General features: G+C 39.4%; 1 protein-coding gene, 1 long non-coding RNA gene and 1 pseudogene across 3 annotated transcripts; 1 reads left to right on the top strand and 2 right to left on the bottom strand.

Annotated features, from left to right (window-relative positions):
* Nucleotides 1-94683: 94683 nt before the first annotated feature.
* On the bottom strand, nt 94684-286137 carry LOC113593593 (uncharacterized). Its single transcript, XR_003413876.2, has 4 exons — nt 285995-286137; nt 285617-285806; nt 106973-107076; nt 94684-94899 (listed from the first exon to the last, which is right to left on the bottom strand). It is a non-coding gene; the product is annotated as an uncharacterized LOC113593593 (long non-coding RNA).
* KBTBD8 (kelch repeat and BTB domain containing 8) lies at nt 117702-130591 on the top strand. Of its 2 annotated transcripts, XM_027039193.2 has the most exons (4): nt 117702-117806; nt 118386-118596; nt 122428-123542; nt 126775-130591. In XM_027039193.2, exons 1-4 carry the CDS (start codon nt 117791-117793, stop codon nt 127236-127238), a joined length of 1806 nt encoding a protein of 601 aa, XP_026894994.1. In that variant the 5' UTR covers nt 117702-117790; the 3' UTR covers nt 127239-130591. The 2 variants fall into 2 exon arrangements, with proteins under 2 accessions (XP_026894994.1, XP_026894995.1); XM_027039194.2 differs by lacking the exon at nt 118386-118596 and having other exon boundaries at nt 117722-117806.
* On the bottom strand, nt 173461-173579 carry LOC113593628 (uncharacterized; annotated as a pseudogene).
* Nucleotides 286138-288358: the final 2221 nt, after the last annotated feature.

Below are 288358 nucleotides of genomic sequence, written 5' to 3'. Positions count from 1 at the left end.
CTATGACAACTGGCACTAGATTTATATCGTCGAGCACAGGGCTTAATACTTACCTCTGTTGGGACAAATAGCTTGCTGAAATGCGATAGTTTTTGGAAATTAGCGATATAAAGTGAAATGGTTTTAGAAATCTTTTACCAAAGTCACACACATAAATCCTCTGGTGCTTTCTGGGCTCTAGACCAACAATTCCCAAACCTAATTTTGATACAAACCTAGCACCAATTGTCTCAAGGGCTTTATGAAATTTTCAAGGCACAACCAGGTACAATTCAATTATTTTAATGTACATTTGTAATGTATAGACGATACTTGCAGGGTATGTCATGTAAATACCTCCTCCTAACATGTGAATCATATAACCAGAAAGATACCATTCCAATCAAAGGATTTTTTATAAAAGCTCCAAAAAGCCTCCATCTTACAGCTAGTTAATGCTTCAAACCTCTAGTAATAAAGCCACATCAGATAGTGTTTAAAATTAGACACACTGCTCTTTGATATAGTACTCCTATTTCTATAAAATTATTCTAAGGAAATATGCACAGAGATGTGCATTGAGCACGTTCAGTATTGTATTATAAATAAAGGGTAGAGAGAGACTAAAAGTACAATAGCTATTACCTACATTAATTATAGTTCATTCACATGATGGAATAGTAAAGAGCCATTAAGAGTCATGCTTAGAAATTGTAATGACTTGGAGAAGCTTTCTAAATACAGTAAGTGGAAAAAAGGTAGCATTACAGAATATTCCATTCTGGTAAAATAAAATTTCTATGTCCCAATATTATGCACAGAAGGAAAACCTAGAAGGATAACAAATTATAGGGAGGTTATTTTATTCTTGTTCTCTTTTATATTTTTCACACAGCATTTATTACCACTCTCAAAAAGACTCGGGAAATGTTATCCCCCAAAATTTATTTCTTAAAAAGTGACAAATAGCATAGATGACAATGATCTCTTCAGAAGGCAGCGCACCGTATTTGATTCTATCTGAGTTGAAGGAGAAAGTGCAGTGTCCTAAACTTGACTTAGTTACTGAGAAAACAAAAGCAACTTTGTCTTCTTACACACCAGTTTTCTGCCCTCATAATCCCTGTCCTCTCTACCTTTCAAAGTTGTAGCAAGGAGCTGACTTAAGAAGCTACTTTGAAAAATATAATAAAAGTGTAAGATATTATTATCATTTATAAAATAACAAGTAGTAATAAACAGGTACCATTCGTGATTGCTTAATTGACATGCGGCCTATTATAACTGCGTGAGTCAATATCAGAAATAACTATATAATACAGGCTAGGTTTGAGGAGTGTTTTTGGCAGAATGGGCTCTATTTACCTAAGATTATTGAGGTTATAAGAACTAAGAGATCTCAGTCTTCCTTTGTTCCCTTCCAACGCCAGGGCTTCCCTTGCTTCCCAGGATCCCTTTGGGCGCCATAATCCAGACCAAACACAGAGAACTTTTTTATCCACTGCTTTGGTCCCACACCAGTGAGAGAGGAGACATCAAAGGGTCTATAACTCCCTTCCTTTTGGTCTCCAATGACAGATTACCCAAAATCACTTCCAAAGGGTAGGAAAATACTTTCTTTTTTAAAAATAATATTTCATCATATCAGATCATATTATATCCTATCATGATAGAGTATCAAATCTCTTCCAGTCAAGATTTCAGTGTGTGGCATATCTGACCTCAGGTCTTTATATAATTCAAATGTCCCCACTACAACACTACAACCAATTCATCAGTATGCTCAACCACATAAATTCAAACATTTAGTAATAGTACATACACTGAGGGCTAAAAACCATTAAATTTTGTTTTCATTTTTTTGGATGATAAAACTTCCTTTTCTTCCTTTTCAAGAAGTCCAGGAAGACTTACCCAAGGTCACACAAGTTACAACTTGCACAGACAGAATTCAAATAAAGATGAACTTCATCCTTATGTATGTTTCATACTACTCTTTACATTGACTTTGGGAAACTGACAGCCTGAACCAGAAAGATATTTATTTCTATCAGAAGGAGATGAGGTGGTTAAACCCTCCAGCTTACTAAAAGAGCAAGGCCATGTACATTTAATAAATCATCTAAACCAAAAATGTGTCTGAATATTCACTTCTAAGTTTCAATTGGGGAGTGTATCAATACTTCATTGGGCTGTAAGGAAGTTGGCACTTATTCCACTGGCTGTTATAAAGTTTAGAGTGATAACATTGAAGGATATGTCACAACAAGGAGAAAATGTGAGCGTACCACATAGATGCTCAACACAGTGATAAGTGAATATGTAAAGAAGATAAATGTTAAAAGGTACCAAGAGTAAATACATGGATTCTGATTCTAGTAATGGCCAAGTATCTCTTAATAGACCAACCCTCCCACATAAACAGAAATATAAAAAGCAAGTATCTGGAGGCACTAGAAAGTGATGAAAAGCTGGTATATATTGAAGGTGAATTACCACTTGGAGGAAGGAAACAGTAGTGGGTGAATTTCCTAATCTTTTATAGTTTCCAGTCTGCTGTCAAGCTTCAGTTCATGATTTTGTGGGTGGTTGAAATTCAGTTAGAACACAACAGCAGTCTTACTGGTTTGAAGAACCAGAGGACAAAATTGAAAGCAGTGTAGGTACTGGAAAATCATGAAAGAAATCTCCAAAAGAGAGATTTTGAGAGGATTACCAAGTTTTACCAATAAATTCTAACCAAATCTCTGACCTATCCCTAACTCTGCATATAGAGGACACATTCCAAGAAGACCAAGTAGGTCTGCAAAAACAGGTCAATAGGATTTCAGCGGCAACCCACTGCAGAGGAAACACGTTAGGAAAAAGAATCAATATTTTTCAGAGGAACATAACAGAATGTGGAGTTTTCTGGATATAATTTACAATGTTTATAATATTATCTAAAATTATGCAACATATTAAAAATGAGAAAACATGACCCACTCAAGAAAAAAAAACCCCACAATCTATGGAGATCAACCTCAAGAAGACTCAGATACTGAGTTTCACAGGTGGGGTTATAAAGACAATTCTTACAATAAATAAAAAGAAAGGGAATCCAGCAGAGAAAAGGACTATAAAAATAAACAAAATATACTTTCAACAATGGATAGATCATCCAGACAAAATCAGTAAGGAAACATGGGATTAAACTACACATAAGATGAAATGGACCAAATAGGCACAGAACGTTCCATCCAAGAGCAGGAGAAAACACGTTCTTCTCAAACACACATGGAATATTCCCCAAGATGAACCACAAGTCACAAAACATATCTATTTTAATACATTTTAAAATACTGAAGTAAAATCAAACATCTTTTCTGACCACAACAGTATAAACTAGAAGTCAATTACAAAAAGAACACTGGAGGGGCGCCTGGGTGGCTCAGTCAGTTAAGTGACCGACTTTGGCTCAGGTCATGATCTTATAGTCCATGAGTTCAAGCCCAATTATGGGCTCTGTGCTGATAGCTTAGAACCTCGAGCCTGCTTCAGATTCTGTGTCTCTCTCTCTTTCTGTCCCTTCCCCCACTCATGCTCTGTCTCTCTCTCTCAAAAGGAAATAAATGTTAAAAAAATTTTTTTAATAAAAAAATAACACCGGAGAATTCACAATATTTTGAGATTAGACAACATGCTCCTGAATAACCAACGGGTCAAAAAAATTTTTTTTAAGAAATAAAAAAATCTTGGGACAAATGCAGTTCTAAGAGGGGAAGTTTACAGGGATAAACATACATATTAAGAAAAAAGAAAGACCTTGAATAAGCAACCTAACTTTACATCTCAAAGAACTAGGGGAAAAAAACCAAACTAACCACAAAGTTAGTAGAAGAAAGGAAATTACAAAGATCAAAGTGAAAAAAAAATGAAATAGAAATTTAGAAGATAATAGAAAAGATAATGAAAGCAAGAACTGTTTTTTTGAAAATATAAAAAAAATAAACTGGACAGCCTAGAATAAGTGGATATATTCCTAGAAACATAAAACCTACCAAGACTGAATTATAAAGCAAGATAAAATGTCAGCAAACTGGTTACCAGGAATGAGATGGAATCAGAAATCAAACCTCTCAACAGCAACAAAAACATCAAGGACCAGATGGCTTCACTTGTGAATTCAATGAGACATTTAAAGAAGAATTAATACCAATCCTTCTCAATCTTTCAAAAAGTAAAAGAGGAGGGAACACCTCCAGACACATTTAATGAGGCAAGTAATCAAGACCACTGCAAGAGAAGAAAATTATAGGCTCATAGCCCTAATGGACATAGAGACAACAATCAGCAACACATATTAGCACACTGAATACAAGGGTACATTAAAAGGATAATATACCATTATCAAGTGGGATTTATCTCTGGGATGCAAGGATGGTTCAACATTGGCCAATCAATCAATGTTATACACCACATTAACAAAATGAAGGATAAGAATCATATGATAATCTCAGTAGATGCCAAAAAAGCATTTGACAAAGTTCAGCATCTTTTCATGATAAAAACACTCAATAAAAGTGTATATAGAGGAATGCACCTCAACATAATAAAGCCCACAGTTAACATCACACTCAACGGTGAAAGGTTGAAACCTTTTCCCCTACGATCAGGAACAAGACAAGGATGCCCACTCTTGCCACTTTTATTCAACATAGTACTGGAATTCCTAGTGAGAGCTATTAGACAATAACAAGAAACAAAAAGCATCCATATCAGAAAGGAAGAAGTAAAATGGTCACTATTTGCAGATGACATGCTATTTTACACAGAAAACCCTAAAGATTCCACCAAGAAACCGTCAGAACTAATAAGTGAGTTCAGTAAAATTTCTGGATACAAAATCAAAAACAAAATCACTTGTGTTTCTATACACCAACAACAAACTATCAGAAAGAAAAATTAAGAAAACAAATCTATTTCTAATGGCATCAAAAAATATACATATTTAGGAATCATTTAATCCAGGAAGTGAAAAAATATACACTGAAAACTTTAAGACAATGATGAAAGAACTTGAATAAAACACAAATAAATGGAAAGATGTCACATGCTCACAGGTTGGAAGAATTAATATTGAATTAAAATGTCCATACTACCCAAAGCAGCCTACATATTCAGTGGAATCCCCATAAAAATGCCAGTGGCATTTTTCACAGAAATACAAAAAACAATCATAAAATTTGTATGGAGCCACAGAAGAACCTGACTGATCAAGGCAATCCTGAGAAAGAAGAAAAAAGCTGGAAGCACCACAGTTCCTGATTTCACATTATAGAGTTATAGTAATTAAAAGAGTACAGTACTAGTATAAAAACAGACACAGAGATAAATGGAACAGAAGAGAGTCCAGAAATAACCCCATGCATAGTCAATTACTTTTTGACAAACGAACCAAAGATGTATGATGGGGAAAGGACAATCTCTTCAATAAAAAGTGTTTGGAAAAAAGGATTGCGAAAGAATGAAATTAGACCACTATCTTATACCATACACAAATCAACTAAAAATGGATTAAAGCCTTAAACATAAAACCTGAAACTATAAAACCTATGAAAACATAGGGGTAAGCTTATTGTCATAGGTCTTGGCAATGATTTGGGGATGTGACACCAAAAGCAAAGGCAACAAAAGCAAAAATAAATAAGTGGGATGACGTCAAACTAAAAAGCTCTGCTCAGGAAAAACAATTAACAAAACGAAAAGGCAACCTATGAAATGTGAGATTACCAAACCACAAATCTGATAAGGGATTAATATCCAAAATACACAAGGAACTCATATAACTCAATGGCAAAAAACAAATAACCCAATTTAAAAATGGGCAAAGAACATGAATAGACACTTTTTTTTCCAAAGAAGGCATACCAATGGCCAACAGGAACATGAAAGGGTACTCAATGTCACTAATTATCAGGAATGAACCTGGAGGGCAGTGGGCTAAGTGAAATAAGACAAACAGAGAAAGACAAGTACTACATGGTATCTCTTATATGTCAAATATGAAAAAATAAAGTTGGACAGTAGAAGAGTGGTTACTAGTGAAGGCAAGGGGATGGAGAAAATAGGGAGGGATTCATAAAAGGGTACGAGAATTCAATTATAAGATGAAAAAAGTCTGAGGATCTAATATGTAACATGGTAACTATAGTTTGTAATACTGTATTGGACAACTGAAATTTGCCAAGAGAATAGAAATTACACATTCTCTCTCTTACACATACACACACACAAAAAGGCAAATATGTGACATAATGGATGTGTTAATCATTTGTGAACTCCTTTCACAATGTATACATATATCAAATCTGTGTTGCACACTTTAAATATCTTACAATTTTATTTGCCAATTTAACTCAATAAAGCTGGAAGAAATGGACCAAATATAAATTCTATTACTGAAAAATGTCCTATATTAAATAAAAATTCATGGTTAGGGCTTAGAAGCATAGAAGAGAATTTGATAGCATCAGACCTGTATTGAAAAACAGGGTAAAGGAAATTCATCAGACTGAAAAAAAATGATATAAGGTGGTAAATTAGATCTTCAAGAAGGAATGAAGAGTACTGGATATAATTTATTTTCTGCATTAATTCCTTTAAAATACTATTTTTGCATTATGCTTTCTTTAAATTACATCTATTTGTTTAAGTAAAATATTCTAACAATAGCATTGGGGTTATAATGTGTATGTTTATGTAATACATATGACAATTATAGCATAAATGATGAGGATAGCAAGATCAATATTGCAAGATTCTTACCTTTTATTTTTACATGAAAAGATACAATATCAACACTAGATAAAATGAAAACCTAAGAATGTGTATTTTAATCCCTAAAGCAACTCCATAAAATATGAAGAGATAGAGCTAACAAGCCAACAGACAAACTAAGATAGATTTCTAAAAGAATATCCAATTAATTCAAAAGAAGGCAAGAAAGAAGGTACAGAGGAGCAAAAAACAGAATGGACAAAGAGAAAATAAATGGTAGACCTAAATTTAACTCTATCAGTAATTAAATTTAAAGGTTTTTTTTTGTTTGTTTTGTTTTTGTTTTTTGAGAGAGAGAGGGGGAGGTAATGGGGGAGGGGCAGAGAGAGAGAATCCCAAGCAGGTTCCACATTGTCAGTGTGCAGCCTGATGTAGGACTCAATTTCACAAACCATGAGATCATGAGATCATGACCGGAGCTGAAATCAAGAGACCAACACTTAACCGACTGAGCCACCCTGGCACCCTAGTAATTAAATTTAAATAGACTAAACAGTCCAATTAAAAGGCACAAATTGTCAGAATGAATAAAAATACCAAGACCCAATCATATGCCATCTACAAGAGATACCTTTCAAATATAAAGAGTGGGTAAATAAATGGATAGAAAGATTTATCGTGTAAACAGTAAGCATAAGAAAGTTGGAGTGAATATATTAACATTAAACAAAGAAGATTTCAAGATAAGGAATATTATCAGACATGGATAGGAACACTTCATGATGATAAAAGGGCCCAGGCATCAGAAAGACATTACACACATAAATGTAAATATGCCTAATAAGAGAGCATCAAAATACATGAAACAAAAATAGGATTAAAGAGAGAAAGAGATACATCTATAGTTGTAGTTAGGTATTTTAACACTCCTCTTTCAGCAACTAATAAAACAACTAAACAAAAATTCCAGTAAAGATGTCAAAGATCTGATTAATGTATTAACCTCCTGACCTAGCTGACAATTGTAAAACACACCGGGCAGCAGATGCAGAATATATGTTCTTTTCAAGTGTACACATTCATATATGTATGACAGCCATAGGATGGGCCATAAGCCTCAACAAATTTAAAAGGTTTGCAATCATTAATACAATGTTCTCTGACCTAATTAAAACTAAATTACAAATCAGAAAAAAGAATCTATATTTGGAAATAAAACAGCACACTTCTATATAATTCAATTATTAAAAAAGAAATAATGAAGAAAGTTGGAAAATATTTCTACTAAGTGACAATAAAAATACAATATATCAAAATATGTGGGGCGCTGCTAAAGCAATGCTTTGAGGAAAATTTATAGCTTTATATTATTAGATTAGGAAAGAATAAGGCTTACAAACAATGATCTAAGTTTCTAGTTAAACAAGAAAAAGAAGAGCAAGTAATCTTAAAGTCAAGAGAAGAAAGGAAATAACACAATTTAGACATCATTGGAATATAAAGCATACACAAAATAGGAAAATTTAATTAAGCTAAATCCCTAGATAGATTGGTGTGTGTGTGTGTGTGTGTGTGCGCGCGCGCGCGCGCTACTGTAGGCATGAAAAGGATAGTTATGGATATTATAAACAATTTGATCCAGGATATTCAACAATTTAGGTAAACAGACAAGTTGTTTGAAAAACCAGACTGATACAAAACAAAATCTGAGTATCTCTGTTTCCACTTAAAGACACTGAATTTGTTGTCAGAAAACTATAAGCCCAGATACTTTTTTTGGTAATTTTTATCAATTTTTAAGGAAGAAACAGTACTAATCATACACAAATCATTTTAGAAAATAGTCAAGAGAATACTCTTCAACTCATAAGGCTCACAAAGCCTGCTAATCAAAACCTGACAAAGACATTACAAACAAAAAAATTACAGAGAGATTACACACCATGAACACAGATTTAAAATTTTTAGCATAATCTTAGCTAATTGAATCCAGCAGCATGTAAAAAGAATACTATCTCATGACCTTCTGGGGTTTACCCCAGGAAGGCAAGGCTGGTTTAACCACAAAAAAATCAATTATTGTAATTTACTATATATAAGATTAGGTGAGCTGGATTTTTTATTTTATAGAACATAGTCATTAAAAAGGTAGTGTGTGGGGGCGCCTGGGTGGCTCAGTCGGTTAAGCGTCCGACTTCAGCTCAGGTCACGATCTCGCAGTCTGTGAGTTCGAGCCCCGAGTCAGGCTCTGGGCTGATGGGTCAGAGCCTGGAGCCTGCTTCCGATTCTGTGTCTCCCTCTCTCTCTGCCCCTCCCCCATTTATGCTCTGTCTCTCTCTGTCTCAAAAACAAATAAACGTTAAAAAAATTTTTTTAAAAGATAGTGTGTGATTTCTACATATTATACTAAAGAGACAATTTTTATATATTGTTAGGTGATAATGGGGGAAAATAATAAAATATATACAAAATACAGCCTTCTGAGTTAGTATTTATTATTGCTACTGTTGTTAATTTACAAATAATATGTACATGAAGGACATGGGTCTCTTTCATAGTCCAGTTGTATTTTTAGCAATTCTAAGAACAATCATTTCTAAAGGATCTGCAATGATATGCACACGAATCACTGCCTGTATGGCATGACTAAAATTTAATCTTTTCAAAAATATTTATTTATTTTTATTGGAGTTCACAAAGAGAGAATGCACGTTTCTAAAAAATAAGGGCTAAAAATTGATACAGAGAAAGAAAGCAATGTTTCCTTAGCATATATGAACAAATGTGATTCACTTCTCAGGGGAGTTCATTCTGTCTTATGAGGTACCGGCTGTAAGTAAATAGGCCAGGCAGGGTGCCTGGGTGGCTCAGTCAGTTAATCTTCTGACTTCGGCTCAGGTCATGATCTCGCAGTTCGTGATTTCGAGACGTGCATCAGGCTCTGCGCTGACAGCTCAGAGCCTGGAGCCTGCTTTGGATTCTGTGTCTCCCTCTCTCTCCGCCCCTCCCTTGCTTATGTACTCTCTCTCTCTCTCTCTCTCTCTCTCCCTCAAATAAATAAACATTTAAAAAATGGGCCAGAAAAAATGACAGCAACTAATTTATGCACTAATCTGAGCATTTTCTATGCAGTAGCTCTTTCACTTTTTCTGTGTTCTCACAACAATCCTAATGCTATTATACCCATTTTACAAATATAGAAAGTGAGGCACAGGGAAGTTAGTAACTTGCTCGAGGTCCCGTGGCAATAAAAATGGCAGAGCCAGGATCTGCATCTAGCCAGCTATCTCCAGACCTCATGGTGAGAGCAAAGCTAATGGTCAGATGCAACTGTGAAAAGTATTTTATCTGTGATATTAATATGACTTTGGTAATTTAAGAATATGTGTGCCCTCAAATTGTAAAGACTAAAGTGCATTATTTTTAACTATAATACCCTAACAAACAAATAATTTAAACTCATCTATCCAAATATTTACTTGAAAACAACATTGACAGAATTTGCAAAGGGAGTGGTTAAAGGAAGGATAAAGGTGAGGTGCAATGCTTGAGGGAGGCAGAAATGAAAGAAACAGTTTCTCTGGGAAGAAACTCAAAGAAACTCCGTGACGGGCAAGGGCATATTCTGCAAAGGCAGGTTCTCAACTTTCCCAAGGGATAAGGACTAAGGTCTTTCAAACACCTCCACTCTGGTAGGTCACCACGGCCCATCCTTCAGTTGAGATGACCAACACTTAAAAGCGCCTTCAGACATTAAAGGGGAGAGTTATCAAAGTCATAGTGACTGGGCCAGCGCTGAAGGAGAGATGGGGATACAGAGGCAAACAATCAGGGTTTCAGCTCACGAGCAATTCCCTGTCAAAGATGTCTTGCTGCTCCCCAAGGCATCTGTGAAATGTTTATTCAAAGTCTTTTAGGCATCAGGAATATGCTGTCTGCAGTAACATCACTGGGTGAATTTCAGTTTTCAGTACTATGAGGTATGAGTCGAGATTAAATATTAGTATTACATTGGGTTTGCATCCAAATTAAATATTAAGATTACATCACGATATAGGGGTTATTCTTCCCCTAAGATTTCTGTTCAACCTTCAGGTTTCAGCATAAATGCGACTTCCCATGATTTCCTTCACAATCGTTCTTAAAGTTTGCAATCACAGTATTGTATGTCTTATTCATTATTGTTTACTTCTTTGTTGTTTGCTGCCTTTGCAATAGAAACCAGGAAACCTGCCAGTCTTCTTCAGCACTGAATCCTCCTAAAAGTGACTACATCCTAGATCTGTACCATGGAAAAAGGAGGAGCTTAACAATTAATGAAGGAAGGAAGGAAGGAAGGAACGAACGAACGAACGAACAAGGAAGGAAAAAAAGAAGCAAAGGTTAAATGCAGATGTAAGGTCATCAGTAACTCTTAGTCATTAGACAACTGACTCACACACAAATACTTTTTTTTGTGGCCTACCGTATAATTCCACTAAGTGGTCCAGCAAAAATGATAAGCAAAATATATATATATATTATATATTTATATAAATTTATATAATATTATATATAGTAATGTTATTATATAATATATATTATATATATATATTTATTTATATATATACACACACACATACATATATATATATTAATGTTCATTTTTGAGAGAGAGTGCACGCGAGTGGGGTAGGGTCAGAGAGAGTGAGACACAAAATTTGAAGCAGGCTCCAGACTCTGAGCTGTCAGAACAGAGCCTGACATGGGACTCGAACACATGAACTGTGAGATCATGACCTGAGCTGAAGCTGGATGCCCAACCGACTGAGCCACCCAGGCGCCCCATATAACCAATTATAGTTAAATGCCTGCTGCCATATCTGAATTTGTGAAACTGGAAAGATCAAGAGTATACATTCTGAAAACTGTGTGTAGAAATCAAACTCTACTGTATTTAAGAATTACCTGTCCATTCCCAGACTCCACTGTGTCAATGATAAATTCAACTGAAATGAACACTGAAGAGTTAGGAGACCTGGAAGCAAACCCTGCCTCTGCAATGACTACGTGAATCTGGGCAAGATATTTCTCTTTGGTGTGCTTCTCTCCATAAGCAATATGAGAGAAAGAGTCCAAATTAAGTTTGACTTCCTTTCTTGCTATGGCATTATGTAATTCTGTGGGTTCATACATATTTGAGAACTCTGTGAGACCTTGCGTGGAATACAAAGATATGTAATTTATAGACCTTCTCCTTAAATAGCAAGAAAATAATCAAACAATATAGTAAATAAAGCCAAATGAAAGCTTACCACATATCTTGGATTCTAAGATGCAAATATCTTTCCTTCCACAACAAATGTTTTAGAAATTGAAAAATATCTTAGAATTAATTTAATAAAAAGAAAAAGTCAGGGGCGCCTGGGTGGCTCAGTTGGTTGAGCATCTGACTCTTGATTTCGGCTCAGGTCATGATCTCACAGTGAAATGGAGCCCTGTGTTGGGCTGTGTGCGGACAGCATAGAGCCTCCTTGGGATTCTCTCTCCCTTTCTCATTGTGCCTCCCCTGCTAGTACATGCTCGCTCTCTCTCTCCCTCTCTCTCTCCCTGTCTCTCTCTCTCAAAATAATAAACTTAAAAAAAGTTCAAAGAAGAGGAATAAATTGTGATATAGTTATGTTCCTTTGCATATTAAGAGAACAGACCCATTTCCAGAAGGTATACCTCAGGTAGTGAGATCATTTCAATTTTACCTGAAACTAGGACATCTGACAGTTGCCTGAAATGTCTTCTAAAGTGATAATACTGTGATGTACTACTGAAACAAAAACTGATTGAATCAATCAAGAAATGCTGTCAACACAACAGGCAAGACAATGGCAGTACAGTCTACTGAACTTGACAGGCTAACTCAGAGGAGTTCAAAGTGAGGAAAGGCTGGCATGTTTGATTTATTTATCTTGAAAGCCTATTACACAGTTGCTGAACACTTATCCATCAAAAGCCCCTCCCACTTTTAAGAGAAGCTAAATATATAGTTAAATATAAGGGGAAAGCAAAATGATAACCCCAAATAGAACGACGTGGATGGATCCAGAGACTATTACGCTACATGAAATAAGTCAGAGAAAGACAAATACCATGTGGAATTTAAGAAACAAAACAGATGAACATTGAGTGGGGAATAAAGAGGCAACAGAAAACAGAATCTTAACAATAGAGTACAAACTGAGGGTTGATGGAAGGAGGTAGGTGGGGGAGAGGCTAGGTGGGTGATGGGGATTAAGGAGGGCACTTGTTGTGAGGAGTACTGGGTGTCATATGTAAGTGATGAACCAATGAATTCTACACCTGGAACTAACAGTACACAGTAAGTTAACTAACGAGAATTTAAATAAAAACTTGGAAAAAATGCAGAAGAAACTCCAGTACGCTTCAATATGACTCAAGGTTATTGTGTTGGAAAGCAGATGAGTGGTTGCCTGGGGAGAAATACTGGTGGGGAAAGGGAGGAAGGACTTTGGCTTTGACAAAGAAGTACAAGGAAACTTTAGGGGTAATGAATATGCTCATTATCTTGATTGCAGTGGTAGTTTCATGGGCATATGCATACTTCAAAGCTCAACAAGTATATTCACCTTAAATATGAGCATCGTGATGTATCGCAGTTATACCTCCAAACACTGAAAAGGCACTTAGTTTGTCAATGATAAAGATACCACAGAGATCACAGTCATGCGGATGGATCATCAAGGGCAGTGGGACAAGAAATGCCACACCAAAGTGATTTGGGATAATCCTCAGACTCTGAATAACAAACATGTAAATATCATCACCACCTTAACCATCAACATTAGCCTTTATTAAATGCTTACTCTGCACAGACCAGCCACTCTACAAACAAGTTTACTTATGCTACCTCATTTCATCGTCACAGCTACCCTAGCTTAATAGGTATCCGCATCTGGATAATCTTACTATTATCCGCATTTTCCTGACAGAGAAACAAAGCTATATAAGGGTTAAAACTTGACCTAGGCTCACAGAACTAGTAAAAACCATATATAAGATTTGACCCAGTCGGAATCTGTGTCCTTAAACCATTATTCTAAGATATTTAAAGGTTATTATTTGATAAGATGTTTCATATTTGCACCGAAGGACAGAATAAGTAACAATGATATTTCTTTTTTAAAAAAATTTTTTCTAATGTTTATTTATTTCTGAGACAGAGAGAGACAGAGCATGAACGGGGAAGGGTCAGAGAGAGGGAGACACAGAATCTGAAGCAGACTCCAGGCTCCGAGCTGTCAGCAGAGAGCTTGACACGGGGCTCAGACCCACGAACTGCGAGATCATGACCTCAGCCGAAGTCGGACGCTTAACCAACTGAGCCACGCAGGCGCCCCAACAATGATATTTCTTAAGAAGTTCTGTATCTTGCAGGGCCTGCATACATACATCAAATCTGAAAAAATAACAACTACTGGCAACAATGTGGAGAAAAAGGAACCCCCGTGCACTGTTGGTAGAAATGCAAACTGGTCCAGCTATCATGGAAAATAATACAGAGATTCCTCAAAAAACTAAAAATACAAACTACCATATGATCTGGTAATTCCCTTATTGGGTATTACGCAAAGAAAACAAAAACACTAACTGAAAAAGACACATGCATAGCTATGTTGATTGTAGAATTACTTAAAATACCCAAGATATGGGAGCAACCCAAGTGTCCATCAAGGAATGAATGGATAAAGAAGATGTGGCGCGTGCACACACACACACACACACACACACACACACACACACACACACACACAGGAATATTACTCAGCCATAAAAAGGATGAGATCTGGTCATTTGCAACAACATGAATGGATCTAGAGAGTACTGCAGTAAGTGAAATAAGACAAAGAAAGACAAATACCTTTGGCTTTCGCTTATATGTGGAATCTAAAAAGCAAACCATAGATACAGAGAACAAATTGATGACTGCCAGAGGGGAAGGAAGGGCAAACGGGTGAAGAGAAAAGGGAGATACAGTCTACCAAGTAACAGGATGAATAAATTGTGGCAATGAAAGGCTCAGCATAGGGAATATTGTCAGTGATATTAGAACAGCACTGTATGGTGACAGATAGTAGCTACACTTGTAAGCAGAGCAAAATGTACTGACTTCTTGAATCACTATGTTGTACGCCTGAAACTCATGTAACATTGTGTGCCAGCTGTATTTCGATAAAAAAAAAAAGACACGAGATTAAAATATATAAGCATGTGTATATCAAGTCTGTGGCCTATTGTAGGGTAACCACAAATCGAAAGTCTATCTTCAAAACAGTACTTGGGAACTTGGAACAGGTCTGGTTTGAGCAGTATGTAGTTAGGGTTCCCAGTTGTGAACAAGAGGCAGAGCTGCCTAAATTGTGATTTGGTCATTTTGTGGCTTTTTATTTTATTATTATTTTTTTAATGTTTATTTATTTTTGAGAGAGACAGAGGCAGAATGTGAGTGGGTTAGGGGCAGAGAAAGAGGGAGACACAGAATCCGAAGCAGGCTCCAGGCTCTGAGCTGTCAGCACAGAGCCCAACGCAGGGATTGAACCCACGAGCTGTGAGATTGTGACCTGAGCTGAAGTTGGACGCTCAACTGACTGAGCCACCCAGGCACCCCTCATGGCTTTTTAAAGAAACGGGTGGTGAATCAAAGGGCCTATAGGGACTTGGAAACACTGAACATTTCCAAACCTAACACGGTGCAAGGTGTATATTATATTCTTCATTGTTGTCTTGTTTTATTTTTATCAGGGTTAAACAACCAAAAGATAAAATTTACCAGTTTAACCATTTTTAAATGTAGAATTTAGTGGCATAAATTACGCTTGTTGCCTTATTTTTAAAGGTAGTATTTCATTCTGAGGAGACAGCATGCATGGTGGTTAAGGGCGGGGGGTGCTGGAATCAGACAGAAGGGCATTTGGTTTCCACTTCAGCCTCTTATTAAATGATGACCTTGGGCAATTTAACAACCTTCTCTAATCTTCCGGTTTCCTCATCTGTAAAATGGTGACGAAAACCTACCAGATAGTACTGTTGCAAAGATTAAGGAATATAATGCATGTGAATGACTCAATGTAAATCCTGGCATGGAATAAACTCTTTCAATATGATATAGGAAATGTAGTTAAATTTGACCCAGCATTTCTGCAGAGTCAGAGGTTCTTAAACTGGGGAATGTGAGCCTGAGGGAGTTCTGGATTGGGCTTGAGGGGCTCTGTGAGTCTTCTCCATCATGTGTGAATATGTGAGTCTTCCCTGTGTGCCTGTCTGTGATTTGCAAAGTGTTGGGAGGACCAGGGAAAAGAACCCATAAAGCTCCTCAGAGAAATACCTATAATCAAGATTAGCCTTGCTTCGGCTCCTACTCAGAGGCCTTTGATCACTGACCTAAGTTTTCCCCTTCCCTGTCTGGAGAGGACAGGTGAGCAGGACAGCAAATTCCTTCTTCTCTGTCTCGGGATCACGGTGTTGAACACATGGGGTAAGAGTCACAGTCCCTTGAGTTGTGGCCTGCAGTCTGCTCACATCTACCTACTTGACGCCCACCCCCCACTCTAGACACCTGTAGGGACACAATGCAAATTGGCCAGTGGGGTTGCTGTGAGAGTGTGAAAGGCAAGGCCAGGGGCTCACGGAGCTCAGGAGGCTCTGCTGCCCTGTGTGCTTACATCGTGCCCTTCTGCACCCTAGCTCATTAGGCAGTGCCCTGCATATGCCTCGAGCTATATTTTACGTGCATTTTAATCATCTGGTGATCTTGTAAAAATGTGGACTCTCACTCAGTAGGTCTCAGGGGGTGGGGCTGAGATTACATACTGCTAACAAGTTCTCAGGGACCGCACTTGGAAGGGTGAGGCTCTAACCTCTTCACGATGTAATTATTAATTTACTTGCTTGTCTCATCAATGGGTCCCTGGGCACACCGAAGGCAGAGGAAGGACCTTACCTGATTCTGGCTCCCGGGGGTTTCTGTCTCCAGGACAGACAGGACATAGAGATGTTAAAGTAAAGTTTAACAAGTGAATGAATGTGAGGAGGAGGAGGACTTGTCACTGCAAAATACGCGTTTAAAAAAAAATTTTTATTTATTTCTGAGAGACGGTGCAAGCGGAGGAGGGGCAGAGAGGAAATGAAACGGGCTCCGGGGCTGACAGCAGAGAGCCTGACATGGGGCTCAAACCCACAAACCGTGAGAGCATGACCTAAGCTGAAGTCAGGATGCTTAACCAACCCCAAATATTTTGGTGTCCCCCCAAATACGCGTTTTTGGCATAAGGATTATTTAAGGCCGATTGTAAGAAACAGCAGACACAGGACAAACTCTGACAATCAAGCACAAGTTGCGTTTCCCTAAGAGACATTTACGTTTATAAGAGAACTCTCCATTGGTAAGGCTGTCTTCCATAGGATGGCTAAATTTCTACAAACTCTTAGCAATGCAGGAGGCGATCAATTTACATCTTCGTAGCCACCTTACCCTCGTTTATTGTTTTGACTCCTACTCTCTAATAACCGGCTTCCCACTCGAATATTTTTCTTTCGTCTTACCTGGAGATGGTAGTTAACGTGGCGGCATGGACCATTTCTAGGACTTACTCCAATCACCTGGGTCTCTCCCATGTATATATAGGAGGCTATGTGCTATTCAACTTCTGCTTGTTTTTCTCCTGTGAATCTTTTATTACTGAAGGAGGGAATCTCAGCCAAGAACCTAGGATATAGAGAAAACTATTTTTCCTCACCTATAAGTGAATGACTGAAACAGATCCTAGAAAAGAAAGGAGCTTTTCTCCAGGGGGCATGAAGGTACTCAGTTTGTCCCAACTGGACACATTTTCCAGGTACCTTTCTACTTCTAAGATGAAAGTCCCCTTCCTCTCTGAGGCTCAAGGAAGGGATCCCCTTCCTGAGCCAGTCAAAGAGATGAAAGAGAAGTCACCACTATGACCCCTAATAAAGATACACACGTTTCTCAGACAGCAATTTTGAGTGAATAGGAACATTTACTGTGAAGAGACTCTTAAATACTGAGAACTGAGCTTTGATGGGGGTGGGGGAGAGGGGAAAGCAGGTGATGGGCATTGAGGAGGGCACCTGTTGGGATGAGCACTGGGTGTTGTATGGAAACCAATTTGACAATAAATTATATATATATATAATTTATATATATATAATTTATATATTATATATTTATATATACAAACAATATATATATTATATATAATATATAGATTATAATATATATAATATATAGGTTATAATATATATCATATATAATATATAATCTATATAATATATATAAATTTTTAGTATCAAAAAAAATAAAAGAACATTTACTGTGTAATAAAATTAACCATGCAAAACCTTCCCTAAGCATAAAAATCTTCAGGACAAAGATGCTCACAAGGGCCATTTTATACGCCTGATTTTACCATAGGCCATTCTTTGGCATGTGTTACAAGGTTTAACCTACGCAGTTATTTTAGCCTTTACCACTAATACATGAAACATAAAGACTCAGGAAAGAAGAAAGAATGTCTTGGGAAAGTATTTCACCAAAGCAGACACAAAGTGTGGTTGAAACCCCCATCACCTTGTCACTTCTATTACACCAGGTAGAAACAGCTATAACCCCAGGTGTGACCACACATTACCTTTCCTGTTCAGAGCCCCTGCTGCATTTACTTGCGAGCAGACCATTTCGTAGAGAGACAGAGAACGTGAGCGCCTTCAGTCAGAATGCTGTGCCCAGATGTCACGCCACTTTATTAGGCAATGATGAATCACACTGGAGTTCTCACGTCTACTTTCCCATGACCTCTGTGCAACAAGGGAAAGCTCAAGAACAATTCTGGGCATTCGATTTCCCTAACAAAGCAACAGAGGGCCCAGATTAAACTGGCCACTTGGAAACTTAAAAGGAACCACCATTTGTCACCATGTAAGAGGGCAAGCTGATAAGTGGGCAGTGAATAATCACAAGACAATTCACTGATTAAATGTGTAGCCATTGTAAACCTAAGGCCAAACCCTTGGAAGGAAAGAAATGCAGACCCTTGAGTTCAGCGGAGTCTGCTTGTAAGTTCAATATTTTTAAAGAACGTAAAAACCACAAAGGCAAATTTGAGGAAGCACTTCTAAGACAAGTGAGTTATGGGGGAAAGCAACATCTGAGCACACGCTGTGAATGCAGTTAGCCTCTTGAATGTGGTTTTGATTGTCGCAATTCACCTGTTACTACCAACCCAAAAATGTCTACAAAAGCTGGAAAAGCAACCCATCTTCACCAAGATGTCAGTCCTGGTTCAAGGTGTGGAGACGGTGATGAGGAGGAGGAGAGCTGATGGCAACTAATTTTTTTAAAATACAATTTACTGTCAAATTGGTTTCCATACAACACCCAGTGCTCATCCCAACAGATGCCCTCCTCAGTGCCCATCACCCACTTTCCACTCTCCCCTACCTCCCACCAACCCTCAGTTTGTTCTCAGTCCTCAAGAGTCTCTTATGGTTTGCACCCCTCCCTCTCTGTAACTTCCCCCCCCTTCCCCTCCCCCATGGTCTTCTGTTAAGTTTCTCAAGAGCCACAGAAGAGTGAAAACACACGGTTTCTGTCTTTCTCTTGATGGCAACTAACTTGCCATCAGCTAGGTACTTGAAACATTCTTCATATATTAAACTGTTTACTCCGCAAAACAAAGTAATTAACCTCATTTTAACTGAAGAGGAATCCAAGGCATGTAGAGATTACATAACTCGCTTAAATTTACACAGCTAGTTACTTTGGGTAATCTGGTACTACCCTGCATACTTCCCCTCCTCCAAGATTTATTGAGATATAATTCACATACAACATTATGCAACGTTAAGATGTGCAATGTGTTGATCCCATACACTGAAATATTGCAATGTGATTACCACTATAGCAGCTAACTCTTTGTTGCATAATTAGTGTTATTTTTGTTGTTTGGGCATGTTGACAACTTTTGAGATCTATTCTTTTTTTTTTTTTAATTTTTTTTCAACGTTTATTTATTTTTGGGACAGAGACAGAGCATGAACAGGGGAGGGGCAGAGAGAGAGGGAGACACAGAATCGGAAACAGGCTCCAGGCTCTGAGCCATCAGCCCAGAGCCTGACTCAGGGCTCGAACTCACGGACCGCGAGATCGTGACCTGGCTGAAGTCGGACGCTTAACTGACTGCGCCACCCAGGCGCCCCCGAGATCTATTCTATTACCAGTTTTCAAGTATTTAATACAGTATTGTTATCTGGAATCACAACATGCGTTCAATCCCTAGAACTCAATCATTTTCTAGCTGGAAGTTTGTACTATCTTCCCATTTCCCTATCACCCTCACCCCCAAATCCTGGTAACCCCCATTCTACTCAACTTCCATGACTTTGGCTTTTTTAGGTCCCACATATAAGTGACATCATACAGTGGCACATTCCTAAGAAATTTGGGGCAAGATTGAGGTTTAAGTTTGTTCATTTTGGGGCACCTGGGTAGCTCAGTCGGTGAAATGTCCCACTTCAGCTCAGGTCATGATCTTGTAGTACGTGAGTGTGAGTTCTGCATTGGGCTCTGTACTGACAGCTGAGAGACTGGAGCCTGCTTTGGACTTCGTGTCTCTCCCTCTCTTTCTCTCTCTCTGCCCTTTCTCCACTTGTGCTCTGTCTCTGTCTCTCTCTCTCAAAAATAAATACACATTAAAAAAATAAAGTTTATTCTGAGAGAGAGCGTGCACGGCAGGGAGGAGGGGCAGAGAGAGGGGGAGGAGAGAGAGAATCCCAAGCAGGCTCTGTGCAGAGCCTGATGCGGGGCTTGAACTCATGGGGCTGAAACTCACCAACCATGAGATCATGACCTGAGCCAAACTCAAGAGTAAGCTGCTTAACTGACTGAGGCACCCAGGTGTCCCTGGGCAAGATTGAGTTTTACAGAGTGTTATAAAAGGCAAAGAGGAAAAAGGTCCTTTGACTGGGAGGTTGGGAATTTCTTTTTAAGGCTGGCAGGTTGGTCTTCTAGGGTAAGGTAAGCTAAAGCGTTAGAGGGTTGTGATTGGTGTGTGTTAGGTTCCCCTGCCAGGGAGGCATCTCTCCCAAGTGCAGGCTCACTTAGGTTTAGATCTATGATGTGTGCTGGGCCATGGAGGTGGCCTCCATCTTGAGGCTCAACGTATGAATTAACTTTATATATCTCTATCTGTACCTACGTCTATATATCTATAGATGAATCTCACATCTTCTTTTCCCATTCATTCCCATTCATTTGCTGACAGACTTAGGTTGTTTCCATATTTTGGCTACTGTGAATAATGCTTCAATGAACACAGGAGTCGCCCGTGTGCTTTTAATTCCTCCTAGCATGGATAATGATGACGCCAGCACACTGAACGCTATACTTTCATGGCAATGCAGATTCCAGAGTACTAAACTATCTATAAAGAAAACTGCCTGGTTCTAATATTCCTGAGACTGTGAGCCAACCACTGTTTCAAAAGGTTGATGAGTGGTTCAGTGCATTGCAAGATATCAGTCAAATAATGAGCGCCTAGCTAGTCCTTACGGAGGCACAGTTGAGGAAAGAGGGTGATGGGAAAAGTAATAAGAGACACACAGAATGTGGTCCCTCTCCACTGTCCTATCTTCTAAAAGATAGGTTTGAACCAAAAATGCTTGAACCTTGAAAGGCCTCACCAAGAGGACCATATGGCCACCATAAGGGAAGCCAAGGGTGGTGGTGGTGATTTTTCCTGCCCAGCACCCTTTCACCTTTCCACTGGTAACAGCACCCTGAACTTCTTTTGAAGCATCTTGTCTCCTGTTCCCCTAAGATGCACAGTCTCGTTTTGATAAGAAGGGGCAGGCAAGCGGCCTGGGCTATGCCACTTGGCATTATCCTCTTGGGAATTCAAATTTTGAGAATAATGCAAGGACACACGCACACACACACCCCTCAACATCAACACAACACAAAGGGCATACTCGTTTGGAGCAGTGGTGATTCAATTCTGCTTCCTGGACCTTCGGATTCTAAAGCTAACCTGGTTTGTGCCCTTCTGAGTCTCTTTCTTCGGTGCTGCTTAGATCCTGTGTGATCTGTATGCCTCAACAAATTCATTTTGGGCCTAAGTTGCCCAGTTTCTGCTGCCTGTACCCAGATGACCCTAACTAGTAGCCCCAGGCTATTATAGTCCATTATTGTATAGACCAGTTAATATTAAACTACTCATATCTCAAGTCACTTTACAGAAGCACTCTGTTGGTCACAAAGGGGAGTGATTAGGTATGATTTAAATAAACCTACTGATGAAAGTATAGGTGGCCCTATTTTTTTAAAGACAGATACCCCCAAAGGCGTGCCTGGGTGGCTCAGTCAGTTAAGCATCTGACTTCAGCTCAGGTCATGATCTCACGACTCGTGAGTTTGAGCCCTGCGTGGGGCTCTGTGCTGACAGCTCAGAGCCTGGAGCCTGCTTCAGATTCTGTGTCGCCCTCTCTCTCTGCCCCTCCCCACTCACACTCTGTCTCTCCCTCAACAATAAACATTAAAAAAATTTTTTAAGACAGATACCACACTAGAAATGTTCCTCAAACTTTCTTTGCAGTCATTTCATTAACTATACAAAGCACTGAATCAACAATCAGAGGTACTTACTGCTAGACCTCACTTAGCTACAACAAAGCTGTGTATCCTTGGACAAATTACTTCCCCTCTCAGAGCTTATTTCATATCTGTAAAAGTAAGGAGGGGAGGGTCTTTGGGTATTCAAATATTGGCGTTTCTAAAGTTCTAAATTGAAAAAGATGCTTTCATAATTGAAGAGATGTATCTCAAGACCTGTTTTTCCTGAAAACGGAGATTTCTCTCCTATGGATTGGTAAGATGGAGTTGAGTTCCATCTTGACTCCTTGAGGTAGACGTTGTATGGTATGCATGTAAGGGAGGATCCAGAACCTTCCTTGTGCCTGCAATGATCTTGCCATTCAGGAGAAGACCCCCAAAGGTCAGGATTATGAAATAGCTCTTCTGTCATTTAACTGAAACCTAGCTATGGACCAACTCCAAAGAGGTTGGAAACAAATGTAACTTATTTGTTAGCCATTAATAAATGAGTTTTAGGTTCGCCACGAATAAATGAGTTTTAGATTCGGACCTTCAAGGAAACTCTGCATTGAAGAAATATTCATCACAAATGTTATTGGATTTTTTTTGTTGGCAACCTTCAAATTTTATAGTTTCCAGGTTCAGACATATCACTAAAGAAGCACAGAGAAAAAAAAAATACATGTCTCATTTAAAATAAGCAATTTGAGTCCTAAGATGTATTTATCTTTTCATCATGGTTCCTCGTCTAAAATTCCTCTGACCTCCAAAAGCCGCCCAAACCATAGACTTTCTAAAGGTACTCCTGACCTACTTCAGCTTTCAATACAGTTCACCCCTTTTGCCATTTAATGACATCATTTTTTGGCCCTGTGGTCAGTGGTGCCGAGTTGAGCAAAAATGGTCAGTTCACGTGGTGAAAGAATAAATACCAAAGGATTCAGACCAATTCCATCTAGAGCTAAATTCACCAGACACAATGAGGACACACAATGGGAAAAGTTTACTTCCTCCAAGTATTGGTTGAAAACTTAGACACACAAACTTATAAAACATAAGAAATACTATGACACTGCCTATATCCACGTAGTTTTTCTTACGAAACTAATTTCAGAACACATTCTTTCCTCAATTACTATCTGCAAAAACTTTATCAGCTGGCATTAAGATTGGCATTAAATGAGATAATATATGGAAAGCCATTAGCATGACTTTGGGGCTTTAGAAGAGCTGTCAACTCTTGACCTTTGACACTGAATTTGACACTGTAACGAATTATACTCACATCATTTGATTCTAAACCAGATTCTTGTCCTTTAAAACAGATACCATCAGGGGCACCTGGGTGGCTCAGTCAGTTAAGTGTCAGTTAAGTGTGGCTGAATTAACTTCAGCTCAGGTCATAATCTCACAGCTCGTGGGTTTGAGCCCTGCATTGGGCTCTGTGCTAACAGCTCAGAGCCTGGAGCCTGCTTCAGATTCTGTCTCCATCTTGCTCTGCCCCCACCCTCTCTCTCTCAAAATATAAATAAATATTTAGAAATGGAAAAAAAAAACCCAGATGCTATCACTATTGCATTTCCCTGTTAAGGAAACTGAGGCTCAGAGAGGCAGAGTATGTGGTCACAGTCACACAGCCAGGGAATGGCAGAAGTAGGGTTCATGTCTAAGTCTCGTAAGGCTCATTCTTTTACCTACCCTGTCGTATCATAAATTCACAGTGAATGTGAAGGAAAAGGAAAGGGGACTGTGGTTTCTTGAAAACTTTGAAATGTGACGTATTATGCCATAGGGGGAAAAAGGCATTTTTTCCTTTCTAACTGGCATTGCTAGGAATCACTATCGTATATGCTATCGTATATACACGTATGACACCTGATGTCTTGTCCATAAGCCACCAGCATACCTCACGATTTCCCACTTGAACTGATAGTCTGGGGTCTCACCAGTGAGGTGGTTTGGAGGGGAAGAGAGGTCATTATCAAAAATGTTGGTTCATTGTCACTGAGAGGTGAAAGCTAGAGAGGTTGTGACCCTAAGCAAACATCTTCTTGGACAGAAATCACCATTGGCTTTGACTAGGGATGCTTCCGTAAGAGGATCCACCTGTGCTGTCTTCTCAGGAGGGGGCCACATATTAATCTCCCGAGACTTTGACACAAGCCATTTGTCAGCCATGGTCACACGTGCTTGCTGTTGCCATGCTTTATCCTTTTAGTCAAAGCAATAATTCCTTGTTTTGAGAGAGCAACTGTGGGGTCTTAGGTGTTGGTATTTTAGAAACAAACAGCGCCAGGGACAGCTGTGGTGGCAGATTTCGATTTTTGCAGCCAAGCTGGTGACAGCATAGTATGCCCAATGAAATTAAAGAGTTTCGGATGCGAAGCCTTTACATCTCCACAATAGTGCATGATTTGTGATGACCTTTCTCAGAGGGACTCCCTCTGGAACTTACCTTCATTCTGTAGCAGGGAGCTTCCAAGAGTGGCTGCACTAAGGCACTTACTTGCACCTACTGAATGCTGTCATCCTTCAGAGTTTACCGTGGGGAGGCCCTCCGCCATTGTGCCTGTGCTCATCATTATCATTCATCAAAATACACCCACGTGTGTGTCAATTCAAATTCAGTGTGACATTTGCTTTCGCTTTCCTTTGTGGGTCAACATCCTTCTGAGCCTCCCAAGTACTGCCTATGGCATAATTATTACTGCTTTGGCTCACGGTCATTTGCACGTTCTGATTTAATTAAGAGAGGATAATCCAAAGAGGTTTTTATGGAATCTCTTCTTTCTCAGGTAAAAGTAGCAAGAGTTAACAAAAACCAGGCCTCTAAGATTCTTCAACAGGTAGTTACATCAGGACATCAAGTAAGAAGCAATTTCAGTTCACTACAGGAGTACTAGGATAATACTTTGATATGTTCACAGTTCAGTCCAATGGTTTTAAAAAATGCTGCTGGGTTCACATTGGGACTTAATTTCTTTTGAGAGTTTTATGAAGCCATGTATCTCTTCTCAAAAAAGACGCAAATATGCTCAAAGTTTTATATGTATTTTCAGGTTTTTATGGATCCAGACACAGCTTTAATGTATGCTCTAGATCCATGCTAAAAGATCTTTTTGTGATAAAAAAATGTTCTCTAAATGTACTGTCCAATATGGCAGCCACTAGTCATGTGGCTACAGAGTAGGTAAAATGCAGCAGGTGAAAATGAAGAATCAAATTTTGAATTTAATTAAACTTCAAGAGTCACATGCAGCTAGTAGTTACTATACAGGGCAGCTAGCTAGCTCTGCATTAGCAGTCATTTCCCATCTCCCCCAGTTTCCCTAGCCCTAGGAAACCATTAATTGACTTTTTTTCCTCCATAGATTTATCTATTCTGGACATTACATATAAATGGAATCATACAAGATGTAATCTTTTGCTATTGGCTTCTTTAGATCATTCTTTTAGTGGTTCTTTATAATGTTTTTTTTTTAAGTTTATTTATCGAGAGAGAGAGAGAGAGAGAGAGAGAGAGAGAGAGAGAACGAGCAGGGAGGGGGTGGAGAGATAGACCAAAGAGAATCCCAAGCAGGATCCCCACTATCAGCATGGAGGCCAGTGTGGGGCTTGCCCTCACAAACCATGAGATCATGACCTGAGCTGAAGTCAGACACTAAACCTACTGAGCCAGCCAGGCGCCCCTTTATAACGTTAAGGTCCATCCATGATGTAGTATCAGTGATATTAATCGTGAAATGTAAGTACTCCATTCCTTTAAACTGTTGTTGAATAACATTCTATTATATGAATAGACCACATTTTGTTTACCCACTTACCAGCTGATCAACATTTGAAATAATGTGGCTACTGTGAATAATGCTGCCATAAACATTCATGTACAAGTATTTGTATGGATATATATTTTAATTCTCTTGGCTATTCACCGAGAAGTGGAATTGCCAAGCTTTATGATAACTTCATCTATAATATTTTCAGGAACTGACAAAATGTCTTTCTAACTAGCTATACCATTTTATATTCCCACTAGCCAGTTATGAAGGGTACAATTTCTCCACACCCTCACCAACATTAATTTTATTTTAGCCATCCTGGTGGGGATGAAATATCCAGTTTTGGTTTGTATTTCCCTAACAGCTAATGACGCTGAGCATCTCTTCATGTGCTTATTGGCCATTTGTGTATCTCCTTGGGAAAAATATTTGGTCAAGTCCTTTGTCCATTTTTTGATTGGGTTGTCCTTTTATTGTTGAAATTTATGAGTTCTTTATATATTCTGGACAAGTGCCTGATCATACATATATTATTTGTAAATATATTCTCTCATTCTCCGGATTGTCTTTTTACTTTTTAATGGTGTCCTTTGAAACATTAAAGTTTTTCATTTTAGTGAAGTCCAATCTTTTTTTTTTTTTAATTTGCAATTGAGCTTTTCATATCGAAAAACAAGTTGTCTAATACAAGGTCATGACAATTTATTCCTATGTTTTCTTCTAAAGTTTTACAGATTTAGCTCTTTTACTCCAGTCTATGATCCACTGTGAGTTCATTTTTATGTAGAGTGAGGAAGGGGTCCAATTTCATTCTTTTGGTTATGGATATCAATTTGTACAAGTACCCTTTCTTGAGATGACTATTTTCATTTTTCTTTTTGTCACTCTTGTCTCCATTTTCAGCATGTTCCCAAGTGCTGCTCATTCTGCCGCTGCTTGTTCAGAGAACACATTTGGAGATGGTAGGCTCTATTCAACTGCTTGGAATGCCTTTTCCACTTACTCTTTGTGATCAAATTCAAATGGCCCTTTCCCCAAAACTCCTGTCTCTTGGCCCCCTAGTCAGAGGTGAAAAGTTTTTTCCTGTAACACCTTCTTCATAGACTAAAGAGATCAGGGGCGCCTGGATGGCTCAGTCGGTTGGATGTCCGACTTGGGCTCAGGTCATGATCTCGCAGTCTGTGAGTTCGAGTCCCGCATCAGGCTCTGTGCTGACAGCTCAGAGCCTGGAGCCTGTTTCAGATTCTGTGTCTCCCTCTCTCTGACCCTCCCCCGTTCATTCTCTGTCTCAAAAATGAATAAATGTTAAAAAAAAAAATTTTAAAGGGATCAAATTCTCTGCCTTTTGTGACTTTATCTCCACTGTCTTGGCTTAGTGTGATAGCTTAGACTAGATGCTTGTTAACTATCCCGTAAACCAACAATGATCGTTAACACGTATGTGCATATGATGGGCCAGTGTCAAATGTCTTATAAGACATCATCTCGTTTAATCATCAGACCAGCCCTATGAGGAAGGTCCTATCACAACCATTTTACGGATGAGAACAGAAAACTTGTCTGTGCTCATTATCAGTTGAGTTTGATCCTGGCTCCCTTAGAAAATTAACTCGGCCTAATTTAACTATAGTAACCAAATCTCTGAGGACTCTAATACATGCTACATTTTATTTATGTATGCTTTGGCAGCCTGTTAAGAAAAACAGCAAAACACCTTTTCCTCTTTTGCTTGCGTGGGACAGTGAGATCAGTCTGCAGCCACATTGATGCTGCTCCTCTAGCCCTGCTCTCACCTCTGCTTGATTGGTCAATGCTTTTATCTCCCATCTTGCATCCTGGCTTCGAGTCCTGTCTTCCATGTTTCCTCTAAAATGTGGAACTGATCCTGCCACTGGTTGAAGTTTTCAGCGATTCCTGGTTGCCCTATAAAATCATACACAGGGGCACCTGGGTGGCTCGGTCGGTTAAGGGTCTGACTCAAGTCATGATCTCACGGTTCATGGGTTCCAGCCCCACGTCGGGCTCTATGCTGACAGCTCAGAGCCTGGAGCCTGCTTCAGATTATGTCTGTCTGTCTCTCTCTCTCTCTCTCTCTCTCTCTTTCTCTGCCTCTCCCCTGCTCATCCTCTGTCACTCTCTCTCTCAAATATAAACATTAAAAAAATTAATATCCAAAATAATTAGTTCAGCTTATGATCCGCCTGTATACAATTTGTCTAGCATTTCTTCCTGCTATATACTTTACACTACCGTACTTCTGGAATCTAGAATGACTACCCATTCCTTAAACAGAACCAACTTTACTCCTTTGGGTCTTTGCAAAATCTCTTCCCACTGTTCTCAACTGTCCTTATCAACCTGTCCCTTACCCACCCATTCTTCAGGACTCAGTTCCTACCAACTCTATTGAGAAAAAATGCCAGTGCACCCTGTGACTTCTTCTTTTTGCACTTCTTTAGGATTATACACAGAACTGTGATGTCACAGTTGGCAAATTTTCTAATAATCTATTTATATGTCTTCATTGGGGGACTATGAGCTCCTCAAGGGTAAGAAATGTCTCATCTTCATATCTGCAGCATCCGGCACAGGACTTGTCACTCAATAGATGTTGGTAAATAAACCAATTTTATCAAAATATGAATGCTCTGGGACTAAGACACCAGCTTTTAACCTTATCTACGAAAAGAATTCTTTCACCTGCGTTCCCACAGCTCTCCGTGTGACCAGTTTCTACAGTAAATATCACATCTGCTGTGAATTCGCGTTGTATTTGTGCATGGGATTGTGCGCTCCTCCGAGGGGCTGGGGTCACAGCACATCCATCTGTGCAGCCCTTGGCTGACATAGAATATTGTCTTGCACACAGAAACCATTCTGTAAAGGTCTGCAGAACTGAAATGAGTTTAAGTAGCTTCTCAGGTTTTAGCCAAGCTATTACAAAGCCTCCCACTACTCTGGGGAAACAATTATCTCTAACACAGGAGTGAAGGATGTATTGCAAGGCTCTTTGATGTTTCACACTCTCACATTCCTCTGGCAGAAGAGATCTTCAAACAGATGGGCGTACTGTCTACTCTGATTACACTGGTCAACACCTGACCCAGATAACAGCAATACAAGGGATATAGAAAGAGGGGAGTCTTTTTAGAAGGCAGAAGTCAATGGAAGAAGTAGTAATAGTTCATAGAGTGAAATGAATTTCCATTAAGACAGTGTTCCTATTTCCACCCTCTTTCTCTTTTGTTGTATCAGAAATGAATTCATGGGTGCATATCAGACCATGGCTCTCTTAAATGACTTCTTCACATAACAGGCTCTGGCTACTTCACACTTATTCTTTCTCATGCACCAATGTGCAAATATTTATTCACCATCAGCTAAGCATGAAGGACTGTGCTAGGCACGAGTAGGACAAGAGATTAGGTAGGAAAAAAATACAGAATCCGAAAACACTATTGGGCACTTGAAAGTATCTTCGATATAAAATTCAAGGAAGAGCGTATGGAAGCAGCAAGATTCATACCAGTAACTACTTTAGGTCATATGGGTTTTTAAATTCAAACTTGCTGCTGGATATTGCAAAATCAATGGCTGAGATAATTCTAATCGTTATATATGATCAACATTTGCTTTTCTAATTGAAATGAATGTACCTGCTCCTAAGATGAAGATAATACATTAATATGGCCATTGCCTTGTTCACCGACCTCATCTCCTACCACCCTCCTCCCCTTCTCCATGTACCTAGCTGCACTGGACTTGGTTCAGAGTCTTGGACGCTTTCTTCTTCTGTGATAAAGTTTGCTTATACTATTCCTTACGCCTGGAACATTGTTATTTCCCTTCCCGCATGGACACGAGTAACTCGTGTTTATCCTTCATGTACCAGCTCAATGTCAACTCCTCAAAAGTGTCACTTCCCTGACTTACAGCTTGTATCTTTGTCTTACACACTCTCCCAGTACCATATACCTCTCCTTCAGGATATTTACGGCAGCTGCAATTTTGTTTTCTTAAAAAATCTTGTTCGTGTTTGCTAATCTGCCTGTCACTTCTACACTACAAGCTCCATGAAAGCAGGGGTAGGATTTCTTTTTGTTTATCACTGGCTCCTCACTGCTCCACAAAGTGCAGAGATGGCACTCCATAAAAACACTGTGGGAGAAATGAATACAAAGTAAGTTGAGGTGTCATGGAAAATAAAGTTACTCTAGTGATTAGTGTTATTACATTAGAGTTTAGAAATGATTCTATGTTAGCAGATAGATATAAAAAAGTGTGAAATGCATGACAGAAAAAAGAAACTATGGAACAGGATTGTTGGAGAAGAATCTCACAGGAATATTTTCAAAGATATAATGTGAATTCTGAGAACATGAAGAATGATAAGACCAGACGCCTTTATACATAAAGGGAAATAATGGATAAATTATAACAACCTTCCCCAAAATCTGTGATGTAAGAAAAACGTGGGCCACAGACCTTCCAAACTCTGAGGATAAGGAAGTAATAACACAGGCAAAACGTGTTCACATTTATGGTAGAAATGCAAGACTTTTCTAGGACTGAGAGAGACACCAGAGAACAACAACAACAACAAAAAACTACTTTGGAGATCAATCAAAACTCCATCAGAATCCACCATGGAGATTTCCCCAACATGAACTATGAAATAAGCACATAAATTAAGCATCCGAAAGTGAAGTGAGGGTGTGGGTATGTGGAAACAAAAAACCGTGATTAATACATCCGTCAAAAATTAGAACGCTGTGCCAGTTGGTGATTTGCCTTAAAATTCTCTCCCTGAGAGGTCATGTTTCCAAAGATGCCAGTTGTTCAGTTTGACGTAACCATTTGTTTTTGGAGGGCCACCTAGAATTGGGTCTTAGTCTATATTGAAAGAAATAAGAAAATGACTTCTTTCTTAACCTCGAAGAAGCCTGTGAGCTGCCCTGTGATATGCATGGTCCAGTGGAATACTCAGATCCATAAACAAATTCTCCTTTATGAAAACACCATTTAGAAAGCTTTTGGCTAGAGGTGGGATATAATTGTTTTCCAAAGGGGACTACCCAAATCTACAAGGACCTAGCACAAAAGACCTGGCTCCCTCAGCAATTATGGAATCCCTGAAAAGAACAGGCTTGCATGCTAATGATCTAAATGCTTAGACAGCAAGAAGTTCAGGGGATTGCCATAATGTGAAGTTCCCAGGCCTATGGAAACCGACGTGCTTTGAAATAAAATTCTAAATTGTTTTCTCTGCTCTGCTCATCTTTATCTTCCAGTGCTCCCTAATTCCTGGTACCATGTGTTTTCCTGGCTATGTTAAGTGGCGGACTCCTCTGCAACATGACTCTTGTGAAGGGCCCATGATTAATTATGGAAGAGACTAAAGCTTGGATAATCAATTGTGTAATGCACCTGTTCATAACCAATTTCATGGTTGTTTTCACCCTCTCAATGGCACATGGCCAACTTCTTCAATGATTTTGGTAAACTTGGACATGTGGGGTCTACAAAAAAAAATCCTCTGGGCATAAGGTTAGTGGTAATGGAGAGTTACTTGGCTAACAATATTTAATGGAACAGCAGAGAAACTCTTTTTAAAGAAAATTTGGCAATAGTCACCAAGCATCAGGAAATGTTCATAGCTTTTGACACACAATTAACATCTTTTATAAAAAAAAACACTCTAAAGAAATAACCCACATACTGAGAAAAACTATATATACAAATATATGTAGTACTACATTTTTATTATAGCAAAGAAATAGAAACAAATCAAATGGCTAAGAGAGGAACTGTCCAATAAAATGTGGTATCTCCACTTGTGGAAATTAAGTGGCTATCATCAATGGCAGTAATCAACACCAGGAAGCGAAATGAAAAAAAAAAAAATCACTCAGGATTAAAGTAGGGAAAAAAAAACAATAAAAAATTAAATGCAATTTAAATAAAAACTAAGAAAACTAAATGTTGAACTTAAGAAAATTAAATGTATATGTAAATTGTAAATCACATGATATACACATAATAAAATGCAAGCAGGAAGCACATTAAATTGTCCCCAGGAGTTTTTCAATTGTAGCATTGCTAGCTCTTTTAATCTTCATCTATATTTTCCAAATGTACAGTTTTGTGAGTGTGATTGTCGAAGAGCACTTCATAGAGATCTATTTCATATACTATAAAATTCTTATTTTTCAGGGTACAACTCCGTGGTTCTTAGCATATTCATAGAGTTATGCAACCAGTTATGCAATTCCAGAACATTTTCATAAGCCCTAAAAGAAACTTGGTACCCTTTTGCAGTCATTCCCCATTTGCCCTCTCTCTAGCTCATGGCAACCACTAATCTGCTTTGAATCTACAGAGATATGCCCTTTCTGGAGATTCTACATAAATGGATTCATACCATACAGCCCTTTGTGGTTGGCTTCTTTCCCTTAGCTTAAGATTCATCCATGTTGTGGCATGTGTTGGCACTTAACTCCTTTCATGGCTGAGTAACACTCCATTTTATGGATGTACCACATTTATTTTTTATTAATGGAATTAACTAATTAATTAATTAATGGAATTATTAATAATTTATTAATTCTTATTAAATGAATATTAGGGTTGCTTCTACTTTTTGGCTATTATGAATAACACTGCCATGAACATCAACTACAGGTGATTGTTTCTATCATGGGTATATATTCAGGGGTAGAATTGCTGGGTCATAAAGAAACTATGTTAACTTTTTTGATGAACTGCCAAACTCTTTACTCAAGCAGTGGCACCATTTCACAATCCCTGCGAGCAATGTGTGAAGGTTCCAATTTCTTCACATCCTTTTCAACATTTGTTCTGGTCTTTTTTTTTGTTTTAGTCATTCTAGTGAGTGTAAAGTGGTATCTCAATGTCTTTTTGAAATGCATTTCCTTAATGTTTAATGATGCTGAGCACTGTTGCATGTGCTTATTATCCACCTGTATGTCTTCTTTGGAGAAATGTCTATATCCATCCTTTACCCATTTGGGGGGGGCAACGGTTATTTACAGGGTTATTCACAGCTTTATCGTTGCATTTTAAGAGCCCTTTTTGTGTTTTTCATCCAAGTTCCTTATCAAATATGTGATTTGCAAATATTTTTTCCATTCTGTGAGTTAGATTTTTCACTTCCTTCTTTTTAATAATGTATTTATTTAAATTCAAATTAGTTAACATACAGTGTAGTAATGGTTTCAGGAGTAGATCCGGGTGATTTATCACTTCCATGTAACATCAAGGGCTCATCCCAACAAGTGCCCTCCTTAATGCCCATCACCCACCTGCCCCATTCCTCTACTCATCTCCCTTCCAGCAACCTTCTGTTGTTCTGTGTTTGAGAGTCTCTTATGGCTTCCTTCCCTCTGTTTTTATCTTCTTTTTCCTTCCCTTCCCCTATGTTCAACTGTTATATCTCTTAAATTCCACATATGAGTGAAATCATATGATATTTGTCTTTCTCAGACTGACTTATTTCACTTAGCATGATGCACTCTAGTTCCATCCACATAGTTGCAAACGATAAGATTTCATTCTTTTTTGATCACCATACACACACACACACACACACACACACACACACACACACACACCATCTCTCCTTTACCCATTCATCCATTGATGGACATTTGGGCTCTTTCCATAATTAGGCTATTACTGATAGTGCTGCTATAAACACTGGGCACATGTGTCCCTTCCAATCAGCATCTTTGTATCCTGTGGATAAATACCTCATAGTGCAATTGCTGGGTTGTAGGGTAGTTCTATTTTTAACTTTTTGAGGAACCTCCATACTGTTTTTCTAGAGTGGCTGCATCAGTTTGCATTCCCACCAACAGTGTGAAAATGTTCTGACTTCTCCACATCCTCCCACTATCTGTTGTTTTCTCAGTTGATCATTTTAGTCATTCTGACGGACGTGAGGTAGTATCTCATTGTGGTTTTGATTTGTATTTCTCCCATGATGAGTGATGTTGAATGCCTTTTTATGTGACTGTTAGCCATCTGGATTTCTTCTTTGCAAAGTGTCTATTCATGTCTTCTACCCATTTCTTCACTGGATTTTTTGGGTGTTGAGTTTGAAAAGTTCTTTATAGATTTTGGACACTAACCCTCTGCCTGACATGTCATTTGCAAATAACTTCTCCCACTCTGTCAGTTACCTTTTAGTTTTGTTTATTGTTTCCTTCACTGCCCAGAAGCTTTTTTATCTTGATGAGGTCCCAATAATTCATTTTTGCTTTTATTTCCCTTGCCTCCAGAGGTAAGTCTAGTAAGAAGTTGCTACCGTTGGGGTCAAAGAGGTTGCTGCCTGTGTTCTCCTCTAGAATGTTAGTGATTTCCTGTTTCACATTTAGGTCTTTCATCCATTTTGAACTTATTTTTCTGTATGGTGTAAGAAACCAGTCCAATTTCATTCTTTGGCATGTCGCTGTTCAGTTTCTGAGCATCATTTGCTGAAGATACTATCTTTTATCCTTTGGGTACTCTTTCCTGCTTTGTCAAAGATTAGTTGGCCAAACATTTGTGGGTCCGTTTCTGGGTTCTCTGTTCTGTTCCACTGATCTATTTGTCTGTTTTTGTGCCAATGCCATACTGTCTTGATGATTACAGCTTTGTAATACAGCTTGAAGTCCAGAATTGGGATGCCTCCAGCGTTGTTTTTCTTTTTCAATATTACTCCAGCTATTTGGGGTCTTTTGTGGTAACACACAAGTTTTAGGATTGTTTGTTCTAGCATTGTAAAGAATGCTAGTGTTGTTGGGTTTTTTTAATGTTTATTTATTTTGAGAGAGAGAGAGAGAGAGTGAGAAACAGAGAAGGAGACAGAAAGGGAGGGAAGAGGTACAGAGAGAGAATACAAAGAGAATCCCAAGCAGGCTCCACCATGCCAACATGGACCTCGATGCAGAACTCGAACTCATGAACCATGAGATCGTGACCTGAACCAAGATCAAGAGTCAATGCTTAACCAACCCAAATGAGCCACCCAGGCACCCCAGATGCTAGTGTTATTTTGATAGGTATTGCACTGAATGTGTGTCAATTGCTTTGGGTAGGATAGACCTTCTAACAATATTCATTTTTCCAATGAATGAACATGGAATGTTTTTCATTTTTTTTTGTGTCTTCTTCAATTTCTTTCATAAGCTGTCTATAGTTTTCAGCATACAGATCTTTTACCTCTTTGTTTAGGTTTATTCCTAGGTATCTTATGGTTTTTGGAACTGTAAATGGGGTCAATTCCTTGATTCTCTTTCTGCTGCCTCATTATTGGTGTATAGAAATACAACTAATTTCCATGCATTGATTTTATAACCTGTGACTTTGCTGAATTCATGTAGTTCTAGCAGTTTCTGGTGGTCTTTAGGGTTTTCCATGTAGAAGAATATCGTGTCATCCACAAAAAGTGAAAGTTTGACTTGTTCTTTGGCAATCTGTATGCCTTTTACTCCTTTTTGTTGTCTGATTGGCTAGGACTTCTACTACTACGTTGAACAATAGTGGTGAAACAACATCCCTGTAATGTTCCTGATCTTATGGGGAAAGCTCTCAGTTTTTCCCCCTGAGGATGATATTAGTGATGGGTCTTTCACATATGGCCCCTATGATGTTCAGGTATGTTTGAGGAATTTTATCAAGAAAGGATGCTGTATTTTGTCAAATGCTTTTCTTCCATCAATTGAGAGGGTAATATGGTTCTTATCCTTTCTTTTATTAATATGATGTATTACGTTGGCTGATTTGTGAATATTGAACCAGCTCAGCAGCCTAGGAATAAATCCCAATTGATTGTGGTGAATAATTCTTTTAATGTACTGTTGAATTTGATTTGCTAGTATCTTGCTCAGAATTTTTGCATCCATGTTCATCAGGGATACTAGCCTGTAATTCTCCTTTTTAGTGTGGTCTTTGGTTTTGGAGTGAAGGTAATGCTGGCTTCATAGAATGAATTTGGAAACTTTCCTTCCACTTCGATTTTTTGGAACAGTTTGAGGAGAATAGGTATTAACTCTGCTTTAAATGTCTGGTAGAATTCCCCCGGGAAGCCATCTGGCCCAGGACTTTTATTTGTTGGGAGATTTTTGATAACTTATTCAATTTCTTTGCTGGTTATGGGGTGGTTCAATTTTTCTATTTTTTTCTGTTGCAGTTTGGGAGTGTGTGAATGCCTACAAATTTTTCCATTTCTTCCAAATTGCCCAGTTTGTTGGCATATAATTTTCATAGTACTCTCTTCTAATTGTATTTTTGTGGTGTTGGCTGTGATCTCTCCTCTTTCATTCATGAATTTAGCTATTTGGATCCTCCTTTTCTTTTTGATAAGTCTGGCTAGTGGGTTATCAATTTTGTTTATTCTTTTAAAGAAGCAGCATTTAGTTTCATTGATCTATTCTACTGGTTGTTTTTTTTTATTAAAAATTTTTTTAACATTTATTTATTTTTGAGACAGAGAGAGACAGAGCATGAACAGGGGAGGGTCAGAGAGAGGGAGACAGAGAATCTGAAATAGGCTCCAGACTCTGAGCTGTCAGCACAGAGCCCGACGCGGAACTCAAACTCACGGACCACCGCGAGATCATGGCCTGAGGTGAAGTTGGCCACTTAACCCACTGAGCCACCCAGGCGCCCCTCTACTGGTTGTTTTGTTGTTGTTTGTTTCTGTATCACTTATTTCTGATCTTTATTATTTCCCTTCTGCTTGCTTGAGGCTTTATTTGGTGCTCCTTTTCTAGCTCCTTTAGGTATAAGGTTAGGTTGTATATTTGGCACATTTCTTGCCTCTTGATATAGGCCTGAATTGCAATGTAGTTTCCTCTTACAACTGCCTTTGTTGCATCCCAAAGGGTTTGGACTGTCATGTTTTCATTTTGATCACCTTCCATGTATTTTTTTTTATTTCCTCTTTAATTTCCTAGTTAATCTATTCATTCTTCGGTTGTATGGTCTTTAACATCCATGTATTTGAGAGCTTTCCAAATTTTTTCTTGTGGTTGATTTCAAGTTTTATAGCATTGTGATCTGAAAATATGCATTGCATGATCTTGATCTTTTGGTACCTTTTGAGGGCTGATTTGTGATCCAGTATGTGATCTCTTCTTGAGAATGTTCTATGTGCACTTGAGAAGAACGTGTATTCTGCTGCTTTAGGGTGAAATGTTCTGAACATAACTGTTAAGTCCATCAAGTCCAGTGTGTCATTCAAAGCCACTGTTTCCTTGTTAATTTTCTGCTTACGTTATCTGTCCATTGTTGTAAGTGGAATGTTAAAGTCCCCTACTATTATTGTATTATTATCAATGAGTTTCTTTTTGGTTGTGATTAACTGATTTATATATTTGGGTGTTCCAAGTTGGGGGCATAAATATTTATAATTGCTAGCTCTGCTTAGCTAGACTCCTTAATTATGATATAATGCCCTTCATCTCTTGTCACAGTCTTTGTTTTAAAATCTAGTTTGTCTGATAGAAGTATGGCTTTCTTTTGACCTCCATTAGCGTGATAGATGGTTCTCCATCCCCTCACTTTCCTTTTTTTTTTTTTTCCTGGTGCAATAGAGATGTGGGTTTTTTTGGGTTTTTTTCCAATATATGAAATTTATTGTCAAATTGGTTTCCATACAACACCCAGTACTCATCCCAAAAGATGCCCTCTTCAATACCCATCACCCACCCTCCCCTCCCTCCCACCCCCCACCAACCCTCACTTCTCAGTATTTAAGAATCTCTTATGCTTTGACTCTCTCCCACTCTAACCTCTTTTTTTTTTCCTTCCCCTCCCCCATGGGTTTCTGTTAAGTTTCTCAGAATCCACATAAGAGTGAACACATATGGTATCTGTCCTTCTCTGTATGGCTTATTTCACTTAGCATCACAGTCTCCAGTTCCATCCATGTTGCTACAAAGGGCCATATTTCATTCTTTCTCATTGCCATGTAGTACTCCATTGTGTATATAAACCACAATTTCTTTATCCATTCATCAGTTGATGGACATTTAGGCTCTTGTTGAGAGTGCTGCTATAAACATTGGGGTACAAGTGCCCCTATGCATCAGTACTCCTGTATCCCTTGGGTAAATTCCTAGCAGTGCTACTGCTATGTCATACGGTAGGTCTATTTTTAATTTTTTGAGGAACCTCCACACTGTTTTCCAGAGCAGCTGCACAAGTTTGCATTCCCACCAAAAGTGCAAGAGGGTTCCCGTTTCTCCACATCCTCTTCAGCATCTAGAGTCTCCTGATTTGTTCATTTTGGCCACTCTGACCAGCATGAGGTGGTATCTGAGTGTGGTTTTGATTTGCATTTCCCTGATGAGGAGTGACGTTGAGCATCTTTTCATGTGCCTGTTGGCCATACATCCATCCCTTCACTTCCAATCTGCAGGTATCTTTAGGTTTAAAGTAAGTCTCTTGTAGGCATCATATAAATGGATCTTGTGTTTCTCGTTCATTCTGATACCCTACGCCTTTTGATTGGAACATTTAGTCCATTTACATTCAGAGTGATTATTAAAAGATATGTATTTAGTGTCATTGTGTTACCTGAGGAGGTGGTGTTTCGTGTGATGTTCTCTGGTCCTTTGTAGTCTTTGGTCCTTTGTTGTTGTTGTTGTTGTTTTCCTCCACTCAGAGAGCCCCCCTTAAAACTTCTTGCAGGGCTGGTTTAGTGGTCATGAACTCTTATTTTTTGTTCATCTGGGAAACTCTTTATCTCTCCTTCTATTCTGAATGACAGCCTCACTGGATAAAGAATTCTTGGCTGCATATTTTTCCTATTCATCACATTGAATATTTCCTGCCACTCCCTTCTGGACTGCCAAGTTTCAATGGGCAGGTCTGCTACTACCCTAATGTGTCCACCCTTGGGTTAAAGACCTTTTGTCTCTAGTTGTTTTCAGAATTCTCTCTTTATCTTTGTATTTTGCAAGTTTCACTATGATATATGTTGTCATAGGGGAGTCCTCTTTGCCTCGTGGACTTGAATGCCGGTTTCCCTATCCAGATTAGGGAAGTTCTCAACTATAATTTGTTCAAATAAACTTTCTGCTACTTTTTCCCCAGTCTTCCTCTTCTGGAACTCCTATTATACAAATATTGCTTCATTTCATGGAATCATCTTAGTTCTCTAAGAGCCCCTCATGACCTAATAATTTCCTTGCCCTCTTTGCTTCAGCTTCATTATTTTTCATAATTTCATCTTCTCTACCACCTTTTCTTTCCTCTGCTCTTTCAACCCTCATTGTCACCATATCCAGTTTGTTTTGCATCTCTGTTATAACATTCCTTATTTCATCCTGACTAGTTCTTAGGTCTTTGATCTCTGCAGCAAGGGTTTCTCTGGTGTCTCCTATGTTTTTCTTCAAGCCCAGTTAGTAGTAGTCTTTTGATGTTGTTCTAAATTCTTGTTCAGATGTATTGTTTATATCTGTTTTGAGGAAGTCCCTGGCTAGGATTTCTTTGCGGCCTTTCTTTTAGGGAAAATTCCTCTGTCTTGTCAAGTTAGCTAAGTTTCTGTCTCTTGCGTGTTTTAAAGCATGTTATGCTTCCCGCACCTGAAAGTGTTGCTGTATTAAAAAGGGGTCATACACTGTCCAGGGCCTGGCACTCCAGGAAGTGTTTCTGCTGCATGCTTGTGTGCACTCTGCTGCTGTGTTTTGGCTGCTCTCTCCCACTGGTCAGTCCTCTGCAAAGCCCCTCCTTGCTTGCAGTGGTGGAGGGTTAAGACCTTTAACTAGGGTTTTTTTAGTTTCTTTGTTGAAGTAACCCTGAAGAAAGGGGGGGGGGTGTAGGAAACCTGATCCCAAAAAGAAGAGAAAAGGAAAGGGAACAACAACAAACAGAATCAAAAAACTATAGGACTGATTCCAAAGAAAAAGAAATGAAAAAAAGAAAAAAGGAAAGAGAGAAGAATAAAAAAAGTCTGATCCAAAGAAAAAAGAAAATGAAAAACAAACAAACAAAGAAACTATAAGCCTGATTCCAAGGGAAAAAAAAGAAGAGAAAAGAAAAAAATAAAGAAGAACTGTAGGTGTCATTCTGAAGCACTCAGTTTTTAGCTCGTGGTGCAGGGGGGATGCTGGCTGTGCTGGTTTGGAGGCTAGGCCTGCCGCGTTGGCTCAGAATCAGTCTTGACCCAGTAAATAAGCAGTTGCTAGGCTTGGGGGGGGTGTGGTGTGGTATAAGTGGGTCCCACCTCCCCTGGGGACCATTGTGCTGCTCTCTGAAGTCTCCCTATGTTGGTGTTGGGGGGAAAAAGACAACACACCCCATCTCTTGTCCCCGGAGCAGGGATCTCAACCCCCGCTGTTCAGGCTGCCCTCACAGAAGATCACGGGCAGTCATCTTGCCCTGCGTCACAAAAATTCTCCTGAGTTTTTTCTTTGGCGTGTGGCTGGAATTCAAAACCCAAAGTCTTAAAGGGCTTGGCACAGTGCAGATCCACCCACTCCTATGGAGTATAGCCTTTCCTCCCTGCTGATGAAAGGCCTTTGGCTGGCACCTGCAGTGTCTTTTGTCCTTGGGGATGCAATAAATCCTCTCCCAAAAGTACTCCAGGAAGGGGACTATTCTCTCCTAGTGCACCCTAGAGATCACTACACAATGCTGTGCACTCTGGGGCCAGCTCCCTTCTCCCCAGGAGTGCATGCCATAGCTCCCCTCTGGAGAAAGTCGCACACTTCCAAAACCTGAGAGTTTAACCTCCAAATGCTGTTTGCAAAGAAGAACTGGGGCACTCAGTACTTCTCACTCCCTAGCTTGAGGTCCAGAGAGGTATTTCCTTCTTGTGTGAACTTGATGCTGCACTTAGTCAACCCTTCTTTCTCTCCCTTTGTCTCTCCACGGAAGGATCTCCTCCCCCCTAAGCCACATGGTGCCACCATTTTTTTCTCTCCCCCAACTTACTTTCATGTACCACACATCTGCCAAACTGTCTCCCTCCAACTGTGGAGATCCTTCTGCCAGTCCACAGATTGATTTCCTGGGTGTTCCAAGTGATCTGACCTCAATACAACTATGTTTGAGGGGCAAGAAAAGCCCAGAGTCCCCCTACTTCAATGGTATTTTAACTCTTCCCTTACTTTCTTGATAATGTGCTTTGAAGGCCAAATATTTTTCATTTTGATTTTCTATTTATCTATTTTTTTGTTACTTGTGTTTTTAATGATGTGTCTAAGGAACCATGCCTGATACAAGGTCACAAAGATTTACTCCTATGGTTTTTGAAATTTTTACAGTTTTAGCTCTTAAATTTAGATATATCATACATTTTGACTTAATTTTTACGTGTTGTATGAGGAAGGAGTCCAACTCCATCATTTTATATGTGGATATTCAATTGTACAGTGTGTTGAACAGATTATCCTTTTCCTATTGTATTTTCTTGGCATGTTTGTCAAAAATCCAAGGACTATAAATGAAAGGGTTTACTTCTGGATTTTCAATTATATCCCACTGATCACTATGTGTATCCTTATGAAATAGCACACTGTCTGTAACAATGTAGCTGTATAGTAAGTTTTGAAATTGTGAAATATGAATTCTCTAACTTTGGTCATTTCAAATATTGTTTTAGCTATCCTGGGTCCTTGCATTTTAAGCAAATTTAGCATAAGGTTAGAAATTTCTGCAGAAATGGCAGCTAAAATATTGATAGCAATTCCATTCAATATACAGGTCAGTTTGTCAGAGTACTGTCACCTGAACAATATTAAGTGAATCCATGAATCTAGAATATTTTTTCCATTTCTTTTCAGCTTTCTGAATTTCTTTGAATGATTTCTTGTAGCTTTCAGTATACAAGTTTTGTATCCTTTTGGTAAATGTATTTCCAGGCATTTTTATTCTTTTTGATTCGATTATAAATGTTTTCTTAGTTTCATTTTTGGATTGCCAATTGGTATTGGATAGAAATGCAATTAATTCTTGTATTTTGATCTTGTGTTCTATAAGCTCACCGAAATTCTTGGATGTGTGATTTTAAAATAAAAATTAACCATCTAAGAAGGAGGGAGTTAGAGTCCCCTTAAATCTTGCACAAAGGATGTGGATACTCTGGGAACCATCACCTACAAATATGCTGCCTCCTGGCATGAGAAGTAAGTGGGAGCCGAGGAAGCTCATTGTGCTGACATGATGGTATACCCAGATCGTGTATCTAGAGAGAGTGGATAAAAATAATGTAATTTGTGCTATTTACTGAATATTTGTGTCCCCATGGAAGTCTGTATGTTGAAGACCTAATCCCCAATGTGATAGTATTTGCAAGTGGTGCCTTTGGAGGGTAATTAGGGTTAGATGCAGTCATAATGGTAGAGCCCACATGATGGGCTCAATGTCCTTATAAGAAGAGAAAGGGACCAAACTTCTCTCTCTGCCATGTGAAAACACAATGAGAAAGTGGCCATCTCCAAATGAAGGCGCGGGCCCTCACCCCACACTGCCTCTTAGACTTCCTAGCATCCATAAATGCGAGAAATAAATTGTTGGCTAGCCAGTTAGTTATGTGTTACTGTATGGTTGAAACTTTAAGAAAGAAAGGCAAATCACCAAGTTGAAAGAATAAGCAACATGGAGTTCAGAGAATCAAAGTGCCAGGCAAGTGAGATGACCCTGCACCCTCCCCGAAAGCTTGCTGGACTGCTGGCAGCTCTCAATTTGGCTGTTAATGATACATGAACAGAAAATGAGACCTAGAATGTGACAGGGCAGGGAGAGACAAGACCCTTCAAAAAACTGGGCCCTCAAAGGGTCTAACAATGGGGACAAATAATCTTTACCCACCAGGCCAGTTAAGTGACAAGGGAGCTTCATTCTATATCTTGGTTTTAACTGGGAAAAGTCAAATTAAAGTTTCCTGAGATAAATTAGAACTCTGAATTTAGACCCCTTGTGGCTTTAGGGGTGTATATTTCAATTCAAATATATATAATTCAAATATAACAGGAACCCTCCCAACTAAGAAAGGAAACAGAAACCTGTATGGTCCAGTGACGCTCTAGGTCTGCCAGTGAGACAGGACTATAAAATCCACATTGAGATAATACTTTGGTTACCCAGGCCACCACATGGAATTCACATACACATACATAAAACAAGCCCAAGGTGATACAAATATACAGCCATACCTAACGAAACATAAGAAAAACGGATCCATCCTGAAAAGAACCAGCAAACAAAAACCGTAACACAAAAACAAAACAGAGGGATAAGAACCACGAGGACTCCTGATTAGGCTATTCTAGGATAGAGAAAGCAAATCAGATACATGGAATCAAATATCAAATATACTGAAAATGAATTCAGGGATAAAACAAGGAATAAAATTCAAAAGGAAAACAGTTAATTCGCCAAGAAACACCAAGAATATGTGAGCTACACCCCAGTTAAAGACAGGAGAGTAGGTTCCTAACAATATGGAGAGAGTGGAGAGCAGTGGGTGCATAGAGAGGGAAAAGCCACCAGGGCTTATGAGAATGTATCCGTTTCTCAGCAGTCATGTTTAAGTTTCAAGGTATTAAGAAACAGAATGGGCTTTTTTGTCAATGGCATTGTACTTAAATACGGATTGATGCTCTTACTCCAAATAACTCAAACAGCTGTATTTCTTCAACCATTAGCAACGAGTTCTATAATTAGACCATCATAAAAGATGCTGGATCAGAAGTCAGAACGGGTTAAGCAGGTGTCATAGCCACTGAGTTCCTCATGCTTGGGCATCACATACCACTGATACTTCTCCCTCACTCCTTCTAATGACCCACTTTACCTTGGCTCTGAATACCACTGGCTGAATCGAATCTATTTTTACCTTGTTACTTTCTATTTTAGAGAATAAATAAGGCATAGACAGTGCTCTATTTTTGAGTACTTTCCTCTCTTAGAAGCTGGTACCGAGTCTCCCAACTTGGAAACATTCAGATTTCTATCTCAGATATTTTTGTATTTCTACAATCGATGGAGGTCTTCAATGACAGTGATCTGTGTACAGTGATTTATAACCCTTTTTGGCTATTCAGGTCTTTGTCAATGTAAATCTGCAGGTTTTTTTTTTCCTTTCTTTTTGTACTGTGAATGCTACCGCTTTGTTTCTTACATCCTCTTTCCTTCCAAAGTCATTCAAATCATTTACTTTCTGCTCCACTTAAAAAACAAAAGACAAAACAAAACAAAACACCGGTTATTCTTTAAGAAGCTTATGGTTGCTTGTGAATGCATGAAATGTATTTATTCCTTTAGAGAAAACCTAAAACCCCAAATGTTAATTACTGGACAAATCTTAGAGTTAATCCATAAGCGAGATTCCAAGTGTTTACATTCGCACTTTATTGTTCTTAGAAATGTCCCCAGAACAGTTCAAATGAATAGCTCCTCACAGTTGGTTTCCTTATACTTTAGATGAAGACAAAATATGTTCTTTCTCCTTAAAAGATGCTAAATTTGCGAAGAGTTACAATCCGTACTTTTTTTCCCAGATACTTGATTTTCTAATTAAAAAATGCCTCAGAAGCTTATCATGTGTCAGTGATCGAGCACTTTAGTGTTGGATATCTTCCTCTCCAGAGCTAGATTTGATGAAGAACACTTCTGCCCATGGGGCAGGCAAGTCAGGCATTAGGGAGCATTTACCAACTTCCTCTGCTGTAAAATCATTAGAAGTCACCAAGCTTTCTACTTACAACTGAGTCCTTTCTTAATCTAACAAAAAGTGGTCCTATTCTGCCAGAGAAGGGCCTGGGTGTTCATGAATCACTTCCTTTATTGGGCCTGTGACTGCGTCTGTTGGGCCAGTTGGTTTGAGACTGCAAAAATAGGGGCACCTGCATAATTATGCTAAAACAAAATGTAGTTCTTTCAATTCTCTATTTAAAAATAACTTGTATGAAGAACTTCTAGAAGGATGGAGAGTAAAAGCCTCTGAAAATCTGCTCATCTATAAAAGCAATGAGAACACTGGCAAAAATGTTCAAAAGCAACTTTTCAGAGCTCTGGAAATTAACCAAAGGCTTGCAACAACTCAAGGAGGATTTATGCAAGAGGAATGGTGGATGCTCAGCTCAGTAAGAACGTTTTATCTTGTTTCATCCCACCCCCTCCTCAGCCCATTTTTATGGTAGCCTTGAAAACCAACAGCCTCACTACTAAGGTAGCTGTGAAAATCCGTTGCACAGCAGCCAACTGCAGGGGATAGAGAGGGTTTAGAGCTCCTCCAGAGCCTCATTCCCACAAATAAAATTAGAAAATTTTCTCTATTTCACCTGTCTGGCAGCTTCCTGAGAATCTCCACTTGTGGAACTCTTTATTTATTTGACGTGGCTCAGAGCTTGCTCAACGCCAACAGCCTTTTCCCGGAAGCATTTGTTGAAACAATCAGTTGTAATTATTCAGTATCACAGCTGTCTGAGGTAAGGGTATCAGGGGAAACAAAAGAACGCCCAAAAAATGTAACAGGAAAAGCAGAGGAATGAGATGTCCATCTGGGGCTTAGAAAAGTTCCAATATAATCCCAAGAGATCTAGAAGGCCACATGTGTGTTTAAGGTTGTACTTGTGCACAGGAAAGAACTCAGAAGATGCTATTCTCTCTAGGTGACCTTTAGCCTCTTCACAAACAGGAAGTAAAGGCTCAAGCAGGGCTGTACAGTGCTCATGAGAGCATTGAAGGCACGCCCCAACAAGCACAGAGAACCCCTCGGCAAAGCCGGAGACACTTGTTCGTTTAAAGAAGTTAACAGAACTTCTATCTAAGCATTAACTGACTACTAAGTTAACAAACAGAGATTTCAGTGGCCACACATAACAAAAAATACAAACGTTACAGAATTAGTTCCAAAAATCACTCAATAAGCGGCAACAATGGAAAGAACAACAAATAGCAACAACCAAAAATGGTGAAAAGAGAAAATCTGATTCGAAGAGTTGCTATATTACAGCATTCAAAGCATCCAGTTTTCAACAAAAAATTAAGAGACATACAAAGTAACAGAAAAGTATGGCCTATACACAGGGGGAAAAAAAGCAGTCACTAAAATTATCTCTACGAAGTACATGGATTTTGTAAGACAAAAGCTCTAAATCAGCCAGTCAAAATAAGTCAAGAACACAGTATCTAGAGAACTAAAAGAATGTGTAAGATGTATATCCAATATAAATTATAAGTAAGAAGGTAGAAATTATAAAAAAGAAACAAAGGGAAATTTTAGAGTTGGAAACTCTAAGAACAAATTAAAAAAATCACTAGAGGAATTCAAGAGTAGAGATGATTTCTCAGAATAAAGAATGGCAAACACGAAGCGAGGTCAACCGACATTATCTAATCAAGGGCGAGAAGTAAAAAAAAAGAAAAAAGAAAAATGAACAGAGTCTCATAGACCTGTACTGTATTGTCACATGTACCAATACATTCATAATGGGAATTCTTTAAAGGGAGAAGAGAAAGAAAAGGATAGAAAGAATATTTGAAGAAATAAGGGCTGAAAATCTCCCACGTTTGAAAAAGAATGTTAGTTTATACATCCTAGAAGCTCAAAGAATTTTCAATAAAATAAACTCAGAGATGCACACTTGGTACATCATGGTCTGTCCAAAGCCCATGACAAAAGTGAAAAATGTAAGTTGTCAAAAGATACTGACCAAAAAAACCTGAAAGTAATGAGAGAGGTGATTCAGCATAAATCAAAGATCCTCAAGATGATTAACAGCTCTTTATCCAAAACAGTGGAGTCCAGAAGGCACTGAGAAGACATACTCAAAGTGCTGTAAGATTTGTCAACCAAGAATTCCATATGTAACAAAATTATCCTCCAAAAACCAAAGAAATTAAAACGTTATCAGATTTTTTTATGTCATAATTCCTTGCTAATAGACCTGATCTATAAAAATTACTAAAGGGAGTAGTTCAGGCTAAAATGAAAGGATACCAGAGAGCAACTTGAAACTACGCAAACAGAGCACCTAACTACATAGGTCAACATAGAAGACAGCCATGAATGAATGGTAAGTGTGGATGGTGACTGGCTTATCACATATAAAGATTTAATTTATATTATAATAATGGTGTGAAGGAGCAGGGAGAAAATGGAGCTACAAAGAAGCAAAATGTTGTATGCTATTGAACTTAAAATTGTATTTTTCCAAACTAGATTTTTATAAGTTGTGAATTATAATTCTCGGGACAACCACTAAGAAAATTAAAGCAAATTTATAACAAAAGAAACAATACAAAAACTAAAATGATACACTAGAAAATAACTACTTAACACAAAATAAGTCTTTTTGGGGGGGGGGAACAGTGGAGTGTAAAAAGACATAAAACATACGGTGAGTAAATAACAAAACAGCTGATGCAAATCCCACCATATCAGTAATGATATTAAATAAAATGCATTTAACACTCATCAAAAGGCAGAAACAGGAACAAGAAGAATGGACAAAAATATTATGATCCAATTGTATGCTGCTTACAGGAGAAAGGCTTTATATTCAAAAACGTGAATAGGAACATATACCAAGCAAACAGTAATCAAGAAACACTGTTGTGGTTGTGCGAATAAAAATCAGTGCTGAGTATCACAAAAATATTTTATGACGGGGGCACCTGGGTCACTTAGTGGATCATCTGGCTCTTGATTTAGGCTCCAGTCATGATCCCAGGGTTGTGAGATAGAGCCCCATGTTGGGCTCTGTGCTGAGTGTGGAGCCTGCTTGGGATTCTCTCTCTTTCTCTCTCTGCCCCTTTTCCCCACTGGCGCTCTCATTCACTCAAAAATTAAAAAAAAAAATGCTTTATGACAAAATACGTTACTATAAGTAAAGAATATTTTATGATGAAGGGATCAATTAATTAGGAATATGTAACAATTGTAAACACATGTGCACATAACAAAAGAATCTTAAAACACATAGGGAAAAAAAACCCCTGAAAGAACTGAAGGGAGAAATGAACAATTCCAGTAATAGTGCAGACTTCAGATCTTCGCTTCCAACAACAAACAAAACAACTAGGGAGAAGACAGACAAGGAAAAGGAAGATTCTGGACAACAGTCAGACACCTTACAACACTTTGCCCCAAAAGAGAACACACATTCTTCAGTTTCCAGGATTAACTGTATGTCAGGCCATAAAACAAAACTTAATAAATCAAAAAGCATGCTCTCAGAGCGCCTGGGTGGCTCAGTCGGTTGAGCGTCCGACTTCAGCCCAGGTCACGATCTCGCGGTCCGCGAGTTCGAGCCCCGCGTCGGGCTCTGGGCTGACGGCTCGGAGCCCGGAGCCTGTTTCAGATTCTGTGTCTCCCTCTCTCTCTGACCCTCCCCTGTTCATGCTCTGTCTCTCTCTGTCTCAAAAATAAATAAACATTAAAAAAAATTTTTTTAATAAATAAATCAATAACAAAGAGCATGCTCTCTAGCCAGAATGCAATGTAATTAGAAATCAATAACCCAAGAACATTTTGGAAAGTCATAAATATGTGGAAATTAAGCAACACACTCTTAAATTTTTTTAAGTTTACTTATTTATTTATTTTGAGAGAGAAAGAGAAGAGTGAGCAGGGGAGGGGCAGAGACAGACAGAGAGAGAGAAATCCCAAGCAGGCTCTGCCCTGTCAACACAGAGCCCGACGTGGGGCTCCAACTCAGAAACCATGAGATCATGGTTTTGACCTGAGCCAAAACCAAGAGTCTGGCACATAATTGACTGAGCCACTCAGGTGCTCCCAAATAGCCCACTGTTAAATAGCCAGGGGGTAAAAGAAGAAATCACAGGAAAATTAGAAAATACTTTCAGAAGAACAAAAATGAAAACCCAACAAAATTTATGAAATGCAGTTCCAGAAGTGCTTAGAAGGAAATTTATAACTGTAAATGCCTTCTTAAAAAAGAAGACAAGTCTCAACTCAGTAACCTAACCTTGTATCTTAAAACAAAACAAAACAAAACAAAAAACAAAAACTGAAAAAGGGGCTCCTGGGTGGCTCAGTCAGTTAAGTGTCCAACTCTTGGTTTTGGCTAGGGTCATGATCTCATGGTTCAGGAGTCTGAGCCCTGCATCAGACTCTATGCTGATGCTAAGGAGTCTTCTTGGGATTATCTCTATCTCCCTTTCTCTATGCTCCTTCCCCGCTCATGCTCTCCCTGTCTCTAAATAAATAAACTTAAAAAAAATTGTTTTAAGTTATCAAGCAGAGGGAAATAATTAATAAAGACTAAAGTGGTTACATATGAAACACAGAATGGAAAAACCAATAAATAAATCAACAAAACCAAAAGTTGGCTCTTTAAAGACAAGCAAAAATGACAAGCCTTTAGCTAGACTGACCAGGAAAAAAAGAGAAAAGACTCAAATCCTACCCTGAGAGAAATAATAGAATTATAAAGCAGTACTATGAATAAGTTTACACCAACAAATAGGTAACTTTGATAAAATGGGCAACCTCCCAGGAAGTCACCAACTACCCAAACTGAAGCAATACATTGTGTGAATAGCGACAAACCAGAGGGAGAATTAACAATCAACAATTTCATGAGAAAATCCCAGGCTCTGATGGTGAAATCTGCCAGATATTTAAAGAAGAATTATCACTAACATTTCACAAGCTGTTCCAAAAATTGAAGAGGGGGGAACACATTCCACCTTGTTTTATATGGCCAGTATTACCCTAACACCCAAACCAGACAATGATATGTCCAGAAAACTAAAGACCAATATCCCTTAGGATTTATAAACATGAAATAATAGCCAACTAAATTCAGCATGATATAAAAAGGATTATATACCACAACAAAGTGCAGTTTATCCCCCAAGGGTGGGAGATTAAGTCAACAGGTGAGACATCAATATAATACACCATATTAACAGAATCAAGGACAACATTCACATCATCATCTCAAGAAACACAGAATATGACCAAATTCCAACCCACTTTTAGGATAAAACACCGAACAGACTAGAAACAGGAAGGAATTCCCCCAATCTGATAAATGCTACCAATGAAAAATCAACACCTAACATCACACCTAACGGTAAAAGAATGCTTTTACCCTAAAATCAGGAACAAGAAAAGGATGTTCATTCTTGACATCTTTATTCAATATTATACTAGAAGTTGTAGTCAGGGCAATTAGGCAAGACAAGGAAATACAAGATATTCAAATGAAGAAAAGGAAAAAGTTAAATAAGGAGAAGTAAAACTTCTCTATTTGCAGATTACATGATCTTGTATAAAGAAAATTCTAAGGGAGTCCACTAAAAGTTTATTAGATCTAATAAGTGAGTTTAGAAAAGATACAGACCACAAGATTAATGAAATCAATTGTATTTCTAGACATGGGTAATGAACAATTATAAAATAAACTACATTTATAATTGTATCAAAAATAATAAAATACTTATGAGTAAATTTAATAAAAGAAGTATAGAACTTAATACTAAAAACCACCAAATATTTTTGAAAGAATTAAAGAAGACTTAAGTAAATGGAAACACATCCCATGTTCATGGAGAAGACTTACTATTAAGACGTCAAGACTGTCAAAATTGATCCACAAACACAGCCTAATCCCTATCAAAATCGCAGCTGTTGCCTCTGCAGAAATGGACAAGGAGATCCTAAAATTCAAATGCAAAGGACCCAGAAGGGCCAAAACAATCTTGAAAGCAACAACAGCTTTTTGAGGTTTTGAACGTTCTGAAATTAATGGTTATAGCTGCACAATTCTGTGAACATACTTTAAAAACCTCTGAATTGTAGGGGCATGTGGGTGGCTCAGTCCGTTGAGCATCTGACTTCGGCTCTGAGCCCCACATCAGGCTCTGTGATGACAATGCAGAGTCTGCTTTGGATCCTCTGTTCCTGTCTCTTTCTGCTCCTCTCCTGCTTGCGTTTTTTGTCTCAAAAATAATTAAAACCTAAAGAAAGAAAAACTCTGAATTGTACACTTGGCAAGTGTGAATTTTTTGGCATGTGAATAGAGCTGTTTGTAAGAAAACCCATGGCAGACAGGTCAGGCCAAATACAGTGATAGTATGCAATTTGGTGTGCTTTCCCCCATTTCCTTCACACTAAGGGATGTTCAAGTATTTATGCCTTACTTGGAATCACTGATCCAGACCTGTTTCCTGGAAAATAATATTCAGGGTCTGAGTTCAGGGTAATGAGTCAGTGCAGACATGGGTGTTTCTGAGAAATATTTTAGTTTGGCCATTATGCATGACATTCACTAGGTGTGATCATTTCGGGCTCTGTAAATGATCAAACAGTGATTTTAAGGATTTTTACAAAAATTAAAAGATGTCCTGTAACTGGGAAATTTCCAGTGTATAATAAGACCTTATCAATAGAAGGTCAGAATTGTTAGAAGCAGACCAGCTGTCAAGGTTTTTCACCGTCTTCGTTTAAATCAAGAAAGCACATTCAAGCATCTCCTTTATTCCTTTAGGCCAAACGTTGGTCTTCTTAAGATCAGCTCATCTAGACTCCTATGTTAGGGATTGCTGGCTTTCAAAACATTAGGCTAACAAGCTTCCGAGGATAAGTAATAAAATAAATATTTCACGACCGGAGAGCTACAGGCGTAGATCACGAACATTAATTTCAGATACCATTTCCCTGCTTGCTTTCTTTTCGACTTCGCAGATTAAGTAGACGTAAAGAAGAATAAGGGGATAAAAGGTCTAAGGCTATTCAAAGAAAACAGTTATCACATATTGAAAGACTCTTTTAAGGCACCTGATGTCTTTTGGAGAAATTATTAAAGGAAAAATGTTTTGCATACCAAAACTTAGAGTGGAAATACACCAATAATCAGGAGTTAGGTATTTATTTTAGCTCTTGATCTTTGTAAAAGATGGTATTAACTTTGAGACAATCCACTCAAACCCCTGTCATATGGACAACTGTTACCAGCAGCAGTCTCTCTCCACAGGGAGAAGTCACCTGCTAAGACAGAGAACTGCCAATCAGGAATACCATCTGAATCAGCTAAGGTTAATGTTAGGGTACTTACTACCAGGCACGAAGACCAATTAGCAATACCAACTGTAAGAAGACTCCTTAGGATCAACATGGACGAAATACATACAAACAAGTGCAAATATTTCAAGGCATGACCCCCAAGACTCTGGAGCTAAGGAGTAGAGTCTTGCTGAGAACTTACGTGGAATAAACTCCTAACTCACTTATTAATTAACCCAAGGTGACCAAGTCGGGAAGGTTTTTCCGGGATTTGCAGCAGGATGTGAGCTTCTAAAGCCCATGCACTTGACCTTACTCCTATATTGCCTTGTCAGATTAAAAATGGCTATCATCTAAATAAAAATGGATAGTATCCAGTGAAAACCACTATTATAAAGACAAAGTCAGAACATTCCTCATTTGTTTGCCTTTTCCAAGTAACTATGGATACTGTGTACAACATTCTTTCATTCCACAATTATGTATCATGTGCCTACCATGTGCTTGAAACACAGTCTTCAACACAGTATTTTAACTCAATGGGAAAACGAGTAGGGTGAGAAGTCAGGTGGAATTGGACTGTATCATTTTAACTATTTTCAGTCAGCAGTGCAGGTGCCCATCAAGCTAAGAATCTCTTTACAAACAGGTTTATTACCAACTATCAGACAAACACTTTGACCAGAAAAATAGGCATTTCTGTATCATAAGGATGTTTACATACAAATGTCCTTAATGTTCACTTGGGTTGTTACCTAACGCACAAATATTTTTTTTTAATTTTTTTTTTTTTTACATTTATTCATTTATTTTTGAGAGACAGAGACAGAGCACAAGCGATGGATGGGCAGAGAGAGAAGGAGACACAGAATCTGAAGCAGGCTCCAGGCTCTGAGCTGTCAGCACAGAGCCTGACGTGGGGCTTAAACTCACAAATCGTGAGATCGTGACCTGAACCGAAGTCAGACGCTCAACCGACTGAGCCACCCAGGTGCCACGCAGATGAATAGTTTTTAATTAACTCTTCAAGGACTCTGTTTGGTCTTCTGATATCATGGGAAAGGGAGACACTAAAAAGAGGTTGATACTTTGAACCAATTCCCCTGTAGGATGACAAGTCAAAGCCAACGAGATGGTTGGCTATTACATATCTACCATTTTTGCTCTTCTCTGTCTCAATTCCTAATATGTGTAAGATGAAAACACTCCCAGCCCGAACTCGAGCCTGAAAAGATGAGAAGTATTTTGTGTTGCACAGAACAGAAATAATTCACTTATTCTCCTTAAAAGTCCTCTGCAGCTTGAAAAACTTCTCACGCACACAGGGGAAGGAATCCAGCTTTTATCTGACAGGCTGTTTAAGAAGTTTGACCTCTGGCTTCCTTTACATTGCTGGAACTTAACTTTTCATGTAGTAAGTGTCCAGCATACTATTTTTTTTCCCATGCAAATTTTCCTGTCAAAACTACAAACGGACATGTGATCAAAGGTCAGCCCTTCTTCGCATTCCCGTTTGATAAAGAAATTTCTATTTCACCTTTGGCTGTCAGGCCAGTTTGAGAATGTGTTACCTGCCAGAGAAATTACTGATGCATTCCTCCCTGGTCCTCTTCAAAGTTTTCTGGCCTCCCCTCATTTTCTTCTTTTAAATCTAATGGGTGTTTTAATTTGAATACATTCTCACTTTTTAATGGAATACTTAAATTAGCTGTGGGAGGAATCTGAATTGTGCTTGTTAACTGAAGTTGAGTTGCTGATAGATAACACCCAGCAACAGGTAACAATAATCATCCACCTTTTTTATCCGCCATTTTAGGTCACAGTGAACTTGGCGACCCTGTGTATAGACGCGCCTAAAGAAGGTGAGTTTTTACTTAGAGCCAAATGAGGACTTTTATCTTTCCAAATACTCCTTTATCTTTCTTTCGGAGAGAAAAAGGAAAAGAAAAATAAAGGAATTCTTAGTTTGTATACATATGCTATTACTGTGTCATCAATTCACTCACACTGCAAACCCAAGTTGAGTTTTAAAAGATGCTCAATCATTTAGAGTATGTGAGTTAGGAAGGGAAGGTTAACAATGCGATCCTACCAGATGGGTGAAATTCCACCTGAATTTCCACCCCACTGTCTCAGCTGATTATAGATGGTGTAGAGCCTAGAAACCTTAAGATGTTAAAGGGTAGCTATTGAAACTTTACATTGCAGAATTTCCTGAATTTCCACCCAACTGTCTCAGCTGATTACAGATGGTGTAGAGCCTTGAAAACTTAAGAGGTTAAAGGGTAGCTATTGAAACATTACATTGCGGAAGAAACAATGTTACAATTATGGTTAAAGAGAGAATACTGACTGCAATACAAAACTTCCAACAGAAATTGTCAGTGAAAATTTGATGAACTAAGTAACAGTGTGCCTTGTAGAATACTTCACTATTTACTAAAGGGGATGGCGACCTTTAGAAAAATATTTTGAACCTAGTATTGCCACTTCCTAGGTATTTGTAACTAAATTTTCTGAGAGCCAACTGGATCATCTGTAAGATAAGGATGAAGTTACTTAGGAAAACTCAATATATTTTATTCCCTTCTCTTTTACATACAATAAATATATTTGTATATAACAGACATGTATAAAATAAATATAGTAATAATGTTGTGGTAAAGATAGGTCAAATATTTGCCTTTATTATCCATTTGAAAAAGGGAAAATTAGAGAGGTTAACTGACCTGCTTAGCATCCTACAGTAAGAAATGGGTCAAGAAATGGGTTCTGGGTTTGTGCTCAGAACTTCTCTGTCTCCAAGTTAAGAATTCCTCTACTAGTAGAACACAGAACAGAAGGACTTCAAGAATTCTTATACAGTGTGGAATCTGAAATGTTTCAACAAAATATTGTTGTTTATGTACTCAACATCTATCCTAAAAGGTTTATCAATTTAGTTGGCACTTTATAAAGTAAGCTGTTAATAATCCCGTCAATCTTACTGATTTTGAAAATGAGCCCACAGAGGAGGAAGTTTGCTTCCCTTTAGGGAAAGGACAATGTCCTTATACTTTGTCTCCAGGATTCTAAGACCCTCTGGTTACTGTCTACATGTACCACCAAATTTTGCTTTTAAAGACAGATCTAAAGGGTACAGTTAGTGGGCATATCCAGGGAGAATTTTTGACCCAAGTGATCAATCTCAGGGCAGTGTGTCAGGCAAAGATCCGACAGACCCACATCCCAGCAACCACTGGGAGCTCAAACCCCTTATTATCTTTCAAAGCTCAGGAATATAGGGGACCGCTGTAGCCTGACACAACTTCCCCTCCTTTCTTCTGCACTTTGCCTCACGCTGTCACTCCCTGCAGACCCCATGCCCCTGTCCCCCAGAGTATCCAGCTTCTCCCTCCCTCCGTCTTCCCATCAGCCCTTTCTCTGGTCCTTTATCAGGCAGATTTACAGGCCTTCTTTCTCATCTAGAGAGTGGGAGGTAGGGAGAAAACTACCTGTAATTCTAGGATTCGCTTCCTCTTGAGCCAGGTGCGTGGAGGAAGGCTAAGAAACAAGTCCCTTCGCACAAGATTGATACAGCCCTTCTGAGCTGCTGTATGCATCAGATCAAATTTTGGGAACATGGAGGAACACTGCTGGGGATATGGGGTTGTTTAGGACAGGGAAGCACCCCTGAGCAATCAAGAGCTAATAAGGTCACAGGTGGAGAGAAGTCGGAAATTTGCCTCTGCTCAGGTGTTTAGGGAGAAGTGAATCAAGATAGTGAAGGAATAGGGTGAGCAGACACTGATACTTAACGGTCTTGCCAACCCGGTCGTCTTTCTTTTGCTTGCTGCCCCTCCCTCGGGTGAACGGAGGCTCGTGTTGAGTCCAAATTTTTCACAGTTGGAAGCCATCGTCTCTACCACGTGGCTTCACTACAGTCAACACCTGCCGGGAAGGAAAAGAACCGCATTCTGGTTGAATCACCCTTCCCTTCTTTTCCCTTTTTGTTTTTGGGAATTAGCACAAAGAACATGTACTGGGAGGCAATATGGTCAGTGAAACCGCCCGAGACATCTGGACGTGGTCCTCTAATCAAGGCCACTGCCGTTACTGGCAGGCATTCAAAGGAACCATGCTGCTTGCTTTCAGGGAGGTGGTTATCTTTTACCCCCGCCCCCTTTTTCTTGGAGCAAAAAGAAGAGTCTGGCTGCACCCAGAGCTGCTAACAGGTTTCCTAGCTAGCGGGTCTTGGTGTCCCCATGCCTCGTCAGCAATAACCTGAAAGGCAGCACCTCTTGGAACTCCAAGTCCGCACCCCACAAGCGCACCCAAGTGGGAATGAAGCACCACGTTATGAACAATTACAGGCTGTGAAGTGGATCAAGAACAGTGGCATTTATCTCCCCTTTCCTACATGTGTGGTGTTAGGTTGCCAGGCCTTCCCACGGGGTTCTTTTTCTTCAATCACAGGTTGATTGAGAGATAATCCATGTACCATTCAATCCCTCTATTTGAAGTATAGAATTCAAAGGTTTTTCAAAATATATTCACAGAGTTGCGGGAAAATAACCATCATCAATCGAGAGCATTTTCATCACCCCAAGTGAAATCCTGTACCCATTCACTCTCCATTCCTAACTCCCCAGCCCTAAGCAACCTCTTATCTACTTTCTTGTCGCCATTTAATGGCATTCTTTGAACCCTTTTTTTTTTTTTTAAATCAGGGAAAGAAAATCTCTCTCTCCGTGCTGTAGAGTCCAGACAGCGTTAGGACTAGGGTCAGAGACAGACGGTCGTAATGAACTAAGAGCTCAGCCTCTAGAAAGACAGACGTGGATTTAAGTCCTGACTCTGTGTGTGCTGTGGGTTCTCAAATGAGGTAACCTCTCTGAATCGACTTTCTCAACTACAAAATGGGAATAATAACAACTCCCATTTATGGGCTTGTTTCAAACACTCAATGAGAATGCATATAAAGCACTTAGCTTCCAAAGCTTCCAGTTTTCTTGGAATAGCACACGTGCTCATTACCTGTTAATCTGTATTATCATGTTTATTCTTGTTAGTCCCCAAACTCTCTGCAGAATAGATCTAGTTTATGTAACAACTGCCATAGTTTAACAGTTCCACTGTACTTCTTCTGAAGTGACTGGAGTTGTCCCTTACCAGGTCCCCTGTGAAATGGCTTTGGAGCAGTGGAAACAGATCCCGCATCACAGGTCAGGGATGCAAGGAGAGTTGGGTGAATGCAGGCACCAAAAGCAGACTCCCCTACCAAGACGCGGCAGCCTGAGGGGGAGTTCTCTGTAGGGTGTACAGGGTTTAAAGAGGAGTAGTTTCCAGACCCTGCGAAGGAACTGATACAAGGAGTGAGACTGGTAATGCCAGAGAAATGGGGTCAAGGTCATTAGGACAAGAGGCAAGGCCACCCTGGAAATGGATGTAACAAAGGGAATGACTGGATATGCATTTTTTAAAGTCACAGCCAAGAAAATGAAAAATAATAGTGTCTTATCCTGAGTCCCCCTGAAAGCAGAGCTTGCGAAGAAGGCGAGCTCATGTAGTGTATTTGGAAATGTGATCCCAGGGAGCAGGGGTACAGGGCAACATGAGAGAAACAAGAAGAAAGGATACTTTGTACACGGAGACGGACTCCTCTTCAGGCAAATAGTGCTTACTTCCACGGGACCTTCTGTGAACCTCAAACGTGCTTCACAACTGTCTACCTAGGGGCACCTGGGGGGAGGTCTCTTGGTTAGGTGGCAGACTCTTGATTCCCACTCAGATCATGATCTCGTGGTTCGTAAGATCAAGCCCCACCTTGGGCGCCATACTGAGAGTGTGCAGAGCCTGCTTCTGATTCTCTCCCTCTCTCTCTGCCCCTCTCCTGCTCCTACGCACTCCCTCTCAAAACAAATATACTTAAACATTTTATTTAATTAAAAAAATAAAGAACTGTCTACCCTAGGGGCAGAAAGAGAAAGGTTTTTCTTTCATCTCCCTTTCTTCTAGGTCAAAGATGGTCCACTCGATTAAGACCTCTGCATTTTGGGGATGAGAAACTGTGAATGCCAGGCAGGTTCCCAAGGGTACCCAAGCTGTGACTTCCAAGAAGCTTCAGGGTAAAAGCGAAAGGTATCGGGCTCTGGCCCAAGCGCAGGGCTGTGCCACTGTACCTGGGGAAAACCTGTCAAAGACCACACAGCGTGGTCACCAAGCAGCAGCGGGATGGAGAGGCAAGGAGGAGAGGATATTACGGTGGTAGGCAAGAGATAGTCCCACATGGGGAGCTATCATTACTGAGCATTTATGATACACGAGGCACTGTTCCAGGCATTTGATATCAACTGGTGATACTCAAGACTACCTTGCACTACAAAGGAGGAAGTTACGGCACAAAAACTTGAGTACTCCATTCAAGGTCACACAGTTATTAAATAGCAAAACTGAGGGTCAGGATTCAGCCTGTAAACTCCAAACCACAGCACTGCATATCCTCTGATGGAACCAGGCCGGTTGAAGCTGGGGCCCAACAGTAACTTGTATACAGGAACAAGCATCCTACTTATTCACATCTCCCTAGCTCCTTCTGGTCAACAGTCCATAAACAACCTCTACTGACTTCTAGGTTTAATTTATTCCTGTTGAGACATTCCAGTACTGTGCTAAATTCTTCCCCACCTTGTTCCCCAAAGAGAAACATAACTTAAAACAGACCTCGCCTGCTGGTTCAGGTTAACCTTGGAAGTTTTCCTGCTCACTTAGTCTTCACTGAGTTCTGCTGAAATCATTTGGACATCACTACAAAGGGTCACTTCCAAAGCATATGTTAAAAAATTAACTTCAAAAGGAATTTAAGCAAATACACCTAGAATAAAAAAAAAAAATTTTAGGGTAGCCATAGCTACATTTGTCTACTGAGCCCTTGACATGTGGCAAGTTCAAACTGAGGTAGGCTCGGAGTATAAGACACATCAAATTTGAAGGATGCAGTAAAAACAGGGAAGTATCTCAGTATGTCTTATATTCATTGCATGTTCAAATAATTCTATTTTAAATACTGTGTTAAATTAAAAACATAACTAAAATTAATTTCATCTGTTTTTCTTTTTCCTCTTTTTAAAGTATAGCTTCTAGAAAAGTTAAAATGGCACATGTGACTCACATTTTAGGTCTACTGGACCACGCCACTCTACTAGAGAATCTGTCCTCTGACCATTTGCTCTCTTTCCCAGACTCATTTTCACTTTCTCTGTCAATACACTTGTCCTTCTTAAAACACCCAACATGTTCGTACCACAGGGCCTTTGCAGTTACTGTTTCTTCAGCCAGCAATATTCTTTCCCCACAGCTTACTTCTTCGTTTCATTCTTGATGTCTTCAGAGGAACATTCCCTAACTACTCTATGTAGATAGTACCTCCAAATGCCTTTCCCCTGCTTTGTTTTTCTTTACAAGAGTTAAAGTGGGGTTGTGTCCTCTGTCATTGTTCTGCTTATATTATATTGGAAATAAATGGATGGACGAATGGGTGGGTGGAATGAATTTTTTGTTTTCTTGCGACCAGATAATGGCTAGTTAAAACAAAAACACTTGCCCACCTAAATGGACTGTTCCATCTCTTGGCCTTGACAGCAGTTACGTTGAAGGACTGGATTGGAGCTTAAAGAACCTTACAAGGTCTCTCCCCTTGGAAGGGATGTGGACCTGTCTGGCCTTCCAGGAGAGAAAGGGATAAGGGATAAGGAATTCCCATCTTTTCTAATTCAGAGGTGCTTAAGTTGTCTCTCTCCATTTGTGTCCTCTGCTTGCAGAGACAGTAGAGGGCAGCAGAGTCCTTCCCACCAGAGCATTTTGAGCAAAGACTGACTTTGGGCTGTGCACAGTTAAAGTCAAGCCCCTTTTAGAGAAAAATAGCTAATGAGTCCTATTATGTCTAGGATGGGACTTACAGCAATGGCATATTTTCTTCCATCCCTAATTATACAGATGATTCAAACTTCTGAAGACACGGACTTTGCATATTTCAAAGTTCAAGTATTATAGCAACCTGGACTGAAAACAGACTGTAGTCTTATTTTATGGTCTCCAGTCTCTTTATTAAATATTTATCTTATCTGGGGTTTTATTTCCTTATTTACTACTTATTTATAGATTAAGGGTTGACTGAGGGGATTTGTGACTGGCTGGAATAAGTTGATACTGGTGGCTTATATCTCACTGATTTGGCGTATATCTCATCCTGGACTTTCCAGAAAGAAAGCTGGCTTCTTGGGGCATGTAATTCTGTATTTACCTGTAATGATAAGACTGAAGGGCAGACTCTCTTAACTGTGACTTTCCACATGGCCCAGGAATGACTGTTCTCACTAACCCATTACCATTACAGCACTGAGGATTTTCAGTAAAAAGCAGGTATATAGAATATGTGATTAATAACACCCAGAAATGAGGCAGGTAAAATGCTTGCCAATCTTTCAGTTTGCCAGGGACACAGATAGGCTTCCTAAGAACATATGAAGATCTAATTTCTCACAAAGGATTTTTTTTTTAAGATGCAATCAGTACTGGGGATGCTTGTAATAAATTGCCACGTACCTTGGTCAAGTAGTGACTTCAGAATTAACGCTTAGCTAGAAACTTCAGTAAACCAGCAGCTTAAGTATGTTTTACCTGCTCAATTTATTTTTTTTTAAAGGGGGGGTGTTTAGAAAAGACCACTTGACCTTGGCATGTTGGTCAAGAAAGTTAGCAGCTGGGGCGCCTGGGTGGCTCAGTCGGTTAAGTGTCCGACTTCAGCTCAGGTCACGATCTCACAGTCCGTGAGTTCGAGCCCCGCGTCAGGCTCTGGGCTGATGGCTCAGAGCCTGGAGCCTGCTTCCAATTCTGTGTCTCCCTCTCTCTCTGCCCCTCCCCCGTTCATGCTCCGTCTCTCTCTGTCTCAAAAATAAGTAAACGTTAAAAAAAATTTTTAAACAAAAAGAAAAGAAAGTTAGCAGCTACTGACAAGAAGTTTCCTCGATGAACTGTATTCAGTAGGATTCCACCTAGATGCTAGTTTGCTATGTCTCAGTAACAGAATTTTGATATATATCTGAATGTATTCTCAAATCGTGTCCCCCTGTTTTGATACCTAGTACTTACACAGGTATCTGCTATCATGTTCTGGTTGCTTTTCTTGTGAGTGTTATGTTTTTTAAAGATTCTGTTTAGGAGAAGCAGCCCCCAGATGCTTAGGGGCTAGGGGAGACAGCCTTGCCTTTGCTAAGCTATAATCATAGTTATTATAGCAATAGCCACTGGAAGATTTTGCTGCTGTTTATGGCCACACAAATCAGTCTCAGGGTGGATTGTTTGGGCTTTGTTTGAATTTGATACTTAACTTTGAACTCTGGGTTTTGAAAATTTCCACTCAGTCTCAGAAATATAACCTTAGGAAATTGGATTCTCAAGAGATGGCAGAAGATAGTGTTGAGCATGCCTTTTAGATACAAAATAGGATTAAAGAGCTTCATCCTGCTGAAATTATTTACCATTGGAGACTCTGAATATAAATGTACTCCTAAAGGCAGTGAAGCTTAAGGCAGCCATATGAGGAGCATAAGAAAAGACTTCTATTATTATACATGTGAGATACTGAGAAAGAGATGAGGGGCAAAAAAAAAAAAAAAAAAAAACTACAAGGAAAACATAAAATGGATGTGGGATAGACATTCCATTTTAAGTATAACAAGATGCTGTCAGGGGAAAATTCTATTTTTACCTTTAATAATTCCGTGCAGCACACATAAACCAACCAAATCTTATTCAAAAACTTAATCCTGGCTTCAGAAGTGGGAAAAGGATTTCTGCATTCTGAATGTGTGCTGGAAGTGGGAAGCAAGTGAATTATGACAAGAAACCTTATTGAGAGACACCAACTCAGGACACTGCGAGTGTAAAGAATGCAATGAGCCCTCAGTCTCTAGCCCAATGCAGTTTAGTGTCTGGTCAAGGAGAGTGAACAAATAATTTAATGCATTTGTTTAACAAATCATCACAGTACAATATAACAGGTGCAAAAGCCACAGTATGGGCACACTGGGGCTGGAACAAGTACAGAGAGGAGACAACTTCTGAAAAACTCTTACCTACGTATCCAAAACCATTTGGTCTGAAAACAAACCAGTATATCAACACAGAAACGCAAAGGTTAAGAGACTTGCTCTGTAAGCTCAAATTAGTTTTGAGTACGATTATTTCTTTATAATGACAGTCCCAATAATTTAGTTCTTGTGGCTACGTGAGATTCCAGTTTTGTCAAGTCATGGGAGGACTCTCTCAGAAAACCTGGCTCTCAGTTGACTTCTCTTCGAGTTCCTCCACAGCACCAAACACTGGATCAGCATTCAACAAAACTTCTGGAGCCAAATTAAATTTTCATATGGTCTTACAGGGCAGATGACGTGGGAAACGAGAGTTACTCATTGGTGATATGTGAAACAAAACTGGACAAGGAACTAAGAAAAAGGAAAATTGTTTATGTCCCTCTTACTTGGTCATCTGCTGAAATTCCCCATTAAATACACTATTTAGGACTAAAAAGATAACCTTAACACTTCCATCATTTGACACAGATTTATTGTATTTTTGGTATAAAATGCGTATCAAATAATCAGTAAGTAGAAAATTCTGATATAAAGGGGTGAATTTGGCATTTGTCCAAGGTATTTTCTTCTTTATACAAATGTTCACTAGATTATAAAGCATGGATGGATCCAGGATGGTCTGGTCTTAAGTATGAATGAAGGCTTTAATGACTTTACTAATCCATTGTTTTTTCCCTTGGAGTGAAGGTGTGACTTTTCATCATTGAATTTTTCAGCTTTGTTTAATTAGGGTAAAAAGAAATGCCCTGTCTGAAGCATCAGCAAGCTGATGGGGTATTTATTTGGGTGCTTCTCCCTTGTAGCCCTTCACTCAAATGACATCTCATTGATACATACCAATTAGGACTAGCAACTCTTGGACCAAGAACTCTCTATGCAAGGAGTTGCCCAAACCATCATGTCAATACCGGCTGCATTTTACTCAAAGCCACACGTAACTGCCCATGATGATACGGACATCTTGTACTGTCACCAAACATTATGTCATGGGACTCGAGTCACATCGTGGCCGATTTAGTACATCTCCACTCTTCAGACGTAGAACCAGCTCATTGAGGTTTCCAGAGATGAAAAACACATATGATAAGCACAAACTTAGATCCTCCAGTAACAAGTGATATTGGTCTCATTGTACAACTCCTCCCTCCCAACCCCCCGCCGCGCATAGTGTTTTAAAAGCTGGGAAGATAATGTTCATTTCATGAATCCACCATTTGTAGGTACTTTATGTTGTTAACCATAGTGTAAGTCATCACCCATCCAGAGTGAGCACCACCAACAAGGATCTCATACGAGCATATTATTGGCGGAATTTGACAATTCTTTTGTTCTTGAGTTCTTTTATTATTTTTTTAATGTTTATTTTTTGAGAGAGAGAGAGAGCGAGCAAGTGCAAAGTTGAGCGGGGGAGGGGCAGAGAGCGAAGGAGACACAGAATTTGAAGCAGGCTCCAGGCTCTGAGCTGTCAGTGCAGAGCCTGAAGCAGGGCTCAAATGCCAAAGCCATGATATCATGACCTGAGCTAAAGTTGGACACTCAACCGACTGAGCCACTCAGGCGCCTCATCTTTTGTTCTTGAATTCTGAAACAAACATTTAATGAGCATCTACTACTCTGAAGATACAGTATTCAAAGCACAGGGTATAAAAATTTATTTATATATAGATTCATATAAATCTACTTAAAAGTTTTGATAGTCCACTCGCAGAGACGGAAGATGTATACAAAAATTTAACTAGTACTTAGGGGCATATTCAATAAGTACTATAGACAGGGCCATCAGCTCTAGGGGGGCAGAGAGTTTTTTCACCCCTGTATCAGCTTCTAGAATAGTAGCAGGCACATAGGGTACGATGGGGGGGGTCACCTTGGTGGCTCAGTCGGTAAAGTGTCCAACTTCAGCTCAGGTCATGATCTCTAAGCCTCCTGCTTTGGCTCAGGTCATTATCTCACAGTTCTTGAGTTCACACCCTGTGTCAGACTCTCTGCTGTCAGCACAAAGCCCTGTTCGTATCTTCTGTCTCCCTGTCTCACACTCTGCCCCTCCCCCGCTTATACACACTTGCTCGTGCAAGCCCTCTCTCTCTCCCTCTCTCAAAAATAAACTTAAAAAAAAATAGAGTATGATGAGACTCAGGTGAAGAGACCTGGTCAGAGAGGTCCTCAATGGCCCCAGGGAGGAGGGGACATTCAAGTTTAGGCGGGCTTATTAAATTTAGTGCCTTATTTATATGTCAGGTACTGGGAGACGGCCATGCAAAAACCACATCCCTCGCTGATCTAGGATGATCCTGAGAATTTAACTCATAATCTAAAAGCCACCCCTTTCTGCCAAGTTATTTCCTGTAGTTCAAAACACGTATGGAGAAGCAAAATTCGAGTAAAATAACTAAGCAACAGTCGATCGCTTTCTAAACATGATTCAAAAGTTCTGGGGAGAAGTAGAAATTCAGAGGGACAGAAATGCTATTGTCTGTGTCACTGCATGTGGAAGGGATCCCTTGGTCTTTGTTGTCCAGGCTGGAGGCTGGCCGCACATTAGGCATGGCTGCCTGGTCTTTGCGATCTAATGCCAAGTCTAACTGCTCTCCCCTCTCGGTCAACCCATTGCCAGTCCTCACCCTGAAAGCAATGAAGTCAGTCTCTCACCATTCTTATTGCTCTAAGCAGCTAACAGGGTCCTTTGGTGTCCTGGTTGCAGCAACTCAACATGGAGCGTTTTCTCATGTTGCTGGACTCAATGTTTTAAAAAACTATTAAAAATTTAAAAATCATAAATATATGTATGTATGCATGCATATATATCTTTTGTTTGTGCTGCCCTCATTGTTTGGCTTTACTTGGGAAAAGGATCAATTTAGGAAGCCGGTGTGGCCCCCTATAAAGACTCTAAACTTCAGATTGCGACACGTCTTGGTTTAATACAGGTCCCTCTGTGTACTCCAAGTGGGGAAACCACCGGTGTTCCCCTGTATATATTAGGGGATGTCAAAAATCCCTCATTGCATTGCTGTGATGATTAGATGGGTCATTCAATATGTTGCTCATAGTCCCTGAGGCAGGGTGCATACTAATAAAAGTAAGCCATTATGACTATTCTCATGTTTCCCAGGTTGAGAGTCTTGGGCCTGACCTCAAATTAATCACCTTAGTCTGGCTCTCCTTTGTCATTTATCCTAATTATTTAGGCTGAACATTTTACAGCAGGATTTCTTCATCTTGGCGCTATTAACATTTTGGACCAGATAATTCTTTGTTGTATGAGGGCTGTCATGTTAGCAACATCCCTGGCTTCTACCCACTAGCTGCCAACAGCAGCTGGCACCCTCCTCCCACACTGTGACAACCAAAATTGTTTCCCGACATTGACAAATGTCCCCTGGGGGACAAAAATCATCCCTGGTTGAGAACCACAGTGTTGGAGTCATTTTTAACGCCTCTCTTTTTCCCCCACACTCTTCCACCTAATCCATCAATAAACCCAGTTAGCATCACTTTGAAAATGAACCTTTCTTGCTCTGTCCGTGGTTCCTACCTTAATCCATGCCCCCCGCATCTCACCTCAGTTTTCTGCTGGTCTCCTCATCGCCTAGCCCCCACCTGCACCTTCACCCTGTTCTAGCCACAGTGGCCTCCTGGCTGCTCCTTCCACGGAGCAGGAAGGCTCCAACCTGGGCAGTGGCTGTCCCTTTTGTGGGAACCCTTCTTCCTCCCGTGATATCCGTGCTTCATGCCCTCACCATCAGGACTCGGCTCGTATGTTACCTGGGTGGTCAAGTCTTCCCCCATCTACCCCAAATCGGGCAACTCTGACATCCCATGCCCCTCCTATCTGCTTTCTTCTCCAGAGCACCTTGCTCCATAGAATACAGCTTATTTTTATTCATTTTCCTTATCCTCCTTCACTACACTGTCAACTCCCTGAGGGTAAAGACTTTCTTGTATATGGAGTTACTGATCGTGTTCCCCTGCAGCCAGAAGAGCTCCTGGCTCATAGTGACCGCTCAAATGTTTGCCAGATAAATGATTATGCTTATTATCATCATTTGTTACAAATTTAAAATTGTGGTAAAGGAGACAACATAAAATGTACCGCCTTGATCATTCTTAAGTATACAGCTCAGTAGTACTAAGTACGTTCACAATGTTCTGCAACCCATGTCCAGAATTCATGATTTTGCAAAAGTGAAACTCTGTACCCGTGAAACAACAACTCAGTAACTTCCCGATGCCCCTCTTCTCAGCTCCTGGAAACCATTCTATTTTCTTTATTAAATTTGACTCCTCTAAGTGGAATCAAGTAGTCTTTTTTCTTTTTATCAATGGCTCATTTCACTTCATTTAACTTTCTCAGGTTTCACCCAGGTGCCAGAATTACCTTCCTTTTTAAGGCTGAGTAATATTCCACTGTACGTACATACCACATTCAAAAAGATCCATCATTAGCTAGTAGACAGAAGCAGAATTACCGGGTGACTCAGGAATTCCATTTTTCATCTTTTGAGGAACCCCTACATTGTTGTCCACAGTGGCTGCACCATTTTATACTCTCACCAACAGTGTCAAGGGGTCTAATTTTCCACACCCTCACCAACACTTGTCATTTTTTTGTTTTGTTTTTATGTTTTTTGACGGCCGCCATCTTCCCAGGTATAAACTGCTATCTCACTCTAAGTGTGATTGGCGTTTCCCTAATGATGAGTGACGTTGAGCATCTTTTCAAGCGTAACCCCACTGTTTTTAACAGCTGGGCCCCCCTCCTTGGCTGACCCAGGGTGCCATAAATCTCCATCTCTCTCACCTGCTACCTGCTCTACCCTTGCGCCTAAGATCTCTGCCCCAGTCTGAATTCAGCACGGTTCGCTAGTTAGCAAGGAAGGAGCCTACCCTTTCTCACTTGAGAACACACTAGAAACCTGTGGAGTCAAGTCCTTTTTTGTCCTTCTCTTGGCTGACATTCATCTTTATGCTTCTACAGGCAATTATCTCACAGCAAAGTTACAAGAGTAAACAATTAAATGGCCAAATTAGGAGGGTCATTGGTGAGGCTTTTGGAAGCTTTCTGAGTGGATGACTCACTCAGCTGACTCATTTCTACAATCTCAATAGAACACTTGTCAGATGTTTAACGTGAGCACAGGGTTTCTTTTCCGTTTCCACTTTTTCTCTTTTCGACCTTGCAACATCTAATCTCAAACTTAATTGCAGTCACTGACTTAGTTTGAGTATACCTTGTACATAATATTCATATTAATCAGTAAAATCTTAACTTAAAGCTGGAACATGTGTATGCACATGGAGCACATATAAAGTAGTCTGCTAGCCTCATGTTAATTTTTTTTTCCATTTAGCACTGATGACTTTCCTCTAACAAACTCCAAAATGTGTCTTCCAAGAAATATTAATTTGTGCAGATACAATTCTAGACGGATCTGCCTTTGAGAGCTCATTCCAGTCAATGAGCTCTTTCTTCACAATGGCATGTATTGCAACAGTGACCCAAGAGTGATTATCTATCACATGGCAGTGTGAATTTGCACACCTCAAGGACACCAGATAGTTGATTGCCCAGAAAGTAGATAGTATAGTCATCTTTCTTTACGGTCTTCCTTTTTTTTCCTAACTTTTCCTTGAGTTCTTCTTTTGGTTTCTCCCTATGCTGCAGTTTTCCATTCTACCTCAAGAGAGCTCTTTCTCAGTCTCTTTCAAAAGTTCCTCTCCTTCTTTAAACACGAGTACTCCTCAAGTATCTTTGCGTAGTCTCCTGCTTAGTCTTTCTTGTCAGGCCCATTCATTTAACATCCATTTCCACCACTCGAATCCACACCACTGGCACAGCTTTTCCGGAGCTGCAGACACGAATCCCTGTCACTTGCTAGGCATCTTGTCAAACCACATCACCTTAAACCCAGTCCTCCCCCCATCCACCATACCTCCTTTTGGCTCAGTGACTTACTACACTCAGTTTACAAAATTTAAATAGCTTTCCTACTTTCATTTCCACCGTGAACAGTAAGTAGATAGTACTTCAGACATCTAAAGGAAAGAAAGACTGTTTGGGCTTCAAGCACTCAGGGAGGGCACCAAGGAAGAAGCAGCTTTTGAGCTGGCCTTTCCACAATGCAGAGAAGATTAGGTCAGACCAAGATAAGGGGTAAGGGAGTCTTCAGACAGAGGACGGAAGAGGCAAAGGGGCCATGTTTCAGGAGGAGGAGAGTTAGCTGGCAAAACTGGCTAGAACGGATTGCAGAGGGGAAGAGGAGTTTAAGGTTGAAATAATGACCATCAGGAGTTGGAATGAAGGGAGAAGTCTTGAGAACTCAGTCAAGACTTCCTAGTAGGAATCACATCATGTGATGAACTTTGAGTTATTTCACTGTAACCTAGGTTTTCTCTTCCCTGGGAAACTTTAAATCCTTGGTTGATCTCTCTCTCCAATTCTTTCCTGTATCCCCCACCATGTTACCCAGAACATTGGAATTGAGTAAATGTTGGATAAATGGATCAGTAAGAGAGTGCAAGGATGAAGATACAGTGACTGTAGACAAACTCCTACTAAAATAAAGATTGCATTTAGTGGGTGAACTTCTTACGCTGTTGGGCTTGTCCTCTAACAACCCCCTCACTTACCTATCCCTCTTTTTCTCCCTCAGCTAACCCGTCCTATTTTTGGGTAGTGTATCAACGACGACCCATGGAAAAGATTAAGACCTCACAAAGCCACTTGTGGGAATCAGAAAGACACGTAAACTAACTCTGAAACATGCTGCAAGGAGGGTTTTAAGAGAACAATGCCTCACATTATATGGAAACACACTGCACAGAACAGCTAGCTACCTGGAATGGCACCTGAGCCAGAGACCATTTGCTCCGAAAACATCATCTCCTAGGTGCCTGCCACATAGCTGGAGGTATCCTGCGTGGGACGCACCGGAAGTCAGGACCCCCGTTTCTAAGAACTCTTAGTCTAATGAGTAGTAAGTACTCTCGTTTTTTGAGCAACTGCCATTATCCTGCAGGCGCTCTCGTAAACCCTTGACACAAAGAAAGATGCCGAGTAGATAGAGAACTTGCCCAGTTGGGGCTGGTGTTGATTTCAAAGCTCGTGCTCTGCTGACTGCACACTGCCCCTCATAAACTGTCAGTAGAAGGATGCCCACAATGTTACGAGAACTTAGAAGTAAGGACAGATACAGGAGACTTGGGCCAGTCTTCCTGGAAGAGGTGGGGTAGAAGATCAACAGGACAGCTATTACCTGCTATTTTCTCTAATGAAAAACATTTTAACATCAACGTCTAGTGACAGTACTTTTCACCAACTCCACTATGGACCCAAAGGAGGACACAGGTGCACTTTTACTGTTTTGCTTCACTTGGGTATCCAAGGTCGTGCGTACAAGTGATTCAGGGGTGACATTTCTAGAAGACTTTATTTGCCCCAAGAGAAGTCTGTCGCCTGAGGGCTTTACTCTCCTATTTTAATGCAATAACAAAAACGCTTGGGGCTCAAAGTTCAGTACCTATCCTTACAGAAAACAAAGCAAGGGCACTAAGGAAGATAGGTTCATCGTTTCTCCCATCCCAGCATTGCTCACCTGAAATCAATCAATTTATTTGGACTGGGTTTGAGAGCAGACATGCGAGCTTTATGTGTATCAAACGCAAGTCACAATATCCCTACCCTAAATAATTCATGTTGTGGGGCGCCTGGGTGGCGCAGTCGGTTAAGCGTCCGACTTTAGCCAGGTCACGATCTCGCGGTCCGTGAGTTCGAAACCCGCGTCAGGCTCTGGGCTGATGGCTCGGAGCCTGGAGCCTGTTTCCGATTCTGTGTCTCCCTCTCTCTCTGCCCCTCCCCCGTTCATGCTCTGTCTCTCTCTGTCCCAAAAATAAATAAACGTTGAAAAAAAAAATAATTCATGTTGTTTGTAACAGCTCTTTTAAGCTTTCGGTTAAACTTGAAGATTAACTTTTCCTTTTTTTCTTTCCTTAATCAAAGCTTATTTCGATTCAACTTTGAACAATTCCTCAAGCTGGACTATTCAACTGTTTGATTGAGTATTTTCGGGACTTGGAAGCAGGTTGCTACTGGTTCTTAGGCCTGCTATATTATTCAATGCCTTTGTAAATGATGAATAGGTTCAAAGCCTAGAAGGCTATTTTCTAATTCCTCAAGGGTCTCTTTACCACCTAATTTCCTTTTCATCAGATGTTATTTACTGAGTAACTCCAATCAACTGCTTTGGTATTGCAGCTTGCTGTGATTCTACAGATAATAAATGTCAGTATGGGGAGGGTAAGAGATCCGAGCCTTGAATTTAATAATATTGTTTGTTTGAAATTGGCTTCACTTTCATCATACGGAGTCTCAAAGGGGGCAAGACCTTTACTCAGCCATCTTGATAAGATCCTTGGGGTCTCTGTTGGCATCTCTAGGATTTACCATATGGCAAGAGAAGAAAAGATTTCAAAGATCTAAGAAACAAAGCAATCTATTATTTGTCTTGAAAATCATATTATATTCTGTGTTTTACAGGCACAGTAGGCATATTAATGTACAGTGTATCAAAGGCAGAACAAAGATGTGAAATTAATATGTCACATGGAGCTTAGCAAAAAAGAATCATTTCTACTTGGAAGGTAGGAAGATGAAAGTGGGAAGTCACAGAGGGCAAATACATGGAAGGCAGTCAGAGTACCTCCTTCCACACGACAATAACCATTGCACTCACACCAAGCACTTTCATGCTGAGCTCAGATATAGCTCGGAACCCTTCTCAACACAGTCTGGCAGGAAGCCACTGCTGATCTTGAGCTGTCATGCCAGAGGAAAGTTTTAGCCATTCCTGTTCTTTTAGGGAAATTATGTCCAAATGCAGGGATCATTACAGGCCAATCCGGAGGCTGCCTTAGAGATATTCCCTATTAAGTATTGTAGTAAAATAATCTAACAAAATGCTGCTAGGGGTGGTTGGGGGGATCCAGATCATTATTTCAGTATTTGGTAGTATGCCTGGTTGGTGTAGGTTGGTAGTAGCTAGTTTTCTGCCATTGTCAACTAGTTTACTTGATTAATAGCTATTTTACCTGATAACAACAGGCTCCTACCTGCTTTGAAGCTTTTGGCCAAGATCTCTGTACTGGCTCCCCTTACTTTTGGCATCCTTGACCTTCATTCACCAGGGCTTTTAAATTTTAACCCCTATCACAAATCTTTTATACCTGAAAACAAGAAAAGTAATATCTTTTATGTTTGAGAGAGAGAGAGCAAGTGAGCAGGAGAGGGGCAGAAAGAGAAAGGTGAGAGAAAATCCTAAGCAGGCTCCACAGTGTCATTGCAGAGCCTGACATGGGACTAGATCCCATGAACAACAGGATCATGACCTGAGCCAAAACCAAGAGTCAGCTGCTCAACTGACAGAGCCACTCAGGTGCCCTGAGAAGAGTAATTTCTATTGCCCTCTATGAACTGCAAGCAAACAAGAGATACTACAGTTTACTCATTCACATTCTGAAAAATGTAGGTGTCTTTCAATTCTGTTGAGGTCTAAATACGATAGCTCTTCATCCACGTGTTTATTTCTCCAACTGTGACTTTAAGCATGACCTTTCATGACGTTTATATATAATCTTACATGAAATATTAGTTGCCTCACTTGTGTTAAGTCTTGTCCTCATAAAACGGTTTTTAGATCTTTGACATTTGAGGCAAAGACTAGACAGTATCCCCATCTTCCTTCTGGTCTTGTATTTTTCAGAATGTATGAAAAGGCAATTGAGAGAAGACAACAACTTATTTCAAACGAGTGTTAGAAGGTATTTTATTATTCCCATCAGTAATCTCAAGTGTCAACTTCACTCAAAGAGGGGTCCAATAGAGATACAGGCATGCATGTTACTTTCAGTGCTATGGGTTTCTTCTATGTGCCCTTCTGCTAATAAATGAGGACACGAGTTTGTCCAGTGCCTACTAGGCCACCCCGCCAGGCTTCAAAGATCTGCATTTTGTAGAGGAGGTATCAGGGGCTACCTCCCTGAATCCCTGTCCTCATATAATTCTGGATTACAGTTTGCACATGTATGAGATCTGGAAGCTGAAAGAAAGGGAGAATTCTGGATTACAGTTTGCCCATGTATGAGATCTGGAAGTTGAAAGAAAAGGAGAAGACCTCACTCCCTTGAGGCAATTGTGTGTAGCCAGATGTGTGGTCAGAGAGGTTTCAGAATAGTTTCCTGGTAAACTAATGAAAAAAAGAAAAAGAAAAAGAAAAAGAAAGACAAAGAAAGAAAGAAAAAGAAAGGAAGAAAGAAGAAAGAAAGAATGAGAGAAAGAAAGGGAAGAGAAAGAAAGAAAAAGAAAGAAAGGAAAGGGAAGGAAGGAAGGAAGGAAGGAAAGAAAGAAAGAAAGACAAAGAAAGGAAGAAAGAGGAAGAAAGAAGGAAAGAAAGACAGAATGAAAGGAAAGAAAGGAAAGAAAGGAAAGAAAGGAAAGAAAGGAAAGAAAGGAAAGAAAGGAAAGAAAGGAAGGAAGGAAAGAAGGAAGGAAAGAAAGAGGAAGAAAGAAGGAAAGAAAGACAGAATGAAAGGAAAGAAAGAAAGGAAAGAGAAAGAAAGAAAAAGAAAGGAAAGAAAGAAAGAAAGACAAAGAAAGGAAGAAAGAAGAAAGAATGAAAGAAAGGGAAGAGAAAGAAAGAAAAAGAAAGAAAGGAAAGGAAAGGAAAGGAAGGAAGGAAGGAAGGAAAGAAAGAGGAAGAAAGAAGGAAAGAAAGACAGAATGAAAGGAAAGAAAGAAAGGAAAGAGAAAGAAAGAAAAAGAAAGAAAGGAAAGAAAGGAAAGAAAGGAAAGAAAGGAAAGAAAGGAAAGAAAGGAAAGAAAGGAAAGAAAGGAAAGAAAGGAAGAAAGGAAGGAAGGAAGGAAGGAAGGAAGGAAGGAAGGAAGGAAGGAAAGAAAGAGGAAGAAAGAAGGAAAGAAAGAGAATGAAAGGAAAGAAAGAAAGGAAAAAGAAAGAAAGAAAAAGAAAGGAAAGAAAGAAAGAAAGACAAAGAAAGGAAGAAAGAAGAAAGAATGAAAGAAAGGGAAGAGAAAGAAAGAAAAAGAAAGAAAGGAAAGGAAAGGAAAGGAAGGAAGGAAGGAAGGAAAGAAAGAGGAAGAAAGAAGGAAAGAAAGACAGAATGAAAGGAAAGAAAGAAAGGAAAGAGAAAGAAGGAAAAAGAAAGGAAAGAAAGAAAGAAAGACAAAGAAAGGAAGAAAGAAAGAAAGAATGAGAGAAAGAAAGGGAAGAGAAAGAAAAAGAAAGAAAGGAAAGGAAAGGAAAGGAAGGAAGGAAGGAAGGAAAGAAGGAAAGAAAGGAAGAAAGAAAGGAAGGAAGGAAAGAAAGAAAGAAAGGAAGAAAGAAGGAAAGAAAGACAGAATGAAAGGAAAGAAAGAAAGGAAAGAGAAAGAAAGAAAAAGAAAGAAAGAAAGAGGAAGAAAGAAGGAAAGAAAGACAGAATGAAAGGAAAGAAAGAAAGGAAAGAGAAAGAAAGAAAGGAAAGAAAGGAAAGAGAAAGAAAGAAAAAGAAAGGAAAGAAAGAAAGACAAAGAAAGGAAGAAAGAAGAAAGAATGACTTTCTACACTTCATTTTTGCGAACGGACTGGTAGGAGATTCCCAGAGATGGCAGAGTTGCAGCGAAGTCTACCGGCTCAGTGGGACCACGGCTTCAAAGCCCCTGGCTGAGGTCTTTCGGTGGCATCGCCAATCTACTCACTGGAGCCTCTCACATTTGCGCAACTTCCCAATTCCTACCTTCATCACACCTGAAATGTAGTTAAGTCACCAGACACGTAAGTAAACGGATAAATGAATGACTGCCTTGAATATCCATTACAGATAGCTCATCACATTATGAGAGCAGTTAAAACACAGACATTTGCTGCTGACCAAATATTTCATTTTGTGTATTTCCCTTTCTTCTTTGTACTTGGCTGAGGCCCTGTGATTAATGCTGGCTGTGAGGCCTGCCCTTCACCAGAAAGGATGGGCTGTTTCAGGGCCAAAGCAGTAAGGAGCTTTCTGTGTTACCTGCATGCATACGCAACTACCCTTCCACAGAGATCTTATGTTGTGATGGCACAGCTACATAATGGTAGCACTCCCATGACCCTGGGTCTCTGAACGAGAGCCGTCTTGTTGAGCTATGCTGCACATGTAACATGAAGAAGAAGGAAACCTTTGTTGTGTGAAAACTGCTTGGATTCTGGTTAAATTTGTTACTGCTGCCGATCCAAGCTCAGCCTTAGACCATTCCACAGGCTTATGACCGACTTTTTAAGGGACAAAAGACTCTATTCCCTAGTTGCGAAACCACGAAAAAATACACCTTCTAAATGAAATGTACTATATCATATTTCTAAAAATACCGTTGACTTTGTCAAATTCACACAAGGGTAAGTTTAAAAAAAGGAGTAAAAACAAAGGGAATAGCAGTGTGTACAGAAACATACACAGACACACACCTGTACATGTATGTAAAGCTCTCACTGACTTTCTAAGAACTACAAAGTAGCTAACTGATATATTGATGGGGGTACATAAAAATGTAATTCACACTTTAAAATATTAATTCCAAACAAAGTGTTCTCCTTTACTAGTAATCAGTATGCCAACTGAAATCAGGTATCACTTCACAGTTAGGAGAGTATCAGTTAAATGATCCCCTTTAAAAGACAATACCTCATTGAGGCACCTGGGTGGCTCAGTCGGTTAAGTGGCCGACTTTGGCTCAGGTCATGATTTCGCGGTCCTTGAGTTCGAGCCCCGCGTTGGGCTCTGTGCTGACAGCTCGGAGCCTGGAGCCTGTTTCAGATTCTGTGTCTCCCTGTCTCTGACCCTCCCCTGTTCATGCTCTGTCTCTCCCTGTCTCAAAAAAATAAATAAAACGTTAAAAAAAATTTTTAAAAGACAATACCTCAGGTTTGTTCAGTGACAGGCAAACTTGCTCACCCAAAGTTCTGGAGGAGCAGTACAAACATGTTTTTGGAAAAGACTGGTTAAAAAACGTGATATAAACAGGGTCCTAGTCTTTGCCCTAATAATTCCATTCTGATGAATAATTGAAAAATGGAGGAAATATGCAGATAGGAATAAGCTTATTGCCAACACTGCATATAGTAAGCTGAAGACTGCAATAAAAATGGACCTATTTAGGTAACTGTGGTGAGTTAACATGACAAGATGTAACACAGCTATAAAAAAGCGGACTCTCATCCTTCAGCATGCATCAGAATCACACGTTGCTGGGCCTCATCCCCAGAATTTTGGAGGTAGTAGGTACAGGGTGGAAGCTGAGAATCTGCATTTCTCACAAGGGCTTAGTGATGCTGGTCCAAGGTCCACACTCCAACAACCCCTGAGAAAAGGATTGCCATATACTGAGAAAAGTATAAGTCTCTATTTCTCCTTTAAGGTTAAGTGAGAAGAAAAAAGCCTTGAAATCATGCACTAAGATAGATCTATTCAGTAATGCAAAAAGACATTTTAGCAAAATAGTGATTAAGAGCACAAGATGAGGGGCGCCTTGGTGGCTCAGTCGGTTAAATGCCCAACTCGCGGTGTAAACTCAGATCATGATCTCGCAGTTTGTGAGTTTGAGCCCTGCATTGGGTTCCGTGCTGACGGTGTGAAGCCAGCTTAGGATTCTCTCTCCCACTCTCTCTCTCTCTCTCTCTCTCTGCCCCTCCACTGCTGGCTCTGTCTCTCTTGAAATAAATAAACTTTAAAAAAAAAAAAAAAAAAAAAGCACAAGATGAGAAATTGGCCAGACTCAACGGAACTCCAGCTCTGACAGGAGATGCTACGTGGGCTTAATGTTCTTGTCCTACAAACTCTTCAAGGTGCTCTACACATGCTCCAAGAAGCAAATTATTATTTAAGTGTCTAAAAACCAAAACACTAGGCTTATCAGTCAATTGAAAGTCATCTCCTAATAAAACACAGATTTATTTAAAGATGTGAATGCATTTAAATATATCTGCTATGGAGCAGAGAGGGGCCTCAAGAAGTAAGGAATCTGGCTTCTTTGTCACTAATATTTCGAAGCCAATCCCAGCCAAACATTTACCAAAGACTAAAGCAGAGCCTGCCATTACCATCATCTCACTGCCTTCCTTTTTACCCGACGTCCCACGAAATGGTGTTGGTTACACTGTACTCTGTGTGGAATCTACTCTCTGCACGATAGCCACAGCAGTTTAAATCAGACAGATCACCCATTAAAACTCCCCAAATGGCTTCCTACAAAAATTCAAAGAAAAGAAAAAAAATGCAAACCCTGGAAGTACAACAACCACACCCCCTGGTTTGCCTGAGTCAGACAGGCTTATCCCCTGTTGTCCAGATCAGCCGTCAACAACAACCCTTTCACTCCAAAGTGTTCTAGTTTGGACAAGAAGGGTAAGGTTAAGGTTGCCAGATGAAATATAAAAATACCAAATATTCTGTGCGACATAGTTACACTGAAGTTTTTTTCATTGTTTCTCTGAAATTCAAGTTTAACAGTTCCCTCTATTTATAGTTGCTAAAACTGACTCCTCCATTAGCCCCAAGTGAGGGCCTTAAGGGTCATGACCCTTTGTACTACTCTGTCATGATTGTGCCCTCTCCTCTCTGCCCCAGATGCCCTGGTGCGTGTGTGACTTGAACGTCCACACTCACTCCCTCCTCTGGACCCTGCACCTGTATCGCTTACCTGAACTCCCATCAGTTCATTGAGAAAGACCTTCCAGGTCACCCACGTGAAGGGCGCTCCGTACCTTTCCCTCTCCTATCACTATAGAAAACAAGAGCATTTGTTTTCGTGGCTGTCTTTCTTTCCCCGTTGGGATAGATATTCCATGAGATCAGGGGACACGGTCTTTCGGGATGATTGCTGGGGTGGCGTATACATGCCTACATCAATGCTTGGAATGTAGTAGATAATAAGAATTGTTCACTGTCAACTGGACAAATACATGTGCAACAAAATACAGTGTCTTGCATTACTTGGCCTACCAGCACGGCACACATGTACTTTTTCCCTAGAAAGAGGGTTACATTTCTTTAGAAAGACCCGAAGACTTGAATCTGAGCTATTTCCAAATGCGCAATGGGAGTGTATGTGGTAATGGTTTCATCAAGTATGTTAATCAAGGAACCACAAAAATCATTTAATCTAGAAGTTTTCCTCACCACCTTCAAATACTGATTATATTTACATAGAAATGGACTCATTATCATGCTGCTGATAAACATTGCTGAAGGGAGAGCCTGCAGACATGTATTTGCCAGAGAGAAGCTCCAATTCCAACCTCTGACAGGAAATAATCATTTTAAAGATTGCCACACAAAAAAGGGACATTCCTGTGCCATCGCATTTCCTTCCCCTAATAGAAGCCAAGATTAATAAAGTTAATAAAAAAATAAAGCTGCCACATTAAAAAATAAAATGTTAAGATATAGAAATGCATGAGGATAGACGTCATGACGCCTAAAATAAGGACATAAAATGACTATTTCAAGTTCTAAAGACCTATTTAGGATGTTAAGCTGTTAAAAACATTCAAAACAAGGAGAATAATGATGCGATTCCACGCATGATTTCAACAGATGTGTACGTATGAAACCATTCTCTAATTGTGTATTTTGTAAATAGACACAGACAGATGCACACACTTGAAGTAAAATTTTGCTTTCCATTTAAATTGAAACAAAAGGTATGAAATGTACATTTAAATATTCAAGCAGTATATTTTCAGCGCGATTTGCATTCTTCCATGTGTTTAAAATAAGCACCCTCCTTAGTGATGCTGTAGATAATTTTAATGAGCACAGACAGCCACATGCAAACCTGGGCTCGGTCTTGACCTGCAGCTGGAACCAGGACTAAGTCTGTCCCACCAGTACCTTGCCCATTGTGCTGCTCTCCCTGCCCTGTTCCAGGGGCGATTCTGGGATAGTGACCCTTTGGTTAAAGGGCTGCAATGTAGCCTATCAGGTAAGCTCGGCTTTGCACTGGTCTTAAGAGTGAAGCTACTTCTACAGGTTTCTCTTGTTCTCGACAACGTTTTGTGTGGAGGGCCTACACTGATTTCTATAATGCAAGAATTGAAGAGTATTATCTGGTAAGATTTTCAGAATTCAGGGAGATCAATATCATGCTTAATTTTCTTCCGATTTACCCCTCAATTTCACTCTGCTACCCGTGCCATTACTGGCTAAAATGATAATGCTAGCAGTGGTTTGCTAAGTGTTAAGAAATTAACTCATGATTTTATAAAGAGAGTTTCTACAAACTCTGCCTTCAGTTACATCAAAAGCTGCAGGGATCAAAGACCCAGTGAAATGAGACTATGAATCAAAAACTGCTCAGAGGCAAGCCAGGAAAAACATTCTGCAGTGCAATGCATTGCTCTTCTATTTTGATTTCCACTCTGGGATAATTAGTTGTTAATTTAAAAAGACCCCTAGAACAGTACAGGGTACAGTACCTGAGGATTTGGGATGGCCTTCATTTGACTCTGGATAATGGAAGATATTTTTCTTCACTCGCTAATCAAGGCAAACCTCTAGGTGACATTGTGGGCAAAGACTGGTCACACTTTTAAAGGAGAGATTGTGTCCTATTTATTTTTATTCTCAAGCTACTCAATAATGTAGTTAAGTTCAATACAAGGAAAATATTCTGCTTGTTCTCACATGTGGCAGAAAGGGCTCTGTCATCATTCATCTGGACTCTACTTAATATGGCTGGAGACTGGGGTACAAGGTAGAGAGAATTAGGCAGAGACAAGGAAAAACTAAGCAGGGGCATTGGCAGATGCAGTCAGGAAAGAAGCGGTTCTGAAATTTTATCCAAATTCAAACCTCCTATCTGGAGATATATTTGAGCCCAAGGTGGTTTAGTTATACAAGAACTTGCTCTATAAAAGCACGCAGTACTGTGCGTAAAGGTAAACCATCTATGAAGAGCATTTTTCCAAAATGACTCAATACATTAGTCTTATATGGACCATTTCGTATATCAAGTCAAAATTTAGCATGTATTTTCCCATACGTCAATCATTACTATAATTAAAATAACAAAACACTTAATGAGTAGAAACATTTCGGTTTGCCTATGTTTTCACTCAAGACTTACACAAAGTCCAGTTTAATGAAACCCTGCAGAGCTTACAAAAATAAAAAAAACACATTCTTTCCAATTTTGAGACGCAGCTGACATGTAGCAGCTGACATGTAACATTGTGTAAGTTTAAAGCGCACCATGTGTTGATTTGATCAACTTCTATGTTGCAAAATGATTACCAACATAGCCTCAGCCTATAGCTCCATCATGTCCCGTAACGACCATTTTCTTTTTTGCGGTGAGAACATTTACGATGTATTCTCTTACCGACTTTCAAGTATGCTCTATAGTATTATTAAATTATAATCATCGTGCTATACTTTAGATCCCCAGAATGTGTTCATCTTATCAAAGTTTGTACTGTTTGACCCCTATCTCCCCCTTTTCCCCACCCTCAACCCCCAGTAACCACCATTTTCGTCTATGTTTCTATGAATTTGGCTTTTTTAGATCCCACGTATCAGAGTTACCATACGGTATTTGTCTAACAAATACATTTTTGTTTTTTATTTTTATCTTGAAACTATCTCAAATATACAAGAGTTACAAGTACTGTAGGAGTTTTTGTTTGTGTGTTTGTTTTCTTGAGCCATTTGGGAATAAATTGCTGGCCTGATACCCTTGGCCCCAGAGTTTATTTCCCACAAGTGAGGACATTCCCCTGTATAATAATACCCACACAGAATTGGGGGATTGATAATGATTTATACTACCATCTAATCTTCAAACCCTATTCAAGTTCCTCCAATTACCCCAATATTGTCCATCATAGTAAAAACGATCCAGAAAAGAATAAAACATTGCATCTAGTCATAGTGTCTTTTTGATCTCTTTTAGTCTGGAAATAGTTCCTCCGTACTTTTTCAACTTTCTTGACTTTGACACTTTCAAAGAGGACACAACACTTCTTCTGTCGACCTCCCCTCAGTTTGCGTTCGTCTCATGTTCCCTCAAGTTTAGATTGAGGTTCTGCATCTTGGCAGGATCGAGGCTATGTTGTTCCACTGCATCCCATCAGACATCACATGACTTCCATTTATCCCATCACGGACGATATTCACTTTGACCTCTTGGATAAGGTGGTCTCTACCGGGTTTATCCACAGTAAAGTTTCTCTTTTTCTCTTAGTAATTTTTAAATATTTGGCGGAGATACTTCCAATCATATGAATATCTGATTCTTCATCATACTGTCAATTTATTCTTTCATTTTTTTCAATATGATACTAGGTTTCCTGTTTTACTCAACGGGTTATAATCTGTTTTTGACATTTGCTTTGTCCCCAGTTTGGCCAACAAGAGTACTTTTGAGTTGACACGCCCCCATCACTCTTTGTGCACTTTCTTGCTTTCTGGCCAACAAGATACCCCAAGTTCATCTTCTACTTTGCCTGCCCTAGCCTTGGCATCAGGCATCTCTGTAAGAAGCCCTGATTCTTGTTAGTAGAGAATGGTATTTATAAGTCAAGATTTGGGGGCCAGCTGTGTTCATGCTATCGTAGTATTTCATTTTCAAGAATTCCCAGTGGAGGGAGTTGGGGAACACACACACACACACACACACACACACACACACACACCCCATACACAAATTCATATGTGTGTCAATATACATGTGCATATACATACAAATATACACATACTTACAACCATTATTCTATTTAATACGTGTAGAGTTACTTCTATGTATATAAGTCTATACATCAATTTTTAGATCTATACATTGAGACCTATGAATTCAACTAATAGATTTAATTTCATGCTAACATCATATGATTCATTGGCTCTGTCAACAGGCTGCTTCTTTGCAAGGATCCCTTCTCATCCCACTGGGGCTTCACCTCTTGTGCCATTCATGTCACACCCACGAACGCCACCCACATTTCAGTCATCATCAAGGAAATAGCAAGAAAGCCTTCATTACACACGTGTAAACAACGAAGTAACACATCCACCTAATGAAAATGTGGGCAACTCCAAGGGCCTCAATGTCCCGCCACCAATCCCACTTGTGTGCATATACAAACACGTACACACAAACCTCCTCTCGTTTACACACAGATGAGATTATACTGTGTTAACTGCTCTGCCTTTTTTTCTTTCCCATTGAATACATCTTGCAGGTGTTTATATGGCAACACAACACATTTACTTTTATTACCCACTTAACAATTTTGTTTGAATTAAGAATGGGTATCAGTCATTTACTGATGGGCATTTAGGCTGTTTCTGTGCTTCTAGTGAACAATGCTGCTGTGTAGTCCATGTAGGGTAACTTTGGGTATGTATCTATTCACATTTTTTTTTTTTAACATTTATTCATTTTTTTTGAGAGAGACAGAGAGAGACCATACAAGTGGGGGAAGGACAGACAGGAAGACACCGAATCCGAAGCAGGCTCCAGGCTCTGAGCTGTCAGCACAGAGCCTTACACGGGGCTCCAACTCAAGGACAGCGAGATCATGACCTGAGCTGAAGTCAGACACTTAACTCACTGAGCCACCCAGGAGCCCCTATTCGTATTTTCAATATTTAAAACTTTAGTCCTAAAATCAAGTAGTTCAAACAAACAAGAATGTGAAATGCAGGCTATTTAAAAGTCCTTGTATCGTATCTTAACCATAAATTAGATTTGTTCCAGAGAACATGAGGTTAAAAGGTTAAAAAGAAAAAAAAAAAAAAGGTTAAAACCATTTTGTCCAAACACTAGATTCTACCTAAATCCCTCTTTAGAAAAGATGAAGGAAGCTTGATGGGGAAAGTCAAAGCAGTTCAATGACAAAGTGAGTCCTAGCACCAGTAAGTCCAAACTGGGCTCCACCCGAGAGTAAACACCATGGCAAAATCTCAAACTACGAGAGGTGACCCTGTCACTACCTGGTTTAGTGTCCCCTGCAGTTCTACCTGGTACTGCATTGCTTACATTCACGAGCCTTTCAATTCCCTGATGGACAGTTTACTCGTGGACATAAGTGGGACCCTGAAACTGAAATCAAGTTAAACTTTTTGGTCCTGTTCTATTTGTCTTCCAGCATTAAATCCATGACTTTGTTTTCAGCACTTAATTATCTTTATCATCCCCAAATACATCACATGTAATGAAAGATGAGATCAATAAGGAAGAGGAAGATCAATAAAGATAAAACTGAGAACAGGACCTTAAAGATGAAGCCACCCAGGGAAGGGGATAAAAAAATAGAGCAGAACAAAACAAGGTAAAAGTGGTTCGAAAGGGCAAATTACCTTGTAAGAATTTAGAGAAAGGCTGCAAAGGTACAGAAAATTCAACAGATAAATTGGGGGCTTATAGAAGTATATAAATTTCTCAGCTAAGCTTGAGAATAAGAAAAACTTGGCAACATCAGGGAAAAAGCAAAAAGCAAAAGTTGTGGCTTGTTCTCCTCCTCAACTTTAAATATTTATGTGTCAAGTTATTTCCCACTAAATCTTCTTCAATCTCAAACTGGGCAGTTATATTTGAATTGCATTAATTAACCATTCCTTTAAATCATACTATTAACATATGCAGCTATTAAAACATTATTTGAAATCATCATTTTGCATTATTTGTTCGTCACATGCTTTTTTCAACTCAATACAGAGGAAAGAAATAACACAGACATAAAACACAAAGTATATCCCCACAAGAAAAAAGGCCCATTGCAGTAAAACAACTACTTAACACATTAAACTAAATTACCGTGGTCTTTCAACTTATCAAAAAGAGATATGTCAATTTTCTAAAAGCTTTTAATGCAAATCTGAAGTTCATCCTTTATGTCTCCTATCAGACAAAGAGCAACCTGTAGGAATCTTTAAGTAATTTTTTTTTTGTACAACTCTAAAATATACCAACTCAAGAGTCTGATGATTCTGGAGATGGAAAAAGCCTCAGAGGACGGCACTATTCCTGATGGTTTCCTTCTCCCCTGCCCACACATTCCTAACGAGTTCCTTTAGTAGACATTCCTTCAAGTACCCCAATTCTAATGTGCCATCTGTTTCTTCCTGAAACCCTTGCTGATACAGAATGTGAATGTGGAATATTCTTTCAGGAAGCTTGGCTATACAGGGAAAGGCAGTAGTAGGTGTAAGTAGTGAAAATAACAGGGTGAAGTCATTTCTTCATTCTTTCAATCTATTAGAGCCTGTGTGCATCTTATTATGTTAGAGTACAAAAACATAAAACCTTATTTTTAAAAATTCCTACAATGACATGCAGCTCTAGCAGTACTTATCATGATTAGGACTAGGTCTCCAGGTTGAAAGGTCCAAGAGAATGGGGTAAACCCTGAATTTCTGTCCCTGGGAATTACTAAAGCAGGTGTTCGTTCCCTGAGCATTATATAGTTCCTGTGGAGGTAAGCATCCTCCTGCCTCAGCTGAGCCAAAGAGAACTTTTGATGAGTTTCCCAAGGCCTCAGAGACTACACACCCCACAGCTACTCCTCCAGAGCCCTGCACTAGGAATTCATCGTGCCTCAGGCACCAGAATATTCAGACCTGGCAGCCTTCCTCCTTTTCCCGATAGCTAAAATCCACTTCTTACCATGTCTGGCCAACACAACCAAAATGGATGCTCAGTGGACTCCTGATGGATGGGAAGAACATGCTTCATCTTCCTCCAGTCCATCTTCCAGAGATTCCCAAGAAATACAATTCTAAGTAGACCCTGATCACATCACCCTCTGGTACTTTCATTCTGGTCAACTTTCATTGACTTTAAGATAAAATCGAAGTATGAAATAGATCACAATCCTGCCTCCAGCTCTCTTTCCATTCTACCTTCGGTCACTCACTGTCCTCACTCACCAATAGTCTGTCTATATTCCAACTTCACGGAGCTACTGATCATCCCTGAATACCCAGGTAACAGAATAAAGTAAAATTAACGCGTGTCTAAGATGTGTCACTCACTGTGTCAGCAGTTTGGTATAGATCTCATTTAATCCCACAACCAACCACAAGACTGAGGCTCAAGCACATTACGTAGCTTACCCAAGGGTTGAGAGTCAGTAAGTGCTCAAGAGGTTGCTCACTGGGGTCCAGTCCTTCTGACACTGTGTGACCTCCAAGGTTCAGAGCTACCACAGGCAAAGCTTTCCCAATCAGAATGGTCTTTTCTACCTTCTCCACCTGGTAGAAACCCTCTGCTTCCTCAAAGTCAAGCCTCAATTTTCATCTCCTCTGATTTCCTCCATGGGTATACTAAACAGGTTGGTCCGTTCTCTCCCTCAGACCCCACAGCAATTTCATCACCTCCTATCACTGTTCTTATCTCACACCTTCCATGCTACCTTCATTTGTCACAGATTCTAGTTGCTAATTGCAAGGGGATTTGGCGAACAAGGGCTGTTGGTATGTTAATCATCTTTGATTCTCTGATCTTGCAAGACCTGATGCTTTATCGATATCTGATTAAGAAAGAAAGAACAAGGTAGAGTCCAATCATCATCTCTGGATATACACGGAATGGAAAAAAAAATATGCTTTGCTTGGTAGCAAAGTTTCTAACCATATACTATTTAGTCATGCCAAATAATGGGATAAGTCATTGTGCATGATATTGGAAATAAGAGTTTGGCTAAAACGTCAATGAAAAATAACATTTAATGATACTACTACTAAAAATAGTGGCAAAAAGTACATCATGCCATATGGTTTTGGGATACTGACTCAGTTTTCCAAAATTGACCCAGAACACAGAACTCCCTGAATTAAGGTCAAGAGGCATGGCAGAAAGATGAATTATTTTTATATAAGGGAAATGATAAAAGATGACCAACTTGTTAAACAGAAGACTAGAGGATTAACCATTTGTAATCAAAAGTGACTTCTCCAAGTCTCTCAAGTTCAAATAGGAATTTTAAAAGGTGGATTTTCGTGTTCTATATTATCTTTATTGTGGCTGAGATTAATAAAAGTTAGCAGAATATAACAATTAGGATCTAAAATTCTTATTTTCAGTGCTCTAATCTAAAATTAAGAGGAAAAATGTAATCAAATATTTTAACACCTGTGTATTAGAAATACAAGGTGCACAGTATTAATAAATTCTCACTTAAGAGATGTGAAATCCAAGGATTTCTTTCTAGGTGAAGGTAGAGCAAAATACATTTACTATCCTCAACACACATGAGCCATGGTTTTAACAAAATTCCTTCAGTTTTGCCTGTGTACATTTGTATGAAATACTACAGTGCTGAGAAGCTAATTAATGTCAAGTCAAAACATTAAAATGGTAATCATTACAAGGATGTAATATTCAAAATTCAGTACTCTGTCTTTCCACTGATTGCATTAAGCATGAAATAGAAACAATTCTCAGAAATAGCACAACTGTCCATTTTAGAAATTTATCAACAGTGGCCCAGTAGTTAGAAAAAGGGAATGGCCTTGACCACAACACAAGGTCCATGTGAGGTAATAATTTTTAAAGTCATTTTGTGCTGAATTAAAGAGTAAGAGAATCCAGGAGGATTATTTTAGTCTTTCATATACTTAATTAATTTCAAGAATCTTCTTCTTAAAAGTAACCAGCTGCAAAACCAGCATATTTTTACTGAGACACTAAGTCCCTGAGCTACTTACCATAAAATGAATGAGTTTGGAATATATCAAAGAAGATGGGAAAGTGTTTTATCCAAGGAGAGTTCAGAACCTGTGTATAAGGAACACGGCTTCTGACTCTAAGGCACTGGCATATATGCAATGATTATAAAATAAGTATATTCAGGATGGCGGGTGACCTCAAGTTACTAATTTTGTTCACTAAGACTAAACAAAACACTTGGTTTTAGAGGTAATGCCAAAAAACTGTTACTACATAGTGAATGCTCCATTTTGGGAAGACAGCTGTTGCACGTTATTATAGTAGAAATGAACTTGAGGAGATTCAACCAAAACAGACTGTGGGTCACCAGTTCTTATTTCTAAACCTAAAAGGAAGGTCATTATTTTACATGCTACTCACACATTCCTTTCCATAGATTACTCAAAATCAGTATTGAACTTCACAACAAAATTCTACAGCCATCTTCTTTAAGAAAGAACAATCAGTAGCCTCAAAATTAGTGTTTCGAAATATACGAAGCGAAACAAGTTTGCCTGATTGTTTATGTTTATAGTTCATTGTTTACTGTTTGTTTAATTCCCATTTCTCGGAGTGCTCTTCCCTTCCCATCGCTCTTCTGAGCATTTCCTCAGGATTTAGGAAGTGAGCTGGCACAGAGTAGAGAACAGGACAAATTCTATCTCTGGTCTCACATAACTTACAGTCTAATGGGAAACACAGATAGGAAGTCGTGTTTGCACAAAAATACACTTCTTCCCTACAGGATGGTGAAATGGAAAACTCTCAAGGTTTGGAACCAAGCCGCCTAAAATCAGATCCTGCCTATTGGTGAGCCTGTGACCACACTTTAGCCTCTTTATTTTTTAGCAAAATAGGGACTGTGAAAGCGACCATAGAGAATTCTTCCTAAGACTAACGGGATAATGTCTGGACAAGGCCTGACAGTTTCAATAGGCATTCAAATCATTCCTCTTTCCTCCGTTATTTGCATTTGCCCTAATTTTCCATTCACCTAACACTGGTAACAAGATTCGACAGTGAAAAACCCTTTTCCTCTACCAAATTTAAGAATTTATTTAATAAAAATGTTCACTTCAAAACAAAAGCTAAAATCATTTTCCTAGTTAATGAAGACGTTATCTATATATTGAGATTAAGTGTCTCCTGAATTTTGTTATCCAGTTCCTAGCCTATTTTCAGTGTTCATCCAATTTCCTTACAATTGAAAGCGTTAAAAAAAAAAAGTAACATTTTCATTGCCTTAGGGAAAACTTGATTTTATATTCAGAACAACAAAGCTCACAAAAAGCAAAGAATAAAGTACGTACACTCTGTGCTGTTTCCTCTTAGGTGTAAGAAAACCAAGCTTATGGAATTAAAATTATTTAGGTCTTTGCAATCAATAGAAATTCGAACAAAGCTAATGCCGTTAAGGCAATTATCAGTAGTTTATGTGAGTAACAAAAATTATTTTTGCTTACAGTCAAATGAAATTAAATGTGTGTGAGTAAAATAAAATATTAATCTTCATTGGAAGTTTTCGTGCATATTAAGATTTCTCTAGGGTTGTCTTTTAACTCTATTTTTAAGGCATGAAGCAGAAGACTTAATCTTGCATGTGATGTTATGAAGAATGACAACCATACTCTTTCTTACATCTCTTCAGGTACTGTGGTGCCTTTTTAAATGCTGGAGACTGAGCTCTGAGCTTCTGAATTCATTACGGTTCATTTTAATATGACCTTCCTTGGAAGAAGGTTTAGAATTTTGCTTATCATCTAAAATTCTGATGAACAGAATCCTGCTGCCTCCTTTTCTTGAGATAGCATGAAAGAAAACAGCTGTCCTAACTGCAGAATCATAGCACCCTGTTGTAGGAAGAGAACTTTAAAGAGGTAACTTATACCAATTACATTGATATGAGACAACTCTGGAGGTCTAAGGTCCTATTGCTTTGCTCTTTTAATTTCTTTTTAATGTTTATTGATTTTTGAGACAGAGGGAGACAGAGTGTGAGCGGGGGTGGGGCAGAGAGAGAGGGAGACACAGAATCTGAAACAGGCTCCAGGCTCTGAGCTGTCAGCACAGAGGTTAACGCGGGGCTCAAACCCACAAACCATGAGATCATGACCGATCCTGAAGTCGGACGCTTAACCGACAGAGCCACCCAGGTGCCTCCCTATTGCTTTTTTTTTTTTTTTAAAGTTTATTCATTTTGAGACGGAGAGAGAGAGCGAGGGAGAGAGTGAGAATCCCAAGCAGGCTCCACACTGCCAAGGCAGAGACTGAGGTGGGTCGAACCCAGAAACTGTGAGATCATGACCCAAGTAGAAATCAAGAGTTACATGCTTAACCGACTGAGCCACCCAGGCACCCCTAAGGTCCAATATCAAGTAGTATCTGAGCCAAGACTGGAGCTTCCTCTGTGGTCCATATGTGTGGATGGCTCTGAAGGTGTGGCTCATACAGGTGCCGTGTGAGGGTCCACATCTGTTTATTTCTTCTGTGTACTGAGTGCCAACTGGGCACTTCACAATGTCTGCTATACTGAAGGGTGGGAGGGACGATCTTCCCACTGATCTCAAATTGTTCTGAATCCAAGTTTTAGGGTTCACACATGTGCTGCTAGCATTCTGTGAACACGTTCTAAAACTATTTTAAGACCACAATGAAAGGAACAAATCACACCAACAACTCAATGTTTTATATACCAAATTTGAATACATTAGAAGCCTCCGGTACCTAACTGTTCGCTGCTAAACTGACTCGCTTTTCCGCAGTCTTAGAATAAAGCCGGGTCACAAAGCAAATGACATCAAGGACGGAGGAACTAATGGGACGTCTATGAGGAACTGGAGGGCACAGCCCCACCTAAACCAGGCAGCTGAGTGGTAGGTGAGGCAATACAGAGCCAAGGTTGACACCTCTTAATTCTTTCCAGTCATGAAAGAAGACCTTATCTTTATGAAATAAGAAAATAGGAAAAATTCAGTTAAGGATCCAACCCGTCACTGCCTTCATTATCAGTTGCTCTAATTAACTCAAGTTACTAACCACAAGGTAAAAAAGGCCCATCAGATGACAGAGGACTAGCACAACATTAGGAGCCAGAAAGTCCTGGGTCTGAATGCCTCTTTCTTCATCTAGGAGTCGCTTCACCACTTGCAAGTACGTAACTCAAAGGAGAAATCAATCTGCACATGTCAAGTAGAGAATAACAAAACCACCTCGTGAACTGAATGCAAATTCAGTAAGATAAGGCACACAGATATTGTGAATAGTGCCATGCATTCGATAAACCGCTATTATTACCATCATCATCATTATGTTGAGACTGCTTCTTCACAGGCATACTGAATCGAGTCAACGCTCTAAAACCCCACACAGCAAACCGATGAACCCATTCTACGTGGAAAAACAAACACCCCAAATGAATTCATGTCTATCTTTGTTGTTTGATACAAACATACTGAACGGTTTTATAAAAGAATTTAATCCTTTCCACGTACGTAAAAGTGAAAAACTGTTTTTGTAAATACAATATGCACAGAAGATAAAAAGACAATAGAGGTGCAGGAAATTATAGGAGATCCACCCTGACTTAGATGATTGAGTATCGTTCCCAGCTGTAATTGCTTATGTAGTAATAAGTATCACTTGGCCAAATTCTTGAACCCGCAAGCGATACTGGCCCTATTGAAATAAAATCTCCAAAGGCTATCATTTTTAGATGATCTTTTCTGGAGACATTTGCGTGTGATCTTTAAATTTCCTTCACTATCAAACTGCGATAATTTGCGGAAGCTTTTCTTCCCGCACCAAACTACAGATGACCATCTGTTTCAACGATGTTGTTCAATCAAGTTGTTCCCATCTGTAAGAAGTGACATTTGTGAACAGGAGAATCTCCATAGCACCATTTGAATTTTCAGTTACTTCTAGACAGGCCCAATCATTGTCATGGAGAGTAATTAAAAAAGGCACTTCTGCATCTCATGGCATTCACACGAAGTCAACAAAGGAAAATGAGGTGAATGGTTCAAAAATAACTTTTTAAAAAAGCTATTACAAATGTAAGCTGGTGCATAAAATATTTAATTATAAGTTAACTGTGCCGCTTTAAAATGACTGAAAAATGCATTCAAAAGGTAAGGATTTTACATAGTGCTTCTTAAGGCGCGCTTCCTAAATAAATGCAAGTATGTATCAACAATCATCACAGCAATTATACAGACATAAACCCTTTCCTTTGCACGGGTCAGAGGCAAGGAAACCAACCTTCAGAGACTTGAATGACACACACCCACACACGCGCTCCCGCAGAAGAATATCAAGACTCCAGTAGGGTGAAAATGGGAAGTCAGGGGCTCCTCTGTACCTATAAACAGGAACAACGGCTATATTCTCATTATTTCCCCCACGGAAGTTCCGAAGTACAGAACATCATTTTTTCCCTCAAAATGCCCCCTCAAACTGGTTAGTTCAAAAACTGCCCTGGAACTTCCTGACTTCATTTTTGTCCAACCTCATACTTATTGTCCTACCTCATACTTACTGTATAAAAGAACAGATTTCTGAGAAGCCGGACAACATAAACCATAGACAAGACTGTACAAAAGGATCCTACACTATACCGTCAAATGCAAGACTCTGAAACTGAAATGGATTCCAAGAAATTGATATTCACACATGTGGATCTGAAATCCACCTCGGTTTAGTTTCATTTCTCGAAGCAATGGAGTATTAAACCCCATTTTCCAAAAGATCAAGGCGTGGCCACATTTCACAAGAGGTGGAAAACGCCTGGGGATGAGGAACCTTTACTGTAACACAAAGAATACATCTCCTAAAAGACAACTAGATTCGTAGTGCGCAGAAAAGACACTTGACAGAACACTGAAAAGAGCGTCAACTTTAAGCCGAGCAGCGCTAGGTGGCAGAGGAGAGTCGACCAGGCGTCCAGGCTCTCCAGAACGCTCCGGCTGGAGCTGCTTTCCAGCTTTCAAAGAGAAGCCTTTAGGCTGGCTTGAGTTCCAACAGCGGCCTCTTCTCTAGGGGAAAACCGCTCTGAGCTAAATAGAACTCTTTGGAACGTTCACCACAATTTATTGGAGTGGCTGGATTACGCCCGCGTTGAAGGGACCTACCTGGACAGCCGTGTTCTCCTGTCTAGCAGATCACCTTCACGATGCAACCCCACATCAATAAGAGAAAGACGCAGAGGGGGCGGCCGGGGACTCCTCTCGCCCACAAAGCAGGAGCTGAATTACTACCAAAGCTGAATCTTGGGAGGAAGTGCTGAGATGGGGCCTGCTTCTTGGCATGCTACCGGCTGAAACTGGTTTAGGTTGAAACCTCCCTAAAAGGCTTGATTGGAAGGTCCACAGAGGGGAGGCACGCGGGAACAGGTGTGTGCTTGCATGCGTGGCTCTCATCATCGTTTGATGGTGTTTACAAAACTGGGAGAAGACGTTCTTCTAGGAATCCAGCCTTGGGAGCCACCCAACCCTCTAAGTCTCATTTACTTTGTTTCAAAAGGAAGATAATAACAGTGCCTATTTAAAGGTTGTTGTGAGGTGTAAATGAGATGGGTGGTCCATGAAAAGTGCTTTGTAAATAAAGTCCTCAGTAAACGGTAGCTATCCATATTGCCACCCTCAAACAAGACAAGCAATGGGAAGGGTTTATAAAACAAAGAACAGCCATCATTATTATCCTCGTTGTTATTACCACTCTCCTTATGCTCTGTTTCTCTCTGTTCCTGCCAAACCGGGTGACTTGGTAGTACCCTATAATTCCTCTCCTCTCTCGTGTCTAGACCAGAATTCACAGCTCTTGGTATGGAGTTACATAAAAGTGATAATACTGAAATCTGTCTCTGCTGTTAACCAGCTACGGAACTTTGGGCGACTGGTCTCATCTCTCTGAGCCTCAGTTTCCCCACCAGAAAAACAAGGATAGTAATAGGCCTTTCCTCCATAGGTTACCTATGAGAATGAGACACCATACTGTCTGATGCAGGGTGACAGTTCACCAGATGCTAGCTCCTTCTAGCAGTATTATTACTATTCATTTGCCTTGCCATACTACCCACACCTAAAACTTAATTCCTTTAAGGCTCAGTTTTAACATCTCCTCCATTCATCCACATACTCTCTCAGGTGACCTACATTCTGTGTCTCTTTGATACTCTGGGGACTTAAGTACCAAAAGGTTTAGCTCCTGGTATCAAGAGATCCTACCATGGGAGCAAAAACAAGTCAGATGTACAATGTTCTTAGTGAAATGAAGAATGTGAAGCGGCCAAAGAAACGTTTATTTTAAAGACGGTGTTAATTTCACCTAGGAAGACGGTAGGAAAAGAGACTACGTGCACCATCATGATTAGAAGCATGGAGTTTTGTGTTACAGTGCTCTGAGTCCAGTCTCAGCTTCGCCATTTGTTCCCTGGATAACTTGGAGAAGTTATAATATTGTCACTGAGGCTCAGTGTATTCTTCTGTAAAACAGGTATAATCGTAGGACCTATATAATCGTGGGTAAAGTGAAGGTCATACGTGCAAATCTGGTTACAGTGCTATAAAAGTTTCAATATAGGTTCGTTCATATTAGCAGTAATCATATCAACATAAGTAATACCATCATCAAGTCTTAGTGATGGAAACACTAAATGTGCTTCTCGAATTAAAGAGCGGTATTTGAATACAAGGCTGGGGAAAGGCAATGAGGCAAGAAGAAAAACTTGGAAGGGAGAAAGAAGGGGAAGTTTGGAGGAACCAGAAAGTAGTTCACGTTGGCCTCATTAAGCACGAAATGTGTACTTAGAGGAACTCTCTGTCCTGGGTTGCCTGGGGCTGATGAGTTCACCAGAGAAGCAGTTACTTTCAATACTAAAACTGGGTAACTTCTGGGAAAATTGGGGTGAGTTGATCACTCTACACTTAGAGGATTGTAGCCCGGCAAACAAGGGTCTTGAAGGACATGTGAAGGGGTTTAGGCTCTATTTATACGAAACAGGGAACATGTGAAAGTTCTTCAGTAAGGGAGTAACTGATCATAAGTGCAGAAGCCTGTGCCAGGCAGCCCGCACAAGGAAGACTCGGTCCCTCTTTTCTTCCAGATCAGTTTGCTCCTCCCTGCTCTTCTCATAGGATTTTATTTGTCCTCTAGCAATTAATCACATGTTGTCTGTGTTACATATTTGTGTGTGTCCTCATACTCTTACAATATACTTTACTTGCTACCAGGATTGAGTATTTATTATTTTCTCCTCATGCTACCCTATACATAATATAAGCACAATATGCATTGAATTAAGTTGATTAAAATCGATGATTCTCTGCAATACAATATTAATTGACATTTGCTATTCGTCTCAGTTCAAAATCGAACATCAGTTTTCTGTGCCCCTAGTAATGATTCTTCATGGGACATAAAGTCAGTCTATTAAAATACTGACCAGCAAATATACACGCAAAATAATTTTCTGTGAAATGTAAGGGAGTATTCTCCCCCTCCCATTAAAATTTAAAAAAATTTTTTTTTACATTTTATTTATTTTTGAGAGAGAGAGGGCACAAGTTGGGGAGGGGCAAAGAGAGAGGGAGACACAGAATCTGAAACAGGCTCCAGGCTCTGAGCTGTCAGCACAGAGCCTGATGCGGGGCTCGAACTCACAAACCACGAGATTGTGACCTGAGCCGAAGTCGGACGCTTAACCGACTGAGCCACCCGGACGCCCCTCCCATTAAAATTTTAAATTGAAGACATTTTTCTTATTCATTCATTCATTCATTCATTCACTCAACCAGCAAATGTAGCTTGGTAGTACTATGTGTTTGTTCCTGTCCTGGAACCCAAGATACAGGTAAAAAATTGAGGTTCCCCACCATATGTGGTGGCCAGTCAAATTCCTGTAAGGCAGAGCACCAGGGTAGAGTTGCCATGCAAAGTTCAAGTTAGCTTAAAGTCATCCTCAAATGCTTAAATATCCCCCTTAGAAAAGTATGTTTTAAGTACTACCAACATTTAAGTACAAATCAACAAATGAAGTTAAAAGCATTTGTTCCTATGCATCAGTGACTTTGGAGAAAACCAAGATATATTAGCTAGTGGGAAAATATAGCATGGTGGCTTTACGGCAGGTGTTCTAGGGTCAGAAAGACATGGGTTCCGATCTCAGCTGAATATCTCATTTCCTTACCTTGACTACCTTTACTGGCGAAACAGGGGCTTCTTTGTAGCCATTTCGTTCACTCAGGTATTCATGTATTCAATCACAGAGTTTATAATCATTGCGCTGACCAAGCTTTGAAATTATGTGATTCTTGATCAATTTGGGGTTTCTGGGTAGGTTGGGTTGGGTTCCTGGCAGGCAGACTCTGAGTGGAGGTAAGCATTTGGGAACTTTATGAAGGAATGACATCAGGATCAAGACCTAAAGGGGAAGGGAAGGGTTCAGTCCCAACAAAGGTACCAGTTGACCCCACAGGATGCTCTTTTAGGACATCCAATGTTCGGGCTTTAAGATCCCTGTTTTAACCAGTTCTTGGAGGGAAGTTGCCTGGTCTTGAGTAGGGGCAGCTCTTTTCAGATGAGGCACTCTCCCAAGAGACACTGAGAGGCCTCTCAGCCCATTTCACTGCCAGCAAGTGGGTGAATAAGGTCCTAAAGGGGGGGGGACTCGGCAGCATAACACCCCATCCGCTACATAATTGTCAAGATTGCAGATGTTGTACATAGAGTGAAAGTTTATATTTTAAGTGACAACTTCAAAATTATATACATGATTACCTTACCGTGTACATTTCCTATTGCTCCCATTTTGCCACCTTTAGCTAATTCTTCATTTCTCATCTTCTTAATGGTGTCTGTCTTGTAGCATTCTGGTGAAGATTAAAAATCATATAATGTATGTAAGGTGCTTTGCAAACTTCCTGGCACTCAGCAAATGTCTGGTATGTGTTAGCTGTTTTTATTAAGAGAAGGTCTAGGAATACAGAAGGACTCAGTAATAAGTGAAAAAAAGGAAACTATGTCAGAATTCTAAAACTTACAGACTGACTTAAAGCACTGAGCCTGTCACTGGCAAAGTTTACATTATGGTATTTGACTAGTGGGTGTCTCAGTCTGGTTTTATGTCAACATTAAATAAAGGTTTGGGTTTCGGCACCTCGTGGGAAGTCTCAGCTAGACTGTTAACATTCTTCGGTCCCTCTTATGAGTAGGGAATTTGAGAATGTTAGAACTGCACTCTGTCCGTTTGGGAAATGAACAAGTAAACAGTGATGACAAGGGAAGGATACAAACAAGATATAATAAAGGATCTAAGTTCAAGATACAGGGTATTTATCTCCCAACTAGGTTGTCACATGAACCAAATTTTTAATATTGATAATCTCGCTTGAATCCTTAGAACATGAGTTCTCTTAGGCAGACACTGAATTTCTGTAATTGCTTTTTAATTTACTGAACATAGTATCAGCATTAATGGACAGATGAGAATGTTCCTCTTGCCTGTCTTACTAAGGAGAATGATTATTTGTTCAATATGTTTCATGTACCTATTTGTAAAAGTAGATCCAAAACAGGCTTCCTACTGTTGCCCTGCTCCCTTCCCCACCCCTAAAATAGGGTTCAAACACTTTTTGGGGGATGAGGAATCCTATTCTGATTTTGTCTCATTTTTTCTGTTTTGTTTTCACCTCCACCAATACCTAGTGGAATTCAGTGTGCACTCAATAAAATTTTGTGGAATGAGAGGTGCCTGGCTGGGTCAGTTGTTAGAGCATGTGACTCTTAATCTCAGGGTTAGGTGTACAGTCTAATTTAAAAAATTAGTCTTGGGGGGGCTCAGTCGGTTAAGTGTCAGACTTCAGCTCCAGTCATGATCTCAGTGTTGGTGAGTTCGAGCCCCATATCCAGCTCCTTGCTGTCAGCACAAAGCCAGCTTCAGATCCTCTGTCCCCTCTGTCTCTCTACCCCTTCCCTGCTCTCTCTCTCTCTCAAAAATAAATAAACATTAAAAAAATTTTCAAAATGTATTGAATGAAAGAACGAATGAATTTCAGAGCTGGAAAAGACATTAGAGATAATAGAGTCCTCATTTTAAAAATGGACAGAGGCATATTCAGGAGTGTACGTGGCTGTCTGAGTCAGAGCAAGGACCCAGCTCTCACAACGCCCCACACCCCCCCGCTCCCAAGCAAGACTCTTACTACCATAGCACACTGCACCTTCTGTGCTCTAAAAACCCATGTAAGTCTGCTCAGAGCATTGCTTGTCAGTCATTCTTACTCAGGGCATTCATTTCTTGAGATATTTGCTTCTCTAAAACTAGACATAAAACAAAGTATGCCTTCCTCATTATAGCCCTTCACATAATGTTAACACACCCCAGGTACCTTCACACTTTTTTTTTCTTTCACATATTTGTGAAATTTCCTTTTATTTGTAGGATCTGCCAGATGCCTTCTTTAATCAATCCTCATCATTCTGAGGTTTCTCTTATCTAATTTATTCCACAAATTTGGAGTAGGTCTAGATCATACATCAGACACAGAAATAAGGATGGAAGCAGGATTGAAAGGTGTAAATCTGTAACAAATGTATTATAAAAACTATATAGTCATCATCAAAAGAGAAAAATGTTTTTTGAAAATCGTCCATGATCTCATCCCCCCTAACATAACAAAGATAATTGCATTCTGGTGAATTTCTTCATATTTTTTTCTTTGTTTTGAAGATTTTTAAAAAATGTTTATTTATTTTTGAGAGAGAGAGAAAGTGAGGAGTGGGGAAGAGAGAGGGAGACACAGAATCTGAAGCAGGCTCCAGGTTATGAGCTGTCAGCCCAGAGCCCAATGCGGGACTTGAACTCACAAACCATGAGATCATGACCTGAGCTGAAGTTGGATGCTTAACCAACTGAGCCACCCAGGTGCCCCTTGTTTTGTTTTGTTTTGTTTTGTTTTGTTTTGTTTGCCATAATTTCCCATAGGTATAAATCAGAGTGCACTGATATCTATAACTTCTACCTGTTCACTCAATGTTATATCATTAGTATATCCATGTTTTAACGTAGCCTTTATGACTACAATTTTCATTGATTGTGTAATGTTCCCTTTAATACATACATCACAACTGTTGGGGAGGAAGAATTTCCTCTGTCTTTCAATGTCCTTCCAGCTGAACTTAGAATCACATTGACATGAGAAAGATTAATAGGAGAAAATCAAATTTAATAGTGGATGTATGGGGATCCACATAGACAAGGAAATTCCAAAGACAGTGAGGCAACATAATGCTTATATGCACTAAGAGAGGGTTATAGGTCAGAGGATACACAAGACACAAAGGCCATTAGCCGGAAGGTGTGAGGAGGTGTTTGGAAAACAGGTTGCTCTCTTACACAGATAAGTTTATTAAGTAAAGAGGAATCTCTCTAAATAGCTCTCTGTTAATATGTCTCTCTCCCTGAGTGGGAGGTAAAGAGCTTTTCCTAAGTCTGCTGGGTTTGATTGTTTTATTCAAATTATTCAAAATAATGTTCCTGCCAAAGTGGCTCATCTTGGGGCACCCTGCCCTTGGCCTTTACATAACTGATCTCTTTCCCTAAAGGTGGACCTGAATGCTTTTTCCAATCATTTGATATTATAAATCAAGTAGGGATGAGTATTTTGGGTCACATAGCTTTTTCTATGTTTTGCTTTGTTCCCTTAGGACAAATTCCCAAAGTAGAATTACTGACTCCAAGAGAATGGACATTTTTATAACTCTTCAAGCATATATTGCCAAGTCCCCGGGTGGAAGGAGAGGATGTTGAATTTAATTAAATTAAGTAAGGGGCAGCAGCTGAAGATTCCTGTGATCAGTATTTCCAGGCAGCCAATTAGGACTCCAATAGTATGAACAGAGACGGTTGTTTTGAGCTTTTCAGCCCAGCCTATAGAGACTCATGAGAACTGTGTTGGGTCACAATTATTTCTTAGAAATATGCATTTGAAATTCTAGATGAACCTCAGTGTTGACTTTCCTTAGTCCTGTTTTTAATCTGTGACAATTGTCTAATAAGGAAACAGGAAAAGAAGGCTTTTTAGATTAACACGTTTTCATGTCATTCCTTCTAATCAGGTTAAAAAGGTTCCAAAGCTGAGACTTAAAGAGAGAGTATTAGCTCAGACATTCCTGTAACATTCAATCACGTGGTCAGAAGCCACTATGGCTTAGGAAGAGGCCCCTGGTCAAATAGGATCCTCAGGGGCCCTGATATACCTCTCAAGGCACATAGCAGTGAGTTTGAAGGTTTGTTCTGTGCCCTTAAGTGGTTACGCTGAGGTGAAACCCTTAGAAACACATTGCATTAGTCAGGAAAACACATCTGGTTGTTTGAATCAGTAGAAAGGGACCCCCAGCTATTCTTTAACTACACACCTAATGATTGAGTAAATAGACACTCTCTTACTGGCATGCTTATTCCTCAAAGCAAAGAAGACTTTATCAAGTCCCAGAGAGTGACTACACATAGATGAAGAATTAGTAAGACTTCTAGCATTTGTGCATGCTTCATAGTTTCACGGATATTTTCACACAAGTAACCTTCACAAGAGCCTTGAGAGTTTAATGCTTTTATCCTTCCCATTTTCCAGATGAAACAGTGAAGGCTCAAAAGCATCCATGATTTTCCTTCAATCATGAGGCCTGCAAGACACTAAATCATGACTAAAATTCCTGTCTCTGAGGCTAAATCCTGTAGGTGTATTGCCTCCATCACCACAAACACCAATCACAGAAATATATTAGGTGAATGTCAAAAATCCTGGCGCCATTTCAAAGAAAACTTCTGAGCATGAGAATTACAACCGATGGAAATAACAAAAATTTGGGTCAGAACATTCTCAGAGCCAAAGGCAGCAGAGAAAACTGGGGCAGCAAAATAACGTACTTCTCAATCACAGGTGCAGCTATCACTGAGGCCAAAGACGACATGGGGCTCAGACGACTTCATGCCCTAAAATACCTATACCTTTTCCATTCAAACAGCTTTTCCCCATGCCTAATTTCTAATTATCCGGAAGACTGAGATGATACACTTGACCTCACAAGCCAAGATTTCATAATTGCATGCATTTTGTGCTCTCTTTAAATCACCTGTGTGTCCTTTGTAATGCTCTTATAATTTTATGAGATCCCTATTGATTATTTGAGCCAGTCTTCATTCTAATCTGCCAACAAATCTGGATTATTACCCACATGAGGAAACTGAAGTCTGGACGGTTGTGACTTGCTCAAGACCCTGTATTCAGTCAAGGTAGAAGACAGAGGAAAAGAGTGGGCTTCCTACAGGTAAGGTGCTTTCTCCACCATAATTGAGGGAGAACCAACTTTTTCCTCTTTCTATCGTCCTTTCCAGACAATAAAACAGAAATTCCAGCTAATTGGAAAGGTTGAAACTACCAGCTTTTCAATACTTCTCATGAGAAAGAAATCAATGAGATGACAAAAACTGCCATCCACAATCTGTATTTTTCTGCTAAGAGACACTGATGAGTTCAACATTGCTCTGTTTCTGTGGCTTCACTCTCTCCGACTCCCTGAGCTTTTAAGACACAGCTCTCTCTTCTCCACATTTGAGGGAAAGCATTCAGAATTCCCTTTTGGTCATCTGTCCATTTTATGTTCTCTGATCAGGAGTGGCCAGGTAGAAAGCTGGTACCCTGTTCCTGTCTGCTTTCTATGCCAAATCTCAGTGTGTTTAGGATCCAGAGGGAGGGGAAGGTATGAAATAACTGCCTTCCTTAGGAACGTTAACAATGTCCAAATATTTACTTCCTATATATTTTGACCAACTTAATTCTTAGTTACATCTAATAGAGGCTCTCTTAACAAACCTCCACTTAGCAACTTGCCAGATCAACTAATGCTCTCTAATCCAGGGTTTCTCAACCTCAGCACTATTGACATTTGGAGCCAGATAATTCTTTGTTGTGAAAGGCTGTTCTGAGCATGGTAGGACATTTACCAGCATTCCTGGCCTCCACCTACTAGATGCCAGTACCACTCCCTAAGTAGGGATAGCCAAACATGTTTCCAGACATTGCTAAATGTCTCATGAAGGGCAAAATCACCTCTGGCCAAGAAGCACTGCTCTAAACCATCAGTGACACAGAATGCCTGATAAGCAGGGCCTGCTGAGCCCTCCAGGTTAGAAGGTTCCCCTCTAAGATGCCCATGTCCTCCCCATCCCAGTAGTTGGTCTGTAGACTTAGCAAGTTTCAGTTTTATATTTCAAATATATTTATGTCAGTTGCACTGTTGTGATTTTATTTCACATAAATAGCACAGAATCCAATGAAATATGAGATCAAAATAAGAGACCTTTTATTTCTATTCTAAGTTGAATGATCAGAAAAGCCTCCATATGACAGAAACAAATTATATTTCTTCACCGTATCCCTTTTCTCCAGGATATACAACTAAACAGTTCCCAGCTTCCCCTGCAGTTAGGGGGAATCCATGTGATTGAGTATTTGCCAGTAGAAGGTGGGCAAAAACCATGCACACCATTTCTAAGTCTGGCACTTAAAACTCCACTTGCTCTCTCATACTGCACCTGCGAAGAATCAAGAAGAGGTCTCTGATGTCCTAACGTACAGGCTGGCAAACTTCTTTTGCACAGGGCCAGATTGTAAACATTTTCAGGTTCACATATTCTATTCTATGCTAGGCTATACTATGCTATGCTGTGCTATGCTATGCTATTCTATGCTATTCTATGCTATTCTATGCTATTCTATCCTGTCCTATCCTATCCTATCCTATCCTATCCTATCCTATCCTATCCTATCCTATCCTATCTTATCCTATCCTATCCTATCCTATCCTATCCTATTTATTTAGAACAAGTGAGGGGTGCAGAGAGAGAGGAGAACAGAGGATCCCAAGCGGGCTCTGTACTGACAGCAAAAGAGCCTGATGCGGGGCTCGAACTCGCAAACTGCAAGATCATGACCTGAGCTGAAGTTGGATGCTTAATTGACTAGCCACCTAGGTGCCCCATATATTCTTTTTTTTTTTTTTTTAACAATCCTTTAAAACTGTAGAAACTGTGCTTAGCTTATAGACTGTACAAAACCCACAATAGTCTGGATTTGGCTTATGGGTAGTCAAAAAAAAAAATCCAGTCAAATTAGGTATAGCCAAAACAACTGTAAAATATTACAGGGGACCATAAAAGCCTAGAATGATTCTGCATATAGTTGTTTCAAATCTCTTTAAGTTCTTATTCTACTTTAAAGAAATTGAAAAAGGAAACCATAGGCTTTGCCTTACAGATACTGTGTAAGGAAGAAAAATAGTGCAGATTCCAACTAAGAGACTCAATCCAAGGTGAGGCTCTGGTCTCACACGAGAAGACTGGTGAAAAGGAGGTTTATGCTTTGAATTCAAATTAAAGTTTAAACTCTGTATCACATTTGTATGACTCTCTATTTTAATAGACTTTTATTCAAGTATGAAGGCTTCTTTTTTAACTCTCTTTTGTGTGAAAACAGACTGAGAGGAGATGAGAGGAAAGCCTCAAAAGAAAGAGGACAGTACCACAATAGTGACGCCTCTGTTCTGGGTCTTGGCTTGCACATCAGCTCTCCCAGGAATTTATGATAATACAATTGTGGCAATGTTCTACATGCAGAAATGTTAGACTCTCTAAATGTTTGCTATACAAAGGTGTACAAAAAGAGCAGTCAGTATATTTAATATAAATGGACATGGGCCAGGAGTGAGAATAAGCTTAAGAACATTCAAGAAAAAAAAAAAAAAAAGCCAGTCATCATTCACATGAATGCGTCTACCTATTCTAATATACCTTAAGTTAAAACACAGCCATTCATCGCATGGAAACCCTACACAGACTGGCTTTCAGATTTACAAAGTACTAACTATTTGGCTAATAGCATCCTCTCTTTTCTGCAATTCCTATCAGCTATCACAACAAAGTGTTTCCAGTTGTCAGCGTGGGCTGCCATAATAAGAGGCCATGCCTGGCTCAAAAAACAGAAACTTCTTTTCCCTCAGTTCTGGAGCCTGGTAAGTCCAAGATCAAGGGGACAATATGGATGGGTTTTGGTGAGAGCTTTCTTCCTGTCTTAGATGTGAGGAAACAATCCAGAATGGGAAAACAGAGTTGTATGAAGGGGGAAAAAAAAGCATCAAAATATGATAAGTATGTAGGAATGTAAACAAACTTTGACCGTATAAAGCAGTAATGGTAATGTGGGGTTTAAATTATGCCAAATAAAATTCCTGCACAGTGCCATCTGTATCAATAAGGAGATAAATGGAATTAAAATGTTTCTAAGGACCTTACCTTTTCTGGAATAAGGAAACAAGATTAACAGTAGACCATTATAAATCAATGATGTATCTTATCTGTGTTATAATAACTAAGATTATTACTGAAGAAAAGGAATAGTGCTTATAACTTCCAAACAAAGGGAGAAAATGGAATGATAAAAAATTCTTTATCAATTAAAAAAAGAATAGAACACACAGGCTGGGAAAGAAATCTGAGGCACATACAATAATGTTAAGATTTAAATTAAATACACAGTAATTACATTAAATCTAGAACTAAATGTTCTATTTCAAAATTTTCAGACTTGATTATAAAATACGTGCTATTTATATTAAAATAGATGCCAACTTTAAGGATACAGTAAGGTTGAAAATAAAAGGAGAAAAAGTTAGACTGTGTAAACACCAATAAAAAAGCTGTTTGACTATATTAATATCAGAAAAAATAGACTTTAGGATGAAAGGTGTTATTAAAATAAGGACTGTCAGTTGGTAATGGAAAAAGTTGAATTTTCTAGAAAGATAAAATAATTCTTAATTAGTATGTACTCCAAAATATGGCCAAAAGGCCTATCAGTCAAATTTATTTAAAATGTATTTATTTATTTTTATAAGTTTATTTATTTTGAGAGAGAGAGAGAGGGAGAGAGACCACAAGCAGATGAGAGGCAGAGAGAAGGAGAGACAGAATCTCAAGCAGGCTCTGGGCCATCAGCACAGAGCCTGATGTGGGGTTTGAACCCATGAACCGCAAGATCATGACCTGAGTTGAGACCAAGAGTCAGATGCTTAACTGACTGACCCACCCAGTCGCCCCTATTTAAAATGTATTATATATCATATATCTGTATAATTAACGTATATATTTCTAAAGGACAAAACATGGAGATTATTTGGTGACAAACTATGCCAAAATAGGAGAGGATATTTAGTGTTTTATTCCTAGCTTTAATCCATGTCTTAACCTACTGAATCTATTTGATTAATTTGTGTGGCAAGTAAAAACACAACATTTTATTTTTTACTTTTTGTTAGTTAACATATAGTGCAATATTGGTTTCAGAAGTAGAATTCAGTGTTTCATCACTTATATACAACACCCAATACTCATCACAAGTGCCCTTCTTAATCCCCATCACCCATGTAGCCCATCTCCCTCCATCATCCCTCAGTTTGTTCTCTATTGTTAAGTCTCTTGTGGTTTGTTTCCCTTTATTCTCTCCCCACCCTTGTCATATGTTCAGCTGTTTTGTTTCTTAAATTCAACGAGTGAAATCACATGATATTTGTCTTTCTGTGATTGACCAATTTCTCTTAGCATAATATATTCTGGCGCCATCCACATTGTTGCAAATGGCAAGATTTCATTTTTTTTTTGAAGGCTGAGTAATATTCTATTGTATATGTGTACCAAATCTTATCCTTTTGTCAGTCGATGGACATTTGGGCTCTCTCTGTAGTTTGCCTATTGTTGATAATGTTGCTATAAACATTGGGTGCATGTACCCCTTCAAATTTGTATTTTTTGTATCCTTTGGGTAACTACCCTAATAGTACAATTGTTGGATTGTAGGGTAGTTCTAATTTTAGTTTCTGAGGAACCTCCATACTGTTCTCCAGAGTGGCTGCACCAGTTTGCATTCCCACCAGCAGTGTAAGAGGGTTCCCCTTTTTCCGCAACCTCACCAACACCTCTTGTTTTCTTGTGTTGTTCATTTTAGCCATTCTGACGGTGTGAGGCGGTATCTCAGTGTGGTTTTGATTTGTATTTCCCTGATGATGAGTGATGTGGAGCATCTTTTCGTGTGTCGGTTGGCCATCTGGATGTCTTCTTTGTAAAAGTGTGTATTCATGACTTCTGCCCATTTCTTAACTGGGTTGTTACTTTTTTGGGTGTTGAATTTGATAAGTTCTTTACAGATTTTGGATACTAACCCATTATCTGATATGCCGTTTGCAAATACCTTCTCCCATTCCATAAGCTGCCTTTTAGTTTTGTTGATTGTTTCCTTCACTGTGAAGAAGCTTTTTATCTTGATGAAGTCCCAATAAGTTCACGTTTGCTTTCATTTCCCTTGCCTTCGGTGACGGCAATGTGTCTAGTAAGAAGCTGCTGCAGCCGAGATCAGAAAGGTTGCTGCCTATGTTCTCCTCTAGATTTCGATGGTTTCCTGTCTCACATTTAGGTCTTTCGTCCATTTCGAATTTATTGTTGTATCATATTTCATTCCTTAATCTACCCACCCATTTCACACCATTATTCACCATCTTGGGGCAGGGACAAGCTCAAAGGCATCTTCAGAGTTGTAAGGAAGGTTGAAATTGGGTTGAAAGTATAGAAGCAAAGGGCAGGCTGCCCCAAGATGGGCCACTTTGGCATGGAGATTATGCCAAGCTGAAACCAACCAAGGCCCAAAAGACTCAAGCAGAAACTTTGACTTCCCTCCCCTACTAACAACTGACTAAAAGAATTTTGATAGAGGACCTGTTCCAGGAAGAAAGCTATTGCCATAGATAACTGCATTATAATATAAACTAGATATGATAGGGAAGAAGTCAGCAAATCCTCTTTAATCAACATTCTTTCTATGCCCTATTATTCCTGAGTGACTCAGCAAACATTTGTTTACCAAACATTTAATCTTTTTCATCTTCTTGTGAATTGCATTCCTTCCCTTTGAAGTCCCAGGCCCCTACCCCTTTCTCCTTTGTTCAGGATGATGTGTATTCCTTATTTTCCGTGATTATCTGGAGTTTCAAGTCTGTGTGGATTCCCTGTGTGTACAAAATTCAATTTGATTTTCTCCTGTTAATCTGTCTCATGTCAGAAATTTGTCTCAAATATCAGCTAGAAGAGTCTTAAAGTGTTAAGAGTAAAATTCTTCCTCCCCAACAGAAGCTATATTATAAATACCTTCCCTTGTTTAGTGTGATTTAAAACAACATGAAACCTACTGGAATCATAAGCTGAGACTCTTATAGTAATTAAGATAATTTCTTAAGAAATCATTTAAGTGGGGGTACCTGGGCGGCTCACTGATTGTCTAACTCTTATTTCAGTTCACATCATGATCTCATGGTTTCGGGAGTTCGAACCCCACATTGAGCTCTGCACTGACTGTGTGTGTGCCTCCTTGAGATTCTCTCTCGATCTCCCTCTCTCTCTCTGCCCGTCCCGTCTCTCTCTCTCTCAAAATAAATAAATAAACTTAAAAAAAAAAAAAAGAAATCATGTAGGTTTTCCTGTTAGTTTTGAGAGACATTTATTGCTATTTCCATTGTACTTTTTTCCTCTAGAACAAGAAATAGTCATAGACATGGCAGTTTTTAGAATAACACCAAGATATTGAGTCTTCTTAGGAGATTGGCATATAATGTTATTCTTTCTGTGTAACCAGACTGATGTTTTTCTCGAGTAAAAATGTTAAAATATACCGTGGTTTGATGTTAGTTTATATTGTAATTTCACTTATCACCGGTCATCTCAGTAACATAGCAAATGATTTAAAACATAAAGCCGTTTCCACCTTTCTGTACTAGCTAATGTACAAACACGTATATGTGTAATATTCTATGCAAGTACCTCACTCCCCCAATTAGTATGATAGTTTTAGTTTTAACTTTATTATTGAAGTTTGTAGAACATTAATTCACATTAACAACATATGTTCTCTTTTGAATAATTATAAGTTTATGTGATCCCTTATACTTTAACAGAAATTCTTTTGGTTTCTCTTTGTGCCTCTACATGGCAGGGAGATAGGGCTCCACCCTATCATGGCAGTCCCATGATATCACCTAAAACTACCTTCCAAAGACCCCATTTCCAAATACCTTCACAGCTGGGTGCATTAAAAAGGAGATAACGGGGTGGCACCCAACTGGCTCAGTCAATAGAACATGTGACTCTTGATCTCCACATCAAGAGTTTGAGCCTCACACTGGGGTAGAGTTTACTTACGAAAAAAAGAGACAACAACAGGACCAAAATGGAATCACTTGTCAGGCCCACCTCAGCAAACTGAATTGAGTATCTAACCTAATTGCACTTCCTACCTTCTCCAGGAATATAATCTCAACTGGTCAGTCTGGAACTTCTTGGTCAGCCTGAGTGAAGTCATCTCCTGATGGACTGATTTTGTCCCCCAAAAGAAAGGACCTTGCCTGAAATAGTCTTTTTTGTTTTTTGTTTTGTTTTGTTTTGTTTATGTGTCCCTTGTCCTAAGCCCTATCTGCCTTTTAAAACCTTTTCTGTAGCTCTTTTTTGCTCCTTTCTATTTGCTAGATGGGATGCTGCCTGAGACATGAATCATTCATTAAAGCCAATTAGATTTAAAATTTATTCAGCTGAATTTTTGTTATATAACAGGAGTTAGGCCTTCAACATAGAAATTCCGAGGGACACAATTCAGTCCATAGAATCATTCAGCAAGGAGATATTCAAGGTACAACCCACTACAATAAACTGTCAGACCTTGTAAGCGCTGAGTGCTAATTAAGCACTTTTTATCTCAGTACAATCTGTAGCTACTTAGCGAAGCAACTTAGGGCCCAGTGCTGATGAATCAAAGTCAACTCAGACTGAATCATGCTAAAAAAGCTTACCTTTATTTTTGCCTGAGTATGCCTTCTTGTTGGTAAGGAAAGGAACCAGTTGACATTATGTGGCTAAATCTGGAATCCTCCACCATCACTGTTGAAAATACACCCTGGGGAGAGAAGCATCATCAATATGATTTAACAAAGATTTGAATAGTGTGTTCCATCATATCCTAATATTATTATTTCGACCGCATTTTCTCTAAGGAAGAAACTAAGACAATTTTTAATGTTATCTCATTTTAAGATTTCAAGTTTACATCATAAAAGCCCTTCCTTTCTGCTACCTTACACATCTGGGGGTTTTGTTTATTTATTTCTACTTTTTTTTACTTGAAAAATTTAAACCTGCAAAAGCAGTACAATGAATCCAGTAAACTCTTCATTTCAGTTTATCAAAAAGATAACATGTTGCCAAATTTGCTTTATTCCTGGGTGTGTGTAAACTTTTATACTTAGGATTTGTGCCAAAACATTTGAGAACAAGTTGCAGGAATTATGGACCCATCACTCCTAAAGACTTGAGCCTATATTCTGTTTGACCAAATACATTTACTTAATAAACATAACCCAGAGAATAAAAGGGAAAAAATGGTTGGTATTCACCAAGGACAGATATGAAAGGGGCCATTTTTTTTTATGAAGAATTTGCATAACAACTGAATTTCCCTTGTGACTTCAGGAAACTTGTAAATAAAAGAATTCCAAAGTGGGTTTAGGCCTGCTCCTTTAACCTGTTGTAGTCTGAGTAATGAGGAAAGTATTTGGATTTGGATTTGTGCTACAAGCTTCAACCCCCTGAGGAGACAGTGAGCTAACACAGGTGGAAAAGTTAGCAATTTATTGATTTGGTACATTCCAAACATAGTTTGGAGACCCCAAACTGGGATCATTCTTGTAAATGATTGTATTGGCTTCCTCTCAGCCATCAGGATTAACATGCTGCTGGGCCAGGGTTTGCCTTTTGATTCACAGATTAACAGCCCACAAATATCCTTTTGCCAAGCACCACATCATGCCTCTGGAACCAGTCATCTGCAAGCCTCAGGCTTGAGGCTCAGACCAGAAAACAAAATTCGCTGTCTGGGAACTAACTTTAAACCCAAATTCAAACACAAGTTGACTTTGGAAGGTTAAAATTCCCTCAGTGTAGTTTACTTATAGCTCCCAGTCTTTAGGTATAAAGAATTCATTCCACAGGCCTCTCTTGCTTCTGCATTCATTTGTGTCTGTAAAAAGTTGTCTCACAAACTCAATTAGTACCCCTGAGCTTTAGCACACCCCCTTTCCTTGGTCACTCCCTATTGTCCATCGTTTCTTGACTGCTCCTATCATGGTGGACTGTTCCTAGAGAAAGGTGACCCTGTCAAGGTCTTACCATAACCTGATATAAAGCTTATTATCCATGGTAAGCATCTCATTAACTCATGCCACTTTTTTTTCCTCTCACTGGGACTAAACTTTGCTCTAATTAAGTTGGCATACATGTTTGTGGTACTGTTTTGAAAAGCAATGCTTTAAATTTGAATTTCAAAGTCTTTTTGGGGAAAAAAATGGAAAATATAGTCAACTCTCATGTGGATCTCAAAACGGATGTACCAGATGTGCACTTCTGAATAAAAGTACCATACCTGAACATGAAATGTATGATGGTAGAGCATGATTAAGTTATGGGGGTGATGGGGAGTTCGTGGGGTCCAGGGCTGACGGCCAAGAAAGAATTCTTGAAGACATCTTTGGTGCAAAAAGATGATTTCATTGAAGCATGGGGACAGGATCCATGGGCAGGAAGTGCTGCATGGGGTCGTGACAGGCAACTCACTATATACCCTCAGGTTGGGAAGGGGTCAGGGATAGAATAAGTCTCCATAGAATTTTGGAAGCAAGGTTTCCAGGACCCTGAGGGGCTAGCTGTTGCTAGGGAAATACCATTTATTACCATTTAATAAAACCTCAGTCATAAGACCCTTCCGATGCATATCAGGGGGCCATAAGCTTGGAGTATGATTGCCAGCATGTGTCTTGGGGCAGTTGAGATAAAGGACGTTGACTTATAGGATCATCAAGGTTGGGATAATGTTAAACTAAGCTAAGGTTCTCTTTTGCCCCTAGCAAAATGTCATTATCGAGGCAGCTGAGTCCTAGAGGGAGGTCAATCTGCTGGTTTCAAGGACTTGTGGATGGGCTGTAGGCAGTAAGTTTGCCTTAGTTTCCCACATTACCTTGGCAAGCACTTAAACTCCTTTCCTTTGTTCTTGGGTAGCCAGGAGTGTCTGAGGACTATCACACATATTCCACCTTGGTGGTGGGGGTTGGGGGTGGGGTGCAGCCTGTATGTTGCCCTCAGCTTGCCCCAAGCTCCCTCATCAGAGCACACGTGGGCTTCTGGTTACTTCTGTCTAGTAAGGTCTCAACTACAGATATTTGACAGGCCTAATACTCATTTCAGTGGACGTAGAAGTGTGTGTGAGAAAGTCTGAAAATTATAAACCAGAGTTTTTCAGCCTCAGCACCTTAGACATTTGGGGCCAGATAGTTTCTTTTTTGTGTGGGGAGCTTTGCTGTGAGTTGTAGGATACTTAGCAACCTCCCTGGCTCCTCTGCAACATTTTAATATGTGAAAACCAAAAATATCCTCTGGGGGAAAATTCACCCTGGTGGAGGACCCCTGCAATAGACAGTTGGCTTTGGTTTCTTTTTCCCATGTGATTGGTGGAAAATAATTGTAGCAACTGTTGGTTTGTTTTAAAGTCATGTGTGTATGCTACAGGTTCTCTTCCTAATTGCCAGGTCACCGAGAGTGGGTACTAGGTGTTATTTACTCCTGCATCACTAAAAGTGTCTAGCACAATCCTTACACGGTATGTTTGTCATTGACGTTGGTCTCTGGCCTTGCTGCTTCTGAGAACAGTAGAATTGGACTTCCCATCCCATATGCTGGTGCAGTTAAGAGTGGCCACATGACTCTTCTGGCCAATGAAATGGGAAGAGAAGTGATACATGTCTTTCTAGGTGAAAACTTTAAAACCTGGGTGCACAATTTACCACATACTTTTGTTAGGAAGGGAGAATTTCCTCTGCCCTTCAAGGTCCTTCTAGTTGGACCAAGAATCAAATTGAGGTGAGGCAGATAAACAGGAGAAAGTCAAATTTGATGGTGTTTGTATGGGGAATCCACACACACGTGAAATTCCAAAGACAGTGAGGCAACATGATGCTTATATGAGGTAAGAGAGGGGTAGATGTTTGAGGATACAAAGGGGACAAAGACCATTAGCAGGAAGATGAGAGGCGATGTTCAGAAAACAAAGCTTTCCCTGTTATGTAGCTAAATTTCTTAGGTAAAGGGGAATCTTTGTTAATAGGTTTCGTCCTGGTACAAACCGCCATTGAGTGGGAGGTAAAGAGCTTTTCTGAATCTGCCAGGTTTTGATTTCTTTTAACTCAAAATAACATTCATACCAAAGCGGCCCATCTTGGGGCAGCCTGCCTTTGGCACCAACATTTTCTTTCTGGCACAGTGACCATGAACATTTGCAATGGTGGCTGCTCCATCAGTTTGGGTCTCTGAGTAACTGCAATGAGCAGAATGTCTGCTTGCCTGTGTTGGACATTAGCAAGACTCAATCCCATACTTTATCCTTACATATACGTGCTAGTTTTAATATCACAGACATTTGCATTCAGAACGCCTATGGGGGTGGTTTGATTCCTCTTCCCTTACCTTTAGAAAGGCTAGAGATCACTAATGATGAGCCTATGACACAGTATTGAGGTAGGAAAATACAGTAAAACCTTGCATCAGGAGTAATTTGTTCTGCAAGTGTTCTGCAAGATGAGCAAACATTTCTAATAAATTTTAACTTGATAAATGAGCCATGTCTTGCAATAGAAGTTGTAGGTGATATGGAACGTCACATGATCACAGCTGAGCCAATGGTTCCTCTCTCTATTTCCCTATGCAGGATTGTGGGTGCTTGACTCCCATGCTTGGATGCTCGGTATCAAACCACAGTGTTTGGCAGATATCAGTCATTTTTCAGAATGTTGGAAGTGTATTTTCTGTCACTTCAAAGCACCTATAGACAGTCCTTTGCTTTTCCATGTAAGAGTAAGCTTCACTTCCATACAAGGGAAGCTTTGCTTCATTCTAGGTCAGGCTGCCAGCAGATATAGAGCTCTTCTTTGGCTGCCTTATTGCCAGTTACATTAAATACAGTATATGCTAAGAGTTTATCACACATCTGTGTGAGCATATACGATGGCCCCAATGCAGAAAAAGATTCCATCGAGCCAAGAGAGAGCAGTGGTTCCATAAGTGATAGTGAAAGTTATCCTACACAATAACCTACCTCTCTCGTCTTCCTCACACAAGCCACGAAGGTTTTCAAAGGCAAGTGCAGGTTAATTTATTTTTTTATATTGTGTATTTTCTTTATTATTTTGTATGACATTACAGTATTATAGCCACTTTTATATGAATATTGTCAGGTTGTGGAACAACTCATCTGAGTTTCCATTATTTCTTATGGGGAAATTCGCTTCGATATACGAGTGCTTGGGATTACAAACATGTTTCCGGAACGAATTATGCTCACAAACCAGGCTTTTACTGTAGCTGCATCCCAGGTTCCTGCTCAGGTTTATCTATGAGTAAGCTGCAAACGGGTTAATATGCCATGAAAAATAAAAATTAATTTGTCATTATCTGCAATGATTATATATATATACATATTTAACCATTTAATTTAATTATTTAGTGGTTCTCAACATGGGACAACTTTCCCCATAAGGGACATTTGAGAATCTCTGGGGACATTTTTGGTTGACACATCTTTGTGAGAGGCGTTACTGGCATCTGATGGGTAGGGGCCAGGGGTGTTGGTGTTGCTAAGTATCTGATAATGCACAGAACACCCACCATGACAAAGAGTTATCTGGCTGCAAATGTCAGTAATGCAGAGATTCAGAAACCCTGTGATACAACAACCAGAAATAAAAATTAAATATCCCTGAAATTACTGCGGTACACCAACACATTTGCTTTATAAATATTGATAGTTTGGGGGATTAAAGTACAATTAACTCCTTATCCTCTGTGTTTTCTCTGCTGTGTTTAATGTACTCCTTTCCTGTTTCTGATGCCGACTCTGCCCAAATTTCATTTCCTGTGTCTACCTGCTGAAGACTACTGCCCTCTGATATTCCCTCCCATTTGGCTTTTTTGTGATTCTGTAAGCTTCAGAGAAAAAAAAAAATTCAGATCATGACTGAGGTTAGAGCCAATCAACAATTGTTGTTTAGTTCCATTCATTCCATTTGGATTATAAGCTCATCTTCAAGCAGGGAAGGGTGTTGAAGTCTCACATTTGACTGTGGCCTTGACTCTCACACAGATTCTAAGCTTAAGTATTATCAAATAACTCAAGGGTCCAGTATGGTAATTCCATTCAGTTTCCAGTCTTGTAAAATAATTCAATCTTGCAGTAGAATGGTGAAAAATCGTCAAGTTAATAAATATTAATGATTAATCATATTTATACATATTTAAGCATTTTATTTAATTATTTAGTGGAAAGATAAAAAATACTAAGTTATTATACCTTTAAATCTATCAGTTCAGTCTGACAAAGTCAAATTACTTTAACAGTGTGACTATTGCCCCTGTGACTTTAAATTTTTTTTCCATTTCTTGGGGCATGAAAGTATCTCAAACCTACACCAATAGTACTGTCCATTTGATAAATACTCGCAGATACTATTTGACTATGATTTGATACAGACCAAGACCTGTTTAAAGGAGAAAAAAATTCTACAACATCTCATTTTCAATACTCTGTCTTATTCCTAGGGAACTTTATATACTGTAATCAAAACAGAGTTGGCTTTAGAGCCAAAGATCTCTGTCTGAGTATGGACAAATTATTTAAGTTCTCCACTCATTAGTCTCTTCATTTGTAACACTGTTCTTACACTATTTAATTAAAACATGAAATTCAGTGAAATAATGTAGGTGACACATAGCCATGAACTTCTTATCCTTGTTCAAGCCCTGAATTAAGCCCTATCAATACTAAAGTATGGATGAATTAATGCTTTACCTTGTGTGTCAAGCCAAGATAAAGCAAATGGGTAAGAACATACTCTATCCCTTTTGTGAATAACTCTGTGGTATATCCTCCTTTGGTGCCTAGCTGAAATCCCACACCAGCTGGACAAAATCTCATCAATTTTCTGAAAGGCTTCTTTTATTCCAACTAGGGCTGCCCTCAGTCCTCATTTTTTTAGTCGAGTTTTATGTGAAAATGTGAATTTTCATGTTTTATCTCAATGGATAAAATGTATATGTATATGGATAAAATCATATACATATATATTCCTATATATACCTTATATCACACACACACACACACACACACACACACACACACACACCTTAGTCGAGTTAGGCTGCTGTAACAGAATACCATACATTAGGTGGCTTATAAGCAGTAGAAATTTCTCATAGTTCTGGAGTCTGGGAAATCTAAGATCAAGGCTATGGCAGGTTTTGTTTCTAGCGAGGTTCCTATCCTGTTCGTGGAATTATTGTCTTCTCTACCTGCCCTCACAGGGTGGAAACCCTCTGGGGTCTCTTTTATAAGGGCACTAATCCCATTCATGAGAGCTCCACCCTCTTTACCTAAATCACCTCCCACAGGGCCCTCCCCCATTGTTTTTGATTTCAGGAATATTACTTACACAGTGCCTGCCCAGAATGCAGATTGGGGAATGGTAATAAATATCTTGGGAGAATTGCGTGTGCCTGCCACTAGTTTTACAGTCTTTTGTTTTTCATATATATGCTAAATTTCAAATACTTAAAAGACAAATCAGTGTGTTTTAATATCCCTCTGTATGGTCAAATTCAGTGATTCACAAAAGGCAGTCTTCTAGTTAATATCATGTTGAATCCTCACATCACTTCAAGGGAATTAAAATTGAAATATAGGGTGCTTAGCTGTCTCAGTGTGAAAAGCATGCAACTTTTGATCTCGCTCATGAGTTTGAGTCCCGTGTTGGGTGTAGAGATGACTTAAAAATAAATTTAAAACATTAAAATACAACAAAGGCCAGTAGTGTACAATCAATAAACCTGATGTTAATATCTCTTTAGAGTTTTGAACTGAAAAGAAACAAAATCATATGAAAAGCGTCAGGCTTTAGACATTACAAAAAAACCACTTTTTTCAGTATTAAATTTATATGCAAACAATAGCTTTTGTTGCTTCATTTATAGCATTAATTCAGGGGCACCTAGGTGGTTCGGTGAGCTGAGCACATGATTCTTGATTTGGGCTCAGGTCATGATCCCAGGATCATGGGACCAAGCCCCGAGTTGGACTCCATGCTGAGCGTAGAACCTGTTTAAGATTCTCTCTCTCCCCCTCTGCCCTTCTCCCTGGCTTGTGCTCTCTCTATATATATATAAAAACTAAAAAAGTAAATACAAATATAAAGCATTAATTCAGCCAACATAAAAGTTGTTAGCAAGTACAAATGTCACATTTTGCTATAGTTATAGCCTGAGAAGGATACATACAGAAGGATGTCATTTGTTAAAAGGTAGCAGTCACAGGTATTCTCTCTTTACTTTCATTTTATATTACTCTGGTCAATTTCACAGCCTCAACCAGTACTGAACAGGGAAATTGGAAAACAGCAGAATCGATTTGCAGGGTGATGTCCTATTTTCGTTTATACCTTCTGCATCAGGGCTGCTATCATTCTTGTGTTGTGTGGTATTATTATCAACAGTAGCCTGGGCACAGCTGATAATTTCTGAAAGTCATTCTCTTAAAGTAGAAGCATTAAAAAAAAAAAGAAACAAAACAAGGCAACTGTGCAATTTTCTCATTTTCCAAATTTGCTGCTTTCCTAATACTTCATCTTTGCTAGAGTTTTAACGTAAGGACTTTTTTCTCAAACAACCATGATTATAGCAAACTTCTTTCCTTTTGGTTCCTAGATAATTAAGTATTAAAATAATAAAGCTCTAAGTGTCTCATTTGAACTAAATATAGGTCGCTCAAGTATCTGGTTTGCTTTTTCAATTTCCATCCTTACTCAATTTTACTTTAAATTATAAATATATGAGACAATGCTTCACAGGAAAATATAGTACTTAAGGCTTTAACAAAGCTGGCTTACTTTTGGGGCTGCCTTTCTAGATTGGCAGTAAGTTCTTATAAAATTACAAATTAGAGCTATTTGAAAACAAAGCTGTAGACTTTGGCTGTTTAGTATCAACCCTGAAACAAAATCTCCTTTGTATTCTTAAAGATCATTGAGAATGAGTAATGTGGGACTACTGGCTCAATTTTTACATCCCCCTATTTCTTCGTCTTCTTCTTTTTTTTAATGCATTTCTAATGATGATGAAATCTTTACTATATAATGCCATCTGCCCAGTAGAATGGAGACTATTTACAGTGTCATATAAACGGCAACCTTGCAATTGTAAATGTTCACTTTTTCTCCTATTTATATTTAGATTGGCCTTTGTTCTTTGTATCCTGCCACCTAGAAATTCAGAAATTTTTGTGGGTCAAAGAATCAAAAGCTTTCTTTGAATCAATTAAGCTGTATTGCCAAGTCTATTTGTTAATTAGGTGAGAATTAAATGAAAAAGAAAACTGGCCAAATTTCTTAAGGCTTAGATAGTTTATGAGGACAAAAACAAAACATAAGAAAATTAATATTTTAGGGGCGCCTGGGTGGCTGAGTTGGTTAAATGTCTGACTCTTCATTTCTGCTCAGGTCATGAGCTCACAATTTGTGAGTTCAAGCCCCGTGTGGGTTCTGTGCAGACAGTGCTGAGCCTGCTTGGGGTTCTCTCTCTCCCTTTCTGCCTCTCCCTGTTTATGTGCAAGTGTGCACTCTCTCAAAAAATAAATAAAGATACTTCAAAAAATAATGCATTAAAAAAAAGGAAATCAATATTTTAACATATTTGAAAAGGTTGCCAGATAAAATGCAGAACACCCAATTAATTTTGAATTTTCGGTAACAAATATTTTACTTATGTTGTAAATATTGCGTGTCCTCTATTTTTATTTGCTAAATCCCTAAGGATTGATGCCAGTTTTGTCTTAATACTTTCAATACGGTGAGTGAAACCTCCAGTATTTTCATAAGTCACAAAGCAACAGCACTGAGATCATAATAAAATGGAAATGTAAAGTTCTGAGTATCAAGTTTAAATCAATTTTATCCATGCAGAGCTGTGCAGACAGGGTATACAGGGTACAGTCAGGGTGTAGACATAGTGTAGACATCAATGTTTGTGTATCCCAGCCCCAAGGAAATGACAATTCTTGTTAACTTGCATGGGATTATAGTATTTCGAGCTCTAAATTTTTCAGCAGAGCTAGAACTGGATTGTTTTTCATCATTCTCTTTCTTTCTCAGTCACAACTTAAGTTCCAAATCCTTTATCAAGAAGCTCAACTCTTTGATCTTTTCAGTGTTAGAAAAGCTATGCGCACAGAATATCTATATCTCTACTAAGAATTCCTTCCCATTCACTCATGATACTTCCTTATGTTTCAAAGGTCTACAAATAGCATTTCCAATGTGAGGTCACCTGTGCCTTACATTTGTTTTTAAAACATTAAGAATCTATCATGTGCCAGGCACCCTGTTAGACGCTAGAAACACAAGACAAGTAAACCAAAACGTGTCAACTGTAAAATTTCTGCTTTCTTTCCAAAGGCCTGTAGGCTATGGTGTAGATGGAATAGTAGTTGTAATTCACATGGTACAGGTGAATAGCTAAGTGCCCCAGATTTAAAAGGTCTTATCTAAGTTCACATATTTAGTAAGGGAAGAGCCAGGGCTTCAGTAATGATCCCTGGCTCAGGCTCAGGGCACCCTCCAATATTTCTTCAAAGGAAATCTCAGACCATTCAGTATCTTAACTTCTCCATTTCCCAGGAGCAAAAAGGAAAGCATCCTGAATCTCTCTAGACTTTTCACGCCCTCTTAAAAGTGGAACAGGTGTTCTCTGGGTGTTGGAGAAAAGCAAGGCATGAGTGGGAGTTAAAGATCCTGAGCAGCCGTTGTAACCAGACCAATTAATCTGTAGAAACCAGAGCACTCGGCCAAGGCGATGCTATTTCAATTGGGTGTCACAGGTGACTCATCAGAGATGGCTTGCTTTGGGGCCTCCTGATATTTTACTTCAGGGTGGAGTGTCAGATTTCCTTCGCATTTTTGGACAACAGCCCTCTTGTCCATTTCCAAATTTTTCTGGTTTCACAGCCCTCAGGCAGAGCCCGCTCTCAGACCGGAAGCTAGTCACTGGCGAGAGGTTTAGGGAATGAAGAAAAAAGGTGAAAAAAAAAAAAAAAGAGCTGGGGCCTGGAGAGGGGCCTAAAATGGGGGAAATTTGCACTTCAAGAGCTTTCCTTACCCCAACCCCTCAGAATGACAGCTCTCCTCAGCCAGAAGACTACCTCTCCCGGCAGGCTCTGCACGCCCCACAGACACAGGCTGGCGAGTTCCCAGCTCTCCACCTCCGCCAGAACCAGCCAATAGGAATCACCGGCCTGAGCCTCCGCCCTACTCGGACCACGCGGGAGCGGGGGCAATAAAACTACATTCCCCGAAGCGCCTTGCGCACTTCATGGCCAATCGGAGCATGGGACTCGGAGACTGGGGGCGGAGCCGGATGCATAGGCCACCCCATTGGCCAGGTGAAGCTAAGAAGAGCCGGAACCCGGGAGCGAGAGAAGCGAAATGACATTTCCTCTTTAAATAGCTGGAGCCGGGCCCCGTAGAGAAATGGCCGCGTCGGCAGGTGGGTCGTGTGGTGGCTAGGGAGGTGTGTTAAGGGGGAGGTGGGCCAGGGTCCAGGCTTAGACTGCGAGCTGAGGAGGTGGCGACGAGGAGCCGGAGGGAAGGATGGGGAGGTGGAGAGGGATGAGGGGAGGGAGGATGGATGGCGTGGAGGGCGGTGGGCGGTCCGGCTGGGCAGCGATGGGGAGGCCGGGTACCCGCCGCCACCCCGACGCGTTCATCAGGCGGTTGAGGGGGCACTGGCGGCCGCCATCCATCGAGCTTCCCTCGTGAGGCTGCTGCCCTCCGCTCTCGGCTGGGACGTTCTGGCTCTCGGCGGAGTCGCCGCAGACGCCGAGACTGTTCTGCCGGCACAGTCCCTCGGCGAGCACGGGGCTTCGGGCTCGCCGGGCTCCCGGAGGAACAGGCTGGTGCTTGAACTTGCATCGCAGCCCTCTCTCTCTCTCTCCCAGATCCTACCCCGCGGTCCCTTTTGATGGTGTATGTCTCTACACATAATATGTATTTTTCTAGGGGCGGGGGGAGCGTGAACGCCGTAACTGGCTCGGAACTTCTTGTGGTTGTACGATTTTTCTCCTAGATTTAAGTAAGTCTTCCCCAACACCGAATGGGATTCCATCTTCAGACACAGCCAATGATGCCATGGACCCCTTCCATGCGTGCAGTATTCTTAAGCAACTCAAAACAATGTACGATGAAGGACAGTTGACAGACATTGTAGTGGAAGTGGATCACGGGAAAACATTTTCCTGTCATAGAAACGTTCTTGCTGCAATCAGCCCTTACTTCAGGTATGATGATGGTAGAAACTTCTGTCGATGTCCGCACGGAGTTCCCTTTGTCCCTCAGTATTGCCCACTTGATTATAAAACGGAGGTGAGACGATGAAATGAAACCCGCGAGTTTGTTTCCTTAAAAATAAGTAACAGGCCCTATTTTATTAAGCCCTTGTTTTTGACTTGATGGATTCTTCTAGAATTCAGGTGGTTGGTTTTTAAGGGAGTGAATATATTTTTGTTTGTTTCTGGCAAATAACTACAAAATCTAGAATTGGGCTGCTCAGCATGGCCGCCACAGGCCACATGCAGCTCTTTAAACGTCATTGTTTTAAATTAAATAAAATAAAAAATTCAGTGCCTCAGGCAAACTAACCACATTTCAAGTGCTCAGTAGCCACGTGGAGGTAGGAGCTGCCAGTTGTATAACCCAGATAAAAGTTTGGGTGGACAGTGCTGATCTAGTATTTGTTCCAAAACTCCAACCATGACACATATTTCTCCGGTGCCTGTAACTCTTAGAATTTAAAACTTACTAGCGCGTAACTTGGGAAACAAATTACCATTCGGTAGTTTGTTTTAACGCCACAGGGGTCAAAGCAATGAAATAAAATGAATGAAATACAGTTTCTGCGTTATCTTAGGCTCCAGACTCATGATCGTTTCCAAGATTTCCAGAAGTGTTTTTAAGTGAAGTTTTCATTTCCTTTGCATTCTTCTTTGGGTATCAAAAAGCTACAGCAGTACAGTTTTAAAACCTGGATCTAACAAAGAATTTCCTACTTTAAGACAAGATCACTGATACAGTTTCCTGCTTGAGTTTAACTTCCTTGGTTTCAAGTGCTCATTTTTTTAAGCCTTTCAGTGGTCACTAATAGTGTCTGAAAGACAGTGAACTAATTTTCTCAACTACGGTCTAAAAGTGCTGTTTTTCTTTTTCAGGGTGCTTTTCAGTGTAGCGTTCCAGACCGTAGTTTCTGGTTCCTCTTTCTCAGAATACTGGGTTAAATATAGTCGCTTCATAGCCTGATGCTTATGATGTAACCATTAAGACTTGCCTAGGGATAGGTCATTGGACTGTTAAGTATTAACCATCATGAGGCAGTGAGCTGGAAGGAAAAAAGAAGAAACTGATATGCACAGAAGGTAGGAAGTTGGGCCTGGTAATGGAAACTGCCTGGGGAGATTTGCTTGTCCGGACTCTCCGTTAGACATGGTTAGTTCATCCATGGATTTAAATATATGTCCCGGTTACTACTGATCAAATTCTGGGCTAAGCTTACTTTACCTACATTGTTTTTTATGTCTTTACAGTCCTGTCTCTGTACAGTTATTTCCATTTTAAATGTGAAAAACTGAGATTCGGGGAGGTTAAATGAACTACCTAAGTCATCTAGCTACTAAGTGGCAGAGGCTGGATTTGATTGTAGAGCCAAGCTTCTTAGTCACTATCATGACTTTTAACAAACAGGAGTGGGTCCTCTTTGAAGTTGCCTTTCAGAAATTTCTATTGTATGTTAAATTTGGATAGTTAAAAAAAAATGAAACTTGAAAGTGAAAATGTCTATATTTTATACTGAAATTTTATACTCTGGCTTGTATCATTTAAATTTTATACTTAATTAAAATTAGTTCTGAAGACTTGGACTAATCACCTTAAAAGAAATATGCTATAGTAGATTTTCTTAATTATAAGAAATTAAGGAAATGCTTGGAAAAGTTTCTAAGCATAAGAGAGGTGAATTCAGATGAAGGTATTTGGCTAGAAAACTTAAGGATTAGGTTCTTATCTCTTGCAAGAGCTATTTGTACAGAAATTTCTTGGCACTGGTGCTGCTCCTTATGTGAAATCGAGGAAGACATACTTAATAGTTTCTAAGTCTTGCATCACTGGTGGAAAAATAAGAATAGCTTGAAATCTGGCATGGTTGTGTCATGATCCCAGTGACCTGTCAGAATTAAAATTTGCATGATCATTAGAAACTTTCTGCTGCTCAGGATTTTGTGTGAGGAAGTGCTCCATCTTTATGTGGCATTTCCAGAAAGAACCTAGTAGAACAGAGAACCCATCAGGTATCACGCTGCTCCTGTGTGTGAGGCCAGCCTATTCAAGTCAGCAGAGTTCCCATGATAAAGGGGTATGTGGTAATGTTCTCCTTTGGGAGTTAATCTTTGCCTAATGAAAGGCTTTATTTTTCTTTTTAATTGGGAGCTGTATAGCTGGGTGTTTCAGCACCTGAACTGGAAAACCAGCTCCTACATTGGGACATCTAGTTTTCACTCATGAAAAAAAGCCCATTTGATCTTAAACTTAAGATTTACATTGTAGAAGCCAAAATAGGACTCAGAGGTGGTGAACCCAGGCAGCAAGCTGGGTCCTTGTACCCAGGTATATACCCAGTGTTTCTCATTGTATCTTAAAATTAACTAGTTAAGGGTATTTTTTTTACAACCTAGCATTGTAAAATGAGAAGGGCCTAGAACTGTATCAACAACTTTATCACAAATGTTAGGTTGATTTCTTCAATAGACATCTATTAAGCACCCAAGGGCAAACAGCCCTTTTCTTTAAATCTTTTTCAAAGAACCTTGATTTGATTTTTGTATTTAATTTTAACAGCAGTCCAGGAAGAAGCCTTAAAGGAGGGGAAAAAAAGGCAAATGATGTGTATACACGACTAATAACACTTAAATACAGAGTCAGACTTTTGGCTACTTAATATTTTGGCCAAGAAGAGCCCACAAATGCAGATATTTACAATAAATAGATAAATAAATAAATAAGTAAGTAAGTAGGTAAGGAAGTAAATAAGAAAGTCTGCTTTCAAAGGCAAAAGCTTGGGATTTTCAAAACCGTCATCTCCAAAGAATTAATTCTTAAACTCTCTTTAGAAGTACGTATCATGGGGCACTGGGTGACTCAGTCGGTTAAGCGTCCGACTTCGGCTCAGGTCATGATTTCACAGTCCATGAGTTTGAGCCCTATGTCGGGCTCTGTGCTGACAGCTCAGAGCCTGGAGCCTGTTTCAGATTCTGTGTCTCCCTCTCTCTCTGTCCCTCCCCTGCTCATGCTCTGTCTCTCTATGTCTCAAAAATAAATAAACGTTAAAAAAAAAAGTACATATTATATTGAGCCTACTATAATCTATATATATTCAGATATACCTGGGTAAAATATGGTACCTTTGAGAAAACTGAGTATATTTCTTTAAGCAAAGGTTTTCACACTGTCGAAGGAAAAGTGAAGTGATGTTCTTTATATCCTTACAATGATGAAGGAAGCATTCAAAAGATAAAGGGGAGTAGGTAGAGAATATGAACTTCTGAAGAACATCCTGTTTTTCTGAGATGAAATTTTTAAAGATCTATTTTGGGGACAAGTTGTACATTTCCACTGAGACATGAAAAGTTTAATCAGTCTATATATGCCAGTGTCTTACATTGACACCCTCCATGCATTCTTAAATTTTCTTACTGGTCTGGTGAGTTAAGATCTCAAGTCCCTAAGGCAACTGATAAGAAGCTTCACTAGGGACTCCAAGGAAAGTAAGGTGTCCTGGAATATTTCATGGCATCTTTCGGTGTGCTTTATTTAGGTATATTCTTTTTCTCAGAGTTGGCATAAAGGGGACTGGCCCTCAGAGTAGGATTTTCGAGATTAAGCAGGCTAAATCCTTATGCTAGATGATCAACTTTTACCCCCATTCGGAATATCAGGAAACACATTAGGAAATTTTTTTCCATTACAAAGCTTATCTCTGTGGTAACTGTATACCTCCAAAAATTTGCCACCATAATTTTTTATATGGAGTGCAGATAGACTATTAACCACTCTTTCCTTCCTAGATCCATGTTCACTAGCGGCCTTACAGAAAGTACTCAAAAAGAAGTTCGAATAGTTGGTGTTGAAGCTGAATCCATGGATTTAGTGTTGAACTATGCCTACACCTCCAGAGTTGTTCTGACAGAGGCCAATGTTCAAGCCTTGTTCACTGCAGCTAGCATCTTCCAGATTCCTTCCATCCAAGACCAATGTGCTAAGTATATGATCAGTCATTTGGACCCGCAGAATTCTATTGGGGTCTTCATCTTTGCTGATCATTATGGTCATCAGGAACTCGGAGATCGATCAAAAGAATACATTCGTAAGAAGTTTCTGTGTGTCACCAAAGAACAAGAGTTTCTCCAGCTGACAAAAGACCAACTGATAAGTATATTAGACAGTGATGATTTAAACGTAGACCGAGAAGAGCATGTTTATGAAAGCATCGTAAGGTGGTTTGAACATGAACAGGATGAAAGAGAAGGACACCTTCCAGAAATTTTTGCCAAATGCATACGTTTTCCTCTGATGGAGGATGCCTTTATAGAGAAAATTCCACCTCAGTTTGCACAGGCTATAGCCAAAAGCTATGTAGAAAAGGGCCCATCCAGTACCAATGGCTGCACACAGAGACTTGGAATGACTGCCTCCGAAATGATCATATGTTTTGATGCTGCCCACAAACACTCAGGAAAGAAGCAAACAGTGCCTTGTCTAGATACAGTCACAGGAAGAGTGTTTAAACTATGCAAACCACCAAATGATCTAAGAGAAGTGGGGATTCTCGTATCACCAGACAATGACATTTACATTGCAGGAGGGTACAGGCCGAGCAGCAGCGAGGTCTCCATCGACCATAAGGCAGAAAATGATTTCTGGATGTATGACCATTCCACCAACAGGTGGCTCTCCAAGCCCCCCCTGCTGCGAGCGAGAATAGGCTGCAAACTGGTGTATTGCTGTGGTAAGATGTATGCAATTGGAGGTCGTGTTTACGAAGGTGATGGGAGAAACTCACTAAAATCCGTGGAGTGCTACGATAGCAGAGAGAATTGTTGGACCAGCGTTTGTGCAATGCCTGTTGCCATGGAGTTTCATAATGCTGTGGAGTACAAAGAGAAGATCTATGTCTTACAGGGTAGGTGCCTGAGTGGTTTATTCTCCATGAGAGGGTAGCAGAATAACCTACTTCTGTCAAAACAGGTGCTTGTTCTTGTTCACTGGGGACTTCCTCTGGCTTCTTACCGTAATCTGTTGGTGGGAACAGTCTATTCTAGAAAGGATGTTTAAAGACCATCAGCTTTTGAATCCACAAAGGCAGGCATCTTTAAATGAGCCTGTAAGTTTTTATGTTCTTACTGTGTTTTGACATCACGTAGAATAAGTATTTTTCAAAACATAATCTGATAAGTATTAGTTTGGCCTTCTGGGGAAAACTATTTCAGAGCCGTTTTTAAGACTTTAAGAGAGCAAGTCTGATACATGTCTTTTTACTCTTCCATAATACATAATCAAGAGACGTAGCAATTACTTGTTATGGAACTTAGTGGATTAGTTTGAAAGAGAAAAAAGAACAAAGAATTTTGTGATCAACCTTAGGATTGCCAAGGTCATGAAACGGAATTATAAAGAGTTTGAAATTGCAGTCTTTAGATTTTAATTTCACCGCAGTGTGTGATACCTTTCAAAATAAGTTTTTAAGCTTTTTCAGTGAAAAGCTTGGGATGCCACTTTTTCTTGCGTTTGCTATTACAGATGAAGAGGGACTATCAAATCTACTTAGCTTTAAACATTTTTTTTGTTTGAACTACTGAAGGCTAGGACTCTGGTAAAGATGATGTAGCAGCAGTAGTAGAAAGAATGACCAAGTGAGTAGAAATAAGATAATTTATCGAAGGTTCTAATTGGTGATAAATAATGTTTTCCCTGTGTTCGGTTTCGTAGACATTTTAGTCGCTTGGATGTTGAATGCGATGATGATACTACCAACATCTTTATTCCTCTTCCTGTGTTTCTTAATTGCTTATACATGTTTTCCTCACACTATTACTTTAATAAAATAAGAAAAAAGGGATGATTCTATATAGATACATAAGATTTTTTTCGTTGTCACACCATTAAAAAAATATATTCTTTGCTTGTCATCCTTATTTGACACAAAATGCCTGAACCCATTTGTTTAAACTTCAATATCATTTTAATTCTCCAAAAGGAGTATTAACTAACTAGTATCTTATTTTAGTTAAATAGGAACATGGGCATGGATAGGTTTATTGGTCTTGCTGAATAATGGAATATAACAATGGATACATAATCTGTTCAGTATGGTTGCATTGGTTATATCCTCCAATATGATGAAGATTTCTCTACATATATTTTGGTCTTGCTGGCTAACCAGTTAGTTGGTAGAGATATAATTAATTAAGAGATTCCCAGTTGTAAGGTAAAGGTTATGTATTAATGTAAATACTAAAGCAAAGTAATAATGAATTAATAGAATTTTCAGGGCTGGAATGAACATTGTTTAACCTGAGATTATGTTTTATGTAAGAGGAATCTGAGACTCTAAAAGTTTTCTTAATTGCCTTTCACTGGTTAAGCTTTTAAAGAGGACTTTAGATTTTAAAAATTTACTTTGTCATCTTTCCTTTTTATAAGAAATTTGTAGGGGGTGTCTGGTTGGCTCAGTAGTTAGGCATCTGACTCTGATTTTGGCTCAGGTCACAATCTCACGGTTCATGAGTTTGAGCCCTGCATCAGGCTTTTGCTGACAGCCCGGAGCCTGCTTGGGATTCTATCTCTCCCTCTCTCTCTGGCCCTCCCCTTCTCATGCTGTCTCTCTCTCTCAAAAAAAAAAAAAAAAAAAAAAATTGGAGAGAGGTAGTACACATTAGTTTTAATTTCTTTTTCTTTTCTTTTTTTAAAACATGTTTGTTTATTTTTGAGAGAGAGAGTATCAGCAAAGGTGGGGCAGAGAGAGGATCTGAAGTGGGCTCCGGGCTGAGAGGGAGATCATGAGGTTATGACCTGAGCCAAAGTCAGAGGCTTTACTGACTGAGCCACCCAGGCGCCCCAGAAAGTTTTCATTTCTATTGTCTTTATTAAGAATCCTGTTAAGGGGCGCCTGGGTGGCTCATTCGGTTAAGTGTCCGACTTCGGCTCAGGTCACGATCTCCCGGTCCGTGGGTTCGAGCCCTGCGTCGGGCTCTGTGCTGACAGCTCAGAGGCTGGAGCCTGTTTGGGATTCTGTGTCTCCCTCTCTCTCTGACCCTCCCCCGTTCATGCTCTGTCTCTCTCTGTCTCAAAAATAAATAAACGTGAAAAAAAGAAAAAAAAATTAAAAAAGAATTCTGTTAAAAGTCAGTGAGGGTAGGTGATGTGCAACCAAAAGGTGGTAGTTTAAGAAGCTCCTCTAAGAAAAATGGAAATTATAGTGTCACTACTACTGAGTAGTCCGTTAAATCTGTAGATAAGAGTAAATCTAGTTCAGTTTTCAAGGGGAAGCTCAATTTAGAAGTAGGTATTTCTAATCTAAACAAAGCCTCTTTATATAAATAAAGTTGACATAAATAGTCAGAAGCTTATGCTGTACTATGTGTGGCTATTGGAGTATCATATAATCTGTTCATAAAGGGTCCAGATTTTTAAATCAAGGATTTTATACAAATGTTATAGTTAGCCAAACTCTTGTAAATCTTCGCTAGTTAAATTCATGCGGACATTTTTATATTGGCAGTCTGTCTCCGCACACCCTTTTGTCATCAAAATAGAATTAAAAGTGACCCAAATTCAACTCCATGAAATGTATGTTTTCTATCCTGTTAAAGCCATGTTTTTTTCTCTTAAGTATTTGTCTTTGCATTACGGCAGTGCTAAAGTAAACATATCCATGGCCTGTAGACACACATCTGAACAATTCCGTGTGCTGCCTTCTAATTAAATAATTAGCACATAAATTTATAGTGGTTTGTTCATGATGAAGCTGTATACATACTCTGATCGTACTGGCTAACCATTAGTAATTATGCTTTTTTAGAGCTGGCTTAAAATAAATTTTCTGAAATATGCCATTGGGTAGAATAAATGGAGCCAAGCTCTCAATTCTTATTCTGTCTTCAAGTCAAAGTAACTCCTTCTCCCTCCCTATTTCGAACCCCTCCCCAATTCAGGTTGACTATAATATTACGTGTTATGTTCTGCCATGGAATGAAGACATTTTAAACTATTTTATACTATATAATGTATCTCTGGAGATTATACAAGAAATCTTTTAGAAAGTGAAATATTTAGAAAATTAGGCTCTTCAACATATAACCAAAAAGACACATGTAAATATATATATATTCTTGTTTTTCTTTCTGTTTTTTTAGGAGAATTTTTCCTCTTCTATGAGCCTCAAAAAGACTACTGGGGTTTTTTAACCCCCATGACTGTGCCTAGAATCCAGGGCTTAGCAGCTGTATACAAGGACTCTATCTACTACATAGCTGGAACCTGTGGAAATCATCAACGTATGTTCACTGTAGAAGCCTATGATATTGAGCTCAATAAATGGACTCGGAAGAAGGACTTTCCATGTGATGAGTCCATAAATCCGTACCTTAAACTGGTACTTTTCCAGAATAAACTCCATTTATTTGTTCGAGCTACCCAAGTGACCGTTGAAGAACATGTCTTCAGAACCAGCAGGAAAAATTCCCTTTACCAATATGACGACGTCACTGACCAGTGGATGAAAGTGTACGAGACCCCAGATCGGCTCTGGGACCTTGGCCGGCATTTTGAATGTGCTGTTGCTAAACTCTATCCTCAGTGTCTTCAGAAAGTACTTTAATGAGTAGCAGGCCTTAGTGAGCTCACTGGCATCTTGGGCTTGGGGAAACAATGACACAAGAAGTGCTGTCAGTATTTAAGAAGCTGAGAGAGTTTATATATGGCAATGGGTGCTCTTAAAGATTATGGTGTAGGAGGGATTTCTTTTCATCCTTGTGATGTTTTCATTTCATTAAGCAAAAGGTAACAAAGTGCAATTATCAGCATTTTTTTTTTCTGGTATAAAAGTAATCCTCTTCATTCTAGAATTTTGTGATAATTCGTCACTGAGATACCAGATGAATCAACAACTATGCACTCTTTTAAGAGCAGTTAGGGTATTATTGATCAGAGACATCCAAACTAGTTTGATGTGACTTTTTATTTTAAATACGGGTAAAAATTTGAGGCAATATCACTAGGACTTTAGCTGTGACCTCTCCAACACAGAGAAGCACTAACTTAGACCCTCATTCTTAGTATGTATATATATATATGTATATACATACACACACACACACACACATTTGTGTACTGTTTTCAAGTGTACTGAGATTTAAATATGTTATTAGAGTAGGCTGAAGGAAAACAAATACGTCTTAGAGCTTTTTGTCTGATTGTTTCCTATTTCCCACGGAAGTTTAAGTTAAGCTAAGTTTTTAGTAGTTTTTTTGTTGATAACTTTTTCGTGTGCTCACACTGTCTCATTATTTACAAATCCCGAAAAGGGCTTAAATTCACAGGTGGCTGGTGCTGGTGTAAGTGAATTCATGTGTATACCTAGATAGGTTTAAATTGTCTGAGCCCATGCTTACCTTTCAAATTGGCCTGTTAGTTTTGTGGCATCGTACTTTCCCTGTTGAACTCTTGTGGTTTCACAGGATTCTCTGCCTACATGACAGCAAGATATCTAACTGGACTCAGAATAGTGAGAACATTACTCTCAGTTTGCACTAACACGGGCCATTTTGTTGCCTGACCTCCTTTTCCATCCTCCACCTGTCCCTTCATTATCGGTACAGTGAAAGTTAACTTATTTCTCTTCTGCACAGAGCATAATGTGAAGTTTTACACCTGCTTTTACATTTTTGTTTTCCAGAAACATGGAACTCCTTTGGTGGTCTAATTTAATGGCTTTTAAGTTACATATGACCATTAAAACCTCACTTTTTTTTTTTTTTCATTTTTGCACTTAATAGTAATGTATATTTTTACATTGCAAACCTTGTTCTAGCTGAAGGTGACTGAGAAGGAAAAGGGTGAGTGAGTAGAACCATAGCATTATAGGTACTAAATCTCTTTTCATATTGAACGGATGAATTTCTAACAGTCAGTTAGTTATTAACATAAAGGACAAACCAACTCATTGGTCATACCTAAGGTGGCTATTTGGATCAGTGACTTGTTTTTTACTATGCCTAGAATAACTGATAAAAAGTAGATGGATAGCCCGGAGTCTGTCCTCAAGTAGAATATTTTGATTCTCTTAAGGAAAACAAACTGGCATGGTTTGTATTAGAAACTCTTGCACAAATTGTCATGTGATACTGTGAAACAAATTTGAAACATTGCCTCTTTGCCTCACATACCTCGTTCTTCAGAAACTTTCCAAACGGCTTGTCCTTGACCTCTGCAAGTAAGGAACGTTTTCTGAAGCAGAATTTAAAGTGGACAGCATTTATAGAATTAACATTTTAAAATCAAGTCTTGGGGAAGTTGGATATGTGGTTTCTTACTGGCCTTGATAGTATGTCTATAATCTCTTTATAAACTTTGTCAACCACTTGTTTTTTTCTCTCTCTAGTTTTTCTTCTGTTTTCCTTTATCTACACGCTGTTTGGGGGCTTTTGCTCTGAGTGTTTTGAAGCATCTTTACAGTGTTGCATCGCAGACGGGAGGACAAAACAAAAATCCCTAACTTTTGCAAGAGATGTTCATGTAATTTATTTTTGGAAGCTTTGTTGAATACCTTAAGATTTCCTGCCGCTTCTTGACAATCTTCTGTATTTATTTAGAACAATGTGTTACTTGAAAACATGACATAGAACAGTGAGTTAGCAATTTACACGTGCTGTGTGACATATAGGAGTACAATATACTGTGGTCAATTCTGCAGTAGGTTTATTCCGTTCATCTGCACAACAGTCGATCCTTTGCTATAACAATTTATATCGGGGGTGTGATCTAAGTATAGTGTGTCAAAGCCAAGGCTTAGAATTTGCTACAGGAGTAGAATATATATTGAATTTTGTACGAAGAACTATTTGTTTAAATTATGTAACTGGGATATTTTGCCACTTTTAAAATGATTTCAGAAGAGGTCCTAGAAAACTAAGATTAGTAATTTGTGTGGGTATGTGTTTAGATATTTAAGGTACATTTGCATAGGATGATGAGAATAAAAGTAAAAGGCACAATGGGGACTACAGAATTAAAATCTAGGCTAACATATGCCAGTCCCACTTGAACTTCGTTTTTGCATTTGAAGAATGTATGTAGCACTTTCCTCTGTATTTTTTACACATTGGAAACTGGACTTGGTGTAACTGTGTTATAGGAAAGTAGGAACCGTATTCTTTATTTTCCATCTTTGTTTTCTGTTATCCTGCAAAGATGATACTTAAGCATCAGGCTGATTTCATGGGTGCATGAAGAAAAGAGGGTGTGCTCTGCAAGGAATCAGATTCCCGACGTGAAGCAGTTTAAAATGGCATTCAATGTTCAGTGCTCAGGTATGTAGTTAAGTACTGTAGTCCTTTGGGGGCAAATGTGTAGATATTTTTAAACATTTTGCCATAATTGCACAATTTTTTGCATTTTTACCTGATGGCATTGTTTCTTATAATAAAACCTTTTCTGATTAAAAACTACCATTGTTGTAACTGGACCTCTGACTAGGGAGTTGTACAGAATTAAAATTTGGTGAAAAACATGAAATACCTTCTGTCGTAGTAGAATGGAATAAGATTTTAATCTCTCAAATATTTGGCCTCTGAGACAAAATGAACTAGTTCATATCACCTTATATAATGCTCTTTAAACTCCAAAGCAAGCTTGCTTATGTCATTAATACCTTGGATGCGTTTGTTCTGGCCTGAACATTTGTTATTCCACTCCTCTGTCACACACCTCACATCCAATCCATCAGAAAATTCTGTCGCCTCTTCCTTCAAAATATACCTACACTCTGGGGCGCGTGGGTGGCTCAGCTGGTGAAGCATCCGACTTTGCCTCAGGTCATGATCTTGTGGTTCGCGGGTTCAAGCCCCATGTCAGGCTGTGTGCTGACAGCTTAGAGCCTAAAGCCTGCTTCGGATTCTGTGTCTCCCTCTCTCACTGCCCCTCCCCTGCTGTCTCTCTCGCTTGCTCTCTCTCTCTCAAAAATAAAAACATAAAAAAAAAAAAAATATATATATATATATATATATATACACACACACACACACACACACACACACACATACATACATACACCTAGACTCTGACCAGGTACCATTAACACCATTATCACTGTAGTCTAAACTAGCCTACCTTGTCCACCTTAATGCACTGCTCCTGAACTGGTCTGCCTTCTGTCACCCTGGACTGGTTGTAATCTGTTCTGTTCTCCACACAGTAGCCAGATTACGTCCCTCTTCTGCTCAAACCCCTCCAGGAGATGACTTCTCATCTCCTTTCTGATGAGAGCCAGACTCCTTCCTTACATGATCGACACCTCACAACCCCACCTCTTGGACCTCAGGTAACATCCCACCAGCTCACTCTATTCCAGCCACACAGACTGCCATTCCTGAGACAGGCCAAGCCCTTCCAACATCACTGCCTTTATCCTTGCTGTGTTTTTAGCCAGGGAAGCCCTGACAACCCACTTTACTCAAGCCTCTATTAAAATTCCAGACAGGACCTCCCTGATCACATTATGGAAAAGAGAACACTTTGCTTCCAACTCTACTCACCCATACCACCTGTCTTCCACCATTGAAATGTAAGCTCCATGAAAGCAAGGAATTCATTTTATTCATTATGCACCTCGGATCTGAGTCTAGCATATACTAGGCACTCAACGAGTGGGGTTTTTTTAACGTTTTTCTTAAAAAAATTTTTTTAATGTGTACTTATTTTCGAGGGACACAGCATGAGCCAGGGAGGGGCAGGGAGAGGGGGAAACACAGAATTCAAAGCAGGCTCTGGGCTCTGAGCCGTCAGCAGAGAGCCTAACGCAGGGATCAAACTCAGGAGCCGTGAGATCATGACCTGAGCTGAAGTCAGATGCTTAACTGAGCCACCCAGGTGCCCCTAGGCAATCAATGAGTGTTTGTAAAAAAAAGAAATGAATTCTCAGTTAAATCTTAGAGAATTCTGAGATGTGGTAGGACTCCCTACAATCCTATTTCATCAGATAGAAAACACAAAGATCAAGTGAATTGCTGAAGGTCATCTAACTAATAAGGAGTTCATCTGGGATTAGAACAAAGATTTCCACTTTGACCTTAGTCTATTTCCTACACGCTCCATTAGTTCCAAACAAAACTGAAGAAGAGGTAGCAACTTTCTAAGGCAACACTGTTACATAAAATATCCACTGTAATTTTTAACTGTGATTGATCATCAATGAGGGAATAGATGAGGTGGGAAAATACCTTCTCTTTGTCACCCCACCTGGATATCCCATTTTTATATCATTATGCTAATATACTCCTGTTATGAGTTCTGACCCTGAAGTAAGGTGAAAAACAAGAAGTAAAGGCTTGTGAAGTACTGTTATTTTGGTTCTTAAAATGACTTAACGTGTTAATTTTAATGTTTTAAATGTTTCAAAATGTTTATTTTGAGAGAGAGAGAGTGGGAGAGGGGCAGAGAGAGGAGGAGACAGAATCTGAAGAGGGCTCTGTGCTGGCAGCAGAGAGCATGATGTGGGGCTCCAGCCCATGAACTGCGAGATCGTGACCTGAGCCGAAGTTGGACACTTAACCGACCGAGCCGCCCAAGTGCCCATGAGTTGCCATTTTAAAATCTTGGTTTTGTATGCCAGTGGTTTTTATTGAAAAATTCTTTGCAAATACAAAAAGTAAGTGATCTGGTATCTCTAAATCTTCAGAGCAATGATGTAAATGACATCTGCTTAGTCTTTTTGAAGTGAAATCTGGCATTTTATATAATGGATTTGAGTGGAGGGAAAAGTATTTTCCCATCATTTATGCTTCTAGGATACACTAAAACTTCTTGACTTAGAACTTGGGTAGACAGAGTTCAAGTGCTTTTCAAATAAACATGAAGAGGAAGCATTAACTACGCCAGTTCTAGTGAGTCCCTAATTCTCATTCTCCATACTCGATCTTGACTACCTGTATCTCTCTGGTAGAAGATTCAAGAACCTAGAAAGTTGGGTCTCTGGCTCATGAGTCTGCTGGTTTTCCTTTCTCTTTTGGTAACCTGTGTTAGCCCAGACACTGTGTGTATACACAAGCAAGCTGTTGCACACACGCCTACAGGTGAATCAATATGGCTGGCATTTCAGAGAAAAGAAAAAGCACAGTCACAAAGTAAACATTTAGAGATTTAACTTGCTAGGCCATAAAGGCACAATTTTCATCTGTGAAAGTGGGAAGTGTTTTATGACTGCTGAGGGGGAGCACAGTCCAGTATGACTAGGTAACCATGACACGATATTTACTTCCACTCTTCAATCATGTATTTTAAATTAGTAAAATGGCAAAAAATATGCAATAAACATCTCACAGCCACCACCTCTATTGTTGAAACTCTCTTGCTCAAGAACCCTGTTACCAGGTTTGGGGTTTCATTGAGATGCCAACCCATGGACGTCACTGCTTTTTCTACTATCCATTAGTCCCTATTGGGGACCTTTCCTGAACTTAGTCAAGTTCAATTCCATGATTCACTCAGAATAATGTCATTTTACATTTGCTCAGTTACCTTGTCTCTTTTTACTACCGCCATACCTGCCTGACAAAACCCCATCCCTGAGTGATTCCAGCTATGATCCTTGTCTGTGCCTGGCCCCGAGGGGCATAGAAATCCCATTCTTGCTGGCGGTTGGACCCTGCCTGGTCCACTGTAAGGCAGGCTGGCAGTGTCAGAGTTAACACCCCGGAGGGCTAGACTGCACCCAATTCCTGTTGGGACTGGTTGATAAAATCCCAGCTTCTTTCTACAGGTGGAATACGTGACACATGTTCTCTACTGTCTCCTAGAGTTCCTCAGTGCAAACGAATCCTAGTTGACCATGAAAGTAACCTGCTTGATATCACACCTTCCCTGTTTCACTTTCCCGCCCTCCTACCATTGCCTCTTGGGACATCCCACCTCCCCTCAATGAACCAACTACTGGCACTCAAATCCTTCCTTGGACCTGCAATCAAATACTTGCTCAGGACTGGCTTCTGCAAAAGCCCAACGTGAAGACACTGGCCATTCTTCCAATTCCTCAAGGCTCTCCCGATATTATGAACTTTGTTCATATTGTTTCCTGTACATGGAGACTCCTCTTCACCTGTTCTTTGCATAACTATTTCATTCTCATCTTTCAGGTCTCAAAGAAATCTTCCCTGATAATCCTAGCTAAAATAAATGCCCTGTCATGCTTGATCACACCATCCAAAGTGGTTCTCTTCCCATGACTTTTTGTTTGGTTCCCCAATGAACAGTAAGTTCCGTGAGGACAGGCACCAAGTTGGTTTGTTATGCAATGTGTCTGGAGGACCTGGAAAAGTGTCTAGCATATGATAGACTTTTTTAAAATATTTTTTTAGACTTTATTTATTTTTGAGAGAGAGAGAGAGAGAGAAAATCTGAAGCAAGAGCCAGGCTCCGAGCTGTCAGCACAGAGCCTGATGTGGGACTTGAACCCATGAACCATGAGATCATGACCTGAGCTGAAGTCCGACGCTTACCTGACTGAGCCACCCAGGCGCCCGAGACCTTCTTTGTTTTTGATGACTTCAGCAGTTTCGAGGAGTACTTCCTGGTCAGATGTTTTGTAGAATGCTCCTTAATTGGCATCTGTCAGATTTTTTTCTTTTCCATGATTAGACTGGGGTTATGTATTGTGGGGAGGAAGACCACAGAGGAAAAGTACCATTGTCACAGCTTATTAAGGGTATATACTCTCAATCTGACTTACCACTGTTGATGTGAACCTTGATCACCTGGCTGGGACAGTGTTTCTTAGGTTTCCCCACTGTGAAGTTATTCCCTCCCTATTCCATACTGTACCCTTCGGAAAGAAGTCGCTATGGGAAGCCCACACGTAAGGAGAGCAGAGTTACTCGCCATCTCTTGGGGGTGGGGCATCTACATAAATTATTTGGGATTCTTCTCTCTAATCTATTTATTTATCCATTTATATCAGTATGGGCTCATGAATCCTTAATTTATACTTAGGCTTATAATCCACTAATACTTTATTTTCAAATTGTTAACAGCTTTGGCCATCGGGAGCTCTTCAGTTGGGGCCTGTGCCCTTCTGACCTACTCCCATCAAAATAAATGTTTTTGGTTTATTTTAAAAAAAAAAAAAGGGGGGGGGAGTGTCTATTTTTGACACTGCAAGATGCTCCAGGCCCATCTTGTATATTTCCTTCCCCAGCCCCCAAATCCATTTTCCCAAGTATCTCCAGTTGTTGTTCTTGGAGATGCGGGCGTTAGGTGCGCTTGTTGCTACTGGGGTATTGTTTCTAGAACCTCTCAGCCAACTAGATAAGGAAGTAAGAACGTGTATGTACTTTAACCCGGCTGCCACCATCCATTTACTTAATTATTCAGTTCTAGTATATACATAGAGTGCTGTAGGGATTGTTCACCCACACTCCCATGGAAAGTCACTTTATCAGTGAGAGTACAGTCCTTTTGCCTTCACACTTACTAACTCCATTCATTTCTAGAGTTATTCAGGTCGACACCTCTCCCTCCCATCTACTTTCATGAAGCTTTTTACACATTTTTTATAATTTCTATGATAATACTTAACTTCTTTAGCCTGTGATATGGTGGATTATATTCACTGACTTTTCAAATGTTGAACTAGCCTTATATATCTGGAATAAACCCCACTTGGTTATGATGTATGTTTTTATACATTGTTGGGTTTGATTTGCTCAAATTGTGTTGAGAGTTTTTGACTCTATGCTAATGAGAAAAATCAGTCAGTAGTTTTTCTTTCTTGTAATGTTTTTCTCTGTGTTTAAGATTAGGGTAATGCTGGTGTCTTAGTAAGAGTTAGGAAGATTTTACTTTTATCCCATTTTCTGGAAGGGATTGTGGAGAGATGGTATAATTTGTACCTTGAATGTGTTGTAGAATTTATGAGTGAAACCATCTGGGCTCGATGCTTTACTTTTGTAAAGTTACTAATTATTAATTCAATTTCTTTAATAGTTATTGGGTTGGTTACTCAGACTATATATTCTTCGTTAAGTTTTGAGTTTTTCAAGAAATTGGTTCATTTCATCTACAATATAAAGTTGAGCGTCAAGTGGTTTATAGTATTTATTCCTTTATTCTTCTAATGTCCAGGGAATCAGTAGTGATTAACCCCTTTTTATTCCTGATGCTGGTAATTTGTATCTTGCCCCTTCCTTCCTTCCTTCCTTCCTTCCTTCCTTCCTTCCTTCCTTCCTTCCTTCCTCTCTCCCTCCCTCCCTCCCTCCCTCCCTTCCTTCCTTCTTTCCTTCCTTCCTTCCTTCTAATCCAGCTAGAGGCTTATTAATTTTATTGGTCTCTTCAAAGAACCAGATTTTGATTTTAATTAATTTTCTCTGTTGTTTTGTATTTTTAATTTCATTAACATCTGCTCTAATTTTTATTATTTTTTTCTGCTTGCTTTAATTGTTATTTTTTACTTAAGATGGAAACTTATGTTACTACTTTTAAATCTTTCTTCTTTTTCTAATATGATGCATGCGATGCTATAAATTTCCCTCTAAGCAATGTTTTTGTAGTATCCCACAAATTCTGATATGTTATATTTTGCCTTCTTTAGTACAAAATATTTTGATCATGTCTGCTTGTAGAACTGGCCCTTTTCATAATTATGTAATGCCCCTTTTTATCCTTGATAGTTTTCCTTGTTCTGAAGGCTTTCTATCTTAAATTCATATGGCCACTCCAGTTTTCATTTAGTGTTAATTTGATATAACTTTCTCCAAGCAATTTCTTGTAACTATCTGAGTCTTAATACTTAAAGTGGGTTTCTTGCAAATAACTTAAAGTTGGGGCTTTTTCTTTATTTATATCCACTGTGAGAATCTATCTTTTAATTGATATAGTTAGGACATGTACATTTAAATTGATTATACAGGGACACCTGGGTGGCTCATTCGGTTAAGCGTCCGACTCCGGCTGAGGTCCTGATCTCCTGGTTCCTGAGTTCGAGCCCCGCGTCGGGCTTTGTGCTGACAGCTTGGGGATTGGAGCCTGCTTCGGATTCTGTCTCCCTCTCTCTCTGTCCCTCCCCCGCTCATGCTCTGTCTCTCTCTGTCTCAAAAATAAATAGAACATTTAAGAAAATTTTTTAATTTATTATACAGCTGGATTAATATCTACCATATTTCTTACTGTTTTCTATTTGTTGTCTTTATCCTTTCTCTTTTTCATTTATTTTCTGCCTTCTCTGGTTTAATTTTTTTTTTAATGTTTATTTTTGAGACAGAGAGAGACAGAACATGAACGGGGGAGGGTCAGAGAGAGAGGGAGACACAGAATCAGAAGCAGGCTCCAGGCTCTGAGCTGTCCGCACAGAGCCTGACGCAGGGCTCGAACTCGCGAACCACGAGATCATGACCTGAGCCGAAGTCGGATGCTTAACCGACCAAGCCACCCAGGCGCCCATGCCTTCTCTGGTTTAATTGAACATTTTATATGATTCTGTTTGAGCTTTTCTCTTATCACATCAAATATACATCTTTGAATTTTTTTCTTCCAGTGGTTGCCCTAGATTTACAATACACATTTTTTAACTAATTCAAATTCATCTTTAAATAACACTATACTGCTTTGTATAGTGCAAGTACCTTACAATAGAGTTTCCAATTCCTCCCTTCCATGCCCTATGGATTTGACTGTTCATTTCACTTATCCATAGGCTCTAGTCACTTAATACGGTATTGCTATTTTTACTTTAAACAGTTATCCTTAAGATCAATTAATGTAAGAAAAATATTTTGCTTACAAATATTTTTGTATTTGTACAAAATTTGTACATTTTGTATTTTGTATTTGTACAGAAAGAAATTGTGTTTCTGTAGATCTTTCTGTAGATTTCTTTCTGTAGATCTAAGTTTCTGACCTATATCGTTTTACTAGTTTCTGAAGAATTTCTTTTAACATTGCTTTTAGGACAGGTGTGCAAATCATAAATTGCTTTAGATTTTGTTTGTCTGGGAAGGTCTTAATGTCTCCTTCATTTTTAAGGATAAGTTTACTAGACTTAGAATTCTAGGTTGGTGGGGTTTTGGTTTCAACCTTTTAAATATTTCATTCCACTCTCTCGTTATATGCGTAGGTTCCAAAGAGAAGTATGAGCTGATTCTCATTCTTGTTCCTGCCCAATGATGGATATATTTTTTTTCATGTTGCTTCTTTAAAATTTTTCTCTTTGGCTTTGAAACTTCAAATATGATATACCTTGGTGAAACTTTTGGTATTTATCCTGCTTGGTGTTCTCTGAACTTCCCAGATCTCTAGTTTGGTGTCTGTTATTAATTGTGAAAACTTTTCAGCATCATGCAAATATTTCTTTTGCTCATTTCTCTCTTTCTTCTCTACCTGGTGTTTCAATTTTGAATATATTATACCTTTTATAATTATCCTACAGTTCTTGGATTTTTGTGTCTTTAATTTTTTTTTTCCTTTTCATGTCTATTTGCAAAATTTCTACTGGCATCTATTTAAGTTCACTGATTCTTTCCTCAGCCACATCCAGTCTACTGATAATTCCAACAAAGACATTTTTCATTTCTTCTATAGTGTTTTTGACTTCTAATATTTCCTTCTGATTCCTGCTTGGAGTTTCTGAGATCTTTGCCTGTATGTTGTCTGCCCTTTTCATTAAATCTCTTACCTCTTAGAGTTGCTTCTTTTTAAGTGATTGGTTTTTTTAAAAAATGTTTATTTATTTTGAGAGAGAGAGAATGTGTGAGTGGGGGAGAGAGTCAGAGAGAGAGGGAGAGACTATCCCAAGCAGGCTCCATGTTCAGCATGGAGCCCAACGTGGGGCTTGATCTCATGACTCTGAGATCATGACTTGAGCCGAAACCAAGAGTCGGATGCTTGACCAACTGAACCACCTAGGAGCTCGATTACCTTACTTCACATTACTCGATACATCATGTCTGACTTTCAGTGAATAATTACGACATGCTAAAATGCATGAAAAATATATTCTGAACAGAAAAATCATGCATCAGAGTCATGAGATAGAGCCCCGCATCAGAGGCTGCTTGAGATGCTCTCTCTCCCCCTCTGTCCCTCTCCCCGACTCAGGCTCTTTCTTTTTAAAAAAAGAAAAAGGAAAAAAAAAACTAGGATAAATAGACCTATAGCATGAACATTTATGTTAATATGGCTAGGAGTTGGGCTTTGTTAAATGATTGCTATACTTAAGGTCTTAGAGGCATTGAATTTCTCTAGTACCCTTGTTTTCTCTCCCCCTTACCTTTGGTCTTCTCTGAGTACTTCTACTCAGAGAAAGTCGACGTCTTGCAGCTCTTATTATATGGAAGCTTGTTGGTGTGGTTGCATAGGTACTGGAGAAAGACCGCAGTATGAAGTTCACCAATTGAATCTAAGCCTTTTAAGTGAGGTTGTGTCATAGAGCTGTGACCTTCACAGTTATTTTTCCAGCGGAATAGTGTTTTATTTTCCCTCGCATTATCTTCCTTTCCCCATTATGGCATTCCCAATCTGTTTCTGACCCCTATTGACTATGTACATTCCTTTTTCCCTTAGGTGAGACAGGAAGGCTAACTCTTCCTCCAGCTTTTATCAAGTTCTGTCGACGTATTTTTTCCTGGAGAGGCTATGGAAAAGGCTCTGGGTGTATGTCACAATTATTACCCCTCCCCTGCTGCTGGAGCCACTGGGGAACCTTTCTCAGATCTTTGCCATAAGACTGCTGGGGTGACTGTAGGTAAAGCCTGCAAAAGTTTGGGGGCTCCCCTAAGATGGCAGTTCCCACGGCTTCTTCACTCTCACGCTAGTCCACAATCAGCCTTCAGTAGTTCATCGAAATTATCATTGACGTGTTCTTATGGCTCTTGGGACTTTTGGGCCAGGTAAGCAAATGCTGACTGCAACTGTCTGGATTTAGCTGTACTCCAGATTTCAGGGTGACTGTTTGCCCTGCAAACAATTTCTCCGATGGGTCCAAGAAAAGTCACTGATACTCTTTCTAAAACAGCTTTATCTTGCTGCAAGTTTTGTGAGTGACAACTTCCAAGCTCTGTACATTCCGGGGCTGAATCTGGAAGTTTATAAAAAGCTTCTCATATATATTTGTCAACTGAATGAGTTATTCTTTAGTTCCTACATAAATATGTTATGCCCTCTTTTATGTATATATGATATATTTCACAATAAAAAATAAGTAAAATAGTCTTACTTTATAAAATATGTTCATACACATAGTCATATTTAGGTATCTTTTGTTTGTAATTGACATGGTCATGGTGTTATTTAACATATAGTTCAGTGAATAGTGACTCTCGAGTACCTAATAACCCAGTTTTCTAGGACCTAATTAAAATTATATGATATGATTTAATTAAAATCATCAATCTATTTTGAGATTTTTAAAGTCCTACTTTGAAAACTAAATTGAACATTAAAATGTAATCATTTTAAATTATCCTTATCATGTATACACAGAACATTTTCTATTGATTAGTTTGTTCAAAGTAAATGGAATTTAATAGATCTTTTTCTTTCTTTCCACTTCCACAAATATACGTGCAACTATATGATTTGGTGAAAAAAAAAAAAGTATAGGGGAACCTGGGTGGCGCAGTTGATTAAGTGTCCAACTTCAGCTCAGGTCATGATCTCACAGTTCGTAAGTTCGAGCCCCACATCGGACTCTGTGCTGATGGCTCGGAGCCTGGAGCCTGCTTCAGATTCTGTGTCTTCCTCTTGCTCTGTGCCCCTCCCCCACTTGCACTCTGTCTCTCTCTCTCTCTCAAATATAAATAAAAACATTAAGAAAATTAAAAGAAAAACAAAACTAAGCATAAATATTAACAAATAAAAAATGTTCATAGATTTTCGAAGTATTTTTTTGTTGTTGGCCTGATGAACAGAAATTATAGTGTTTTTGGTGAATATGAGCAGATTTCTTAACCTCTCAGAGCTTCAGTTTTCTTGTATATAAAATAGGACTAATAATCCACCTAATACACTTTTTGTGAGGATCAAGTAAGCATGACAAACTGTTATTACAGAGCCTGGCACATAATGAACACTCTATAAATGTTCATTGTTGTTAGTATTATTAATAATTATATTATAGTCTTTCAGGTATATTCAAAATGTAGCTTCAGCAGAACAAGATTTTCTTAATGGCTAATATGACATATATACTAAAGAGTAGGGAAGCCATTTGCACTCCTGTTAATGACATTGTGCCCATAATCCCCAAGTGAAAGCAATTTTCACAGTTTTCTGGTCACACAGATCTCACTTTCCTTTCTGCCTTGTGCATTTCTCAAGGTTTGAGCTTCAATAGTATTTAAAGCAAGCTTGTAACCTTTGTCTGCAAAATAAAAATGAGGGTTTCTCATTGTTTGCTTTTAAGACCTGTCCTTTGAGTTTATCTTGTCCTCTGCTGTCATTTAGAGATAAGGATCTAATAGAGTTCGGGTCACGTAGGTCACCTCTTGAAAACTGATTCCAAAGATCCTTTAACGATAAAGAGACAAGGTCAAAACACCGCACCTCCCACCAGCAGTCAGATTAGGATGTTTGGCATCTATCCATAAGTCAGGCAGCCAAAGTGAAGTTCTAAAAATCATACACAGGGAGTGCCTGGGTGGCTCAGTCGATTGGTTAAGCCTCCAGCTCTGGATTTTGGCTCAGGTCATGTTCTCACAGTTCGTGGGATGGAGCCCCTTGTTGGGCTTCTTTGCTGACAGCATGGAGCCTGCTTGGGATTCTCTCTCTTGCCCTCTCTCTCTGCCCCTCTCTTGCTTGTTCTCTCTGCCTCAAAATAAATCAAAATAAACTTAAAGAAAAATCATACACCGGGAAGAACCTGTACAACACGGGAAAGAATTTCCATGTCAGCAGTGAGCATCTGAGATGGTGAGAAGTCTGGATGCTCTCTGGCAATTGGGCTAAGCTCACGAGTTAGGTCAAAGTTAGCAATGGAAATCAGGATTCTGGTGTCTACGGTGCTGGTTTTAGCTGAATTAAATTTTTTTTAATGTTTATTTTTGAGAGAGAGAGAGAGAGTGTGAGCAGGGAATGGGCAGAGAGAGAAGGAGACATGGAATCTGAAGCAGGCTCCAGGCTTTGAGCTGTCAGCACAAGAGCCCGAAGCAGGGCTCAAACCCATGGACCACGAGATCATGACCTGAGCTGAAGTCAGACACCCAACGGAATGAACCACCCAGGTGTCCCTAGTCTTGGTTGAATTTGAGTGAACTGGTGGATTAGCTCAAGCAGACAATGAAGAATGAGAAGAAAAAGTAAGAACAAAATCTGAGAAATTCAGTTGGAGGAGAAGAAAGGGGACCCGTGAAGGAGTCCTGCAAGAGAGAGTTTCAAGAATGAGATCCATAGAGAATAAGGGAAATGTAGGCTACAAAGGGGCTCCTGGATCTGGCAGCTTAAAAGTATTTTTTTTTGTATTTTTTTTTTTAACGTTTATTTATTTTTGAGACAGAGACAGAGCATGAACAGAGAAGGGGCAGAGAGAGAGGGAGACACAGAATCGGAAGCAGGCTCCAGGCTCTGAGCCGTCAGCCCAGAGCCTGATGCGGGGCTCGAACTCACAGACCGCGAGATCACGACCTGAGCTGAAGTCGGACGCTTAACCGACTGAGCCACCCAGGTGCCCCAAAAGTATTTTTTTTTAATGTTTGTTTATTTTGAGAGACAGACAGAGAGATAGACGGACAGAGTGCGAGCAGGGGAGGGGCAGAGAGGGAGGCACAGAATCCAAAGCAGGTTCCAGGCTCTGAGCTGTCAGCACAGAGCCCAATGTGGGGCTCAAACCGCGAACTGTGAGATCATGACCTGAGCTGAAGTCGGACGCTTAACTGACTGAGCCACCCAGGTGCCCCCTGGATCTGGCAGGTTAAATCCTGAAAATGCCAGAGCAGATTCAGCAGGGTGTTAGGGACAGAAATCACACTGCTGTGAATTGAGGTGCATATGGAGGGTGTGAGTGGGGGTGGGTGGGCAAGGGTGTGGGCACCCGGCCCAGGAAGCCTGGAGGCGAGGAGACTCTGAGACACGCAGGCCTGGAGCCACCAAGTTAAAAAAAAAAAAAAAAAAAAAAAATCAGAGCACTTAATACCTTTCTGATAAAAACAGAAGATGAGAAATACCCATGCAAAAAGTCATAACCTATCCCCCTTCTAGACCATCCCCCATTGAGAGTTCGGCATGTAATAAAAGCCATGTAATAAAAGCCATGGAGACATGAACATGCAGAAACCTACAGGCAGGGGTCTGGAATGATGAAAAACAACTCCCTAGAAACAGCAGCAGAGTGAAAGAAGACAAAGGGAAAAGGACACACTTTTGGGGGCCTTTAGCATTTGTGCAAGAGCATAATGTGAGGTGGGACGTTTTTGCAACTTCTTGCTACTTTGCCCCACAGGCCAGATGAAATTCTACCCAGGGCCAGCTGCGGTTCTCACCTCTCACCCAAAACATCTGGTTTGTGGTAAGTACTCAAGGTCCCGTGTTTGCGAAAGCATGTGGTGGGTGTGGTGATGGCAGGAGTGACAGGACCCAGAATGGATGGGCTAATCAGAGGGCGCCAGGCGGGAAGGTGGCAAAGACCCGAGTCCTTTCACATAGTGGTGTTGTACCAGAGAGGTTAGAGAGGTAGTACCCATGACCTAGACCCGCCCCCGGTCCTTCACTGATTCATGGGTTTCATTCATGGTTTCTGGATCTCTCCACTAGGTTGTAGGGCATGCGCCCAGGGATTTAGCCCTGGGACAGCTGTAGTCCACGGTTTATAAAGCCACACTACAGCTGGGGGTAGGCAAAGAGAAGGCATAGGGCACGTGGATCTATACTTTTACGGTCATACATAAATGTGATATATAGCAAAATATGTACATCTATATATGTATGTCTTTCTCGAAGGTTTCTAAGAGATACGATTTTCTCTTAAACCTACATTTCACTATTTCAAAAATAAAATACTGTCCACGTTTTATGGGGTCCTGAGCTGCACAAGTTTGATTTGTCGTTCGGCATGACAAACTCTATATTTTAAGCCCATGTATCCTATTTATCATACTTGTATATGACACCAGCCTCCCATGCAAAAAATATTTTAATGTTTATGAGCCACCGGCTGACATCTTATTCTTGCGCAACTTTCTACTTTCCAAAATGCTTTTATATACGTTATCTTTTTGGAGCCTATCGCCCGCACGGCAGCCATCTGTCACTGCTCTGTTTTTAGTGTTGTGGAAACAAACAAACTGAAAGGGAATTGTGACGTGTGTGGGATCTGACCTAGCTGTACGTGAAAGTGGACACATCGAGTTCCTCCCAGGCCCCAGGGAATGGGGACCCGGGAGGATGGCTGGAAGGGTTCCATATTCACAACCAGAATGCTGGAGGTGTTAGGAGTGCAGACAGTTGGAAAGGAAGCCGGTGTGGGATGTGAAGAGGGTGAGCTCACTTTTGGAAGAGCCGCGTTGCAAGTGACCGTGGGATAAGGGTGTATAGATTGCTTGTGCAGACAAGCGGCCAGGATGGGCGTGGAGGCAGGAAACCGAATGAAGGTGACAGGTCAAGCGAAGATGTGGATTTGGCAGCCGTCCAAGCACTGATCAGCTCGGGCTCCTGGAAGGAGCCTGGACTGAGAGAAGGACGCGTGAGGGAAAAGCCAAGCCCGGGAGGCCCCACGTGAGGCACGGGAAAGGGAAGAGAGACCTTCTGGAGAGCCAAGAGCAGAGAGGTCCTGAGGAACGTAGCATCGAGAGAGGAAAGGGGCCGCGTGGTCTTGCCAGGGCTGGGTGTTCGGAATGACAATGACTCCTGGAAAGAAACTCAGTAAAGACTCTTGTGCCGCAGCTTTGTCCGTTTTAAACGCTGACTCTGAAAACTTGGTTATTCGTTTGGAATCACCAGATGATTTAATGAATCTGAACACCTCATTCCCTAACCAGTATGGCCGAAGGCATTTAACTCCATTTTTTAACGATTGCCTGATTGTCCTTTTATACCCCTGCGCCTCCTCTCGGCGCTCTGGTCCTCCTCTGTCCCTGCCCAGATCTGAAGCTCCTGACGGCAGGGACAGTGTGCTTTTACTCTTGAGTGTATACTGAGCACAGAGCCAGGTGCCCGGAGCTTGGAGTCCCTCGCCTATTTGAAGAATAAATAAACCACGGGTTTAGTCTCTAGGACTTTCTGACTCCACATTGCCCTATTGTTTGGAAAGATACATTTTTTCAGGCTTAAGGGTGATTGGCAAACATATTTATACAGGACGTGGCATTTAAACATCCGGAAGAGTTGTGAAATCAATTTTCTGCAGATAAAGATGGACAGATGGAAATATCTGGTGCTTTTCTACACATGTGCAATATACATAATGAGATCACTGCTTATTGTGCTACACTTGAACTCTGTTTTACCAGATTTTAGGGAGAGTATTGTCTTTTGTTTTGGAGCCTGAATCCTCAGTGGAAATGCTGCCTCCTGACTGAAAAGAGAACTGGGTGTGGAATGTTTATCGGTGTTGAGCTTTCCTATACGTTTCCTAAACACTGACCAAATCTCTTTAGAGAATTTAGATTTCCTTTCTCTCACTCAATGTACAATTGCCCCGATTCCCTCTCTTTTATCGTGTTGTATGTGGTTGAAGGAAGGGGAAGAAAAAGTAAAATTAACAGAAATGGAAAAAGATAAGGGAACTACTATTTTTTAATGTGGGAGCCCATCTTGGAAACTATAGGATCTGTGAGCATCAAGAAGCAGATTGCAATACTTTAATCTCGTAACTCAGATATGGGGAATAATAATTTCATTATTTTGGCTATATGCAAGCAGTCTACCTTTCTGGATCCCCACTCACTGGGTACTGGGAGGAAATTAATAAAATGCCCATTTTCATTTACACCTAAATTAGATCTAGCACGTTTAATAATTTCCTTATAGGAGCCCTTAGGTTTTCAGATAAACACTCCCAGTTTTATCCCTGCCTGACAGGCTGTCCTGCCAAATCAGTGTGGCCATGTCCCGGGTTGGTGTGGGGCAGCCCAGGGGATGCTCTCGTCCAGAGTTCTCTGCCCATGATGTTGCTACATCTGTCGTGTCCTCGCCACTCAGTTGTCCTGTGCACTCCTCCACACCATCTCTCTCCCCCTACAGTCCTGTTTTACAGAAACCTCCAGATGGCAGTGAATAAGTCTGGCACTTGGTAACGTGAGAGCGAATGGTACAGGAATGAAGGACTCTGCCTCAAAGGAGAAGCTGGGTTCACAAGCTTATTTTCTTGCCTCATAATCCTATTTTGCATGCCTTACACTGAGTACTGCTTTAGTCAATGTCTCTGCTGTCTGTCTCTAAAAAATCCTAACCACATGTAGAAGATAGTTAACTCCTAGGGGCCAGGAAAACACTCTTTTTAAAAAAAAAAATTTTCAATGTTTATTTATTTTTGAGAGACAGAGGGAGACAGAACATGAGTGGGGAAGGCACACTGTGCTGTCATCACAGAGCCTGATGCAGGTCTTGAACCCACGGACCATGAGATCGGGACCTGAGCCAAAGTCGGACACCTAACCGACTGAGTCACTCAGGTGCCCCTCTTTTTTTTTTTTTTTTTAGGTTGATTTATTTATTTTGAGAGAGAGGCAGAGAGAGCAAGGGGGGAGAGGCACAGAGATCAAGAGAAAGAGAATCTCAAGCAGGCTCCACATTGCCAGCATGGAGCTTGATACGGGACTTGAACCCACGAACTGTGAGCTCATGACCTGAGCCCCAAGTCCGAGAGTTGGACGCTTGACCGACCGAGCCACCCAGGCACTCTACCAGGAAAACATTCTTGAATGGCAAAAGGAAAAATATTACCCCAATTCAAAAGCACATTCTTGTTTTTTTCTAAATGCCATTCAGATCACCTTTTCCCCGCCACTGACCTCCCTTTTCTTGGAGCCCTCAACCAAGTACCGCAGAGTTCTCCATGCTTCTGCCCCCAGAGCCCAGTTCACAGCGTCCTTTTACAACCTTTTTCCTACTCTACTATGTTGGATTTACTCTTTCTTTTTTCTTGACCTCTGCTTCATTTTATATTAACCCATTCTCTAGCAGTTTCTAAGAAAGAACGTTTGGAGGCAAATTTTATTAAATCCTTGTTTATCAGCAGATGTCTTCATTTTACTTGACATATGACTGATCAATTCTGAGTACATAATTCTAGATGGAAAATAACTTCCCCCACTATACGGAAGCCATTGCTTTCTAGCATTCAGTCCTACCATTGGTAAGCACTAAGTCCCATGTCCTATGTTCCCTATCCCATTTTCTTTATTCTTGTGGGTTTATGGTGTGTGTGTGTGTGTGTGTGTGTGTGTGTGTGTGTGATACTATATTATGTATGTATACATATACATAGATTTTTAAATTTTTTATTATTTTTTTATCCAACTTTTTACACCATCATTTAATGGAGGCTGAAGATGGTGAGGAACAAATGTACACATGGCTTACATATCATTTTCATCAGAAAGCTCCTTTCTCATCATTTTTCCTATATAATTTTGTGTTTTATCCAAGTATCTTCAAGTGATATGCTCATAAAGCATATGGATACACCCATAAAGTTCATGGGTAGTATACTTTTTGAATCCGTGTGTAACAGAAAATGTTTTTATGTTTTGTATCTTTATTTCACCTTAACCCTTGATTGTGGAAGTTCACAGTCCTTCACTCTTATAACTTCCTAGGCTTTTCTCCATTATCTTATAGCATTTGGTGTCATGGATAAGAAGCCTGATTTGTGTTTAATTCCTATTCCTTTGTAAATAATCAGTTTGCCTCATTCTAAAATAGGTATGGATTTCACTTTATTCTGGAAATTTAAAACATCAGGAAAGGCTACCATGGGGTTAGTGGCTATGGGAAAGGTACCAAGTCTCTATTGCTTCAGCATCAATCAGAAGTACTGTCAGGACCAGAGAAATGGGCTGCCACCATGCACTGGGTAGTAAGTTTTTCTGGATCTCATCTTCCCAGAAAAGGTGAGGCCAGAGAGGGGTTGTTCAGTGTGTTAACTTCAGAACACAACTGCGCAGAAAAATATATAGGAAAGAGTTGTGAATCCGTCTAACAAAGAACTATCAGCTGTCATTCTAATCCAGTTCCTAACAAAATGGTCTGCTAACCCTCAAATTTGAGGAGTTCCCCTGACCGGGATTATAAACAGTATCCAATCTAGCAGAGCTGACCCTTAAAGGAAGGGATTCGACACATTCAAAGAGAAAATGGAGTATCCAAAATTGGTGACTCTGGATATGCACAGCCGCGGACACGTGCCTTTCCCCTAAGAAGCTGAATTGCTGAACAGATGCTACATACCGTTAATACCCAACTTTTGTTTCAGATTCAAAAGGCAAGCTTCAAATGTTTCCCAGGTAAATGTGGAAATGTGGAATCGAAGTAATACCTCATGCTAAAACTAGCTGGATAGATCTACGTTGTGTTTTTGTTTTTTTTTCTGAAGTCAGTGAAAGGAGCCTGAAAGTTTCTCTAAATGAATGGTGATTTTCTTATGGAGAGGCCACAAGTGAAAACCTAGCTATGGGGACCTCACTGCAGAGTAGAGAAGGCAGAGGGATGGAGGAGGAAATGCATGGACTTGCCATCTATACTTACACCGAACTACACGTCCTTCCTAGGAAAGATGCCTAAAAGTGCAAGCCAGTAAGTGGGAGAGAAGAGCAGTGATCAGCTTCGCATGTGCTAACCAAGTCAGCTGTGCGGAAAGAAGGCAACACTGAGTCACTGCAGGATTTGTGACACAAGAGGCCATTCTAACCTCCTGTTAACCCCAAGTTGGAGAATGCTAGAAACCTAGGAATGATGTTGCCTCTAGGGCAGAAGTCTTCACGGACTGGATGAGAAAGTACTTAAAAACAAGATGTCCAGGGGCGCCTGGGTGGCGCAGTCGGTTAAGCGTCCGACTTCAGCCAGGTCACGATCTCGCTGTCCGGGAGTTTGAGCCCCGCGTCGGGCTCTGGGCGGATGGCTCAGAGCCTGGAGCCTGTTTCCGATTCTGTGTCTCCCTCTCTCGCTGCCCCTCCCCCGTTCATGCTCTGTCTCTCTCTGTCCCAAAAATAAATAAACGTTGAAAAAAAAAATTAAAAAACAAAACAAAACAAAACAAGCTGTCCAAATTAAAGCTACTGGCACACAATTGCTTCCCCAAACCATCCCTACTCTGTTCTTGACAGAGGACAGGATAAACTGTCTACATTCCAAGAAGAGTAACATGAAGAAAGGAACAAGCTTGGGATCTGTGCATTGATACTACAGGAAAGGAGAGAGAGAGAGAGAGAGAGAGAGAGAGGAAGAAGAAGAAGAAGAAGAAGAAGAAGAAGACGACGACGACGACGAAGATGACGACAACGATGGAGGAGGAGGAGGAGGAAGGTGGGGGGAGCGGGGAGGAAGAGAGAAAGATGAGGAAGGAGGAGGAAAGGCGGGGGTGGGGAGGAGGAGGAGGGGGAGGAGGAAAGAGAAGAAGGAGAAGAAAACATAACAAACAACTTGGGGATAATGAAAGCATGACAGAACTACTCCAGAAAACAAAAGAAAATTTCAGACACATACTAATCTATATTCTCTTATCAGTTGAAGAAAACATACATGATATAGAAAAAGAAAGTGGTCAAGGAAGTGATAAGGAAGCAGCAGAAAAAGAACAATATGCTGGGAGAACTTACTAAAGAAATGGGAGCTCTTCAAATCACTGCAGAGAGCAGAAGAAACATAAAGTAGAAAAGATGGCTGCCAGGGGCCTGGGGAATGGTTTGAAAATCACAGAGAGAAAAGCCATACTCTCCCACTGATCTATATAAAATTCAATACCTACAGTGAATATAAATATTCAATAAGCTAGGAAGAGAAATAAATTTGCTTTGGTTGACACAGAATACCTTAGAAGAAACTCCCATGAAACATTTACGTTGGAGTAACGGTATAGGCATTCCTACTCAAGTCGGATGAAGAGTGCTATCATTTATTCCTGCCCTGGCAGTGTAAATTTAGACAAGGGAGTAACAATAAATTTCATGGGCAAAAGACGGACAAGATTATTTCTCTGTAAATGATTGGTTTGTCTATCTAGAAATTTAGGAGAATCATAATGAAAAGATTGGAACAAAATTACACAGTTTAGTGAGTGAGGCAGGGAGATAAACTGTCAATACAGGAATGAAAACACTGGAGCATGCAAACCTAAGACTTTTCCAAAATTATGATTTTTAAATGATGATTTGATTTTAATGTGACATTCAAGGTGGCAATTAAAAAATTAATATCCCTTTTGTAAGACAGTTTATCATTTTCTGTCAAGATTTCCCCAAACACATAATCTTGAATCCAAGAATCCTACTCCTAGGAATTTGTTCCAGAGAAATTCAGCACAAGTAAAAATATATGTAGAAGAATATTAATTGCTGTGTTATTTGTAACGATACATAGAAAGATATTTTAAAGACAGAGAAACATGTATTTTAGATATTAAGAGAAAAACTATATACGTTGTATAAATATGTCCCATTTTTATAAAAGTGCCTCCTGTATACATAATGCATAAGTCTATATGTGTATCTATATACCTTCAACAGGGTTTACTTTTAGAGACTGAGATACAGAAGCACTCTTATTGTTTCATTTCTAAGTTGTTTTTATTTATTTTGAACAAAGAGAATGTATCATTTATTACACAAGTGAAACAAAGCTAACACTAAGCTCCCCGAATTTGACCCTCAGCTCTACCTCTCACTGACTTACATGATCTTTGGGAAGTTACTTAATTTTCAGTATCTCAGTTTCCTAATTTTTAACATGGGGATAGTAATAGTACCTAACTCACAGAGGGGTTAGAAGGTTAATAAGTTAATATATGATGGGATATTCTCCAGAATATATCACATACTGGGTCACAGATCAGGCCTCAAAAAGTACAAAAAGATTGAGAGATCATACCATGCATCCTTTCTGACCACATCTCTATGAAACTTGAAGTCAACTACAAGAAAAAATTTGGAAAGACTACAAAAACATAGAGGTGAAATAACACATGACTAAACAATGAATGCATTAACCAAGAAATCCAAGGAGAAATTTAAAAAAAAAAACCATGAAAACAAATGAAAATGAAAATGCAATGGAACAAATCTTTGAAATGCAGCAAAAGTGGTCCTAAGAGGGAAGTATATAGCAATACAGGCCTAAGAAAAATCTCAAATAAACAACCTAACATTACACCTAAAGAAGATAGAAAAAGACCAATAAACAAAATCTAAAGACAGCAGGAGGGAAATGATAAAGGTTAGAGCAAAAATAAATGAAAGAGAAAATAAAAATACAATAGAACAGATCAATGAAAACAGGAGTTGGTTCTTTGGAAAAATTAGTAAAATTCATAAACCCCTCATCAGACTTATGAAAAAGAAAAGAGAAAGGACCCAAGTAAATAAAACTGCAAATGAGAGAGGAGACATAACCACAGAAATATAAACAATTGTCAGAGAATTATATGAAAAACTGTATGCCAACAAATTGGACGATCTAGAAGAAATGGTTATATTCTTAGGCACATATAAACTACCAAAATTGAAACAGGAAGAAGTAGAAAACTTGAACACACCAAGAACCAGCAAATAAATTGAATCAGTAAAAAAAAATCTCCCAACGAAAATAATCCAGGACCAGGTGGTTTCACAGGTGAATTTTACCAAACATTTAAAGAAGAATTAATATCTATTCTTCTCAAACTATTCCAAAAGATCAAAAATGAAGGAAAACTGTCAAATTCATTCTATGAGGCCAACATTACCCCTATACCAAAGCCAGATAAAGATTCCATTAAGAAAGAAAACTACAGGCCAATATCCCTGAGGAACATGGATACAAAAATTCTCAATAAAATGCTAGCAAAGTGAATCCAACAGCACATTAAAAGAATTGTTCACCACGATCAAATGGGATTTATTCCTGTACATGATTCTCTATACAGAAAACCCAAAAGACTCCACCAAAACATTGCTAAAACTGATGCATGAATTCGTAAAGTCACAGGATACAAAATCAGTATACGGAAATCTGTTGTATTTCCACACACTAATAATGAAGCAGCAGAAAGAGAAATTAAGGAATCAATCCCATTTATAGTTGCACCCAAAACAATAAGATACCTGGGAGTAAACCTAACCAAAGAGGTGAGAGATGTGTACTCTGAAAACTACAAAACACAACTGAAAGAAACCGAAGACGACACAAAGACACAGAAAGACATTCCATGCTCATGGGCTGGAACAAATATTGTTAAAATGTCCAAACTAGCCAAAACAATCTACAAATTTAATGCAATCCGTTTCAAAATACCAGCAGCATTTTTCACAGTGCTAGAACAAACAATCCTAAAATTTGTATGGAACCGCAAGAGACCCCCAAATAGCCAAAGCAACCGTGAAAATGAAAAGCAGCGCTGAAGGCATCACAATTCCAAACTTCAAGTTATATTACAAAGCTGTAGTTATTAAGACGGTTTGGCACTGGCACAAGAACAGCAAAGCCAGAAATGAATCCACACCTATATGGTCAATTAATTTTTGACAAGACAGGAAAGGGTATCCAATGGAAAAAAGACAGTCTCTTCGACAAATGGCGTTGGGAAAACTGGACAGCAACATGCAAATGAATGAAACCAAACCACTTTCTTCCACCATAAACAAACATAATTTCAAAATGGATTAAAGGCCTAGATGTGAGACAGGAAAGCATTACAATCCTAGAGGATAACATAGGCAGTAACCTCTTTGACATCAGCTATAGCAACTTCTTACTAGACCTGTACCTTGAGGTACAGGTCACAAGCAAAGAGACACAAAAGCAAAAATAATCTATTGGGACTTTATAAAAAACCAAAAACCAAACAAACCAAACAACAAAACAAAGAAACCCACTTCTGCACGGCAAAGGAAACAATCAACAAAACCAAAAGAGAACCTGTGGCATGGCATGGTAGAAGATACTTGAAAATGACCTATCTGATAAAGGGTTAGTATTCAAAATGTATAAAGAACTTCTAAAGTTCAAGACCTGGAAAATAAATAACCCAATTTATTCATTTAAGACATGAATAGACATTTTTCCAAAGAAGACATACAGACGGTATACAGACTCATGAAAAGATGTTTATCACTCATTATCAGGGAAATACAAATCAAAACTACAATGGGATATCACCTCACACTTGTCAGAATGACTAAAATCAACAACACAGGAAACAACAGATGTTGGTGAGGATGCAGTGAAAGGGAAGTTCTCTTATGTTATTGGTGGGAATGCAAACTGATACATCCACTCCGGAAAACAGTAGAGAGTTTCCTCATAAAGTTAAAAATAGAATCACCCTATGACCCAGCAACTGGACTACTAGGTGTTTACTCAAACGATACAAAAATACAGGTTTGAAGGGGCACACACACCTTGATGTTTAGAGCAACATTATCAACAATAGCCAAATTATGGAAAGAGCCCAAAAGTCCATCGACCAATGAATGGATAAAGAAGATGTGGTATAACTACGCAATGGAACATTACTCAGATGTCAAAAAGAATGAAATCTTGCCATTTGCAATGATGTGGATGGAACTAGAGAGTATAATGCTAAGCAAAATAAGTCAGAGAAAGACAAATACCATATGATTTCACTCATGTGGAATTTAAGAAACAAAACAAATGGTCATAGAGGAGAAAAAAAAGAGAGGGCAAACCAAGAAACAGAGTTTTAACTATAGAGAACAAATTGATAGTTACCAGAGGGTGGGTGGGTGGGAGGATGGGTTAAATAGGTGATGGGTATTAAAGAGGGCATTTGTGATGAACACCAGGTGATGTATGGAAGTGTTGAATCGCTAAATTGTATACCAGAAACTAATATTACATTGTATGTTAACTAACTGGAATTTAAATAAAAACTTAGAAAAAATAAGTTAATATATGTAAAACATTTAGAAAGTTTCTGGCATATACTAAGCACTCTGTATCAGCTATTAATTATGGGTACTTATTTAAGAGTTGTGAGTTATTTGCCCTAACTCAATTTTTTATTACCAGTTAATTTTTATAAACAGTATATTAAATAAAACTTCAATATATGTATTTACAAATGTATATCAATTTATGTGTTTTATAAAATTATACTTCTCTACTACTTACTGCTCAAGTAAGTAGATTTTATGGCAATTTTCTTATTTTTTTCTTCAACTTTAATACTATTATTTTTCTTCAAATTTAATACTACTTAAGATATATTACTCTCAATATACCAGTCTGTTTTTTTAAATAAATATAATGTAGAAATTTACCTTACTTAAAAGCCTATCATCCATAATATTCCCACCCTGCCCTCATGCCCCCCCCTCCACATTTCATCATACTTTAATTTTATGCAATGACTCTCACATCTAGAAGGCTGCAGAACTTTGAACGAGTCTTTTCGGGAGCCCATTGTAAAAGAACACTTCTCTTTCGTTAAAAAAAATAAGTACCCTGAATTTATTATGCATATATTTTTATGCACATATCTAAGTAGAAAAGGTAATAAATATTTTGTGGTTATGTTTTTTTGGTTTTTTTTTTTTTTGGTTTTTTTTTTTAACGTTTATTGATTTTTGAGACAGAGAGCGACAGAGCATGAACGGGGGAGGGGCAGAGAGAGAGGGAGACACAGAAATCGGAAGCAGGCTCCAGGCTCTGAGCCATCAGCCCAGAGCCCGATGCGGGGCTCGAACTCACAGACCATGAGATCGTGACCTGAGCTGAAGTTGGACGCTTAACCGACTGAGCCACCCAGGCGCCCCTGTGGTTATGTTTTTATCTCTATATTAATTGATAGATTTGAAAAACTAAACAGGCTTCCCTCTACTATCCTCAGACTGAGTTAAGGGCCACCTCTTTATGTTCCCAAGAGAATGCTCCATCATATCACTTGCTGGTTTATGGGTCCATCTCTGTGACCTCTTTGAGGACAACGATTTAAAATGTTTGCGGAAGGAAATTGGAATTTTAAAATGTATTACTACCGTTCATTGCAATCCATGTTAACTTGATGTCATTTACAAATTGTACATCCTGATTTCCTTCACTCAGAAATATATAAGAAATAACATCTGACATTTATTGAACACCAACTATGTATGTCAGGGGCTATTTTAAGACCTTAAAATATTAGTTCATCTAAGCTTTACAGGACACTTTGGGGAAAGTACTATTATTTATTATTCTCATTACAGGTAAGGAAACAGACTTATAGGAAGATTAAGATTCTTGCTAAAGATCACACAGTTGGGAATATGGTCAATGGTATTGTAACAATGTTGTATGGTGATAGATGGTAGCTGCACTTGTGGTGAGCAGTTGGTGAGTGAAGTGGGAAAATTTGAACCAAAAAAGTTTGGCTCCACCTTATACTACACTGCCTCTCCTTTGTCACTGTGGTCATTTTAAATATAGTTCATTTCAGTTCTATTATCAATATCTTTTGAATGATGTGGCAGCCATATACTAGCCACTGACACACAGCAATTCCTGCCCAAGGGAATCAATAATCTCAAGGAGGAAATAATTGTATAAGTAAAATACTCTGTGATAAGGGCCAAATACATGTAGGCACTAGAGGAGGAATAGAGATTATCTCTTGCTATGTAACAAATTACTCCAAACCTGCAGCTTAAAATAATGAACACTTATTATCTCAAAGTTTCTGTGGATTAGGAATTTGCACACAGCTTAGCTGGGTGCCTCCGTTTCAAGCTCCCTCACGGAGCTACAATAAAGGTGTTGGCCAGGGCTGTGGTCTCATCTGAAGGCTCAACTGGAGGGGGTCATGTGATTGTGGCTGGGATTCAATTTCTCATAGGTTGGTAGACTGAGGGCCTCAGTTCCCCACTGGCTATTGGTTGAGTCCTCCCTCAGTTCCTTGCCACCTGGGCCTCTCCATAGGGTACAAGCATTGTTTCAGATATCTAGTTTCTTTCCATGCTCACCAGCATCTGGTAATATCATGAGTTCTAATTTTATCCACTCTGATGGTTATTTAATAATATTTCTATCGGGGTTTTACTTTACTCTCATTTCTTATGTGTAGCTGTTGTGGTGTTTTAACTGACCACTTTGAGTATTTAGTGAATTTTGTCCACCACGTCAGAAGGTAACTCAAATAATTTCATGAGCAGGCTCCAAAAATTGTTCATCAAACAGTTCCCAGTAATTATTTATCCATTCCCTTGGATTTTACCCTATACATACATAAATTTGTAATCAGCCAAAGACTCAAGGGCACCCATGGCTATTTCTGGAGTCTCCATCTTTGGAGACCTTAACATGTACAATATTAATCTTTAGAATCTTCTGGTTTCTCAGTTCCTTCATGTTTCCAAATTTTTTTTTCAACGTTTATTTATTTTTGGGACAGAGAGAGACAGAGCATGAACAGGGGAGGGGCAGAGAGAGAGGGAGACACAGAATCGGAAACAGGCTCCAGGCTCTGAGCCATCCGCCCAGAGCCTGACGCGGGGCTCAAACTCACGAACTGCGAGATCGTGACCTGGCTGAAGTCGGACGCTTAACCGACTGCGCCACCCAGGCGCCCCCATGTTTCCAGATGTAACAGTCACCACCTCTACCGTACCCAGCTTCTCTTGGCTAAAATAGACCCTTCCAGGGGCATCTGGGTGGCTCAGTCGGTTAAGTGTCTGACTCTTGGTTTCGGCTCAGGTCATGATCTCACAGTGTGTGAGTTCGAGCCCCGCGTCGGGCTCTGTGCTGACAGCACAGAGCCTGCTTGGGATTCTCTCTCTCCCTCTCTCTGCCCCTCCCCCACTCACTCTGTCTCTCTCTCAAAAATAAATAAATAAAACTTAAAAAAAATTTTAAAATAGACCCTTCCATCTTCTTATCCCATCTCTTGGACCTTCTTCAAGGCTCAGCAGTTACCCACTGGTAGAACCAATAGTGGCTCCCCAAAGATGTCTATACCCTGATCCCTAGAGCCTATGAAAGTGTTATCTTACATGGTAAAAGGGCTTTACAGATGTGACTGAATTGAGGAGGATCTCGAGATGGGGAGATTACCCTGGACTATCCAGGTGGGTGCTATGTACTCATAAGGTTCCTTATATAAAAGAGAGACAAGAGGCACAGTCTGAGAGAGAGAAGATAGAAGCAGAGATCAGAAGAGGGAAAAAAAATGTTACTCTGCTGGCTTTGTGGATGGAGGAAGGGACCACAAGCCAAGAAATGCAGGCGGCCTTTAGAAGCTTTAAAGGTCAAGGCAACAGATTCTTACCTAGAGCTTCCAGAAGGAATATAGGCCAGATGACACCTTGATTTTGGGCCAGTGAAAGTGCTTTCAGAATTCCAATATCCAGAAATGGAAGAGAATTTGTGTGGTTTCAGCTACCAAGTTTATGGTCACTTGTCATAGCAGAGGAGACTGCAACATGCCCGTTATGTTGTCTTTCAACTGAGCTTTCAGTTTTCCTCCTTGGCTTGGTTCCTGTCCCTCCCTCTGTAAATGCTCTCCAGCTCCTCTGGAGTCTGAGCTCCTGCATTCTTTAGGGCCATTCTTCTTCAACACTGTCCTCCTTACTGCTCTCACACCCTATCCCCCACTCACCACTTCATTCTCTGTAAATTCCCCGCCCACCACACACTGAAATCTCTTTGGTTTTAACTCACACACATACAACCGACAGGCCAATCCTGTCACTTCCTTCTGTGTCTCTGCAGCATTTGATAAAGTGGATTGCTCAACGTACAATGTCTCTCCCTTTAAAAATAAGAAGATGATTTTTAGAACAGTTTTAGATTTACAGGAAATTGAAAATACAAGACAGCAGCTTTCCACATATATCCCTCCATTTTTAATGTTTATTTATTTTTGAGAGAGAGAGAAAGAGCGGGTGCAGGAACCCTTGAGCAGGGGAGAGGCAGAGAGTGGTGGAGGGGCAGAGAGAGAGGGAGAGAGAGAGAATCCCAAGCAGGCTTTCTGCTGTTAGCACAGAGCCCGACATGGAGCTAAAAACTGTGAGATCATGAGTTGAAATCAAGAGTTGGATGCTTAACTGACTGAGTCACACAGGCACCCACATGTATACCCTTAACCAGTTTCCCCTATTGTTAACGTTAATATGGTATATTTGTTACAATTTCTGAATCATTATTGGTGAATTATTATTAACTAAATTCTACATAATATGTAGATTTCCTTAGTTTTTGCCTAACATTTTTTTTTCTGTCCCAGGTTCCCATCCAGGATATAATACAAAAAAACCCCCAAAAAAACATTTACTTGAATTTATCCTCAGACCCCTCTTATCTGTGATGGTTTTGTACAGTTTCCTTGTTTTTTTTTTTTTGTTTTTTGGGGGTTTTTTTGTTTGTTTTTATGACTCACAGTTTTGAGGAGTACTAGCCAGATATTTTGTAGAATGTTCCTCACTTTGAGTTTATATGATATTTTCCTCATGATGAGACTGGGATTATGAGTTTTGAGGAAGAATACCACAGAAGTGAAAGGCCATTTTCATCATATCATGCTATCCACATGATCTATGGCGGTCAAGGTTGACTTGATCACCTGCCTGCCCGGTCTCTTCTCTCCACGTAAAGTTCCTCCTTTTTCTCCTTTTCAAACTCTCCTTTGTGGAAGCAAGTTACTATGGGCAGCTCATACTTAAGGAGTGAGGAGTTATGGTTCCTCTATGTTCACTTCTAAATCTCCAGCCTTGAAATGTTCTCACAGAGCACAATGTTGGTTTGTTTTCTCTGATATTCTACAAGTAGGTCTAACCAAATGTCCTGTGTCAATGGTGTCTCCTTTTCCCTCCTCAGTAAACCCTCCTTTCCCCTCCACTTCCTTATCTTCTCCTGCTCAGGAGAGGCTCCTAAAAGTATAATCTTAGCCCTGGCCCCTCTCCTGAGCTCAAAAGCCAGTTATCTCCACAACATTCACCTGTGAGTATGTGACAGTTCAACCTTTCAAACACTGACCTCTTCACTTTCTTTCTTTATTCATGTCTTTGTTTTTAAATATTTTTAAAGTGTATTTATTTTGGGAAAGAGAAAGAGAGAGAGTGGGCGAGCAGGGGAGGGACAGAGGGACAGAGGGGGGGAGAGAGAGAGAGAGGAGGAGAGAGAGAGAGAGAGAGAGAGAGAGAGAGAGAGAGAGAGAATACCAAGCAAGCCAAGCCGGATGCAGGGCTCAATCTCACCAAAACCACGAGACCATGATCTGAGCCAAAATCAAGAGTTGGATGCTTCACCAACTGATCCACCCAGACATCCCTATTTCTTCGTTTCTACTAACAGCTTCTCGAATTGCTTAGTTGTTCAGTCATGAAACCTCAGAGTGATATCAAGTCGTTCTTGCTTGCAGCTAAATCATCAGTTCCCGAAATTATCTGTATAAAATCTCTCTCTCTGGCACTTGTGATGATGAGCACTGGATGTTGTATGTAAGGGATGACTCACTGAATTCTACTCCTGAAACCAATATTGCACTGTCTGTTAACTAACTAAACTTTAAAAAAATAAATAAAATAAAATAAAATAAAATAAAGTAAAATAAAAATAAAATAAAATAAAGTAAAATAAAATAATCTCTCTCATCAATCTCTCTCTCTTTTTTTAATCCCACGGTCACCCACAGTCAAGTCCTCATTTTCTCTCATCTAGGTAGTTCCAGTGGTATTCATTCATATATCTCTCTCCTCATTGTCTATTCTAGGCCTCCTGTTAGACTGTTTATTCATATTCAGTACAGCTAAAAGGGGTAGTATTGAGGTAAACATCTCCAGTGCCTCCCTATTAGTGAATAGCACCCTCCCTCCCCTCCTTCTTCCCTTGCTTCACACACCCACTCTGCCACCACCATCCCCAACACCACCAATTACTGAATGGCAAGCATCTGACTCAATGATAGTGGGGTAGAGACAAGTTGTTGAAATGTGGCTCTTGTCAACCGGGGTGAGGACACATTCCTCACGTTGACATATAAGGCACCAAATATTCTAGCCTCTACCTCCAAATACATCCTCTTCTCACTGTTATAAAAATATGTCTAATATAAATGCTGCCTTAAACATATTATTTAATCTACCTAGAAGGTCCTGTATTCTGAGACAACCCCATTACGAACACACAGACACACGCGTGTGCGCGCGCACACACACACGTTTTCTCGCTTGTCTTCAGATTCATGTAGCATTCTGTTTGTCTTTAACACATGGGGCTTTCCCCCTGCTAAATTATAGTCTTGTCTGTACATGTCGTTTATCCCTCCCCAGACTGGTAGTTCTTGCAAGCCACTGCTGTGCTTTAGTTATGTCTTATCTCCTCCTGTGCTTGCATGCAGGAGACCTTCAGTAAATCATTTTGACAGGTTACCTTGCTTTGTGTTGGAGAGAAGTCCTTGAAATGAGAAACAGGGCCTAGATAATTCCTGTAAACCTTGCCCCGTGTACCCTACAACACTATCAGGAATGGGCTGCACTTTGTATCCGATCTGGCACACATCAAATAATTATCTGTCTGCCATATGAGTGTTGTTCGGATTTATTTTCTTTTATCAGTAAGAAAAGTGGCATCGATAAGAAACAATGTGGAAAAACAAAGCTCAGGGTGTCTGTACTTACTTAAGTAGCTTTTACTTAGCAGCTTTTTAAATCCCTTGCTGGCCAAGACATTTTAAGCACCTTCCTACTCCTTAATTGCACAAAATAACTACGGTTTTAGGGTTGGACTTTTCTCTTTTGTGTACTTTCCAGAATTCATTTCAGACATAGTTTTCAATTTTGAATAATAACATTTCAAATCGACCCCAAGGTAAAAGTTGTAGGACAACATAAAAAATGAAGTCACTTTTCATGTGTTTCCCATTGGCAAATTACTGTGTTTTTTCTGCCACCAGGCTTCATCTAACGATGTGACCTTTACCGTGCTAATAGACAGCAAACAAAGATCTGCCAAATAGTGATAAAATATAGGTTTTAAATACAAAATGAATTAAGCTAAGAAGATTTATAAAGGTCAAAAGCTTGGAAAGAATTAAGTTGAAACAGTGATTTGTGTTTGACACGTTATACCAGATTTTCTCCAAGGTTAGTTTCTGAAATCTTAATGCTTAATAACTGTACAAGGGAATGTACTTTTTTTTTTTTTTTTAAGTAACACTATGATAGTATTGACTAATGTTTGTCCGGGCTCAGAGATTAGTTCATTCAATAATTATTTATTGTACACCTTAATATGAGCCAGGTGATGGGACACATTCAATAAACTCAATAAGGATCCTTAACATTTTGCAAAATACAGTTTAATAGGCGAGAGAGGTAAGGAAATGTTTATTTCAGGGGAAATGAGGGGGAAAGCTGTACCTCCCTCACCCAGACTTCTAAGTTGAGCCCTGAAAAGACGATGGACTATGCTGGGTATACAGCAGGGAAAGAGAAATGCACACAAAAAGAGTACAGAAAATACAAAAGTACGGAGGAGAGAAACAGTGAAAGAGCTGGAAGAAATTTGTTCACGGTGTGAGAGTCAAGCTGGAAGGCGTAAAAGACTATACACCGGTGCTTCTCGACCAGGGATGAGTTTGGCCACAGGGACATCTGTCAATGTCTGGAGAGGCTTCTGGTGGCCATTAACTGTCGTGTGTATGGAGGCTGACCGGCATCTAGCGCGTAGAGGACAGAGATGCATCTAATCATCCTCTAATGCACAGGACAGGGCCCTAAAACAAAGAATTCTCTGGCCCCAATGTCAGTAGTGCCTAGGCTAATGCTGTTATAGATAAACCTGTAGACTTAAGTTGGGGTTTGGTCACAAAACTAACGGAAGGGATTTGGGATTTATGCCGGGAGTCACGGGATACCACTAAAAGATTTCAGCACACATTTTTTTTTTTTTTTTGTCACTCCAAGAGCCCTCTATTATTACGGCTGTAATTAAATATTTGTTGATAGTGAGTCTCACTCATGAGACTGGAAAACAGGGCTTGCTATGAATTACATCTATCAGTCTTACAAAGATGGAAAGCCCATCATTGTGGAAAGTTTGCTAGAAGTTTAAAAGCCAAAAGGAAAGAGGCCTTAACTCTTTGGTCCTTGCCAGTCCCAACATCATTTTTAAAAATGTGTGTATTTATTTTATTGAGCTCTCTCCTGTCACAGATTCAAGCATGAGTACCCACTTGCATGAATCTGAAGCACTTCTGGAGATCAACAGAAGATCACAATGAACCATTGTCCATTTTCAACCAGGAAAGAGAAAAAGAGAGACAGAAAGAAAAACCTCCTATGTCCTGAGTGAAGAGGAATCATCAAAAACTCCAGAACAGAACACTTCTTATTTATTTATTTATTTATTTATTTATTTATTTAGTCCACAGCCGTTTGAACATCTGGACGAGTATGGCCTCTCTTTTTAGAAATAGGCCCTTATCCTCCCAAATAGTGCATCTAATTTGAGAGATCTGTAGACCCTTTAGAGATACAGTAATTTCTCACATGATGCTGATGTTCCCCAAAATATCTAAAGGCTAGATTTACAGCAACAGAAATTTGCCAAAGAAAATATGGCACCAGTTAGTATCACCTAGAGAAAGCTTTGCATTTTTAAGCAATGAAGAACTCTTTCCAAAAAAGCTAAGATACCATTTGTGAAATATAAATAAGATTGCATCACAGCAAAAAAAAAAAAAAAAAAAAAAAAGTCAATGGAAACAGGCATTTTTTCTTATGATCTATAATGAGGACAATATGTTGCTCTGGTTACAATAACCTCTGTGATAAACAATTCTGTATACTATGAGCTTTCTGCTGATTCCTGTTCATGTAATCATGACTTTCTCTAAAAACAGTGATTGCTGACAGTCTCAGTGTCTTCTAAGTGGGAAGAAAGAGCAAACTGATCTTGCTGGTGTTCACAACTGTTCTTCTCCTCTACAGTCAAGGACTGAACTGTGAATTCCCTTCACCCTCTTGTATCACAGATGTTCAGCTGCCTTAGTCAGGAGAGAAATGCCCCCAGAATACCCACACCATCATAAACACACACATGCACATGAACATATGCTCTCATCAGCTCTTTGGAGGAGATCAGACATGCCTATCTAATGGTTTCCATCTCTCGTGATACTATCACCATTAATCCACTGTGTTTTCTGTTTCTTGTCTGTCCATACACCCTTCATTTTTCTTACTTCCTAGTCTGTACAAAGAATCTGAGCATCACCAGTTCTCTGGGATTTCTCCCAATTCTATCTGGGATTTCTAGTAATTTGTTCACTTGAACCAAATTCCATGATAACAATCCGAATGTCCCTTGGTGCCCTTTAGATTGGGGTTTTGTGTACTTTATGAATATGAGGCAGAAATTAACATCTAGTCAGAATCAAGGTGCTGCCTGGGACTCGGGGTTACAAGTCCCGAGCTTACAAGCTCATCGGTTGTCTGCAGAACTCATTTCCTTCTCATGATTTTTGCACGTCTGGCTCCATCTTCAAACCAGTAATCATGGCTAGAATCCTTCTACTACTTCCTGTCTCTCTCTTTTCTTTCTGCCACATTTCCCTGACTCCAGGTAGAGAAAGTTCTCTGCTTTGAAGGGCTCCCGGGATTAGATCGGGTTTACCTGGATAACATAGGATACTCTGTCTTAAGGTTCCTAACCTTAATTACTTGTACACAGTCCCTTTGCCACGTAACATAACATACTTGTGGATTCCAAGGAGTAGGTTCTGGACCACCTTGGGGCATTACATTACCACAGAAAACTAGAGGTAAAAAGTATCATGGACACTCAGAAGAGGGGTGGGGGTGATCGGTTGTAATTAGAACTGTCATGGAAGATCGAAATCACAAACAGATATTACCTCACACCTGTTAAGGGGCTGTCATTAAAACGACAAGAATAACATGTGCTGTCAATGATGTCAAGAAAAAGGAACCCCTGGGCACTGTTGGTGGGAATGTAAATTGGTGCAACCACTATGAACAACATGCGTACGGAGGTTCTTAAAAAAATTAAAAGTAGAACTATCAGGTGGTCCAGCAATCCCCCTTCTGTACGTATATCCAAAGGAAATAAAATCAGGATCTTGAAGAGATATCTGCACTCCCATGGTCACTGCAGCATTATTTGCTATAGCTGAGATTGGGAAACAACGTAAGTGCCCATCACGGAATGAAGAGACAACGGAGATGTGGCATGCATAAGTGGTGGAATATTACTCAGCCATGAGAAAGAAAGAAATCCTGCCATTTGTGACCGCATGGATGGACCTTAAGGGCATTATGCTAGGTAAAAGAATTTAGAGAAAGACAAATCGTGCATAATATTACTTATACGTGAAATCTAAAAAAGCTGAACTCTGGAGCACGTCTCTCTCAAAATAAACAGACTAAAAAATAACCATGCTAAACTCACAGAAATAGAGAGTAGAATGATGGTTACGAGTGTATGAGGTGGGGGCAGAGGAAATGGGAAGACACTGGTCAGAAGGTACAAACTTTCAGTTAGAGGATGAATCCACTTTGGGGATCTAATGTACAGCATGGTGATTATTTATAATTATATATATTACATATATTATAATGATATACTTGCAAATGGCTAAGAGAATAGATCTCAAATGCTCTCACCACAAAAAAAGAGATGGTAATTGTGTGAAGTGATGGTGGTGTTAGCTAACACCAGGGGGGCAATGATTTTGCAATATAGAAGTGTATCAAACAAACATGCCATACTCCTTAAACTTGCAAAGTATCATAGGTCAATTAAAAATACACAAATACATAAATACAGACATTAATAGGTAAAATTTTCTAAAACTAAAGGTTAGAAAAAGACCCATAATGGAAGTACATAACTAAAACTATTAGAGGTGGCAGGGTGCCTGGGTAGCTCAGTCGATTGAGTGTCCAACTTCAGCTCAGGTCATGATCTCACAATTGGTGGGTTCGAGCCCTGCGTTGGGCTCTGTGCTGACGGCTCAGAGCCTGGAGCCTGCTTTGGATTCTGTGTCTCCCTCTCTTTCTGTCCCTCCCCCACTCACACTCTCTCTCTCTGTCAAAAAATAAATAAACATTAAAAAAATTAAACAAACAAAGCGATTAGAGGTGGGACCTTAGGTTTCAAGCAGGGCCTTAAGGTTTGAGTAGAATTTTAACCAATGGAGCTGAAATTGGAGGGCACAGAGATCCAAATATGGGAAAGTATGAGAGTATGGGAGAAATACTGAGTAGTCAAATTTGGGGTGTGAAACATGAAAAAACAGGATAGAACTGGGGACGAGGGGACCTTAAACTATGGGTCAATAGTTTACTGTTACTAAGAATGTGACCTATACCTTGAAGATATTAGATAAAAAATGTATTAAGATTACAAAGCTAAAAGAAAAACATTTCTTAATGTGGCAAGTGAATTGTGAGAAAAGCCAATTCTGTAATGGTTGGCTAAATTTAGCTGCAGAAAGTATAATGTTAGTGGTATGAATTGGGTTGTGGGAAGGGCCTGAGAACTGATGAAGGCAAATGCAGAAACAGTGCCTCTTAGCAATTCCTAAATAAGGACTTCCCATGACGGTCTTAATATTTTCTGTGAAGTAAAGGCTCAGATTTTACCGATGTTCGTGCTCAAACATCGTTGTAATTGCCTGCTTCACCACAAATGTCAGTGACTTGTAGGTTACCTCTGTTCCCTTTTATTCTTGATAATAATCAAATGTATTATGTTTGAAAAAACCTAGAGATAAAAAATTCAGAAGAAGTAAAAGATCTTGCTTACAGTAGCAATGACAAAGATAAAAGGGAATAAACTTAACAAGAAATGTGCAAGACTTATGTGAAGAACCCTTTCAAATGCTATCAAGAATATGAAAAAAGACTTCAACTACTGGAAATATGTATTAGGTTCTGAATCAGGAAGACTCAATATCATAAAGATGTCGATTCTTCTGTTAATTAAAAATTTTTTTAAACGTTTATTTATTTTTGAGACAGAGAGAGACAGAGCATGAACGGGGGAGGGGCAGAGAGAGAGGGAGACACAGAATCGGAAGCAGGCTCCAGGCTCTGAGCCATCAGCCCAGAGCCTGACGCGGGGCTCGAACTCACGGACGGCGAGATCATGACCTGAGCTGAAGTCGGTCGCTTAACCGATTCAGTCACCCAGGCACCCCTTCTTGTGTTAATTTAAAATTGAATGTTATAATACCAATAAAATACCAACAGTCTTCATTTTTTTTTAAACTGGATAAACTGAATATAAAATTCACATGGCAAAATCAGTAAGAATACCCAAAAAGAAAATATTTACAAAAGAAAAACAGAGGGAAAATGAATCATATTGGATAGTAAATCATACCCTAAGTTTCAATAATGTACACATTATAATAGTAGTCCAGGATTAGCTCAAAGTCTGGAGCCTGTTTCAGATTCTGTGTCTGCCTCTCTCTCTGCTCCTCCCCTGCTTGCACTGTGTCGCTCTCTCTCTCAAAAATCAATAAACATTAAAAAAAGCATAAATGTACAAAATGAAACCATAAGAGCACTAGAGGAATCCATGAAAAAAAATCCCTTTATGACCTTGGATGATCAAAAGTTATAAAGCATGCATGATTACATCAAGATTTTGTTTCGAGATGAAAGCAACATAAGCTGAGTCAAAATACACTAATTGGTAACTATAGTCTCAGTAATATTTAAAATGGCAGAATATTGGAAACATTTAAAAATTTCCTCTGTGGGGACCATTTAATCATGTTGGATCCATATAATGGACTACTATGCTGTTATAAAACAGAATAAGGGAATTCTCTATGTATCGGTATTAAAAGAACACCAAGATCTATTATGAAGTGTAAAAAGCAAAGTGTAAAATGCTGATTTAGCATGCTATCTTGTATATAAAAAGGGGGAAAATTGAAGGTATATATTTATTTGCTTGTATAGGGATGAAGGAATTTTGGAAGTATACACAAGAAACCAAGATTAGAGCTCATCTGCAGGTTGAGAAATGGACAGGAGAGAATCATAGGTGAGAGCAGTATTTTTCTCTGAATCCCTTTTTTTACATTACTTTCTTTTATATTATTGATTTAAAAATTTAAATAATAAAAGAAGTCTTAGAGTATCTTTCTCTTTCTAGGCAATCCTAACTCATTCTATCAATTCTTATTCTATTAAGTTACCATAGAGACAATTACTAACCACAGAATTCATTCAAAGCAATGCTTAGTTTGGCTCAATCCGTTAAGCATTTCAACTCAGGTCATGATCTCACGGTTCGTGAGACTGAGCCCTCTATTGGGCTCTGTGGTGAAAGTGCCAAGCCTGCTGGGATTCTCTCTCTTCCCCTCTCTCTGCCCTCCCCCACTCTCTCACTTGGGCGTGAACGTGCTCTCTCTGTCTCTTACGGTAAATAAACCCTTAAAAAACAAAACAAAACAAAACAAAACACCCAAAGCGATGCTTAGTTTGATAAAGGTAAAGTCCTTCTGGGTTTTGACCTCTAATGGCTCTCATACCACTTCTGAATAGTTGATCACACTCTTGAAACTCACTGAATCCATCCATTGGGCTATAAAATAAAACTTGAAGGACCCAGTGAGCCATGCAGTGAGTTCTGGGGCCAAGAAATGAGCAAGTGAATCCACGAGTAGGATAAAGAGTTAGTCAACATAAGGTACATACCAAAGTTGGCCAGGGTCTGCATTCTGAATTTATTTCTCTCCTTGCCTGGCCTCAGTAAATCTATCCTGACCTCCCGTCTCGGCAGGGCCTTGTGAATTCCAACATGGTACAAAGGAGGGAAACAGGAAATTAAGCAGAGGGGGAAAATTGCCATTTTTAGCTGCTATATAAATGAATGGTATTTTTGGTTAATGAGATGTGTTGGAAAAGCTGCCTTATCGCTCCATTTAAAACCATTTTTAGGGGCCCCCGGGTGGCTCATTTGGATGAGCATCTGACTCTTGATTTCAGCGCAGGTCATGATCCCAGGATCGTGGGATCGTTGGGCTCTGCACGAAGCATGGAGCTTGTTTGAGATTCTCGCTCTTTCACTCTCCCCTGCTGGTATACTCTCTCTTTCTTAAAAAAAAAAAAAAAAAAAAAAAAATTAAAAAAACACATTTTTGGGGCGCCTGGGTGGCGCAGTCGGTTAAGCGTCCGACTTCAGCCAGGTCACGATCTCGCGGTCCGTGAGTTCGAGCCCCGCGTCAGGCTCTGGGCTGATGGCTCGGAGCCTGGAACCTGTTTCCGATTCTGTGTGTGTCTCTCTCTCTGCCCCTCCCCCGTTCATGCTCTGTCTCTCTCTGTCCCAAAAATAAATAAACGTTGAAAAAAACAAAAAAAAAAAACAAAAAAACCCCCACATTTTTATATTGTGCTTAGGTGTCTTTCTTTAAAAAGTAAGATTCTGGGAAAAGAGGCCTGGATCCTTTCAAATGTGGCAAGCTGAGATGCTAAAGATCATTTGTGTGTGTATGGAGGGCAGCAGGCAAGCTTAGAATAAATGAAATTCCATTTCAATTAAAAAGGGATTCTTGGAAGCACCTCAACCAAGCTAGAATTACTGTCATGCCTGTTGATGTTTTAATCTCTCCTTTTCTATTGGCTGAAAGGCATATGAAGGAGCGGAGAAACAAGGCAAGTAACTTGAGAAAGCAAATGAAGGTTTTTTTTGTGTGTTTTTTTTTTATTCCTTTATAAATTTCAAGTGGAAAGAGCCTGGCTAAAGTTGAGATGGAGTTACAGTATAAATGGTCTGAGAAGAACAAAGAGTACAGTGGTTTTGATAACTGATCATGGCAAATAAGAATTTAATTCCTAAAGAAGCCCTAAAAAAATGAAAAAAATCAGATTGCGAGGAACTCACTCAAGCTCTGAAGGAAACTCGAGGTTAAATCAAGCCATGAGCAACAGAATTGAAGATGAGTTAGAAAAATATCCATTCTTACCTGGTATCATTCCTAAATTTTTCTCCAAACTGTGCATTTTGTTTAAAGAGAGTACTTCTTCCTGTTTCTGCTGTCTTGCTTAATAGAGAATTCTATTTCAGGTAAACCCTGAGTAGAAAATATAGCTAAATCCTGTGACTGACTTAATCATGCTTGTGGGAAGCTAGCTATTCACATCTTGAAGCTAAGAGCACTCTGAATAGAATGACACTTTATTCAGGGGCACCAGGGTGACGAGGGTAAGCCTCCGACTTGAACTCAGGTTAGAATCTCACAGTTTGCGAGTTCCAGCCCTGCATTGGTCTCTGTGCTGATAGCTCAGAGCCTGGAACCTGCTTTGGTTTTCTGTGTCTCCCTCTCTCTCTGCCCCTCTCCAGTCGCGCTCTGTCTCTCTCTCTCTCAAAAGTGAATACACATTTGAGAAAAGGATGACACTTTATTCAAACACTGGCAGTGGATCAGGAGAAATTTAGATGCCGCTGACACACTAGCGGGAACATGCAAGCGTACAGAATAACCTTGGCAAGTACCATACCGTGTAAAAATACCAGTTTGTAGGATCTGTTGCTCAGAGGACAATGCTGAAATGGGCTGTTCGGGCAGACGCAGTTTTCAAAGCGAGAAAGAGATCTTAGGACTTCAGAGCCTAAATAACAAGGAAACCAACAAACAACTTAGGGATGATCGCTGGAGTCTATTTAACGGTTGGCTGTGCAACTTAAAAGCCAGTAATTTTAATCTTTGTATTATTTGAACACCATAGTATTCAAAAATTTTAAATGGCAGTGGGACTCATTTTTCAAATATTAACCTTTTACAGAACCTGGGTCCGTGGAACAAACAAAACATGGAATTTTAGGAGTTTTAACCTGTAAGTTCACATTTCGAACAGTTTTTTATTTATGGATAAGAACAGAGAAAATGGATCAGGCTATCTTGACAAGTGGATCATTTGACCGCCGGGGCTGTGATCACAGTAGTTAGGACAGTGTGGTCTTTTAGCCTCTTCAGCACTCAACCCATTTTTGTATTTTTGTTTGCACAATAAGGAGAAAATCCATTTCACTAAATAGGAGCACACCACAGAAGATGCTAGATGTTTTCCTACATTTATTTATTAATATTATCTAACTATTGGTAGATAAGTGTTCAAACTTCAGAGAAGCTCATAAAAAGATAGAATCAATTTTTGAGGAACTTGTTTTTTTTTTTTTTGGTTTTTTTTTTAAATTTTTTTTCAACGTTTATTTATTTTTGGGACAGAGAGAGACAGAGCATGAACGGGGGAGGGGCAGAGAGAGAGGGAGACACAGAATCGGAAACAGGCTCCAGGCTCCGAGCCATCAGCCCAGAGCCTGACGCGGGGCTCGAACTCACGGACCGCGAGATAGTGACCTGGCTGAAGTCGGACGCTTAACCGACTGCGCCACCCAGGTGCCCGAGGAACTTGTTTAAAAATCTATCTTACAATATGGTGTTTGGTGAAGTTATTTCATTTATTAAAGAAATCTTTTGTGTATTGCTTGTCTCTATTCAATAGTTACTTAAAGAGATATAGTCAAATAGTCAAATAAATTTCATTTAGTGTGTTAAGATTTGGCCTCACTGCTCACATTGTCTGCTTCGAAAGGGTAATACTATTGCAACCTGAATAGTTTAATGACTAGTATTCGCATTGCAAAAATTACTAGCAAGACGCAAAAGCTGATGCGAAATGTAAAATCTAATGCACAGCCCTGAACACTATAAAAAAGACATGTATACCAAGCCATGTAAATTTTTTAGGATTAGTGTGGCATTTATAAGAAGTGCAACTGTGTGCAGAAACTGCAAAGCAAATGTTATTTTGAAATTTGTAGCTACATGTTTCACCAGAGAGCAGAGAGCAGGCATTCTTGCTTTACAGTGTGTTGAAATACGGCACTGGACGCTTTTGAACATGTGGGTTTGTGCGGCTGTTCCAGTTCAAACAATATCTAAAAATGTATGAAATAATGTTTGAATTAAACTATTGTGGGGTTTAAGAAGCATATCTTGAAATATCTTTCAAGACATCTCAATAGCGGAGTCAGAGTTTTGGGACCTAGGGTTGGAAACAATTAGTACAAGCCTAAAATCCTGAGCTTTCAAGTTGGTGTATAAATCCCATAAATCTCTTAATCACCCTTAGGGCGAGCTTTCATCTAATTTTCCCAAGAGAGAGTTATCAAAGCAATTCTCGGAGTTGAATTAGGACACGTTGGAGCTCTTTAGAGGATAGGCTTCGTACAGTTCTCATAAATCAATACGTATCTCAGGCTTGCGTAATATAATAATTGTGTTAGATCCATTTCTTCAGAATGTTGTGCTTTGACAATATCACAAAACATCACCGGTTTTTCTCCAGGAGTTTGGGCCCTTAATGTCACCTCTTGTCTATGTCAGCTGAAGGTATTTTATTTCAGATCTCATGAACTGTCATGACTAGCGATAAAAGCTACAAGGCCCTAACTTTTCTCAGCAGGCCGGCAATCCAGTCGGAAGCGTAGGAAATGCTGATGTGTACTCCTCACATTCCTGATTTGACTCCAAGGGGAAAATTACCAGAGTGTGTAGTTACAGCCCCATTACAGCTTCCATTTTCTGCGTCAATTACTGTGAAGTAAAACCCCCTAAAAAAATGTATGCTCTTCCTATCTCAGTTTGCTCTTTCTGTCGTCCTATTTTAAAAGAGTGATAAACTCTGGTTCTCATCTCCTCGCCAAACATAGGCAAGGTTCTTGAGTCCTGACTTTAGTCACATTTTCCTCATTATGATGATTTATCAAGCAATCTGTGAAGACTAATATCACAGCTCTGACCTCTGCCAGCTAGATGTGTGAGGTGTAGGCACTCTCTCCCATCTGTTTCCTGTTTTGACCTAATGTGGATCTGTGAAGTGTGTGGAAAATAAATCCGTTTTTAAAAAAATATTGTGATAAAAACACTTAAACATCAAATCTACCCCTTCACAGATTTTTGGGAAGTTTTGTTTATTTATTTTGAGATAGAGCGTGCATATGAGTGTGAGCAGGGAAAGGGCAGAGAGACAGAGAGAGAATCCCAAGCAGGCTCCACACTGTAAGCGCAGAGCCCCATGCAGGGCTTGAACTCACATACCGTGAGATCATGACCTGAGCTGAAAGCAGGAGTCAGACGCTTAACAGACTGAGCCACCCAGGCACTCCTACCCCTAACAGATGTTTAAGGGGTCAGTATATTATCGTTGAGTATAGAGGTACAATGCTGTATTGTTTTTGCCTCTGTATTTCAGTGGCCACGCAAGATTCCTGAAGGTACATGGTGGGAAGTACCATGGGAAGACACAAAGAACTTCAGGAAGGTAGTTCAGATGACTCACTGGTAAGGAGCAGGGAGGATATACTATTGTATTCTAGAGCTGAATACAGCTAAAAGATTCTCTGGACAGCCAGATTTAGCAGTCGAGTTTAGACTTCTTGCTCAGATATATTTTAGCTGGATAGAAAAAGCTTATAAAATATCTATTAAATCCATCAAGATGCCCAGCTATGGGAACAAGTTGTGTTAGATTCTGGGTACTGTAGGAACTCCATTTTTCACCAAGACACAATAAAAAGGCTCTGCTATAAAGCTATTCCTGTGTAGTGCTGACCTAGTGAAGAACTAGAAGAAGGTCTATTAAGCCAAACGAGAAAAATCTGTTCTTGTTTTTTTAGCATGTATTTGCACATATATATTTGAATGTGTCCTTCATTCTAGAAATTTCCATTGCTTACACAGTCAAGCCACACTAAACTGAAGTAAACAGTAAACTATGATGACCTGGGGGCGCCTGGGTGGCTCAGCCGATTGAGCGTCTGACTTTGGCTCCGGTCATGATCTCGTGGTTCGTGAGTTCGAGCCCCGCATCAGGCTCTGCGTTGACAGCCCGGAGCTTGAAGCCTGCTTCGGATTCTGTGTCTCCCTCTCTCTCTGCCCCTCCCCCACTCATGCTCTGTCTCTCTCAAAAAATAAATACACGTTAAAATTTTTTTTTAAAAACTATGATTATTTGACTCAAAAGACAACAAATTGATGCTTCTCATTCTTTCTCTGCTGATCAGTTCTTCCAGTTCTCCGGCAGCACCCCAGTGATTGAAGCAAAGTGGTAGCCTTGAAAGACTTATTTTTTTTGCGTTTTTTAGCACTCACTTTACCTATCACTTAGAAAAAATGAAGTACTTTGCCATATATTCCAGCTCCCAGAAAAAAAACAACAACAACTATTCACATACATTGGAAAGTTCTTAAAAAAAATTTTTTTTCAACGTTTTTTATTTATTTTTGGGACAGAGAGAGACAGAGCATGAACGGGGGAGGGGCAGAGAGAGAGGGAGACACAGAATCGGAAGCAGGCTGCAGGCTCCGAACCATCAGCCCAGAGCCTGACGCGGGGCTCGAACTCACGGACCGCGAGATCGTGACCTGGCTGAAGTTAGACACTTAACCGACTGCGCCACCCAGGCGCCCCAGAAAGTTCTTAAATGAGTGGAGCAGGTAATACTGTCAATAACATTTTGAAGGCATGACTTAGCATGATTCCTCAGATACTCTCTCCAAAGGCAAGTGCCTCATTTATCCCATCTGTGACAGTCATATGGCGGTCTAATCATTTTAAATAACTATCCAATAATAATTTTATAATTGCATGCTTCACACAACATACAAAAAAAAAGTTTCAGGTGATCAAAGGCCTAATATGAAAAGCAAAACTTCTAGAATTCTTTTTAGAAGTTATGAGAATAGTTTTATGATATTGATGCATAAAGAACCAGATGCATAAAGAACCAGATTATAAGATATTAAACTGACAAGAACAGATACTACACTTGATCTTAGCCAAATTGGCCGAGAAGCGATAAGGACCAGATTATAAGAGAGAAGACTGATAGATTAGACTACATGTAAGCAACAACTTGTATTAAAAACAAAAACCAAAACCATTATAGGGGCGCCTGGGTGGCTCAGTTGGTTAAATGTCCAACTTTGGTACAGGTCATGATCTCGCAGTTCGTGAGTTCAAGCCCCGCATTGGGCTCTGTGCTGACAGCTTGGAGCCTGGAGCCTGCTTTGGATTCTGTGTCTCCTCCTCTCTCTGCCCCTTCCCCACTCACACTCTGTCTCTCTCTCTCTCAAAACTAAATACACATTAAAAATTTAAAAAAAAGTAATAAACTCACTTAAAAGACAATGACACATGGGAGAAGATATTTGTGAGATGTCACTATCCAAAATCCACAAATAGTTCCTACAAAACAGTATGGAGACACCATAATAGACAAAGGGGAAATAGATATGAGTAGATAAAACTCCCATGTGAAAACCCAACAAACATGTTAAAAGATGCTCAACCTCACATTTAATTTGGAGAATGCAAATTAAAACTACAATGAGGGGTGCCTGGGTGGTTCAGTCGGTTAAGCGTCCGACTTTGGCTCAGGTCATGATCTCATGGTTTGTGAGTTTGAGCCCTGCTTCAAGGCTCTGTGCTGACAGCTCAGAGCCTAGAGCCTGCTTTGGATTCTGTGTCTCCCTCTCTCTCTGCCCCTCCCCTGCTCATGCTCTGTCTCTCTCTCAAAAATAAATAAACATCTAAAACTACAATGACAACACTTCATGCTCTAAAATTTAATAGTTGATTTATACCAGGCATTAGCAAGCACAAGGTGAAAGAGGAAACTTTCATCAACTCTTGGCAGAAGTGGAAATTCATACAACCACCTGGGAAAGTAATTTGGTAATAATTAGTAAAGTTGAAGACAAGCATTCCCATTTTCAGGTATATACCTTAACCCTTGCATAAAAAACACATGAGGATATTCATTATAGCAATGGAAAGAGGGGAATGGACACGTAACTGATAGAATTCTATATGGCAGCTAAAATGAATAAATTTGCCTTATATGTATCAAAATATAATGTTGGGTAAAAAGCAAATTTCATTTAATGAAATTATTAGAATAAACAGAAAAGTACACGGAATAATATGGGATATATTCGGGTGTCTATGGCCCAGATTCGTAGATGTTAACTTCTGTCATGATTGCTTCAGCAATTATTTTTAAATAAATAAAATATTACAGGTAAGTTTAAAACCCCCATATTACTTCCCCTGGACTTTGCCCTCTCCAAGTTTCTCTCTCCAGAGGCAGCCTCTTTCCTGAGGACGGTTTGTAACTTTTCTGTCCATATCTGTATATATTTGCCACATAAACCAAATTTAAATATTTTATATAGGTGGTATAATATTTTTATCATTCCATAACTAACAAAATGGGTAGTTATTCATCTCAAAGATAAATTAACAATGAGTTCAAAGCCAAAAATTCACAAAACTTAAAAAAACTTATCTCCCAAAATAACCATTGGTAAAAGAAGATATTTTAAAAATTAAATAACTGACTTTTAAAATAATAAAAGTGGAATATTACATAGTAGGACTTATGGAATGTGGTCATATGTTCCTTCGACAAAAATTGATTGTCTTTAATGCATTTACTTTAAGAATTAATTCAGAACAACTAATTCAAAACCTGAGGCAAGTAGGTGGAGGCAATGTAAAGATGACTGTGGAAATTAATTATTTAAAACTTATTCTTAAAAAAAAATTTTTTTAATGTTTATTTATTTTTGAGAGAGAGACAGAACATGGGCAGGGGAGAGGCAGAGAGAGAGGAAGGCAAAGAATCCAAAGCAAGCAGGTCCAGGCTCCCAGCTGTCAGCACAGAGCCCAAAGCGGGGCTCAAACTCACAAACCGCGAGATCATGACCTGAGCCGCGAGATCGGACGCTTAACTGACTGAGCCACCCAGGCGCCCCATCAAACTAATTATCCTTAATAAATCAATGAATTTGTCTCAAATCTATATCCAATGTCATACGTAGGATGAAGAAAGCATTTGAATTATTCTCTATTTAGCATTGTTCTTGAAATTCTAGAAGAGCAAAACAAAATAAAACAAAACAAAAAAAACAGAAAAAAGTTGTATATGTGTAGTAAAATAGAACAAATGATCATTATTGTTTACATGTGATGTAATTTACATGTGTTTTTTTTATAAAAAAGAAAACCAACAGAATGAGTTGAGAGCATCTTAGAGTTGATAAGAGTATAACAGACACTAGAGGTATATATGTCTCTAAATATATAAGTCCAATCTCTCTATAAAATATGTACATATTATATTTATACAAAATATGCATATTTTTACATATGATATACATATCTCCACATACAAATGTAGGCACATATATAATATATATCTTTGTAGTGCTTGAACACATCAAACAATAGAACTTAAAAAGAAAAAGACATACGCACACATTATACATACATCTCTCTCTCTCTTTTTCTCATTAAGAATAAATGCACTACCTTGGGATAAATGGCAATATTAATAAATTATATGGGAAAAATATCCTACTGATTCAAAGAATCAACTTGTATCCAGTAAGAGAAAGCAGGTATCACCAGTTTTTATACAAGAGGAATAAATATAAGAAGGATAATTACTATTCCCAAATTAATACATTAATACAATCCATTTTTTTTCCACTGAACAAAATAATTCTAAAATTGATCTTAAAGATTAAACAAGTGAGCCTCCAGCACAGTGCCTACGACAGGGTAAACACTCAAGCTAGTTGCTTTCTCCTAACATGGCAGTCCAGCAGAAGTCCGCTACTGATCTGGTCTCAGTCCCCAGCTGGACCTGGTTGAAAACAACTGAGCACACATTCTCTCTGGTCAGACTTGCTCCTAAGAGGAAGAGAGAAGACGGTTGTGCCTAATATCCAAGAGCGGTAAACCAGAATGTTCACCTGTGGTCATGTCATTCAGAGAATACTATTTAGCACTGAAAGTGAATTAAACACAGACAGAGTCATCAAGGATAAGCCTCAAAGACATAACGGTAGCAAAAGAAGTGACTGGCAGAAGAACCCAAGCAGTATGCTTCCATTTAAACAAAGCTCAGAACAGACAAGGCTGAACAAACAACTGTTTAGAGCTACATACATGGGAAGGAAACTTTTAAAGCAGAGGAATGATTATCACAAAAACCAGAACGTGATTATCTCGGGGAGCACACAGGGGCTGTAATAACAGTCACAAACAGGGGCCTTCTAAGGCAGTGGCACGTTCATAGTCTTGGGTGATTGGTAAATATGCATTTTCTATATTCTTCTGTGTGCATGATGTATTTCAAATTGGGAGAAAAATGGAGACATGGTATGAAAAATAAGAATTAGAAAACCCTTCTCTCTTGAATACCTGTATCTTAGTTTTCCTAAACAAACCATCATAATTCATTACACTTTTACCTGTCTCTTTTGGAAAGATATCCGTTGGCCCCTTTCTACCTTTCGCCACAATGTTTTTAATTTAAAAATATTAATTATAGGGGCGCCTGGGTGGCGCAGTCGGTTAAGCGTCCGACTTCAGCCAGGTCACGATCTCGCGGTCCGTGAGTTCGAGCCCCGACCGCGTCGGGCTCTGGGCTGATGGCTCAGAGCCTGGAGCCTGTTTCCGATTCTGTGTCTCCCTCTCTCTCTGCCCCTCCCCCGTTCATGCTCTGTCTCTCTCTGTCCCAAAAATAAATAAAAAACGTTGAAAAAAAATTTAAAAAAAATTAATTATAAATTCAGAGGAAGTCACAAAGAGAACACAAAAAAGGTTTTCAGGTATCCTCTACCTGTCGTTCCTCAAGGGTTATGTCTCACAGAATTACAGCACACTTTCAAATCAGTGCCTTGACAGTTGTATGTATAGGTTTTATCAGGCATACATTTGGACAACCATCACCGTAATTCAACATACGGTAATAATTCCATCACCACAAAGATTTCCCTCACGCCATATTACATTATATTTCCCTCAGGCATAGCTTACGCTCACTGCCAGTGCCCATTACCCTTAATCTCAGGCAGTCCCTAATCTGGTTTCTTACTCTCTAACTATGTCATTTTGAGAATGTTATACAAAGGGAATAATATGAGATTGGCTTTGTTTACTGGGCATAATGCTCTGGATGCATTCAAGGTGTTGAGTGTACCAATCGTTCATCCCCTTTTCTTCCCTAGTAGTATTCTACGGTATGGATGTATCATAGTTTAACCATTCACTTACTGAGGGGCATTTTGATTGTTTCCAGTTTTTGGCTTTTACGAATAAAACTGCTATGAACCATTGGGCACAAGTTTTTGGGTGGACGTAAATTTTAATTTATCTGAGATGAGTGCCCAGGAGCACAATACTGGATCATATGGTAAACGTATGATTAATTTTTAAAGACACTACCAAATAATTTTCAAGACAGGCTGTATCATTTACATTTCTCCTAGCAATGTATGGGAGATCCAGTTTCTGTACATGTTCACCTGTATTGTTACTATTCTTCAGATTTTATCTGTTCTGGTGGGTCCACAGTAAGAGCTCATTGTGATCTCAATTTGCATGTTTCTAGTTGTGTTAATTTCCTATTGCTGCTATAACAAATTATCACAAACAGTGCCTGAAAAGATAAATAAATTTATTCTCTTACAATTCAGGAGGTCAGAAATCTAAAACGGGTTTGCAGGGCTACGTCTCTTCTGGAGGCTCTAGGGGAGAATCCGTTTCCCTTCTTTTCCCAACCTCTAGAGACTGCCTACATTCCTTGGCTTCTGGTCTTTTTTCTGTCTTCATATCATTTCATAGTGTCTTCTCTCTTCCTTGATCCTGCCTCCCTACCTTGTGATTACATCAGGCCCACCTGCATAATGTAGGGCAATCTTATCTCAAGATCCTTAATTACTTAATCACATCTGCAAGGTTCCTTTTGAATATGAGATAACATATTCCCAGGTTCTGGAGATCGGATGACCGGGCATTATTGTATCTACCAGAGAGAATGATGTTAAGCATTTTCTCCTGTGTTTATTTACCATCCATATAACCTCTCCGGGAGTGTCTTTTTTCTACGAAGATTGTTAGGGTTTTGTTTTACTGTTGAGTTAGGAGAGTTCTTGGTATATTTTAGATCTTTGTCAGATTTAAATAAGGTCTTTGTCAGATATCGTTGAGTCTGTAGCTTGTTTTTCGTCTTCTTAACAGGGTCTTTTCACAGAGCAAAGGTTTTAAATTTAACTTTGATGGAATCCAATCTATTGTTTTTTTTTTTTTTTTAAGAAATAATCCTTATGATGTCAAGTCTAAGAAGTCTTTGCCTACCCCTAGATCACGAAGATTTTCTCTCACATTACAAAAACTTCTATAGTTTTACATTTTACGCTTCCGTTCATGATCTGTTTTGACTTACTTTTTGTAGAAGGTACAAGGTTTATATCATAGTTCTTTTGCTAACACTTTCTGTGTCTTTGCTAAGACTTTTCCATTATTTCGTCTGCTTCAAGTGCATTTGTAATTACTCAGAAACATTTTTATGATGGCTACTTTAAACTCCTTGTCTGACAATTCTAACATCTGTGTCATCTTGATGTTGGCATCTGTTGATTGCCTCTTTGTTGTTCAAGTTGAGGTTTCCTTGGTCTTTTGTATAGCAGGTGGTTTTTCAAATGAAGCCATTCTGCCATTCCTTAGGTTTGAGGTCTTCACCTTGTCTGTCTTTTTCTCTCCAGCTTTCAGATTCCTCTGTCTTTTTTAAAACATGTAACTTATTTATTTTTTTATTATTTTAGAGATAGAGAGTGCAAGCAGGTGAGAGGAGCAGAAGGAGAAAGGGAATCTCAAGCTGAGCATGGAGCCTGAAACGGGGCTTGACCCAATGACCCTGGGATCATCACCTGAGCCCATGCCAAGAGTGGGACACTAAGCCGATTAAGCCACCAAGGTGCCCCAATTCTATCTGTTTTATGTATTATATCCAGGGGTTTTAGATGTGGCTAGCAAGAGGAAAGAGACAACTATGTCTATCTTTATAGAAGTGGAAGTCTCCAAAAATTTTCTTTAAAAAAAAAAAAGTTTATTTATTTTGAGAGAGAGACCTAGCAATGGCAGGGGAAGGACAGAGAGAGAGGGAGACAGAGAATCCCATGCAGGCTCCGCACTGTCAGCACAGAGCCTGACGTGGGGCTCACACTCATGAACCATGAGATCACGACCTGAGCCAAAATCAAGAGTCGGACGCTTAACCGAGTGAGCCACCCAGGCGTCCCACTACAAATTACTCTTAATGGTGTTTGATTATTGGGCACAATAGGTCACAATATTTGAGTTAAAATTTTCCTTCTGCTACATCCTATTGTCAGCATTTTGGGGTATATACTTGGTTGTAGGTCAGTAGTTATTGCAAGGGACCGTATCAGTGCCCTGGGGATTATAATTTTGATATTCACCTCCAAAATCATAGGATACATATGTGGATGGAAGGAGTGGTAGGTATTATTTAATAATTAATTAATGCAAACTTCTAATATCTTCCCTAGATAGTCCTAAGAGTTTTAAAAGCCAATTGATTTGGGGTAAGTTAGGCATTCTTGTACTTTATATGAATGTCACCCATATAATTCTCTAACCCATTTATCTCTAATCAGAGTTGTCATATTTGGTTGTGTAGATTGTGTACTGCACGAATGTGGGGTGGGAAGTCCATTCACAATGCTTTCTATTGTAAATAGGATACAGGAAAGGAAAAATTATCATAGCACCTGGCTTCTGGTGCACCGCCACATTTTACAATCTTCATTAACCTTAAGTATTCTTATTTGGTTTACTAGAGCAGAATGACTAGTCCAGAGTTATCCAGCAATCCTCAGGTGCAGAGTTAATTGGACTCTAAATCTCCAATCCTCTCTCTTCCTTCCATACATAAACACGTTGCTTACCAAGTACCACTGGGAGCCCAAGGGTTTTTAAAGGCTGCAGTAATGCAGACAAAAGGAAGGAGAGGGAGGGGATTTATAGCTGACAGCAAGGTGATAGTTCCATTAGGGTTTCCTTCCATTTCAAGTTCTACATGTGCGGCTCACATAGGTCTGGCTTTGGTAAGGAGCAAGTAGTTCCCGGCCTCATTTCTAGATTCTCCATATATCCCCATGGATGGCAGTTTCCCCGAGGGAAGTGGTAGCTCTTGACTCCTACCCTGCCTGAGGGAGGGGGGGGGTCAGAAGAGGTGACATTAAGGACAAAGCATTGCTGTGAGAGCCAGCCTTGCAAGAGAAGGCTGGATGTTTTTCTCTTCTCACCTGTTCGAGCGGTAGATAAGCAAGATTACAGTCCTTTTTTTCCCTAGCTTTGTAGGGGTGGGGGTGGGGAATAACATAAGGAGCAAAGTGGTTTTTTATTTTGTTTTATTTCATTAAGTTTATTTATTTATTTTGAGAGAGAGAGACAGAGACAGAGAGAGAGAGAGTGCCAGTGAGGAAGAGGCAGAGAAAGAGAGAGAATACCAAGCTGGCTCTGCACCACCAGTGTAGAGCCCGATGTGGGACTCGAACTCATGAACTGCGAGATTATGACCTGAGCCCAAGTCAGATGCTTAACTGACTGAGCCACCCAGGCGCCCAGCATTTTCATTTTAAAGCAGGAAGCATAAGCATCTGTGAAAAGGACTTTACACTTTCACCCTAAAATACAAAAGTACCCAAAGAAGGAGAAATGCGTGGACAAATAGAGTTTCTTACTTTTTTGCTAATATTACTAACAACCAGAAACACCACTAATAGGTGAAATAAATGACAGTGACAACACATTTTTAAATAACTGACTTTATAATGTAAAATATCAATTTTTAGAGTGTATCGCTAAACATTCTTGAAAGAAGCATTTCTTGGCAATTTAAAAACATTTGTTTTTAGGGGCGCCTGGGTGGCTCAGTCGGTTAAGTGTCCGACTTTGGCTTAGGTCACCATCTCACGGTTCGTGAGTTCGAGCCCCATATCAGGCTCTGTGCTGACAGCTCAGAGCCTGGAGCCTGCTTCGAATTCTACGACTCCCTCTCTCTCTCTCTCCCTCCCCTGCTCACATTCTATCTTTCTCAAAAATAAATAAACATTAAAAAAACACATTTGTTTTTATAAAATATGACAGATTACAAATTAGTTTTAATTACCCACTAATACCTGGAGACCCCAAACTGACAAACAATATCTATTTATAAATAATTAAAATCAAAGAAACTATTTCTTTAAGTAGTCTTCATATATCCTATATTTCTGGCATTAGCTTAAAGTAATTAAATTTTACCTTATCTCAAACTCAAATTCTGACAATGTGTAAGTTGGCTTCTCTGGGTCTCAGAACTGTAAAATGTATCCTTCTGCTTTAGCCATGTAATAAGGTGGCCTTGGATGTAAAATAAGGTAGGAATTTGAAAAAGGCTTTAAAGAAATGTGTAAGTGGTTAACATGGTTGTCAATTTATGCTGTTGATTTGAATATTCTTAAGACTAAGACCAAAAACTTTAACATGGACTGTAGAGTATTGCCCAGTCTGGACCCCTGTGCCTCCCCAGCCAGCATCAACCCCATGGCTCACTCTCCCTGACATGGCTCCCTTGCACGGCTGGAGCACGTGAGGGCCATCTACATGCTAACTCTTCCTCCCCTCGAGAGCAAACAGTTGTATGCAGACGGTACGAACAGCTCCAGAAAGTGGCCTCGGAGATAGCTTTCACTGAGAATGACTTCAAAAACCCTTAAGAAAGAAAGTCATCTGCTAATGGCATTCCAATGACAGCAAGTCTGGTGACTCTAGCCTTTCTGCTCCCCTCGAACTAATTGATGCTACAGTTATTGCTGCAGGGGGAGTTTATCCTCTTAGGTGGAATTCTCCTTACTTTCTGGGTACCAGGGATTCTTTACGGGCCCGTTAGCCTAAAGGCAAAGAGAGCAAGGTTGATGCCACGGGCAATGGAGTAGATGAAACCAAACCGCACTAGCTGAAAAAAACACACGGTTTCGTGAATACTGATAATATCTTAGACCTTACATTTTAAAGCATGGAACTTTGCTAATTCTCTTGGTGGGAGTTGCAGAGACAGTATTCTAACTCTTTCCTTTCTGAATGAGTTTGCGAGGGCCGCCATAACAAATACTACAGACTGCGTGGCTTAAAGGACAGACATTAATTTTTTCTTAATTCTGGAGGCTGGAAGTCCAAGATCAAGATGTTGGTTGGTTGCTTCTTCTCTGAACCTCTCTCCTTGGCCCATAGATTGTCTTTTCCTGGGTCTTCATGTGCTCCTTCCTCATGTGTGTCTGTGTCCTATCTCCTCACCATTAAGGACTCCAGTCATAATGGGTTAGGACCCATCCTAATGACCTCTTTTCACTTAATTACCTCTTTAAAGGCCCTGTCTCCAAACACAGTATCTGAGGTGCTAGAAGTCTGGGCTTCAACCTATGAATTCTGGGGCAACACAATTCAGTTCATAACACCTTCCAAAGCTACTTCTGATAGTTCAGTTAGGCCATAGCAATGAACCATCTATAGCCACTTCTCAGAGCACGAGTACCTTGGTGGATATGGTTTTCATTCCTTAGACTTGAATACTGGCAAAATCTAAAAAGAGGTCAGCCTTTAATTCTATTTGACAACAGTACAGTAATTCTGTACATTGAGATCATGTAGATTAGCATAAGTTTTTCAGAACCCATACTCATTCAGTAGTGTATTGTGTGTGTGTGCATTTTAATTATTTTAAGTTTGCTTCTTTATTTATTGAGAGAGAGAGAGAGAGAGAGAGAGGGAGAGAGAGAGCATGATCAGGGGAGGGGCAGAGAGAGGGAGAGAGGGAATCCTAAGCAGGCTCCGTGCTGTCAGAGCGGAGTCCAGTGCGGGGATTGAACCCATGAACTGTGAGATCATGACCTGAGCCAAAATCAAGAGTTAGACGCTCAACCGATGGAGCCACCCAGGCACTCCATGTTGTCGTTAGAATGGTTTTATAGAGATAGAATTCATGTCCCCCCCCCCCCCGACCCCCAATTCCCCTTTGAAGTGTCAAATTCAGTGACTTTTAGTATATCCACAGAGTTGTACAACTTAATTCCAGAACATTTTCATCCCCCCTGCTGCTGTAAAAAAAAAAAAAAAAAAAAAAAAAATCATGCCCAATAGCAGTCTCTCTCTCTCCTTTCCCCCTTCCTCCAGCCTTTGGTAACTACTAACTTATTTTTCTGTCTTTATAGATTTGTCTGTTCAAGACATTTCATATAAATAGAATCATACAATATGTATGTGATGGTTTTCTTTCACTTAGCATAATGTTTTCAAGGTTCACGCATTTTGTAGCCGTATCAGTATGTCATTCCTTTTTGTTGCCAAATAATATTCTATTGTATGGATCTGTGACATTTTGTTTGCATGTATCATATTTTGTTTATTCACTCACCAGGTGGAGGACATTTGCATTGTTTCCACTTTTTGCCTATTCTGAATAATGCGGCTGTGAATATTCATGAACAAGTTTTTGTGTGGACATATGTTTTCAGTTATCTGGGGTATAAACTGAAGAGTCAAATTACTAGGTCATATGGTAACTCTATGTTTAACATTTTGAGGAAATGCCAGACTGTTTTGCAAAGTGACTGCACCATTTCAGATTCCCACCAGCCATGTATAAGGGTTCCAAAACCCACACATTCTTGCCAACACTTGTTATAGCTCATCCTTTTTATTTTAGACATCATGGTGGGTTCAAGAGCATATACTGCACGATTTCTCTTCTTTTAAATTTGTTAGGATGTGTTTTATAGCTCAGAATGTGGTCTTTGTTGGTGAATTTTCAAAGTGAGCTTGAGAAGAATCTATGATCTCCTGTAGGTGGATGAACTTGTCCATAGATGTCCATTATATCCAGTTCATTGATGGTGCTGTTGAATTCAACTATGTCCTTATGGATTTTCTGCCTACTGGCTGTCTCCATTTCTGATAGAGGGGTGCTGAATTCTTCAACTAACAACTGAATTTATCCATTTTGCTTTGCAGTTTTAACAGCTGTTGCCTCAAATCTTGATTCTCTGTCATTAGGCACATACACATTAAGGATTATTATGTCTTCCTGGAGAATTGACCACTTCATCATTATGTAAAGCCCCTTTTTCTCCCAATAACTTTCTTAGCTTTGAAGTCTTCTCTGTCTGAAATGAACAGAACGACTTCACCTTTGATTTGTGTTAGCACGATATATATTTCTCTATCCCTTTACTTTTAATCTATGTATCTTTATATTTCAAGAAGATTACTTGTAGATACCATGCAGCTGTGTCTTGTTTTTTGATTTACTCTGACAGTCTCTTCTTTAAATTGATACAGTTAGACCATTGACACCTAAAATGATTACTGATATAACTTGATTAATATCTACCAAATTTGTTACTATTGTCTATTTGTTGTCCTTGCTCCTTGTTTCTATTTTTGTCTTCCACCCTTCTTCTGCCTTTTGTAGTTTTAATTAAGCATTTTATATGTTCCATTTTCTCTCTTTTCTTAGCATATCAATTATACTTGCCTTTTTAGCTTTTTTTTGTTTGTTTGTTTTTTGTTGGTTTTCTTAGTAGTTGTCCTGGAATTGCAATACACACTTGGAACTAACACTATAGTACTTCATGGGTAGTCCAATTATCTTATAATAACAATGTATTTCTAATTCCTTCCTCCTGCCTCTTGTATCATTGCTGTCTTGCGTCTCACTTATACATAAGCTATAACCATCTAGTACATCATAGCTATTGTTATTTTGGGCAAACTGTCATTTGTTAGATAAATTAAGAATAATCACAACAAAATCTTTAATTTCACCTTCACTTATTTCTTCTCTAACACTATTTCTTTCTTTATGTAGATCTGAGTTACTGATGTTACTCTGTTTCTTCTCTGCAGAACCTCTTTTAACATTTCTTGTAAGGCAGGTTTATTGGCAAGAAACTCCCTCAAGTTTCGTTTGTCTGAGAAAATCTTTATTTCTTTTTCACTTTTGAATGATAATTTCACAGGATACAAAGTTCAGGTTGGTGGCTTTTTTCTCAACACTTAAAATATTTCTTAAGAAAAACTTCTTTTCTTTATTCCCTCAGGCCCCCAAAACTTTAAATATTTCACTCCACTCTCTTGTTACATGCATGGTTTCTGAGGAGGAGAAGTCAATTAATCCTTATTTTGCAACTCCATGGGGAAAGTGTTTTATTTATTTTGGCTTTTTTCAAGACTTTTTTTCCTTCTCTTTAATGCTTAGGTGTAGTGTTTTCTCCCTCCCTTCCTTCCTCCTTCCTTCCTTGACAATTATCATTGTGTTTTCTGAGTTTTGTGAATATATGGGTAGGTGGGGAAATTCTGTCATTATTGGTTCAAATATTTCTTCTGTCCTTTTCACTCTTTCTTCTGTTACATATTTTGTAGATATCCCATAGTTCTTGGATATTTTGTTCCAGGTTTTCAGTCTTTTCTCTTTGCTTTGCAGTTCTGAAAGATTTTATTGACATATCTAATGAACCCATTAAACCAATGAACCCGTTAGGTGAGCATTTCTTTTTTACTTTTTTTAGATTTGCCATCTCTCTGCTGACATTACCCATTTGTTCTTGCATATTGTCTATTTTTTCCATTAGAGCCCTCAGCCTATTCATCATAGTTGTTTCAGATTCATGGTCTGATAAGTCCAGCATCACTGCCATATCTAAGTCTGGTTCTGATGCTTGCTGTAGCTCTTCAAACTACTTTTTCGCCTTTAGTATGCCTTGTAATTTTCTATTGAAAGCCTGACATAATGTACTGAGTAAAAGAAATTGAGTAAATAGGTCTTTCGTACTGTGGTGGTAATGTGTTGGGGAGAGGAAGTGTTCTCTAGTCCTGTGATTAGGTCTCAGGCTTTGAGCAAGCTGTTGCTTCTCAATGTGAACCTTGCAAGTGCTTCTTAGTTTTTTGCCCCCTTAAGTGGGACAGGATGGCTGGGGGGGGGGGGGTGGGTAGAGTTGGGTATTTCCCTTCCCCTAGGTTAGTTAGGCTTTGATTAAAGCTTAATTGGTTAGACTATGGTCAAACGGTTGCTCTCAAGGTCAAGACTTATTAAGAAGAACAGAATGCTGTGATGTATTTCAAAACGGCTCTCTTCTTCTTAGAGATCACTGTGAGAACCTGAAAGGGATCCTGGAGGTAAATTATGGAAAGAGCCTAAATGTCCATCAACTGATGAATGGATAAAGAAGATGTGGTTTATATATACAATGGAATACTACTTGGCAATGAGAAAGAATGAAATCTGGCCATTTGTAGCAACATGGATGGGACTGGAGAGTATTATGCTAAGTGAAATAAATCAGTAGAGAAAGATTCCATATGTTTTCACTCATAGGTGGATCCTGAGAAACTTAACAGAAGACCATGGGGGACGGGAAGGGGGAAAAAAGTTACAGAGAGGGAACGAGCAAACCATAAGAGACTCTTAAATACTGAGAACAAACTGAGGGTTGATGGGGGGTGGGAGGGAGGGGAGGGTGGGTGATGGGCATTGAGGAGGGCACCTGTTGGGATGAGCACTGGGTGTTGTATGGAAACCAATTTGACAATAAATTATATTAAAAAAAAAAAGAAATGTGTATCCCGACACTGGATCCCCTGGAGTTTTTAACCCTGAGACTTGTCCACAATGAACCTCTAGAAATTCATCAATTACAGTTCAGGTTCTCCTATCCCAACAGCTGTTTTCATCTGAGTTTCTGCTCATGGAGTCTTCTGCTTGTGAGTCTCTGCTATGGTTGTGATTCTCAGTATCCACCTGTCTGTCGTTCAGAAGTCTCTGGAGGAAATTTTAGCCTCTGAAACCTACAACCAGCATACTAGCCTAACTCATGGTCAGGTTAACATACAGTCACACACTAAAGGCTTATTTACCCCATTTCCTTTTATCTAATAAGTCATGTCTGACTTTCAATTAAAAAGGCTTGCTAAGTAATACAATGTGAAACCTCTGGATTTGGAATATTTTCTCTACTTTTAGGATTTTTGTTGTCATTGTGGTTGTTGTTGCTATCTGCTTGTTTTGTGACCTTCCTGGTCAAATTATGTAAAGTATGTATTCTTTGTCATGTGAAGTCACTTAAGTCTGTGCTTGGTTAGCTTAGAAGGTACGCAATGATTGGATGGAGATTTCCTCGAACCAGTAAACCTTCCTGCCTTTGCCACAGGGCTCTGTGTTGGGGCACACCTTCAATGCCCAGGCTGGCATTTTAAAACTTTGCCTTAATATTCGCTTCCTGTTTGGGCTGTCTCACGGTCAGCCAAAGGTGAGAGAAAAAAAGCCTTCTTACGTCTCTCCTGAGCATACACACCACCCTGCCCATGCTGTGTTCTAGCTTTCCAGGAGTTTGCATGAGATTTTCAAAGTTCCCCATTGACATCTAATTCTCCAGTTTCTCCCTTTAAGTGTTTTTATCAGGCTCTTGTTAGCCTCAACTGGTGTCACTGTCACAGGCAAGAGTGACGTGAAACGAATGCTGCTGATTTTGTGTGTGTATGGGGGTGGGGGGAATGCCCTAGTGTTGGGGCTGTTTCCACAGAGTGAGCTCTGAATCAGGTCAAATAAAGACAAGCCCTGTAAACAGAACTTTTCCAGGAAGTTTTCAAATCGGCCGATTAATGGCAATTCTCTGGGGATGGTGCTTTTCGGGGACTCGAAACCTGTTCTGCCTTGTCCAGTGGCTGCCAGGCTGCTGGTTTTCATAGCTACTATAGTGAATAGAGCTGTTGTTTTCCTCGGTGCAGTAGAGCTGGGGATACGAAGATGGGAATGGGGAAGAAGAAAAGCCACGGAGCTTGTAGTTCTTATGGAGATTCTCCTGTTTTTCTTGCATAAATGCACAAATAACCAAAGGATTGTTGCAAGTTTTTGGTTAATATCCACAGTTCTGCCAACATTGATTTTCGTGACTTTTTGACAGTGTTCTCACTGTTATGCACAAGAGTGGATTTTTGGAAGTGCTTCTCCTGGACTGTGTTAATGGCATATGTCTGGGTGTGACTGATTCACTACCATTTGAAACTCTTCCAGTCATGGTGAGAAGTACCTGATGTACAAGCACTGTTGGGAATCGTCTTGCTGGGAATGTTTTGCTATCACTACCTGATGTCCAATTTCCCTTTAAAAAAGTTTTTTTTAAATGTTTATTTACTTTTTGAGAGAGACAGAGACAGAATGCGAGTGGGGTAGGGGCAGAGAGAGGGAGACACAGATCCAAAGCAGGATCCAGGCTCCGAGCTGTCAGCACAGAGCCCGATGTGGGGCTCGAATTCACAAGCCGTGAGATCATGACCTGAGCTGAAGTCGGACGCTCAACCAACTGAGCCACCCAGGTGCCCCTCATGTCTCTTTTCTTAAATGTAGCTACAAATGAAGAATAAATCAAAGAGGTTCTGCCAGGATATAAAAAAATACATGCTACATCAGTCAGAAACTCCCAAGGAAGAAACTGATTAGCTTGTCAGGTAAAAAAAAAGAAAAGAAAAGAAAATATTCCCCTGTTATCACTTGCAGGTGGATACAGTTTTCCTTCAAAAAGTATTCAAAGTGAAAATACTATGCTACTTTTAAAAACAGAAATTATTGCAAGGTCCCATGAGTTATGGGGAGGGCAAAGTGAGTGCTTTTTCTTTTTTCTTATTTTTAAAACATTCAATCATTCTATATATTTTTTCCTTAAAATAGCAAGCCATTAAGATAAGGTTTTGACTTCAGGTCTGGTGCTCATTTATATAACGTGAGTAAACAAATATGTTTTCAAGACTAGCCTGGACATAAGGGAATTAGCTGTATTAAATACAGTAATAACACTTTAACAATGTTTTAATGGAAAGAACATTATTGTAGTATTTCCTGTGATTTAAGATAACCAGTCTTGCCATAAAGTTTGGAGATTGTGGAGGCTTTATATTAGATTAGGCATTATTACATAAGACACTTCCTACTTATAAGCTCAGAGCAAAGGGAGGTGATCAAATTGTCTAAATTAATTCTATAGAACAACTAAATCCGAACCATCACAATTTAGAATGTCATTATTTTCACATGGATGAGCCAAAGTTTTTCTTTACTCTCTTTATATTAAAAAAATGTTTGCAGAGTAAGTTAATTGGATAAAAAAATTCTTAGGAAGAAACTATAAGATGTAAGAACATATGAATCATGAACATACAGATTTAAACTGTTATTTATTTGTTAAGCAAGTCAGAAAAATTTCCTATTTAGAAACAGTGAAACAATTTGTATGAAGGGATTTATTTGGTCATTCATCCATGACCAGTAAACATTTACTTAATCCCAACTAGGTGCTAGACATTTACAATATAACACTGAAAAGACAGACATGGTCCTCATGGAACACGGTAGAAGGCCCAACTCTTCTCCCTACTCCATCCTCTCTAAAGTCAACAGAAATCAGGGGGATGCAACATGAGATAACGATAGACAGGATTGCAAAGAGGCTGAGACATTAAAAAAGGATAAGAATTAGAAGCACTTGCTGTAAATAGTGCAGTCATGGGAGACCTCTCTGATGTGGGATCCCAATAAATGAGAGGCCTGGGTGACTAAAGAGAAGTATGTTAGTTAGGCAGGGGGACAGCATGAACAGAAGTCCTGAGGCTAGAGAGAACTTGAGTATTTCATGACCTGAAAGAAAGGTCATGATGCGTAATGAGAAATTGGGGGTAGGGGACAGGCAGTAAGTGACGTAAACGTCATGTGATAAAGATGGGAAAGCAGAATCCAGCTCAAGCGAGGCCTCAAGTTACAGTAAGGATGAAGTTCAGGGTTTTCCTCTCAAGGATATAGTGCTTATATTAAAAACAATTTTTTAAATGTTTATTTGTTTTCTAGAGAGACAGAGCACAAGTGGGTTAGGGGCAGAGAGAGAGGGAGACACAGAATCCAAAGCAGGCTCCAGGCTCCGAGCTGTCAGCACAGAGCCCGATGCAGGGCTCGAACTCCCAAACTGTGAGAGCATGACCTGAGCTGAAGTTGGATGCTTAACGGACTGAGCCACCCAGGCCCTCCTACAGTGCTTACGTTTATTCACCAGATAAAGCAGGAATATTTGAAGCTAACAGGCAGAATGGAAAACCCTTAGGATTTTGTTCCCTTTATGTTAAAAGAAAAACATTGCTTCCAAAAGTCTGTCAATGAAGTAGATACATTTGCATTCTCTCCTCTGGTAAACAGAAATACTTGCATGTTATCTATGGCAGCTCAGAGGACTTCCAAGTCAGACTCTTGTGCCCTAAAACATCTTGGATAGTTTAATAATGGCGTGAGGCAGTTTTAGGCTGAAAATCAAAGGTCTCAATGATAATAACAGCAATGGCTACCGTTTATCGAGTATCCGCTGTTATCAGTGCTCTATATGAATTAACTCATTCAATCTCTGTAGCCCTATGTAACTATTATCACTATCCCCATTTTATTATTTTTGTATTGTTTTTAATTTACTCTAATTTACATCCAAGTTAGTCAGCATATAGTGCAATAATGATTTCAGGAGTAGATTCCATCCTATCCCCATTTCAAACACATAGAAACTAAAGCAGGAAGAATTTCAGTAATTTGCCCATGGCCATGTTGTTAGAAAGTGACATGATTGGGATTCGAACGCAGTAATTCTGGTTTCTGAGGCCAGGCTGTGTCCACGACACTTCTTTGACTACTGTGAGGGTCATTCTCTACACTTCAAGATTTGGACTCGCCACGCCGTATATCTGGAAACTCGGCCATCAGTTTAGAAGGGGAAGCTCCACTGCCCATATGATAAAATGGTTTCTGTCAGCTAGGGGATTCACTAATGCAGATTTTTTAAAAAGGTATACTGACATACGATATCCTATTAGTTTCAGGTGTACATCATAGTGATTTAATATTTTTAGACATTGAAAATGATCCACAATTAAGTCTAGTTAACATCTGTCACCATCAAAGTTATTTGCATGCCAAAAGTAAAAAAAAGGTCTTTGGGTTGAAAACCAAGTTAATGTTAGAGGACCGCCCAGCACACGTATAGAATCTGAATCAGAAAGGTGTCTATGGGGAGGAATATTGGTTGCTAAGGTCATCTAATCTTAAAATATGGTCTTTCCTCCAAACCATCTCCTGAAATAACCTGGGGTGATTCATAAAGTAGGTGGCCATGGAATTATAAGTTTGAAAGTTGGTGCCTAACTAAATTTGCCACGGGAGGCATAAAGAATGCTGTTTGACGTGAGCACTTTAAAATCATATTTCTAAAATTTCTATTTTTCAACTGTGTGAACTGAAAAGCTGTTTCAATTCAGAAATATGTGAATATTTGGGGAATAAGCTTTTCTTGCATAATAACATATAAGATGCATATTTCCAGGATATATCAAAACTTTCTATCTTAGAAATTCTTTAAAGTTACTTCCACATATCTTTTTAAAGTTAAATGTTAATTTGTAGACTAGATATTCTATCAATGAATTTTGTAATTCAAAATGCATATGTTAAAATATAACCTACTAAAGGAAGGCATTAATTTCCCATATCTTTTTCATGTGATATGCTAATGATCTCCCATTGGAGAGAACATGCAATCATAATATATGAAGGAGAACCAAAAGAAGTCTTTTAGAAAAACAGTTCTTGTTTTCTCTGGCAGTAACATTTTTTCTACCTTCTAAACTTATACTTTATTTTCTAATTTACAAGCATAATTACAGATAATTATGCGTCTTATAGCTATGTACTTGCCCTAACATAGTTAGCATATAGAGTTATATCTAGCATGTAATAGCTGAGTTCTATTCTGGAATTTTCTTCTATTTTATGGTGGCCTATAACACAATAATTCAAAAGGAGAGAAAAGAGAGAAATAAAAATGAATAATGAAAGAGTACAAGAAGACAGAAAGCATAAATCAAAAGCGCAAATTTGAATAGTTGAGAAAATCATAAAAGCAAAAGCTCTAATCTAAAAGGAAATTGAATGTGTCTCAATTACCTAATTTTAAGTACATAATGATGTTAGCATAAAATGGAAATTAATTAGTTTCTGAACACTCTGAAACATAGAGAAATCTTTATAACGCTTTAAAATATTGTCTTCTATCCACAGTTATTTCATAGTTAAATATGACTTTACTATCAGTGATTCCTAAAAATATGTTAACATTTAAAATATTAATATTAAAAAATAAGGTATTATATATACCTGAAAATGATGACATTTTACAAGTACTAGTAACACAACGATAGAAGGAAATCACATGGATTTGGTATTTTATCAACATTTCATAGCTTCCTATTTTGGGGTATCAAAGTACACATTACAAATATGATGTTACTACAGCTATACTGATTTGAGAAGTATGATACATGTACAATATACTCAAAACACCCTGTGTTGAGATTAATACTGAATTACATGCAGCTAATATAACAGTTCATTGGATCTGTATGTGAGCCAATAGGCAGTGCTAACATACCAGAATTGGAACCATATTATTCCAGCGGGATAGAACCCAACGCATAAGCCCGGCATTCTAAAACATTCACTATGAAGTAAAATTTTAGATTCTGGCCATTTCCAGTTAGTAGGAAATCCTTGAATCTTTGCTGATACTGACACTATTTTAAGTTTTCTACCCTTCTATGTGGTCAACAATTTTAGGTAGTCACTGTTGTTCATTCTAAGTTATAATGTGGTATGGTACCTTTGATTGGTATTTTAGAAGTATTTATCATATGAAATACATGGGCACTTTCCGATCACACATGCTGTTTTCTATCTAATCGATACTAGCAATGTGAATAAAAAAAAAAAAACCTGTGGGGAGTTCGACAAACATCTGATCGACTCTATGAAATGTGAACACTACAACTTTCCTACCAAAAAATAATTTAAAGTTGTTCTTTAGAACATAAACTGTTCAGAAACAATTTTGTTAATTTTAGATGGGTGGTTGAATAGGAAGCGTATTTGTGGCTAGAAATACAAAAGGTTCTAGTTAATTGTATGTCTTATAAAGGTAATCATCACTGCTTTTCAAACTTTATGTGATCAATTTTTAAGAAAGGTTTAGTTTATTCGTAACATTTTGCATTTTGTGTTTCCATTTGTCATTTCAAAGGGAGTTAAGAATTGTTATAATAATATTATGTTTTAAGACATCAGTAGTAACTGATTTCAATAAATACAGTGAACTCCATTATGTAAGGAGCTTGTTTTGCAAGGAAAGGTAGGAACTGTTTCTGTATGTACAAAGCATAAATTTCTATAAAATTTTCATGAGGAATAGGTGGAGACAGCTTGGAGGAACCTGTATCCAAAGCTAGCTTTGATTCACGAGAAGCCCCAGGAAGAACTACAGAGGAGCAGAATTTAGCAAAAATGTGGATGGTCAACAACTTGGGTTGGCATAAAGTCAGTGGCACATAGAGTGTGCCCAGGACAGAAAATGAGCCAGTTACTTACTGATGGGGGACCTCTTGTTCACTTGAAGGTATAAACTGAGATGTATTGAGGTGCCGGATAATTTAAATGGACGTCTAATATAAAATAGGAGTGAATTCAGAAAGAGCAGAAAATTTCAAAGGATTCAGTCATTCAACAAATACTTATTAAGAGACTATTGTGTAAGGCACTCCTCCAGGTATTGAGGGCACCGTGGTGAACAAAACGATAAATTCACTCATGTCACTTACTTCCAGTGGGGAAAAGAAATAATAAAAAAGACGTGTGTGTGTGTGTGTGTGTGTGTGTGTGTGTGTGTGTGTGTGTGTGTGTTCAGTAAGTTCAAATCACAATAAAGCTAAAGATAAAACAGAGGTATGCAGAGGTACGGGATAAGGAACATTGGGCTTGGCTCAAATATCACACAGTAACCAGAAAAGGCTTCCCAAAGGAGATGAGCAGGGTAAGGACTGAGAAGAGAGGCAACTAGCTATGTGACGGAGGGTAGAGCTTTTCTGGCCCAGGGCACTTCACAGGCAAAGACCCTGGAATGAGAGCATCCTGATAAGTTCTGTGACCAACAGTGACAGCCGTGGGGCTGAAGCAGTTAGTGAAAGGAAGAGCAGTATGCAATTAGGTAAAAAAGAGGAGCGCAGATCATGGAGGGCATTTGGATCATGGATCATGGGACACCCTTCGTGGGTTCAGAGCAGAGGAGGACATGAGCTATAAAGGATTACAACGGCTGCCTTGTTACACATATTCCATAGCTGGAGAGGAGAGGAGCAGGGGAGATGAATGAGGAGACTACGACACTAATCCAGGGAGTGACGAAGCCAGCTCAGCAGAGGTGGTGGCAAGTGGGATGACTGGATATATTTTGAAGCCACGGCCAATAGGATTTGCTACAGACTAGCTGTGGGGTGCAAGAAAAAGAAGTCAAATATAACAACCGTGTTTTAGCCTAAGCAAATGGAAGACAGGAATTTCCAGTAACTAAAAAGAGGTAGGATGCAGGAGGACGTGGCTTTGGGAAAAAGTCAGGAGCTCAGTTTTGGACCCCTGGGCATCCATGTGGAGACATCAAGGGGCAGTTGAATATATAGGGCTATAAGGCAGAGAACTGGAGATAGAAAGGTGAGCAACATTAGAATATAGATGGCATTTAAGGTCAGGAAAATGGATGTGATTACATAGGGAGAGGATGTCGACAGAAAAGAGTAAATCCAAAAAGTGGGTCACGGAGGACTTCTCCTTTAGAGATCTGGGAGGGGAAGAGGGACAGGTGAGAAAGTGGCAAACAGATTGAGAGCCAACGGTGCTTGCCACATTGCTCATGCCTCTGTGCGGTGTGAAGGAGTTGGGTCCTTACACCCTCATACCTGCACTAAATATGGCCACCCTGGGAATACCAGGAAGAGTAGCTGCTAAGTAAGAAAATGATGACAGTAACGCACCTTTCCTGGGCGTTTACATGTTCAAGGCATTGCGTTAAACAAATACAGGAAGGTGGAACTATTTTTATCTTCATTTTTCTGCACAAGAAACATGTAGATTAATGGGATTAAATAACTTGCTTGGGGTCACATCACTGGCTGAAAATTGGATTCACATTCAGGCAACGAGCCTTCGGAGCCAGAGGAAGCTGATGATTAATTGAAACCAAAATTAACACCACTGATCAGGATCACGGCTTCAGTGTCAGGATGACTTGGGTTCTAGCATTCACTCATTAATTCTTTGGACTTTGGGCACATAGTTAACCTTTTGGAACCATAACTTCCTCATTTGTAAAAGTAGGTGCCCTCTTTCCTGCATGGTTACGCAGCCTCCAAACAGAATCTCTTATTCTTGAGCATTATCCTTGCGTTCTCCCTCCTTTACCAGCCCAACCCAATCAGTTCTCAAGTCTCATTGTTTCAAATCTTCCGTGGCTTGAATATGTCTTTCTTTCTACCCCCACACTAGTAGAGGCCACCATTCTCTCCTTTCTGGATTTCTTTCCTCCAGATTTCCCTGTCCCTCTTTCTCCAGTCTTTCCAAACAGCAGAGTGATCTTTTTAAAATGCAAATCAGATCAGGATGTTTACACTGGTTAAAACCCCTTAATAGCTCCCTGTCACCCTCAGGATAGAGCAGCTTGGAGGTCACTTCTTAAAGCTTTTCCTAACCCAGACTGTGTTAGGTTCTCCCTGTCCTTGCCACAAAATGGCACATTAGGAAATGGATTGCTACTGTTAGTTTGCAAGCCTGCGCCCCTTACCTCCCTCCGCATGCCCTCTAGACGAATGTAAATCTCTACAGAGCCAGGAGAATGATCTGGATCATATTCCAGTGAATCCCCAGTGCCTAGTATAGGGCAGTAAATATTTCTTTAAGAATGACACATAGTAAGTGTTACTGATAAAATGACACAAAGCCATTCCTGGATGAATGACGTGTAGTATTCCTGAAAAAGTTAAGAAATGAATAATAAGGAGCATGCCAAGGCATAAGCTGTTCACTTAAGGTTAATCTGCAAAAGGCAGAGGTGTCACTGTTGTAGGATGGACAGTCAGGGGTGCTTTGAAACCAATGTCAAAATTGCAATCGGTAAAGCATATGAGAGAGGAGGAAGGGGCTGTGCTATTGAATCACCGGGTATGCGTTACACGAACTCCTTTTGATCCTTAGGATGTGTTAGACCCTGAAGGTATGAAGCCCCATACACCTGCTGTGTGATTATTTGGTTATGGATCCTTGAGTTTAAAATGCAGTATAACAGAGCAGGTGTAATCCTTGGTCATTAGGACTGGCAGCTTAGTACCAGGTCAAAATACAAGTAGCTTAGTGTGCCCTACATACTCTCCTTTCTCACAAGCATTTGGGTTCCATCCCTCTGGGAGACATCTGAAAGTGCCATCCTGCTCAAAGGTAAGGAGAAAGAGTAAGACAGAGACCAAACCAGTCAACCTTAGAGACCCGTGGGAAGTGGTGGCTATGATGACATAAAAGAAATGGAAATGAGTGACACACCCTGTCTCCTGAAATTGATGGGGATCGCTTCCTGGGTGCACCCAAGTGTATCCGCTTGGAAGTGATCCTACATTTGAAGCATTCTGTGTTTTTCTGGTCTACCATGCACGTTTCTAGTTTTTCCTCCTGGTGGCTGAGCACGTTTTTGAGTTTTCTCAAAGCAGAGCAGGTTCAAGGACCAGTAGCCCTGGCATTATCTAGGGATTCATTAGAAACACAGAATCTCTATTGTAGCAAGGTCCCTAAAGTGATTGGGCTGCACATCAAAATTTGGGAAGCACTATTTTAGAGGACTGCCAGAGAAAAGCAAGACATCAGTGGCTCTCCAAGTGTGGCCCCTGCACCAGTCCCATCAACATCACTAAGGGCACTTGATAGAAATGCACATCCTCATCCCTACCCCAGAATACTGAATCAGAAACTCTGGGGTGAGGCCCACTACTCCGTACTATAACAAGTCTTCCAAATGATGCTGATGATCACGGAGGTCTGAGAACCCCCAATCGAGGCAGACTGCCAGTAATCAATCAAGGGGCTGGGGGCATGTGGTGCAAAGGGAGGAGCAGGCAGGAGATGCGGAGGCTGGGTCTCTTGCCAGCTGCGATTCATTAGCTATGTGACCTTGGGGAAGGAACTTGACTAATTGACTGGATCCAGTTTCTTTAGCTGCAGAGGGAGAAGGATAGAAGTTCTCTGGGGTAAAAGCTGTCAAAGTGTGGTTCACAGGGGTCCAGGTGATTTACCTAGGGCTCTGTTGGCAGTTGACTTATTTTGGAGCTATAAATAATAGCGCACATAATAAAAAGAAGAGGCAAGAATGTGTTTTGTTTAAATACAGGTATTGATTCTGAACTATAAGGTATGAATGCTACAGAGCTGTGATTAAACACCACAGCACATGCTATGGGGTCTGGGCTGGACAAGGCTGACGAGCTCATCCCAGTTAACCTTTAGTTAACAGGGTGCAGATAATGTCTCTAATGTGTTTACACATCATACACATCTTAACCATGGACGTTTGTTAATTTCCCATTTTTCTTTGTTGCAATTATACTATTCTATAATTGCAATTTATAAAAATGGTCCATTGGCTCCGAAGTGGTTCATTGATGCATAAAAGTGTCAGTGCAATAACAACATAAATGCTCTTTCAGAATAACCCTGTGAATGTAATGAGTAGTACTCTGGGATGAACGTAGGGTTTGAACCTGATTATATAGGGACAAATGAATCTTCGGTATAAGAATATTACTCAGGCAGTAGGAATATATGAATTAAAAAGATAATCTAAATATCTTCTCTTAGTCTTCACCGTGCTGTATGTTAAGAAAATTCGAGGATATGCCTTCCTGTTTGTTGCTTTCTACTGCCAAAAAGGTAAGTGCCGTACTCCATCCAGAAAGCTTGTAAACACCACATTAATGACATATCATATCTGGGTGGGAAGAAAAATCCAACTCTTGGCAGATTCCTTTATCACAGTGTTGCATAATTGGACGATTCCAGTAACGCTCACGTGGAAAAGCCATGGTGACACATGTATGTGTGGTAAGTCGGATGAAACCACCAAGATGCAAAATAGAAATCTCCTCTGTGCACACCTACCTAGTGTGTATATAACAAGGGAGTGCTCAATGATTTCTTATTCTGCGTTCCACCTGCCACCCATGCCATATAAGAGAGAAGAGATTGGTCATTTAGCCAATGCTCATAGCACTTGCCAGATGTAGACTTGGAAAAGGTACCCTGTGGTCAGTGCTGATGGAACAGGGCAATGTAAGAACTCTGAAGGCTACAGCTCGGGGAGGGAAAGAATGCCAACCTGTACATGGCTTCATTCACAGAAGAGCTGGAATTCGACAATGTGCCTCTTGATCTCAAGTCAGCACTGATAAGTACAATTACAATCGTGGACGTGATTATGTTATGGCCACCGAGTGAACACGCATCCAATGGGGGAAGAAATCGCAAGGAGTCCAAGGCTTTTTTCCACATTGAATCATTCTGATTATCCATGGCAAAAGTGCTTATGGGATTTTTAAATTTATGTTGATTGAGGAATTATTTGTCTACCCTCGTATGACTGTCAGTGTAATCATAATATGGAACATTTCTACCACTCCCCAAAGTTCCCCGTGCTTCTTGTATGCTCCTTTCCTCTCCAGTTCCTGACAACTACTGACCTCTTTGCTGACCCTAGTTTTGTTTTTCCCAGAATGTCATATAGTCTGCACTCTTGGGGGCTGGCAGATTCTTCTCAATTCTTTGTGAGATTCTGGCTGGAGAATGAGATAAAACACTATTTGAAAAGGGCAGTAGGCCTTATTTCTTTGATTTCACGTGATATGCTCAACAGCATATCTCCGTAGGATATTTATATCTTCAAAACCTAAATGCAACACTTCATAGCCAAAATTCTAGGATTTATCAAGATCAAACTGTGGAACAGATGCTTTGATTGACAAGAGTCTGACTCTTTCCCACAATTTAGTTGTTTTTCCATCTTTAAAATTTGTGTTAGGTATAGGGCACCTGGGTGGCTCAGTCAGTTAGGCGTCCGACTTTGGCTCAGGTCATGATCTCAAGGCTCGTGAGTTCGAGCCCCGGGTCGGGCTCTGTGCTGACACCTCAGAGCCTGGAGCCTGTTCTGGATTCTGTCTCCCTTTCTCTCTGCCCCTCCCCCGCTCACACTCTGTCTCTGTCTCTCTCAAAAATAAATAAACATAAAAAATTGTATTAGGTATAGTTAACATACAGTGCTATATTAGTTTCAGGCACACAATATAGTGATTCAACAATTCTATACATGGCTCAGTGCTCATCACAATAAGTATAAGTTTTTTTCTTTTTCTTTTGAGAAAAATCAATGATCTCATTAGTCATTAAACACACACACACACACACACACACACACACACACACACTGCAACAGAGTATGAAGAATGCTTCCCAGAGCCCCACAGCAACTAGAGAGTGAATTAAGAATCCATCAGCTATCATCTTTCAGGTTACTTAGTCACTCTTGCAGCTTTAGAGTGTCATGTGCATTTGATGGTAAATGGTGTTCGGTGAGAATCCTGTATGTAATTTCATGGTCCATCCATGTTCAATGGGACTTTCTATAACTGGTTAGACCAAAAATGACTTGCCACCATTTTTACCTTGAGTTTCATACTCATATTTTACCCACAGTTTATAAAACTTACTCGTCTGTTTAGTCTTTCTTTAATTTTTATTGGTATCGTCATGATTATTTTTATTATCCTGGGTGAGAGAGACTTTTTGTATAATTAGCATGGCTCACAGTGTGTTCCAAAGAGACCAGGAATTTCTTTATATTTTTGAGGCTGTTTTCCTGTTTCTATTTTTTTTCCCTATGGATCTAAATAAATGAAAACTCTCAGTTGAGATTTTCAGGAAATCACCCAACTACAGGCTGATCCAATGCGTTGCCATGAGAAATTGAATATGCAAATCATTTTTACACGCGCATTTATGTAGAAAAAACACCTGCACATCTGGGTTCCCAGCAGTCCCTGTTGATTAATATGCATGTAACCCAGAACTGCCCATTGCCGGGTAATAAGAATTTTAAATGCACTTGGCTTGTTTTCAAGTAAATCCCTGGGTCTTCAGTATGCAATTGAATGTGCCAGGTTAGACACTCATTTTATATTAAACAAACTTTCTACCTTATGAAAGAAGCTCCATTTTGTATTCAATATGTATTTTTCTCTTTACTTGGGGGAAAAACAATGACTCCAGTTAACAGCAAACAATGGGCTTTACATTGTAAAGAAAACCATCTGGTAAACTAGACTGTTTTAGGGAATGAATAGAAAAAAAGTCGGGAGATGGCTCCTGCCCAAATGTAACTGAAAAACATAAGCCAGCTGGCCAGGTTGCCCCCGGTGAATGATATCTCCTTTTTGTGGAGTACTTATAAAATTCAAATCGTACATGGCTTATTTCACTTGGGCATCTACAAAGCCTTGGAGGTAGGTAGTAAGAAGTAGGTTGCATTTTGAGGTGGAGAAATCCTTCCAACTAAGTGGAAGTAAAGGTCAAGAGTAGAGTTGAATATAAGTCATTTCCTCTGCTCAGGCATCTGCCGCCTGCTTGTTCTGTTTGGCAGAGCTCAGTCCGGGGTATTTAGATCGTTTATTCTATCTGCATAAGAAACAAAAGCTTTAACTTACAACCTTTTAACTTAATAACACCCTTTACATTTTAGCGGGTGCTGTCTGTTGCTGTTATTCTGGATTCTGGAAACAGGTATCCATCCAGGAATATTGAGGCAGAAAATCTCCAGGCATCCATTACCCACCTCACCAGACTCTGAAAAGTATGAAGTTCAAACTGGTTGCTGTTACTTGCAGGAGAAGGTTACCGCATAGAATAATCTAACACATATTTGACAGCTATACCTGACACCTTTTATGATAGTCCCCCAGAAAACACAGTTTCTGTGATTCTTTTATTTAAAAAAAATGACTCTTTTTTGTACTTTAGTAATAGCCCTTCATAATAGAATTTGGTTTAAGCCCGTGTCAAATAGGGGATTATAGGAGTTCTTTACTTATGTCAGGCATTACATACTTAATTTCATTTGCCTAATTTAATCCTCAAAACAACTTCGTGAGGTAAGTAGTATTATTTTCATGTTACCTATGAGGGAGGTCAGACCGAGGCAAGGTGCATGAGTCGTGCACTATAATCGTGTTTTCCTACCCCTCCCATCCCTGCCAACTAGGGAGTTCTTTCTTTCACCCCTTGTCCCACACATTTCACCTTCTATTTACTTAAATATTTTTTTTTTCTGAATCAGGTGAGCATCTATGATATAGTGAAGGAAAATTCATCAGGAAAAGCAGTCAATAATGAGTCAAAAAAATACAGTCAAAGACTATGAGAAGAGAGAAGATTCAAGAAAATATTCTAAAGAATTGCTTCTACTTTCCTAGTTTTTGCTTTACTAGTATTGCTTTACATCTCTTGTGACTTTTGGAGGGACTGTTTTGATCCTTCAGCCACCCTTTTATAACCACACTCTTGCACACGTTGGTGCCATTTTCCCACTTCTGATGCTGTCAGTGCATCAGAACATTCTATGTTCAGACAACAACCCTTGCTGGGTCTCCCCATTCTTATTAAGAATTCAATTCTCTGTTCAATACTGAGACCTGCAATTCTTTCGGGCTCCTCTCCCAGCCTCCTTCTTCATTTTTTTCCACTATTCAAGCCTAGCTTAGAATGTGTCTCTCTTCAATGACTATCTTGTAAATATCCTTAACTCTCTTAACCCTTGGCCTTCCCATACACCTGACTCACCAAAACTCTACCCACATTTGGATGAGTCCCAGAGTGGACTGCCTATATACCCACATTACTGAGAAGTGTTGGATGGATAGAGCCGTGCAGACTGGGGCAACTTTGGGTTTGCAATCACTGACCTCAGACAGCTGGTGCATTTTCTCCAACAATCTTATTTATATTCTTATTCCATGCCCATTTTCCATGGCACATCAACATTCTCTACTCTTGTTAGGCCTTCAATTGCCTATCTCATTTATCCTATGTGATATTTTCTTTTCCTGAATTGCACGGTCTTACTTGGGATGCTCTGAAAACTAAAGCTTGAGGTGATACTTACATGCTAATGCTTTACAGGGACATGCAATCCCAGGGCAGTGGGAGTGAGGGAAAGGAAATGTGGGTCAAGGAAAGAAAATACAGGGTGGTGCATCACTCAGCTGTCCACTTCTTCACGAGGTGGAAACAGATACAGTCAGTCACTTGCCCAAGTGGGCTACCTCTTGAAAGGATGTACAGAATATAGGTATTCCAGAGTAGTCCAATAGAAAGAGGAGTTAAAAGAGAAATTTCTAATCGTTCCTGTTAGTCTCATCTTTTCCTGGTCAAAGGCTGACTCATGGGTAGCTGTCCCCTCCATACTTCTCTTCTGTGCCACTTTGCACATTTTCGAGTTTTCAAATGGGTAGAGGAAACATGGTGGAGTAGGAGGGAGGGGGGAGTTGAATGAAATAGATGACTGAATAAGTCACAGAGATGATAAGTAAAGCATAGGAAATACAGTCAAAAATATAATAATGTTGTATGGTGATAGATGTACATAGTTGTTGAATCACTATGTTCTGTACCTGAAACTAATATATTTCAACTATACTTCAATTAAAAAAATAAAAATAAAATTTTAAATGTTTTTCTTCTCTCTTATCCTTTCTATCCTCTCCTCTTTGGGACTCCATTTACACATATATGTGGTTGCATGAAGTTTCCCAAAGTTCACGGATACCTCTTTCAGTTTCTAGAGCTGTTTATCTCTCTAATTTATTTTGCATTGTTTCTATTGCTATGTCATCAGGTTCACTAATCTTTTCCTCTGCGATGCTGAATCTGCAATTATTTTCTATCCTGTGTATTTTGCATCTCTGACATCATAGTTTTCATCCTTAATAGTTTGGTTTGGGTCTTTTTTTATGTCTCTACTTAATATATTCAATCTTTCCTCTGCCTTCTGGAGTATATGGACTGGTTGGAATAACTGCTCTCATGTCTTTGTCTAGTTAGTGCACCATTGTGTCATTTATAGATGAGTTTTGACTGATTTTTCTCATTATTATGGGTTACATTCTCTTGCTTTTTTTCAAGCTTGGTAAGTTTTGATTGAATACCACACATTGGGACTTTTGGCTAGTTGGGTGTGGAGTCTTTTTTTTTTTTTTTTTTTTTCCTCCTATAAGTCAGCTTTGTTTTGAGACTTGGTTAAGTTGCTTGACTTGGTGTGATCATTTAAGGTCTTGCTTTTAAGCTTTGTTTTAAGCTCTTTAAGGAAGGGCTAGAGCAGTGTTTGGTCCACATGAATTTTCCCATTCAGATGCTTTTATTTTCTCATACATCCTCATATACCCCCCACAGGAGACTGTGGTTAGGTGGCCACAGTCTGTGGCTTCCAAGAGGACTCCCAGGTTCTATGATTTATTACAGCCAAAAGACAGAAATCAAAATCAACAGAGGTAAAAGGTTCCTGGGATAAAGTCTAGAGGAAACCAGACCCAAGGGTCTTCTCTTAGTGGAGTTACACGGAACATGCTTAACTCTTCCACCAAGTTGTGACAACCCATGTGAACTGTAATCTACCAGGGAAGCTCATTATTGACTAAGTGCTCAGGGTTTTTCCTGGGGGCTGCTCATGTAGGCAACCTCTGTCTGGCATGTACTAAGGTTCCAGACTCCCAGAAAATAAGCAGGTGTTCGGCATACATCATGTTATGTGTACAAGTAGTTCAAATACAATAAGCCATTCTTGTCAGAGAATGGTTGGCGCTCTCATGAAATCCAAGGACCAACCTGGTTAGCAGGATTTTTAAGGATAACCAATATCATGCCTGCTATATTTACTCTTCTGCACAGTGCTAATCTTTTAAGTTTCCATAACACCTTGTACTCCTCCTCTAAATCCATCTGTTCAACTGTTTGCCTCCCACACACTGTAAGCTTTATGAGAAAAGAAGACACTACTACTTTGTTCAAAATCCTGTCTCCTGTGCCTGGTATAAAGATTAGTATAAAGTAAATGCTCAATAAATACTTGTTAAATGAAGACAAAGGATTAATATTGTGAGAATATATAAAACCCTTAAAACTATAAAGGAAAATGGGTAAATGACATTACGAAATATTCAGTAATAAGCAAATATATCTAAATTTAAAAACTGAGAGACTTTTTTTCATGTTTCAAAGTGAAAAAAATTTAAAATGTTAATATGCAAAGTTAAAGTGTGATTAAATAATACTTGTTACACCCTGCTAACAAGAATACATAAGTTATATAGATGAACAATTTAGTAATGTGTATCAAGAGTTTTAAGATGGTCATAATCATATCTCAGAAAATTCCACTTATAGTAACTGATCACAAGAAACGAATTAAGAGTTAAATAAATAAATGTGTTAATCACATCATTATTTACAATGGCAAATATCTGCAAACAATATAAATGTCTAATGATAGGAGCAAAGGACATTCTCTACACATTCAGCGAGTGTAGCCTGGCACCATCTATCTTCAGGGACCCCTGTGCATTACGACAAAGGACAAATCATGTTATATTTTCCTCCTTACTTAAGGTGGTTGGGATTTTTTCTGTACAAACTAGAATAAACCTGTGAACCCTGATTAACCTTCAAAAAATAAATTATGGGATATAAATACAGGGAGGTATTAGGACATCAACTATAGGCTTTTTAAAAAATATTTATTTATTTTTCAGAGAGAGAGAGACAGAGTGTGTATGTAAGCAGGGGAGGGGCAAACAGAGAGAGGGAGAGAGGGAATCCCAAGCAGGCTCCATGCTGTCAGCACAGAGCCCAACATGGGGCTCAAACCCATGAACCATGAGATCATGACTTGAACTGAAATCAAGACCTAGATGCTTAACTGACTGAGCTACGCAGACTAGGAAATAGCCAGGCTATTTCAATAAGTACCTTGTGACATGGAAAAATACTCATTGTATAGTAAGTGAAAAGTTCAGGATATCAAATAGTTAATACAGTTTGAGCCAAATTCTGTTCTGTATGTACATTTACATATATAAATGTATTTTATTTAAAAATATAATAAATATGTGTTATAGATGCTGAAAGATTAGTAACAACTATTTCTGAAAGTTTATTCATGGGGTCGCTAGTCTTCTTCTAAATTTTTATGTGCTTTCTAAAGTGGGTATATTTTGTAATTAGTACACACAAACACACACAGCTTGCATACATATACAACCATACAAATGAACACATATTTCCTAATTTGTTTCACTATTTGATCACAGGACAGTAACTGATATTGGGTGAAGGACTTCATATTAGACATCAGGAAGTTGAGTGAGTCTGCCCCCATGAGATGACCAATTCTCACAAGACACATATAGAGAACTGCCTGATTCTTAGCTGGTACTAACCCAGCATCACTCACCATTATCAGTATTTTACTTGAAGATATATTTCTGTTGGTCCAATTCTTTCATTTCAGTAATTAAATACCTTTCTTCATGATCTCAGGGCTATTTATCTCTATTTCTGAAGCCTTGTGTATGAAGGTGTCCACAAGATATTTTATGCTGTCTTTGAAACTGTGATTTTGTCATCTTTCGTATTTAAAATTCTAAAGCATTTGCTTTCAAAATGTGAGTGAAATATGCAGTCATCAGAGGTTAATTAAATTTCTCTAATCTATTGTGAATATTTATGCAGGATTAAAGGATTTGAGCACACACTCACATATACACACACAGAGACTTGTCATTCTGGCTCCAAAACCCTCATAAGGAAAGCTATGTAATTTATGACAAATGATTTATTAAAAAGAATCTTTCCTGACAAATTGTATTCCCTGCAACATCTGTCATTTTCTTACCTGATTATGATGTTTGCCTTTCATTCCAACCATTATAGACCATGGATGTTTTGATAAGTAGATCCGCAATGCTGAATTATTTCTAAAACCAGGCTCTCTCTCTTGTCTTGGTTTAGGTTCCTCCTAAAGAAGACCCTGAGCCAAGGATTTGGCTGCAAGTAACTGATTTGGGGGGTAATCCCAGGATATATGGTGAGGGACTGGGTAGTAAGGCAGGGGAGGGATGGATGCCAATGAAGCAGGTGTTTATGAGCAAGGTACTTCCAAGGGCAACCAGAGCCCATTCTTGTGAGTGACTCTCCGAGAGACTGTGGAATCTCTCTCAGAAATGTCCCACTTAAGGACAGGGAAGCTCAGTATGAATCATTAAAATTTTTTTTAAAAAATTTATTTTTGAGATAGAAAGAGTGACCAGGGGAGGGACAGAGAGAGAGGGACAGAGAGGATCTGAAGCAGGCTCCACGCAGAGACTGGAGAGCCTAATGTGGGGCTTGGACTCATGAGCTGAGAGATCACGACCTGAGTCGAAGTCAGACACCTAACCAACTGAGCCACCCAGGCGCCCTGCTCAGTATGAATCCTACTCATCCATCAACACTTCTCTGCCATTGCTTGAGGGTCATCCCAGGGACACGAACTTTCAGTTATTTCCAGCCATCCTCCAGAGCGGGCCACACATGCCTACAGGCAGAGAGAAGAAGATGCTCTCTCTGTGGGCCGTCTGCAGGAGACAGGCATCAGCTATACCCTCTGGGTAAAACAAGATGGGGTGAGGCAGAAGAAGTAAGATTCTGGCCATTTTTCTTTCACAGAGACTTCAGGACCCAGGGTCACTAGTTCTGACTTGAGTCTTAGCACCAACGATCCCTGTGACTTTGAGCCAGTTACAGAACCTCTCCAAACCACAGGCTTTCTCCCTTGGACTAGGGTTTTGTCAGAAAAAATATCTTAAACTCAAAAGTGAGCAAAAGGATCACTGGATGTTCCTTCTGTGATGTCCTGGCCTTAATTTTCTACTCACTGGGCTATTTTATAAATCTGGAGGGGCAAAGGTTACTTTGTAGACTTTGCTCTATAGTGATGCAAATAATTTATTTCCAGTTTTATTTTTTTGTATGATGTTTAAATAGTTGACACACACAATATTACATTGGTTTCAACTTCTCTATATGCTATGCTGTGCTCACCACAAGTGTGGCTAACACCTGTCACCATACAACACTATTGCAATATCATTGACCATATTCCCTATGCTCTGCCTATGATTGATATAACTTCTTCATTCCATAACTGGATGCCTGTATCTCCCTCTCCCCTTCACCCATTTGGCCCATCCCTTCTACCCCTCCACTTTGGTAACCATCAGTTTGTTCTCTGCATTTATAGGTCTGATTCTGCTTTTTGTTTGTCTATTAATTTGTTTTGTTTTGTCTTTTAGATTGCACATGAGTGAAATAGTATGGTATTTTTCTTTCTCATTCTAATTTATTTCGCTCAGCATAATACTCTCTAGGTGCCTCCATGTTGTTGTAAATGGCAAGTTCTCATCCTGTGTTTATGGCCCAGTATATTCCATTACACACACACACACACACACACACACACACACACACCACATCTTTCTTATTCATTCATCTATTTATGACACTCAAGTTCCTTCTCTATCTTGGCTACTGTAAATAATGCTGCAATAAACACAGGGGTACATATATCTTTTGAATTAGTGTTTTCATTTTCCTTGGGTAAATAACCAATAGTGGAATTGCTGGATCATATTGTGATTCTATTTTTAATTTTTTGAAGAACTTCTATACTGTTTTCCACAGTGGCTGTGCCAATTTACATTTTGAACAGTTCATGAGGATTCTCTTTTCTCCACATCCTCACCAATACTTGTTATTTCTTGTCTTTTTGATATTTAGCCATTGTGACAGGTGTAAGGTGATATCTCACTGAGGTTCCCATTTGCATTTCTCTGATGATTAATGGTGTTGAGCATACTGTCATGTATCTGTTGGCCATCTGTATGTCTTCTTCGGATAATATCTAGGCAGGTCCTGTACCCATTTTTTAAGAGTATCTATTTATTTTGAGAGAGTGTGGTGCTCGCTTCGGCAGCACATATATTTTGAGAGAGTGTGGAGAGGGGTAGAGAGAGAAGGAGAGACAGCATGGAGCCTGATGTGGGGCTTGATATGATGAGATCATGACCTAAGCCAAAATCAAGAGTACGATGCTTAACCAACTGTGTCACCTAGGCACCCCTTGTGCCCATTTTTAAACTGGATTATGTGGTTGTTTGGGTTTGTTTGTTTGTTTGTTTGTTCTTTGGTGTTTTTTTTTTCTTTTTTGGTGTTGAATCTGTCTCCAGTTTTAAATTTTTTTTAATGTTTATTTGTGAGAGAGAGAGAGAGAGAGAGAGAGAGAGAGAGACGGTACATGAGCAGGGAAGGGGCAGAGAGAAAGGGAGACACAAATCTGAAGCAGGCTCCAGGCTCTGAGCTATCAGCACAGAGCCTGAGGCAGGGCTCAAACTCCTGAAGCATGAGATCATAACCTGAACCAAAGTCGGATGCTTAACCGACTGAGCCACCCAGGCACCCCGTCTCCAGTGCTAAAATCTTATTATACATACAATAGAATACTACTTGGCGATGAAAAAGAATGAAAATTTGCCATTTGCAACAATGTGGATGGAACTACAGTGTATTATGCTAAGCAAAATAAGTCAGAGAAAGACAAATATCATATGATTTCACTCATATGTAGAATTTAAGAAGCACAACAGGTGAATGTAGGGGAAGGGGAGGAAAAGTAAGATAAAAACACGGAGGAAGGAAACCATAAGGGACTCTTATATACAGAGAACGGAGTGGGGGTTGATGAAGGCGAAGTGGGTGGTATGATGAGTTGAACGGGTGATGGGCATGGAGGAGGGCACTTTTTGGGATGAGCGCTGGGTATTGTATGTGAGACATGAATCACTGGGTTCTACTCCTGGAACCAAGAGTGCAGTGTATATTAACTAACTTGAATTTAAATTACAAAAAAGAAAAAAAGAAAATCTTGTTTTAACTTTGAAACTCTCCTATCTAAGCTGACATAAGACCAGCTGTTTGTAAAACAGATTAAGTAAGTAGCTGGGAATGGGGCACAGATATGCCTACCTCCAGGTTTCTTAAAAGATGGCAAGTAACCTGTCTGTCTGGCTCTCTGAGTGTTACAGGTGCTCTTCTAATGATCCCCAGACCCCTTCCAGCTCTTTTTTTTCTTCCAGATATCTCTTTTATAGAAGAAAAATCTGGAAACAATAAAAACCCATCCAAATGAGAAAAAGCAAAGAGTATTTATTTATACAAAGGAGTCAGCTGCTGTCACTTGCATTTAGCAGAAACTGGAAGGCAGGCAGTGAGGTGGAAAGCTTTAAAGTGGAAAAAGGGAAGGATTCAGGTATGCCCTGGTTGGAGGCTGTTGGTATAGAGAACCTGCAGAAGGGCTGAGTAAAAGCAGGGCATCCTACGGGATTGGCTTGGGGGGGCATATCTGGCTTTCTCTTTCTGATTCTAAGTTGGAAGCAGGCACAAATATTAAAGAAGCTGTCAGTTATTGATTAAGTACAGACCCTTTTGGGCTGATTGCTATAGAAATTATGGTTTGGTCCCCTGGACTGGTTGCTACAGATCGTGGATTGGAGTTCCATTTGCGGATATCATCTGGCCATTGTCCATTTGTTTCTTCGGCCTTTGAAAACTAAGGGTTAAGTATATTAAGTTGCTTGAGGTCCCACACAGTGGCTAAGGTAAGATTCCATGTCTCCCATGCATTCTAGCCTTAGTTTCCCTGTAAAGAGCTCAGGTTTCTTTGGTTGGGAAGTGACGCAACTTCCTGAGGCCCAGACCCACTGCCAGCTGTAGCAGCAGCTACCAGGAGGCCCTGGCAGAAGAGCTGGAGAGCTGGAGAGCAGCTTGTGAGGACATGTGAGAAATCCCAAGGCCTTCCACACACTGAGACTTCAAAATGAGCAGTGAAGACTGAAAACTGAGGGGCTGTGTGAAGTTGGCAAAAATCTTGGTATTTACGTGACCTCTGAAACCCGAAGCGCGTGGAACCCGTGACAATCAAGGTTCCATCTACCTCTACACTTGAATACCACATACTGAACCAGTCATATTTCCTCCTCAGGAATCTGCAAACAGCTCTGCACACCAGAGCGTGACCACCTCCCTTACCTGAGAACAGCATTACAAACAGAGCAAAAGTCGCTCTTGCTACGGGGATGGATCGAAAGACTCTGTGATCAGTCATTCCAGTCACGAGAGTCTATCCCTAAACCAGAGATGGTAATGAAAGTAATTTAACATACATCTATAATTAATTTGTTACACTTTCCCTGCTGCTGGCAAATCATACTATTTTAGAAAAGTTCATGGAACTAATCTCCCAGAAGAGAGGTGGGATGGAAAGCCTTCAGAAATAAATGGTTTTGTTTACTCCTAAACATGTGAGGTTTAAGAGCCAATTTTGGCTACAGGTCAGGGTTAATTTAGTGTTTCAAATCTGTCTTTTAGAAAATTATATAAAGTCAAAGATCTTCTCCTTCCCACCAGATATACAGGAGGTCTGCAGCATAAAAACCATTTTCCTTCTTGAATGATTCCAATAATCTGGTAAAGGCAATAGATAATAAGTTTTATTTTTTAAATAGGAAGACAATATAAAGGTAAGCTATGTTAGAAAAAAGGACTTTACATTTATTTATTCAGTTGTGTCTAGAGAATAAAGAAAATATGGTGCATTCCTGATATGGGTCTTACTTAAGTGATTTAGATGACAAAGGCCAGATTGCTAAGTAATGTGGCCAACCCATGGTGACTTGCCCAGGACTTTCCTAACTGTAGCAATGAAAGTCCTGTTTCATGTAGTCCTGGGAAAACTGGGATGATGGGTCAGCCTACCTAAGACTGCAGATTTAAATTTAAATTGATTCAATTTTGAAAAATGATGAGCGGTGTAATATGGAATCAAGTCACAATGAATCCTAATCAGTGTCCTTAAACTGATTTCCAAAATGTGGGATAAGAAAAAAATTGATGGAGAAATATAGGAGTCAGAGATATCACAAACCACACAAGATTCACAGAATTGGATATTTGAAAAAAAAAATCATTTGAGAGCAACCTCCCATTTCATATCCAGGTAGCAATCCAAAATAAGGCAAGACATGCCTGAGATTCTTTGACACTCATATTTCTTTCATTCCGCTGGATTTGTTGTTGTTGTTGTTTTGTTTCTAAGAATATCTGGAGGAGTGGTTCTCAAAGCACATTACTAGGCCAGCAGCAACAGCACCACCTGGACACTTATTACAAATGCGAGTTGCTGAATCTGAAACTCTGGGGGAAGAGCAGAAATCTGTTTCCTCAACCTCTCCAAGTGATTTTGACGTAACTTAATGTTGAGAACCACTGATTGAGAGCAATCCTCCCTAACCTTTTTCATATCATGGGATACATCAGGAATGATCATATTTAATATAGCACATGGGGCAAATGGACGAGGCCACCTGAGGCTGTATGAAGAAGAAAAAATAATCACTTTCTCAGCATGACTGCAATCAGGCATTCAGAGTTCGTGTTTCAGCACACCACATGGGAAAGGAATAGATGGCTACACTTACCTTTTCTACATATTTGTCACTCTTGGTCACCTATCATATGAACCAGTAACCAGTAACCAACAACGGGTAACCAATAATGGGTTTTGCCATGGTTCTGATGCCACTAAACAAATGACTTCCAAACTGCCTTGTGTAGATGAATCATAATAAAAACTCAGGCAATCTAAATGATAGATCTTTGCCTCAGCCATGTTTCCATACACACCCTAAATCCTGAGGCATCCTGTGGACAAATGAGTCAGAGAACAGTGAAGGAGGGACCAGAAGAACAGGTGAGTCCTGGTTTTGAGCCATATTGCATTGTGTTTAATCTAGTAGACTCTCTTACATTTTAAGGAAAAGAGTTTGAGTTTGTCATCGTTTTTAGACTCCAAAGGAGATGTTGCCCTAAGTGTCTGAGGGGGGTGGTATTTTACTCATCAGTAAAGCTGGAATTTGATCCCACTGACAACTAAGAGCCAAGGCAGGAGTCTGTCAGTGAGTCTTCGATGCCCAAAAGAGCAGTGAATTGGGGCAATAGCTCAATAGAACTTAAAATTTCTTATTGTAAGGATCTTAACTTAGTGGAGACATAAATGATTTGAATGAACTAGTTTATAATTCAGGGTGAATGATGTCAATATGGCAAGCAATATACTTATATGGGGAGCTGTGTCGGAAAATGTTTACCCTTAGTCTAAAAATTTAGATACCCTCACATTGAGAAGTGTCCAGATATATATTTTAAATTTCAACAACCACTGCTGACTCCTTCCAGAGAGGCCCACGTTTATTTAGCACATGGCTTTGTGAAGATGTATGTATCTTAGCAACAAAACAGAAACTTTCCCCAATTTGAAGACGCTTTAGAGCCATTTAAAATCCTTCAGCTATAAATTAAATTAGACAAATGTCTAATTAGGAACAACTTGCAAAGCATTCTTTTCTTTTCAAATCATCAAAGCAATATTTTCTTTTCTTTTTCTTTTTAAATATAACTTATTGTCAAATCGGCTAACATACAGTATGTACAGTGTGTTCTTCATTTGGGGGGGTAAATTCCCATGATTCATTGCTCACATACAACACCCAGTACTCATCCCAGCAAGTGCCGCCCTCAATGCCCATCACCCATTGTCCCCTCTCCCCACTTCCCCATCAACCTCAGTTTGTTCTTTGTATTTAAGAGCCTCTTATGGCAAAACTATATTTTCATAGTCTCAATAGAGCACATGCATCTTCCAGTATAGTCCTTGTTTTGTCATCCAAGGTTAATTCAATTGTTGTATAATTTTACTTCCATAATTTTTGCTTTTTCAGATAGGGTTGGCATGGTAATTGCTTTTGAGCAGCTCTAACACTTAAGACTTTAAAGGTTGTAAAAATGAATAAAGGAAAACTCTCATTCAAAAGGGAGTCAGGAAATCCTGAAGGGGGCGCACTCCCACATAGCACTCATGGAAGCTTAGTTTACATAATCTAGCAGGTGGAAGGAAGATTTTCTTCTCGTGCAGCAATAATCCAGCCAATGGGAATCACCGCAACTCAGCCAAGGAGAAGTTGTTAGGAACCCAAAACCTTGCTCTTCTCCAATGGACTTTTGTTTCAAATAGCCCCTCCCAATTTGCCTTCTTGCCTCTCTAAAATAATGTTGTTCTCCTTCCTTCCCTGGATTTGCCTATGCTTTCCCATAATTTGCATATCATGAATTGCAATTCTTCTGCTATTCTCAAATAAACTAATTTTGTTCAAAACCTGGCTATTTTATTTTCAAGGTTGACAAAGTCAAAGACGACACAAGTGCAGAGATAGATCAATTTCCATAAAAAGACTGAATTCCAAAGCTACGCTTATTATCATTATTATTTTAGTTTATTTACTTATTTTGAGAGAGAGAGAGAGAGAGAGAGAGAGAGAGCATGCGCACACAGGGGAGGCAGAGAGAGGGAGAGAGAGAATCCCAAGCAGGTTCCACACTGTCATCACAGAGCCCTTCGCAGGGTCTGAACCCATGAAATGCAAGAGTCTGATGCTTAACAAACTGAGCCACTCAGGCACCCCTATGCTTAATATATATATATATATATATATATATATATATATATATATATATATCTCAACTCTATGCCTATATTAAAATATATATATAAATAAATATATATAAAATAAATATATATTTTAATATAGGCATAGTGTTGAGATATATATATATCTATTAATATAGGCATAGTGTTGATAAAGGGTAACTTTTGTAGGAATGTGGTTTTATTTAAACTTAGTTCAAGGTTATAGAAATTAATGAGCCTGTGGGACTTGAACAAAAATTCACCTTCAAATTTGTTTCCTGGACAGTGTGTGGGTGGAGGGTAGGGAGAGACATTGGAGGAGGGCTTTTCTAACATCAGCTTTTTCTTTCCAAACTCAAATACGCTCGGGAGGATTTTTACTTAAAGCAATTTACGATAAGGCATGGACACTTATCAGTGTTGCTCTCCTTTTCAAGAGAACAGACGGTAAAAGAGAAAGATCTTCAGTCGAGGAGGGAGGAAAGGTAATCAAAATGCCAACTTCTCAATTTTGTTGTGGATTTGAACGAGGTACCCCAAACTAGCAAAAGGCACTCAATATTTTCACAAGGCAGTTCATCTAAGTAAGATGGCAACTGCAATTCTGCAAAAATGATAAAACCATGCAGTAAATATTTACTGAGCACTTATTCTTCACCAGGAAGAACACTGCTTCCCCATCTCATTTAAATCTTACAACTCTTCACAATATCATTACTATTATTGGACTCTTATGACTCCAATTAAAGAAAGCCAGGAGTTTTATCAGTTCTTTACATATTTTGGGTACTGACTTTTTATCAGACATACCATTTGCAAACATCTTCTCCCATGCTGTAGGTCACCTTTCAGTTTTACTGATTGTTTCCTTGGCTGTGTGGAAGCTTTTTATTTTTATGTAGTCCCAATAGTTTACTTTTGTTTTTGTTTCCATTGCCTCAGGAGAGATATCTAGTAAAAGGTTTCTTTGGCTGATGTCAATACTCAAAAAACAAATCGTCCAATTAAAAACTAGACGGAAAACACGAATAGACATTTTTCCAAAGAAGACATCCAAGTGGCCAACAGACACATGAAAAGATGCTCTGCTTCACTCATCATCAAGGAAATACAAATCAAAACTACAGTGAAATATCACCTTACACCTGTCAGAATGAGTAAAATTAACAACAAAAGAAACAACAGGTGTTGGTGAGGATGTGGAGAAAGGGTAACCCTCTTACACTATTGGTAGGAATGCAAACTGGTGCAGCCACTCTGGAAAACAGTATGGAGGTTCCTCAAAAAGGTAAAAATAGAACTACCCTATGATTCAGCAATTGCACTATCAGGTTTTACTGAAAGAATACAAAAATACTAATTCAAAGGGATACCTGCCCTGATGTCTACAGCACCATTATCTACAATACCCAAGACATGAAAGCTGCCCAAGTGTCCATCTTGGAATGGAATATTACTCAGCCATCAAAAAGAATGAAATCTTGCTATTTGGAACAACATGGATGAAGCTAGAGAGTATTATGTTAAACGAAATAAGTCAGTCAGAGAAAGACAAATACCTTATGATTTCACTCATACGTGGAATTTAAGAAACAAAACAAACGATCATAAAGGACCAAAGAGAGAGGCAAACAAAGAAACAGACTCTGAACTATAGAGAACAAACTGATGGATACCAGAGGGGAGGTGGATGGGAGAAGAGGGGGAAATAAGTGATGGGGATTAAGGAGTGCATTTGTTGTGATGAGCACTGAGTGTTGCACAGAAGTGTTGAATCACTACATTGTACACTTGAAACTAATATTATACTGAATGGTAACTAACTGGAATTTAAATAAAAACTTTAAAAAAAACCCCAGGAAACAGAGACTTAGAAGCAATAAATAACTCTGCCACCCATAAGAAATAATTGGCACAACTAGGAAACGACTTGGTGCTTTGAATGAACAACTACGCTGTTCCACTCAAAAGCCAAGACCTCCCCTTCCCATGGCTGTGTGTCCTGCTCAGGGGGCATGAACTGACTGGCTGAGGTGTTAAGAGAAAATTTCAAAGGCCCACAGTTAACAGGAGCTAATTTCGCTTTTGAGTCATAACATACACCAAACTGGGGGAAGGGTGGTTCTTCAAATGGGCAGGCCTCTGCTTTCCTAAAAAAAATTCCAAATTACTCATAAAGCCCTGGATTCAATCCAGAGCTTGTAGAGTTTTCTCTGCCCCTGGCCCTCTTCAAAGAAGGTGTTACTTACTGATTCTTTGGATCTGCCCTAATTTGGAAATAGGCAGCCATAGTTCCCTGAGATGGCTCCTTATGAGGTCGGTGTTCAGAGCACACTTTGCATCTCTCACAGACACTCATACAGCGCAAGTCTCTGGTTCAGAGGTATTAGGATGATGTTTTACCAGGAAAACTGAAATAGAGAGTCGAAGCAATTTTCTAAAGCAGCTTAGGCAAAAACTTCAGATGAATGATCCTGATGTTCTACAGTATTCTCATGAGCCAAATAAGTGTCCATTTCTTGACTCTTCTACTCATTCACAATTGTTTTAAACAATTGTCTACAGAGAGAATTTATACCACTGGGAACAACTGTAAACAAGCTAGGAGCAATATGGCTCTGAAAAGAAAGGTCAGAGACAAAATCCAGAAGCGTAACTATTGACACCTGAACAAATCCATCCTCAAGTCAAATGGGCCATCGTCAGATGCGTTTGCTTTCTTCCTCTGAGGGAGAATTCCAAGTTGTGAGTAGAAAATTCCTACCTTTCTTTGAATCTGAATTCTCCCATAATCTATGCATTATACCTATACAGGGATTTTTGCAGGGTGGAACGGAAAAGGTACAAAAGGCTACAATGCCTGATTCAAAGTTTATACTTCTTCCTCTGAAAGAACCCAATCCTTTTTCTCACAAGTGTGCTGTTAAGAATAACTAATGAATGATCATAAACCACCCAGACAACTTAGTGTGCAGCATAAGTGATGGATCCTATTTTTTCTCTTGTGGCTTTCTTTCCATTTTATATAGAGCACAGAGAGTCTGAGTTTTATGTCTGTGCTCTGTTATGTGATCCCTGTGGCTTTTTGCAAGTAACAAATGCCCCTCCTCAGCTAATACACACATCAAGCCCCACATGCCTGTGTTCCGTGGAGACTGCTTTTATAGATGAGGTGACTGTATGTGATTGTACCTTCTGTGGTAATGACCTTGTAAGTTTTGAATATGTGAAGAACAAGCTAATGAGAGGCAAGCCTCAAAATGTATTTCTGCCCTATAAAAACAGCCGCCAAGCACAAGAAAAATCCAGAACTGTTTTTGAATTAGGTGTCTATCACTGTCAGAGTCAAAGCCAAGGTTTTCCCAGAAACCATTTGGAGAGAAAGAGAACACTGCTTGGGGCTAACTGCCTTGTTAAACAACAGGAGAGTCTCAGAGCATCATATCAACATAAATTCACTCAATCTTCTGTTTGGAGAAATACAGGGAATAGAAAATGAGTCACAGAAACTGTCTGCTGAGGACCCACACAAACAACCATCTCTGTGACCTCAGGGTTACAACCTTCATAGTAGAAAGGTAAGAGTCCTTTTCCCAAAGAGCTAACTGTGAACAGGAGCCCAAAAGGATGCACAAGACAGTTGTTTCAGCTCCAGTTGTTTATTTCAAACTGGAGAGAGGTTGCAGAAGAGATGGGGACCTGAGGAGTCTCTTCTATGCTATGAAACTTGTCCCAGCTCTGTAAGAACTATGGGGATTTCATTTAAATTTATGCCATGCCTTCTGTTTTCAGCTTATATATGTAAAGAACTTGGGAGTCAACACTCTCATTATTAAAACAGGAAAACTATGGACAAACTGGAAATCAATGACTTTTGTTGGACCCATCAGCGTACTGAAGTTGCGAGGCAAACTCACTCCCAAATATGGAGAAACAGGACCATCGAGAGGGACACAGTCGATATACACCTATCTGGGGGCGGAAGCTGCTGGAGCTGTAAACTGGTGAGAGCATTTAAATGAAAGCTTTGAAGGACTGCTGGAGACTGAGTGTGGACTAGTTTGAGACTGAAACTCCTGGGTGACACAATCTTTCGGAGATGCAACACTTTTTTGGCTTATACATCTAGGAATCTACCAGATTCTCACACTGAAGATCTAAGAATATCTCTGTGACTTCAGAAGAGGTAGAGGAAGAATAATTATTGTGAGATCTGCCCAGAGCCTTCTACATAACAAAGGTCTACTGGGGCTGGGGGGAGGGGTGGGGAAGATTTTGCCAGAGTGTTGCCTTAGTTATCTCAGTTGTGGTAAAACCACTTCCCTCAGCTCCCCTCTAGTTGGATGGAGTGAACTAAAGTATTTGCTATGGGTTGGATGTGTTCCCCCAAAATTTGTATGTTGAAACCTTAACCCTTAGCGTAGATATATTTGGAGTTGGGTTCTCTAAGGAAGCAATTATGGTTAAATGAGGTCATAAACATGGGACGCTGATCTAGTAGGTTTAATGTCCTATAAGAAGAGACATCAGAATGCCCTCCCTCCATTCCTCCCCTCCCCCCATGTGTATACACCAAGGAAAGGTCATGTGAAGACACAGAGAGAAGATGGCCATCTGCAAAACAGAAAGAGAACCCTCACTAGAAACCATATTGGCTAGAACCTTATCTTAGACTTCTAGTCTTCAGAAATGTGAAAAAATACATTTCTATTATTTAAGCTGCCCACTCAATGGTATGGCAGCTGGAGCAGAGTAATACAAAAAAAAAAAAAAAAACCAATCTAAAATTCTATATTCATGGAAATTATCCTTCAAAAGAGAAGGAGAAATAAAGACTTTATCAAACAAACAAAAACTGAGGGAATTCACCAGTAGATTTTTCAGGTAGAAGGAAAATGATACAGGTCAAAATCTGGAACTATACAAAGAAAAGAATAGCATTGGAGAAGGAATAAATTAAGGCAAAGTAAAATATTTTATTTTTCTCATTGCTTAATCTAATATATAACTGTCTGTTTAAGCTAATAGCAACAATTTACTGGGTGTTTGTAGCATACAGAAAAGGGAAATGAATGACAAGATATGGGAGGAAGGGATTGGCAATGTTCTGTTATTACATACCTGCACTACACGTGAAGTGTTATTTGAAAGTGGACTTATATAATTAAAAACACATACTGTAAATTTAAGGCAACCACTAAAATTTCTTAAAGGAAGTACATTTGATATTTTAAGAGAGGATACAAAATAGAATCACATAAAATGCTCAATTAAAATCAGAAAAATGGGCGAGGGGAGGGAAATGAACAAATACAGAACAGAACAATTAGAACAGAACAATTAGAGACATGGTAGCTATTAATCCAACCATATCGCTAATTACTTTAAGTGTGAATGACCTATAAACACCAAGTAGCAACAGAAATTTTCACAGTGGAGATAAAAACACATTTCAACTACATGTTGCCTATAAGAAATGCACTTAATGTATAAAGACTCAAGTTAAAAGAAAGGGGATGGTGAAAGATGTACCAAACTAATAATAATCAGAAAAAAGCTGGAGTAGAAAAATTAATTTCAGCAAGGCAGACTTGGAAGAAAAAATGATTATGAGGGACAAAGAGGGGCATTACATAATTATAAAAGGAACAATTCTCCAAAATGCATGGCAACCTTAAATGAATATGCATCTGTGAGGAGAGCATCAAAATATATGAGGCAAACACACTAAGAAAACTAGGAGGGAAAACAGACAAATCCACCATTATAGCTGGATACTTCAACATTCCTCTGTCAGTAAGTGATAGATCAAGCAAGCAGAAAATCATGAGTATGTAGTCATTTGAACAGCACCATCAATCAACTTGATCTAATTGATGTTCATAGAATAATCCATCCAACAACAGCAGAATGTATATCCTTCTCAAACTCATATGGAGCATTCACCAAGATAAACCAAATCCTGAGGCATAAAACACACCTTCACCAATTTAAAACAATAGAATTTATACAAATATGTCCTCAGACAACAATGGAATTAAACTAAAAATCAATACAAGGAAGATATTTGAAAAAAATCCCAAATATCTGAAAATTAAACAACACACTTTTTTTCCTTTTCAAATTTTTATTTAAATTCTAGTTAGTTAATATACAGTGCAATGTTGATTTCAGAAGTAGTGATTCATCACTTACATACAACACCCAGTGCTCATCATAACAAGTGCCCTCCTAAATACCTATCACCCATCTAGCCCACCCCTCGCCATGTTCATCAACCCCATTTGTTTTCTATTGTTAAGAGTCTCTTACGGTTCAACAACACACTTTTAAATCAACCATAGCTCAAAGAAGTCTCAAGAGAACTTTGTAAAAATATTTTGAACTAAATGAAAATAAAAATACAACTTACCAAACACGTGGGATATAATGAAAATAGTTCTCAGAAGGAAATTTATAACATTAAATATATGCATTAGAAAAGAAGGAGAATCTAACAGCTATAACCTAAAATTCTGCAATGGAAAACTAGAGAAAGAAGCTTTAAATCTAAAGCAAAACTAAGAAAAAAAATCAGAGCAAAAACCAATGAGAGTGAAACACAAAACAATAAAGAAAATCCATGAAATCAAAAGCTAGTTCTCTGAAATAAAAAAATAAAATAAAATTGATAAACCTCTATTCAGGCTAACCAAGAAAGAAAAGGAAAGAAGAAACACATTATGACATCAGAGATGGAAAAAATATGTTCATTTCTATTGACCCCTTGAACATTTAAAAGATAATAAAGGAATGTTGTGAACAGGTATATGTCTACAAATCTGTTAATTCCGATGAAACAGACCAATTTCTTCCCCTTTTTTAAGGTCAATTTCATGAAAGATAAAAACTACCAAAATGCACATGGATAAACAGATAACCAGAATTGCCATATATCCATTTGAAAGCTTGAATCAATAATTAATAGCCTTCTAAAAAAAAAAAAAAACAACCCAGAAAACTAGACTTCCAAATTTACTGATTAATTTGACCAAACATTTAAGTTAGAAATTATACCAATTATTCATAATCTCTTCTAGAAAACACAAGCAGAAGGGATATTTCAAAAGTGTGAAATATTCTGAGTCTAGCATTACCCTAACATAAAAACCAGATAAAAACATTAAGCAAGAAAGGAAAACCACAGGTCAGTATCTATCGTGAAAGTAGATGCAAATATCCTTGACAAAATATTAGCAAATCTAGTGTATATTTGTAACACACATATACACAAAATACATGTATAAAAATTATACAACATGATCAAGTTGAATTTTTTCAGTTATGTGAGTCTGGTTCAACATTTAAAAGTCAATCTAACCCACCATATCAACAGGCTAAAGAAGAAAGACCATATGTGCTTATCAACTGATGCTGAAAAAGCATTGCATAAAATCAAACATCAAATCATTATAATTCTCAGCAAACTAGGAGTAAGGAGGAACTTCAACTTAATCAAGAACATCTACAAAAAAGCTACAGCTAAGTCATTCATACTTAATGGCAAGAGACTAGATAATTTCCCTTTACGATTGGGAACAAGGATGAGACAAGGATGTCCTCTTTTGCTGCTCCTATTCAACATTATACTGGAAGTGCTAGCTGATTCAATAAGAGAAGAAAAAGAAATGAAATGGATACCGATTGGAAGGGAAGAACAAAAATGACATGATCATGTAGGTAAGAAATGCAAAAGAATCAACAAAAAAAATGGAATAGGTGAATATAGCAAGTTTGCAGTAAAAAAGGTCAAATACAAATTCAATTGCTGTGTGTACCCGCAATGAACTGTATTTTTGTTTTGTTTTGTTTTTCTTTTTTCTAAAGTTTACTTATTTTTGAGAGTGGGGAGTGGCAGAAAGAGAGGGGGGAGGGAGAGAATCCCAAGCTGGCTCCATCCACACTGTCAGCATGGAGTTGGGTGTGGGGCTCAAACTCACAAACCATGAGATCATGACCTGAGTCGAAATCAAGGATCACCCAGGTACCCCCTTTTAAAGGTTTTATTTAAATTCCAGTTAACATACAGTGTAACATTAGTTTCAAGTGTACAATATAGTGATTCAAGAATTCCATACATCACCCAGTGTTCATCACAAGTGCACTCCTTAATACCCATCACCTATTTAACCAATCTTCCCACCTACCTCCCTTCTAGTAACCATCAATTTGTCCTCTATAGTTAAGAGTCAGTATCTTGGTTTGCCTCTCTCTCTTTTTCCCCTATGACCATTAGTTTTGTTTCTTCAATTCCACATATGAATGAAATCGTATGGTATTTGTCTTTCTCAGACTGACTTATTTCACTTAGCATAATAGTCTCTAGCTCTATTCACGGTTCCAAATGGCAATATTTCATTCTTTTTCATGAATGTGTAAAAAATCTGTCCATCTGTCGATGGACACTTGGGCTGTTTCCATAATTTGGCTATTGTAGATAATGCTGCTATAAGTATTGGGGTGCATGTATCCCTTTGAATTAGTAGTTTTATATTCTTTGGGTAAATACCTAATAGTGCAATTGCTGGATCATAGGGTTGTTCTATTTTTAACTTTTTGAGGAGCCTCCATACTGTTTTCCAGAGTGGCTGCACCAGCATGCATTCCCACCAACAGTGCTCTCCACATCCTCACCAACACCTATTGTTACTTGTGTTGTTGCTTTCAGCCATTCTGACAGGTGTGAGGTCATGGTATCTCGTTGTAGTTTTGATTTGCATTTCCCTGATAAGTGATGCTGAGCATCTTTTCATGTGTCTGTTGAGCATCTGGATGTCTTCTTTGGAAAGGTGTCTATTCATATCTCCTGCCCATTTGTAAACTGGATTGTTCATTTTTGGGGTGTTGAGTTTGATAAGTTCTTTATAGATTTTGGATACTAACCCTTTATCAGATGTCATTTGCAAATATCTTCTCTTATTTCACAGGTTGCCTTTTAGTTTGGTTGACTGTTTCCTTTGTTGTGCAGAAGCTTTTTATTTTGATGTAGTCTCAATAGTATATTTTTTATTTTGTTTCCTTTGCCTCAGGAGACATATCTAAAAAAATGTTGCTCCAGTTGAGGTCAAAGAAGTTATTGCCAGTGTTCTTTTCTAGGATTTTTATGGTTTCAAGTCTCACATTTATGTCTTCAAGACATTTTGAATTTATTTTTTGTATAGTGTAAGAAAGTGGTCGAGTTTCATCCTTTTTCATGTTGCTTCCAGTTTTCCCAACATCATTTGTTGAAGAGACATTCTTTTTCCCACTGCATATTCTTTCCTGATTTGTCAAAGATTAATTGGCCATTTAATTGTGGGTTCATTTGGGGTTTTTATTCTGTTCTATTGATCTAGGGGTCCATTTTTGTGCCAGTAGCATACTGTTTCGATTACTACAGCTTTGTAATATAATTTAAAATCCAGGATCGTGATGCTTCCATCTTCCCTTTTCTTTTTAAAGGTTGCTTAGGCTATTTGGGGTCTTTTGTGGCTCCATACAAATTTTAGGATTGTTTGTTCTAGCTCTGTGAAAAAATGCTGTTGGTACTTTGATAGGGAATGTTTAAATGTGCAGATTGCTTTGGGGAGTATAGACATTTTAACAATACTTGTTCCTCCAATCAATGACATTGAATGCCTTTCTGTTTCTTTGTGTCCTCTTCAATTTTTTTCATCAGTGTTTTCTATTTTTCACAGTACAGCCCTTTCACCTATTTGGTTAGGTTCATTCCTTGGTATCTTATTTGAACAAGTGGAATTTGAAAAAAAAATCCATTCACAGTTGTACAAAAAAAAAGATCTAAATGCAAAATACTACAAAATTCTGATGAAAGAAATCAAAGAAGATGTAGATAAATAGATATTCTATGTCCCTCAATTGGAAGACTCAACATTATTCAGGTAATTCTTCCCAACTCGATCTATAAATTCACCATAATTTTCATCAAAATTCCAGCAAAAGGTTTTATATTGATAAACTGACTCTAAAGTTTATACGAAAAAGATAAAGACCTAAAACAGCCAAAACAATATGGAAGAAGAACAAAGTGGGAGGACTCCCACTACCTGATTTTAAGATTTACTAAAAAGTTACAGAAATCAAGACAACATGGTACTGGCAGAAGAACAGACACACAGATCAAGGGAAGAGAAAAAAGACTTACCTAAATATAGTCAGGTGATTTTTCTCAAAGGTGCAAGGGAGAAAAGAATGTCTTTTCAACAATTGACGAGGGAAAACATGGATGTCTCTCTATAAAAATACGAACCTAGAGGGGCTCCTGGGTGGCTCAGTCAGTTAAGTGTCCGACTCTTGATTTTGGCTCAGGTTTGATCTCACAGTTGTGACACCCAGCCCTGTCTCAGGCTCCATGCTGGGCAGAGAACCTGTTTAAGATTCTCTCTCTCTCCCTCTGCCCCTCGCTCCCCACTTTCTCTCTCTCAAAAAGAAAAAAAGAAAAAGAAAATACAAACCTAGAAACAGGTCTTACAAAGTTCTCAAAAGTTCCCTCAAAATATATCATAGACCTAAATGTAAAAGGCAAGACTATAAATCTTTTAGGAAAAAAACACAGGAGAAAATATATGAGTTTGAGTTTGGTAAGGAGGCTTTAGATAAAATGCCAAAAGCACAATGCATGGAAGAAACAGTTGATGACTTGACTCTATTAAAATAAAAAACCTCTGTTCTGTGATAAACACTGTTAAGAGAAAGAAAAGACAAGCCACACACTGGGAAATGATATTTTCAAAACGCATATCTCATATTGGACGTGTGTCCACAATATGTAAGATACATATGTTAAAAGTTAACAATAAGAAACAACCCAGTGAAAATCTGAGCCAAAGATCTGAACTGAACTTGACCCCAAAAGATATAAAGATGGCAAATAAGCATATGGGAATATGTTAAATGTCATTTGTCATTAGAAAAATGCAAATTAAAACACGATACATACCTATTAGAATGATTATAATCCAAAAAAATGTGTAATATCCATTGCTGGCAAGGATGTGGAACAACAGTCTCATTCACAGTTGGGATGAATGCAAAACTGGCAGGGTTACTTTGGAAGAGTTTTACTACGTGGTCAACAATATTGCTTCCAGATATTTAGTGAATTAATAAGAAAATGCGTGTCCACACAAAAACCCAGCATGTGAACGTTTATAGTCACTTTATTTACAATCAGCATATACAGAATGCAACCAAGAAGTTCTTCAACAGGTAAATGGATAAACAAACTGTGATATATCCATACAATGGTATACTCTTCAGTAAAAATGAATGAGCTATTATACCACTAAACTTAGGAAGAGAATTAGGTATGCGTATAATCTGATGGTTTAGAGCTGTGCTGTCCAATATGGTAGGCACAAGCCACCGTGGTCATTGCGCACTGAAACATGAGTAGCATGACAGGAGAGGTGAATTTTAAATTTTATTTTATTTCAATTAATTCAAATATAAATATCCATATCTGCTTAGTGGCTGCCATATTGGGTGGTCCAGCTCTAAAACATGAAGCTCTGCTCCCTGCCTCCCTGCAATGTTCTCTAATCTCAAGTCCAATGGATTTTTCCTCCTGGCTCTGTTAGTATGAGGATCAAATTAGCTTTTCCCTCCTTAGTTCTTATTTGATGATCTGTCATAGTGGTAGGTGGGAATTTGGGACATGGAGAGTGAGGATAAGCAGAATAGTTGACTTAACAAAGGCAGTACTCTACGTTTTAGTGTTGGTCACTACTCTAAACATTTTGTATGGCTAATTTTATTTAATTCTCATAGAAATCTTTTATCTAAGTACCACTATTATTTGCATTTTATAGATGCAGCACATGATGCACAGAGAGCCTTGCAATAGTCACTCAGCTAGAGAAGGCCAGATCCAGGACAAATTCACATGGTAAACCACTGTGCTATAGTGCTTCCTGGTATCAGTCTATCTTATTCGGCCTAAGCACTAGACATGTCACTAATTTGCTTCCAAGGCTTGAGAGTTGAAAGTGGCAGCTTCTGGGATTTAGGCATTATTAATGATTAGTGCCTTTGTTCAAAAAAATACGTCAGTTCCCTGCTTTACATTAGGGTCCTGAGGGAGTGGGGCATAGAACAGTGAAGGGTTGATAGGAGCTGGGGAAAACAAAAGACAGCCATGTGCCTCTAACATTTGCACTGATCAGGTTATTCTCTAGGTCAAAAAACTTCAATGGTTCCCAGTAGTCTCGGCACCAAAAGCAAACTAATCTTTGTGACCTTATCTTCCACTCTTTGGGTATGTAAGCCTTTTGTAACCCACTGATCACTAAGCTCTTCGGGCCTTAGTCTTCATGTCTTCTCAACGTGTGATTGAAGCATCCTTCCCACTGGGATGTAGCATGTTACCTCTATTCATGCATCCCAATCCTTTCTCTCCCTCTAAGGGTATGAGGCTGAATGATTTCCTCCTTTCTATTCCCACTGCCACTGCTCTAGCTCATGTCCACATTACCTAGACCACCACAGTCTTTTAACTTCTTTATCATCCATCTCCAAAATGATTTCCCACAGATGCTGGCCTGGTTTGCCTAGCACAGCTTAGCAGCTCAGACTCTCACATGTTTGCTCAAATCTTTTACCCGTTCCTCACACTGTGGTAATAGTAACTGTTTTCTAGCTCCCTTGATCCTTAGACTTGCATTTCCTCAAGTATGTCGGTGTGTTTCCATCCCAGAGCCTATCCACCAACTGACCTACGATGCTCTGTCTCCAGATGTTTGAGTGGCCAGCTCCCACACGGCAGGCAAGCCTGTGTTCAAATTTCACCTCTCTGAGAGGCTTCCCATGATGAGCCCACCTATTCTAGCTCCTCTTTTATTCTCTTTTCCCCTGCTTTAGTTCTCTTTGGGGCACTTATTATCACCTACCATGTGTATCCATTTTTTGGTAATTTCTATATTCAAATATTATTCTGCGAAGGCTTGCTTATTATCTGTTTCATTCACTGCTGTTCCTAGCACCCAGAACCATGCGGAGGCACCCAGTAAACATTTTTTAAGAAAATGAGAAAACGTGAAATAGAAATCAGAACAGCTCTATTAATCACACACCCGATTACCTGGAACAGAAAACTAGGATGGCAAAATTTAACATTTATGAGTGGAAACAATCTATAAAATTTATGAGTATTGTTTTTCTGGAGTTGTATTTTCCAAACAGGCTCTATCAAATACCTGCACACTTAGTTGGGAAAAAAAGGGTCATGTGGACAAAAAACATTAATAAACGTTGCTTTCCATATCCAGTTCATGAAGATTCACTATGTGTGTCAGCATATTAAGGGTTCTGAGCAGTATCAGCACAGAATCCCTTCTCCAAAGAGTCCCTTAGAGTAGCCTCAAGCTAGGATAGTCACCGGTCATGCAATAATTCTATCCTTCCTTTTTCTGATACATACACTGTGTATCCTGGCAGGTAGTCAGGAATATGACCCATGCATGGCAAATTATATGCCTTATGATTTGGCTAAAGGGTAGGCACGTGAACTAAACCAGACCAATCAGAGCAAATTCCTAAGGTTTAAAGGCTAGGACTGGAAAACAGACTTCCCTTGTCTCTCAGGCTGTAATGTTTAAATGGCCTGTTACACACTCTTTGCTGTGTGAAAAAGGCCTGTATATGGCAGGAGAAAAGCCAACATTCAGGGAGAGACTTAACTGAGAGATGGAGAGAAAAAGAGGAGGGAGAACTGAATACCTGAGAATAATGCTGATAAATACTAACCATAAGGCATTTAAGTTTCTAAATCTAATCATCCCTGAAGCCGGATACACCCCATCCTGATGCTTAGATATATAAAGAGATGCATTCCCTCTCTCTCCCCCCAGTTTAGGCTGGTTCACTAACACATATTCAATACCATTTTCTGCCACATATGCTCTGAGAAATCCTGCCCCATGGCAACCCCAGCAATAAGACTGCGTTGTTGATTACCCACTCAAAAATTAAAAAAAAAAAAATTAAAATGCTTGTTTTTGAAAGAGAGAGAGAGAGATGATGATGATGATGAGCAGGGGAGGGGCAGAGAGAGAAGGGGACAGAAGATCTGAAGTGGGTTCTGTGGGGCTTGAACTCACAAACTGTGAGATCATGACCTGAGCTCAAGTCAGACGCTTAACCGACTGGAGCCACCCAGGTGTCCTTGGCCCACTCAAATTTTAAAGGAAAAAAAAAAATAACAATCCAATCCACAAGAGAAAATGGTACACTTATCTCCGGATGATATACAGGTCTTATAAACATAGATATGCTCCCTGAATGAAATCTATGAGAATTCCTAGCTTCAAGCCAGAGCAAAGTATTCAGACACAGTGTGACGTTACACAAGGACCAGGGTGAGCACAGTCAGATTTTGTAGCACACGGTTCCAAGGTAGGGGTCGATGCTGTTCACAGCAGTCTTTGGAGAAAGTGTGGCAAAACTGACTGTGTGAGTCCTCTATGTCTCTATTATCTTCCACCCAGGAAAGCAAGACACTTATCCAATACCTCTTTATGTCCTCCAACAGCGTCTCAGCAGACAAGGGGCTTAATTCATATTTGTGGACTGAATGAAACTCAGGCTGGGCCTGTTCTTTATTAACATGGTTATAGTCAAGGTTGACTTAAGGAATTCTTAATAAAATTTATTTTCAGCACATTACTTCATGAATGCTATCCTTGTAGATTCATATATATTCAGTGGTTGATTTGAGAAATCTAAAAATACCGTCCCTTGGCATTTGCCCTAGAACAGCGTGCTGCCTTGATGTAGCCACACCATATGGGAGGAAACCTGGGTACTTTCAAACAGACTCTTCTTTTAGGATCCAGTCTGCTGCTGTTGCTCTGGCTTGCAGCGTCCTGAACCTCTTTATTTAGGTACAGCATTCCAGGGCTATTATTTCATATGTAGCGTTTTTAAATAGCTTGTAGTTTGGGCTTTTCACCACTAGAGTTCAATCTTGCTCTTATCTACGTGATTTCATAGGAGAAAAATAAAACAGCACGCCCCCAACACCCAAACTCAGCAAACGTCAGGGAAAACTCCCAAAGTGCTTTCTCCAATTCAACTCCTGACCTGTGGCTACCAAGAGCTGACTTATTGACATGCCTTTTCATTTTGACACATGTACTTCCTGATTGGTATTGTCCCCAAAGTATAAAATTCTTGAATGCCTTTGCTTTGTTACAAGTAATTTGTCAGTGCTTGATAAATAATTTCTTTTTTAGAGTCAGTTTGTTTATTTCTAGGTAAAATATTCAGTTCTAATTTATAGGCTGATTTATAGGAGAGCGTGCTTCTGGTCAGTGGTACTTGGGGGTTCATGGCAGCGAGAACTATAGTAAACAACACTGCTCTCTGGTTCTCAAAGTTGATCACTCATTTTTATTTTTTATTATTTGAAAAAAATTTTTTTTAACGCTTATTTACTTTTGAGACAGAGAGAGACAGAGGATGAACGGGGGAGGGTCAGAGAGAGAGAGGGAGACACAGAATCTGAAACAGGCTCCAGGCTCTGAGCTGTCAGCACAGAGCCCGACGCGGGGCTCGAACTCATGAGCCGTGAGATCATGACCTGAGCCGAAGTCAGACGCTTAACCGACTGAGCCACCCAGGCGCCCCGATCACTCATTTTTAAAGAAGTTTTCAAAACACAATTTAGATTTCTCCACGAGTCTGTGATTTCCAAATTTAAAAAAAACTACCGCTTCTTCCCCTTTTTACCCACTGTCTGCAGATATATTCCTGATGAGACCAATACCAAGTATTAGACTACAAATCCCAAATCTTGCTTCCTATATGACCAGTGACTACAAAACTTATCATATATGCCTAGAGCATCCCAATCAAGTGACCTTAAGAAGTGCAGTTTTATAGGGTGCAGGCATGTATATTTATCATCATTCTGTCTCTTAGGGCCTTACTCTTTGAAGTATCTCTCATCTATCACACACAGAGCTCGAAGGATACCTTGGAATGAGTTCATCTTTGTCACCTATAGAGGTTTTGCCAGACGTTGGACACAGTTAAGGCAGAGAAAACCAGACTGAGTTACATAATAACAGCCTGAGGAAAAATTTGAAAACCTCATCTCATAAATGAAACTTTGTTTTATAAACAACTCAGAACCATTTTACAAGTTAAGGTACGAATAAGTATGAGGTATGTTTTCCTATTTACTTTTTGAGGGGAGGTGGGCAGTTAGGGAAATAAATTCTATGGGAAGAAAAGGAACATTGACAAGAGAGGCAGCAAAGACACAATTTTGTCACAGTGATGCTATCAGGCAAAACCCCTAGAGCCTCTAAAACAACGGTGTACCAAATTAGGGATATAGAATATTATGTGATATTTACTGAGTATTTACTGCCTGCTTGGCATTTTCTGTGGTTTATTTCCTGTCATCTTTACATCAGCCTCATTATTCAAGTTTGCTTCTTAGTCCCATTTTTCGAATAAACATATTAATGGATGTAAGTAATTTGATGAGGGCCACCCAGACAGTAAATGGTGATGCTGGAGGTCAAACCCGGGTGTCCACCTGCACAACGTGATCAATAAGGGTTCTATATTCATATGGTCTGAACTTTTTGGAGTTACAGATTAAGAGAATAATAACAACCCTGATATAAAGCATGGCCATTTCCAGGCAGAACGGAAAGATCTGAAAGGCAAGAGAAGATCTTCAGGAGCTAGATGATAAATCATGTGCTAACAGTGAACATGATCATCAATGAGGGTGTAGCCACAGGAACATCCTGCTCAGAGAGTTGAAGTATGTAGGCTCCAGCATCTATAACAACAGAGGACATGTCCATGTGGCAGAAACCTCTCTCAGTCATGTAAGTTAAAGCTTTTATCAATTTTTTTGATAGGAGAGAGAAAAATGAACAAATGAGCAAATACACAATATACATGATGGTGATAAGTGACATGGAGAAAAATAAAACTGGGAAGGGAGACAAGAGGCACTCTTTTGTTTTGTTTGTCTTCCAACTTTGAATAATAATAGTAATATAATAATAGTAATAATGAGAATAGTTCTTACCACTGAGTCATTATAGACATTGGTACAGCTAACATTTATTCAGTGCTTACTATGTTTCAGGCCCTTTTAATTTATATCTCATGTAATCAACAATCTTTCTGACACATAAGGAAAAAAGACCAAAAAAAAATCATACAATTTGTTCAAATCACACAGCTACTAAGAAAAAGATGAGGGGCGCCTGGGTGGCTCAGTCAGTTGTGCGTCCAATTTTGGCTCTGTCCATGATCTTGTGGTTTGGGAGTTCAAGTCCCACATCAGGCTCTGTGCTGACAGTCCAGAGCCTGAGGCCTGTTTCAGATTCTGTGTCTCCTTCTCTGTGCCCCTTCCTCACTCATGCTTTGTCTCTCTCTCTCTCTCAAAAATAAATAAACATTAAAATTTTTTTTAAAAAAGAAAAAGATGCAGACATTCTGAGTCAGAACCCAAGTTCTTAGTCCCACCAGAGGCTTCGTTTTGGGTACCCCTGCTATAGTCTGTAAATATCTACTTAAGAGACAACACTGAGTGAACTCTGCCAACTGAGTTTTCTAGTCCTGCTTTATTTCATTCATGGCAATATAAAGATAACCTGTTTATTTTCCAGCAGTAACTCCTCAAATATACTTGCTAAATGGAATAGCTTAAGCTAATTGGAATTATGGTTTATTTGTATGTGTAGAATATGTACCCGCTCTACATTAAAATATTTATAGCAGCTGACAACATTTAGTGCAAAACAGACTATTTGGAAGAATTATAAATTATAAATAGATGAATTTTTAGTAGGCTGTGCATAGGAAAACAAAATAAATCAATTAATGATAAAATCGAATAAGGTTCATTTGAAGGGGCAGGGGTGCAGGCAATATCAGGCATTTGAAATGAACTCATTACTACTATTAGAAATTGAATTTGGCTATACATTTTCTAGTAGCTCATACAAAGAGAAAACCATACTAGGTTACACGATATTTATTTTTCTGTTTGGACAAAAGAAGGCAGAAAAGTTGCCTTGAGAGAAACTTTCTCTTGCAGCTGAATTCTTTTAAAAGGTTCATGGGCTAACAGTGAAGAATATCTTCAACTTTGCAGGAGGCACAGAGCCCTGCCAGAGTGATTTTTACCAAGCTTCTATAATAAATGAGAGCATAAATGCAATTGGCATTTCTGAGGGGACCCAACTGAGATAATATGATCCAGGTATTCTGTGTGCTGCATACCTTATTTAATAAAGGGGTAAAGAATGGCAAATTGGATAGTTAACATTTCCATGGGTTCTTTCCCAAAATATCAATTACACTAAGCCAAGTTTTGGCATGTGCTATATCAAAATCAGTCCCATGGCGAGGAAAATTCTCCTCTGCTCAGGATAATCATTCTCTGGCTTTAGTCAGATAATTGCAACAGCCTGTGGCCACAACCAGTATGATCAGAATGTGTAGAAAACAAAACACGTATGTGTTCCCAATCGTCTAGGTAAAAATAACAAGTGTTAGCAAAATGAGAGAACCATAAAAATTACATGAAGTCAGCTCTACTCCTTATTGATAGAGAAAGGAAGCAAGGAACAACTCTGGACACTAATATAGCTGAGGATCCCTCCTCAGGTCCCAGTATAAGGAGAAACAGCTGTGACTCACAGCGGACTGCTATTTCAGAACCAAGGACAGCAGCAGACATCCCTTCCACGAGGGGGCAGAATGGTCATTGGAATTGTTTATGAAGTGAGCCTGATTCTCCAATAGGCGGAAGACTAGCTCCATTTCCTTAGCCTCAGAGTGAGTAGCCAGGGGTCCAAGAGCCCATATTTGCCCTAGATAATAACTTTGGGCCTCTTTATGGATTTGCGCAAGTATGCAGTGGATACCTCAGGTTTTGCAGTTGGTATCAGAGTGTCAAAGAGCTGGAAAAAAGTACAAAATACCAAACATTAGATGAGAGTTTTGACAATGTCAGCTTGAAACTACTCCTCTAAGCCCTTGTACAAATGTAGTTTTTTTCATATTTACCCACTGAGTGACAGTAATACAGGCCTTTCTAGGGCAGTTTTGGAACTAGCCTTAGCTAGGCTATTCAAAGATCATGATGGGGGGTATTCTGGAAGGAATATAACAAAAATGATTAAATAGATGGTCTTTGGAGACCAACCGATCTGGGTGTACACTTGATGCCTTCACTTACCCTCTCTGTGACTTTGAGTAAGTGATAACCGCTCTTTAGCTCAATTTCCTCAACTATAAAATGGGAATGGGGTGAATGAGTGGCTCAGTCACTTTGGCCTCAGACTTCACCTCAGGTCATGTTGTCATGGTTTGTGAGTTCAAACCCTGCCTCAGGCTCTGTGCTGACAGCTCGAAGCCTGGAGCCTGTTTCAGATCCTGTGTCTCCCCCCCTCTCTCTCTCTGCCCTTCCCCCACTCACTCTCTGTCTCTCAAAAATGAGTAAACCTTCAAAAAAATAGGAATAATAATAATGCACATCTTACACAATTGTTATAATGACTAAATGAGTCTCTGAAGTACTTGGCTTGAAGCCTAGCACATGATGCTCAGTAGATGATGATAACCATGATAATGATGATGATGATGGTTCTGTTTTGTGGGAAAAACAACAAAAAACCTCAATGTATGTCAACTTACAGTACTCAGTATAGTTTATACTTCTCAAATAAAGGAAATGCCTATAACCATTCACTGGCTCATTTACTCATTTATTTGTCAAGCATTTATTAAGCATCTAGTGTGTGCCAGGCAAGGTGAATACAAAGGTCGTCATTAAGAGAGATCACAACTATTCTGGCATATGGTAAGGATTATGCCAGCCAAAAGATGACATGCACAATTGCCATGTGGTAGGTTCAAAAGCTTGTGTGTGTGTTGCCATGCTTTAAAAAAAATTCCTCCAAAGCAATGTGTAATGCTACAGATAGAGTCTGCTCTGCCAGCCTGGGTCCCTGAAAGAAAATGATGACAACGCAGAGGAGAGGCTCCAGCTGACTCTTGATGGACATAAAATGTGCACAGAAATCAACTGTTTTTTTTTTTTAAGTCATTTAGATTTAGGATCATTTAATACCTCAGCATAAACCTAGCCTATCCAATATGATGCAAGGTTATTGCTCTTAAAGCAAATTATAATGCAGAATCCAGGGACCAAGGAAGGGGGAAAGCAAACAGGTCAACAATTGTCTAAACTATAGTGTAAATGCTGTTAGAAAAATAAGAACAAAATGTTATAGAGCAGAAACCAAAGCTATAACTTTGTGATATGATGTCAGGGAGACTTTCACAAAGAACGTGACACTTTATTGGACTTGAAAGGGTAAATATGACCCTTTCTGGCAGAGATATACCTAGGGAGGGTACATCGGGGAACTCCATTCTTAGCAAAGGAGACATTATCTTAGGGGATACAGGGTCTAAAACCAAAAATTAGATACTTCATGTCTGAATGAGTGGGTTTGTGTGGAGTATGTTGTGTGTGTGTGTGCATGTGTGTGAGTGTTTATGAGACTGTGTGTGCCTGAGAGAGACAGAGACAGACAGAGAGAGAGAGGGTAACTCGCTTCTCCTGAAAACTCACCATGCCTTCTTTTTCCTGGAGAGGAGAAATAAAATGTATTTCCCTCCATGATAGTCTATAAGCCCCCAAAAGAAAAGAAAGTAATCAGTGCTGAGATGTCTGTAGCTACACTGTTGTTAAAATAACTCATCATGTTACCTTGTAAAAGTTTGAAGAATTCAATGTGACCAAACCTGGCAGGAATAGAGAGAAAGGAGAGAGAAAGAGACGTTATCTCCTCTTAGGATACAATAGGAGCTTTCTCAATTAGGACTTGAAACCTCAAATCTTCAAGGAGTAGCAATCCCTTTAACATTTAAATTGTGAGTACGCTGTTTATTTCTTATAGGATAATCTTGGGAGAGATAACCAATGACACAGGGACAGTAGCTTAGAGGCAGAATGGACCAGGTACTTTTGATGGCTATGCCACTTTCTGAGAATAGTGCGTAGATTTTTAGTAGATATAACTAAGACTTCAGACATTAACTCTAGTCACTGATATGGCCATTTTATTTTATTTTTTAATTTTTTTAACGTTTATTTATTTTTGAGACAGAGAGAGACAGAGCATGAACAGGGGAGGAGCAGAGAGAGAGGGAGACACAGAATCTGAAACAGGCTCCAGTCTCTGAGCTGTCAGCACAGAGCCCAATGCGGGGCTCGAACTCACGGACTGTGAGATCATGACCTGAGCCGAAGTCGGACGCTTAACCGACCAAGCCACCCAGGCGCCCCGATATGGCCATTTTAATAAACACATTGGATACTGATTCCTTTCAGATAAATAGGAAGAAGCTTTCTTAGGGAAAAAGAAAAAGTCTAATATAGGGATTTTTCATTTTCAGTTAGTCAACCTGTTTTCCCTATGCACTGTAATACACAGCTTCAATGCAGACCCAAAGGGTCACATATCTGAAAAGGGGTCAACTCATATACCTGAACAAGGAAGGATAATCAGTTCTCTTAATGAGACCAGACTGCTAATGTCAGAGCCACAAATTTGATCTCTACCAAATCTATTCATTTCCAGCTGATCTATGGCCATCATCCCTGCTATCAATTCCCTCTGACCATCTCCCTAAAGCTTCCTAAGAGTTTACTAGTTATGTGTCCAGTTATCAACTCCAGTATTACTACCAAAAAAAAAAATCACCCCACAACCCCCCACCAAACTCTTAAACAACAAATTCAGCTAAGCATGGAATGGAACAGGAATTAAGTGAGTAGCTAAAATATTTTTTATTGGAGGGATGAGGTTATAGGTGATTTACTCACTAGCAGGGCGATTCATATGATTCTGCTGAGTTACTTATGAGCATAATCTGATTCTAGTTGTTATGGCAACATACAAGAAAAAAGTGGAAGGAGTTTGCGATTAAATTTTTCTCAAAATGATCCAAAATATTAACTGTAAGTACGAGAATTCTGTAGAAAATGTTATTTAAACTCTTTCTCAGAGCTGCGGTCAGGCTGCAAGTGATGTCTGCCTGCAGCTATTCGGGCAATATAATCCTCTCTGAGATGAGAGCAGAAAAGTGATGAACATTTGCAGAAAAACAGAAATCTTGCTTTGCCCTCAGGACAGCTCCTTCCTACTCCCTCCTCTGTATTAGTATGCAAGGTGTGAAACACGAAATGTCACATCCATGTCATACTCTAATGCCTATGTGCAGCGGAATCAGTGTACAATTCTTTGCCAACATGACTTGGGCTAAAAAAAATCTATTCACCAGAAGAAAAGGTCAAAAACATAATTTTTAGTTTTCCTTCAAATTTTCTACCAAAATGAGGACAAACTGGAAAAAAAAATTTTCCCAGGCTTTTAAGACACCATTTTCTCAGTTTTCTAGCAGAAAACTTTATTCAGTGCCCTGAATAAAGATGTCATGGAAAAACATCAAACTCTCTTTTATCATTCCTGAATAAAAACTTATAGCTTCGTCCAGGAAAGGAAACCCATAAAACTTTTTAAGGAGAGGAGCCATTGTTGTATCTTCCTTTACAATATTTTTTCATTGCGATTGTTTTCCAGAGGAGACGTCTATTTCTCACAACTAGGCACTCAGAAAGAAAGAACGTGAAGCACTGATTGTTATTTCCACACCCAGCAAAAGAGAACTCATTCTGTCAGTGATGGACCATTACTATCTCATTCTGCAGCTCTCTCACACACACCTCTCGAATCTTTATTTCTTGTATTGATGACTCAATAGACTTTAGTGACTGAGCCTTTATGTGGGAATTTGACCAAGGCTAATTTTTCCAGTGGTGGGGCAAAAGCTGTCCGCAACCATCAGAATTCCTGTGCGCAGGCTACTAGGTGGGATTAATATATACTCTTGTCCATTTCTCGGCAGGTAGGAGTCATCAAGGTCACCCCAGAACATCTCTAGTCCCAAATGATCAGTACATAGGCTTTGGTGTAAGTACAACTCCAGAGGAGTAGGGGGCTGCTCTGTGCTTATGGAATATGTAAGCACTCGGTTGTTCCTAATTTGTGGTAGATGACACGGCTTTTGGATTAGCTTTCCTCCAGTCTGCCACTCTATAATTCACCCGTTTTCATCCTCTTTAATGAGGAAAGAATTACGTTTTCAAATTCCACACAAGTGGTTTCCATCTTTCTCTGTATGTACAGCCCATGTTCAAAGACAAACTGCATCCCGGAACTCAGCAGTCATTGCAACCTAAAGCTTATCATGGTACAATGTTCTTTGGCCTCAGTACATCTATCAGAGATGTTGCATTTTTCTTGTGGTCACCTCCAAGCCTTGTCTTTTTACAGTAAAACTATTTATTGCCCTCATCAGGTAATTGGGTCCTGGCATGCAGTGGGGAGCAAACAGACGAGGTCCCTGTCTTCATGTAGTTCATGTCCTAGGGATGGAGACAGGTGTTAGGCAGATAATTATGCAAACTCGTTAGCCTTATCCTGATTAGTTTAACAGGGAGAGAGAGACAAAACAAGTGACAAACAAATTTAAATACTATTACAGATAAACGTTTTCTCTCCTCTCCTCCTTTTTCTCCTTTAAAGAGCTTGGGGGAAAGTGATCAGTATATTCTGTTCACATTACCAATCAGCAACCGTTAAATACCCTGACAACACCAGATGTCGACTCCAAAATGAAAGGCATCTGGTCTAGTGCGAGAGAAACAGCATGCCCAAGCACAGACCTGGGCTCTGAAACGTGCTCTCACACACCTTGGAGGATCCCGGGGAATTTTAGGACAAAACTAGCAACTGGTGCCCCATCAGCCTGTGCCCTCTGGGGATTTCCTGTGGCTTCAAAGTGCTCCCAGACACAGTGCTTTCTCTTGTAGCTTTTATCAACACAGGATATTCACCAAAGCCAGCATTGTGCCCTTCTGACCACAGCATGGCTGCTGATTTTCTTGGTAAGGGAAAGAGCAGAAATGATATGCGAAGCCCTGGCCAACCGCAAAAGGATTTGTGAACTTGGGAGAGAAAAATAAGCAACTTTGAAGGGCCGGGGGAAGAAAGCTCTGGATGGAGAATCAGGAGACCCAAGTTTTCGCGCTGGCTCCATTACTAAAAATTTGCTCGGAAATGCTGGGCAGGCCATTTCACCTCCCTGGGGGTCCCCTGTTAGTGAATGAGCTGGTGAGATCACCTCTAGGAAAGGCAGGATAGAGAAGTGACTAACAAGGGGACTGCAAGGAGAGGGCAGACGTGGATTTGCATCGCTTCTTTCCCATTTTGGTGGATGAGTAACTCAGGAAGTTATTGCTCTAAACCTCAGTTGTCTCTTCTGAAAAATGGACATGATTATAGGGCCTACTTCATAGGGTTGTTTCCAGGATAAAACTAAGTAAAGTTCTTATCACAGTGCCTAGCTAAGTGCTGCATGTTACCTGTTGTTTTTAAGTTTTTAAGAAAATTTATAATTGCCTTGAAATTAAGAAATTTACATAACATTTCATGAAAGGGGAACCACAATAATGATACCAAAAATTCTACTTACCATTTCTATGTTTGTCTCGTAAAGTGTGTGTGTGTGTGTGTGTGTGTGTGTGTGTGTGTGTGTGGAAATGTATGTGTGGGTATATAAGAACACTTGTTGATTCAATAAATATTTAGAGAGTACTTAATACGAAAATAATACTCTGCTAGTGCTATTGCTGTGGAGATACAAGCACCATAGAATGTTCATTGCTTAAAGTGTAATTGGAGGTGGGAGTTACACCCACAAAATAACTACACATCTGAAGACACAACATCAAATATGAACTTAGAGAAAAATGCCAAGTACGATGGGATATATGCAAAACCATCCAGAGATCACTATTACTTTCCTGGCTTCAGAAGAGTAGAGATTATGCTAAATTTGCGCTTTGTCTAAACAGAATTAATCACAGAAGTAGTGGAGGGCCTCTATTAGACAGCCTGGCTTCTAAAATGGTCTTCCTATCTATAATTAAAAGAATTCTCCTGAATGTGTGTAGAAGCCTAAGCCTTTCTTCAAAAAGTATGTTGCATGAGGATGAAAATAAAACATTAAAACTTGTTTTAAATCACATTATGTGTTATCATTTATGAAATCTATAGTTTGGGGGCTTTTGTCAAGTAAGACTGCTCTATTTGTGGTATAATCAGCTGATTAATAAAAACAAGCGTTCCGGAGATGTGTGCTGGCCTCCATATGCAGCAGACATGTTTGTCATTGTTTGAAAATATTAAGATGGTATTATGTCCTCAACCACTGGCCTTGGTTATGAAATTTGATTGATTCGTGTCCTTTTCTATCCATTTTATAACTTTAATGATAAAAAGACAGCATCTGTATTTGATGTCATGATAAATCGCATCGCAGCTTTGTTTATACATACCTTACTCACATATGGTGAGTGATTCCATCCTCCTCCTGCATGTATCCCAGTGACAAACATAGCTTGGGGTTGTCAGTCAATCAAGCCAGTGGATATTGAAAACGCCGGTGTCTCCTGTACATGTCTTCATTCTCCTCACCTAATGGGCATCCCAATCCTGAGACACAATTCCACAAGGTCCCAGTGGGCAACCCCCTGGACCACTTTAGTGAACCTTCATCCCTGGTAAGCCTGATTGCTTCAAGAAGCATGGTGGTCATTTTGCTTCACGTGCCATCTTATCACAAGATTTCATATGCCATCCTTTGGAGACACAACTACATCACTGATAACTTCTACCTACCCCCAACTCCTGCCTTCAAAAAACCAAAAAACCAACCAACAAACAAAAAACTAAACAAAACTCCGGAAATAGTTTTCTTTAAAACATCTCAATTACTTGATAATTGGTCAGAAGAGATCCTCCCTTTTCCTTTAGGCTTGTCCAAGAAAACCAGCTAGCTGACACCCTGAGCTCCAATGCATAATCAATTGTCAGCTGTCCACTAATTACTATTACTGTTTGTGGATATTTAGTATGTTCCAGGCACTGGTAACTGTGCTCATTACATGGATTATTTTATTTAATCTCCACAGTGACCCATGAGGTGGGCACTGTTAATTGTGCTGGGGAATGAGGTTCAGAGAGGTTAAGAGACTTGTCCATGTAAACTGAGCTAAGAAACTGGAGGAAGGGGGATAGAACCCAGGAAGTTGTGCCACTGAGGTCCATGCTATTAGTCACTCCGCACACCTTGTAACACGTACATATATGAGCTGCCAATCACTGGGTGATCATACTGCATTGAAAGAATTTTCCTAACTATTGAATAGCTAATGGAGTAGTGCAACAGCGATTAACAGAACAGACTCTTGAGTCAGAGTGCCAAGCGTTTGTTTCTTACTCTATGACTTAACTGTATGGCTTTGGGTAAGTTACTTAACCTCTCTGACCTCAGTTTTGTCCTGTTCCAAAATGGAAAAATAATAGAATCTTCTTCCAAGGATGCGTATGAGGACTGAACACGATAAAACAGTGCCACGGGCCAGATGCTCAAGGAACAGTACTAATTATCAACTATTATTATCCAATAAAATAAAGCTTGAATATTTGATAGTCTAAGGAGACATCAGGATATCTTTGTTGGGTGCAGGCTGTGGAGAGGAAACCAGAATAGAAGGCAGTTGCTTGCAAGGAAGAAAAAGGCAAAGTTCTTGGAAACAGGTGCTCAAGGCAGCAGCTTCAGCTGAACCCATCACACAACCTCCAGCCCGTTGGAATTATGATGTTTTCCCTTTCCTATTAAAGATTCACATCTGGATATAAAGTTCAAACGCAGACTTTGTCAGAACAAGGGTGCACAGGAGCTGCTTCCACAGATAACTTGGCTGCTGTTCACGGTGCCTGGGTTTTATGTCTCTTGTTTTCCTCTGAATTATTTATCCTGAGCATCTGTGTTACATTATCTTTACGTAATGTCACAACAGAAATGGGAGAATGGATGCTCCCTTCTCGTTCACCCACTGAGAGCAAGCGCGCCCTGCAGCTTCCAGGTGTCTTTCCTGCCTTTCGCTCACTTATCCAGCCATCTCCCTGTCAATAATGGCTCATTCCTTCTCTTTGGAAGCTGAGGGAAGCCAGCCTCCAGTCAGCTCAGAGATGACAGACCGTCCCAGCTCTACTTAGAGATAAGCCCAATCGATTTTTTCCAAGAGCTCCATGGTGAACCTGATTGCCTAACCAACTTGTACTGCAGACTGAATTTTGTTTTTCAGCCACCAAAATACAAATTTCTTCCACATGCTTGTTGGAATCCCATGACCCAGACTGAACAGCACATGTCTCTGAGACCATGATTATTTGACAAGCAATTTCAAAGTGTCACATCTGGAGGTTTCTACAACAAAGCCAAACATGCTAATAACAATTCAACAACTACTATTTATTAGACACTAAATATATGCTAGGAACTAAGTCATACACTTAGTGTAATTAACTCATTTAAATTATACTACAATCCCATGGGACAGGTATCTTACCTTCACTTTAAACAAATGGAAGAAATGCTGCTCAAAGAAGTGACTTGCCTAAGTTCACCACTGAATAGGTAGCAGAGCTAAGATTCAAACCCAAATCTCAGCTCATGATCTTTCTTACTACTTTTTTTTAAAGTGTATTTATTTTGAGACAGGGAGAGGGAGAGAGAGAATCCCAAGTAGGCCCAGCACTGTAGCACAGAGCCCAATGTGGGGCTTGAATTCATGAATCATGAAACCATGAACTAAGCCGAAATCAAGAGTCAGACACTTAAACGACTATGTCATCCAGGAGCCACATCTTACTACTTTTTTATTAATATTTGCATAGTATGCCTTTTGCCATCCTTTTAACTGGTGTGTGCCTTTATATTGAAAATAATTTTCTTCTAAGCAGTATGTAGTTGAGCTCTTATTTAATCCAATTTAAAAATCTCTGATTTTTAATTAGAGTGTTTAGACCACTTACATTTAATATGATTATCAACATGTTAAATCTAATATTTATTTTATATTTGTCTGGTGGGCTCTTTGTTCATTTTTTTTTTTTTTACTATTTCTTAGCCTTTGAATTGACTGTTGTTTATTTCATTTTGTCTTACTGTTGATTTATTGGCTCTTCCTCTTTTTAGTGGTTTTTCCAGACTTCACAATACAACTTATTAGAGTCTACCTTCAAAAAAAAATTACATTGCTTCATATATTTCAGCAGAAATATATGAAGTCATACATTCGATAGGGACCCCAGGAATGGGGATGTGACTTCTACAGAGAAGCTACTTGTTAGTCCTCCAAGTTCACATAACCAGTTCAGCCTTGAGACAGCCGTTCAGTGGTGATCATACTGGATGGAAAACTGGGTCTAGTTCCAGGCACTGCTATGGCCTAGCTTCAAAAGTTAGAGATAATTATGATGGGTAATAATGATAAATAATACTAGTTGGGGATTTAGTAAGGTCAATCACTGGTCTAAGAGCTTTACAGGCAGGTTCAGTTAATTCTGATAATAACCCTACTGAGCATCTCTTACTATTTGTGATTATTCCCACATTCTTGTAGAGATAATTTAAATACCTCGTTCAAGACCATATAGCTATTATGTGTTAGAAGTGGGATTTAACCATTGAAGTTTGGCCTTAGAGTCCACACATGTTAACATTACCCTAGAATACTACTAAGCAAGATGTAGCTTCCCATTTTGTCCGAAGCTGTCATGTTTTCTTCTCCAAACACTCCAGCATCTTGGATCTCTCTCTACTGACTTCCAAGAAGTAGAGGTTCACTTGGTTCCACCTTGTGAGGAACGATCTCATCCATTTAGAAGAAGGGGAAGCCCACAAAGGCTCAATGCTTCAAGGTCTCACTTTTGGGTTCTCAACGTTGGCCAAGAATTTTTGAGATGTTTCTTTTCCTGGGCTTGTGTAGGAAGGACTTAGGGGGTGCATGTTTCTTTTGTTTTGTTTGTGCAGGCTGTGGAAACATCTGGCCCAGCTATGCCATCGGTGCTCTAGCAGATAAGCTTTTTATACAACTTAGCCCCTAAAATGAATGCTACTTGTACAGTAGGACTTATCCTGAGGCACAACTTGTAGACAGTGAATTTCTTTAGAAAGTAGATATCATAAAAAGACATGGCCCTTATAGATGTGGAAACTAAATTAAACAGACCATAATTTTCATTGGCATAACACTCTTAGAGCAGAAGCCTGGGATATTATCCTTTAAAAGGAAGTATTTCCCTCACAGTAACTTAGTGGTCCTGGAGGCTCTTCGAATCATTACATGCAGAAATGGAAGCTGAAGTGTTGAGACACTGAGTGCCTTTAGGCAAATAGGGCAGAGATCTCAGTCCTTGGAGCTATAAAACTTATAGCTGTAACTCATCGGGAAATGGCCTTGGGGAAATCTTGGGATTTGAATCATGGAGAGGAGGGCCAAGACTTCCTTCCTGACAGGGCATGAAATGTCCTACATGAAAATGAAAAAGGAATGTTGGGATCCCATTTTACTTTGGTTGTTGAACGTCTTCTCTCTCCAGAGAAGTTGAGTTGACTGCAACTCAACCCAGTGATATCCCAATTCAAATCTCACCAGCCAAAACACTCTGCCTGTAATAATAGATGACAGGGGGATCTTTGAGGTGGCTGAGCTGGCATAGTGGGTTCATGAGGAAGAAGAAAACATGTGCCATCTGGCAAGCTGTTAATATGGGCAATTTTGCTGCTTCACAGCCAGTATCTTTATTCCAAACCTCTGTCCTAGGCATCATACACTGAAATAGGATTTTATCAAATTTCCCAGCAGAGAGGAAATAACATCTACAAATAACCAGCTATCTGACCTTGGGCATGAAGGTTAGCACTCGTCATTAACCACCCACCTTACTGTGATTCATACACCTTTCTGAGACAGTGGGCAAGGAAAAGGGGGAACATAAGTGATCATGTTTATTCTTCCATTCTTGGCCTCACAAGACTACCTGCAACTCCATTTTTCTATTGGGTTTCTGTTACCCTGATGTCATCTCACCTCTTACAACAGTGAGTTTCTTTTTCAATGGATGATACATTACACAGGATTTGAGTAATCATTATTGGTGACCAAGATCAATAACAAAAATCATTAGAGCCCTGGACTTAGACAAGAAGGGCCCTAGCCCTGTGACCCTCACTTAAGAGACCATGCATAACAGAATACTAAAAAAATTAAAAATTTTAAAGAACACATGGGCCCTTTGCCACTCAAGATCCAGCTCTGTGCACCGAGGCATCATAATCTGTAACTTTTATCCTGTACCCCTGTGACTGACCCTGTTGGGTCTGGGAAAAGGCTTCTTCACACTGCCTGTGTACTCAGTACAAAAATGACTGCTTCCAAATATTGTCAAGATGTGTGGGTAGTTGCTATGGAATGCAGAGAGGTTTTGAGAGACAGAATTTAGGTAAAAGATAAAACAAGTTACTTCATACAAGTTCCCTCAGATTTTGAAAATGAACGGATGCTTGCAAAAAGAAGTGTCATTTTCCATTAGGGTTGAATGTCCATTTTTCTAGATATTCTTCGTGTTTCCAACCTATGATTCTGGAGATGTACACAAATTAGCATGGTATTCATAACAAGTGCATGCAGCAGGTGAAGAATATTGTACAATATTAAGTTATTCATATTATTCACACATGTATGCATGTTGGTCTACTCCAGATACATCATGCATGAACCGTGTCACTGATGCTTTACGTTGCCAAGTAGGTGGATATTGAAGGCTAGCGTTGCCAAGAGTATTATTTTTATAAGTGGAGACAAGATAATTTGATTGAAATAAAACATTGTAAGACTTTGGTCTTTAAAAATAATCGAGTTGTAATTTACAATTTCAATCAATGTTTTACTCCTAAGTTTAACAATTGCTTCTGGATAATTAAGAAAGATAACATTGTGAGTACGCTAGAAAATCAGTTTAATCTCAATTTTTTACATTTAATTTGCATTTCTGATTGAATGGCATTTCATCTTTGATCCTTTAGATTACTGTCAATAGAATATAAAATAAGTGAAAATTGTGATTATAACAATTAGTAATTTTGCTTAAATGGAGGCCAGTAAAATAACCTTTGCAATAAATATGTAATCATTTAAGAAATGTCTTTATTTTATTGCTCCTATAAACAACACTATCTTTTTAAAAAATTTTTTAATGTTTTACTTATTTTTAAGACAGAGACAGAGCATGAGCAGGGGAGAGGCAGAGAGAGAGAATCCGAAGCAGGCTCCAGGCTCTGAGCTGTCAGCACAGAGCCCGACGTGGGGCTCGAACTCACAAACTGTGAGAGATCATGACCTGAGCCGGAGTTGGACGCTCAACCGACTGAGCCACCCAGGCGCCCCAACACTATCTTAATAACAGACCACCCAGAACAGCACTCATAGTAATGAAATTTAGTTGCCTTTGATATTTGGCAAACTGTCAGTCTTATAAAAAAGATATACATATTTTAAATTTGCATAACGAAGACTTATTTGCCAAGGTAGGAGAACAGATTATGCTTTATTTAATACTTTGTTAGACTGATTTATAACTTTTAAACACTTAGAAGTTTTGTATGTAGGCTTCCATTTATTCTCTTGCCCCAGACCCGACAAATATTAGGGTCACAAATGAGGGGAACAAGAATTCTTTCCAGAGTCACAATTTGTGACACCTATCTCTTGAGAAGTGACCATGATCACCCTCTGAAAGGACTATTTTACAGTGTTGTCCTCTTGACTCATCCTCAGCTGAAAACTTACAACTTAATATGAATAGTGCCATTTTTATAGCTAAAAAGTTGTAGACACGGATTTACTTTTCTATTAACCTTGACAAACTTAAAGGACGTTAGGGTTTAAAAATCTTGGAATTTGTTTCTGCAGCCACCACTAGTGAATTCAGTTCACACATCTCGCTAAGTTTCAGGGACCTATTCTTCTCCTACCTTCCCCAGACCAAACAGTGTCCCTATCCCTTTTCAGAGTCCACTCTGAACCTTTAATTTTACACTCTGGACCTTTGTCTACCTTGGCTTCCTCTCAATATCAACATTCTTCTGCTCCGCCTTTCCTCCTGGGTTTGCTCTTAACCTGGCATGAAAGCTTCCCTATGTCTTGAGTGATCTTATTAAGTCTCTTGCCATGGAAAGGGGCAAGGATAAGCTCCCCTCTTGGAGCAGAAAGGCGCTAGTAACCTCAGACTCAAGGAAGTACGTGCCCCAAGGCACAAGAAGAACTGTATAGGTATTAGCTTCTTTTGCTGCAAGATGCAGGTTGAGGACAGAGGTGTGAAGGATCCCATCTATGTGTGCTTCCTTAGGATAAGTTACTGGGGTCACAATAATATACCAGTTTGAAATGACATAAATAGCAGGATAATTTACATATTAACTTGGGTTTGTTTTTGCTGTAGTTTTTCCTTCACCCATTTCAGGCAAAGAGGTTTTATGTTTTTGTTTTTTTCTTGTGCTGACAAATTTTGCAGGGCCAAATAAGAAATGGCAGAAGGGAATCACTCTTTCCTTTCTCTTCTGAAAGTTTGAGCTCATGGAAAATAAGGTGTTAGGTATTTCTAGAGAGGGACAGGGGGAAATAGCACACTTTGGGGACAGCAAGAAAAGGAGGAATTTTTTTTTAAATCTCTAGACTGGGATGGAAGTCAGAAGACCCCATGAGCAGAGGGGACCTATGCCTTACCACATGACAGTTTCTTATCATAGATCCAAAGCCTTAGAGGCATGATGTTCAGTTCACACATCTTCAGGTATGCTTAACAAAACCAAAACTTAGCTCTGGGATTCCCATTCTTGCCTCTGTGCCCCAAATATGACAACACAATTGTTGGTTTTAAGCGACTTTGTGGGGATAGACAAATGCCTTGAGGGTCCAGGGAGTTCTAAGGACTGGGACTAAAATTCTAGCCAGTCCAGTAAAATGAGGGTTTATAATGTAAGGTTTTTAATTTTTTTTTTTTAATTTGGAGGTATCTTTGGATTTACAGAAAAATTGCAAAGATAATATAAAGAGTTGCCACATGTACCTCACCCAATTTCCCTTTTGCTACCATCTTACATTACCATAGAACATTTGTCAAAACTAAGAAATGGACATTGGTACACAAGTATTTTTTTTAAACGTATTTTTGGGACAGAGAGAGACACACAGCACAAATGGGGAAGGGACACAGAGAGAGTGAGACACAGAATCTGAAGCAGGCTTCAGGCTCTGAGCAGTTAGCACAGAGCACAATGCGGGGCTCGAGCTCATAGACCACAAGATCGTGACCTGAGCCGAAGTCTGATGCTCAACCAACTGATTCATCCAGGCGCCCTAGTACACAACTATTTAATAAACTCCAAACTTTATTTAGATTTCATCAGTTTTCCCACTGATATCCTCTTTCTATTCCAGGATCCATTCCAAGGTACCACATTGCATTTGTTTTCATGTCCTCCCTATCTCCTCAGATCCATGACGGTTTCTGAGTCTCTCCTTGTTTTCATGACCTTGACAGTCTTGAGGACTAGTGGTCAGGTACTTTGTAGGAAGTCTTCGAGTGGGGCTTTTCTCATGTTCTTCTTATGATTAGATTTGGATCATGGGTTTTTGGAACAAATAACAGAAGGCAAGTGCCCTTCTCATCACAGCATGTCAGGGGTATAAAGATCTTTTTTTAAATAAAGAAAATTGACAATATTTACACATCAGAATTTTTAGATGAAGATTCATTGCTATTTATATATTCATATATAAAAGGAGTTTAGACCACCACCTAAGAAAATCATTACTATAATTATTACAATTGAAGAAAAATTTAACAGCTCCTGAAGTTCTTCTAGGTTGGTAAACATTTCATCAAAGCTCCTAACAGACCTTTTTATGAGTTCCACTGCGATTCTGAGACTATTTAGAAAGGATTTCTTAAGTATTGAAGAAGTCTGTTGAAATCTCATCAAAAATAACTTTCTAACTTTCCATACTATTAATGGCTCTTAGGGCCAAGGAAAATCACTTTTGTCTGAGTCTTCAGGAAAAAGAAAAAAAGTATATAAACTACAAACACACTATGTGTTAGGGGCTCACATCAGCATTCTCTATTTGTAGTTTCTAGGATACAGGAATTTGTTCATAATAACTTGAGTTTTAACAGTGTAGAAAAAACAGGATTCATTATAAAAACCATGAGAAGGACATTAACCAAGGTTATTAAAAAACAATTATTCCTTACCTCTTTTTCACCACAACTTTCAGCCCTTGGCATCATCCAGGTCACCATGTAGGCATTAATCAAAATGTTTCCTCTAATGTTGCTAGAAATTCTGACTCATGGAAAATGACTGATGGTTCCTTCCCAGAGATCAGATGGCTGTGTCTTAGAGAAACTGAATATGTGACTAGGGCAGGGATCATTCACAAGGCTGAACAACTGCTCATCAACAGGTGTATATCTGTTCTGATCAGGATGACACCCCACCTTTCTTCGTCATACTTCCTTACTCTTATAAAAGGGTTTCGGGATATTGACATATGTCTCTTTCACTGTATGTATAGAAATGTAGAGGCTTTATAGAACAGGTGTTGCTTAATTGTTATTTTAAATAGTAATGATCTAATCACAAGGAATGCTAAAACTGATAGTCTTTAAGTAGGCAAGTTTTAGTGTGTAATGATGGAGTCATCAGAGTAAGAGAGAAGGTTCAGGCTGTCCCACAGAGCAATGAATCAGTATACACTTGGTCTGTTTGGCTACAAGGGCACATTTTCCTCTGACCAATGAGCACTTACATACCACCCTGCTCTCTCCCCTACTGAGGGCAGGGAGATCATTGTTTACTGTATGGAGGAGTCTCTGCATCAATATCTTTCCCACTGGTTATCTTTTTACTCACAAGAAACAGTTTGATAATATTTTAAAAGAGCAAAAAAAAAAAATAAGGGATGTGTACAATGGTTAAAACACCCAGTGAAATGTCAAAATGCAAGACACATCGCAGTGTCAGGTCAACGTGTGGAAGAGTCTGGGCAGAGCTACGTAGACAGCAAATCTTAAGGACAGGGAGGAGAAATTCTACAAGATATATGCACTGTATGTTTACTGCAGCATTATTTACAATAGCCAAGAAAAGGAAGCAAACCAAGTATTCACTGAGATGAATGGATACACAATGGACTATCATTCAGCCATAACAAACAGTGAAATCTTGTCATTTGTGGCGACAGGGATGGACATAGAGGGCATTATGCTATGTGGCATTTTATCTAAAAAGAAAGGTCAGAAAGAAAGAAACAAAATTAGGGCAGAGGAAAAGAAGAGAAAGATAAAAGAACAACTCAAGTGTGTTTCTAATTTTATCATAACTGTCTTGGCTAATTCAGTCAGTTTTGCATCTTTAATGGATTGTTTGAAAAAATGATGTTTGTACCAACTAAAAGTTAAGTAGTTAGGAGACTCTGGAGATAATACCTATCTATGTGTCTTCATTAAAAGGGTGAGAATAGAGGTATTTCCGAATTGAATATTTAAGTATATCTGGGAGAACATTATCTAAAATCTCCAAGTATGATTTGAATCTACTCCCATAGTTCTGAAGTCATATAAGTAAGCCTTAGGGAAAGAAATGGATTTTTGCATGCCCCTGATGTTTTATCCATAGCCCACACAATAGAAATATAGCATAATGCCCAAACATATGCCTGTGTTCTGATCTATGAATTCTACTTACAGGTCTGCATTCTATAGAAATCTGCTTAGGTAGGTAAAGGTAAAGCGAACCAAGTTCCCTTAAGCATTGTTTGCAACAGTAAAAAGCAGGAAACAACTTTAATGTCTATCAATAGAGAACTAGCTAAATGTATTCTGGTACATCCACATAATGGAATTCTGTCGAACAGTTAAGATTAGGTACGTGTGTGTGTGTGTGTGTATGTACATATATGTGTACATATATGTGTGTGTGTGTTTTCATTCCTTTTTTTTAAATGTTTATTTCTGAGAGGGAGAGAGAGAAAGAGGGCGAGTGGGGGAGGGGCAGAGAGAAGAGGGAGACTCAGAATCTGAAGCAGGCTCAGGCTCCAAGTTGTCAGCACAGAGCCCAATGTGGGACTCAAACCCAGGAACCGTGAGATCACGACCTGAGCCAATGTTGGTTGCTTAACCGACTGAGCCAGGTAGACCTACGTTTACTAACATGAAGAAATTTTTGTGATTACGTGAAAGAAATGGATGTCAAAATTTTGTATACATGCTTATCTCTGTGTGTGTATACTCGTGCATACAATTATTTACATATAAACACATAATAAAAGGTTTGAAAAGACATTGCTTTGAATGTTAATAAATTGCTGAATGTGTACATTATAGGTATTCAAATTTCTTCATTTTTCTGTAATTTTTAGATAGTTTAATATAATAAGCTCATATCACTTTTTGGAATAATACAATGAAGATTAAAGCAAGCACAAAGTCCACAGTAAAGAATTGTAGAGTATTGTTGCTGATGGGAATGGAGAGATGTTTAAACTTTACAAAGTTCATGGAACTCTACCATTGTACAGAAGAGAAAACTAAGACCCAGAAGGGAATATCTAGCAGTCAGATTTAGGACTCCTTCCCATCATCCTCCTGCCTTTAACACCCAGCAGGTGCTCAATGATTGATGTAATTGGTTGATCTTGATGCGGAGGAGCCCGGGTGAGATCTCATTCCACTGTTGAGCTGTGGCAGAAAATCTCACAGTGGGCACAGAGATGGTTCAATTTTTCCCTCTGTGCTCATTATTCAAGCCTCAGATTTACGCTGATTGAGACATCTTTTTCAAGAGCAAAGAAATTGATAGAAATCTTAGGTAATGTAAGATTTCTTCTGACTGGGAGTATATTTCATTACCCCTACACTCAGGGGCTATTTTATGAGTGTTCACTGAGAGAAATATTTGCCCTAATTTTATTTATACCTTATCTTATATAAAATTTTTCTTGATAGAGGGACCAGAGCTGGAGTTGTTAATAAGAATGTTTTAGATACAATTATTATTTTTCCCTTTAAGTTTGGAGTGTAAAATAATGTATTGTTGAGAAACAAAGTCTGATGATAATGAGGAATTCGAAAAATTGTTTTCTATAAGCAGGCAAAATGCTCACAGCAGAAGTTTAGATTCCAGTTGTATGTTCAACAGTGGGCTTCTGAAGCTAAGTTTTGTGGTCTCTTGATGATGTAGTAGCCAAAAAAGGTGATGGGGTGGGGGAGGCTGCCTGTTGGAGCTCCATGACTGTCAAGAGACCGTTAAATTTTTCAGTCTGCAATGGAGCAGAACTCTTGCATTTTGCCCAATTTCCCAGTTCAGTGGTTGACTAAGAAATGACCAGGAGTTATGGTAACCAATGGCAGAATCTTCTGTTATCTTGCCTTGGCCAGGAACTGGAAGTCACAAAACCCAGGGCATCTTTATCAAAGAATTAGCAGAGCCACACACACACAAAAACCTTATTTTCTGCCTCAACTTCAATGGCGCTGACATCAATGTAGTTGTTAGCACAAAATGGGGGGGGGGGAATCATGATCGTGGGGGAGAAATAACTCTCTACAATCATCTTTCTTGCCAACAGCTTACGGCTTGAAAAACTATTATTCAGAGAGAGAAAGTTTTATATTTATTAGATAAATCAGAGCCAACCCAGGAGGTGTTTGACAGGAGACATTTAATTTCCTCCTCAGTAGGATATCTTACTCAATAGACGGTGGTTCAGCTGATCCTTTATCCACTGTGTGGAAAAGTGGTAGGAACTGTAAATTGATTGCATTAAGTAACCAGAGCACTGAATTTTGTTGTCCTAGGTTTGTTTTTTCCTCTAGTTTTTTTTTTTTTCCTTTAACCTTCTACAGAATGAGTGATCTCCACAGCGGTGTGACTCACATGTCCCTTTACCTTTTGGGACATTATTTACTTTGCACAAAATATTCCAGTGTAAAAACTGTTAAACTAAAACCAGGATTCAAATGTTGTTGCTCTGTGAGGATTTACAATTTTTCAGTACGTCTAATTCTCCTGAAAATATGTGGCCCTGAAATAGAGAAGTACATGGACACATAGGACTGAAAAAGCTGAATGAGAACTACAGTCTTCTCTCTATACTTTATTTTGTGCCAATGTTGTGTTTTACATCAATATAATTATGCATTATGGTATAAAGAGCCCTGGATTGGAAGAAAAAAGACCTGGGTTCTAGTTTCAGCTCTGACTCTAAATAGATGTGTGATTTTGAACAAGTAACTGCATTAATTTCCCATGGCTGCTGTAACAAATTACCACAGATTTAGCTGTTTACAATAATTCAAATTTATTATCTCACCATTCTGTGGATCATAAATCCAGTAAACAGGACTGGTTTTTCTGCTCTGAGTTCCCTAAGGCTCAAATCAAGGTGTTGGCCAGTGAGGAAAATTAGCTGGCATGTCTGGGGAAATATCTACTTCCCACCTCATTCATTCTTTGCAGGTAATTTGGAGAATTGGGTCCATACAGTTGTGGAACTATCGTTTCCCTGCTCGCTGTCAGCCAGGGGTTATTCTCAGCTTCTAGGTGTCCCCTACCTTCTCTATTGGTTCCTTTTATTTTTCAAACTCAACAGTGAGTTGAGTCCCTCCCAGATATCATATCTTTCCTGCCTCTTCTGCTGCTGGATCTTTCTGACTCCAGCCAGAGAAAATTTCTGCTTTCAAGGGCTCAAGTGAGTAGATTGGGCCACCCAGATGATTCAGAGTAAATCCCACCATCTCAAGGTCCAACCTCAATTCCAATTACAGAGTTCCTTTTACTGTGTAAGGGCATGCATTCACAGGTTCTGGAAATTAAAGTGTGGACATCTTTGGGGGGACTATTGTTCTGCCTATCCTATCCCCCTTCTCTGGGCTGCCTCAGCTTCTTCACCTCTAAAAGAAGGGGGTTAAATGAAATTAGTGTTTCTCAAAATGTGTGGGAGACTTCCTCTGGAAGACCACACCAGAAGTAGTGGGATCTGGATGTGAATGTGACGTTCAGTCCCATGGATTTACACACTGAAACTGTTATTCCTATGTCATTCTTTTTGAAGTGTTCCTATAAAGACAAGGGAAAATCTGGATGGTACGAAGATTTCTTCTACAGTGATCTGATACTTGCCTATGTCTTTTCTCATTGGAGGGGGTGTAGGGAGGAGAGAGAATGGGACTCAGGCCCCAAGTTGAGGTGGAAGCAATCTACCTAGTTAAATTCGACTATGTGATTTTTCTTCATTGTATTCATTCAACTGTTATCTTCCACTTATGGCAAATTGATATTGGTTGTCTATTTACAACACTTACAACATTTTAATTTTAAAACCACTCTATGTAAAAAATAAAATGACTCAATTTTGAGAAAAACATCAAGTAAATGATAGCAGATATAATAAGACTTGTACTGTAAAGGGGACACAAGAATGACAGAGGTGGAGGGCATTCAGCACTAGATGACCACTTAAGTTCCTTCAAGTTCTGAAAAAGTCAATTTAACCACTAGAAAAATGAGCCAAAATTTGAAATAAGCACTTCAGAAAAGAGGTCATCCACATGGCCAGTGAGCATATGAAAAGGTCTTTAGCTTTATTAATAATGAGGAAAATGTGAACTAGAACCATAACGGCCACCATTACATACCCATCAAACTGACGAAAATGAAAAGGTCTGATGCTACTCAGTGTGGCAAGAATGTAGAGCAATGGGAACTCACAGGTACTGCCCAGGAAGCGTAAACTGGCACTACAGAACAAATTATAAAAGACTTTGGTAGAGACCAAAAAGATTACTAGCTGTCCTGTGCAGTACACCCTTCCAGGTTACTGCTATCTTTCATTCTCTTTCGGTCATTTTGCAGCTCCGCAAATTATAGAAAACTGATAGCAATACAAGTAATTCTTGTCCATAGAAATGTAAATTGTGTCCAGGTGAATGGCACTGATTATTACCCAATGTATCCTGACCAATTTTGCATCTATTTGTGCATTCTATTTAAGTTTTTATTTTAATTCCAGTATAGTTAACACACAGTGTTGTATTAGTTTCAGGTGTGCAATATAGTGATTCACCATTTCCATACATCATTCAGTGTTCATCCCAACAAATGGCCTCCTTAATCCCCATAACCTATTTAATCCATATCTCCCCTCTGGTAACTATCAGTTTGTTCTCTATAATTCAGTCTGTTTCTCGATTTCTATTTTTCCCCTTTGCTTGTTTGTTTTCTTAAATTCCACGTATGTGTGAAATCATATGGTATTTGTCTTTCTCTCACTTATTTCACTTAGCATTATATCCTTTAGCTTGATTCATGTTGTTGCAAACGGCAAGATTTCCCTCTTTATTTTTAAAATGTGTATATATATTCACCCACATTCTCTTTATCCATTCATCAGTTGATGGACACTTGGGCTGCTTCCATATCTTGGCTACTGTAAATAATGCTGCTAAAGACACTGGGGCACATGTAACCCTTCGAATTAGTGTTTTTGTATTCTTTGGGAAAATACCCAGTAGTGTGATTGCTGGATCATAAGGTAGTTCTATTTTTAAATTTTTGAGGAACCTCCATATTTTTTTCCACCGTGGGTTGATATTACCTATTTGTCTGTTTTTTGGCTGTCACACTTACAGGTTCCCTCAGTGATTAATGAATTAAAGAAAATCTTTGACACATGCTGATTTTGCATTTGTAGGAGAGTCATGATTTTATATTTTTAAAAATATCCTTTCACAGTACAAACTAGAAAATAGTTGAATATTAATAAGGTATGCATAGCTCAGGAACTCCACTCCTTTGTATATATCCTAGAGTAACCCTTTCACACACACAACAGGAGACCGAAGAGTATTCAAAGAAATAATATTTGTAAAAAATATTTGTAAAAAACCCTGGAAGAACTCAAATGTTTCTTCACAGGAGAGTGTATTAATCCATTATGGTATATTCACATGATAGAATACCGCACAATGAAAATGAGTTAAACACAACTATGCGCAACATGGATGAGTAAAGAACATGATAGTAAGAGAATTCAGACGCAAAAGAATATATAATTCCACATTATGTAAGCTTCAAAAAAGAGGCAAAGCTAAACTATATTGTTTAGAGATACATGCTGGGCTGTATCAAACTATAAATGAAAGAAAGGTAATAAGTATCACTAAACTTAGGATAGTGGATCCCTCCAGGAGGGGGTCATGCAGAAGTGGGATATGGGCAACGTCCTATTTTGTTAGCCAGGTGGCACATACATAGGTGTGTCCATTATTATTACTCTTTAAAATGTACATACATCTTTCATGTATTCCTATATATATGACATGTACTACAAAAAGAAATCTAAGTCAATGAATATGTTATTCTTGATGCTCTGGGTAAGTAAATTGCTAACTGAAATGTGAGAACAAATGACCTCCAGACACCAGCCTTTGAACCCCAGAGCTGGTATTTCATCATTATTCCTTCATGGTGACAACGTATATCATGCAGTGTAAGCCTAAGTTCTGGCCCCAAATGGCCTGCGATGCAGTCAATCTCAGATAAATACTGTCACCCTCTTCTCTTTCACATTAAATTGTGGGATGAGGGACAGAGTAACAGGAAGACTCAGGGGCAAGTAGCAGCTTTGGTCTGTGCCAATTCTGGAGGAGGATGAAAACACCTCTCCCAGGTTCCTGTATCAAAGAAAAAAATGGGGGACGTGGTAAAGGAAAAGTGATGAGAAAACCCCAATTTGATTTGGGGGCCTAGATTTTGAACATAATCTCTTGCTTCAGATAATGAACTTCTTCTCAGACAGTAGATGATACACTACATTGTTCCCTTCACCCTACCTCTGTACTTTTCAATTGACATTAGTTTTGGATATTGTTTATTATGATATCAGTAAATTGAGATCTTAGATGTGAATGCATTTTGTAACCTGTAAGTATAAATGGTACAGCATAGGTACCACGAATACACCTGTTGAAATTTACCAACCTTCTGTTGGGCTGTTTCATGAAGAACAAAATTGTTTTGCCTAGTGAAATTCAGGCAAACTTAGACTTTAAAAACCATCATAATTACTGATAAACCCATATATCTATAAATATCATAAATATACACATAAATCAAAGGTAAAGGAGGATCTTTTAACTTTTAACACATAAAAGCTAATACAAATTGCTCTGGACGTTCACGCAGAGCGGAACTCCGTGTCAGTCCAATACTTGATAGAAACTGCACATCTCCTATAATCTAGAATTTCTATTATTTCTTTAGAGTATAGTAGACAGCTTATTAATTAAACAATCTGTAGGATAAATGAGTGGCTCCATTTGAAAAATCACAAAGCAGGATGTCAATGTAATGAGATTATAGAGAGAAGAAAGAATGATCTCTCTGTAAATGACCATTTATCACTTCCACAGAAATAATCTCCTAAAGGAAAGAAACTCAAATTCTTCTTTATTATTCAGGACAATTCCTCAATGAGGGTGCCTAGGAACTTTAAACCACCACAACAATGAGGTCTATTCTGTGTCCGAGAGTCCCTATCATTTGCTCAAAGAGAACTTTCTTCAGCTGTGTCATCTACTACTGTAATTACTAGTACTAATCCCCTGACTATGATGGTTGCTGCTACAAAGGGCTAGAATTCTCATTTGTTGACTGCTTACTCTCTTCTAAGCTTTATATGTGCAGGCTTGAACCAAGTAGCGAGCCATTAACTGCAGTATCACCTCTTGAGCAGAGTTAGTTGGTGATGGCTGCATGTAATTTAAAAATTGTGCACAGTTAAAATTACTCTTGAAATTTCTTTACATCACCCATTCAATGTAGGCAATATTTTTGTCTGGCAAACCATCTCCTAAGAAGTCAAAAAGGCCAGTTTCCCCGGAAGCATTGGAACTAACCACTCTTTGGTTACATGAGGTAGTAGTATATATAGTTCAGGGAGCCATGTGTCCAAGTTAAAGGTGAACACGATGTGATTCCCATCACTTTGTAAAACTCCAGTACATACAAAATTTGTTTAATGTTTATTATTTTTGAGAGAGAGAGAGAGATAGAGCAAGCAGGGGAGGGGCATAGAGAGAGGAGACACAATCTAAAGCAGGCTCCTGGCTCTGAGATGTCAGCACATAGCCTGAGGCAGGGCTCAAACTCGCGAGCTATGAGATCATGACCTGAGCTGAAGTCGGATGCTCAACCGACTGAGCCACCCAGGCGCCCCCAAATCCAGTACTTTTTAATGAGTAATGATACATCTACTCTTTCTCTCTTTTCAGATTGCATTCTCTCTGTATAATATAATTCTTCCCTGGAATAAATTAATTTTCAGGGGTTTGTAACCTTAAATGTATGTGTTTGAAATCAAAGAGCATTCACGTCACTTGAGGACACATGAACTCTATCATGCAACATTTAGAATGGCTGATTTGTTAGCTTATTCCTGACTCCAGTCAAGATCTCGGGCACTAATTTGGATGGCTGGAGACCCTGGGATTTAAACCAGTGCTTAATGAGTCTTTAAACAACTGCCTGCATTTAATTATATTATATTATATTATATTATATTATATTATATTATATTATATTATATTATATTATATTATATTATATTATTTATAAAAGCACCTCAACCAGACAATAAATCTTGCAGAGAAGACTTTGTAGAGAGAGAAATCACATTCATGGATCATTCAAAATACAGATTACCATTCCCATCTCTAAGTTTTCATCATAATAATTATTTAGTGATGTTTTATTATTTACTTTTAGTTTTTCTTAGGCTTCACACCCAGTGCTGAGCCCAACACAGGGCTTGAACTCATGACCCTGAGATCAAGACCGGATGATGAACCCAATGAGCTGCCCAGGTGCTTCAGTCATGTTTTAAAAGGTACAAAGATCACGTATGCTTTGCAGACCATGACTTTGGATACATTTTAGCCCAAGAAGAATCACTAAGTTCTGTTGTCCTCAAGACTGACAAGGAGAGGAGCTGGAAGTTCTGGAGATGAGATAAATACAAAATCAAGTCTGTTCTTTCCAATTTGTGGATTTGTTTGTGCTTCTTCCTCATGGTCCTTGACCAAGGACTTTCTCCAAACTACCCTAACCTTGAAGCATTCTCCTAATGAGTAACACTCAGAGCAACCGAGATCTGTGGAAGAATTTAACTTTTTTCAGACACCTCTACAGCAGCACCTGCTCACCCTCACAATAGTCAGTTGTGAGTTTCCTTAATTGACCAATGCAAACCACATTTAGAAGGAAATCAAGGGGCATGTTGAAGGTCGCGTATATATTCCGTATCTCACAGGAACCAGGACCAAACGCTAGCTTCTATTTCTGTGCTTCTTTAGCCAAGCCAAACCTGGGTAATGACTGGCTGCAAGGTTCATCCCTGAGTTTCTGAAGTTGTCAAGAAGCATCTCAAGAGATATGTCTGGCTAAGTTCTAGGCTCCTATGTTTAACAGCCTACCTCTGGTTGGCGGATAAACATGTCACTTTTTTCGTGGTTGTTCTTTATAGCTGAAAGGGAGGAAATTTTTTTCCTGTACCCTCTTACCTTTAGTGGCTGGGAGACTTGTGAATTAAACTGACAACAGATTAACTGAAGAAAAGGCATACACATTCATTAATTTTAATTTCATGCTCGTAGGGACATCACAGAAAGAAGTGAATACCCAAAGCAGCAGTGAGGTTTGAGAGCTTACATACTCTCTTAATAGAGGATAGGGAGCAGAGGGGCACTGGGGGCAGAAAAAATGACTTCTTGGAAGGGAGGGGAGACAGGGCCCTTGGAAACAAAAATGCCTTTTTTTTGGAAAAATAAATAGGCCCTTGGGGAATAGATGGGAGACGCAATACTGATAGTTTGTGACAACGTCTGTTTGGGTGTGGTGCGGACTACTCCTCTTCCAGAAGAGGACAGTAGCTCCCTGGAGGGGATTTATGACAACAGAGTACTTTGGGGAGGCTCTGCTTTTAGGCAGATAAGGGATATCAGGAACACAAATGCCTTCCATACAAAACAATTCTTAGGCCAAAGTTGCACATTTTCAGCTTCCATATCATGATTCTCTTTCACAGCATTTTACAATACAGAGTTACTGAGGCATAACTGAGTCACAGCAAGTACTTAAAGCATGTAAGGTATTGAATTTCAGCCTGAGTATGAGAAATAGTATTTCACATGAGTATGCACATGCCTGAGGATGATGGAACCAACACCACAATTAAGATAACAGATCTGTCCACAATCCCCACAATTCCTTGTGGCCTATTGTAATCCATCCCACAGAACAGAACTTTTTACTTTAAACTCCAAACATGTTTCTACTGTATTACAGCAGATTGCACTGCCATCCACCCTGATGCTAACCTAGTACCCTATTCCTCCCTATATGTTATTTGTCAGTAAGCTGCAGGTCCTCTAAACCCATCCCCTCTAGGGTCACCTCCCTAGTCCAAGCCATGTGGTCTGCACTGTGGCTCCATAACTGGGTTGCCTGCTTCCACTCTTGCTCACCACAATGCATTTTTGATACAGCAGCTAGAGTGATATGTTAAAAAAAACAATCCAATCAAGTTACGCCCTTGCTTGAACCGCTTCAATGGCTTTCCACCACCTCTGGAATGAAATGCATGCTTCTCATCAGGCCTTACAAGATTGGTGGTTAATCAAGTGCTACCAACCTCTCTGATGCCATTCTGTCCCACTCTACTACTTACTCTGCCTCCATTCCCTTCCACGCCCACCCCAAACTCCCTGCCCTCACTCCACTCTATCTCTGGCTTTCTTTCAGTTTCTAGAATAAGGGAAACATATTCCTGCTCTCTGCCTTTGCACCTACTCTTGCCCCTGCTTGGAGCATTCATTCTCCAGTTTTGCGTAACTGGCTCTTTCTGGTCTTTCACATCTCAGTTCAAAGGTGACCTCTTTGGAAGAGTCCTCTTCTGCCTCAACCTCCCTACTCTTTACCTCCAACCCATTTCCCTCTTCTATTTTTTTCATAGCACTTCCAGTATTTGGAATTACTTATTTATATTTTTACAAGCTTATCCTTTGTCTTTTCCACAGGAATGCAAGCTAATTGAGAGTTTATTCCTCTGTACTATTCTAGGCTTTTCATACATTATCTCGTTTTATGATTTGATGATAACCCTTCTGAGAGAGAACCATTGTCACCACTGTTTCAAATCAGGAAACTGAAGCTCAGAGAGTTTAAGTAATTTTCTCAAGATCATACAGATAAGAAATAGTAGAACCAAGTGGCCTGGCTCCAGAATCTTCACTTCCACTTCTCTGCATGCTGCCCCCCCCCCCCCCCAATGAATGCATTGGTTCACTCTTACTTTAAACAACACTTGTAACATCTAGGTTCAAATCTTAATTGTGTAGTTCTGGATAAGTGATAGACTTAACCTCTCAAATTTGGTTTTATCGTCTGAAAAGTAAGGATAATGTAGAATGTAGCTCAGAGCATATTCTTGAGGTTAAATTACTGTAGGTTTGGGATTCTCAAAGAGTGGTCTCTGGACCAGCAGCATCAGCATTACCTGAGAAGTTGTAAAAAATGTAATTTTGCTGTCTCATCCCAGACCTACTGAATCAGAAACTCGAGGGTGCTGCCCTAGCAATCTGTGCTGGAATCCATCCTCCAGGTGATTCTAATGTACACCAAAATGGAAGCATCACACAGAGCTAAACCTTTTAGCTAGTGTGTGGCACAAAATAAATGAAAATAACCATGGCTATTATTATTATTTAAAAAAAATTTTTTAACATTTATTTATTTTTGAGACAGAGAGAGTGTGATCAGGGGAGGAGCAGAGAAAGGGAGACACAGAATCCGAAGCAGGCTCCAGGCTCTGAGCTCTCAGCACAGAGCCCGATGCAGGGCTCGAACCCACGAACCGTGAGATCATGACCTGAGATGAAGTCGGATGCTTACCTGACTGAGCCACCCAGGCACCCCACCATGGCTATTATTAATACAGCTAGGTAAACCATCCCTTGGTGTTCTCACTGGGGACATTGTTGATATGCTAGCAGGGCAATTTCTTGTTACATAGGGATGTCCCTCACATTTCAGTATGGTTAGCGTCCTTGGTACTTAGACATTAAATGTCATTAGCAACGCCTCCAAATTTTATGACAAAGTACACCTCCCCTGCATTCCTAAAAACCACCTGTTGGGGGGTGGAGTGGGAGATTCAGTTGTGTCCCCAGTTCAGAACCACAGTTTACTAAACAGAATGGTTCTCTAATGTGTTTCCTTGTTCAGATTACAAATGCACTTTTAAGGGAGATTTGGATGTGAATTGAGAGTAATTTGAGTTGCAAAAAAACACTGACATTTTGGATTTCCTTTAAGAAGGGTGTTTTTAACCAGATTCTGCAGGGAATGCAAAGTTGAAACAGAAATGGTTTCTTCCCTCAAGGAGTTTCAGTATAATTGGACGAGTTAAAGCAATTGCAAAAATAATTAAATTACACAGAATAGTGGAAGTTGCTAAGAGATGATGCCAGCTGATATTACAGTTCTGAAAGAGTGACCATTAACTCTGTCCAGAACTAGGATGGACTGCTTGATGAAAGCAGTATTTGAGATAGGTAAATGCCTTTGGCCAAAAGAAGTTAGATATCCTAAGATCTAAGTTGAAGTGAATAATGACACTATGTCAATGTTTACGGATGAAGACAGACATATGTATGTGGATAAAAGACAGATACAAAAGACACGAAGCAATTATGAGTAAAAGAAATCCTTGCAGAACTAATGACCCACTGCCACCCAATACAAAGCGACAAAGGTTTTGAAGATGGTAGCACCATGCTAACAATCCTAGCAATTCTGGGCAAATTCTTATCAACAGAGATCTCCACGTGTGCATATCAACCAGTGAGAAGTTACAGCAGCCTTTAAACAAATGCTGCCTCCCTCATTGGGCATGAAAACACGTGTTTCCATAGAATTTTAGAAGTGTGGCCAGACCAGGCTTAATGTTTTCAACTTGCAAAATTCTCATGCTGTCCCTTGTTCTGGGGTCACTACAGAAATCCCAGGAAAGGGGTGGTGGGAGGTAAGGAGTGAATACCACCTACAATGCTCATTTGGGATGTTGGCATCTCCTTATGGTTGGAATGGCAAAAATTTTGAGTGCCAACTCTTATGAGTTGTTAATGGCTGTCTGTAAAGGATTGTGAGGCCAGAGTAAGAAAGAATGCTGTAATGAACTAGTAGCATCTACCATGAAAAAGTGTTAACCTGTGATAGGGAACAAAGTTTGTCTCATGTAGTTTCTGTGCAGTGGTAAAAAAGGGTCTTATACTATTCTAAAGGGACTATTACTTGATCAACAGTATAAATGAATCTGTATTATACTGGAGACACTTGATATTGAAATTTTTCTAAAACATGTTATTTCTTAAGTCACACAGAGAAAGATAGATACCATATGTTTTCACTCTTATGTGGATTCTGAGAAACTTAACAGAAGACCATGGGGGAGGAGAAGGAAAAAAAAGTTACAGAGAGGGAGGGAGGCAAACCATAAGAGACTCTTAAAAACTGAGAATAAACTGAGGGTTGATGGGGGGTGGGAGGGAGGGGAAAGTGGGTGATGGGCATTGAGAGGGGCACCTGTTGGGATGAGCCCTGGGTGTTGTATGGAAACCAATTTGACAATAAATTTCAAAAAATAAAATAAAATAAAATACTTTATTTCTACTTAGACACACAGATCTCTGAAACATATTCTTCCATCTTGAAGATGTGTTCTTCTCTCCACTCTGAGAGTAATAATTTGTTAGTTTGCTCTTTCATTCAGTAAGTCTTTCAGTATTGTGGTTATCTAGTAGGGTGTAACATCGCTCCAAAACTTGGTGGTTTGAAACAACAAAAATCATTTTATTCTGTCTCCTTATTTCTATGATTCAGGAATTTGGGAAAGACTCCCCTGGCTGGTTTTGGCTCAGTCTCCCATGTGATTTCAAGTCAGATGGTGCCTGGATATGAAAGAGTGTGGGGCTGGAGTAGCCAGGGGATGGATGGGCATCTCTCTCTCTCTCTCTCTAGGAGTTTCAGGGACTCTCCATGTGGGTTAATTTGGACTCCAAAGGCAGTATGTATCACTCTGTAAGACCTAGCCTCTGAGGTTATACAGTATCACTTCTACCATACCCTATTGGATATCAGCCAATAAAAGCCTGCCTACCCATATTGAATGGGTGTGGAATTAGTCACCATCACTTGGTAGGGATGTAGTTAGGTCTTAAAAAAACATGTGGGATGGGAAATATTATTGTTGCCATCTTTAAAAAGGATGATCAGCCACAGTCACAAATATTTATTGGGAACCTATTATGCACCAGCCTACATACACATTGACTGAACAGTGATAAGAACAGAAAAGGCCCCTTCTCCTGTACTAATTATGAATGAAGAGATAAACAATAGTAAATAAACAAGAAAGGTAATTTGGGGTAGTGATAAGTACTATGAAGAATATTTAGAAAGGAGAGTAAATGGGTTTTGGGGAGCTTCTTTTGAAAAAGGTGGTCAGGCCAGGGCTCTCTTTCTCAGATAACTTAATGAGAAAGTACCAGTCACATGAGATCAGGAAGAACAGAATTCTAGACAGGAGAAAGAGCATATGCATGGCACATGAAGTGGGAACTATGTTGCATTTTGAGCAAGAGCAAAGGCTTGATGGTGGCAACATGGTGAGCAGGGAGGAAGGTGGCACGAGATGAAGTCTGAGACATCTGAGAGTTTCAAGGCTAAGATAAGAAGGATGGATTTTGTTCCAGTCCTTACGTGCCTTCTTACAAAGCCTTACGTGCTTCTTCTTACATGAGGAGAAGCACTTAGTCTACTTCAGGGTTGGAACTATAAGGCTCAGAGGTCTGCCTAACATATAGCTGGAATTCACACGATAGGTTGAATTGAGAGTAAATGAATGAACACCAAATCTCAAGTCACCACCTGCCCATATCCCAAGGCAAGCTCCTCATGGTGGGGCCATCTTCCAAGGTGACAGAGTGGTTGAGATCTCACTTCAAATCTATAGCTTAAGATTGGCTGGGCTACTCAATTGCATCTATTAGCACCTAAATGAAGACACATAATAGAGAGCTGATTATAATGTGTCTTGCCCTGCTCTTGAATAATTAAATGTTTTATTGTGATGTTACAATCTGAATTTATTATCCTTTGCTGGGGAACAAAATTAAACATAATGAAGGCTGTTAGTCTCTTCTCGGTTCGGCCTGTATCCTGTACTGTATATCATTTCTACCACGTTGATTAATGGGTTTAATTTACTTTGACTGGAGTATGTAGGAATCAGTAGAGAGAGGAGGTTAGACTGTTAAAATCCTTTTAATTATACTAATAATGCCAAATCTTCATCTGTTAACAAGGATGCACCATCAATTCACTTTTGTAGGTGGTTTCTGGAAGGTAGCAGAGTAGCTGTGAAGTACCCTTGGTGATACCAGGAGATCGGTTAAGCTGACAAACGGCGCATGACATTATATATTCCCTCATGAAAAAGTGCCTTTAGTGTCTCCAGGGGTAGAGAATCACACATTATAAATGCACATATCCCTACCTTGTTCTGTGGGACATCTTCTATGTATCCCTCCAGGTCTTCCCTTCCCCATCTGTCCTGCCTGGAACATAGACAAAGGGCTTCCAGTACAGGGTTCTGCTTGTTGGTTGGTTTGGCCAATGGAAGCCTCAGCAGGAGATCAGGGTATTTATTCCTTGACTTCCCTAGGAGATTACTAGACGTATCTCTGAAGCTGCGTGTTTCTCTTGACCTAAGATCACTGCTCCTAAAGACAACTTTTCCTACACAACTCTCTCCCCTCTGGGTTCTGCTAACATCTCTCTACTTTTGTCCCCTTTAGGCCAAGGAGAGGTAATAGCTCTCCCTCCATTACTCAGCCCTGATCTTTGTACTACCTCTGTAGCTCCCCGCACCCTACTCCCACCTCTGTAAATAATTCCTTTGAAAATGAACTTTCCTTGACATAGCCTGCTCTGGGTGTGCTGTTTTCTGTCGGGATGTGTCCTCTTGTTAATGCCAATGCTTGATTAGTTTTGTTACATTTTAATTTTGTACAAGTTTCATTAAAATTGACTGCATCATTTAAATAGGTTTCCATTTGCTGCTTTTGAGATGAGATAGGATGATATTTAAAGAGCTATGTACTTTCATACGCAAGCTTTCTCCACAGCTATTATTTGTTTTAATAAGAAATAAAGAGTATTTTTGGCAGATGATGGGAGGGATACTATCTTTAATAGCTGAAGCAAATGCTTCCAAATACAAACAATTTTTAAAAATCAAGATTTCCCAGAAACATATATATTTTAAATATTTTATTTATTTTTGAGAGAGAGAGAGAGAAAGAAAGAAGGATATGGGCAGAGAAAGAGGGGAACAGAGAATCCAAAGCAGACCCTGTGCTCACAGCATAGAGCCCGACGTGGGGCTTGAACTCATGAATCATGACATTATGACCTGAGCAGAAGTTGGACGCTCAATCGACTGAGCCACCCGGGTGCCCCCCCACAATGTATTAAATAAATATCATAATTCAATCATTAAAATTTCCCTTGGGTCACTATTTTTAAAGTACCAATCAATTATTATCTATAAGATGAGTATGTGAAGAAGCTTCGGTGTTTATGTGAAGTAGATATTTTAGAAATCTCTATTAATACAAAAATCCACGTACATTGTCCACATGCACATAAAACGGACTGTAAGGTTTTAGAAGCTCCAACTATTTGAAGAGAAACATGTACAGAAGCTTCTTAACAGAACTTGTGGAAATTAGCCACAAGTTTCTTTCTATGTGTGCCAGAGGGAAGCTGACCCATGGTTCTCTGTGGGGAGAGTCCTTAAGCTTTCTGGTTGACAACTTCCAGCTTCCATGCCTACGCATGTCTTTCCATTCCTAAGAGGTTTCAGCATGTTCTGGGTGTCCTAGCTGGGGGGGGGGGGGGGTAATGGGACCTGTTAATCCATTCAGTACCCATTTTTTTCAATTAAAATTTTGCTAACAGATTTTATTGGGAAAAGAAATGGTGCTAGCCACATATGAGTTTTGGCCACTGAGATAGAAGCAAAGTTATTGGTAGGGTTTCTAAAAAACATGTTTTTTTAAATTATGCCTTTTCTCCCTTTCCTTCTTATTTTGCACCTGGAAACTGGAGGTACTGGCTGGATCACCAGAGACCATTTTGTAACTATTACCCTGAGAAAGGATGGCACCTCCTAAAATAGAAGGGGAGAAGAAAGGAAAAAAATGCTAGGACACTGATGATACCTTAGACCTCCTGCAACAGCCCCAGACAACTCACCACCATCTCTGTTAACATCTCTCTTGTTTAACCCACGGTCATTTGTAATTTAGTGAAATTGCTAAATAATACTCAGAGGAAACTACCATGGGTACCATCTGTGCCACTTGAGAGAAGAGATTATTTTGTGAAATGAGAAGAGTATATAGACACAACTTTACTACCTGAACCTTTGTCCTAACAAAACTAGAAAATCCATCAATTCTTGGAATCTCCCTGCAAGTTCCTGTGCCTAGATCTTTCTCCAGACTCTTGAGAAGCTTCTTCACCCTAATGCACCTTCTGTACAATTTTTAATATTTTTCAATAGTCTCATTAAATATGACATAGTATGTTGAATTTTTTATCGATTGGTGTGAGTGCCAACGTTGAAATTCACAATCTTCCCTGCTAGACTGGGCATCCATGAGGGGAGGAACTATGTATATTCTGTTTCCCATGGATCTGATACAATGGCCTCAACAAACATAGGCTGAGATGAGGGATAAAAGAAGAGATCAATTAATAAATAAAAGAAAATAAGTTAGAACATAAATACTGTTTAAACCCTGAAGCAATGAGGGGAACTATACAATAGAATTTAACTTTGACTAATGGCAACGGTGATGAAGAGGCTACTAACTGAATCCTGTGTGTATATGATGTGGAGGAAACAGGAGTTTGGGAGACCAGAAGACAATGTCTGTGAGCTCCAGTCTGTCTTGTTCCAGAAGCCAAACTGTGACAAAGACCCCAGGTCAGGAGGAGTGTCCTCAACAACCCCAAAATGATCCCTAAATTCTGGTCAACAGCATTTATGTCCATCATGACAGGAACAACAACAAAAAACTGTTTTGGTCACTATTCAATCAACAAATACCCTCAATCAGTATGTACTAACGGTGGGGAAACCCAGTAACCATAACCCATTTCACAACTGTGTCTGCTACCTTGGACCCTCCTGGCCTGTCTGCTGGGACGCACAAATTCCCTTCAGAAAGAAACTCCCAAGACCAAGGCACATCTGGAGATTGTCTCCTGGGTTTGCCACCTGCACCTTTAAGCATTCTTGCCCTTCTGGTTTCTCATTCTGCTGGCTCACTTATGAGAAGCATTATGCAATCATTTGACCCTGAGCCAAGGACACAAGCCCACAGAGGCCCCAGCTAATGTGAAAATAAAGCTCTCTCTGCTTTGCGGGGGCTGAGTCTGCTGGGCTAAGCAGCTTCCTGGGACCATCAGAAGGTTGGTGTTACTCATTGTGTAGTTGTTCTATCATATTCTTTTCCTAAGATATGGACGAGCCTTTGCAGATGAACCGTTATTTGCACTTTCCTACTGCCACATGGGTTTGTTTATAACATATTACCAAAATATGTTTCACATAGAATCCAGAGCTTTACGAGGCTCCATATGGTGATGTGTGCTCTCTTCTTATCTGGAGATCTGAGCCACTGTGTGATTTATGGGAATCCACGTAGCTTTCAGGTAATAAAATCAAACCTACAAGTGGTCAGATTCTCTTTTCTTGCACACACAACTTTGCTTATATCCGTCCTTTCAGACGGTGCCAGGCAGCGAGCAGGCTGGCAACAGGGGGAAAAAACACCAATGTCACCGTGTAAAGGACACTGAATTCAGAACAGGATGACTGTGTACCGGCGGTTTATACCTGTGAATCACAAATTTACTCAAGAACAAGTATGTATTATTCTTTTAAAGCTTGATCATTTAGATTCATTAAGTCCTCTACTTAAAAGGAATAAGATTGGTAACTGTATTTTAATAAAATATTTAAATACTTAAACATGTTACTATTTTATTAATAAACATTAGAGTATATTTGACTCTAGGAGCAGGCTATTATGGCTATTGTTGGTTTTAAATAGACTAGGACTTCGGGAGAAAACCTCGAAGGACTTTAAGGCCTGTTTTTCAACCTGTTTTACAAAGAAAAATACATTTCCTTCACACGCTCAACTACTCATATTTAACTATACATATCTACACTATCAAGAACATATTTGCCTTGACCTAGAGAAAACAGAATCCCAGCCCAGTTCATACTAAATGCCTGCATCGTAGAATACGGCAGAGAGATAGACATATGCGTTGGAATTATTTATGTTGCTTGTGTACTTTGGGGAATGAACATCTTGAAGACAAACTCAGAATTTCAGTAAATCGAATCTGGAGGGTTTTGTTTTTTCTTTTTTTCTTTTTGCAATAACTGAAAGCAGAGGGGCAAATAATCCAGAAAAGCAGATAATCTAAAAGCAACTTAAGTTTAACTGTTGAATATGGTAGGCATCCAACTCCCCCTGGATGCATCTAGTTATGTTTTATGTACATTCCTATTTAAATTGACCTGAGTACTCATTAGTGAAGAACAAGCTAAGGTGCTGGGTAAATAGGAGTATGAAACAAGTTACAGAGGCAAAGTGGATTCAAAACCCAGATATAATTCCATTTTCTATTGCTTTTTAACTTCTAGGCAAGCTTATTAAAGAACCACTTTTCATACTGCTCTCAGAGAGTATGTCTTTTTTTTTCATACGTAAGCAACGCAAATGTTAAATGATCATAAAATACAGCCAAATATCAGCTTTTATTTCATCAGTCATATCCACATGAGCCCAACCATTCATTTTCTATTTCAAACAAACTAACAATTTGGACTTGCCCCAAATGACTTATAGTTTCCCAAATTTGTGTGGCACTACTTTCCTTGCCAGGCACACTTTCTCTGCCCTTGCCCATGAATCAGCTCAGGAGTAGGGTGGCAATGACTTCTGAGGTTTGGAGCCTGGTAGAGAGGACTCCAAAAAATAGCAGCAATGATTGCAAGCAAGAACGGAGCCCTTCCTCTATTTGTGCCATGCGCTTGACGTGCGCCATCTTGTAACATGTTGGATTGTGTTAGGGTCAGAAATATTTAAGGCCCTGCAGAGCAAAGACAAACTGAGCTTGTGTCTCAACCACTAAAAAGTACACTTATCTTACATCATGGAAAACTCAAACACTCAAAGCAGGCCAGAGAGATGGGGAAATAATGCCGTTAAGAAAAAAAAAACTAGACAGATCATTTACCTTAAATAAACAAGGTGTAATTTATGAGCTATCCCTATCTTCCACATTTGCCTTGTTTTGTGACTTCACACAAGTTGAAAAGCATGTTTCACAAACCTTAGAGCCAGCACAAGACTTAGGATTAGTGGTTACACACTTCAGATGACTGAACCCAGCTTGTGCTACAATTGACGATAAAGTCTTGTATCTTGGCACTAGACATTGCAAAAACACAATAGATAGGATCTGTAACTCACAAAGAAAGAACAAAGCCACTGAATTTTATGAGAACATTGCATCCTGTTCTACTTTTGGACTGTCACAGTGCTTTGCTTATTCTTATATCATGTATTTCTCCCTGTGTTCTAGGTTATACTTTGCAGGTTTGTCTTAATCTCTCTACTAAACTCTACAAAATTTGAAATAAGAGATGGATTTTATTTTCTCCTGACGAAAAAAGAATGAATGACATGGCATTTAGCCCAGTGTCCCACACACCAGTGAATCTCAACAACCATCACTTGAATCGAGATAATAAAAGTTTTCGTGAGTCCAGAAGGGTGTTGTTTACAAGTGATCACAAACTTATGAATCTTCTACCTTCTTGCCCACACAGTAAAATACAGGGACCCACCATGGAAACATCGTCGCCTACTCTCATGTCAAGAGAGGATCCCTGCCCATCCCCCATTGCAAAATACTCATAACAAATCAAACAGACAGAACTTATGGAAAAGTAGAGTATGTTTTGCCTCTCAAAATGACTGAGTTTTTACTGGGGTTTACTTCTGGTTTCACTTTAATTTGGGATACAAGACCCAGGAATGTTTTGTGGTTGGCATCTGGTCAAGGATAGCAAACAAACCCAGTGGATAATCCTATCTCATTGGATAGCAGAAAATCATGACAGTTTATTAAGGTGTCAATTTGGCTAACTAGCAGTCCATAGATTACAATTTTCCTTTTTAGTGCTGTGTAGGGATAAGATGCTAAATTTACCTGGAAAAGCTCAGGAATAGCAGGTGTTCCACAAACAGAGCAACATTGACTTTGTTCATCTGATCTCCTTCCCTCTCCCTCTCTTCTCTCTGCCCATCCCCTCTCTTACTATATCCCTTAATACCTGTGGGGAGATTATGTGTTGCAGGATCAATGGGGTGGACAAAGGGGCCCAACTCCTTGAACACAGGTCTCGTTTAGCTTAAGTACTTCATTTATCATGAAAATTTCTTAGTGAAGCCTTTAACATATTGTTCAATCTAGATCAAGCAGATCAAAAAGTAAGGACATGGAAGAACTGAGAAATAAGAGGTAATTTTGGTTTTATAGCTATGCATTAAAATTTATTCCCTAGAGAGACTATACATGTTTACAAGATCAGAGGAACATCTCAACAAAGCCCTCCAATTGGAAATTGCACAAGCTTGTCAGATTAGCAGACAGGAAAGTGGTTAACAGTGTACAGGCTGAGTAAATTTCGACAGGGCCCACCCATGTAAGACTGGAAGAAAGTCCCTTAAAACCAGGGCCGGGGAGTGAGAGTGAGTGTGGGGTGGAGCATGGTAAGTTTTCTGGAGAATGATACCCACAAAATGGCATCATCTTTAGATGACCTTCTCTATGTGTCCTGTGGACAAAGGCTAATGTTTCAATCGCACAGTTCCTGTTGTCTTCTCTAACAGATTATCACCTTCCTCTTAAAAACAGTGTGCCAATATATTACTTTACAAATTGTTAAAATGTGGCAGTTTGGGTAAATATGCTTCAGGAAAGCTCTTGGGTCATCACCCCTTCCACTCCCAGCCATGCACCCGGGTCACGTCTAAGAGCTCTGACAAGAGAGGAGGAGAGTGGGACGTATCTAAGAACTGGGCTGGAAGGCCAATGGAAATCAAATTTTGCTTAGCAAAGCGATTTGGTTGTTACAGGCTATTCAAATACTGACTCTAACTACCAGAAACACAATGATGATTTTAATCAGGTTTTGCCCTCAGTGTGCAAGGGAAAAAAGAGCGAGAAAAACAAAAACAAAGTCCAACTCACAAATGGTAATGGAAATGTTACAGGACCAGGAAAGACAGGTGGGGGTTAGTGGAAAGTGGGAGATGGGGAGAGGAGTTAGGGAGCAGTACAACGAAGAGGCAACTTTTTAGCTAGCCCACGGCAAACAAGGGTTAGCAAAAGACTATCAAACTTAGGGAACAGCATGAGCTAAGTCTTGCAAAGAAGAAATAACATAGTCCATGGATAGTTTGGGAAGCCCTAAGAACCTTCAAAGTAAGTAATCCAAGGATTAGTAATAGTCTGTGTTTTTTATTTTAGTGCTTCCTTGACACTCGGAAGGAAACAATCATCATGTTTTCTCCTAATACATCTCAGTTACAGTGATGTACTTCTAAGATTTTTTCCAAACCCAAGGGTGCCAAAACCACAGAGTTAACAAAAACTCTTGGAGTTTACTTAGGAGAGGAACATTTGTTTTTGTCTTTTGATTACCCACAATGTTTCTAGTTGTGTCCTTTTGATCTCACAAAAAGAAACATCTTCTAATTAGTTGTACAATACATACATACATACTGGGAAAATATAGATAAGCATAAAGACAACAAGAGTAGGCTATAATTGCCATCACCCAAATATATTCTCTGTTAATATAGTGGTAATGATCTTGCAATGCTTTATTCATGAATAAATACATATACATATATGTTAATATATGCATATGAATATATGTGTATATACATATGAATAAAACATACATATGACACACACATATATAGGTATATTATGTGTATGTATATTTTAAACAAAATTTAAATAATAAAATTAAATATGTACATTTAGGAATCTGCCATGTCCCCTTGCCATGGCATTTTCCTCTGCAGTATCATTTATTTTGCAAAATATTCCAGAGTATGGATATTCTAATTTTAACTTGCTATTGACCATCACAGAATGGCCTAATTTTCACTACCTTTGACCATTTTTTGACTAATTAGAACTTGTCTGGCCTTCCTCTTCTCATGGATAAATTCCCTCAGGGTCTATCCATGTAGTGATGGCTGGGCCCCTCTTCTGGAGTCCTAATAAATGAGTCCATCTAACTGAACTTGATAAAAGACAATCTGGGGCCGGGCAGCTTTCATGCCTAGTAAGCAATGCCTGTGAGAAAAGAAGATCTAAGCCCTATTAGTCACTAGATCCTACAATGCCCTACAGATCCCCCGCCTATTCCAATGCTCTCCCTTCTCTCTGCATGCAGGGAAGGACAGGGTCTCTGACTGGGCTTGGTGCTCCTTTTATCTGGTTTCTATTATATGACAGTTGCCGGCTTTTCTAAACTGTAAACGGCTATGACTTTCCGCCCAGCAGTCAAATCACCATGGTCTTTTGGGAAAATGTAAGGCAAGAAGTTCAGGTTATGAGAGGAACAACATGAGGCAATACTTTGCTATAATAATCCTTTCGCTAGCTGAGGTCCAAAATGCTAGATTGAGTTAAATAACAAGATTAGAATGAAATAAATAATGGCAGCTAAGCGAGAAGTAGGTTACAGGGATGTTATTTCAGCCTCCTCAGAAAAGGGATGTCCTTCACAGGAAAAAGGCCCTTATGTTGAGCGTTCAGGTAGAAGGAGGGAAAAAAGAAACAGAAGTCCAAAGAGTATGTTAGAAAAAGGGGTATATAATTTCCAACAACATGGCTTGGGATTGCAATGGGGTTTGATGACTGGGAGAGGAGTAGCGGTGGGGGCAGTTCCGGGCTTCACGGTTGAGACCAGTGGTCTGCAAACTCTTTCTCTTTAAGGGCGAGACAGTAACTATTTTAGGATCAGCAGGTCAGACAGTCTCTCCCACCATACCACTCATCTTTGTCGTTTTAATTAGAAAGCAGCCACAGACCACACCTACACAAATGGGTATGTGTATGCGCTAACAAAAATTTATTCATAAAATCTGGTGGCAACCTGGATACGACCCACAGGGCACAGCTTTCTGTGATTTAAATGATCAAAATGATTGTGGCTGTCAAGCTTCAATTCCTTTCTCCATAAAATGGAAGTCCTACTATCCCAGCTCTGAGTGTTAATGAAGATTAAATAATCGGGAAAGATCCCAACACACTACCTGGCCCTAAATCCACACCAAATGTTAACCTAGCCACCACCCTCAAATCAGTGATCATTAGCCACAAGGAGCATTGCCCCAGTTAATTATGCATGCACGTTAAGAACAGCAAAGCAGGTGGGGAAGGACATGATAAATGGAAGGCAGATATTGCTCTGGGTGGTGCTTTTTCTACACACACAACTCAGGACAGATTATTAAAAAGCAACGTCTTACAAATTGAACAAACGGAACAAAGTACAACTGCAGAAACAAATGATCAAAAGTAATTTCCATGACAGTAACCTCCTCATTTTCCTCCACTTTAACTGAGCTTTCCAAACTTTAATACATATCCTTACTTTTAAGAAATGAAATTAAATAAAAGAGCGGAAGCAAAAACAGATTTGTATAGATGAGCGGTGCTTTATTGAAAGTGTAAAATAGTTCATTTAAGATGATTAATTTCAGTCAATATGGCACCTTAAGTTTGACTGGGGGTGGAGTCACTATGATTTTACTTGAGAAAGTTCCTAACTACCTCTCTGCAGAGCCCCACTACAGATTCTTTGAAGCATTTCTAAATGAGGTAATTTTATTTTACACTGGGTTTCTTGTAAAAATTATTGTCTTTCTGTACATCTAATTAAAATAAAGATGTAATAAAGAATTTACTGTTTTAATTAGGGCATAGATCTTAAAGCAATTAAGGCACCATTAATAATTCTTGAACAGACTCTTGCACAAGATGAATAAAAAGATTTTTACACCATGAAAAATCAATACGCATTACTCATTTGCATTAACAAAGCTACACGAAGCAATCTGAGACTTCATTAAATTATTTCTCCTGTAAACCAGAGGAGTTTGGAGAGCCATTAGCTATTTATAACCTAGTGGAACTTCACTTAAAAGGGAGAAATCTTACCCAGCACTAGGTACTTATAGTGGTGGTATTTAAATGCACAACTACATGATATCAAAATGTTAGTGAGTAGAAATGGATTGATAAATTCCAGTAGAGGAACTTAATGATCAAAGACAGCCCCTGTCATGGTGTTATAAATGGGTTTCAGCTCTACTTGAAAGTAAGTCTTACATTTTTGTCATGAAGTTGTGATTAAGGTTCTCCCATCACTTTCCATACCCTGCCTCCCCCATTTCTTTTCTTCCTCCACATTTGGGCTATCTTTCCAACAACATCTAGGAGACATGAAGACCAGTAACCTTAAATGCAATCATGAGGGCATCTCAAGTAGGATTATCAGAGTTTGGTATTTTCTATAATTTCATCTAGTATCATTGTCATATAGGAGAATCTAGGAAGGACAAAACACAAAACCAAAAATACTTGAGATAAATTTTTTCCTCTGTTCGTAAAAAAATGGAAAGATGGGGCACCTGGGTGGTTCAGTTGGTTAAATGGCTGACTCTTGATCTCTGCTCAGGTCACGATCTCAGGGTTCATGGGATTGAGCACCGCATCTGGCTCTGTGCTGACAGTGTGGAGCCAGCTTGGGATTCTCTCTCTCTCACTCTCTCTGCCCCTTCCCCCTCAAAATGAATAAACTTAAAAAAAGAAAAAGAAAGGCCATGATGTTATTAAAAAATACTGAGAGGAAGGGGCGCCTGGATGGCTCAATCGGTTAAGTGTCCAACTGCGGCTCAGGTCATGATCTCACGGTTTGTGGGTTCGAGCCCCGTGTCGGGCTCTGTGCTGACAGCTCAGAGTCTGGAACCTGCTTCCGATTCTGGGTCTCCCTCTTTCTCTGCCTCTCCTCTACTCATGCTCTGACTCTCTCTCTCTCTCTCTCTCTCTCAAAAATAAATAAACATTAAAAAAAAAACATGGAGAGGGAGAAGAAAGGTTTGGCAACTTTAACTGAAGCCATTTGTCCATAATTGATTAAGTGGAGGCTCCCTGGGGAGCCCTACACATGGAAGCAAAGGCCTCAGGCCAGGAAATGTCCAATTCCCCATGGGAAAAATGGCCTATGGGATTGAATGACCAAATGCATAGCTCCAACAGTGACTCTGGGTTCTTGTTAGTGGCTGTGTTGTATCCTAAGGTGACAAATGATGGCAGGACAGGTAAACAAAAATTCTTACTGGGTTATTTGGTAAAGCTCTCAGCATGGCCAGTTTTGATGACGTGGGTGGCCAGTAATGTGGATGAAATGAAATCATCAGGTAAGTCAACAAATAACCAAACCAGTCTGGGCAAAAGCTGTTTCTGGGGCTTTGGGGAAAGTTGCTCTAGGAGCCTTCCAAGAATTTCGAGAGGATTTGTAAAATGCTCACAAACTTTTCCAACAAATCATTCGAAATTTGTAGCAGATTTGTAGTTCCTTATGTGAAGTCTCACAATGTGGCCAGAGAAAACCCTCTCGGGGTGCAGGCGAGTAGAGGGTTCTGCTGCAGGGGTGCCCGGAAGGCTCTGCATGTTTGCAGAATGTGCTGCAACACCGTGTCATGCTGTAATGAACCGAATTTTGACTCAGAGCACCCCATGTTTCAGTTCTCTTCTATTAACCTTAAAATATTAGATTAAATCGTATTATTGTCCATAATCCAGCTTACTGTAGATAGAATTACCTTTAATATTAATGTATTTTGAAGTTCATGAACTACCTCAGTCCTACCTACCAGGAAATATAAACGCACTGACACCAATAAAAATATTGATTACATCCAGGGAGATAGCTGGTTATCCTCCCCATATCTATGCTCCCATTCTTTCCAAGTGAGAGGACCCACAAATTCTAAGTGGGCTCATCACTGAGTGTGGCCTGGTTTGTAATTTCTATCCAGTAACATGCATGGGGAAATTTCATGGGGCATCTTCCTTAAAAACAACCAGATCATACCCTTTATCCTCTTCTTATTCATCTACCCTTCCTCCTTGCTTCTGGAACACAGATGAGATGGCTGTGGCTGAAGCAGCCATCTTGGACCGTGCACTGACTTTGGAAATGGAAGCCATATACACAGAGCATCAAGACTGAAGAAGCTGGCCTATGAGGACTTCAGGGAGCAGGAATAAAGGTTCCGGGGAGGCCTTGCAGCTGATTGTAGCCTAGCTGCGAAGTGAGCAAGTTCATGGTCTGTTGTGGCAAGAGAGGGTTTGCATTTGGATTGTGCAAAAATCATAAGGATAACCCTGCTCTGCACGATCAGGGATGTATTTTCACTTGGGATGCAATTTTGAATCTGTAGCCAAATTCACTCACTTTTTTCTTTAAAGTGTCTGAGTTTTGATTGCTAAGGTCTTCTTTTCAAAATCCACTAAAAATTTTTTTCCGTAATTTCCTTCAGAACAGTTGGGTTTTCTTTTTTGGTATTCAAATTCTGTACCAATCTTAAATAAATGGTACTAGAATTGTTTATATACTAGAGTATGTGTATAATTCATACTTAAGTCCAATTCAATGATCCATAAGCAAGCATTTTCTCCACCCCCCCACCCCCACCCCCCCACTACAGTGAAATTTTTGTTCTCAGAAAGACAGGAATCTATATTTGATGGAAGAAACACATACAGTGAAACCTATGGAATTGTTTACTAACAACACTAATAAAAATGTTTTGAGTATTAAATTACTCAAAATTGGAAAAAAGAAAAAAAAAGCATTGCTGACTTGGGTATGTTAATACAGGTACTCTCGTATCCTGGTGGTGGGAGTGTGAATTTCTTTTTAGAAAGCAATTTGGCAATTTGTTACAGAAAGCTTATTAAAATTCTTACTCTCTGATCTGGTAATTTCACTTTAGGAAATCTACCCTAGAGAATAAGTTCAATATTTTGACAAAGAAGTTCAAGGACACTTATCTCAGAATTATTCCTAGCAGTGAAGTCTTTTTTCAAAATGTCTGTCTCTCAAACTTGATTAACTTATGGCACATTTATCACGAGGATATTACACAGATGATAAAATGGTTTTTTTGAAGAGTTTGTAATGAAACGGGGCAGTGGTTATAATGACGAATAAGAAATACCATGTATGACTTAAACTTAAGTAGGTACAGACAAATGACTTGAAGGGAATGCACTGTATGAATTACCCGAGATTATAGTTTTTATTTCCTGCCTTTATTATTTTTTTGTATTTTTAAGTTTTCCATAATGATAGATTTTTATTGTAATTATAAAGAGTGATTAAAAATCTAAGTATGATTCTGGGTCCCAGTTTGAACAACATAAGGAGTAGCACTGCTTACGAAAAACTGACTTAACCCGAAGTTTTCCTCTCTGGGTCTGGGTCTGCTGCTACATGTAATACCATTACTCTTTTGCCACCAAATCCAGAATTCTCTCTCTCACTAATAACCTGATGAATGTGAAATGAGTTATAAGCCAATTATAAAAAACTCATTACTGCCTAATAGACATAAAATAACATTAACGCAGAAATGCATCTCTTCGTGCACTGATAGTCTTGCTGTTCAATCTGCCTGGGAAATCAAACCCCCATCATTTAAATGCACCAAATCAGGAAATCTGACCAGAAACTTAGTTACTTCGTCACCTGGCAATGGGTCTCTTCGTTGGTTAAGTATTAAATGATCATCAAAGTATACTGAACAAAGACTAGTTTTACCTGAAGGAGTCTGAAAGTTCAGAAACTCAAGAACACAGAAATACTGACATTCTGGTAATCTAGAACTGGATTGATAGCCTCAATAAAGAGTGACGTTACATTGGACAGAATAACATTCTACTGATACGGCTGAATATAGAATAAAATACGTTATTCTGATTAATACCAAGTTTCAATTAGCTACAGAATCCTAGCCAATTTATTTAAAATGACCCTAAAGCATGCCCAAAGAGCTATGCACCAAAGTATTGCTGATAGCAATATTTGTATTAATGAAAATAGAAGAAAATTTAATGTCTAACAATTGAGCTTTTTAAAAATACAAATCATGTTTCCATAAAAATCCCATGCCATCATTTAAAAAATGTTGTCAAAGAATATGGAGTGAAATGGGAAAATGTAGACAACATGTATTAAAGAAAATTGTGGTTCTCAGACTGGAATCCTTATACACATATGTGTATGTAGAATTTTTCCATTCCTATAAATATAAATTCATATATATGCAATATATGTATAAAAACAAATATTGCCCCAAAACATCATCTGTAGTTGACAGTATCATAGTTAATTTTTATCTTTTTCCTTTTTGTTTTCTTTTTTTTTAATGTTTATTTATTTTTGAAAGAGAGAAAGAAAGCAAGCATGAGTGGGGGAGGGGCAGAGAGAGAGCGAGAATGGGGGTTGGGGGGAGAGTACCAAGCAGGCTCTGTACCACCAGCACAGAGCCCCATAATGACCTGAGCTGAAACCTAGAGTCAGAAGCCTAACCAACTGAGTCACCCAGGTGCCCCGCCTTTTTGTTTTCTTTAGTTTTCTTACAACCAAAAAAGATGACCTTAAAGTCTTCATAATCTTCTCATCAATGAAGTCATTAAACAAGCCACATTAATAATAAAGACATCAATATGTGCTCAAGTACAGTAACAGAGACTAAATCTCAGTAGTTGTGAAATATTTATTTACAAAGCAGGGACAAAAAGCTATTTTAACACTACCAGCAGGTTTTCTATTAGTGGTCATATATAGCTCTTCTATAGACAGGAGGAGAAAAATTGGCCCTTCAGTGAAACGTTGGATTATGCGAAGGCAAAACCTTCCTGGAGTGGCCGGGTGTTAATCTGAGATCAAGAGAATTTAATTGCTCTGTGTAACACTGCAAAAGACTATCTTCATTCTGTGTCAAGTTTTCCCTGTAAGGTTTTGTTGAATTGAGAAATGAGCACAGAATATGGAGGAGGGGACGGAGAGGGAGCAAAGTTGGTTTCTCTTTCCTATGGGGCTGGACCAGGGGTGGTAGGGTAGTTGTCTCAGAGACTGGGGAACACCTAGATGCTAAGTTTGCAGAACCCAAACAAAAGCAGGATCAGTCGGCAAGATAACCAGAAACTTTCTTGTAAAGCCTTGACTTTCCCCCTTCCAGGGCTTCCGAATCATTCTGAAAAGTAAGCAACATAATAACCACAAACAAGGATGCGCTCCTTGTCAGGGAATATTAATGAGCTAAGGTTGATGATACAGAAATAACTTGGAGGATTAATATTCACTTGGAGTTAGAGGGCAGGACAGGAAATGTTTGTGTCTGTCTCTTTCATCATCCTCTATCAGGATGTCCTCTATCAGGAATGCAGTTGGCTCCAAGCAATAAATAGAAAATCCAACTAAGTGTGACTTAGCCAGTACAGACATGTATTATTCCATGGAATGACAGGGAAGTTGCTGTCACTGGTTTAGCGATTCAGTGAGGTCACCAGAGACTCAGTCTCTCCTTTCTTCCCTTTCTGTCATTCACAGCACACTGGGTTTTGTCCTTGCGTTTGCTGTCTCATGATTAGAAGGTGGCTGCCAGATCATGACATTATCTTTGCATTCCAAGACAGAAGAAACGGAAAAGAGACAAGCGCACTTGTTTCTTGTACTAAAATAGTGAAAAACGTCCCCAGAACTTCCATCCTCACCACCAGCAACTTTCTATTGTATTTGTCACCTGGATACTTCTGGCTGAAAGAATGGCTGAGAAAGTGACTATTTCATTTCTTCCTAGCCCTTGAGGGAGGTGGCTCAGGGACAGTGGGCACAGATGTGACTCTATCGGCAGACAAGGTCTCTCTCCCACTCCTCCTTGTGGTTCTCACATTTACAGGACAGTTTTTCTATCATTTCTCGTTGCTCCTTTGGCTGCTCCCCCACAATTGTGGCAGAACGTCTCTATTTTTCCATTTTGTTTGATGTGTCCATAAATATAAACAAATAACAAAATTTTGTGAACATGGAATCTTAAACACAATGAGAAACTTACGGATGGTTTTGTACTGTACACACGGGCAGCAAAAGCTCTCAAAAATCAGTTCCTTCTGCCATGATGAAGGGAAGATGGTCAGTTAGACCCTGCCCGATTCCAAGAGAGTGGCCAACATTACCTCTTCTCCGCTTCTCTTGTCTTATGTACCTCAGGACACCAAGAGGGGACAGCTGCCAGGGACATGAATCTGGCTACCGCACACCTTGAATACTCAAAGAGTAGTCTCTATCGGTGTTTTCCAACTTTTTTTTGCTTTGTTGTTCCTCTCAGAGCCTTTTTGGGTATGTGTTTCCTAATTGCCTCCCTCATAAAATCTTGGTGGACAGATACACTAAATACCTGTTCATGTATCATGTGCCTAACTGTGTTTTATATATAAAAAGAGTAAGATTTGGGGGGCACCGGGTAACCCTGTTGGCTTAGCGTCTGGCTCTTGATTTCAGCTCAGATCATGATGTCATGGTTTGTGCGATCAATCCCCGTGTTGGGCTCTGTGCTGACCATGCAGAGCCTGCTGGGGATTCTTTCTCCCTCTCTCTCTGCCCCTCCCCTACTCTCTCTCTCTCTCTCAAAATAAATAAACTTAAAAAAAAAAAAGACTAAGATTTTTATACTTCCCTCCAACCACAAACCAAGTTTTGCTACCTTGGGATAATATTGCTACTACTGAGAATGCATGTCTGTATCATCAACTCTTCTTCTTAGGGAGGGGCGAATGGCGGTGGGGGGATTAAGGAAAGTATCTTAATGGACTGCTGGAGGACAAGACCAACCTTACACGCAGAGACAGAAGGAAAAGCATTGGATGTTGTGGGAATGCAGGAATAAAGCTGAAGAGGTAGGGGACTGTTAGGCATGTAGGGGGCATGAAGAATGTGCAACTCAGCTGGTGTCACAGGTATAGATGGGCAATAAAGAGAGATAATCCTCAAAGATATATTAACTTTCAGATGCTACAGCCAAGGGTCTCCATGCTGATACAGAGTATCACCTGTAACAAATGGGGGAACTCACTGAAGGGAAGTGAATTCATCAGCCATGGTGGTTTGGATGATGGTTTCCAATTTGACTAGTCTCCACACCTTTATTTTTTAACTTTTCAAAACAACTGCTTCGAAGTTATTATAAGAATGAGTCTACCTTAATAATCTTTACTAGTGCCGATAAGAACTCCTCAAGTTCCCACTGGACAAGAACAACTCTTTGTTCGGATAAACTATAATGGATACCTACCAAAGCAGCATTTGAAAATATAAGAGAGTAGTAAAAAATGACTTAGGAAGAAATTGCACGAATTCTCAAATGATAAGCTCTCCCTTGAGCTTCTTACTGCAAAGAAAACACCTAGAAGCTTCAGCATGAATAAAAGTTGCTTTGTGTTCTACTTTTCTGCCAAAATGGTCATAATTAATTTTGTTGACACAAATACACAAGAGTTTAAAGAGAGATGGCCCATTGTTGATGAGACCAACCCATTCTCATCCTAATACACTGGAGAAATACGCCTGACCATTCACCCATGTGAAAGCAATCTTTCTAATGTCTCCAAGGTCAGTAAGACCTCTGTTAAAAACAAACCAAAAAGCTGTTGCTTGAATGCAAATGTACCAGGATCATAGCATGCATTTAATTTAATCAGCATTTCGATGAAATTATGTAATAAAAGTAATTGTGAAACTTACAAAGACTTCTTTTGTGTGCTCTCTCTAGTATTATTGTATCCCCCTTAGAATAACTCTCACTTTGAGACACACACACAGACACACACACACAGAATTGGATAATTTCAAGAGGTATGCATTAAAACTAAAAGAGAAATCTGTCTTGTGAGGGGTCAGTTAGATTAACACATTACAACTGGTAAATTCTTCATCTTTGAGATACTAGGTCAATAAATAAAAAAAAAAAGGAAATGCAGGCAGATTTTTCCCATTGAATTTATAACTCTTTTGCTCTCTTCAAGAAATTTAGAAGTTATCCTATAGGATTGATTGTTCCTTTTTTTCAGTCTGGGAAACAAATCTGTGTAAGGACCATGCCATTCAAAGCTCAGAGGCCTTCTTTCCAAATTGGTCAAAGAAACCAGTAATTAGATGCACTATCTTTTTACCCAATAGTCAGAATGCAATACCTAAATAGTAACAGAAGTTAAAATTTCTAAAGTTTAAAGGCATTTCCTAAATAAAATTTGGTATCCTGAAAAGGATCCCTGATAAAGAATATTAGTGCAAAAACTGGTAAAACCCAAATCAAGTCTGTAGTTTAGTTAGTAATAATGTATCAGTATTAATGTCTTAGTTTTAATAAATATACTTCCGTTAGGTAAAACGTTACTATTTTAGGGAAAGCTGGAGGAAAGGTATGTGGGAATGCTTGCACGATCCTTACGATTTTTTTCTATAAATCTAAAATTATTCCCCAAAAAAGTATATTTAAAATTTTTTTTCTCTCCAGTTTACCAGTCCTAGAGAATATCCTTAGCATTTCTTGGGAAGAACCATGTTTTCTGGTCACTCTAACACACCAAGAATTATTTTGCTCTTTTTGTAGATAGAATCAGTTAATAACGGTCTCCTGCATTAAATTCTACGAACAGTATAACAAAACCGTTAGCTCTGGGGGCTAAAGCTAACTTTGTTGGTAGCTTCCCCAAATGCTGGGGATCTTGCATTTGGATACATAGCAAGTGGTGAGATCCGTCCCTGTGGACAGCTCAATCTCTCCATTTACACCCCATCAGGACAGGACCCAATTACACTCATCTCTTCAGCTTGAGTAACAATTCTGCAAGAATTTCGATCAGCAGGAGGTTTCACAGTAAAACCAGTTTAAACCTCCAGTTCCCCTGCTAACAGGCATGTTACTTTGGGCAAAATCTTTAGCCACTTCTGAGTCCCCTTTCCTCATCTATAAAATGTACTGCTAAGAAGATCCAGTGAGGTGACACATGTAGAGCACCCAACAGTATGTGGAACACTGTGGAAGGTTAGCACACCTCCTCCATAGGACAGCACCATTCACGCGGGATGCTATTTATTTTTAATTTTGAAACACTCTCCTAGTACTTATTATGTGTGAGACTCCACTCTAAATGTTTTTCACATAGTAACGTTTTATTGTCCACCTTATGAGGTAGGCATTATTATTACTCTCCTATTTTACAGATGAGGAAAATGGAGGCTCATAAGGTATCATAGAACATATTCTACTAAAGACACACTTGGGATCAGATATTGTGCTTGCCTTCTTCTCGGCAGTACTCCTCACGGTGCCCAGTACTCAGTAGGTACTCAAATACATGCATGACCACATGCACTCCTATCTGCCACCCAGCATCCCCAGCATTGTAGAAAGGGACTAACGTTTGCCAAGGGCCTCCAACAATCTAGTCTACCAAGTTTCAAATGTTCGACTCTCATTCAAGTCTCAACACCGCCTTATAAAGGTGCACTGGAATATTTCTATTTCCACCTGGGGAATACATAGACAGGTACTTAATTTCCACACGTCCTACAATTATTAGAAGCACAGCCGAGATCATAATCTCAGGATTCCTTTCAAAGATCAGGCTCTTTCCAATGTACTTGGTAGCCTCCCAATTGAGATCATTACTGGGGATATATTTTGCCATAAAGATGGCTCTTTATCCAGGTCTCTGCTCAGCCACCATGTCAGAGAGACTTTCCCTTACCATCCCCATGTAAACTGTACACATTTCCCTTGCTATCCTTTTATTGTGCTTCTTTCCTCAATGTATTCATCATTATTTGACAGCATCTGGCTTTTCTTTACCTTCTGCCCCCGAGCTAATGGGTACATTCCAGGACAGGCATGGAATCCTCTGCCTCGGTTACATTGTATCCCAAGACCCGAAACAATACCCGATCCAGAGTAGGTATTCAACCAAATATTATGGGTGGGAATAAATGAACAGACATGTAGGAGATTCTAGCAACCGGTTGTTCTTAACCTTATTAATGTTACTCATGCCTTTTATCAGTTAGGTAAGTCATTTGGGACAAAGTTTTATTTACTAAGATAATACTGATAAGAAAACCGAATAAAGAATGTTGGTTTCAACTAGATCAAAGCACAAAGACCAAGCAACACCGCCACCAACCAGGAGACCCCACAGGTGCGGTGAGGACCGCCTCCCAGCAGGCTGCACAGCTGACACCACTCTTACCAAACAGAGCCCCACTTTTCCTGCCTGCTAAATCCTTGGGAGCTCAAAAATATCCCTCCACCCGCTGATCATAAATTGTCTTAATTCACCTCGCATTTTCCCATCAGGAAACAACTGGCCTTGGTTTATTTTTTATCACTTTATTTACATGTCTCCTGCAAGACTGAAGCATCGATTTCCCCCAAGATGATGTTGATAGGATCGATTAACCACAATGAGCACGCATGAAAGTGCTGTTGCTTCGCTCCTAACTCCGGGGAAAGAAAGAGGCGCTGCAAGCAGCCAGCCTCTGCTGAAATCCGCCCAGCTCCAGTGATTTTGAAGGTGGCAGGAAGGCACCTTTGCTGATAAATTACAAGTGAGCTCAAGCACTTGGATGACCCAGATAACATACCAAATACAGCACAACTGAGAACCCCGTGGGGAGTCCGGAAGCCTGAAGTCATATTTGAAAGCTATCTTTCAATACAGTCTATATGAGGGACAGAAGATGTGGAAGAGGTAGCTAGGGGCAAGGGTCACGCAAAGGATTAGCTCTTCGTCGGAATCCTAGTTGGAGCGCTGGGGGGTAAACTGGAACAAGGTGGTCTTACCTTTCATGGGCTTTCAGAAGTTTCTAGTTCTAGCATGTCCAGTGCAGACCGAGAAAGGGAGCTGGAGGCTTCCTGCTTAGTGGCAGCGCTGACTGGGCCTTGCAGGCGGGTTTATGTGAAGACACAAACGCAGCCTCAATCCCGCCTGTGTCTAGATTCCGCTCCCACCCAGGCAAGCAGGCTTGCAGTCCTGAAAACACACAGGCCAGAGTAGAGCCTCCCACTTCAAACACCAAGTGGTGTCGCCTCCGGACAGCAGAAAGCACTGAGTCTTCAGCTCTCTGGCAGAATCAAGCAGGGACTCTCCCAAAAGCATGCACCTTGGAGCAAGAGAGACTCCTCCCCCGCCACCACTAAGCCGATAATTACTCCACTCACCTGTGGTTCCAGAGTTTCCGTGGTCTCACCTGGACAGCTTCTGGACCTGGTAGATTCTCCCTTCCCACTTCAGACAAAAGGCTGGGGACGGGAAGGGTGTTCATTAGGGAATGAGAACCCATATTTTAATTTTTGTTTATTTATTTTTTAAGTTTATTTTGAGAGAGAGACAGAGAGAACACGAGCAGAGTGAGAGGGAGCAGGGGAGGGGCAGAGAGAGAGGGAGAATGCCAAGCAGGCTCTGGCTGTCAATGCAGAGACTGACACAGGGCTCGAACTCATGAACTGTGAGGTCATGATTTGAGCTGAAATCCAGAGTCGGACACTTAATCGACTGAGTCACCCAGGCGCTCCAAGAATCCATGGTTTTTAAATACTCTCAAGGGATTTTATAGGACCCTTCAACGAATGTATCTCTGAGAACCAATTCTCCAAAATTTCAAAGGTTCTCAATCATGGTTGCGGATTATGTGAATTACTTGAGAAGGTTTTAAATAACATCGATGCCTGTGTCTCATTCTAAACCAGGGTTTCTGTGTTGGGGCTTGGGGGAGTCCCTGGTCCCTACTCAAAGAGATGGCCTAGCACCTTTCCCTCCCAAACAAAAATGTCTGCAGGCATTCCCTGAAAGGGCGGGCCTACGGGCAGACTCCATTTTGTTCTGTGTCCTTCACCTTGACCACGCCTCCTCCCCTTGAGTAACGCCCAGCAACCTGCTTGCCTAATAGGACTGCGACCCTTCCCCAGCCAATCGGCTGAGGCCACAGCCAGTACCTCACCAACTGCCCCTAGACCCCAATAAAACTTTTGTGCTTTTGAAACTCCCCCTCTCTCCCTGGTATCTCACCGCTGCGTCAGTGCAGGTAGGGGATTGAGCTCGAGCTAGCTCGAATAAAGGCTCTTTTGCTTTTGCATCGGACTCAGCTCCCTGGTGGTCTTTGGGGATCACGAATTCTGGGCATAACACCCAAAGGCATCTTGGGAGACAAAATCCTCTGCCCTTCCTCCCCCTGGTGGTAGTGATTAGTCATCTCATGTTTTCAAGCTCATTTGGATGTGCAACCTTTTCTTCCTTCTTTTCCACTGCATCCATCCGTGGCCTCATAATCCCTGGTCACTTTGATTAATATGCATATCTTCAATATACACAGGCACATGTGTTTCAGGAAGATAACAAGCCCACATTCTGAGCTACGGTCCAGCTAGTGTGTATATCTGAAGTTACATGTTCATGGCCAGATTTGCATTTGGATTGACTTAAACAGTTCACAAAAGGGACCTGACAACTAACAATAAATTACTAATGATGTTAGCAACTTTTTAAAAGGCAAATTAAAAAGGCCAAGAATATTGGTTTTTCCCCCACCGGTTTGGCAAAATGGATTCACACATTAAATGTCTCATGAGTGTCTACAATGCGCCAGTCAGGAAGCACCACACGCGAGGTGGTTGCCATTATGGAGCCTATCCTTTGAATGGGAGAGACCAATAACATGTGAGATTACACGCCAAGTAAGGCAATTGTAGAAGTCTTCACTGTCATAAACCAAGGGAAGGAGAATCTGGGGTGGCACTACTTTAGGGCACCAGAGGAGGACATAGTAGAAATGACATCTGAGCATAAAACTGGTGGTGTCACCTGCTGGGGATGACGTGAAAACAGGTGCAGTCTTTTTGGAAGACAATCAGTAAACCACGATGAGCGTGCAATTGTCAATTGTCAATAAACGTCAGGGTGAAAATAATGTGCATCTTACGCAATCATTTAGCAAATATAAGACATCTCTGAAAATATGCCCTGTCAACACCACAACTGAAGCAGTATGCCAAGGAAATTTCCAACACACTGTAAAATATCTCAATACTGCAAAAACTTCATAACATTTTGTAAAACTACAAGCTACTGAACTGCCAACAAAAGGAAGTAGTTGGATAAATTGTGATGGATCTACTGAAGTGTGGAGAATGCTTAAGACATAGTGTAAAAATTTATGTGAGACCACAGAACATGTGCATATTGGTCTCTGCTCTGGTTCTTGGCACAGTGCTTCTAAAATCTTCATAATTTCCAAAGTGGTAAGAGCACTGAAGAGCACTAAAAGCTCTTCTAACGTTTGTCTTGCATCCTCAACCTCTTATAAATTCCTGGGGCGCCTGGGTGGCGCAGTTGGTTAAGCGTCCGACTTCAGCCAGGTCACGATCTCGCGGTCCGTGAGTTCGAGCCCCGCGTCAGGCTCTGCGCTGATGGCTCAGAGCCTGGAGCCTGTTTCCGATTCTGTGTCTCCTTCTCTCTCTGCACCTCCCCCGTTCATGCTCTGTCTCTCTCTGTCCCGAAAATAAATAAACGTTCAAATTCCTGATTAC

This window comes from Acinonyx jubatus, chromosome A2 (assembly GCF_027475565.1).
Source record: "Acinonyx jubatus isolate Ajub_Pintada_27869175 chromosome A2, VMU_Ajub_asm_v1.0, whole genome shotgun sequence".
Lineage (NCBI taxonomy): Eukaryota > Metazoa > Chordata > Mammalia > Carnivora > Felidae > Acinonyx > Acinonyx jubatus.
The sequence above is the reverse complement of the archived record's forward strand: the minus strand, read 5'-3'. Positions and strand labels throughout refer to the sequence as shown.

Coding starts and splice junctions, on each gene's coding strand:
- KBTBD8 (XM_027039193.2), top strand. Junction 118,597..122,427: donor GCAATCAGCCCTTACTTCAG/GTATGATGATGG, acceptor TTTCCTTCCTAG/ATCCATGTTCACTAGCGGCC. Junction 123,543..126,774: donor GAAGATCTATGTCTTACAGG/GTAGGTGCCTGA, acceptor CTGTTTTTTTAG/GAGAATTTTTCCTCTTCTAT.